Raw genomic sequence first — 248,939 nt, 5'->3', positions numbered from 1 at the left:
TTAGAAGTCAACATTCATCTAATTAATATTTAAAATAACAAATTGGTACTATGATGAATAATAATTACTAGCTATTTGACCGAGCTTTGCTATCTAGAAGTAGAATAAAGTATATACTTAATATAGAAATTAGTGAAACTTATTACATTGATACAATTACAAACATATATAATTTTTTGCATTGAATAATTCCTTTACCGAGTAGAAGTTTTTTATTTTTAACCATTTCACTATTTCCTTTTTAAAGTTATTGTACGATAGGTTTTTAATATTATTAGAAATAGCGTTTTAAGCTTTAACACACATAGCATTATTATTGTTTTTGGTAGATTGCATATTTTGGAATGACGTTGAGTACTAATCTCTCAGGATTTCTTTTGTTTCTGGGTATGTCACACGCTTTTTTTAAAATCTTATAATTTATTTTTGGGTAATTAACTACTTTGTATATGTGCATACTCGGTAAAGTCATTATACTTAGTTTTTGACATAGAGGTTTACAGGACTTGTAAGGTGGCTTGCCACACATCACAACATTTTTTTGTAGCCTTTCCTACGTTCGTCGAGTTGCACCAGAGTAGCAGACATGATGCTACAGCTTTTGATTGCATTCGGGGCAATTTATTATGAAGGTGTAAGACATCTGTGCCTTTTTAAATAATGTTTATAATATTGCATCAATTAAACAGTCCTAATTGAATTGCCCGAATTATAAAGAGCATAAAAATAATATAATTCATTGCCCAGAAAGTAATGAATTACATTATTTTTATGCTCTTTACATTGCAAGAAGTTGAACGAATTCTTCATTATGACTGCTTTATTTCTGAAATTTATTTCCAATGAACTTTTAGTTCGAGAAATTCGTTCACCTCCTACATTACATCTGTAAACAACCTAACAGCATGCTCAGCGGGGTAGTATAATTAACTGAATATTGTCACCATGATCACCAAGGCACTGTAACCACTTTTGGAGTCCTATCTCAGTCTTTGATGGAAAACAATGGAGTAACTCCACAATTCACCACACAGCACGTATCTACGGAACATTATGGAGTTTAAGAAATAAACGCCAATTACGGCAATGGAATTGAAGATGAGGATAAGTTACGGAAATAAATCAAAGCAGAACTTCACAGTTCAGTCTGTGACTCTATCAACAACACAACCACAAACTCTAAAGAATTTTAACGCATAACACATTACACAACACATAAAACTGCAAAGAAAAAGAATCCTCTGTTTACGTAAAACTGTAATGACATTTGACAAAATGCCAAATGGCGGCAGAATGACAGTTGACACACGCGTTCGACGGGGGTGAGCGGGAAGAGGGCAGGGTAGGTAAATGCCACTTTCTAATCTTGCACTGTCTTCTTTTGTCTATAACAGCCACTAAGTGCTAGTTTTTGATGTATGAAGATTACCTGCCATGGTCGGTGCCTGACCGCGGTAGAGTGAGGACGTCGTAATTCGTATTACAATTTACGAATTTATTTCAAAACTAGCTGTTGCCCGCGACTTCGTCCGCGTCAACATAGTATAATAACAAAGATGGATAGTCCGCTAACAAATATGAAAAAGGTAAAATATAACCTCCTCCTTTTTGGAAGTCGGTTAAAAGTAGCCTAAGTTACACCTTACTACATCACAAATGACTTTTGTATGGAAACAACACTGAAAATGTGAAAAATTATTATTTTTAACAAAAATTGAAACCGACTTCCAAGGTATGAAAAAAACATCCATATTATCTAACTAGCTGTTGCCCGCGACTTCGTCCGCGTCAGCATAGTAGATCATATCCCAAGTATTATTTAATGTACAAAAATATTCAATGTCCCGAATTGACTTTCCTACGATTTTATTATATAAAGATGTTCCGCGCGGCTTCGCTTGCGTAATTTAAGAATTTCATTTCACGCAACCGTACATTTTTCCGCAAAAATAGCCTGTGTCCTTTCACGTGGTCCATTCTTCATGTTTGCCAAATAACATAAAAATTGCTCCAGTACTTCTTAAGATAATAAGCAATCTATACTTATATAATATTATAATTATAATTATATTATTATAATTATAATTCTGCAGGGTTTGTTAGTTTGTTTGTTTGTTTGTTTGTTTGTTTGAACGCGCTAATCTCAGGAACTACTGGTCCGATTTGAAAAATTCTTTCAGTGTTAGATAGCCTATTAATGGAGGAAGGTTATCTATACTATAATATTATAAATGCGAAAGCATCTCTGTCTGTCTGTCTGTCTGTCTCGCTTTCACGCCAAAACTACCGAACCGATTGTAATGAAATTTTGTATACAGATAGTCTAAAGCCTGAGAAAGGACATAGGCTACTTTTTTACTGGAAAAAAGGGTTAAAAGAGGGTGAAAATACGAAAATTTGTTCAAATTAAGTTAGTTCCAAAAATTCATACTAGATGGCGCCGTGCGTCTCTTACATCGCGCTAACGCTTGCCCAACATCTTTCTATAAGAGGTGGTATCATCATACATTCGAGATTCGATTTTTTTCGATTGTTATTTCTTTTTTAAGTCAGTACTTTATACAGTGACGTAACCTTAAACCTATCAATGATAAATAGTTTATGGGTAAAGTTGTGTGATTGGGGGGCTAAATAAGCTTTAAAATTTGGCATAATATACACACACTGGCAAAATTAGCGGAACATAGGTAAAAAGGGCCAAAACTTGAACTCAAGTGGGTCGGGCTGTCTGAAAGCCTTTTTTATAGCTTCTAAGCTCTTTCAAGAAATAAAATATTGAACAAAACTGGCAAGTTGACAGGTTTTTATAGCAATTATGCCCTAATAAGTGTTTTTCGATTATTGACGTTGTAAGTGTTCCTGATAAGAATGGCGTTTTAGCGGGGTGCAAGGTATGCTCAGCTCATTTAATTGTTTGGTTTTTGGAAGAACACATTGCTTAGATACAAAATTAGTGATTTCCCAGCATCTGCGACAGCTAGAGCTGTAACCACGATAGAGAAAGGTCACATCTACCGTTCGGTCAGTCAGGCCTTAGGTGTGTCGGCTTCCGTGGTTCATTGTAACTTTCAACGCTTCAGAGAGACTGGATCTTACGTTCGGAGACGAGAATAAGGCAGATATCGGGTGACAATGGTTCAGGATGACCATTTTGTAAGGAAACAAAACTTAAGAAATCGACCTCAAACTGCTATGCAAATACGAAACCTGTCGGAACAGGTCCAAGATGAACGTGTAAGTGATTGTACAGTAAGAAGAATATTCAAAGAAGTTAAATTAAACTCAAAAGTGCCAGCAAGGGCACCAAAACTTGAGGCGCAGGACACCGAAGAGCCAGGCTAAGATTTGCGCGTGAACATCAGAATTAGACAAGTGAGTGAAATTTTGTGCTGTACAGAGATGGGAGCAAATTCTGTGTACATTGTATTGACAGGCGATAAAGAATGTGGATAAATCATAAGGAAAGCTACAGGCCATCAAACTTACCGGAAACAGTTGCCTCTGATGCAGGCTTCGTAATGGTTTGGAGTTGCATATGATTTGGAGCCCGCATGGAGCTGATGATTATAGATGATGGTACTTTGACAGTACAGGGCTATAGTTCCCACATCCTGGAACGGCATGGTGTGCCTTTTACACAGTTTTAGGTAGTAATTTCAATTTTATGTGCGTCCATAGAGTAAGAAACTCGGGCATTATTACCTAAACGATGCTGGCGTAGCCCAGGTGGAGAGGCCAGTGTGGTCTACGGATGTGGATCCGATTGAAGACGTGTGGCACATCAATGGGTGAATGGTACGAGTTAAAACTCCAGCTCCAAAATGTGTCCAGGAGCTCGAGTTGGCGCTAGTGGAGGAGTAGGAGAATATCCCACAGGAAATGATTGACAATTAAAATGCAAGCATGGAATGGCGTATCCAGGCCCTCTTGAGATCCATAAAAGGCATTACACGCTTTTAACATGGCATTTCTTTAATAAAAATGGAGAATTTATCTTAAAAACTTACTAGTGAAATTTCAAAGATTTTCTTAATTTTTTGATTTTTGCTGATTTTTTCTATTTTTCACGTTTTTATGCCCTAAATTTATATAAAATTTATTTTTTAATAATCAATTAGTAAATAAATAAATAAATATATAAAAATCAGTAAACAATTTAAAAAAAATTGAAAATTTTGTTATGTTCCTCTAATTTTGCCGGTGTGTTTATATAGTTTAATTTAAAAAAATAAAATATTACGTGCACACTGCACAGCTGTTTTGATTTAAGGGGTACCAGGGTTTTTATTATAAAAGCTTTTGACACCAATTTTGTTGACATCACGCGCTATTAACTGAAGTCCACAGGGACGAAGTCGTGGGCAACAGCTAGTAAGCTATATTTTATCACGCTAAAACTAATAGGAGCTAAGAAATGGAGGAAAATGTGGAAAAAACGGGGGAAATTATATGAAAGGGCCTATTTGAACGCGCTAATCTCAGGAAATACTTATCCGATGTGAAAAGTTCTTTTAGTGTTAGATAGCCCATTTATCGAGGAAGGCTGTAGGCTATATTTTATCACGCTAAGACTGATAAAAGCGAAGAAATAGATGAAAATGTGGAAAAAACGGGGGAAAATATGGAATTGCTTATTATCTACTTCTGGAGCAATGAAGAATGATGAAGAATAGAACACGTGAAGGGACATAGGCTATTTTTTGCTGCAAAATGTACGGTTGCGTGAAATTCCTAAATTACGCAAGCGAAGCCGCGCGGAACATCTTTATATAATAAAATCGTAGGAAAGTCAATTCTGTATATTGAATATTTTTGTACAATAAATAAAACTTGGGATGTGATCTACTATGCTAATGCGGACGAAGTCGCGGGCAACAGCTAGTTGATACATAAAATCTTATATATAAAATTCTCGTGTCACAATGTTAGTTACCGTACTCCTCCGAAACGGCTTACCTGATTTTTACCAAATTTTATATGCATATTCAGTAGGTGTGAGAATCGGCTAGTGGCTACTTTTTATATTGAGAAGTGCATTTTCTGAATAAATAATAGTAAATTATTACAACTCAAGACTGACAGCGACCATTGTTTGTGCGACGGGATAGTGATGGACGTTGCCATGGTGCCATAGTTATTTAGTCACTTAAATAAATTAATATGGGCAAAATATTTTATATGGCAAAACAACGTTTGCCGTGACAGCTAGTTTCATATAATTTCCCCCGTTTTTCCACATTTTCCTCTATTTCTTCGCTTCTTTTAGTCTTAGTGTAGTAAAGTATAGCCTATAGCCTTCCTCAATAAATGGTCTATCTAACACTGAAAGAATTTTTCAAATCGGACTAGTAGTTCCTGAGATTAGCGCGTTCAAATAAGCCCTTTCATATAATTTCCCACGTTTTTTCCACATTTTCCTCTATTTCTTCGCTCCTATTAGTCTTAGCATAATATAATATAACCTATAGCCTTCCTCAATAAATGGGCTATCTAACACTGAAAGAATTTTTAAATCGGATCAGTAGTTCCTGAGATTAGCGCGTTCAAATAAGCCCTTTCATATAATGTCCCCCGTTTTTTCATATTTTCCTCTATTTCTTCGCTTCTATTAGTTTTAGCGTGATAAAATATAGCCTATAACCTTCCTCAATAAATGGTCTATCTAACACTGAAAGAATTTTTCAAATCGGACTAGTAGTTCCTGAGATTAGCGCGTTCAAATAAGCCCTTTCATATAATTTCCCACGTTTTTTCCACATTTTCCTCTATTTCTTCGCTCCTATTAATCTTAGCGTGATGAAATATCTATTAATCTTAGCGTGATATATGATTTTGATGAATTTTTTTGTGCTTATCCGGTATCTATGAGAATCGGCCAACATTAACTTTGTTAACACTATTTTTCCTTTTGTACGTAAAATAATTATTATGAAGTCGAAACTCATTTTTATAATGTTCTTGCAAAGCCACAAACATAAAAATCTTTTCTTTTATAAATTTAATAAAGTTATTTATACTTTTCAGTTTTTAGGTTTCCTTGATTAAAGGATGAAAACGGGAGCCTATTCCTAATGAGTCTAGACTTCGCTGTCTGTCTGTCGTCCGTCCGTGTGTCACGAGCCTAGATCTCGAAAACCGCAATAGCTACATTTTCATTTTTTTACAAATTATGTACTTTTGTTGTCGCTATAAAAGCTAATAGTCCAACTAAAATAAAATAAATGATTAATGGGGGTCTCATACAACAAACACGTTTTTTTGTCCTTTTTTGCTCTATATCCATAATGGTAAATGTAAGGTTTTTGAAAATTTCAGAAAATACTTAATTGTATTTCAACTTTAATAATAAGTAATAAAAAGTACATAAACTTGTGATTTAAGGGAGGGCTCCCATACAAATTTACGGTACGGAACCCTATGTACTTTCATTGTGGATAACGACCTACCTTGTTGCCAAATTTCAAAGTTCCAAGTCTGCTAGAAGTACCTTGGAATTTTGATGATCTGTCAGTCAGTTAGTGACAGAATGTAGTAACTTTGATCATCCGTAACTATTAAACTATTTATCGAAATGTTATGTAATTTGGAGGTTAAGCTAGTTTTAATACTTGCTCCTAGTCACCGAAATTCTAAATCCTTAGCTTCGTTAACATCGAAGATAAAGGGGGTGTGAAAAAGCCGCGAACCGCTTCCAGAAAAGTATGGTAGCCAAGCTTTTTAGGAAAGGCACGAGCCTTTCCTAAAAAGCTTAGCTGGAGCACTGCCGTGCACCCAGATTCAACTTTGTTGACCCAACCAAGGTGACCTCTGTTGGTGGTTGGAACCGATCGTGTATACGGCCTATAATATGAGTTCGACAAGGCTGTTTATGAACGTGGCGAGAAAAGGAACTAACGCTTCTATCATACAAAAACGTCATTTTTGACAGTTCTCCTTTACCAGCAGCCATTGACTTTCCTATATTGCCAGCAGCGCACATTGACTGACATTGACACATTCAATTGAAGCCTTGTCGAACTGTAGTCTGTACCGTAGTCCGTACCTAGTTTTCGGCTGATGAAAATGGCGGATGTTTCTACAACTCTGCGTTCTGTGATAAAACATAGTGGATTTTTCACAATTTTTGAGTGAAAATGTGAATACCATGAATTAAAACTTGTCGTGAAGTGTGAGTTTTCGATATTACACAATGTGGCGGACAGCGATGAATCGTTTCGGTGCGGGGAACTGGATTTTCTTGGTCGCTTGTTTGAATTTGTTTACCTTCACCCGAGGTGAGCTCCTTTCCTATTATAAATATTAGCTTTTATTGTTATCGATCGCTGCACATAAACATAACAGACTAGATAGTATTCTGCAGAAGTTTTCGTATTTTCAGCACTTTTTATTATGATTTATGTTAATTTTATGATTAATTTAGAATTAAAACTCAATCGCTCAGTCTACAATACGGCACAGCGACGATTCCGTCGATAAGTTAGTGTGCTAACTTTCGCTTGCGTTTTCACGGAGATAACAAATAGGGTACCTATAACAAATTAAGGAATGTACGGGGTGTCGATTCGCGTAGGTATCTAAAGTTACAGTAATAAATGCTTGTATGTACGGTGACTGGCGAGGCGTCGGGAACTCCTGCTGGCCGGATCGCCGCGAACGTCGACGGACACGGAGATGCCATTAGCTGCATTGTATTTGCAATCGATGAGTATATATAATGTATGTTTAATATCTGAACACAAATAACACAGCTGTATCCTATAAGTATGTAACATAACATCAAAACAAACAATGTCATTTCTTTGTTCTTATCAGAATGTGTTGTCCTGTTTCTTATTATCACTGGGGTCCTGGTTCATTGTGGAAAGGCAAGAGGGGCACCATGAGTCATTCCTTCATCATTATGTATTGCTTTTTTTTTTCCTTCATGTCCCTTTGTTTCCTTTTATCTTTAATACGACGCAACGGATTTTGATATGGTTTTCTTTAATAGATAGAGTGATTCAAGAGGAAGGTTATAGGTATAATATCGTTCATGAAATAGTAGAGAAATACTGTTATTGTTAGGGTTTCTAATGTGATGTCGTAAATAATTTAAAAAAATTCCACTTACATTGCAAACACTGGCTGAACTCTACGAGATTTATCAAAATAATGTACCAAGTATTGTACACATTTAAAAGGTCTACAGAATACTCCACGATGGTACATGTCTATCTCTTATGGATATCCCACATTAACATTTTTTGTCATTCAATTTTTACGACAAATACTGGCTAATTTTCGAAGCAATTTTAATAAATACAGCATTAATCCTTATACAATTAAATAACTTATATACATTGTTGATTTAATGTAGATCTATATGGCCCTTTACAGCATACAATTGAAATGAATATTTTCGAAGATATAACAGATTTAAACTACGAATAATAAAATCTAAGGAATCGTAACTCCCATACTATTACCATTTTAAATTTGGTTCCTTTTGGTCTGTCATGTAACGTCAGCCTAGTACTGCTCAAGGAAACCTAAATATTGCAAATGTATTGAAATGTGTACCTAAGGTACACTTTTTTGACAAGTATTGTGGAGCATGTTTTTTGACGGAGTTACTTTTCCTTAGTTTTTATTATTCGTAGGATTTAAAAATTGCGGGAAGTAGCTTTTGCGGCGGTACTGACCAATACGGGCCACGGGTAGTAATTAATGAATACAAGTCAAAACTGCTGAATCAATTTCAATCATTTTATCAGAGGCTATATATTTTATACCCGATTTTTATAACCTAAGGCCTAGCGGCAACAGAAATATACAATCTGTGAAAATTTCAGTAGCCCAGCTATAGCGGTTATTGAGTTACAGCCTAGAGACAGACGGACAGACATTGAAGTCTCAGTAATAGGGTCCCGTTTTTACCCTTTGGGTACAGAACCCTAAAAAACTACTTGCTAGGTCTCGTTCAAACCAATTTTCGTTGGTAGTTTTTATAGTAATGTACTATCATATATATTTTTTTGAATTATCATACCCCCCCCCCCCTACTTTAAGCTTGTCACACACAGAGCAGGTAATGTAAAGATGTATATTATAGCACGATACATCTTGATACATCTCAATGCATCTTTCTATAGAAATCGTCAGGAGACCACACACAGCAGCTATAATGTATATTTTTACATCTTCGTATCTTAAGATACCGAGCTATATGAAAATATACATTTATATTTTGATACATCTAAATACATCTCAATATATTTCTGTATATTACGATTTACGATACATCTCTTCTCTTCATAGGGTGTTCAAAAATTTCTGTGATTATAATATATGTGTATGATAGACAGATACACACAGTGTTGCCACTTGCCACCTTAGCACAGCACTTCACAGCAGGTACTGCAGGCAGTCTGTTCCCCAGAGCCTATATTCAATCAAATATCTTCAATCCACATAATTCTGTTTTTGGCACAATATGTAACAATGCGCGCATCAAAATTACAATCCGAATCATCTTCTGATGAACTATCTAGTGAATCTAATAGCAAGTAACTCGAAAGGCTATAGTATTACAACATTAAAAATAAGAACAGCCTGTATAACACTTTAGCAGCTGAAATGTGCGTCAAGCGGGGCGTTTAGCATTTTTTTTTTTTTTTTTTTTTTTTTTTATTATAAAATTGGGGCCGTCTATAGACTGTTCGTCCATATCCTTTTTTTGTTATTTTATTATTTAGATTTTTCGCACCAAGGATAATTGAAATAATATTATGAATTTTAATTAATTGTGGTCCATCACGCCATGGACACTTTTTTTTTTTTTTTTTTTTTTTTAAATATGTGTATATGTATATTTAATAGAATAGAGTATAATATGTTATACATATAATAAATAAATATATACATTTATTGTTTTATAAATTGCATAATAATAATATTAATGTTTTGAACGGTGAGGTCCCAGTCGGTGTGGCGGCCAGTAGATCCGACATTTTCCGATTTCCTTAGATTTTATGCTGCTCCACCCTTTGCCTTTAGATGTTGTGACATTGGCTTGGTGGAGAGGGGTCACTCAAGCTGGGTGGAGTTTCTAGGTTGTTAAAAAGACATCGTTCTGTGTCGAATCTACCCGCCATGTGGCTTAGGACTTTATCATTCCTGTCTTTTATTTTTTATATTTGGGCGTTTAGCATTGAAATATAGGGAAGATACATTACATTACCTGTTGTGTGTGTGATACATTAATATAATGTATAGATATACATCCCGGGATGTAATCTTATATCTTTAAACGAGCAATTCTTGTATATATATATATATATAATTGGAATCTCGGTAACGGCTCCAACGATTTTCATGAAATTTAGTATATAGGGGGTTTTGGGGGCGATAAATCGATCTAGCTAGGAATCATTTTTAGAAAATGTCATTTTCTAAAAATTATCACTCGGTAAAATAGCTAGTGTACATTAATATACATTACCTGCTCTGTCTGTGACAGCCTTTAGAAGTTAGAGGGACACACACACACACACACACACACACACACACACACACACACACACACACACACACACACACACACACACACACACACACAAATTTTACCACTTTGGAAAATTCTCTCTCGCAAATTATTTTCACTATTTATGACGTATAAATAAAATAAAAAATCGGCCAAGTGCGAGTCGGACTCGCCCACAAAGAGTCCCGTACCGTTATAGAGAAAAAAATAGGCCAAAAATTGTATTTTTTGTATGGCTCCCATAATTATTTATTTTATTTAAATATTATTATTAATTATTAAAGTACACATACAGTCGTGGCCAACTAATTAGGGACGCTATATCACGAAAACGCATGTGTTTCTCAAAAGGCCGAGAAACCATTTCTCAAAGTAGCTTTGAAGTTTTTACCATTGACAACAAGTAAATTGACTAGCACGCTTAATATTTTGTGGTCAGAAAAGGAAATAGCTACTTGCCGTCGCTGTTTTTTAGGTAAATACGTTACTGCTATTTTCTCATTATTGACTTACGTGGACAACTAATTAGGGACATGTCAGATTTTGACTAAAAAATTAAATATGCTGGGAAATATTTAAATGTTTATTATATTAAAATGTTAATTAACAACATTTTAACAAAAAACAAAATAAAAAACTGACATTCTTAAGTACCCCGTACACGGTAATTCAGCATGACCATTCATTTACGTGAATTACATGCTGCATGATGAACGCTCATTTTTCATCATGCAGCATGATAATTCAGGAGGATAATTCAAGAGTATAATAATGTTACTTACTAAACTAAAAAATACGTGGGAGAGCCATGCTTCGGCACGAATGGGCCGGCTCGACCGGAGAAATACCACGTTCTCACAGAAAACCGGCATGAAACAGCGCTTGCGCTGTGTTTCGCCGAGTGAGTGAGTTTACCGGAGGCCCAATCCCTTACCCTATCCCCTTCCCTTCCCATCCCTACCCTCCCCTCAGGGGCGTCTTTCCCATAGGTGCAACGTGTGCGGTGCACACGGGCGCCGCGGTCCTAGGGGCACCGAGCGCCGCTCGCACTTGGCGCGCGCCCGCGCTGGCCGGCCGCCACGGCCCACGCTTCATTGACCAACGTAAAAAGAACTCCAGCTTGCAAACATTTTTGGGTAATTTTTTTTAAAGAAGGCAGGTCTCTGTAGCCCTGACGTCACTGCGACCCATGAGGATCTATTGTGACTCCTTCGCACTAGAGTATCATCCCCAACCCAATACTGCTCATAAATTGAACGATATGGTTGGGGTTGGTGTGGCACCAACCCCAACCATATCGTTCAATTTCCTCTGTGGACGAGTATTCGTGGCGACCAAGGTGCCTGTTCCTGCTCTGTAGTAGAGCAGGGCAGTCCAGGAGAAGGTGAATAGGTGTTTCATCCTCCTCTTCACAGAATCTGCAAGTCCTAAACAGAATGGGTATTTGTAGCATAATTTTTGTGTAATATCCGAAGCTCTTCTTATATTTGTAGAATTACAGCAAAGCAAGGCGCGCTATTAGCGGCTCGGCTTTTGCAATATAAATATTATAATCTTTATTTTTCAACGTGAAATGAACCTTAAATGTGAAAAGCACAGTGTTCTAATTTAGAAAACAAACTGTGCCATGCTGGCTCTTCGGATGTAGAGAAGTTACAGCTCTTCAATGAAATCGAATAATGAAATCGAATTAATACCGATGTTGTGATGATGTGATGTTTAATAAGTATATAACATGAAATTTAAAGTAAAATTGAAGTACTTAAGCGATATAAAATTTATGTTTTGGGGTTAAGCTTGTTAGGGTCAGTCAAGACATCATGGTCAAAACCGAAAAAAACTTCAATCTACAAACAAATAACAATAGAGTTTGTTATCTATTTATATCGGAGAAATTTGACATTACCTATACTAACTTGATGTGCTGTTATAGTTCGTCTGGTGGAACGAAGGAAGCCACCGCTTAGAGTCCTCACCCTCAAACGGCCGGACAAACTGTACTTTTACTTTGTACCCATTTCATTTTGACCGCGCGCGCGCTTCTTAGGGGGCGCTAGGGTAATGTTTGCACACGGGCGCCACATGGGCTAGAGACGGCCCTGCGGCTCCCCTATTACCCTATTCGCTCTTAAAAGGCCAGCAACGCACCTGCAGCTCTTCTGATGCTGCGAGTGTCCATGGGCGACGGAAGTTTCTTTCCATCAGGTGACCCGTTTGCTCGTTTGCCCCCTTATTTCATTAAAAAAATATACAAAATTTTAATTGTTCTCAATAGTTTATAATTTATATTACTAGCTGTTGCCCGCGACTTCGTCCGCGTGAACTTCAGTTTATAGCGCGCGATGTCAACAAAATTGGTGTCAAAAGCTTTTATAAAAAAACCCTGGTACCCCTTAAATCAATACAGCTGTGCAGTGTGCAAACAATAAGTACGTCATTTTTGTATGTTAAACTTTATATATTATGCCAAATTTTAAAGCTTATTTAGCCCCCCAATTACACAACTTTACCCATAAACTATTTATCATTGATAGGTTTAGCCCCAATTTCACCAACGTCTGTTAGTGTTAACAGCTTGTTAAAATATCCTGTCTTCTCTTTCATTCATATGAAAAACGAAACAGCTAACGTGATACTAATTCGAGCATTAACTTTAACAGTCGTTGGTGAAATTTGGTGTTAAGGTTACGTCACTGCCTGCACAGATAAAGTACTGAGTTATTTAATACCGTAGAATAGATATAACAATCGAAAAAAATCGAGACTTAAATGTAAGATGATACCACCTCTTATAGAAAGACTTTTGAGCAAGCGTCAGCGCGATGTAGAAGACGCACGGCGCCATCTATTATGAATTTTTTGAACAAATTTACGACCCTTACAACCCTTTTTTCCAGTAAAAAAGTAGCCTATGTCCTTTCTCAGGCTTTAGACTATCAGTATACAAAATTTCATTACAATCGGTTCGGTAGTTTTGGCGTTTGGCGTGAAAGCGAGACTGACAGACAGACAGACAGACAGAGATACTTTCGCATTCATAATATTAGTACAGATTATGTGCACACTGCACAGCTGTTTTTGGGTATTTTGATTAATTAAGGGCCGCGCTACACCGGAATGGCAGCGGCGAGGCGAGCACTTTCAGCGCTGCCATTCCGGTGTAGCGCGCTGCGCGGCCCTAAGAGGGGTACCACTTACCAGGGTTTTAAAAAGTTTTTAAATTTGACACAAATTTTGTTGACACCGCGCGCTATAAACTAAAGTCCACGCGGATGAAGTCGCGGGCAACAGCTAGTTATGAATAAAAACAATAATATATAATAAAGTAGGTATGATTAGTTCTGTTATAATAATGAAGTAAAAAATAAAGCGCCATCTGTTTTCATATATTAGAATTAAAATGTAAAAATATTTTCTGGATGGAATATAGGCCAACACAACACACTCGAACTCCTTAGAAATGCAGTAGGAGTTCTATAAGATAAGATAGATTGATTATTATTATAGCAAGTGATAATATTATTAAACATAATATTCTAACGTATTAAAAACTATAAACAAAAACATAATAACTAATAAGTATGATTAGTTCTATGTTACAACGAAGTAAAAAAAAAGCGCCATCTGTTGAATCGTATTAGAACTAAAATGTTCATTGCATCGCGTCGATGTATTTCTGGATTTTTTATAATATTATAAATAAAATATATTTAAGATTTTTGAAATATTATTTTAATACACATCCAAGACCCAGGAACATTGAAAACTTTTTGTTCCGCCTGCGGGACTCGAACCCAGGACCCCCGGGATGAGCGCTGGCCACGCGCAATGCGAAGTAATTTTCATCGATATTTTCATGGAAATAAGATATTTTCCCACATCAAAATGTAGCCTATGTCCTTTCTCAGACTCTAGAATAACTGTGTACAAAATTTCATTGCAATCGGTTCAGTAGTTTTGGCGTGAAAGCGAGACAGACAGACAGACAGACAGACAGACAGACAGACAGAGATACTTTCGCATTTATAATATTAGTATAGATAAACTATTAAAAATAATAATTAAAATTTAGTGCTGGTGTCTGTACACGGGTGGCGCGGAACAGAACAGAAGAAAAAAAAACACATACCTATTATATCCGATAAGTATACAGGGTGTAACAAAAATAAGTGATAATACTTTAGGGTGTGTACGTGTTCCTTGTAGAGAGTTAACTGTGAAAGTAGCAGCTCTGAAAGACGAAAAAAAAATTTCACTTTTGTATGGGCAAGGGCCCGAGCGTCACGAGTTTCCCCATACAAAAGTGAAAAAATTTTTTGGTCTTTCAGCGCTGCTACTTTCACAGTGAACTCTCTACAAGGAACACATACACACCCTAAAGTATTATCACTTGTTTTTGTTACACCTTGTATATTTTTTTAATTTATGTTTAGGCACAGAATATATATTAGTAGTACCAAGTTTAGGTTTAACATTTTAAGAAACATTTCAGTCTAAACTCTAAACTGCCAAAAATTAAAAAAAAAATTTAGCTCGAATAAATGTATAATTTCACTAAAATATTTCACACACCATAATAACGGAAAATAAACAAAAAAAAACTTGAGAGGTGTCAAAGGACACCCGGGCTTAGATAGGTATTATTTCTTATGTAAGTAATAAAAACCTGTATAGGGGAACTGAAGGCAAAATTGTATATTTAAGGCAAAACTCGTCTTACATCAACAAATATAGCTTTACCATTACATTTTTTATAGAATATCTTTATTATTAATCACTCTACAATTCCTATTAATCACACAGGCCATTTTGCCTGCGTGTGAAGGTAAAATGGACCACGGTAAAGGGCAAAATGGTCCCAATGCATATGTCATTTGGGGAATACCTTTTACAAATAAATGTTGTGTACAACTAAACTACAATGTGCCTAGAGGAGACAAATCATGCACTGCACCCGTCTTTTTTGTTTTTAGGTTCTCATGAATAAATGTCACATTTTGAAGTTAACCGTTTTACCCCTTTCATTCTTTCTATATTAAAGTTAAAAGCATGCAGAACACTGTGTCATATCATTAAATAGAAAATATTAATTACAACAAAAGTGCGGACTGGTCAAAAATAGTGTTTTTTACATCATAATGTGAAAAAAATATTTACCCGCAATAAAAATCCGCTGTTCCGTATGACAGTTTCGCCGGCAATGACCGAGAACGGGAAGGGCCCGAGTAATTAGTAGCGTTACCTAGCAAATAGATGGCCCTAGTAGGTTTCAAGTAATTTGACCGTTCCGTTTTGCCTGCATGGTCCGTTTTGCATGCAGTTCCCCTACACTCAAAATAGACGTCGCTTCACCGCACTGTTCAATACCAGAGAGGGGGAGAGAAACAAGCACTACCGCACGGCTTACAACTATTTAGCATTTTTGCTATAGTTGTTAAAGTAACTAGTATAATATGTAAACTGGACCTTCGTTCCATCTCATCGTCTCAAGTTTTTTATGATGATAATCTTATTCATTGCACCTTGAATAAATTATTGTACAAATATTTCCGGTTTCCCACACCGGTTTCGGTGACGGTGGCCGGTTTCATTGAGACCATCCCACAGGAGTAATTTTATAGTGCTCAAATGTGTGCACAGTACACAAGAGTAGGTATACTGTCTATTCCTTTTACTCTCCTAGCCCAGTGGGCCGAAAGAACGACACGACTGGCGAAAGATCAGGCGCAGGGCCGACTTTTTACATGCCCATCCGACGCATGGATCATTACTTGTCAGACGATTAGGTGATCAGCCTGCATTGTCCTAACCAATCTTGGAAATAAAATATTGTTTCCAACGCGAGAATCAAACCCACGACCACGCTAAACCACTGGACCACGGAGATCACGATACGTTCTTGTAAATACTTACCGACGTTTTTTGTATAAATTAAATTGAAAAAGTTATTTCATCATCATCATCATCATATCAGCCTATATTCGTCCAAAAGTTATTTATTAGCAATAAAATATTATATTATGGCAAAATATATTATTTGATTTATTAATTTTGCGCACATTAACAGTTTGTATGCCCTGTTCAAAGAAACGCATAATTTTTTTAAGTGTTCGGGAGCACCACCCTGGAACTGAGTTGTTCCATGGGCATGCCGATGACATGCCGATCGCGCGATCCGCTGCATTATTGCATGACGAAAAATTAAACCACTTGTAAATCAATGTACAGCACGTAGTTTGCATGTCATTCGCGTCATTCACTACAATAAACGATCATGCGTGAATTACAGCACGTAACTCATGTCGTGCTGAAAAATTAAAGAAGTTGTCATTCAATGTACAGCACGTTGTACAGCACGTAGTTTGCATGTAATTCGCATCATTCACTGCAATACACGATAATTCGTGCATTACAGCACGTAATGCATGTAATGCAGAATTACCGTTTAGCGAGCGCATTATAACCGGTATGGTTTCCTTTGTTGGTTAAAACCATTTGACATCGGCATTGCATCAAAGCAATCAAATTATTGCAAGTATCTAAAGGAATATTATTCCAAACAGCTTGGAATTGCTCGTAAAGCTGTTTTTTAGTAGCAGTACGCCGATTTGCAACTTTTTTTCTTGGCTTCGTACAATAAGTGTTCGATTAGGCTTAGCTCTGGCCTGTTTACGGGCCAATCTAGTACCGTCACTGACTGCTGCGCTAGGAACGATTTGACGGACTGCGTCTTATGTTTTGGGTCTTTATCGAGTTGGAGCGTCCACAATCCTGGCAACACTTCTTCAGCATACAGTATTCTAATATTTGTTTACTTTTTTGATCGTCGCACATATTGTCTGCCATCTGATGAAATCAAATTTATCTTGGTCTCGTCAGAAAGTAGCACATTTTTCCATTGAGCAACAGTCCATATTTCCTTGCGAACGCCAATTTTGCTTGTTTGTGTTCTTTCTTCAGTAACGGAACTTTCCGTGTAAATCTTCCTATAAGTTTTGCCTCCACTAGCCGCCTTCTGACGGCCAGAATCGAATGCTGAAGTATCAGCACTTCAGCATTCGATTCTGGCCCAAAAACTTAGCTCTTGATATGAACGGAACCCTTAAAAGGGTCTCTTTTCGCGAGAACAATCATTCTGTGATCATCTTGTGTGGTGTTTTTTTTTGGTCTCTTCTTTCTAGGCACACTTTCAGTGGTGTTATGCGTGTTGAAATATGCCACGGCATTGTAGACCATGTTTTTGGAACATTCCAAATGATCTAAGTACAGCTATTTTCTTGTACGGCCACCCACAGTGGTAAAAATTGAACTTTGTTGCGTCACAAAGTCGAAAGAATCGACCTAAATTTTTAATTATTTAATGAGTTTACAAGACACACAATAATGATCACGGTTTTTAAATTGTCGCCAGAATTAAGAAAACGCGAAAGAAAAGCTATGACTTTTTATTTTATTTTTAATTTAGAAGGCAAAACTAAGTGTCTCTAATTAGGTGGCCAGATCTTTTGTATCATATTAATTTGTTGATGTGTTTTGATGAGGTTATATACGAGTAGTATATATTTATTTATTTTATGCTAAGAACTAGAGTACTATCAGTTAATCCATACTAATATTATAAATGCGAAAGTATCTCTGTCTGTCTGTCTCGCTTTCACGCCAAAACTACTGAACCGATTGCAATGAAATTTTGTACACAATTATTCTAGAGTCTGAGAAAGGACATAGGCTACATTTTGATGTGGGAAAATATCTTATTTCCATGAAAATATCGATGAAAATTAATTCGCATTGCGCGTGGCCAGCGCTCATCCCGGGGGTCCTGGGTTCGAGTCCCGCAGGCGGAACAAAAAGTTTTCAATGTCCCTGGGTCTTGGATGTGCATTAAAATAATATTTCAAAAATCTTAAATATAACTATTATAAAAAATCCAGAAATATATCGATGCAATGAATATTTTAGTTCTAATACGATTCAACAGATGGCGTTTTATTTTTTAGTTCTTTGTAACATAGAACTAATCATACTTATTAGTTATTATGTTTTTGGTTATAGTTTTTAATACGTTAGAATATTATGTTTAATAATATTATCACTTGGTATAATAATAATCAATCTATCTTATCTTATAGAACTCCTACTGCATTAATTCTAATATATGAAAACAGATGGCGTTTTATTTTTTACTTCATTATTGTAACAGAACTAATCATACCTACTTTATTATATATTGTTTTTATTCATAACTAGCTGTTGCTCGCGACTTCGTCCTCGTGGACTTTAGTTTATAGCGCGCGGTGTCAACACAATTTGTGTCAAATTTAAAAACTTTTTAAAACCCTGGTAAGTGGTACCCCTCTTAGGGCCGCGTTACTCCGGAATGGCAGCGCTGAAAGTGCTCGCCTCGCCGCTGCCATTCCGGTGTAGCGCGGCCCTTAATTAATCAAAATACCCAAAAACAGCTGTGCAGTGTGCACATAATCTATACTAATATTATAAATGCGAAAGTATCTCTGTCTGTCTGTCTGTCTGTCTGTCTGTCTGTCTGTCTGTCTGTCTGTCAGTCTCGCTTTCACGCCAAACGCCAAAACTACCGAACCGATTGTAATGAAATTTTGTATACAGATAGTCTAAAGCCTGAGAAAGGACATAGGCTACTTTTTTACTGGAAAAAAGGTTTGTAAGGGGGTGAAAATGCGTAAATTTGTTCAAATTAAGTTAGTTCCAAAAATTCATAATAGATGGCGCCGTTCGTCTTCTACATCGCGCTGACGCTTGCTCAAAAGTCTTTCTATAAGACGTGGTATCATCTTACACTTAAGTGTCGATTTTTTTAGATTGTTATATCTATTCTACGGTATTAAATAACTCAGTACTTTATCTGTGCAGTGACGTAACCTTAAACCTATCAATGATAAATAGTTTATGGGTAAGGCTGCGTTTCCACTGAAGCGGAGCGGAGCTTAGCGGTGTCGAATTGACCAATCACCATGCTCGAAAATACTCGAAATCTTTGCTGTCATTCCACTGGAATAGCACGATTGGTCAATTCGGGCACCGCTAAGCTCCGCTCCGCTTCAGTGGAAACGCAGCCTAAAGTTGTGTAATTGGGGGGCTAAATAAGCTTTAAAATTTGGCATAAAATATAAATTTTAATATAAAAAAATGAAATACTTATTATGTGCACACTGCACAGCTGTATTGATTTAAGGGGTATCAGGGTTTTTTTTATAAAAGCTTTTGACACCGATTTTGTTGACATCGCGCGCTATAAACTGAAGTCCACGCGCACGAAGTCGCAACAGCTAGTATGTTTATAAAGTAACAGACAGTAATATCGAATATAGGTGATAACTAGATGTCCCGCGCGGCTTCGCCCGCGTAAATTAGGAATTTTACAGAAACCGTACATTTTCCCATAAAAAATATTGCCCCGTTTTTCCCACATTTTCCTGAGTTTCTTCGGTCGTATTAGTCTTAGCGTGATAATATAATATAGCCTATAGTCTTACTCGATAAATGATCTATCTATCACTGAGATAAGTTTTTAAATCGGACCTGTAGTTCTTGAGATTGACGCGTTCAAGCAAACATACTCTTCAGGTTTATAATATTAGGTAGGTATAGATTTTTTTAATTATCGCTTGACAAACTCGAGTCTCGATCTAAAAGACTATGAAATGGTATAATATGGTAGTGATGATGATGATGATGAATGTCATTTGCATAGTAGCATATGCTTTCTGTTCTTAAAACAACGCCGAAACTCCCAAACTTGTATCTATAAAGAATCAGGAATTCTCTCAGCACCTTCCGAACCACGGTATACCAGGTATATCTCGGTGCAAAATCTTACTTGTTGGTAGCATATGCTTAGAATACTTCTCACGAAACCGAAGTCACCACATGTTTCCCTATAAGTTTTGAGGAGTTCCCTCGATTACTTATGGATCCTTCATCAGATCACCACTTTTGTGAATATAATACCAAATTGGGATGATACCCTATATAGCAAAAGAAAAATTTTGAAAATCGGTTTACAAACGGCGTAGTAATCGTTGAATATAAGAAAACGAACATAACACCTCCCCCATTTTGAAAGTCGGTTAAAATTGTAGCCTATGTGTTATTCTGATGTTTAAGCTATATTATTGTAAAGTTTCATTAAAATCCGTTCAGTAGTTTTTGCGTTAAAGAGTAACAAACATCCATACATCCAAACAAACCTTTATAATATTAGTAGGATAAAAGGACTTGAATAGTTAATATTGCTTGGAACCGTAACTGTCCCTAATTAGTTGACCACGACTGTATATTTAAGTCCTTTGTGAAAATTTCAAGTGCCTACCTCTTATCATTATTGATTACGTGCGAATAAGGCCAAAAAATCACGTTTGTTGTGTGGGAGCCCCCCTTAAATATTAATATTATTTTGTTTTTAGTATTTGTTGTTATAGCGGCAACAGATATATACAATCTGTGAAAATAAAGTTTAGCTGTAATAGTTTTTGAGATACAGCCTGGCCAGCCTGGCGACAGACAGACAGGCAGACAGACAGACAGGCAGACAGACAGACAGACAGACAGACAGGCGGACAGACAGACAGACAGACAGACGGACAGAGGACGAAGTGTTACTAATAGGGTCCCGTTTTTACCCTTTGGGTACGGAACCCTAAATAAAAAATCGGCCAAGTGCGAGTTAGTCTCGCGTACGAAGGGTTCCGTACCATTATAGAGCAAAAATGGTAAAAATGTGTTTTTTGTATGGGAGCCCCCCTTAATTATTTATTTTATTTAAATTTTATTAATAATTATCTATACTAATTACTAATTATAAAGACGTAAACTTTGTTTGTTTGTTTAATTGTAATGAATAGTCTCAAAAACTACTGGACTGATTTTAAAAATTCTTTCACCATTCTAAAGCATTATTACGAGTAATATAGGCTACTTCTTATTTTGGAAAATATAGGGTTCCGTAAGATATTTCAGTTTTTCGGAAACAACCAGAAAATTTACTTATTTTGCGTACGCTGCCTAAACTATGAAGATAGAACCATACAATGTTCTAAATAAATGTAGATCTTATAAATGTCCGCGACACACTATACCTATCTATGTCAAGTGAGGCGCAATAACCATTTTTTTATTTAAAAATCTTGATTTTTTTTAAAATTACATTTAAACGCATTTATTTTACTCATGCTAATAATCCTTATCAAAATAAATTATTTCATCTCTAAGAACAGTTTATGTAGACAATATTTGGTCTGTGAATGATTAAAATTGGACGTTTGGTTTAGAAGTTATGGCGAAATTAAAATATTGCGATTTACGCCCGATTTGAAGTGGGCGCTACCAAGACGGGGCCGGGGGTGCGCTCGCGGAGTTTAGATCTATTATGAGTTAGAGAGCTGACGACCAAGTCATGTAGCCTCAGCTATGTTAAAACTCCGTTAGCTACTTCCCTGAACAACCCTTTCAGATAATCTGCGTGCTGGCACCCCACTACTCCCACAGGAGTAGTGGGGGGTGGGAAAGAAAAAAATGTAGGTTCAGCTGTATTGGGTGTGGATGTAGTAGGGTTGGGAAAAAATTAAAAAAAAATGTAGTTTCAGAGACTTAATAGTGTTTGCGATGATTTTTTCACATGGATAATAATGAATAATCGGCCAAGTGCGAGACGGACTCACGCACGAAGGGTTCCATACTGGTATAGACCGAAAGTAGACAGGAAATTTGTGTTTTTTGTATGGGAGCTCCACTTAAATATTAACTTATTTTAATACTAGCGGCCCGCCCCGGCTTGGCACGGGTGGACATTGATTTTTAAATATATTTTTTTCAATCTTTATTTCTTAGTCAATCTTTATGTTAAGCAGAACATAAAAATAGTTTACACTATTTAGCCTGTAACAACTATATTATAATTATTATACACATTTTTATTGTATTTTTTTTATATTTTAAGTGTTATGTTTGATTATTTTATCCTTACCTACAGAAGATACTATTATTTATACTATTTTGCAATTTCTAAATGTATTTTTTTTTCTTTAAAGTATTTTATGTTTTTTTTTTTGTAGTTTTATGCTTTTGTTGAGAATAAACACAATATATAATCCTAAAATCCTCTCTTAGTTTCTGTACATATTTGTATCTTATGTTAAGGGTTTTATGGTCAATTTGATCAAGATCTTCGGTTGTATTCGAAGACAATCCATCTAGGAACATCATAGGTGTTAGTGGTCTAATATCTCCCATTTCAACATATGTTAGTGGTCTACTGTTTATGACTGCCTCACAGTCACACAAAATCGTAGACAATTCAATCCAATCAACTGAAGCTCTACCTAATATTCTACGGAGCATATCCTTTACCACTCTTACTAATCTCTCCCACCACCCTCCCCACCACGGCGCGGCGGGTGCTTAAAATCTCCACTGTATTTTATAACAGTTCGATTCTTCTTCCACATCTTTCCAGTTAACCTCTTTAAGAAGATTTGCAGTGCCGACAAAATTAGTGCCGTTATCTGTATATATAATTTTAGGCCTTCCACGTCTACTTATAAATCTCCTCAATGTAGTTATAAATCCTGCTGTTGACAACGTATCCGTAAGTTCTAAATGTATAGCTCGATAAACTGCACATGTATATAAGACTATCCAACATTTTGAATTATTTTTCAATATCAGTGGGCCAGCTAGATCTATACCTGTTACTTCAAACGGCGCTGTCGCCACTAGGCGTTCTACGGGTAACGGTGGTGTTGGTGCTTCGTAATGCTTAGTCTTGAATCTTTTACACACTTTGCATTCCGCGACAACTTTCTTCAATAATCTCCGTATACCTGTGATCCAGTATCTGTTTCTAACTTCAACCATCATTGTTTGTGTTCCAGTATGCTGTAGGTCTATGTGTATTTGTTGTACCATTCGGTAAACAAGCTCGTTTTTTCCGGGCAACAAAATTGGGTATATGAAATCTCTATCTTCTCCACTGTAAGTTAGTCTCGTCTTCACTCTAATGATTCCATCTAGTTCTATAGTTAATAGCTTCTTATTTTTTATTTTTCCTGTATACGTCTCTTTCTGAATGAAGAGTACAAAAATGCTGAAGAGACTATAATAATCTTTATTATAGTCTCTTCAGCATTTTTGTACTCTTCATAGGTGATATTATATGTATTATATTTTTTTCTTATCCTTGGACTCATTCTCAGTAATCTTGCTACTAACCTTACTATTTTTCTGTATTTGCCAAAATATAATAGCTTACTACTGAATGTATCTGTGTTACTTTCTACATAAACAGTTATATCTTTACTTGACTCGCTTGCTATAATTTCTTCTTCCTCAGTTTTCTTTATAAATACTTTAGATCTGGGCCAATACTCCTCCTTAATGCCTAAATACACCATTCCGGTCCCGTCCACCAGGACTTCTCTATCAGTGCCTTCGGATTGCATCCTCGTGATGGTAAGTCTGATGGGTTATAAATTCCCGGTAAGTGATTCCACCATTCTTTCTTAGTATTTTTGCATATCTCTTTTACTCTGTTGGTGACGAAGGCTCCCCATGCCTCTTCTCTTTGGAGCCATGCGTACACCACCGATGAATCAGTCCAGCAATATATTTTATAGCTTGTGCACGTTGATAATGCACCTGAATTCGTAAACTCTTTGTACAGCCGAGAAGCAATAAGTGCACCCATCATCTCTAGTCGTGGTAGAGTCATTTTTCTTTTTATGGGGGTTACTCTACTTTTCGCTAAAACTAGCCGAACGTTTACTTCTTTATATTCAGTGCGCAAAAAAATACATCCAGCGTACGCATCTTTGCTCGCATCACTAAAGACATGAATTGTTACCTCGCACTCTCTTAATAATTTCTCTGAAAGGCGTCTTGGTATTCTGCACTGATTAATGCAGTCTATATCCTTGATCCATTCTGTGTATTCTGATTTCAACTCTGACTTCTTCATCCCATCCTGTCTTTAGCATCCATACCTTCTGTGTTATGATTTTAGGCACTAATGTGACAGGTGATAGAAATCCTATCGGATCAAATATCTGTTGGGTTATAGAGAGTAGAACTCTCTTCGTAATTTTTTCTGGTACAGCTTTTACATTAATATTACAACATAACTCATCAGTGTGTCTATTCCACTGCAATCCTAAGACCGAAACGGGATCAACATTGTGTGCTGAATTTGTCATCCAACCTCGTAGTTCGAATTTCCCTTTATTCATTAATTCGGTTGCTTCTTTAATAAATACTTCAACCTCTTGTGGGGTATCAAAACATCTTACACAATTATCTACATAAAATGAATCTCTCAGTACCTTAGCTGTGTTCTTGTCTTCTCTTTCCCTTTCCTTCTTTCTCTTCCTTTTTCTCTTTCCTTATATGGTGATATATAGTGACTGCTAACATGAACGGGCTACAAGTCACTCCAAATGGAACCCTTGCATGCTGGTAAGTAACTAACTCTCCCTTTTTTTTACGTATATCTTTCCACCAAAGTAATTTCAGATACTTTATGTCTTGTGGAGCGATTGATATCTGTAGGAAAGCTTTCTTTATATCGGAAATCACCCCAAAAACACCTGCTCTTTAAGCTTAGCAACAATTTAGGTATTTCTTCTATGAGACAAGGCCCCTTTTCAATACAACTATTTAACGACCTTTTATTTTTGTCTTTACAAGACGCATCAAAAACTGGCCTAATTTTTGTAGTGGCGCTCTCCATCTTTATAACTGCATGGTGTGGTAAGTAGTGACCTCTTATGGTATCTCTCTCCACTACCTCTATAATGCCTTCCTTTACCCAGTCCTTTATTACCTCATCGTATCCTTCCATTTTCTGAATATTCTCTAACTTTTTAGTTGTGGACATTAGTCTTCGGGCCCAGATCCAGATCGCCTTTCCACATTAGGCCCATTTCGTATCTTCCTTCACCGTTTACTGAAATACATTCATTAAAGCTGTTAAGTATCTCGGTTTTATCTTGTTTTTCGTAAGGATCATTAATACCTAACAATTCGATGGCCCACAGGTATTCCGGTGCCTCTTCTAGTAACTCCGAGACAAAATTTGAGCTTACTGTTGTGTTATAAACACCTTGGATGGGCCCTTGCAATGTCCAACCGAGTTTGGTAGGTATTGCTACAAGACTTTCATTTAAACGGATGAAGTTTTCTTTAATAATTAACCCTATTTGATCCGAACCAATTAGTATACTTATATCTTCGATATAAGTATACCTCCCCTCCCCCCGCGGCTCCGTACGGTTAACATCGCCTGACGTGCGCTCCGGGATCAAAAATATTTTTCAGTGGTTTTAAATCGATAAATGCGTGCTGAGTGTGTGTAAATAGCTAGGTAAAGGTGCAATCTACATTTACTGTAAGTTTTTGAAACACATTTGCCCGTATTTTATTGGATTTAACTTGGTAAGTAAATTTCATTGTTCATTTTTTGTTAGCGGCTGAAGGTAGACAAAATATTGTGAGTGCCGGTAACAGCTGATCATTATCACCTATTACAGATTATATTTCATTCAACTTTGATAAATAGTGTGAATCTTGCTTTCGACTTTACACAATGTCGAGCCATAACAATATTCCACCAGATAAGGACACTAACCCATTCGCTAGAAGTGACATAATGACTCGCTCATCGCCCACTTTGTCTAGTAAACGTTTATTGTCAGAAATATCACCTTCTTCGTTATCACCTGTCGAGAAGCGACACCAACCCACTAGGGACGAGCCACTGTCCCCCGTAATATCGCTGCTAGACACAAGCCGCGCATCCGATGATTCATGCAATTACTATAAATTAGTGAGGGAAGCTTCCTCGTACTTAGCTAAAATAAACGAGTTTGCCAATGACACCGTATCGCGTCGCAACAATTTCACCAATAAAACTGAAATTATGAACATGACACAAAAATTAACTACCATTATTTCACTTTTGGCACTTAAAAATTCGTCACTAGAAAATAAAGTCGCAAATATTGAGCGTGACTTGATAGCAGCTAAAAATGCATCTCACGCCGTGCAATCAGCCCCCGCAGCACAAAATGCCTCTTATGCCGACGCGTTAAAGCTCAAACTCGCAAAGTCGGTACCGCCAGTCGAGGCGCGTAAACCGCTCCCGTGCGTCATAGCATATCCGACCCAGGAAAAATCGGCCGAATTAAAGTCGTCAACTGAAACGAAACAGGCATTAATGAAAGCTATTAATCCCTCGGATGGCTTTCAATTTCACGGTGTAAAAAAAAGGCGTCACCTTACGTTTAACTAGTGAGTCACAAATAAAAAAATTAAAATCTGTCGACGCACTAAAATCAGCCGGCCTGCGCCTCGAAACTCCTAAAGGCCGTAGCCCGCGTATTTTAATTAAAGATGTACCGCAACATATTTCAGACGAAAATTTTATCCTAGCACTATATAATCAGAATATTAAGGGTGAGATCAATATGTCCGAAAATGAATTTAAGAGCACGACAAAAATAATAAGGCGTCGAGTTCTGAACAATAACTAAATTTAGAAAGCCAACGTCTCGCATTAATATTCCTATGTAAGGCATATAGAACGGTTAGTACTGAAGCACTTCCTGTCCTGTCGGGTGTTTTGCCTGTAGACTTAGAAATACAGCGCCGAGCTGCCTTATATTATAAAAATAAAAATATTACGACCCCAGATTTCTTAAGCATGAAAGACAGAAACAAAGTAAGTAGATTATTCGAACCACTAGATATAACACTACAAAATCTTATATCTGAGTGGCAGGATCGGTGGGATAAAGCAATCAAAGGTCGGCATCTGTACAATTTCTTTCCTTCGGTACGCAAACGACTCGCTATGCATTGGATAGAAATCGATCACTGCGTTGCACAATTCCTTACAGGACACGGCTATTTTAAAGCTAAACTTTATGGATTCAAGTTAGTTCCGTCTCCTCTTTGCGAGTGCTCGACTGAAGATACCCCGCAAGAACAAACTGCTCGTCACATACTCTGGGAATGTGATCTCTGGCATGAGGAAAGAACCGATATGCTAAACGGCCTCCAATGTGTTTCTAGAGTCGTATATTACGATGATCTCGTAGGCAGGGCAAAGAATTTTCGTGCTTTCAAACGTTTTTGTCATAAATACTATTGGAAACAATCCAACACAAGCTTGTCAGTTTAAGTAAAGGTCATTTTTTTTTATTAAGTAGGCTTAATACAATTTAATTATTTTCCCGTGGTGCTTCCCCCTTTGTCCGGACATTAATGTCACGAAAATTTGGCTGTCTCCCGCTTTGCTAGGGGAGGGAAACTGGATTTCTCCTACTCCTACCTTTCTTCTGATTAATTTCGTTGCGGGTCCCAAGACAGATTTAGCTTGTCCCTCGGGCATCCCTGAGATCATATCAAAGGATTTTCGTGGTTTGTTACCACTGTTGATCCTGGCGACACAGGATTTGGGTGGGAATGTGTGGTGGGCCATTTGCCCGTTAAAAAAATATATATATCTTCGATATTCTCCTCTGTATCAGACTGACTTTGTATTTCTTCAAGTCCTGTATCAGTTTGGAATTTTGCACTTTGGGTAGACTGCCACAAAGCACATCTTGTTCCAAAGCTGTCATAGTAGTATGATACTTATCGTCTAGACTACTTACATTAGACTTGAAGATCTTATGTCTCTGTGTTGGTTTTTTCACACCGCCAAAAAGTGCATGTCCGAGACACTCGCTGCCTGTTACCTCAAGTCCAAGTTCTTCTGCCAATGCCTTTTTAATATAAGTACGCTGTGAACCAGAATCAAGCAATGCTCTGACTTTCCTCTGCTGCTTGTCCTTTGAAATCTTGATGACTAGCGTCTGTAACAGAGTCGTGACGTTATTACTTGTAAAATTACTGCTTGTTTCCCTATTATCTTCTATTTTTTGTTCACCTGTCTTTGTAGGTGCATGGAGAGTTGGACAAAGGATAATGACATGCCTCTTACTACAACACATACATTTAATAAATGCTTTGCAATTCTTGGCATGTTGTCCTTTCTTTAGACATATGTAACATCCGCCTTTTTTCCTTATTGCATCCTTCTTTTCCTCTAAAGTGAGACCATTAGCCTTACGACACTCCAATGTATTGTGGCTTTTATCACAAAAATAACAAATAACCTTACCTTCTTTTACGACGTTCCGCTCCTCCTTGGAGGTGAGACATGCTGCTGTAGGAATAGCTTGTATATTATTATCAAAAGATTTCGCTAAACTACAACGTCCCTGGGCCTCGATTTCGTTTTCCATAAACGACAATAGTTGTTCCAGCTTGGACCCTTGTTTAAGTGGAGTTTTAGTCCACTGAACTAATAAGCTATCTGGCAAAGATGACTCTATAAGTGGTAAAAGGATACATTCATATTTGTCCCTACCAAATCCGAGTGATTCCAAAATCTGTAAATTAACTGAAATTTTGTCATAAATATTTTCGATTGAAATGTCATTTTTTTATAGGAAAATAATATTTCCCTGACATAAATTTCTACTAAAAGTTCATCCTTAGCAAAACGTGTCTTCAGCGTATCCACCATCTTCTTGTAGTTTTCTTTAGTAGGCGGGTAGCTTTCCACGAGCGCCTTGGCTTTTGAATCGTCCGTCATGCAGGTCAATAAGTAGCTACATTTATCCTCCTCCGGTATACTGTCATCTTCGTGGATTTTCTTATACTGGGTCCAAAACGGTATCCATGACCTTGGGTTGTCGTCAAATTTCCTTAGTTGGATCTGTGGTAATCTTGTAATCGTCTGCCGCTGCTCTTCTCTTGGTGTTGTTTTCGGCGCCTTTTTGTGATTCTTTATTCTGAGCCACTCGAGTTTTTCGTGTTTGGGCTCATTTTAATTGCGACAACCAGTAAGAAGTAGATAACCAGTAAATATTTACATGCTGCTGCTGCAGCATCACCTGGATTCTATAGGAACCGAGCTTCGTATGAACCCAAAGTGGAGGTTTCATGTTTGGGCTCATATTAACGGCCTCATCGAAAAGGACATTGATAGAATATGGTAATCACGAGAATCTGATTGTGTTGATAGGAATTATTCTGCACTATTTAAACCAACGCAAGTTTAAAAAGTATGAAATAAAATTAAATTAAGAAATTTAAAAAAACCCCCGCCAAACAACTTTAAAAAGTAATGAAATAATATTAACTGCCTTTAAGTTCTAATAATTCCTAACTTGTGTAAAGTAATATTTTAGTCCATAATTGTTGTTAAGGTGTGTCGGGGGACCGCTAATGTAGATGTTTGATTTCACATAACAAGTTCACAGCAAACTAAATCGAGATAATCAGCGACTTGGCGGTTGTAGGTTGTAGTTTACTTGGCGGTCCCCCGACACACCTTACGAGTATATATATACATCATAGATTTTTTTAGAATTATCATGCCCGTACTTTAGAAGTTAGAGGGGGGGATGGGGGACGGACGATGACACACATTTTACCACTTTGGAAGATTCTCTCTCGCAAACTATTCAGGTTGGAAAAAAAATATTAGAAACCTCAATATGATTTTTGAACACCCATCCATAGATACCCCACACGCATAGGTTAGATGAAAACATTTTTTGTTTCAGTTGTATGGGCACAGAATACAGGCCTGCTATGGGGACCCCTAAAATTTTTAATATTTTTTTCCACTTTTGTATCAAAATCCTAATGCGGTTCACAGACTACATCTACTTACCAAGTTTCAATAGTATAATAGCTCTTACAGTTTCGGAGAAAAGTGGCTGTGACATACAGACGGACAGACAGACAGACATGACGAATCTACAAGGGTTCCGTTTTTTGCTATTTGGCTACGGAACCCTAAAAAGTAGGTCAAGTAGCCTATTTGTCAAAATCCTTGCTTACGGGATGCCTACCTCATAGTAGATTTAGGGAGATCGCTTCCCTTATGCATGCAAAGTCTCAGCCCGATCGGTTTAAAATTGACAAATTTTCATAAAAACTTTCATCCCCTATTTAATCCCCCCCTTTTTTTTTATTGAAATCAGGGGGCATACGAGCAAACGGGTCACCTGATGGAAAGCAACTTCCGTCGCCCATGGACACTCGCAGCATTAGAAGAGCTGCAAGTGTGTTCCCGGGTTTTTAAGAGGGAATAGGGTAATAGGGGAGGGAAGGGTAGGGAAGGGAATAGGATAGGGGATTGAGCCTCCGGTAAACTCACTCACTATAGACCGGACTCTCAGTGGAGTTTCGTTTGCAAAAATAGCGGACCTAAATCTGACTTCTGATATATATTGTATAGATCCCAGACATCCTATAGACAGATGTTGCCAACCAGTTTTGTGGTCCCCCTCCCCCCACCCCGGTAATTAAATATGGCATACAAAGAAAAAAAATTTTTTTTCCAAAACATGCCGTGTGGGGTATCAAATGAAAGAGCTTATTGAGTAGATCACGAATATATAGCATACTATAACATTTCTTACACTTTCTCTAAGATTTTTTAGAAAATTTACGAAAATGCTCCATTTTTGGGTTAACTTTAAACCACTATAGATTGAAAACTCATGAATATATTTTTTAAATTATTATTTTAAATAATTAACAATAGTCCATTGTTTACGATTCAATAGTTCGTACAGTGAAAAAGTTGCATGGGGGATAAGCGGGGGGAGCATTCAAAGATGGCGAGTTTCGATATTTCAATATATTTCTTAAAATTTCGGACTCAGTGGAGACGTTTGCAAAAATTGCGGACCTCAATCTGACTTCTGATATATATTATATAGATCCCAGACATCCTATAAACAGATGTTGCCAACCAGTTTTGTGATCCCCCTCCCCCCTCCCCTCCATCACAAATATTATTGATAAATTACAAAGTTTTTGGTTTGAATTATGGAATTATTGGTAATTTTGTGTTATAAATAAAATACAAGGTAGTAAACTAATAGATTTTTTTTATTTTGATGCAATTTTACGAAATTTACGGAGAAAAATGCTTACACATGCAAGTAACAGTTTGATTTTGTTACAAGTTTTTACAATTATTGTTTACACATTTACACAAGGATATACATTTCAGTGCTGCTTTTCTGCAGGTACACGATATTGTGCGACAGTTGGATTGACATTTACACGGTTTTATCAAAGAGTCAGGTAGAGATTTTTTTGACATTTGCTTTGGGTAAAGGTTTCCTTCGCGTAACTCGTAACCAAACTGAAGGAAATCAATATGGTCAAATATCGGTTCAAAAGAGCTTTTCCATAGATAAACTTGAGCTGATGCTCTTAAACAGTGTAAATGCAATGCATCAGAGGTACATATAATTCTTGTCAAATTTAAGGCAAAACCTATGTTTTGGCACAACAATTTATGTCGAAGATCATCTGCTGTTGTTTGTTGTTTAGAAATTAAGTAACTGCAAACTTTTTCTAGATCTTTAAATTGCTTACTAGTCAAAAGCCCATCACCCATAGCAGAAACTGCATCCTGAACAAAATCCAGATTCGCGGCGTTCAACATTTGTGTTTTTGTACCTATGCGACTTGTGGTGTCGCAGCCAGTTAAAGAGTGCAACCCAGGTAAAATGTCACATATATTTTCGCCAAGACTTCGTGCAGCTAAATGGCACCCCAGAAAACGGGTTTTCTTTCGTGATCCCTCAAACCACAAAGCGCGACAACCTATATTTTCAAGTTTATGCCAGAAATAAAGGCCTAATACAAAAATATCGGTGTCAGGGCTTAGAATAATTATCTCTGCACTGTCGATGTGTTTGACAGAATGAAAAATATGGCAGAACATTCTTGAATCAGCCTCTGTGTGATTAGATTTCAAATCGGTAACTTCAGTGAAAGTTGCGCCTTGCAATTTAAAACATTTTGTGGGGTCATCAAATCCACCACATACATATAGCTCACTTTTTTCATTGACTTCTGTATAAGCCAAGGCATTCTTGCATAGAAATTTCACTAGTTGTAATTTGTTTTCAGGACTCACGAAAAAGTCTTTGCAATTTGGGACTTTTGTCGAAGGACTAGTTATGACAACTTGTGTTGGGTTTTGTCCTTTACTTCGTAACTTTGATTCTAGAAACTTGATAGATATATCATCATAGCGATCAAATACAACATCAAGTCGTACAACAGAATCCTGAGACAACAACATCATAATTTTTTTGAAAAACGCAGCTGCAAATTCTCCGAATGTACTAAAACTTTTCAGTTGTATTTGATGCACCAGCGCCATGCCATCTACAATATAAACTTTTGCATTAGTTTTTGAGCTTATTATGTCTTGTGAAGTGTAGTTCCCACACTCATGCTTTTTTTCAATTTCAAGAACCAAACTTGATTTCACGGACTTTTTGTAAAAACCATCTTCATCAAAAAGAAATTTTGGATATTCCAGTATTTCGTGAGAAGCCAGTATTTTTAGATCAAAATCGCGTTGTGTAGCTAACATAAAAGCTTGTTGAATATCCGTGACATCTTTTGTATCTTTTAATTGTTTGTTAGAACTTGTGGTTTTGCACTGTTTTTGACGATGACCGAAGTTTAGAAATTGATTTCTTTTTATAGTATCAAATACACTTTTCTGTTTCAATTCCAAACGTTCTTTTTCAAATTCTTTGAGCAAACTCTCGCCACATTCTTTGATATTCAGGAGACATTGTGAGGTTGTTTTTTCAGCCAGTGCACCAGTATAGATATTGTAGAGTACATTGGTCTCGTCGTTTGCCTTGAATGGATTATAATCATTCAAATTCGAGATAAGATTTTTGATATCTTTTTCATCCTTAGCAATCCTTGAGTCACTCCATTCAGTGTGAACTTTTGAATCAATATCACCTGTAGCATCTGCTTGCATTTCTAGATATGATAGTAGTGTGGAATGAATTGAGTTTTTAAACGGATACAAAAGGACCCATCGCTGCATGGCTTCTATGTTTTGAGTAATACCAATTAAACCTCCAGTAACAGCTGAAGACCGGTTCTGAGACTGCTCCAAAGCCAAATCACAGCCAACTGAATTAAACTTTCCAGTTCCTCGCTTTACTGAAAGCATTCCTCGTTTTAACTCATCCACAACATCTTTCGGTAATTGAATCATGTCTTGCAAATAGAGTGATACTCCACGGACATAATTTGTGTGGTTCATTGGAAAAAAATAAGACAGCATTTGCCTTGTAGTCTGCAAATGTAAATCATAATCACTTTCTCTGTCCGCTTTTATTGAATTCAGAAGTATTTCTACCATTTCACAATAGTCATTAAAAAACTTGAATGTTTCGCTTTCTTTGCACATACTTTTTAAAAAAGAAGAAAAATTGGAAAGCAAAATTTCAATAGTTTTTTCATGTCGCTGATATTTTTCCAACAAACTCTCGTGGTCTCTATCTACTATAGCCTCTCTTATATCTTGAAGACACAATTTTGTAGCATTCCCATCGGAAAACTCATTTTGATCCATGAATTCAGCAAATTGTAGGTTTCTAAGTGCTTCATATACAAGTTTGTGTGCTCTTATGCCTCTGTTGTATTGTACACCGTTTAAAATAGAAGCAAGAGTATTTTCGCCATATATTTCTGCTTCGATTAAAATCCTATCAAGCCCACTTCCATCAATAAATTGGCCCAAGCATCGCAAAAAGTTTTTTTGTAAATGAAAGGAACCGATTCGTAATATCATTTTAGAAAACTCGGGACAGGACATTTGAATCTGTTTGGCTAGCAAGTATATTGACATATCGCACGAAAGAACTGCAGTTTCTTTATTAAGTGACTGACATATGTTAATAAAGTTTTTCATTGCGGTATACACAACATCTCGTGAGGTGGGTGGGAAAGGGATAATAGGACAAAACCCAACAGTTGACCTGGGTAAATTTTCTGATGACAGAAGTTGTTGGAAAGGAGTCCATCCAGGAATAGCGTTGATAGAGGGTCTCACAAACATATTTTTATCTTCCTCGTACTGCAGTCTGCACAAGACCCACAAAAGATTAACACTTTGTGATTTTTTCGTTGTATCTAACAAACAGCTTGTTTCGACATAATTTGTTGTGGTAATCGGTTTTGTTTTTTTTGTTTCGTAATGATCAATTTCTTGACAGGTCAAGTGTTTTAAGTCACAATTTTCGTCGACAGCTGCACGCCTAATTTGAAGGAAACTGTCATTCTGTAAAGAAGTTTGTTCTTGATATACAACCATAGCTGTCACGTGTGTAGTGTTTTTACCACTTAACGTTTCTTCATTAAAATCATTGTTGTCTATAGCTCCATGTAAATACAATGATGGATCACGTACAATGTTCTTAGGTACAATCACTTTTTTGTTTTCATTTTCACTCAAAATAGCTCTTGTAATCTCTGTATCAAGATCTTTTACTGCTTGATAGCTAATACAATGCCCCAATTTATTTAATATTGTAATTAAATGTTTCGATCTGGAAAGATGATGAACAGACTCTGCCAGTGCTACGTGTTTAGGAGTTTTTTTTTCTGTGATACAGTATACAATGTCACAAAATATTGACTTGGCCCTCTGAAGAGATCTTTGTCCCAATTTTTGGTTCTTCGCACCGAGTAATGTTTGCATAAAAATAACCCATGTTGGAGGCAATTCAGTTTTATTAATTGCGCTTTCCAGTAGTGTCTCGTTACATAAATATTCGTCCGGTAAAAGTGTAGCAGCTGTTGCCTCAACTCTTAGTTGTTTTGCGCACAATTTTATTTTATCTGTATCCAATTGACGGACACGTTCTACTACTTCAGTTAGGGAGATATTTGACAAAAATGCCATTGACGATTTGGATTTGTCAGCAGGATGTGAAAACAATACTTTTTCACCGAACTTATCAATTAACAAGGCTTTAACTGTTCGATTTTCCACGACTGCATCTTCCAACCCCGTGATTTCAGCCATTCTTGTTGCCAGATGAGACAGTTCAAAGGAACAAGTACAAAATTGTTCTTTTATTTCGTCCATTAATTTCTCAAAGGAAGCCTGTAATATTTCTGAGGGTATATTTGAAGAAGGGCGCCCTCGTTTATTTTCAGTCACTCTCGGCATCCGTACATAATCCCGGTAGCAAGACTTGTGATACTTTACATCTCTGGCTAACAAATCCTGAGGTACCTGACAAGTACTTATTGCTGTGAAAACGTTATCTTGTTTTATGTGTGCGGTATTAAAAATATTTTGAGCCGCCGACAGTTCTGAACATGTATGAAGGCTTTTGATTTTATTTTTTGTTATCTGGCCACATATTAAACAAGTTAATCTTTGCACGGTATTTTCAGGATTTCTCTGAGATCTGCGGAGTTCAGAACTGCAATGTGCACTATGTTCTTCCTTGTTTAATGCTAATTCTCGTCGCCGCACTTTTTCCTCACTTACATAACTTGCCATACAATTTCTATGCCAGGAAAAGCATTGAGCACCACTGCATTCTGGATCGTACAGTTTATCGAACTTAACACTTACTTCGTCTTTACGTCTTTCTGCTGCCCGTTTTATAGTGAGAAATGACTCTGGCTTTGGATTAATCACTAACTGATCTGGCGAATCACAAAACAAACAAACGAGTTCAAAATGTCTTTTTCTTTTTAAGTTCACGACTTCGAGTGACATTTTTTACACAAAAACCCGTAAATTTACACTAAAATTGATTTTAAACTAGCGTAAACAATCTAAAACAACAGTTATACACAACGTTTGGCCACGACTGACATGGGTTTCACGAGCTGGCAACGTCGCAAGCGCACGAAGCGAGTCTAGAACAGCGGTAAAGGGGCGAGGGGGGGGGGACCGCGAGCGCGCGCGGCAACATGGCTTTTTACGATGTCTAGAGTATCAGGAAGAAGAATCACAAAACATTTCGCGGTCCGCTATTTTTGCAAACGAACATCTCCTTGGAGCCTGCTCTACTAGGCAAAACCTGTGTTTTGCCTAGTGAGTGAGTTTACCGGAGGCAAGCGCTGTTTCACGCCGGTTTTCTGTGAGAACGTGGTATTTCTCCGGTCGAGCCGGCCAATTCGTGCCGAAGCATGGCTCTCCCACGTATAAATAATTGGGGGTAGAATTGATCAATCCTTTCTAAGCGAATCTATATATTATGTTAGTGTACATAATTAGAAATGTAATGGGCAAATATTAGTCTAAACACTTGAGTTTATTACATACCTGCGCCGCGCCGTCGCGTCGCCGCGCCGCATCTCGCTCACGTCGCGCCAGGCATTTACTATTTAGTAATAACACCGCACATGCGAAATTGTTTTTCATGTCGATAACATTTATATTGTATCATAGTTTACCCTCGTACCCGCTGTGCGGTGTACGCTCGGTGTACCCATTGGGCCAACACATCGTCAATAGAGTAGTAATACACATATTTATAGTGTTGTTACCATGTTGTTAGAAAATAGATCTCTCAAGAATTGAGTCAAGTAAGATCTGGTCACTCTTGGCAGCCAATTATTATCTGACATGAAAATGTTATTGTTGGGATAAAAATTGCTCGAGCTGAGCTGTTAAAAGTTTTCTAGGTCATGCTCAAGTAAAGTTACTAACTTACTAACGACAGTCGACACACACAGTAACCGAACGATACGATCGCATGAATTCTCTAAATGAGTGTGACGCCGCTTTATCTAGAAATGTACTTCAACAACGAGTCATGAAAGTGGTACGGCCTAATTACAGCGGAGAGCTGAAATACAGGCCAGCTGGAAACACTACCCTCCCCCACCCCGCGCACCCCCGCACCGGCTTAATTAGCGACCCCCGATCCTCGGCGACAACACGACCACAACTACAACCGATGTATCTACCGAGAGACGTCTCTCGTTTACCCGATACCCGTGTAAAAAGGCGCGGAGACTTCCCGAGCGCTTCCAACTAAGTTTTCGAGGTCGGGAGTCGTTTTTCATCCCCGTCTGTCATCGCCGTCGAAGAAAAAACCGGCCGAGTGTGTTTTAGGTCATACATATTACAGGTGATAGACTGATAATATAGCGCATATAGTACGAGTTCGACCTCTATTTCTCGATTTATCTCCTAATTAGTAAGGAAACCGATAAAAAATATTAAATTACTTACGGGCAGGGGTGGTACCGCCGCGCTGGAAAATACTGAATTACAAAATCCTAAAAACGACGTATTGTACACGAAATGCTGCGTAACTTTCAACAGCCTACTTGATACTGCACTCAGACCAAATAAAAATACTTTTTATTTGGTCTGAGCTACTGCTACTCCATGTCTGCGCGAAAATAATAATAATTGAAATCCTGTTCCTCATTTAAAGGCAAAACGTCTCTATGGAATCGTCACGTACGACTTACGAGTACGTCGGGCGAGGATCGATCGAATATTGCTTTCTTCTAGCCGCGAGGGTCACGTCGGCCTCGGGCGCCTCTCGGGACACTCGGGAGTCGGGAGCTCCGGGCGCTGTCGCCGCTCCGCTCCTAATCGAATAATCCGGCACGCACCACGCACGTGGGTCGGCGCGGGCGGAGGCCCACCACCGCGCCGCCCACCTGACGACCCGACGAGTCCCGCGGGACCGCACTCCGGTTCACTCTCCATGATTAAAGACGGCTCGTCGTGGAAGTTGCGCTACATAAACAAAATATTCAAGTGACTTCGCACATTTTCTATTAATTGATTGAGTCGTTTGACCCGAATTACGAGCGCCGGGCGACGCGACGCGCGACGTCGAGCGCATGAAACATGTCCGTTTTGGGGTAGATTAGGAAAACGGGAGCTCATTAATTTAAATATTTTCCCTCGTCGCTTGTAATGAAATCCCTTTCGATTAAAGTAGTACTTCTACACTACTATTATAAAGAGGAAAGATTTGATTTTTTGTTTGTTTGTTTGTTTGTTTGTTTGAGTCGAATAGGCTCCGAAACTACTGGACCGATTTGAAAAATTCTTTTACCATTGGAATCCTGCATTATTTCTGCTGAACATAGGCTAATTTTTATTTTGGAAAAATATAAGGTTCCGTAAGATATTTGGGATTTTCGGACGCAAGGTTTAAAAAATCAACCAGAAAAGTTACTTATTTTGCGTACGCTGCCTAAACTATAAAAGATAGAGGCATAAAATGTTCTAAGTAATTATAGATCTTTTAAATATCTACAAAAAAGTCCGCGACACACTATACCTATCTATGTTGAGTGAGGCACAATAACCATTTTTTTATTAAAAAATCTAGAATTTTTTTTGGACTAAGTATATTTAAATGCGTTTATTTAAATCATGCTATTGACCCTTATCAAAATAAATTATTTCATCACTAAGTACAGTTAATGTAGATAATATTTGGTCTTTGAATGATTAAAATTGGACGTTTGGTTTTAATGTTATGGCGAAATTAAAATATTACGATTTCTGCTGCACGTTGCGAATTGGGCGTCAAGGCGCGATGCGCGGGTGTGCGTGCGGTAGGGGAGAGATTTAATTATCAGTGCCACAGACTCGCCCGGAGAGTCCACGTAAATATTACCTCGATCGTGGGAATCGCAGACACAATAGATTTTCAATAGTTATGCGACAGCCGGGTGCTGCTTTATTGATTTGATATAGACTATCGTGCTTCATTATTATAATCCTAATTTCAAAAAAGCTTTAAAAGTTATGACTACGAAAGTAATATTTTTAGAACTTTTTAAAATAAGTTTTGAATGACTATTATTTTTGATTGCTATTATAATTAATTAATTTCTTTAACTATAAATCTCTAATAGCGGCAGCCGGCTGCCAGCATAACAATTGAAGATCTATTGTGTCTGCGATACCCACGATGCCGATGCACGATGGAAGTATTAATGCATATTTTTTAATCCACACTATTTCTGCTGAATATAGGCTATATTTAATGAGAGAAAAAAGGGAACCGTATTAAGTGTTAATAATTGTGTGAAAAATCTACCAAAATATTCCTTCTTGCTTATGCTTTATAAATTATAGACTATACTTACTTATCGCAAAGTGATGTACTATAGTCTTATAGTTCTGCAGGTAAGGATAAAATAATCAAACATAACACTTAAAATATAAAAATATAAAAAAAAATACAATAAAAATGTGTTATATGTACATAATAATTATAATATAGTAGTTGCAGGCTAAATAATGTAAACTATTTTTATGTTCTGCTTAACTTAAAGATTGACTACCTTTATTTAAAAAAAATAATTTAAAAACCAATGTCCACCCGTGCGAAGCCGGGCCGGGCCGCTAGTACTTTATAATATTATTTACGAGTTACGACGATCGTATTCGGGGCCCGGCGAAGCGGCGAGCCGGGCGACGTGGCGGGTGCGGCCGCGTGCCCCCCAATTAGGCCGTGTTCAGACGACACGCGCCCGCCCCGCCCACGCCACGCGCTTCTGCACCCGCGCCAAACTAGCTTTGAAATTTTTTGATTTTATTTGAGTCTTTAGGCAATAGATCTCAAATTGCATTTATCGAATTCCACCCGCGTACGCCACGCACACGCCCCGCGCCCGCCCCGCGTTCGCCCCGCGCCCGCCTCGCGCCCGCCTCGCGCCCGCCTCGCGCCCTGCACCTGCCTTGCCGCTTGCGCCCGCGCCGCGCTGTGGCTATTCTACTGAACGAAATAGTCCAGTCACTAGTAGTTTATGCGTGCGCGGGACGTGCGCGTGGCAAGCGCGGGTGTAATGCGGGCACAACGCGTGTGCGGGTCCTGCGCGTGGTCGACGTGTATCATCTGAACGCGGCCGTGACGGTGAACGTCTTAAGGTGACGCCGCGTTTTAAAAGTAAAAAACCGTATTGGATGTGTTTGAGAATGCTTGTCTTCTGATTGATTCTGATTGATTTGCCTGGCCGGCCTTTCATAGAAAACAAACAATAGAACAGCAAAAAATTGAAAGTGGTTTTTGTCGCGTAATTTAAAATTAAAGTGTATGCTTGAACCGATCTATGTACAAATTTTGGATGCTTAAATCACTCTCTGTTAGCAAAATAGGAATCCCTTTTTTTCTCCTTCTCTTCTTCTCCCGGCCGACGCGCGTCGAATCCGTTTTATGTTATTCGCCAAATTTGTTTTCGCACAAAAATATCGTTAACAGTTTGTGCCGCTCGCTGGTTCCGTCGAGCTGCGGGACCGCTCCTCTCCTAATCGTTTTTATGTTCGTTTACTGGAGGGAGTGTGATTGTCGCGCTGGCGGCTCTACAATCTACGACTGTAGAGAGGCGATATCGTTCTACCCACCCTGACCCTTGCATATTTGAGATTGATATTATACCGGTATCGAGCTGAGGATTGAGCTCGAGATGATGAGCCACGCACAGGGCGTATTGCTCTCACAATAATTATTCAATTAACTATTTCATGTAAACTTAAAGTTACTGTGATGTTAATCAGCTGAAGAAAAATAATATTATATTTTGTGTAACGAGCATTATCTAGTAAACTCATAGACCGGGAGATGGTGACAAAAAATCAAGAATTTTTTGTCACCATCTCCCGATTTATGTCATTTGTACCAGACTGGCGGTTCTATAGGGGTCTAATTACGTAAATGCAATAAAATTAAATTAAGAAATTAAAAAAAAACCCCGCCAAACAACTTTAAAAAGTAATGAAATAATATATTTTACTGACTTTAAGTTTAAATAATTCCTAAGTGTAAAGTGATATTTTAGTCCATAATTGTTGTCACGGTTTGTCGGGGGACCGCCAACAGTGTCTTTTGCATTTTGTATCGCTATGTCACTGATTGTCTCGATTCGGTTCGCTGTGAACTGACCCTTAAATTACTATAATGTTAAGGCGGGGATTAATCTCAATCAAAAACGATAACCTTGCACACAACCAAAGACCAAGCGTATACGCATCGCAATAAGATTAATTTTAGCTTAGCATAAAACTATAGGTTCTCGGGCGGATCTTCTCTATTTTTAATGTTTTTTTTAAATATCTTTGGAAATAAATATTAAGAAACAAAATTGTTCGGTTAAAGAATTTTTAATATAGATTTACTAACAATTTATTCAAATAAAATGTACAATTATCCTAGTTAATACTTATATTTTGATGAAATAGAGTTTTTTCGGAGGTAAGTTTGTAAATTAATTACAGCCAAAGTATTACGTTTTATTAAAATGTTTATGGTTTAAGGTATTTTGAATATTGTGCTTTATATCTCATATTTTTTTTAAACTTCGTTATTATATTGGAACTAGGTAAACCGGGAGTCACGGAATAACAAATTGGGGTTTATCCTCGCCTTAAGTGAAATCAAACATCTACATTAGCGGTCCCCCGACAAACCTTGACAACAATTATGGACTAAAATATCACTTTACACTTAGGAATTATTTAAACTTAAAGTCAGTAAAATATATTATTTCATTACCTTTTAAAGTTGTTTGGCGGGTTTTTTTTTAAATTTCTTAATTTAATTTTATTTCATGGTTTTTAAACTTGTGTTAGTTATAGTGCAGAATAATTCCTATCAACAGGATCACATTATATCCCAATGAATACCATCTAGGAATGTCCTTTTGGATGAGTCGCTCGCACTGGCGGCCCTAACGCGTGGGCGTTAATCGAACGTGTCGGATAAATAACGAGTGTCGGACGATTTGTTCCACAAAAATGCTTGTATTTTTAACCCCCGATAAAAAAGAGGGGTGTTATAAGTTTGACGTGTCTTTTGATCTAGTTTTTTTTGTTTGAAAGCTGACATGATCGAGAGTGTTCTTAGCTATAATTCATCATCATCAGCCTGCTCAGTGCTGGACAATCAGGGTTTATCTGGTACATGAAAGGCCGTTAGCAACTTGTGGTCGTTTGATAGGTTTTTATATTTCATTCTAGTTCGTGACATTTGTGAATATACAATTTACGTATACACATAATAATGGAAAGTTGACCTGGTGCTGCAGTATCACCTGGTAATATAAAATATTTTAGTCCATAATTGTTGTCAAGGTGTGTCGGGGGACCGCTAATGTAGATGTTTGATTCACATAACAAGTTTAAGGATCAATTAACCAGCGACTTGGCGGTTGTAGGTTGTAGTTTACTTGGCGGTCCCCCGACACACTGTGACAACAATTATTATGGACTAAAATATTACTTTACACAAGTTAGGAATTATTTGAACTTAAAGGCAGTAAATATTATTTCATTACTTTTTAAAGTTGTTTTGGCGGGGGTTTTTTTAAATTCCTTAATTTAATTTTATTAAAAGCTTTTATTTAACTTGCTCTGTATGTATGTAAGTATGTATGTTACGGTGGAATTTTGGAACTCAATTTTAAAGTAGATGTATTTAACCGATTGAGCTGAAATTTTGCATACGCGTTTAGTTTGGATGACCATGCACGATATGGTATGTGACATCACTCTAAATCCAACATGACCGACCATCCAAGATGGCGAAATAATTATTGTTCTATGCAGTCCTACAATATGGATATTAAATGAAAGGGCTTTTTGAGAGTAACTCGAAAACGAATGTTTTTTTGAACATTCTACATCTAATATGGCGGCTCATCCAAGATAAGGGAATAGTTATTTTAATGCACTTCTGCAATATGGGTATCAAATGAAAGGGCTCATCGTGACGTGACGTTACGTGTCATGTCGTGACTTTACGTGACGTCACGTGACGTGACGTGAAATGACGTGACAGCCGGGTTTCATAAAATACTCGGTTGAATACGATCACTTTTGTTAAATGAAAATTTACTTTTTAGTCATGCAGAAATCAAGCCAGAGATAATTAAAAAACAAAAAATAAATTATAAACAAAAAACTTTTTGAAAAAAGCTTTTATTTAAATAGTCTAAAAAGAGGAAAATAAATCCTCCTTAAAAATCCTCCTCCTCAATATATTGTACAATTTGCATGAGAATAAAAGCTTGTCGCGAGACTTATTAATCTATCAGTACTTGATAAATTTATAAAAAAATATATAATATTAATGACTCAGTTAAATTGGTACTACATATTATGTAGTTTATTTACAAATCGCGCGACAAACTTTTTTTTATTATTTTTTTTTATAAAAATAAGGGGGCAAACGAGCAAACGGGTCACCTGATGGAAAGCAACTTCCGTCGCCCATGGACACTCGCAGCATCAGAAGAGCTGCAGGTGCGTTGCCGGCCTTTTGAGAGGGAATATGGTAATAGGGGAGGGTAGGGAAGGGAATAGGGGAGGGTAGGGAAGGGGATTGGGCCTCCGGTAAACTCACTCACTCGGCGAAACACAGCGCAAGCGCTGTTTCACGCCGGTTTTCTGTGAGAACGTGGTATTTCTCCGGTCAAGCCGGCCCATTCGTGCCGAAGCATGGCTCTCCCACGTATCAAATGCAAATTGTTCAATATATTGAGGAGGAGGATTTTTAAGGAGGATTTATTTTCCTCTTTTTAGACTATTTAAATAAAAGTTTTTTTTCAAAAAGTTTTTTGTTTATAATTTATCAGACATTCGAAAAAAAATAAGTACGCGGTAGCGTAATGCCATACTTTTTTGGGTGTGGCTTACAGCCCGCCATACCGACGCGGCCGGCATCGCACCTGCAGCTGTTCTGATGTTGCGTGTGTCCATGGGCGACGGTAGTTACTTATCATCAGGTGACCCGTTTGCTCGTTTGCCCCCTTATTTAATAAAAAAAAAAAAAACGCGAATACATTAATTTAAAGGAGTGAGCACATTGAGTCGGGCCGTGCCGGGGCTCATCGTAAAAATCCGCCTCCATACAATTTGTATGGAAGCGGATGCGCGTATCGCACACTATGTCGGGGCGCAGCGGATTTCCGTCAATGCGACAAGGCCCGACAAACCCGCTGCGCCCCGGCAACAGTGTGGCCACACTTCACATAGATTTCCACTTCTTAGTAGATTTGAGGTCAAATGAATGACGATTTAGTAGTCCAAAATTTTTTGTAAATTTTAATAGAAGATCGATATTATATATAACAAATAATATAAAAATTTAAAATGCATAATGAAGACAGTCCATATAAACATTTTAGTTTTATTTTAGTTTCAACCACGTAGAATACATTGATTAATAAAGGTAGATTTTCGGTAGAAGCCAAAACACGGTCTAGTAGATTTTAGTAAAATATAACAACGTTTTTGATATATCGAGTCACGAGTGATTTAAGAGTCACACTGGAGCTATCCAAAGTACTCAAAATCCGTCAATGCGATGCGACCCGGCCCGGCAATAGTGTGCTATAGCGCATTTTGCGGTGCGCTGAGCCCCGATTCGCCCCGGCACGCGCCGACAAACTGTGCGCGTACCTTAAATAAAAAATTGAACTATTTGTACCAGGCTAATTTTTGCATAGCTAATCATCGTCGAGTAGCCATTCACGAAAATTACCTTGCCATACTTTTCCGACAGGTCCCAACTCCCAATGGCCGCCCACGCTATACCACTGCAAAGGAGTGATGTTTTTTTTTCGCCAAACGATTTATACCAGTGTATGGTCGCCAAAAATTGTTCTTATAACATTCATGACATCGTAATTCGTAACACACGTTACGTATATGACCGAATGTTACGTTATACGTACATGACCATTATAAAGCTTAGTCAAAGTCAAAAAATCATAACAGATGGCGCTAAGAGTCACGCTACATCGCGCTAACCCGCCTAGCGCTTACTCAAACGTGTTTATATATAAGAGGTTGTACCATTTTTAGCAAGATTTTTTGATTCTTTCGATTGTTATGTTACACTGCGGCCAAGTGCAGCAGCAAATAGGTAGGCAACGTGTTTAGGAAATCAAAAATATTTTTTTTACATGTACCTACCGCACCGATTTTAATCGGCGAGGTACATATTATATTATTGTCGAAATTGGACAAGTAAGAAAGTAATGGGGGGGTCCGGACCCCCAGGACACCCCCCTTATACAGGGTGTAACAAAAAAATACTTTAGGGTGTGTACGTGTTCTTTGTAGAGAGTTCACTGTGAAAGTAGCAGCGCTGAAAGACCAAAATTTTTTTTCACTTTTGTATGGGGAAACTCGTGACGCTCGGGCCCTTGCCCGTTTAAATAAAACTTATTGCTGCTGCGGAACCCTTCATGGGCGAGTCCAACTCGCACTTGGCCGGTTTTACATACAGAAACAGAGATAGTTCTCCTCCATCTACACTCAATTCCTTAAGGCTTAAACCTATCAATGATAAATAGTTTATTGGTAATGGTAAAGTTATGTAATGGGGGGCTAAATAAGCTTTAAAATTTGGCATAAATAAAGTTTAATTTAAAATAATGAATAAATGTGTTTTTGGGTATTTTGATTTAAGGGGTACCAGGGTTTTAAAAAGCTTTTAAATTTGACACCAATTTTGTTGACAGCGCGCTATAAACTGAAGTCCACGCGGACGAAGTCGCGGGTAACAGCTAGTTCTTTATTAATTCGTTTGGGACACGTAGAAAAAATATCTTAAAGCATTACGCTACTTAAAAATACGATAACAATTTAAAAATACGAGAAACAAATTCAGTTTTGGAAACCTTATCAATTTTTCATATAAAAGCAGCAGTTGGACAACAAGTTTTTATATGATAGTAAAACTAGTGAGTACTTAAAGAAAAATTATATTTAAAATTAAATGGTTAGGCATACTGCATTTCTTGGAGATTTAATCTAAACATAAGAAGCTCCTTATTTAAAACAATGTACAAGAACTCAAATTTATCAAAAAAAACTTGAGAGGTGTCAAGGGACGAAGTTATTTCTTATGTTCAAAAAACCTGTATACTTAACACATATTATACAGTCAAAAAAATATTTAAAAAAATGCGTCTAATTACGCCCAGGAATACTAACAACGCGTCGCTGTTTATTTAAAAAAAAACGCCATCTAGTTGACGCACAGGAATACTTACATTCAACGCCCTCTAACATGCAGCCTGTACTAATAAAAAAGTGTACAGGTCAAATCAAGGTCAAAATATATCGTTCTGTCTAGCCTTCAGATTTACGCCAAACGCACGATAAGGAACTTCGTTCCAAAAATATCAAACTCTTAAGGACGCTATCACAAAAATTATTACAAAAATTTGCAGGTCAGTACGAATATCGACGTTTTCCGAGAATTCGATCTGAGCAAAACACGATATCTTAAAATTTTCTCGATAGAAAAAAATCACAAAGATGCATCTAATTTTCGCGAATTTTTCATTTATTGCCATAACCGTGAATTGAACTAAGTTAAAATTTTAACACATTGTATAAAATTCTATCATTGAGAGATCGACCTAGCGGATTTTTTAAATGTTGTATATTTATCGAGTTATTGAGAAAAAACTAATTTGGCGATGAATCCGCGTCGCTCTTTTTCACCTGGCATTTGAAAGACGGGCGTGAGTGTCGCACTCTTAAGGACATTAATTTGAAACTTTTAGGCTAGTATAGGTTTTGGTTGACTTTAAAAATATTAATAAAACATCGTAACATGATAGTAATAATAATTGATCGTAGAGTTTAAACTTTAAGGTGGATCGACCATTTGTTCGGTTGCTCATCGTCCCCTCGAGAGGCTGACACCACGTGGCTGGAGGTCATCTTCGCGTCTGGGTCGTGACTCGTGGGTGATAGCCGGCAGCTGATACTTTGATATAATATAATATGTAATTTGTATCGTGCAATGCAAACAGCTCCGCGCCGCTTTCTGTTCGTAAAAAGCACGAAAAGTTTTTAAACAAGTATTAAAAGCACACACGAGTATAAAGCTCGCGCGAGGCGCCGCGGGTTTTAGCACTAATTAGCGTCAGCCGCTACAACACTCGACATTTAAGAATAAGAATAAGAATGGATTTATTTTTAGCATCACACAATACATCATAATATAAGTATACAGTTCGACTATAATATTATAAAATTAACTATTACAATACTGTGTGACACCAAAAATTGGCCCCAGCTCAGCAAACGCAGCAAGCAAGCCCGCTGCACTGATTTTCTGCAGAGGCCAATGAGTGGCTTCACAACGCTTAAACTAAGTAAACTAAACACAAAATTATTTACAGAAAAAAACAAATAATAATAGCGACAAGAAGTCAAGAACTAGCAAATTAATTTACAGAGTAGGTGTTGTTGTCTTAACTTTGAAAAGAAAAAAAAAATAAAAAAAATAATACAAATTTGACAGATGGTAAAAATTAAAAAATTAAATAAAATGGTTTGACGTACTGCGTTACTAAAACGTGGTTTATGACGTGGCAATAATAAAAAATCTAAACAAATTACGTGTAAATTTATAATTCCAAGTGAAGTGGCAATATATAACAGGACACCTAGAAAAAGCAACCGGCCATTATGGGATATTGTTATGTGCCTCACGCCGTTCGACAACCTTCACTACAAGCCAGTGGTGCATACACCTAATTTGTTATGTACACACACTCACACACACACACGTCGCGTTACCCGGAATACGCGAATGTCTCATCGAAAGAGAAAAACCCTTTTCGATGTTTACCGTATTGTTTACGGTTTTGTTTCGGCTCCGTCGTTTACCCTTTGACCCTTATTATTGTTACGATGTCGATTCAAAGAAAATATTCATAGAACTTTTAACATAATAAGGGTGGGGACACAGGGTTTAGCGATCCGCTGCGTACATAGTTACTACATAATATTACTAGATGTCCCGCGCGGCTTCGCCCGCGTAAATTAGGAATTTCACAGAAACCGTACATTTTCCCAAAAAAAATATTTCCCCCGTTTTTCCCACATTTTCCTGAGTTTCTTCGGTCGTATTATTAGTCTAAGCGTGATAATATAATATAGCCTATAGTCTTACTCGATAAATGATCTATCTAACACTGAGATAAGTTTTTAAATCGGACCTGTAGTTCCTGAGATTGACGCGTTCAAGCAAACATACTCTTCAGGTTTATAATATTAGGTAGGTTTAGATTTTTTTTTAATTATCGCTTGACAAACTCGAATCTCGATCTAAAAGACTATGAAATGGTATAATATGGTAGTGATGATGATGATGATGAATGTAATTTGCATAGTAGCATATGCTTTCTGTTCTTAAAACCACGCCGAAACTCCCAAACTTGTATCTATAAAGAATCAGGAGTTCTCTCAGCACCTTCCGAACCACGGTATACCAGGTATATCTCGGTGCAAAATCCTTCTTGTAGTTAGCATATACTTAGAATACTTCTCACGAAACCGAAGTCACCACATGTTTCCCTATAAGTTTTGAGGAGTTCCCTCGATTACTTATGGATCCTTCATCAGATCACCACTTTTGTGAATATAATACCAAATTGGGATGATACCCTATATATCAAAAGAACATTTTTGAAAATCGTTTAACAAACGGCGGAGTAATCGTTGAATATAAGAAAACGAACATAACACCTCCCCCATTTTGAAAGTCGGTTAAAATTGTAATATGTGTTATTCTGATGTATAAGCTATACATCATAAACATCCATACATCCACACATCCATACATCCAAACAAACTTTCGCCTTTATAATATTAGTAAGATAATATGCATCGAGTCGGCGATATACGTAAATTGTGGGATGTTATCTCGGGATGAAAAGTGACAACTGCAACGTAGCGGGTAGCGCGCTCGGTACGTGGAGCCGGTTTAACGGATCGCTGATGATGATGACGAGTTCCGGTCGCCGGTGGGTACTATAGTCTGTTATATGGTCGCGCGCAGGACTAGAAACTTAGAAAGTACCCGCAGATGTGGAGATCGCCGATAGCCCGTATCCTGCCGTGCAGGCTCTCACCGCATACCTCGTACATAGTACATCGTATCGAGTAAGGTACTCGACGGACGGTATGGAACCGACGCGGCTAATTTTGGACAAACACGTCCAGCTGGGGCCTGTGATAACTTTGTTGTCACTCGATACACTCCACGTCAGACATCAGAGGTAACGTCGTCTGGAGACGTCCGGCGTTCGGTCGGCCGCATTCGATATCGGCCCCCGTATCACGTATCTTGCGAGAGCAATGCGATAGCAATTATTGCGCGATAATTGTATCAAAATCACAATTTCGTATCACGTCTCAGCCAAAACAATCGATCACTATGTACACAAATATGTACATGACACCATTGTTTGTGACATTCATGACACCCAGCAATCGCTCGCGCGATTATTGATAGTGGATTGTTGATCGCTATTTTTAGGGTTCCGTACCCAAAGGGTGAAAACGGGACCCTATTCATGAGACTTCGATGTCTGTCTGACCGTCTGTTTGTCTCCAGGCTGTAACTCAAGAACCGCTATAGCTAGACTACTGAAATTTTCACAGATTGTGTATATATCTGTTGCCGCTATAACAACAAATTCTAGAAATAAAATAAAGTTAATATTTAAGGGGGGCTCCCATACAAGAAACGTGATTTTTAGGGTTCCGTAGCCAAATGGCAAAAAACGGAACCCTTATAGATTCGTCATGTCTGTCTGTCTGTCTGTCTGTCCGTCCGTCCGTATGTCACAGCCACTTTTCTCAGAAACTATAAAAGCTATACTATTGATTATTTTTCCGACCCAAATATCGACCAATAGAATTGCACCATTCGACGTCACGTGGTACAACCTACATGGTATTATACTGATAATTTTTTGAAAATTTTCTCTGGTAGTTGCTATATATAAAAGACAAACACGTCAAACTGACAGGTTGAATTCAATTGTGTCTTATGGTGCAATTATATTGGCCGACATTTGGGACGGAAAAATAATCCCCCGAATACCACACGAGCTTCAAAATTATCTGGCATTTCCCTCAAGGTTCCCTGCAAACAAATAAAGTCGTCAAGTTTTTCAGGAAAAATCACTCGCGCTTCGCGCTCGTGATTTTTTAACCTGAAAAACTTGAATCCTTCATTTGTTTGCAACGAACCTATCGGGAAATATCCGATAATTTTGAAGCTCTTGTGGTATTATAAGTGATAATTGGCAAGTAGATGTAGTCTGTAAACCGCATTAAGATTTTGATACAAAAATGGAAAAATTATTAAAAATTTCAGGGGTCCCCATAGGTACAACTGAAACAAAAAAAAAAATTTCATCTAACCTATTCGTGTGGGGTATCTATGGATAGGTCTTTAAAAATTATATTGAGGTTTCTAATATAATTTTTTTCTAACCTGAATAGTTTGCGAGCCAGCCCCCCCCCCCCCCCCCCTCTAACTTCTAAAGTAGAGGCATGATAAGTCTAAAAATAATATATAATGTACATTACTATAAAAACTACCAACGAAATTTGGTTTGAATGATATTTAGCAAGTAGTTTTTTTTCTACGTCATAAATGGTAAACCTTAAACTAACAAAAAAAAATTCATCTAACCTATACGTGTGGGGTATCTATGGATAGGTATTTAAAAATCATATGGAAGTTTCTTATATAATGTTTTTCTAACCTGAATAGTTTGCGAGAGATACTCTTCCAAAGTGGTAAAATTAATTACATTGTCTATCCCGAGCCCGTGTAGCAGACCGTGGGAAAATTGCCGCTTTTATCTGTCCATTGTAAATATTTGTCCAGTGTTTATATTTCATGTATGTGTTTGTTGTTATGTTTACAAGATATACTTATAAGTTATAAGAGAGTGCTGTTTGTGGGATCACAGACTGACAGGGACCACGGAAGATCAGGCGCCACGGCTTGCCGCGGTCGATGCCTGAGTGGATTACCCCTTTAAACATGCGGTGTGTGCATTGCACAGCCATAACCGAGTTTAATTTTAAGTAGGTAGTTAAATGTTGTATGCGTCATGTCAATTTACTTGAATTTCTTGTTTTATTGTTATTTAACTCTGGCTGTGTTCTGTCCCTTTCACATGTTTAATTTAGTTATTTTTATTTATTTAAAATGTGTCGTCCCCCCCTCTAACTTCTGAACTAGGGACATGATAAGTCTAAAAATAATATATGATGTACATTACTATAAAAACTACCAACGAAAATTGGTTTGAACAAGATCTAGCAAGTAGTTTTTTTTATACGTCATAAATCGTAAACCTTAAATTAATTTTCATTAAATCAACTGAAATATAAAAATGAATCCAAAACCTTTTAATTTCATTACAATAAACCTTATTGCTGCTGCGGAACCCTTCATGGGCGAGTCCAACTCGCACTTGGCCGCTTTTTTTTGGCCTTTTTTGCTCGTAATCAATAATGGTAACAGTAAGGCACTTGAAATTTTCACAAAATCCTTAATTATATTTGTACTTTAATAATTAATAAAAAAGACGGGTTGCACACCGGGAGTGCCGGCAGAAGTGAAAACTTGATTATTAACGTTGTGCATTATTTTTTGTTACCCATTTTTTAAGAAAATCGATTTTTTTAATTAATCGAAACGCTTACAATTTTTTTTAACCCATTTTTTATGAAAATCGATTTTTAAAAAATCGATTTTTTTAATTAATCGAAACCCTTACAATCGATTAAATTTTTAACCCATTTTTTATGAAAATCGATTTTTGAAAAATCGTTTTTTTTTAATTAATCGAAACCCTTACAATCGATTAAAAAATATGGACAATCGAAAAAAAACAATCGATTGTTCGATTAATCGATTTCGATGTTACAACACTAATCTCCAACCGTCTTACGGTTTTTCGATCAGCACGAGAATCTGACGCGAGTTTCACAGTTTTTACCCATCCCACAAAAGTGCTCAACGCCGCTAAAGAAGTTTTCACTTCAATAAAATTAAAATAAAGTAAATATTTAAGGGGGGCTCCCATACAAAAAACACATTTTTTTGTCTAGTTTCACTCTATACCGGTACGGAACCCTTTGTGCGCGAGTCCGACTTGCACTTGGCCGATTTTATTACGTGATACCCCAGCCGGTTATCGGTCGATGAACAGATAAATGATTCATGTTTGTACGCGCGGGCCGCGGGACGATATACTCGCGAGAGCCGCGGAGGACGATTGTACGGTGTCCTATATTGAGCCTACTGTCTTTTGACACGCTAGCCCCGCCTACACGCACCGGTATCCTCCAATCGTGATACAATGATACCATGAATCGTGCTCCCGGGCAATGTGCTTTTTTGCACTGTAGTAGAGCAGTAGAGTCAAGAAGAAGGTGAATGTGTGTGTGGCGGTACCCACAATTCGCCTAACATTTCTGCATCGAAGTTTTCTGAGCGCGTCAGTATATATGCTGAGCTGAGATGTATCACGTGGGCTTCGGCCTGACCGAGCATAACACCTCGCTCGGTCGGAAGATCTTCCTTTGTGGTGGCCACGCATATTCCCACATGTGTCACAGAATCTGCAGGTCGTAATAAAAACGGGACCCTATTCATTAGACTTCGTTGTCTGTCTGACCGTCTGTCTGTCTCCTGGCTGTATCTCAAGAACCGCTATAGCTAGAGTTCTGAAATTTTCACAGATTGTGTATTTCCGGTGCCGCTATAACAACAAATACTAAAATCAAAATAAAATTAATATTCAAGGGGGGCTTCCATACAACAAACGTGATTTGTTTGTTTTTTTTTGCACGTAAATGACAACAGCTAAACGCTTTAAATTTTCACAAAACCCTTAATTATATTTGACCGAGCTTTGCTCGGTATTCGATAAAACACGAATAAAATGACATTTTCTAAAAACGATTCCTAGCTAGATCGATTTATCGCCTCCGAAATCCCCTATATACTAAATTAGCTGTTTTTGTTGACATTAGTTTATATAATACTAGCTGTTGCCCGCGACTTCGTCCGCGTGGACTTCAGTTTATAAAGCGCGATGTCAACAAAATTGGTGTCAAAAGCTTTTATAAAAAAACCCTGGTACCCCTTAAATCAATATTAATACAGCTGTGCAGTGGGCACACAATAAGTATTTCATTTTTTTATATTAAACTTTATATTTTATGCCAAATTTTAAAGCTTATTTAGCCCCCCAATTACACAACTTTACCCATAAACTATTTATCATTTATCCCAGGAACCCCGGGATGAGCGCTGGCCACGCGCAATGCGAATTCATTTTCATCGATATTTTCATGGAAATAAGATATTTTCCCACATCAAAATGTAGCCTATGTCCTTTCTCAGACTCTAGAATAACTGTGTACAAAATTTCATTGCAATCGGTTCAGTAGTTTTGGCGTGAAAGCGAGACAGACAGACAGACAGAGATACTTTCGCATTTATAATATTAGTATTGATGTTCCCGTACATCAATTGAATCGTTTACGCGCAAATCAGAAAAGTATATTGTCTGGGAACCGCACATTTTTCCAAGACAAAAACATTCCTTGTCCCAGATTCAAATTAGTATCTCCAATCTCCATGCCAAATGTCATCAAAATAGATTTAAATAGTTTAGGGCTTAGGCGACAAAACATAAAAGTTTAAGTATTCCTTGTCCTTTCCCGAGGCTCAAAGTATCTCCATACCAAATTCCATCAAAATAGATTGAATAGTTTACGCGCAAATCATAAAAGTGTATTGTGCAGTAACCGTACATTTTTCCGGGACAAAATATATTACCAAATTTCAGCAAAATGGGTCCAGCCGTTTACGCGTGATGTCGTGACCACGCGAAATATAACGTTCCGCGCGGCTTCGCTCGCGTATAAATTAGATATTTCACAGACAAATTAGTCCACAAAAAATAGCCGATGGTCATTCACGTGGTCTACTTCTTATCTGTGTCAAATAACATTGCTCTAGTAGTTCGTGAGATAAGCCCTTTCAAATAATTTCCCCAGTTTTTTCCACACTTTTCTCTATTTGTTCGTTCCCATTAGACTTAGCGTGATAACATATAGCCTATAGCCTTTCTCAATAAATGGGCTATCTAACATTGAAATAATTTTTCGAATCGGACCAGTAGTTCCTGAGATTAGCGCGTTCAAACAAACTAACAAACTCTTCCGCTTTATAATATTTGTATAGATTAGTATAGATTTCATGAAAATCGTTGGAGCCGATTCCGAGATTCTAATTATATATATATATATATATATATATATATATATATATATATATATATATATATATATATATATATATATATATATATATATATATATATATATATATATATACAGTGTGTAACAAAAATAAGTGATAATACTTTAGGGTGTGTACGTGTTCCTTGTAGAGAGTTCACTGTGCTGTCACGAGTTTCTCCATACAAAAGTGAAAAAAAAATTTGGTCTTTCAGCGCTGCTACTTTCACAGTGAACTCTCTACGTACCCACCCTAAAGTATTATCACTTATTTTTGTTACACCCTGTATACTAGCGGCCCGCCCCGGCTTCGCACGGGTGGACATTGATTTTTAAATATTTTTTTTTTCAATCTTTATTTCTTAGTCAATAGTCATTCAAAACGTAATGAATTAATGAAGCACTATAATATTATCCCATCAATGAAGCGGCACCCGGCTGTCGCATAACTATTATATTATAAATCTATTGTCTGCGATTCCCATGATCGAGGTAATAATAATTAATATTTACGTGGACTCTCCGGGCGAGCACACCCGCGCGGCGCGCCTTGACGACGCCCAATTCGCAACGTGCAGCAGAAATCGTAATATTTTAATTTCACCATAACATTAAAACCAAACGTCCAATTTTAATCATTCGAAGACCAAATATTATCTACATTAACTGTACTTAGTAATGAAATAATTTATTTTTATAAGAATTAATGCCATGAGTAAAATAAAGGCATTTAAATGTAGTCCAAAAACATTTCAAGATTTTTTAATAAAAAAATGGTTATTGTGCCTCACTCAACATAGATAGGTATAGTGTGTCGCGGACTTTTTTGTAGATATTTAAAAGATCTACAATTACTTAGAACACTTTATGGTTCTATCTTTTATAGTTTAGGCAGCGTACGCGAAAAAAGAAACATTTCTGGTTGATTTTTTACACCTTGCGTCCGAAAATCCCAAATATCTTACGGAACCCTATTTTTTTCCAAAATAAAATTTAGCCTTTGTTCAGCAGAATTAAAGTAGGATTATAATGGTAAAAGAATCTTTCAAATCGGTCCAGTAGTTTCGGAGCCTATTCAAGACAAACAAACAATCAAATCTTTGCTCTTTATAATAGTAGTGTAGATATAAACACACCGGCAAAATTAGAGGAACATAACAAAATTTTCAATTTTTTTAAATTGTTTACTGATTTTTATATATTTATTTATTTATTTACTAATTGATTATTAAAAAATAAATTTTATATAAATTTAGGGCATAAAAACGTGAAAAATAGAAAAAAATCAGCAAAAATCAAAAAATTAAGAAAATCTTTGAAATTTCAGTAGTAAGTTTTTAAGATAAATTCTCCATTATTATTAAAGAAATGCCATGTTAAAAGCGTGTAATGCCTTCTATGGATCTCAAGAGGGCCTGGATACGCCATTCCATGCTTGCATTTTAATTGTCAATCATTTCCTGTGGGATATTCTCCTACTCCTCCAGTAGCGCCAACTCGAGCTCCTGGACACATTTTGGAGCTGGAGTTTTAACTCGTACCGTTCACCCATTGATATGCCACACGTCTTCAATCGGATCCACATCCGTAGACCACGCTGGCCTCTCCACCTGGGCTACGCCAGCATCGTTTAGGTAATAATGCCCGATTTTCTTACTCTATGGACGCACATAAAATTGAAATTACTACCTAAAACTGTGTAAAAGGCACACCATGCAGTTCCAGGATGTCGGTGCTAAAGCCCTGTACTGTCAAAGTACCATCGTCTATAATCATCAGCTCCATGCGGGCTCCAAATCATATGCAACTCCAAACCATTACGAAGCCTGCATCATAGGCCACTTAGTTTCCGGTAAGTTTCATGGCCTGTAGCTTTCCTTATGATTTATCCACATTCTTTATCGCCTGTCAATACAATTTACACAGAATTTGCTCCCATCACTGTACAGCACAAGATTTCACTCACTTGTCTAATTTTGATGTTCACGCGCAAATCTTAGCCTGGCTCTTCGGTGTCCTGTCTCAAGTTTTGGTGCCCTTGCTGGCACTTTTGAGTTTAATTTAACTTCTTTGAGTCTTCTTCTTACTGTACAATCACTTACACGTTCATCTTGGACCTGTTCCGACAGGTTTCGTGTCTGCATAGCAGTTTGAGGTCGATTTCTTAAGTTTTGTTTCCTTACAAAATGTTCATCCTGAACCATTGTCACCCGATATCTGCCTTGTTCTCGTCTCCGAACGTAAGTTCCAGTCTCTCTGAAGCGTTGAAAGTTACGATGAACCACGGAAGCCGACACACCTAAGGCCTGACTGACCGAACGGTAGGTGTGACCTTTCTCTATCGTGGTTACAGCTCTAGCTGTCGCAGATGCTGGGAAATCACTAATTTTGTATCTAAGCAATGTGTTCTTCCAAAAACCAAACAATCAAATGAGCTGAGCATACCTTGCACCCCGCTAAAACGCCATTCTTATCAGGAACACTTACAACGTCAATAATCGAAAAACACTTATTAGGGCATAATTGCTATAAAAACCTGTCAACTTCCCAGTTTTGTTCAATATTTTATTTCTTGAATGAGCTTAGAAGCTATAAAAAAGGCTTTCAGACAGCCCGACCCACTTGAGTTCAAGTTTTGGCCCTTTTTACCTATGTTCCGCTAATTTTGCCAGTGTGTGTATATATATACAGGGTGCAATTGTTCATTTTATTAGAACACAATATGATATTGATTATTGTGACACCAACTTTGGTGTCGATAAGTTATGATTAACATAATTAACTGCAATGATTATAAGTACAGCCAAACCTGGATAAGCTAGAGTTCAAGGGAACACGATTTCATTCTCGCTCATAGAGGTTTCTCACTAACCCGAGTTTCTCGCTTATTCAGGTACAAGGTTAGCATTTCTCTCTTATAGAGGTACGCAGAAATGACAAGTCAAAAATTCATGCACTATGTAATTTTATTTTATTTAGAAACTCAGAAACTCTAGCCTTCTTCATATTTCCATGTCCATCAGAGCACTCAGATTTTTAGAGTCATTTGATTTTATAATTTTAACTGAGTAAGTCCGTTTGAAAAGAATGCGATAAAAAACATCGTTTTTTAGCTCAACGAAATAGAATGGGTACAATATTGACGAGAAAACAATACAAAAACAATGGTAAGAAGTTTAACGAAAGTTAAGAATGAGTCATAAAATAGCAGATGTTAAATTGCAGCAGATGTTCAATTTGTAATTTGTTTCCTCATTTGTTACTGTGTATGTAAATAAAAAATAAACCTCGACTGTCCGCTTATAGAGGTATAGAAAAGACGCAGTCTCGCTCACAAAGGTCTATGAGAGAAAAACGACTCTCTCTAACAGAGGTTTCTGTTTCTCGCTAATAGAGGTTTTGGGAGCTTAAAATGACGGGTCCTGGCTATTACTCTCACTTATACAGTTTTCTCACTTATCCAGTCACTTACCCAGGTTTAGCTGTACTAATAAAATGATAGAGCCAGTCTCCAGAGTGTATTTTTTTGAACCTAGAGCTGTTTTGATTGCAAGAATGTCATTTATATCATCAAATAGTGAATGTATTAAAACAAAAATACATATTATTTTTATTTTACCTATAGTAGATAATCATTGGAATACACGACAATGACTATAATTATAAAGTGTACAATATTTTTTAATCACCGAATAGTAAAGTAATAGGTGTTTACCAATATTCTTATCCCAAACAAATTCCCCGAATAATATTGCAATGAGATATTATATGTGCACTTTATTGCAGTCGAAACACAAAATTACCCGAATAATCATGCAATAGACAATAATGATCAGAGCTTGGCCTACTCCAGAAACCGAAAATCCGGATTTTCAAAGGCCCAAAAAATCCGGATTATCTGGATTTTTCGGATTTCGAAGTATGCGGATTGCAATCCCTACCTATAATAATATGTTGTTATAACTTATAGAATATAGAGCTTAAATTTTAACCCTACTACCGCCGCGTGTACATTGAAGTTGAGGACGTACGTACGGGCTACGGCAATGGAAGATATTTCGGTTCGGTGGCAGCGGGGGCGGGGAAGCGCGTCTCGGGCTAAATTAGCCGACCTACAACCAGGGGTGGCAACTTTTCCAGCCGCCATAACCGGACAACAAATTAAATAATAATCTATAGTTATAATAAAATCGTAGAGGTAAAATTTTTGTACATTGAAAATAAACTTGAAAAAATGAGTCAGGGGCATGTTAAAAGAGTAATAGAACACATTTTAACTGTTTTTGAAATTTTTGTTTCTCTGTCTGTTTGTCTGTTTGTACAGGCTAATCCGCTGGACCGATTTCAATGAAATTTGGCATGATGATACCTTACATCCCTGGTCAACATCTTAGATACTTTTTTTAACCGACTTTAAAAAAAGGAGGAGTTAATGTTTACTTTGCTGTTTGTGGTCAGATTTTCAAAATTCTTTTTTTGTTGTATAGATTGCCCGAATTTGATACCATGTTTACAATAAAATTGGCCAAGTGCGAGTCGGACTCGCGCACGAAGGGTTCCGTACCGCTATAGAGAAAAAATAGGCCAAAAGTTGTGTTTTTGTATGTGAGCCCCCTTAATTTAATTATATTCTAATTGTATTATTAATTATTAAAGAACACATATAATTAAGGATTCTGCGAAAATTTTAATTGCCTGTCTGATTGTCATTATTGATATCGAGCAAAAAAGGCCAAAAAAATCATGTTTGTTGTATGGGAGCCCTCCTTAAATATTGATATTATTTTGTTTTCCGTATTTGCTGTTATAGCGGCAACAGATATACACAATCTGTAAAAATTTCAGAACTCTAGCTATAAAAGTTCTTGAGATACAGCCTGGAGACAGATGGACAGACAACGAAGTCTTAGCAATAGGGTCCCATTTTTACCCTTTGGGTACTGTACCCTAATAACGGTGACTTGATAAGTAATGGAATTGAAGAAACTCCTCGGAATTTACAACGACAACCAAAGTGATTACCAATTCTAGCAAAGGTCGATCTTTAAAACTTTTCCTAATATTCGTAAACGCTTATCCAAACCCTGGATGGATATTGACCACTGTGTATCTCAATTCGTTACCGGCCATGGAAATTTTAAAGTCAAACTTTACGGATCTAAGTTCCTAGCATCGGTCGAGCACATAGGTAGAAATGGTAGAATATGTACGACCGAAGGCATTGTTTGAATGGCAATTTGTTTGAATAAACCTCTCATCATGTTCTCTGGGAGAGTTTTTCTGCCAAGACGAAAGAACTACAATGCTAGACTGTAGACAACCTACAATGTAAATTCGATGTCGCATACTACGGTGATATCGTGGACAGCGCTATAGGAACTTAATCCGTGCCTTCAAGCGTTTTTGTCACAATTAATATTGGCAACTGCAGTCTAACACAACAAATTCAAATTTGTTTCCCTGCGAAGAAAGGATTTTTCAAAACGATAAGTATCTGAGGTTCAAGTTTCCTGGGTCTTTGATGTAAATTAAAAATTTCGTGTGTAATATAGATCCAAAATAGTCGTAGATGGGTGTTAAATTTTCTAAATCTCGATTTTTATAACATAAATTCACGCGGACGAAGTTGCGGGCAACAGCTAGTAATTAATAATTAAAACAGTTTATTGCTCCAAAGGAAAAAATACAAACTTTTTGCACCCACCTAACTTTTGAAAAGTTTGTTCATCTAGTCAAAAAAATAGTCAAATCGAAAAAAAAAGTACTAATGAAATTTTTATTAAAGATGTATAAAATTAATAAATTGTACCTAAAATAAAGGAAAATTATTTGTGACCGGACGGTTGGGAACCCTGCCTACAACACATGCTAGCGGTGGCCGCCCGCAGCCCGCCGCCCGCCGAGTGCAGGAGGATGACGCGACGACGTGGCAAACGCCGCTAAATAGATTAAAAAAATTTAAGCTCCGCATTAAAAATATTAAAAAGTTTCCAGCTCGTGCGCTCTGCCGCGATCACACGGCGGCCTGGCGGGGCCGGATGCACTGCAGTGTGCAGTGTTTGTACAGAAAATTGATTCTTTTTCTGTGAGAAGCGGCGAAAAGATAATAGATATGATATTTCGTGATCAGAAGAGGTACTCCAAAACGGCGCTTTCGAAATTTCAGTTCCGACTGAAAGCCGACCGAAGCTTAGAAATGACCTTACTTTGAAGATAGATATAGCCTATAGGGAGCCTCCCTATCGTCTATCGTAGTCGCGTGACAAACTTCGGTCGTCCCGAGCCCTATAGTTTGGAATGAAAATATTTTGGAGTAGAAAACGGCCCGATCATTCGCATTTGAAATTAGCACTTCGGAGTAGGCCTTCCTTGTAAGTTGTATAGAACTATCGCTTCGGCCCAGGCGGTAGAAATTGATTTCGAAGTTTACGATTGTAGCAGAAAAATAATGTTTCATTCAATATACGGAGACGTGCACGAGAAATGCTCAGATTTATATATTATGCGTAACTGTCTTGAGCCGCTTAGCATGGCGATTTGAAGAAATATTATATTGTGTATAGGAAAACTTTCAAATCTAATTTTAGTTTTTATCATCCATAGATCATAATTCAGTTATCAGTCGTCAAGTTTTAAGTGATATAATGTATGCTATTTGTCTAATAGTTCTAGTACAGCTGTACTGCAGCTATAATGTAGTCTATTTAACATAGGTTAAGAGATAAGCATTAAAAGATATAAAAATCGGCCATGTGCGAGTCGGACTCGCGCAGAATGGGTTCCGTTATCCGACCCGTTATGGAGCAAAAGTAGGGAAAAAATTGTGTTTTTTGTATGGGAGCCCCCGTTAAATATTTATTTTATTTTCATTTTGTTATTAAGTATTAAACTGTGCACATAATATGATTGAGGACATGACACTGTGAGTTCGTTCTGCGTAGATCGGAACGCAAACAAAAATTGATGAATCTTCGGCTAGTTGAAGAACTTCAACAAATTGAACGCCTGTCACCTCAGTCCGCCGGGGCCCAGGACTCAGGAGTAAATGTGTTCTGACTTCTGTGCACCTCAGTCCATCCGTGACCACGGCCGCTGTAAAGTAGCCGAAACCTCGGGAATGTCGGGATTAATAAAAGTGCTCCGCGACAAAATCCGTAAGTGTTTAAACCTTGTAATATAATTATAACAAACCAAAGTGTTCACTCTAGTAACTAGAGTCAGTGACTCTACTGACTAAGTACTACTCTACTCGAAATAATTAAAAAATCAAAAAACCCGACTGCAAAACAATTTTAACTAAAAAGACCGAAACAAGACCTAATTCTGCCGGAGGCGTGTAATCCATGCTCTTGCTTACGAGTTTCATGCCAAGATGAATAGAAGGCTACATAGAAAAATGTAGAAGAAGAAAGTGGACTACAAAATGCAGTCGGAGGCATGTCTATAGATGCTGGCGGGAAAGATTCCGAATTATTCCCGTCGAATACTTCGGAAGTATTCCGAAATATTCCGAAACTTTGGGAATATTTCAACTGTCAAAAAAAGCGAGGAAAATTGCGCTTGGAAGTTGTAAACTATTTATCTTTAGTTGTGTATCTAAGAATATGTGATGCCGGTTACTAACTTTATAAGTCAAGCGGCGAGAAACGGCTTTTTTGGCTTATTATCATTACTAGCGATAAATAGCGGCTGGTAACGGCTTGTTACTTTTCTTTGATAATACCTAATCATATGAGTTCGTTTATTTTTTATGGTTTTTATTCTGATTTACTTACAATAGGATATATTAGTATGGATAATATGGATATAAGTAAGTAATAAGTAGGTAAGTATAGATTAATCAATCCCATTGGCCATTACTAATTTATAATAAAACTAGATGACGCCCGCAACTCCGTTGCGCCAAAATTCGTTTATCGCGCCGGAACCGTACATTTTTCCGGGATAAAAACTATCCTATGTCCTTTCTCGGAACTCAAAGTATTTCCATGTAAATTTTCAGCAAAATCGGTTCAGCGGTTCGAGCGTGAAGAGGTAACAGACAGACAGGCAAACAGACGCACTTTCGCATTTATAATATTAAACCTAGAAGTAGGTAAGTATAGATAAACAATTTATATTTTACTTAAGTACGTAATTACGTTAATAAATGAATACGTAACACAAACAAACACGTATATTTCCATTGAATTATTCCGGCGAAATATTCGACGGAAACATTCGATTGCGGGGTACGAATCTTTCCGCGGGGTGAGGGAAAACTTCTCCGGGGAGCATCTCCCTTCCGCGCCGCCGTCGCCCGCTCGCACGACTCGCTCGCCCGTATATCTTAATATATATATTTCTTGTGTGCGTGTGTATGTGACTGAACTCCTCCTAAACGACTGGACCAATTTTGATGAAATTTTTTGTGTGTGTTCGTGGAGATTCGAGAATGGTTTAGATTTACAGTTTGGTCTACTGGAAAATGTTTTTTCAATTAATTTCTTATTTATAAGGAGTTGTTGATTTTGGAATGTTTTACATTAGACCCGGCGGACGGCGCTATCATCGCATTCAATATTATTCTATTTCAATTTTAGTTTGTCCTGACAGATGGTGCTACGATTAATTTGAAAAAAATTTTGTTATTCAATTCATGTGCTGATTAAAATATTATATTATTTAGGCATCAGCTAAAAATGAAGTTTTCAAAATTCCACCCCTAAAGAAGGAATTAGGTAAAAATAGTATCAAAATTTGTATGTCCACGGGGAGGGCGGGAGAATCCTCATGGATTCCTTATTGGCCGGCCCATAAGGATATGTCCAACTTTACTGTGCTGTTACCCAGTAACCTATGGACTAAACTCCCTCCTGGTTACAACCTGCTGCTGTCAAATTATCCTACTAATATTATAAAGGCAAAAGTTTGTTTGGATGTATAGATGTATGGATGTATGGATGTGTGGATGTATGGATGTTTGTTACTCTTTCACGCAAAAACTAATGAACGGATCTTAATGAAACTTTACAATAATATAGCTTATACATCAGAATAACACATAGGCTACAATTTTAACCGACTTTCAAAATGGGGGAGGTGTTATGTTCGTTTTCTTATGTTCAACGATTACTCCGCCGTTTGTTAACCGATTTTCAAAATTTTTCGTTTGGTATGTAGATTATCATCCCAATTTGGTATTATATTCACAAAAGTGGTGATCTGATGAAGGATCCATAAGTAATCGAGGGAACTCCTTAAATTTTATGGGGAAACATGTGGTGACTTCGGTTTCGTGAGAAGTATTCTAAGCATATGCTACAAACAAGTAAGATTTTGCACCGAAGTACACCTGGTATACCGTGGTTCGGAAGGTGCTGAGAGATCTCCTGATTCTTCATAGATACAAGTTTGGGAGTTTCGGCGTTGTTTTAAGAACGGAAAGCATATGCTACTATGCAAATTACATTCATCATTATCATCACTACCATAATATTATACCATGCATCGTCCCATGATTATGAGCCTTTTCATAGACTTTAAGATCGAGGCTCGAGTTTGTCAAGCGATAATTTAAAAAAATCTATACTTAATATTATAAACCTGAAGAGTATGTTTGCTTGAATGCGCTAATCTCAGGAACTACAGGTCTGATTTAAAAACTTATTTCAGTGTTAGATATCGCATTTATCGAGTAAAGATATAGGCTATATTATATTATATTATCACGCTAAGACTAATACGACCGAAAAAACTCAGGAAAATGTAGTAAAAACGCGGAAAATATTAGAAAGGGTTTATCTCACGAACTACTGGAGCAATATTTGGCACTTATATAGAGTAGACCACGTGAAGGAGTACTTATAGCTATTTTTATTTGAAAATGTACGGTTTCGGTGAAATTCCTAATATACGCGGGCGAAGCCGCGCGGGACATCTAGTCTTAATATATATATTTCTTGTGTGCGTGTGTATGTGACTGAACTCCTCCTAAACGACTGGACCAATTTTGATGAATTTTTTTGTGTGTGTTCGTGGAGATTCGAGAATGGTTTAGATTTACAGTTTGGTCTACTGGAAAATGTTTTTTCAATTAATTTCTTATTTATAAGGAGTTGTTGACTTTGGAATGTTTTACATTAGATCCGGCGGACGGCGCTATCATCGCATTCAATATTATTCTATTTCAATTTTAGTTTGTCCTGACAGATGGTGCTACGATTAATTTGAAAAAAAAATTGTTATTCAATTCATGTGCTGATTAAAATATTAAATAAATAACACATAGGCTACAATTTTAACCGACTTTCAAAATGGGGGAGGTGTTATGTTCGTTTTCTTATATTCAACGATTACTCCGCCGTTTGTTAACCGATTTTCAAAATTTTTCTTTTGGTATATAGGGTATCATCCCAATTTGGTATTATATTCAGAAAAGTGGTGATCTGATGAAGGATCCATAAGTAATCGAGGGAACTCCTCAAAACTTATAGGGAAACATATGGTGACTTCGGTTTCGTGAGAAGTATTCTAAGCATATGCTACCAACAAGTAAGATTTTGCACCGAGATATACCTGGTATACCGTGGTTCGGAAGGTGCTAAGAGAATTCCTGATTCTTTATAGATACAAGTTTGGGAGTTTCGGCGTTGTTTTAAGAACAGAAAGCATATGCTACTATGCAAATTACATTCTTCATCATCATCATCATCACTACCATATTATACCATTTCATAGTCTTTTAGATCGAGACTCGAGTTTGTCAAGCGATAATTTAAAAAAATCTATATCTACCTAATATTATAAGCCTGAAGAGTATGTTTGCTTGAACGCGTCAATCTCAGAAACTACAGGTCCGATTTAAAAACTTATCTCAGTGTTAGATTGATCATTTATCGAGTAAGACTCATCATTTATCGAGAAGGTTATATTATATTATTACTCTAAGACTAATACGACAGAAGAAACTCAGGAAAATGTGGGAAAAACGGGGGAAATATTTTTTATGGGAAAATGTACCTACGGATTCTGTAAAATTTCTAATTTACGCGGGCGAAGCCGCGCGGGACATCTAGTATATATATATATATATATATATATATATATATATATATATATATATATATATATATATCTTAATATATATATTTCTTGTGTGCGTGTGTATGTGACTGAACTCCTCCTAAACGACTGGACCAATTTTGATGAAATTTTTTGTGTGTGTTCGTGGAGATTCGAGAATGGTTTAGATTTACAGTTTGGTCTACTGGAAAATGTTTTTTCAATTAATTTCTTATTTATAAGGAGTTGTTGATTTTGGAATGTTTTACATTAGATCCGGATGGACGTTGCCATGGTGACATAATTATTTAGTCACTGCAATAATAATATGGGCGAAATACTTTATATGGCAAAACAACGTTTGCCGGAACAGCTAGTATCTTAATATATATATTTCTTGTGTGCGTGTGTATGTGACTGAACTCCTCCTAAACGACTGGACCAATTTTGATGAAATTTTTTGTGTGTGTTCGTGGAGATTCGAGAATGGTTTAGATTTACAGTTTGGTCTACTGGAAAATGTTTTTTCAATTAATTTCTTATTTATAAGGAGTTGTTGATTTTGGAATGTTTTACATTAGATCCGGCGGACGGCGCTATCATCGCATTCAATATTATTCTATTTCAATTTTAGTTTGTCCTGACAGATGGTGCTACGATTAATTTGAAAAAAAATTTGTTATTCAATTCATGTGCTGATTAAAATATTAAATAAATAACACATAGGCTACAATTTTAACCGACTTTCAAAATGGGGGAGGTGTTATGTTCGTTTTCTTATATTCAACGATTACTCCGCCGTTTGTTAACCGATTTTCAAAATTTTTCTTTTGGTATATAGGGTATCATCCCAATTTGGTATTATATTCAGAAAAGTGGTGATCTGATGAAGGATCCATAAGTAATTGAGGGAACTCCTCAAAACTTATAGGGAAACATATGGTGACTTCGGTTTCGTGAGAAGTATTCTAAGCATATGCTACCAACAAGTAAGATTTTGCACCGAGATATACCTGGTATACCGTGGTTCGGAAGGTGCTGAGAGAATTCCTGATTCTTTATAGATACAAGTTTGGGAGTTTCGGCGTTGTTTTAAGAACAGAAAGCATATGCTACTATGCAAATTACATTCTTCATCATCATCATCATCATCATCACTACCATATTATACCATTTCATAGTCTTTTAGATCGAGACTCGAGTTTGTCAAGCGATAATTAAAAAAAATCTATATCTACCTAATATTATAAACCTGAAGAGTATGTTTGCTTGAACGCGTCAATCTCAGAAACTACAGGTCCGATTTAAAAACTTATCTCAGTGTTAGATAGATCATTTATCGAGTAAGACTCATCATTTATCGAGAAGGTTATATTATATTATTACTCTAAGACTAATACGACAGAAGAAACTCAGGAAAATGTGGGAAAAACGGGGGAAATATTTTTTATGGGAAAATGTACCTACGGATTCTGTAAAATTTCTAATTTACGCGGGCGAAGCCGCGCGGGACATCTAGTATATATATATATTTCTTGTGTGCGTGTGTATGTGACTGAACTCCTCCTAAACGACTGGACCAATTTTGATGAAATTTTTTGTGTGTGTTCGTGGAGATTCGAGAATGGTTTAGATTTACAGTTTGGTCTACTGGAAAATGTTTTTTCAATTAATTTCTTATTTATAAGGAGTTGTTGATTTTGGAATGTTTTACTATAGATCCGGCGGACGGCGCTATCATCGCATTCAATATTATTCTATTTCAATTTTAGTTTGTCCTGACAGATGGTGCTACGATTAATTTGAAAAAAATTTTGTTATTCAATTCATGTGCTGATTAAAATATTAAATAAATAACACATAGGCTACAATTTTAACCGACTTTCAAAATGGGGGAGGTGTTATGTTCGTTTTCTTATATTCAACGATTACTCCGCCGTTTGTTAACCGATTTTCAAAATTTTTCTTTTGGTATATAGGGTATCATCCCAATTTGGTATTATATTCAGAAAAGTGGTGATCTGATGAAGGATCAATAAGTAATCGAGGGAACTCCTCAAAACTTATAGGGAAACATATGGTGACTTCGGTTTCGTGAGAAGTATTCTAAGCATATGCTACCAACAAGTAAGATTTTGCACCGAGATATACCTGGTATACCGTGGTTCGGAAGGTGCTGAGAGAATTCCTGATTCTTTATAGATACAAGTTTGGGAGTTTCGGCGTTGTTTTAAGAACAGAAAGCATATGCTACTATGCAAATTACATTCTTCATCATCATCATCATCATCATCACTACCATATTATACCATTTCATAGTCTTTTAGATCGAGACTCGAGTTTGTCAAGCGATAATTAAAAAAAATCTATATCTACCTAATATTATAAACCTGAAGAGTATGTTTGCTTGAACGCGTCAATCTCAGAAACTACAGGTCTGATTTAAAAACTTATCTCAGTGTTAGATAGATCATTTATCGAGTAAGACTCATCATTTATCGAGAAGGTTATATTATATTATTACTCTAAGACTAATACGACAGAAGAAACTCAGGAAAATGTGGGAAAAACGGGGGAAATATTTTTTATGGGAAATTGTACCTACGGATTCTGTAAAATTTCTAATTTACGCGGGCGAAGCCGCGCGGGACATCTAGTATATATATATATATATATATATATATATATATATATATATATATATATATATATATATATATATATATATATATATATATATATATATATATATATATATATATATATATATATATATATATATATATATATATATATATATATAATACGGAGGCCCAATCCCCTACCCTATTCCCTTCCCTACCCTCCCCTATTTCCTTCCCTACCCTCCCCTATTCCTTTCCCATCCCTACCCTCCCCTATTACCCTATTTCCTCTTAAAAGGCCGGCAACGCACCTGCAGCTCTCCTGATGCTGCGAGTGTCCATGGGCGACGGAAGTTGCTTTCCATCAGGTGACCCGTTTGCTCGTTTGCCCCTTATTTAATAAAAAAAAAAAAAAAAAGATGAAGATGTTACAAGTGAAATATCAAAGGCTCGCAAGTCGCAGGTCGGACTCGGGTGCGCTCCGGCGCGGCGCGGCGGGCGCGGGGCGCGCGCGGGCGTCCCCGACCACCGAGCTGCCGCCTGCCGAGTCCCGACGCGACGTCTCGACCCTAGAGTGGCGCTCGCCGGCGGCCGCCCTACCCGATAAGACCCGATAGTAGAGCTCGATCTTACGCCGTCATTCTTGTAGACTGTTAGATAGGCTGGTTTCGTTTGCGGCGAACTCGCGCCCTCCATCTGCACCGTATGATTTATAGCCACCAATAAACGTCAATAGTCGCCGGTGCCCTCTCTATTGAGGAAAATTCACCCCCGCTCCGCTGCCGCGACACAATGAGACCGCCGGTCCCTCGCGATCGTAAGGCGCTGGGAACTCCGAATTTAATGGCATTGGATAATTATTTATTTTGTCGAGTCCGACGGAGAACGTGCTCTGCGCCGCCGGCGGAGGGTCGCGTTTGCAACGCGCGAGAAGACGCGACGCGGGGGCGAGGCGGAGGCGGCGGTCATTAATGCTTCACGAGTTACTCTGTTAAACTCTAATACGGGCTACGGCATCGCAGCGAAAACTAGTTTATACTGAGTGTACTCCGGTCCCCCGCTCGACATCTCGTTATTAATTCGCCAAAGCAACAAATTAGACTCCGAACATCAACGGTCGCGAACTCGTGACGTCTATCAACTATCGCGCCATATCGCGCTATCGTCGCGTCGCGCGTCGGTCGAACGAAGCGGGCCGACGAGTCACTCCGAAGTCCGAACTGACAGATGAGTGATCCGGTGGCATTGCTCGGGAGACGGAGTCATCATTCCCGACTTACTAGTTCTTATGAAGTTATCACTTATCCTTAACAATGCACGTATCGGGGTTATTTAACCTGACGTTGTATGTAGAATGCGGGCCGATGTCCCGCGCGCTGGCGTGGCCGAGTACGAGCGGCCACTCGGGTATATTTATAGCGGTAATCTATACTAATATTATAAATGCGAAAGTATCTCTGTCTGTCTGTCTGTCTCGCTTTCACGCCAAAACTACTGAACCGATTGTAATGAAATTTTGTACACAGATAGCCTAAAGCCTGAGAAAGGACATAGGCTACTTTTTAACTGGAAAAGGGGGTTGAAAGGGGGTGAAAATGCGTAAATTTGGTAAAATTAAGTTAGTTCCAAAAACTCAAAATAGATGGCGCCAAGAGTCCCCTAGATCGCGCTATTGCTTGCTCATGCGTATTTCTATAAGAAGTGATACCATGTCAAGCTAGCTTTTTCGATTCCTTCGATTGTTATACACGTTCTATACTAATATTATAAATGCGAAAGTATTTGTCTGTCTGTCTCGCTTTCACGCCAAAACTACTGAACCGATTGTAATGAAATTTTGTACAAATAAGCTACTTTTTAACTGGAAAAGGGGGTTGTAAGGGGGTGAAAATGCGTCAATTTGGTCAAATTAAGTTAGTTCCAAAAACTCTAAATATATGTCGCCAAGAGTCCCCTAGATCGCGCTATTGCTTGCTCATGCGTATTTCTATAAGAGGTGGTACCATGTAAAGCTTGGCTTTTTGATTCTTTCGATTGTTATACACGTTATTAACTAAGAACTCACCTACCAACTTAGATTAGATATCAAATTCAAAAACAACAGCGTCAAAACTACTGAACCGATTGTAATGAAATTTTGTACACAGTCTAAAGTCTGAGAAAGGACATAGGCTACTTCTTACTGGAAAAAGGGGTTGTAAGGGGGTGTTTATGCGTAAATTTGTTCAAATTAAGTTAGTTCCAAAAACTGGAACAGATGGCGCCAAGAGTCGCCTAGATCGCGCTATCGCTTGCTCATATGTATTTCTATAACAGGTGGTACCATTTTGAGTTAAGATTTCGATTCTTTCGATTGTTATACATGTTATTAAATAACTCACGTACCAACATAGAAATCAGAAACAGCAGTCTACCAATAATAAATACTAAATAGTTTAATGGCCTATGGGTATTGGCTATTGGGCAAAGCTAAAGTTGTGTTATGCATTATGCAGCTAAGTTGTGTAACGCTAAATAAGCTTTAAAAGGTATAAAAAGGTTTAATTTAAAAAAATCATATTATGTGCACACTACACGGCTGTTTTGGGTATTTTGATTTAAGGGGTACCAGGGTTTTAAAAAGCTTATGACACCAATTTTATTGACACCGCGCGCTATAAACTGAAGTCCACGCGGACGAAGTCGCGGGCAACAGCTAGTAACTAATAAGCCCCACTCATAAAATCCTACGAGGATATTAGCCACTACAAGTAATGATGCAATGAGAATACACTTAAAATGACCTATTCGGAATCCGGATCGATTTCCTCCAGTAGTGGCATAGGGGCTCGTCGAACCTGGATATAAATTATAACCGCACTCGCCCTCGGAGGCTTAGGGCGAAAGTGTATTTAAGTTCACCTTAGTTTCTTTAAAGCTCGCTGCACTGGTAACACGCAATCTTTTGCTATAGTGCTGTTGTAGATAACAGCTATCGAATATACATATTGATATATCAATATATCGAATATCGAATATACAGAATCCCACCAAAAACATTTTCATGTAAAAATGTTGCCAAGATGAGAACATAATATAGTTCTTGTGTGTGTATGTAGGGTGCAAAAATACGACGAAACATTTTGAGAAAAGGTAGGTAGTGCCCTTGCGCGTATCGCTTAGCTCATCTTGGCGGGGGCACTCCCGTGCCCCCAGATAATATAGTGGTGTAGACTGTAGACCCCGCGTTACTTTAAGATTGCTCGATGAAAGTCGAAGGGTGCGCCTTTCGGCCTACCCCTCTGTTGAACATTAGTCTCTGTGGTGGGAACAAGCGTCTAAAGTCAGAACAGTCGCGGATCGCGATCGGACGGGATCTTCGTGGGAGAATTGGATTCAGTTTTGCCGTTTTGAGCCACATAACTGCATATAACACATTTCGTGCCGTTACCCACTTCGCCGAGCTTTGTCGTCACTTCATGTCATAAGTCATAACACTCATAACTCATAAGTTATTGTGTGATCGTCAACTCGGCCCTAATGTGCTTAAGAGTTTAGAGTTTAGACGGCCGCGTGCCGACACACACTCGCGCCCGCGCCGCCTCGCTATTGACGACCTCAGACCTATCTAAATTATAGAGAACGAACGGTGAAGTGTTTACAAACATGCCTTCACTATTATTACGTCCGGTCCATCGAGTCACTAAATTAAACAATAAGAAACATACGAGCTAGACGCTCCCAGTGAGAAGGCCTTAATATCTACCTAGAGTACTAGGTAGTAGTCCTAGAGTACCTAGTCTTATCTTATATCTTTAAACGAGAACTTTTAACTTATCTTATATCTTATCTTATATCTTTATATATATATGTATATATATAATTGGAACTAGCTGTTGCCCGCGACTTCGTCCGCATGGACTTCAGTTTATAGCGTGCGATGTCAACAAAAACGGTGTCAAAAGCTTTTATAAAAAAAATCCTGGTACCCCTTAAATCAAAACAGCTGTGCAGTGTGCACATAATATTTCATTTTTTATTAAAATTAAACTTTATATTTTATGCCAAATTTTAAAGCTTATTTAGCCCCCCAATTACACAACTTTACCCATAAACTATTTATCATTGATAGGTTTAAGGTTACTTCACTGTATATAATATAAAGTACTGACTTATTAAATAACGTATAAAAAAACAAATAACAATCGAAAAAAAATCGAAACTCGAATTCATGATGATACCACCTCTTATAGAAAGATGTTGGGCAAGCGTTACGATGTAAGAGACGCACGGCGCCATCTAGTATGAATTTTTGGAACCAACTTAATTTGAACAAATTTTCGTATTTTCACCCCCTTACAACCCTTTTTTCCAGTAAAAAAGCCTATGTCCTTTCTCAGGCTTTAGACTATCTGTATATAAAATTTCATTACAATCGGTTCGGTAGTTTTGGCGTGAAAGCAAGACAGACAGACAGACAGAGATACTTTCGCATTTATAATATTAGTATAGATCTCGGAATCGGCTCCAACGATTTTCATGAAATTTATTATATAGGGGTTTTCGGGGGCGATAAATCGATCTAGCTAGGAATCATATTTAGAAAATATCATTTTATTCGTGTTTTATCAAATAGCTAGTTAAGTAAAACATTATTATTATATAACATATACTAGATGTCCCGCGCGGCTTCGCCCGCGTAAATTAGAAATTTTACAGAATCCGTAGGTACATTTTCCCATAAAAAATATTTCCCCCGTTTTTCCCACATTTTCCTGAGTTTCTTCTGTCGTATTAGTCTTAGAGTAATAATATAATATAACCTTCTCGATAAATGATGAGTCTTACTCGATAAATGATCTATCTAACACTGAGATAAGTTTTTAAATCGGACCTGTAGTTTCTGAGATTGACGCGTTCAAGCAAACATACTCTTCAGGTTTATAATATTAGGTAGATATAGATTTTTTTTAATTATCGCTTGACAAACTCGAGTCTCGATCTAAAAGACTATGAAATGGTATAATATGGTAGTGATGATGATGATGATGATGATGATGAATGTAATTTGCATAGTAGCATATGCTTTCTGTTCTTAAAACAACGCCGAAACTCCCAAACTTGTATCTATAAAGAATCAGGAATTCTCTCAGCACCTTCCGAACCACGGTATACCAGGTATATCTCGGTGCAAAATCTTACTTGTTGGTAGCATATGCTTAGAATACTTCTCACGAAACCGAAGTCACCATATGTTTCCCTATAAGTTTTGAGGAGTTCCCTCGATTACTTATGGATCCTTCATCAGATCACCACTTTTCTGAATATAATACCAAATTGGGATGATACCCTATATACCAAAAGAAAAATTTTGGCGGAGTAATCGTTGAATATAAGAAAACGAACATAACACCTCCCCCATTTTGAAAGTCGGTTAAAATTGTAGCCTATGTGTTATTTATTTAATATTTTAATCAGCACATGAATTGAATAACAAAATTTTTTTCAAATTAATCATAGCACCATCTGTCAAGACAAACTAAAATTGAAATAGAATAATATTGAATGTGATGATAGCGCCGTCCGCCGGATCTAATGTAAAACATTCCAAAATCAACAACTCCTTATAAATAAGAAATTAATTGAAAAAACATTTTCCAGTAGACCAAACTGTAAATCTAAACCATTCTCGAATCTCCACGAACACACACAAAAAATTTCATCAAAATTGGTCCAGTCGTTTAGGAGGAGTTCAGTCACATACACACGCACACAAGAAATATATATATTAAGATATAGTTATTATGTCTGATGAAGTGATAACCGATTACAAACTTAAAAGAAACGAGGCCGGGAGGGTGTATCGTAAAGATTGACAGCTCGGGATTTTTTCTCTATTCCGCTAGGTATATTAACTTTATGGTCGATACTCGATACTCAGCAGTACGAGTATCGACCATAAAGAGTATCGAAAAAATCGCTGCGGCGCCGCGCCGCACGTGGCCGCACGTCGCAACTCGCGTGCCGCGCTCCATCAGCGCCGATCTTATCGCTGCCTGCCACTTCATAACTGCTCTAAATAACATTTGTGGTGACTATTTAGGACTTTTGAACGTACCTCTGTTGACTGTTTTTGACGTCGCGCCTCGCACCACGCCCAGTTTATACCGACTTTGACCTCTCAAAAAAACTCGGCAACATAGATTACGCTCTCGCTAACAAAAGCTAAAAAGTAGGCCGAAAATCTCGAGTCTTTGTTTCTCCATTCTGAAGACACCGAGGCGGGGCCGCTATTACGATTTCGGTACGTCATATTTTTTAACCCCCGTCCAAAAAGAGGGGTGATATAAGTTTGACGTGTCTGTCTGTCTGTCGGTCTGTCGGTCTGTCTATCTGTCTATCTGTCTGTCTGTATGTCTGACTCTCTGTCTGTCTGTTTGTCTGTGTGTCTGTGTATCTGTCCGTGGCATCGTAGCATTCAAACGGGTGGACCGATTTTGATTTAGTTTTTTTTGTTTGAAAACTGACATCATCAAGAGTGTTCTTAGCTATAGTTCATCATCATCAGCCTGCTCATTGCTGTAATATCACGGTTTATCTGGTTCGTGATAGGCCGGTTAGCAACTTGCAGTCGTTTGATGGGCTTTATATTTTATATTCTGGTTCGTGACGCTTCCTACTATCCTACTATTCCTACTTCCTACTAATATTATAAAGGCGAAAGTTTGGATGTATGGATGTATGGATGTTTGTTACTCTTTCACGCAAAAACGACGGAACGGATTTTAATGAAACTTTACAATAATATAGCTTATACATCAGAATAACACTTAGGCTAAAATTTTAACCGACTTTCAAAATGAGAGAGGTGTTATGTTCGTTTTCTTATGTTCAACGATTACTCCGCCGTTTATTAACCGTTTTTCAAAATTTTTCTTTTGGTTTATAGGGTATGATTCCAATTTGGTATTATATTCACAAAAGCGGTGATCTGATGAATGATCCAATGGAAACATGTGGTGACTTCGGTTTCGTGAGAAGTAGGTATTCTAAGCATATACTAATACTACCAACAAGTAAGATTTTGCACCGAGGTATACCTGGTATACCGTGGTTCGGAAGGTGCTGAGAGAACTCCTAATCTATACTAATATTATAAAGCGGAAGAGTTTGTTAGTTTGTTTGTTTGTTTGTTTGAACGCCCTAATCACAGGAACAACTGGTCCGATTTAAAAAATTCTTTCAGTGTTAGATAGTCCATTTATCAAGGAAGGTTATAGGCTATATTTTATCACGCTTAGACTAATAGGAGCGAAGAAAAGAGGAAAATGTAGAAAAAAGGGGGGAAATTTATTTGGAAGGGCTTATTTGAACGTGCTAATCTCAGGAACTGCTAGTTCTTTATACATTTTGAAATTTATAAAGAATAAGGAGACAAGCCGAAACTCCCAAACACAAGTTTGTTTTAAGAACGGAGAGCATATGCTACTATGCAAATTATATTCATCACTAGCTGTTGCCCGTGACTTCATCCGCGTTAACATAGTATAATAACAAAGATGCATGGGCGTACCCAGGTTCTAAGCCAGGGGGGGGCAAATTACCCAGGTTCTGGTGCCACGGGGGGGGGGGGGGAAAACTACCCAGGTTCTGGGCCAGGGGGGGGCAAATCAGATTTTTCATAAGCTAGGTGTTTATAAAGAATAAAAAATTAATATTTTTAGTTGTAAAAATATTGTATTGCAAACAAATGGCAAAATTCGTTTTCTTAATTTTTAATTTTTATATATATAAAAGTACTAGATAATATACTTAGTAGGGACGTCTACATGATCCGGGGGGGGGGGGCCGCTGCCCCCCCCCCTCCCCCCCTCGGTACGCCCATGCAAAGATGGATAGTTTTCTCCTTTTTGTTTTTGTGGTTCCTTATATTTGTCCTGAGTTTCTTCGGTCGTATTAGTTTAGCGTGATGGTACTAATATTATAAAGGCGAAAGTTTGTTTGATTATTACTTACTAATTTAGGCGGGCGAAGCCGCGCGGGACCTCTAGAATGAATATAATACATGCAAAAAGCTCCGAAAAAGAACATTGATATTATCTGAAGTTGTATCGAAATAATATTACACATTATTCCAAGTTGCGCATTGTAATACTCGGTTCTCCTCCTTCATTGATGTATTCCTCGACACTGTAACGTTACAAATCGAAATTACGCGGCGGAAATTCATTGCGTAACTTTGTCCGAACTCCGAGTATTTGTGTCTCGAACGCCGCAGAATTGACGTCGAAAAAAAAACATTACCGCCGAATCGCTGCCGCACTTACGCTCGACCGAAGTTCGACTGTACGCTATAACACGACGTAATTTTGGTAGGGTGTGTGTGTCATCGGTAATTTAAAATACATTGCAGGCGTAATCTTGGCGAACTGCCGCGTATCTTCGGCATGGTGTGTTTAGACGCACACTGTAAAACTCTGGAACGAACTGTCACCAGCAGTATTTCCGGACCTATACGACTTGCAAACCTTCAAGAAAAGAGCGTATTCCCTCTTAAAAGGCCGGCAACGCACATGCAGCTCTTCTGATGTTGTGAGTGTCCATGGGCGACGGTAGTTGCTTACCATCAGGTGACCCGTTTGCTCGTTTGCCCCCTTATTTAATAAAAAAAAAGACACAAAGGGTTAAAGTTTCTTACTCTAAGGGCCCACGCGTTGATCCATGAGTCAATCAGATTTTCCTTAAATACAATTTATAGTGAAATGTAAAACGACTCGTGTAGTATATAATAGTACTGAATGTTGTTGACTGCGTTTAGACAGTTTAGGAGACCGAGATAATGAGAGGGAAACACGACTCGCAGAAAATGTGTCAATAGCTCGCTCCGGCTCGGTGAGTGGTGCGGCGCGCGGCTACCCGGCCGCCGGCGCCAGTGTTGTATGCTAATTGTCGGGCGCAGCGCTCGACGTGTCTCTTTGTGGACTGTGATGATACTTGCTACTTTTGATAAATAAAACGTGGGGCACTCGGCTGCATCTATAGAGATTAGAGCCTGTACCGTAAGTGTCCGTAAGGTACTAATTATGTTATCTGTGCCTGTACGGTGCGGTACAGTCTACAGAGCCCGTTTGTTTTATTGCCGACTTCCAAAAAGAAGGACGTTATACGTTCGGCTGTATGTAACTTTTTTTTTTTGTATGTTCAATGATAACTCAGCCATTTGTGATCCGATTTTCAAAATTCTTTTTGTGTTGTATAGGGTTTAACTCGAATTTGGTACCATGTTCACAAAAGTGGTGATCTGATGATGGGATCCTGGAGGAATCGAGGGGACTCCTTGAAATTTGTATGGAAACATATGGTGATTTCAATTTTTTTGAAGCATTCGAAGTAAATGCTACCAAAAAGTAAGATTTCGCACCTGGTCATACCCTGGATCCGAAGGTACCCAACAGAAGTTTTGAATCCTTATAAATACAGGTTCGGGGATTTCGGCGTTGTTTAAACAACTGCATAAGCCAACACATCAATTTATTTGATCATCATCATCAAAATCATAATTATGCCATGGGTCATCACATTATGACCCAATTATTGATGCTTTTCGTGATATTTTGCATCGAAGCAGATGTTTTTCATGATTATTTCGCTGTTTGTGGACCGATTTTCAAAATTCTTGTGTTTTTGTATAGGATATAATCTTGATTTTGTATAATAATTAAGAAAGTGGTGAGCTGATGATGGGATCTATGAGCAATCGAGGGAAATCCTTGAAATTTATCAAAATACTCATAGTGGTTAAAATGTTGTTTCTAGTAACTTAAACATATGTTACGAATAAGAGAAAGTTCACTCGATAATAGTGCCTTTTTCAGAATTCGTCTAAATCTCAACTATTTCTGTACATACTACAGTCTTCATTACTTTGAAGTCGGTACCAGTCCCAAAAGCTTCAGATATTTTGACATTGACTGAACTCACGATAGAATTAGCTGGTACCGATTTCAAATAATGAAGACTGTAGTATGTACAGAAATAGTTAAGATTTAGACGAATTCTGAAAAAGGCACTATTATCGAGTAAGAGTTATTTAATACTTTTTAGTTCATATTATTATTGATTTTACCTTGGAAGTCGGTTTTAATTTTTTGCTAAAAATAATAATTCTTATTCTATCTGCATTCTGCTCCGAGCACGTGAGCGCCGTTGCCGTCCCACTGGCGAGTCCTCCCACAAAAACTATTTACTACTAGCTGTTGCCCGCGACTTCGTCCGCGTTAGCATAGTAGACCACGTCCCAAAAATATTCAATATACAGAATTGACCTTCCTTAATAAGCTATCTATCACTGAAATAATTTTTCAAATCGGACCAGTAGTTCTTGAGATTAGCGCGTTCAAATAAGCCCTTTCAAATAATTTCCCTCGTTTTTTCCACTCTTTTCTCTATTTCTTAGCTCCTATTAATACTGGCATGATAAAATATAGCCTATAGCCTTCCTCAATAAATGGGTTATCTAGCACTGAAAGAATTTTTCAAATCGGACCAGTAGTTCCTGAGATTAGCGCGTTCAAATAAGCCCTTTCAAATAATTTCCCCCCGTTTTTTCCACATTTTCCTCTATTTCTTAGCTCCTATTAGTTATAACGTGATAAAATATAGCCTATAGCCTTCCTCGATAAATGGGCTATGTAACACTGAAATAATTTTTCAAATCGGACCAGTAGTTCCTGAGATTAGCGCGTTCAAACAAACAAACTCTTCCGCTTTATAATATTAGTATAGATTTTTCCACATTTTCCTCTATTTCTTCGCTCCTATTAGTCTTAGCGTGATAAAATATAGCCTTCCTCGATAAATGGGCTATCTAACACTGAAAGAATTTTTCAAATCGGACCAGTAGTTCCTGAGATTAGCGCGTTCAAACAAACAAACAAACAAACTCTTCCGCTTTATAATATTAAGTATAGATAATACCTCACTTCTCACTGAGCTGCAACTCGTAAACACAAGTGTCCTGCGTATTTATGAGTGTTATTATAGTAGTCACTGCTGGAAAAGAGATCCTGATTCCTAGTGCGAGCGCGGCTTCGGTGCATGTTAGAATTTAGGAACGGCGGCCGACGCTCCGCGCGGCGCAGGGCGGGCGAGTGGGCGGCTAGGCTCTCCCCTTCGTCTGCGGTTAAGTAATCATCGCCAAACGGTGCGTCGTTTACGTCGGATCGCGGATGATCGACGCGCGTGCTACGCCAGGCTCCACTCTACTACTAGGTTACTCAGTTGATTAATCGCCGGCCTGCACTGTAAAGGAGTGAGCACACTGAGACGGGCCGTACCGGGGCTCGTCGCAAAAATCCGCCTCCATACAATTTGTATGGAAGCGGAAATCCGCTGCGCCCCGACACAGTGTGCGATACGTGCATCCGATTCCATACAAATTGTATGGAAGCGGATTTTTGCGATGAGCCCCGGCACGCTAAGCCCCGTCTCAGTGTGCTCACTCCTTTAGAGTTCAGTCTTTAGAGAATAAATTGTCGGCAGTAGCGACGCCGCGCGCCGCGCGCCGGGCGCAGAGTGCGGCCGCCGCGGCCGTGTGGGTGTAATCCTACTTCCTACTAATCCTACTAATATTATAAAGGCGAAAGTTTGTTTGGATGTATGGATGTGTGGATGTATGGATGTTTGTTATTCTTTCACGCAAAAACTAATATAGCTTATACATCAGAATAACACATAGGCTACAATTTTAACCGACTTTCAAAATGGGGGAGGTGTTATGTTCGTTTTCTTATATTCAACGATTACTCCGCCGTTTGTTAACCGATTTTCAAAATTTTTCTTTTGGTATTATATTCACAAAAGTGGTGATCTGATGAAGGATCCATAAGTAATCGAGGGAACTCCTCAAAACTTATAGGGAAACATGTGGTGACTTCGGTTTCGTGAGAAGTATTCTAAGCATATGCTATCAACAAGTAAGATTTTGCACCGAGATATACCTAGTATACCGTGGTTCGGAAGGTGCTGAGAGAACTCCTGATTCTTTATAGATACAAGTTTGGGAGTTTCGGCGTTGTTTTAAGAACAGAAAGCATATGCTACTATGCAAATTACATTCATCATCATCATCATCATCACTACCATATTATACCATTTCATAGTCTTTTAGATCGAGACTCGAGTTTGTCAAGCGGTAATTAAAAAAAATCTATACCTACCTAATAATATTATAAACCTGAAGAGTATGTTTGCTTGAACGCGTCAATCTCAGGAACTACAGGTCCGATTTAAAAACTTATCTCAGTGTTAGATAGATTATTTATCGAGTAAGACTATAGGCTATATTATATTACTAGCTGTTGCCCGCGACTTCATCCGCGTTAACATAGTATAATAACAAAGATGGATAGTTTTCTCCTTTTTGTTTTTGTGGTTCCTTATACAAAGGGTAAAAACGGACCCTATTTAAGCAAACGTCAATAAACTTTCATGTTTCTAACTCAAGAAATGGCGGACTTTCATTGAAACTTTCTACCCCAATTTCACCCCCTTGGGGGTAGAATTACCAGAAACACTTAAAAACGTATCCATTCATTTTTAATCAGTAGCACAAAAATAAAGTTTCATGTTTCTAACTCAAGAAATGACGGACTTTCATTCAAACTTTCAACTCCAATTTCACCCCCTTGGGGGTAGAATTTCTAAAAACGCTTCAATACTTATCCATTCATTTTTAATCAGCAGTCCAAAAATAAACTTTCATGTTTCTAACTTTCAACCCCTATTTCACCCCCTTGGGGGTAGAAACACGTATCCAATCATTTTTAATCAGTAACCCAAACATAAAATTTCATGTTTCTAACTCAAGAAATAACGGAGTTTCATTCAAACTTTCAACCCCAATGTCACCTCCTTGGGGGTAGAATTTCCAAAAAGGCTTAAATACTTATCCATTCATTTTTAATCAGTAACCCAAAAATAAAGTTTCATGTTTCTAACTCAAGAAATGACGGACTTTCATTAAAACTTTCAACCCTTATTTCACCCCCTTCGGGGTAAAATTTTCAAGATTCCTTCCTTAGTGGGTGTCTACTTAATAAAACAACCCTACTCACCAAATTTCGTGGCTGTAACTTTTACAGTTTTTGCTCAGCGATGATGAATCAGTCAGTCAGTCTGTCAGGACATGTAATTTTATAAGTATAGATCACGCTAAGACTAATACGACCGAAGAAACTCAGGAAAATGTGGGAAAAACGGGGGAAATATTTTTTATGGGAAAATGTACGGTTTCTGTAAAATTCCTAATTTACGCGGGCGAAGCCGCGCGGGACATCTAGTTATTATGCCCGTTGCAGACGATGCGCAGTGGCTTGCGCAAGTACTAATACTAAGCATATATTTTCATCGTGTGAACGCATTTTGCTTAGTGAAAGTGCGAGTGCAAGTTGCTTAGTAGCACTCGCTTTGGTCCTCGCGCAAGTGCGACTCATTTGCCCCCGCTCCGTCTACTTCACCCCCGCGCTACTTCACTGGTCATCGCTTGAACATGCGTTGACCAGTACTAGCGCCAGTACTAGCGCCAGTTCAGTCTGTTTGTTGTTTTGGTAAAGATGTAGAAACCTACCACTAGATTGTTGGGGAGTTGGTTGTTTTATTGAGTCTTAATGTTTTAAGTTTGTGAATTAAAAATGAATAAATGGAATTCAGACAAAACTATGCAGTTTCCTTTTTCTAAATTCTGTATTTCCTGCATCAGTTCCTCTGCTATCACTCCATTTAGCTCTTGAATTAGGCACTTAAAAAGTTTATTCAAAACCATACGCTTGTCCATGGTTGCCTACTATGCACTGGCACTATACAAAGCTACTTCGCGTGATCTTTTTACGTTTGAACGCTGGCGCAAGTACCTGCGCAAGTACTCGCGCAAGCTACTGTGCATCGTCTGCAACGGGCATTAGATAAGCGAGCTTCGAGCTCCCCGTCACTGCGACACGGCCGACGAGCTGCACCTACAAACGAGGGCCCAAACCGATCGCCGGCTGCCGATTGTCGAGTCATTGCCGGCTGCCGAAACAAGTGCCAAGAGTCAAGACTGATTAAAAAAATCGCACTTTATCGGCTGACGGTAAAGCCTCAATGCATAGGTCTGGCAGCCATGCGGCGCAGCAGCGGAGGCCATCTCGCCGGACTACCGGCCACAGCCCGTTTGACAACCGTTTTGCAGTACTGTAGCAATGACGGACTTGAGGTCCCCGCCTCCCCGCCTCGTCTTGATTCTGGTGCGCGTGCGGTGCAGCGCCGGAGCGCATCGGACGGCGCCGTGTGCCATTAGCCATACCATCCAGTTTTATAATATGTAGGAAACCGGAGTGGCACTGGTCAGGCGCCGTACCGCCACCGCACCGCATCGTGTGGCATGGTAGTTGGTAGTTGGTACTGAAGCGATGCACGTGTTCGGGACGGTCCGGGGGCCGGGCGAGCGGACAGATGCCATTGTTTACACATACACACGCGCGGCGCCCCCAGCAGGCCACACACCTGGCGAGGATCTATACTCTATAGGAGGCCATCGACTGTCGAAGCTCGCGCGCTTATTGTATAGCGCCTAGTGCCTACTGAATACAACTGCCGCCGTCGTGAAGCCGCAAATGACAGTATACCGCTAGTCTAGGTTTGTATTGCACGTAAATCATGAATCATGATTCCCGATGCACGATGTCATCGCGAGGAGGCGCGCCGCATGTCGCCCGTGATTGATGGGCCTTCGCCGAGACTCATCGGAGCCACGTGCGCGGCGGCGGCTGCAGCTGCGCCGGGTATTTATAACGCCCGTTCGTCCCGGCCCAGGAGCGATCGAATGCGCTTGTCGATCGCCGCTCCGCATTAAAATTTCGAGCGGCACTCTAACAATACAAAACGCCGAATTGCGATCGCGGAACCGAATTACGTAGTCGAAGTGTGTGCCAAAATCGATGGGGCGGGCGGCGGGGCCGGGGCGCGCGGGCCCCGTAGTCATCGGCGGACGTGCCCGGTTCGATCCGTACCGGGGACGATTTCTACTCCACGCCGCCGGGGAGAGACTTTGGACGAGACCACGAAAGCCGTCGCCTTTCCCGGGCCGAACTCCCAGCTCCGTATCCGTTGTTTTACAACGTTTCGCTATTATCAGCTGATAGTGTCGTCGATCATCAGTCAGTTGCACGCGGGGCGCGATCGATGCGAATAACATTAATCGCGGCGGGGCCGATGTACTGTGTTGTGCCGGTGGGCGGGGGGCGAGGGGCTGTACACGCGGGATTATCGCGGGCCAACTGCTGCACCGCTACCTGCTACCGCCAGGTGACAGAACCTCGACCCGCCGTCGCCGCCGCCTTCGCTCTTTGTAGGTCAATTGAAATTACACCCTTTGAGCTACTTATACTGTCGCAGACGGATTTTTTGGTTGAATCCTCGCGAAGTTTAAAGTTATTAGCTCAGAAAATAACCTTAAAACCTGAATTAAATAAAAGTAAAGCTCTGTATACCATGGAGGACAGCACAGCCCCTCTCTACTGCCAAAAATATGTTTCTACATGCCTTCAATTAGGGAATGCAAATCTCGCAAGATTGGGGCTCAAGCGAGATCCCGCGAGTTTGTGAATAATGATACTGCGAGATCTCACCAATTTCGAGATCTCGCGAGATTAGTGCAGTTTGGTGGGTTTTTTAGGGTTCCGTACCCAAAGGGTGAAAACGGGACCCTATTCATGAGACTTCGATGTCTGTCTGTCCGTATGTCTGTCTCCAGGCTGTATCTCAAGAACCGCTATAGTTAGAGTTCTAAAATTTTCACAGATTGTGCATATCTGTTGCCGAGCTATAACAACAAATACTAAAAACAAAATAAAATTAATATTTAAATATGTCCCATACAACAAACGTGATTTTTTGGCCTTTTTGCTCGATATCAATAATGGCAACAGGTAGGCACTTGATATTTTTACAAAGGCCTTAATTATATGTCTACTTCAATATTTAAGAATAATAATAAAATAAAAAATTAAGGGGGCCTCCCATACAAAAACACAATTTTTCGCCTATTTTTCCTCTATAATGGTACGCAACCCTTCGTGCGCGAGTCCGACTCGCACTTGGCCGATTATTTTCAAATAAGCACAATATTTGAATAAATCTATTACGGCGTTTTTAAAAGCTTTTATTTAACTTGCTCTGTATGTTTGTAAGTATGTATGTTCGGGTAAAATTTTGGAACTCAATTTTGAAGTAGATATATTTAACTGATTGAGCTGAAATTTTGCATGTACTTTTAGTTTGGATGACAATGCACGATATTGTATTTGACATCACTCTAAATCCAATATGACCGACCATCCAGGATGGCGAAATAGTTATTTTCTATGCAGTCCTACAATATGGATATTAAATGAATGGGCTTTTTGAGAGTAACTCGAAAACGAATATGGCGGCTCATCCAAGATAGAAGAATAGTTATTTTTAATGCACTTCTGCAATATGGGTATCAAATGAAAGGGTTCATTGAGAGTAACTCGAAAACGAATGTAATGTCATTCTACATCCAATATGGCGGCTCATTCAAGATACGGGATTAGTTATTTTTAATGCATTTCTGCAATATGGTTATCAAATGAAAGGGCTCATTGAGAGCTCGGAAACGAATGTAATGTCATTCTACATCCAATATGGCGGCTCATCCAAGATAGGGGAATAGTTATTTTTATAGCACTTTTGCAATATGGGTATCAATTAAAAGGGCTCATTAAGAGTAAATTGAAAAGTCATAGTGTCGTATCGTGTCATGTCGTGCCGTGCCGTTTCGTGCCATGGCGTGCCCTGCCGTGCCGTACCGTGTCGTGCCGTATCGTGCCGTGTCGTGTCGTGTCTTGTCGTCGTGTCGTGTCGTCGTGTCGTCGTGTCGTCGTGTCGTGTCGTGTCGTGACGTGTAGTGTCGTCGTGTCGTGTCGTGACGAGACGTGACGTGACGTGACGTGTCCTGTCGTGTCGGGTCATGTCGTGTCGGGTCATGTCGTGTCGGGTCGGGTCAGGTCGGGTCGTTTCGGGTCGGGTCGTGTCGTATCGTGTCGTGTCGTGTTCAAAAGTGAAATTTAATTTTTAGTCGTGTAGAAATAAACGGAATATTTCAACTCACTAAATATAGACAATATGGTTTTTTTACTGATCAAAATCGAGTACGATTTCTTAAGGACTTAAGTTTATCATATTTTAACAAGTTCTTGAAACAAAACAAATTGCAATCAAGTAGACTAAGAAATCTAGCCAGAGATACCTAACTAAAAAACAAAAAATAAATTATAAGCAAAAAACTTTTTGAATCTTATTGCGATGCGTATACGCTTGGTCTTTGGTTGTGTGCAAGGTCATCGTTTTGGATTGAGATTAATCCCCGCCTTAAGTCTCGCGACAAGCTTTTATTATCATGCAAATTGTATAATATACTAGCTGTTTCCCGCGACTTCTTCCGCGTGGACTTCAGTTTATAGCGCGCGATGTCAACAAAATTGGTGTCAAAAGCTTTTATTAAAAAACCCTGGTACCCCTTAAATCAAAACAGCTGTGCAGTGTGCACATAATATTTCATTTTTTTAAATAAAACTTTATATTTTATGCAAAATTTTTTAAAGCTTATTTAGCCCCCCAATTACACAACTTTACCCATAAACTATTTATCATTGATAGGTTTAAGGTTACGTCACTATATATAATATAAGGTACTGACTTATTAAATAACGTAAAAAAGAAATAACAATCGAAAAAAATCGAAACTCGAATGTACGATGATACCACCTCTTATAGAAAGATGTTGGGCAAGCGTTAGCGCGATGTAAGAGACACACGGCGCCATGTAGTATGAATTTTTGGAACTAATTTAATTTGAACAAATTTTCGTATTTTCACCCCCTTACAACCCTTTTTTCCAGTAAAAAAAGTAGCCTATGTCCTTTCTCAGGCTTTAGACTATCTTTGTACAAAATTTCATTATAATCGGTTCGGTAGTTTTGGCGTGAAAGCGAGGCAGACAGACAGACAGACAGAGATACTTTCGCATTTATAATATTAGTATAGACTAGTATAGATTGAGGTTATAACTTAATAGTTAGAATTTTTAAAGAGAAGTTTATTTTCATATTTTTAAAGCTTTTAAATAAAAGCTATTTTTCAAAAAGTTTTTTGTTTATAATTTATATTATCTTACAACTAAAAACAATTTAAACGAAAACTAATGCTCTAAAACTAAACTAACATATTAATTAATTATTAATCAATTAATAGTACCTGGATGATATATAATAGATAATGTATATATTAATACGCAAGCGAAAAACTTTTTTATCTGGGGGCACGGCCGTGCCCCAGCCAAGCTTTTTAGCAAAGGCACGGCCGTACCATGCTTTTCTCGAAGCGGTTCGAGGCTAATTCACACCCCCTTTATCTTCGATGTTAACAAAGCTAGTGGTTTAGAATTTCGGTCACTAGGAGCAAGTATTAATCTATTTCGATAAATAGATTAATAGTTACAGATGATCAAAGTTACTACATTTTGTCACTCATTGACTGACAGATCATCAAAATTCTAAGATACTTCTAGCAGACTTAGAACCTTGAAATTTGGCAACAAGGTAGGTCGTTATCCACAATGAAAGGAAATATTATGAAACTGGCCAAGTGCGAGTCGGACTGGCGTACATAGGGTTTCGTACCGTAAGTTTGTATGGGAGCCCCCCTTAAATCACAAGTTTATGTACTTTTTATTACTTATTATTAAGTAGCACATAATTATTTGCGATTTTAAAAAAATGAATCATATTATGATTCATATCATGATTCTTCAAAGCGACCATTTTAGCCCCGCGGAACCCTAAAAATTATCCGTCCTTCAATCAAACGATTACTGTGCCTTTCCCAAAGTGGGCGATAACGCCCCCTTGTAGGAGCTGAAGGTCTATAGGGGGGCGGTGTGGAATCCAGAAAAAAATGGGGGCGTTGTGTAGAGGCTTGGGGGATGGTTTGTTTCATCTGGATGCATTTTAAATTGAAACAATGGGGGCGCTAAACATGTTTTTACTCAAAGTGGGCAGTAGACAAAATAAGTTTGGGAACCCCTGGTCATTACACGATCATTACCCCTGTCCGATCCGATCAGTCTGGAATCCAGACTCTGGGGCCGTACCACGAAACCGTTTTGAGACTCAAACAATCGTACGAAATTGCTGCGTCCTACTCTAACAAACGTGAAATGACGTTGTTAGAGCAGGACGCGGGATTCTCGTTCAATTGTTTGAGTCTCAAAATTGTTTCGTAGTAGGGCTACAGGATCGGACTGATGGACTGAACTGATGCAAGGCCGTGTAACCTATGTATTAGAACGTAATGAAATCATTAGTTATGACCTTCAGCGCCAGAGCTAACTTTACAGCGAAAGCGGCCGGCCATCGCGGAATTGCTCGTAAAATATTCAATAAAAACCTCGTAAATCTGAGTTTAGGTCGCTCCCCCGTCTCCCCCGCCCCGCCGGCCGGACCGGAGCCCGACTTTACGGGCCCATAAAGTGCAGCGCCCCAGTACTGTACGGTGTACCTACCTATCAATACTTGAACGAGTGCAAGCGCCCGAGCCCCGACCCCGAGCCGGACAATTTGTCACCATTGTTTTTGATACGATTGTATTCCGCCAGCAGCGGAAAGACAATTTTCATCGGACATCAACAAACAACATCACGTGACACATCGGACGTCGTATTGCCCGTGCACAATAATTTTAACTAGAGATCGCCCAATAGTCGAAATTCGACCTTACTTGCAACGACATCGACATTAGGACTACTAAGTACCTATTTGTAATTAAAAAAATATTGACTTCAATTATTCGTAGACTTCATCATAGTTTTTTTCAATTCTTGTCTCTGGGACTCAGCTGATCTCAGACTGGCCGTTTAAGCATTGTAGCAAATAAAAAAACAATAATCCATTTTCAATTTGTCAACTTGTCAACAGCTTCAACCATAAATAAAAGAGTATAATTCGTATGTATAGGCTTGTCACTCAAAAATCTGTCATCTTTTTAGTAGTAGTGTCGTAGTGAGTATAACGTTTTATTTGTTAAAAATATAGGTATATGATAAAAGAATAATTTTCAAATAATATTGGCTCGATGCACTCCTTCACCATATAAACTATAACTGTGCAAAATTTCATGCACCTACGTTTCCCCATTTTTCGTCAAAAGGGATACAAAGTTTTTCTCTTCCGTATTAATAATTTTAATATCGTTTGGAAAAACTAGAGCGGGCAATCGACAATGTTTACATCCTACTTCCTATCTTACTAATATTATATAGGCGAAAGTTTGGATGGATGTACGAATGTGTGGATGTGTGGATGTATGGATGTTTGTTACTGTTTCACGCAAAAACTACTAAACGGATTTTAATGAAACTTTACAATAATATAGCTTATACATCAGAATAACGCATAGGCTACAATTTTAACCGACTTTCAAAATGGGGGAGGTGTTATGTTCGTTTTCTTATGTTCAACGATTACTCCGCCGTTTGTAAACCGATTTTCAAAATGTTTCTTTTGGTATATAGGGTATCATGCAATTTAGTATTATATTCACAAAAGTGGTGATCTGATGAAGGATCCATAAGTAATCGAGGGAACTCCTCAAATTTTATAGGGAAACGTGTGGTGACTTCGGTTCCGTGAGAAGTATTCTAAGTATATGCTACCAACAAGTAAGATTTTGCACCGAGGTATACCTGGTATACCTTGGTTCGGAAGGTGCTGAGAGAACTCCTGATTCTTTATAGATACAAGTTTGGGAGTTTCGGCGTTGTTTTAAGAACAAGAAGCATTTGCTACTATGCAAATTACATTAATCATCAACATCATCATCATCATCACAACCATATTGTTTATTGTTTATTGGTTTATTTACTCAAACAAAACAAATTTACATTACAAAATAACATGGATTACAAATATTATGGTTTAATATTATTACAATTATTACAATAAGACATCGGTAGCTACAAAAGTAAGACTTCAAAATTATGAAGATTGAGTACAGAAATAGTTGAGGTTTAGCCGAATTCGGAAAAAGGCACTATTGGATAGGAAAAATTATTTAATACTTTTTAGTTCATATTATAAGGATGTTATTATTGTTTTTACCTTGGAAGTCGGTTTTAATGTTTTGTTAAAAATAATAATTTCACTCTTTTTAGTAACCTACTAACCATCCGTATCCGTGGCTAAAGCTAAGTAGTTAAGTAAGACACACTCAGCCTTGAGATGCCTTAAAAATACTTCATAAACATCAGAAAACAGATGATCTTATCTGAAGATTACGAAAATCTCAAATGCGAATTTCTTCTAAACGGAGAGTTTACTGGCGGTGGAAACGGTAAGTAGGAATTTTTCTCACCCAAAACAATCCTCCTTAACCCATGCCACCAACATTTAATTGACGTAGGTTCCTAAACCTTAGCCAAATTTTTCTAAGTATTTTCGCCATACTAACAAGGGTCACATTTCGGCCTGTCATTCGACAGGGGTTGATTTTTGAGAAAAGTTTATCAGACCTTTTTTGCTTCCCTTGGCGCCCCCTGTCGATTGGTATAATAAGCAGGGGTGGTTATAGGGGGTTGTATTTTTGTCGTCAAAATTTTTCTAAGTATTTTCGCCATACTAACGAGGTTCGTATATCGGCCTGTATCTGGCCGGGGGTTGATTTTTGAGAAAAGTTTATTTGAGCTTTCTTACTCCCCTTGGCGCCCCCTATCGATTGGTGTATTCAAAAGGGGTGGTTATAAGAGGTTGAATTTTTTCGTCCTTTTAAGTATTTTCTCCGTTAGTACGAGGGTCACATTTCAGCGTGTCTTTCGACAGGGGTTTTTTTTTTTATGAAATAAGGGGGCAAACGAGCAAACGGGTGTCCTGATGGAAAGCAACTTCCGTCGCCCATGGACACTCGCAGCATCAGAAGAGCTGCAAGTGCGTTGCCGGCCTTTTAAGGGGGAATAGGTTAATATAGTAAGGAAGGGAAGGGAATAGGGGAGGGTAGAGAGGGGAATAGGGTAGGGGATTGGGCCTCCGGTAAACTCACTCACTCGACGAAACACAGCGCAAGTGCTGTTTCACGCCGGTTTTCTGTTGATTTTTGAGAAAAGTTTATCTGAGCTTTTTTGATCCCCTTGGCGCCCCCTATCGATTGGTATATTCAAAAAGGGTGGTTATAAGAGGTTAACATTTTGACGAAAAAATTTTCTTAAGTCTTTTTTCCATAGTGCCCCGTTTCCTTCAGTCCAACCCAAATGTATGCCTTACGCTCTGGAGTAAAGTTTGAATTTGTTACTTATGTTCAATTTTGTGGTACTTGAAATATTATGTATTTGGAAATAACAATAAGTATATTTTTTTGTATTAAAATCGCTTTGAAATGCCAAATAAATAAGGACATAACGTGATGAATGATTATATTTTATGGTGTTGTTTGTATATTGTATCCATATACAACCATGTGAGTTGTGACATTGGTGACCCTGACATGGTAGTGATGATGATGATGATGAATGTAATTTGCATAGTAGCATATGCTTTCAGTTCTTAAAACAACGCCTAAACCCCCAAACTTGTATCTATAAAGAATCCGGAGTTCTCTTAGTATCTTCGGAACCATAGTATACCTTGGTGCAAAATCTTGCGTTTTTGTAGCATATGCTTAGGATGCTTCTCATAAAACCAAAATCACCAAAGGTTTCCATATAAATTTTGAGGAGTTCCCTCGATTACACATGGATCCCATCGTCAGATCACCACTTTTGTGAAAATGGGACCAAATTGGAGTGAAACCTAATATAACAAAACAAAAATTTTGAAAATCGGTTCACAAACGTGAACCGATTTTCAAAATTTGAAATCGGTAGTGGTCGAACATAAAAAAAAAATATCCACAGCCGAATATATAACCTCCTCGTTTTTTGGTAGTCGGTGAAAAATATTGTACGGTTTCCGTAAAATTCCTTATTTACGCGGGCAAAACCGCGCAGGACATCTATACTAATATTATAAATACGAAAGTATCTCTGTCTGTCTGTCTGTCTGTCTCGCTTTCACGCCAAAACTACCGAACCGATTGTAATGAAATTTTGTATATAGATAGTCTAAAGCCTGAAAAAGGACATAGGCTACTTTTTACTGGAAAAAAGCGTTGTAAGGGGGTGAAAATGCGTAAATTTGTTCAAATAAAGTTAGTTCTAAAAATTCATAATAGATGGCGCCATGCGTCTCCTACATCGCGCTAACGCTTACCCAAAAATATTTCTATAAGAGGTGGTATTATCTTACATTTAATTTTCGATTGTTATTTCTTTTTTACGTTATTTAATAAATCAGTACTTTATTTATGCAGTAACGTAACCTTAAACCTATCAATGATAGTTTATGGGTAAAGTTGTGTAATTGGAGGGCTAAATAAGCTAAAAAGTTTGGCATAAAATATAAAGTTTAATTTAAAAATTGAAATATTATGTGCACACTGCACAGCTGTTTTGATTTAAAGCCTAAGTACCAGGGTTTTTTTCATAAAAGTTATTGACACCAATTTTGTTGACATCGCGCGCTATAAACTGAAGTCCACGCGGACGAAGTCGCGGGCAACAGCTAGTCTAGTATATTATAAAAGTGGTTCACGACCGATGACATGATAGCGAAGATCATAGCATTCTCCGCTTCGCGCGCTTAGGTGTAGCCTCGTACTAAGCCATTGTCACAATAACAAAATACGAGTACCTAATAACAATACGTTTTGTTTTAATACTTCAGTCATCACACGCCGCTACCGCATTGTTCTCGCTGGGTAAAACGTCGCGTCGGGAGCTCTCAGGCCGACTGTAAACAAACTGCCCTTTGTTCTGCCTCGTCTGACTCTCTCGTAGATTATGCGGTCACCTTCAACCCCTTCGACCCCCCAACGGTGCCGTTACATTAAACGTTACCGGAACCGAGCTCGGCCAAATGCCCAAAGAAACCAACCAGCGCTGGTCGAGTATTCATAGGAGCGCTGAGGTTATACATAACTGATGATCCGCGCGGCTTCGTCCGCGTATTTTAGAAATCTATACAGGTTGGTCCAATTAGGTCCAATTATTAAAAAAATGAAGTACTTATTGTGTGCACACTGCACAGCTGTATTGATTTAAGGGGTACCAGGGTTTTTTTATAAAAGCTTTTGACGCCAATTTTGTTGACATCGCGCGCTATAAACTGAAGTCCACGCGGACGAAGTCGCGGGCAACAGCTAGTAGTTTATATGGTGAAGGAGTTCATCGAGCTAATATTATTTTGAGATTATGCTTTTATCATACATTTTTTTAACAGGTAAAAAATAACACACACTACAACACACACACTAGGAAAAATGACAGATTTTTGAGTGACAAGCCTATACATACGAATTATACTCTTTATTTATGGTTGAAGTCTGTTGACAACAAGTTGACAAATTGAAAATGGATTATAGTTTTTTTTATTAAATCTTAGATACTATTAGACAATGCTTACACGACCAGTCTGAGATCAGCTGAGTCCCAGAGACAAGAGTTGAAAAAAAAAAAGATAAAGTGAATATTTTGTCTTAATGTCGTTGAAACTAAGGTCGAATTTCGACCATTGGGCGATGTCTAGTATCAAAAAAACCGTACATTTCAATAGTACCTATAGCTCTTATAGTTTCGGAGAAAATGTGGCTGTGACATACGGACGGACAGACAGACAGACAGACATGACAAATCTATAAGGGTTCCGATTTTTTGCGATTTGGCTACCGAACCCTAAAAACTGACTAAAACGCGGAAAATATTATTATACTTTTTAAATCGTTTTCGTTTCGTAAGCACTCCGCTCGGTAGTCCGTCGGTCTCAGATGACGGGCGCGGGGCGGCAGTCAAGCGCCACGGTGTGAGGTGTCGCGCTGCTGCAGTTCAGTGGCCGCGCGACGTCGGTCGCCGTCCGCCGACGACTCCGTAGCTCGAGGGACGAGAACTTCTCGTGTTATACTATTGTATTTTGTTCTCATTATAAGTTTTTGTCGATCATAACCGGTACCCGCTAGTTGCAGATAGTGGCTACCGGCGTTACCGCTTCGTTATGTTTTTTGTGCCGTTTTGTTTGTCGAGCGGGTGCATGCTCGCACGGCGGGGCTTATATCTCGCCGGGATCTCGAGTCTCGACGTATGCTCGACCTTTATGCGGGCTCCTCACTCGCGGCGCGAATTGCGGCCGCGATTCACGGATGCTACGCGTCGTAAACACGACGCGAACAAATACCGCCCTCTAAACTCGCGCTCTTCGTATTTACTGTCGCGCATTTGAGTAAAATGGATGTTGAAGTCACTGTTGCTGCTGCTCTGACGTTGTGTGTAACAGCTAATAAAAGCGAGTGTGGATGATGTTCGCGTTCGCGCTTCGCGAGCCCTTTGTCACGGGCCAAAAAACCGACACCGGACGAGGAAAGCCGCGAAGCGAGAACGCGAATCCGCGAAACCCTTCACACTCGCGGTTCGGGGCCTTCGCGGGCTTTCGCGCCGCGAATGTGGAGCCCGCTTTAGAAGAAGACTGGTAGCTAACCGCGCGAGTCGATATTAGGTACTCGCAGTCGCTGCGAACTTCGACCCGACGGAGGCCATCGCCCATCGTACGACACCTCCTATGAATGAGGTTTGAATAAATCACTCGAGATAATTGAGTCGTCGCAGCCCGCGAGGCCGCGTTCTCGCGAGCCTCGCCCCGCTCACGTATGCATGAGTGATGAGACCCGCCGGCCTCCACCCGGCCGGGGAGCGGGGCGCCACCCGAATCTTTCCTCTAATGCATTTTGCACGCTTTGCATAGTTTCAATAATATTATATTGACCGGTCGCAGGCGGCGGGGAGGTGCGGGCGCTGGCGCTGGCGGCGGAGCCGGCGGACGCGGTGGCGGCGGCGGGCGAGCGCGTCCTGCTGGCGTGCGCCGCGGCGGCGCCCGCGCGCCTGGCGTGGCGGTTCAGCGCTGCGGCCGCTCCCACGCGCGACCACGCTCTGCCCGCCACGGATGCGGCGCGCCTGCAGCTGGCCAACGGATCGCTGGTCATAGACAGCATGTCGGCGGCGCTGGCCGGTCACTATCAGTGCGTCGCGACAGTCGACGGCGTCGGCACCCTTCTCTCTCGCGTCGCTACGCTCTTCCTAGCAGGTGCGACATACGTCATTAGTGAATTTCAAAACTTGAAATTGAAATATTATTATATGAGTAGTGAGTACGTTTTCGTCCAAAAGCGTGGTTACAGATTACCCAGCCCCCCGGGGTCGGCCCATCTGAATAGATGCAGCCGCTCCCGAGGGGCCGGGCTTCGGTCGCACTGACCGCGCGGTATCGTGTCGGCAGAGGTGCCGGAGGTGGCGGACGCGGCGGAGGGCGCGCGCGTGGTGGTGGGCGTGGAGGGCGCGGCGGCGCTGCTGCCGTGCCGCCTGCGCACGCCGCCGCGCCTGGCCGTGCGCGTGCTGCCGGCGCCGCACCGGGACACTCGCGTGTACGGCGCCGTGCGCCCGCCCTCGCCGCCGCCGCTGCTCCGCGTGAACGTGACGTGGCTGAAGAACGGGTCGCCGGTGGCGGTGGACGGTGGGCGCGTGGCGCTGCTGCCGTCGGGTGCGCTGGAGCTGGAGCCGGTACGCGCGCACGATGCCGCCGCCTACCGCTGCCGCGTGACGCTGCCGGCGGACCCAGCGCGCGCGTCGCTCGGGCCCGAGCTCCACCTGCGCGTGGACGCGGCGCCGGCGCAGGAGACGCCGCCGCGCTTCGTGGCCACGCCGCAGCCGGTCACCGTGGTGGAGGGGGCCTCTGCCACCTTCGACTGTGCCGCCGTCGGCAACCCCAAGCCGGAGATGGTGTGGCTCAACAACGGAGTCGCTATCGACCTCAAGTAACTTTTTGTATCTTCGCTTGGCCCCGCCGGATTATCGGCCCTCCTCTAGTAATTATTATATTATACTGATATTTATGACTGATATTTAGCAATGAATGCTCAAAAGAGGAGTGCGGGTAGAACGGCCGAAAGTATTATTTAAAATAATTTCGCGAGCGAATCGAGTTCGCACAATATACCAACGAAATAAGAAGTAACGATCTGTACTCGTCTGTCCAGCGACCTGGACTCACGGTTCTACCTGGTGGGGTCGGGGTCTCTGCGCGTGCAGTCGGCGCGCGCGCTGGACGCCGGCGCCTACACCTGCCGCGCCACCAACCGCCTCGACTCCGCCGACCACTCCACGCACCTCGCCGTCATGGTACGTGTTGGCCCCCGCCGCCCCGCCCGCCCCACCCGCGCCCCACCCGCGCCCCACTAACGTACGCCCACCGCCCCCCGCAGACGGCGCCGCGCGTGTACGTGCGCGACAGCGAGGTGCGCGCGCGCGCCCGTGGCGACGTGACGCTGCGGTGCGACGCGCGCGGGCGGCCGCAGCCGCACGTCGCGTGGCTGAAGGACGGCGAGCCGCTGACGCCGAACAGCCACGACATCACGCTGGTGGACGGCGCATCGCTGCGCATTCAGGGCTTGCTGGACGTGGACGCGGGCGTGTTCCAGTGCACCGCCACCTCGCCCGCCGGCAACGCCGCCGCCGCGCTGCGCCTGCTCGTCGCGCCGCCCGCGCCCGCCGGTAACGCGACCTCCTTGCGCGCCCACCTTTTATGTTTCACGCTTATTTATCATTCCATTTTTGTGTGAATCGTCGCACGGTCTTCGCCGGTCGGTCCGCCACACCTCATAAATCAATACTTTTCCCCCAAAGGGTAAAAACGGGACCCTATTACTAAGAGCGCGAAAAAAAAACTTACTAGGAACGAGACTTCGAGTCCGACTAGCACTTGGCTGATATTTTACGATAATTATTTACTTTAATAACTTTATTTTGGTTGCTACTTTATTTTTGTATCGTTCCGTAGAGACAGTCGCTAGCGATAGCGTAGAGCCAGGCGAGCCGGCCGAGGAAGGGTCGTGGCTGGGCGAGACGTCGTCGGCGTACACGGCCGCGCCGCGCGACGACTACGACGACACACTAACCGATAACGACGACTATTTCTTTCACGCTGCCGAAGACTGGGAGGGGCTACCGGAGAACGCGAGCGTGGTCGCGCCGCCGCGGAACTTTAGGGCGGTCATCGTCAAACACAGGCGAGTAGCTCGGCGTGCTCGCCGGCAGGGGGCTGGGGGTAGAAGGGGAGCACTCGCGCAGTGACGGACGATGACCGGGGGCTTGTGTCGGCAGGTTCGTGACGCTGAGCTGGGAGGAGCCGGCGCGCGGCGCGGAGGAGGTGACGGGCTACGTCGTGCTGTACCGGGTCAAGGGGAGCGAGCGGTGAGATACACAACACGATTGGTTGCACGATGCATTGGGATTGTTTTCCTCTATGTTATATCTATAGTAGTGTGTGGCGTCTACTATGTTTGAGCTAACTTTTTTTATAGGTTCACAAAACCAGCCAAACAAAAAAAATATATATATAGTTTGTGCGTTATAAGATGATATGGGTGACAGTTTTCATATTCCTTGCTACGGGTTTTTTTTACAAGAAAACAAAAAATATCAAAATGTAATAAATTATACATGGGGCACACTGAAAGTTTTGCACTTCTAGCTAATCGGAACTATTTGAGTTTTGAATGTTATATTTTTTTAAACCTTGCAACCTTCCTAGCAACATAAAAAAAAAATTGGCGGGAAATCATTTGTCAATTGTTTTTTATCACGCATCAAAGTTCCACGTACGCAACGAAATTGGAATCAGGTCGAAAAGATTTTAGAGCGATGATTTTTTATGATTTTAAAAGTTCTCTCTCTCCGCAAGACTGTGCTGCTCGTCTTCAAAATGCTTTTGGGAAGAAAGTTTTTTTTTTATGAAATAAGGGGGCAAACGAGCAAACGGGTCACCTGATGGAAAGCAACTTCCGTCGCCCATGGACACTCGCAGCATCAAAAGAGCTGCAAGTGCGTTGCCGGCCTTTTAAGAGGGAATAGGGTAATAGGGGATGGTAGGGAAGGGAAGGCAAGGGAATAGTTGAGGGTAGGGAAGGGAATAGGGTAGGGGTTAGGGGATTGTGCCTCCGGTAAACTCGCTCACTCGGCGAAACACAGCGCAAGCGCTGTTTCACGCCGGTTTTCTGTGAGAACGTGGTATTTATCCGGTCGAGCCGGCCCATTCGTGCCGAAGCATGGCTTTCCCACGTTTCAAAAGTACCTTGTTTGAGCACCGTGAGGAGATGGTATACTGAATTTGAGAGAGGTCGAGTTTCTTTACATGACGAATTTCGTGAAGGGCGGCCTTCGACTGCCGTCAACGAAATTAATGTGGCTACTGTTGAGCGGTTAATTGAAGAAAACCCGCAGATTACCTATAAGACAATTTGAGGACTATTGGGGATTGGTATGAGCCAAATTAAAAAAAAATAACACGAAGAATTGTGAGTTCGGAGACTTTGTTGTCGTTGGATCCCTCATGAACTGACAGCGGAGCAGAAGCGGGCTCACGTGGAATGGTGCTCACAGATGCTACTGAAGCACGCCCACGGACATTCTAATGCTGTTTATGACATTGTGACAGGAGACGAAACGTGGATTTGTTGTTTTGAACCCGAAAAAGAACAGAAATCTTGTGAGTGGGTGTTTGAAAATGAGAACAAGCCAACAAAAGTGAGGCAGGCGAGAAACGTTGGTAAGAAAATGATCGCGTTTTTTTTCTGACCTACGGATCCCATCTGTACAATTCCACTTGGAGATCAAAAGAGTGTTAATGCTGAATGGTATACTACCAATTGTTTACCCAGGATATTAGAAAAGATTCGCGAAAGACGACCAAAAAGCCGCATTCTCCTACATCACGACAACGTCTCTTCACACACGGCCAACAAAACAAAGTCATTTTTAGGTTCTGAAAAATCACAACTCGTCACCCATCCTGCACATAGCCCCGACCTAGCACCCTGTGATTTCTGTATTTTTCCCAAAATTAAAGATTTAATGAGAGGTTTCACTTTTACCAACTCCGAAGAGGCAGTGATAGCGTTCAATCAGCACGTAGAAAACATGCCTTCAGATCTGTGGTCCTCCTATTTTAAAAAATGGTTTGATCGCATAAAAAATGTTTAGAATGTAAAGGAGAGTATTTTGAAAATCAATAAACATAATATTTTGGTTATAACACGTCGTTTTTTTAAGTTACGCAAAACTTTCAGTGTGACCTACGTATTCCATCTACAAAAACAAATGTATGAATAAAAATGAAATGTTGCTAAATGCTAACTTATTAATATAAAATTATAAATATTAACTGTGAAATAGGAGTATAAAATTATTGTTATTTGAAAAATGTCAAATGCATGAAACGGAACTTATGTCAATAGAGATTGACTCTGAAATCTCAGTACGAAATCGATAATTTCGATTGCAATTCCTTTACGAAGTGATTCGATATTTTTAAATTATCGTTTAATTTTTGTTAGGTAACTTCCCTACTATTGTCAATTATAATGTGTCACGCATATCATCATAAAACGCACAAACTATAGCCACCAATTACAGATCTGTATTGGGATAGTGATATCTATTTATTTTTATTTATTACTTTATAATAATACTAAAACAACAGAAAAATCAGAATCTGTGTAGCGAATCGTCGATATTATATTGGTGTGTGTTCGCGACAGGGAGCGGGTCGCGCGCGGCGGGCTGCGCCACGAACTGAACGTGGGCTCGCTGCAGCCCAACACCACTTACGAGCTCAGCGCGCGGACACTCTCGCGCTCCGCCGCCTCGCCGCCCACCGACGTAAGTATCTGCCGCCCGCGCGCACGTGCGTGCACGCGAGCGCGCTCTCACCGCGTGTGTCTGCGCAGACGGTGGAGGTGCACACGCCGGAGGAGGAGGCGGCGTGGGGCCCGCCGGCCGACGTACGCGTCGAGCCCGCCGGCCCTCACGAGCTGCGCGTCACGTGGTCGCCGCCCGCCTCCGCCCCCGCCCCTGCCGCCGCCGCCGCCCTACCTGCCGCACCGACGAAGTACGCCGTGTACTACACTGAGGTTGATTTTTAATACGGAACCTTACTCGTGTCGCGAACGTAGCGCGTCCTGTCATGGGAAAGATTTTTGCCCTCGTTCTCGATTGCAGGTGGAGAGTAACAGGGAGCAAAGTATATTCGTGGAGCAATCGCCCGCGACGATCACCGGTCTCCGCGCCGCCGCGCAGTACGTCGTCCGAGTGGCGGCCGTCGGTGGCGTGCCGTCCGCCGAGCGCAACGCGCGTACGCAGGCCGACGCGCCCGCCGCGCCTCCCGGCAACGTCACCGCCACGCCCACCGGCGACACGGTGGGTACCGCCCCGAGCTTTTTTTGCGTTTTTAGTTTTGCTGTTTTTAACCTGTAGTTTGACGTGGGAGAGCCATGCTTCGGCACGAAAGGGCCGGCTCGACCGATGAAATACCACGGGCTCACAGAAAACCGGCGTGAAACAGCGCTTGCGCTGTGTTTCGCCGAGTGAGTGAGTTTACCGGAGGCCCAATCCCCTTCCCTACCCTCCCCTATTACCCTATTCCCTCTTAAAAGGCCGGCAACGCACCTGCAGCTCTTCTGATGCTGCGAGTGTTCATGGGCGATGGAAGTTGCTTTCCATCAGGTGACCCGTTTGCTCGTTTGCCCCCTTATTTCATAAAAAAAGACATGAACATTATATAATAATAGATATTACTAGCTGTCCCAAGCAAACTTTGCTTTGCCATAATATAAATCAAGTATTTCGCCCATATTATTTTATTGAAGTGACTAAATAAGTATGTTTCCATGGCAACCCCATCATAGTGATGGATGATGTCGCCCGTCACACAAACAATGGTCGCCGTCAGTCTCGAGTTGTAATAATTTTTTTTTATTTTTTTTATTTTACTTTATTTAGGAAACAAACAGTTTTTTTTTAAATTAGCTTAATATAATACAATTTTTACTTAAAAACTAATAGTTCCATAAAATTTTTACTAATTTAATTTTACAGAAATATATGCTTTTATAATTTATACACAATTACTTATTTTTTAACAGGTTTTGTAATTTTGACTTATAAATAGGCTGGCTAATATTGAATATATCAAGGTCTTTAAATTCTTCATTGTAAGTCTTAACGCTACGTTTTAGAAAACAGTTACTAGTATAAACTGATTTATATAAAGGAACGGAAAATATATTTTGTGAACGAGAACCAGGTCTTGGTACTTTAAAATCGATGCATTCCAAAATGTGTGAGGCGTCAATGTGGTTATTTATTATTTTAAAAAGGTAAATTTGGTCAAACATTTTCCTGCGGTTTACGAGACTCGTTAGTGAATGTCGACTGAGTGAGGTCTCATAAGAAATATATTCATGATTTCCAACGAATTCTAAGGACTTAATAAATTTCTTCTGAACCCTCTCAATGCGGGCGATATGACAAGCGTAATACGGACTCCAAACTATGCAAGCAAAGTCTAATATCGATCGAACAAAGCTGAAGTATAAGATTTTTAACGTGTGGAGCTGTTTAAAAGGTTTCGAAATTCTTAATATAAATCCAAGTTGACGAAATGCTCTATTGACAATATGGTCGATGTGAAAATTAAATGACAATTTGGAATCCATGATTATACCAAGGTCACGAATAAATTTAGTATTATTTATTCAACAAATGCACTGATCAATATAAAAACCGGCCAAGTGCGAGTCGGACTCGCGCACCGAGGGTTCCGTACAAACCTGCAAGGTTTACAAAGTTCGTTCATTACGACAATCGAGTCATAACTATGGTATTTTTATTGCAAAATGAAATTCATAACATTACAATGGGGAAAGATGGAGGAGCATAAATTTAAGACAAAGATCTCTTTATCGTTTAAGTAATAGCTCTACGCGTTCATGAGGAAAAAAGTAATAAGTTTATATTTATTAAAAAATATATATTTTGTAATGTAACTAAAAATTTAAGGTTTTCGGAATTTTTCCTTTATGTGTGCTATAAAACGTTGCTTCATGCCAAATTTCAAGATTCTAGGTCGACTGGAAGTACCCTTTTGATTCCCTTGCGAGTACTTGCGAGTTTCAAAATATGCAGCTTAAATTGCTGTTTCTTTTGATTGCGTTGACATAGAAGTTTGATTTTGTTACAGCTTAAAGGTATTATAGACCTGAGTATTTGGTATGAATTTCAATTTAATACCTCTACGCGTTTATGAGGAAATGGGTAGTAAGTTTAAAATTATTAAAAAAAAATATATTATGTGATGTAACTAAAAATTTATGGTTTTCGTAATTTTTCCTTTATCTATGCTATAAGACGTTGCTTCGTACCAAATTTCAAGATTCTGAGTTCACGGGAAGCACCCTGTAGGTTTTGATTCCCTTGCAAGTGTCGAAAATTTGCGGCATAAACGGCTGTATCTTTTGATTGCGTTGGCTTAGAAGTTTGATTTTTTCACAGCTTCAAGGGACAGTAGACCTGAGTAATTGATATAAATTTCAGCTTCATACCTCCACGCGTTCCTGAGAAAAAGGGTCTTGACAGACGGACGGACGGACAGACGGACAACAAAGTGATCCTATAAGGGTTCCGTTTTTTCCTTTTGAGGTACGGAACCCTAAAAAGTACCCAGTAGCCGATTCTCAGACCCACTGAACATGCATATGAAATTTGGTAAAAATCAGCAAAGCCGTTTCGGAGGAGTACGGTAACTAACATTGTGACACGAGAATTTTATATATAAGATGATCACGGTTAAATAATTGAATTAATCATTTTTATAACACAATTTTTGATTTTTGTATTTCTGATAGTAAAATCTAAATTTAGATAGATAAAACTTCCGTATTGTGAGGTCGGGTTGCGTGTGCGCAGTCGCTGCTGGTCCGGTGGGAGGCGCCACCGGCGAAGTCGCTGCGCGGGGCGCTGACCGGGTACAAGGTGCGGTACCGCGCCGCGCCGCCGTCCCGCCGCCGCGCCGGCTCGCTCACCACGCCGGCCGACGTGCGCCGCGCCGAGATCCGCGACCTGGAGCCCGCCGCCACCTACCAGGTGAGCGCTACCCTCCCCACCGCCCCTCCCCGCTACGCCCGCGCCCCGCTAACGTCCGCGTTTCGTGCAGATCCGCGTGTGCGCCATCAACGCCAACGGCTCCGGCCCGTTCAGCGAGTGGGTGACAGCCGCGACGCAGGCCCGTCGTCGCGCCGAGGCCGCCGTGCCCGACGCGCCGCCGCCGCTCACTAGTGAGTCACCTGCCACAGTCATTTACTTCCGATTTATAAAGATAGGTTATAACATCGAATTGGATATAATAAATCAATTTATTTATTTTTATTTATTTATTTATTTTGGTAACAAACAGTCTTTAACAAATATTTATAAACGTTTTAACTACAACTAGACCTATATAAATATATAAATGTATCCTAGAACCTACACATCATGAACCAAATATTACCTCATTTAATTCTCTTATTAATTGTCTTAAATTATTTGAAAAAAATATCAACAGAATTTAGATTACTATTGTAGTAGGAACATGATCGCCTGAAGAATCAATATTTAATTAGAAATGTTTCTGCTGTTGTTTTTTTGTCTACTTGTTTATAAATTACAATTAGATATATTTAAAATACATGTGCACTAAAAGTATCTACTACAGCGCGCGCAGGGCGCGACTGGATCTCGGTGTGGTGGGGCGAGGGCGGGGGCGGGGCGCTGGTGCGGGGCTACGCGCTGGGCTGGGGGCTGGGCGTGCCGGACGAGCACGCGCGCGACCTGCCCGCGCACGCGCACTCCTACGTCATCCGCGGCCTCGCCTCCAACGCCGAGTACGTTATATCGCTCCGGGCCAGCAACGCGCTGGGATTGGGCCCGGCTGTGTACGCCACGGTGCGCACGCGCGCGCCGCCCGACCTGGCCGACCCCGACGACGACGGGCCCGACGAGCCCGACGACCCCGAGGACCCCGACGACGACCCCGACGACGACGACACGCCGCCGCTCATCCCGCCCGTCGGCCTCAAGGTGGGGTGTCCGCGCCCGTTTTACTACTTTTAGATTGACTTCATCGATCGACGAATTTTAGGTTTAAGTTTTGTTACAAACAAAAGGATCAAGTCTCATTAAAAATTAAATTAAGAAATTAAAAAAAAAAACCGCCAAAACAACTTTAAAAAATAATGAATTCATATTTACTGCCTTTAAGTTCAAATAATTCCTAACTTGTGTAAAGTAATATTTTAGTCCATAATTGTTGTCACGGTGTGTCGGGGGACCGCCAAGTAAACTACAACCTACAACCGCCTAGTCGCTGGTTACCTATCTCGATTCAGATCGCTGTGAATATCCTTAAACTTGTTATGTGAAATCAAACATCTAAATTAGCGGTCCCCTGACACACCTTGACAACAATTATGGACTAAAATATTACTTTACACAAGTTAGGAATTATTTGAACTTAAAGGCAGTAAATATTATTTCATTATTTTTTAAAGTTGTTTTGGCGGGGGTGTTTTTAAATTTCTTAATTTAATTTTATTTCATACTTTTTAAACATGTGTTGGTTATAGTGCAAAATAATTCCCATCAACAGAATCATATTCTCATGATTACCATCTATCAATGTCCTTTTCGATGATGCCGTTAATATGAGCCCAAACATGAAACCTCCACTTTGGGTTCATACGAAGCTCGGTTCCTATAGAATCCAGGTGATGCTGCAGCAGCAGCATGTAAATATTTACTGTTTATACTTTATCTACTTCTTACTGGTTGTCGCAATTAAAATGAGCCCAAACACGAAACCTCTGCTCTAAGTTGGCGAGGAATTGGATATCCTATTGATTACCAGGTGATGCTGCAGCACCAGGTCAACTTTCCATTATTATGTGTATACGTATATTGTATATTCACAAATGTCACGAACTAGAATGAAATATAAAACCCATCAAACGACTACAAGTTGCTAACGGCCTTTCATGAACCAGATAAACCCTGATTGTCCAGCACTGAGCAGGCTGATGATGATGAATTATAGCTAAGAACACTCTCGATCATGTCAGCTTTCAAACAAAAAAAAACTAGATCAAAATCGGTCCACCCGTTTGGATGCTACGATGCCACGGACAGATTCACACACAGACAAACAGACAGACACGTCAAACTTATAACACCCCTCTTTTTTGTCGGGGGTTAATTAAAATCACAAAATGTAAAATTAAATTAAGAAATTTAAAAAAACCCCCGCCAAACAACAAAAAAGTAATGAAATAATATTTACTGCCTTTAAGTTCAAATAATTCCTAACTTGTGTAAAGTAATATTTTAGTCCATAATTGTTGCCACGGTGTGTCGGGGGACCGCCAAGTAAACTACAACCTACAACCGCCAAGTCGCTAATTATCTCCATTTGGTTCGCTGTGAACTGATCCTTAAACTATGTTATATTGTGAAATCTCAAATCAAACATCTAAATTAGCGGTCCCCCGACACACCTTGACAACAATTATGGACTAAAATACCATACACAAGTTAGGAATTATTTGAACTTAAAGGCAGTAAATATTATTTCATTACTTTTTAAAGTTGTTTGGCGGGGGTTTTTTTAAATTTCTTAATTTAATTTTAATTCATACTTTTTAAACTTGTGTTAGTTATAGTGCAGAATAATTCCTATGAACATAATCATATTCTCATGATTATCATCTATCAATGTCCTTTTTGTTGAGGCCGTTAATATGAGCCCAAACATGAAACCTCCACTTTGGGTTCATATGAAGCTTGGTTCCTATAGAAATCAGGTGACGCTGCAGCAGCAGCATGTAAATATTTACTGTATATCTACTTCTTACTGGTTGTCGCAATTAAAATGAGCCCAAACACGAAACCTCTGCTCTAAGTTGGCGAGGAGTTGGATATCCTATTGATTACCAGGTGATGCTGCAGCACCAGGTCAACTTTCCATTAATATGTGTATACGTATATTGTATATTAACAAATGCCACGAACTAGAATGAAATATAAAACCCATCAAACGAATACAAGTTGCTAACGGCCTTTCATGAACCAGATAAACCCTGATTGTCCAGCACTGAGCAGGCTGATGATGATGAATTATAGCTAAGAACACTCTCGATCATGTCACCTTTCAAACAAAAAAAACTAGATCAAAATCGGTCCATCCGTTTGGATGCTACGATGCCACGGACAGATACACACACAGACAAACAGACAGACAGACACGTCAAACTTATAACACCCCTCTTTTTTGTCGGGGGTTCAAAATATAGTAAGTATAAATTATAAGCAAAAAACTTTTTGAAAAAAAAAAAGCTTTTATTTAAAAAGAAGAAAATAAATTTCCCCTTAAAAATTCTAACTATTAAGTTACTAGCTGTTGCCCGCGACTTCGTCCGCGTGGACTTCAGTTTATAGCGCGTGATGTCAACAAAATTGGTGTCAAAAGCTTTTATAAAAAAACCCTGGTACCCCTTAAATCAATACAGCTGTGCAGTGTGCAAACAATAAGTACTTCATTTTTGTATGTTAAACTTTATATATTATGCCAAATTTTAAAGCTTATTTAGCCCCCCAATTACACAACTTTACCCATAAACTATTTATCATTGATAGGTTTAGCCCCAATTTCACCAACGTCTGTTAGTGTTAACAGCTTGTTAAAATATCCTGTCTTCTCTTTCATTCATATGAAAAACAAAACAGCTAACGTGATACTAATTCGAGCATTAACTTTAACAGTCGTTGGTGAAATTTGGTCTTAAGGTTACGTCACTGACTGCACAGATAAAGTACTGAGTTATTTAATACCGTAGAATAGATATAACAATCGAAAAAAATCGAGACTTAAATGTAAGATGATACCACCTCTTATAGAAAGACTTTTGAGCAAGCGTCAGCGCGATGTAGAAGACGCACGGCGCCATCTATTATGAATTTTTTGAACAAATTTACGACCCTTACAACCCTTTTTTCCAGTAAAAAAGTAGCCTATGTCCTTTCACAGGCTTTAGACTATCAGTATACAAAATTTCATTACAATCGGTTCGGTAGTTTTGGCGTTTGGCGTGAAAGCGAGACTGACAGACAGACAGACAGAGATACTTTCGCATTCATAATATTAGTACAGATTATGTGCACACTGCACAGCTGTTTTTGGGTATTTTGATTAATTAAGGGCCGCGCTACACCGGAATGGCAGCGGCGAGGCGAGCACTTTCAGCGCTGCCATTCCGGTGTAGCGCGGCCCTAAGAGGGGTACCACTTACCAGGGTTTTAAAAAGTTTTTAAATTTGACACAAATTTTGTTGACACCGCGCGCTATAAACTAAAGTCCACGCGGACGAAGTCGCGGGCAACAGCTAGTTATGAATAAAAACAATAATATATAATAAAGTAGGTATGATTAGTTCTGTTATAATAATGAAGTAAAAAATAAAGCGCCATCTGTTTTCATATATTAGAATTAAAATGTTGATTGCATTGATATATTTTCTGGATGGAATATAGGCCAACACAACACACTCGAACTCCTTAGAAATGCAGTAGGAGTTCTATAAGATAAGATAGATTGATTATTATTATAGCAAGTGATAATATTATTAAACATAATATTCTAACGTATTAAAAACTATAAACAAAAACATAATAACTAATAAGTATGATTAGTTCTATGTTCCAACGAAGTAAAAAAAAAGCGCCATCTGTTGAATCGTATTAGAACTAAAATGTTCATTGCATCGCGTCGATATATTTCTGGATTTTTTATAATATTATACATAAAATATATTTAAGATTTTTGAAATTTTTGAAATATTATTTTAATACACATCCAAGACCCAGGAACATTGAAAACTTTTTGTTCCGCCTGCGGGACTCGAACCCAGGACCCCCGGGATGAGCGCTGGCCACGCGCAATGCGAAGTAATTTTCATCGATATTTTCATGGAAATAAGATATTTTCCCACATCAAAATGTAGCCTATGTCCTTTCTCAGACTCTAGAATAACTGTGTACAAAATTTCATTGCAATCGGTTCAGTAGTTTTGGCGTGAAAGCGAGACAGACAGACAGACAGACAGACAGACAGACAGACAGAGATACTTTCGCATTTATAATATTAGTATAGATAACCTCAATATATTATACAATTTGCATGATAATAAAAGCTTGTCTCGTGATTTGTTAATAATGAACTAGTAAGTGCCAATTTAACTGAGTAAACTGTTATTATATTGTTTATTTTATTAAAGTAATTAAATATTGACAGATTGTTAAGTCTCGCGACAAGCTTTTATTATAATGCAAATTGTATAAGTAATATATTGAGGTTATAACTTAATAGTTAGAATTTTTAAGGGGAAATTTATTTTCTTCTTTTTAAATAAAAGCTTTTTTTTTTTCAAAAAGTTTTTTTGTTTTTTAGTTAAATCTCTGACTAGATTTCTTAAGTCTGCTTGATTGTAGTTTGTTTTGTATCAAGAATTTGTTAAAATCTGATTAGGTAACTTAATTTGAGTCTTTAAGAAATCTTACTTAATTTTACGACTAAAAAATTAAATATCACTTAACAAAAATGACCGGATTCAACCAGGTATTTTCTAATGCCCGACTGGTTTTGACTTGACATAACACGACACGACACGACACGACACGACACGACACGACACGACACGACACGACACGACACGACACGACACGACACGAAACGACACGACACGACACGACACGACACGACACGACACGACACGTCACGTCATGTTACGATACGACACGATACGATACGACGCGATACGATACGACACGGCACGACAGGACACGACATGACTTTTCAATTTACTCTCAATAAGCCTTTTTGTTTGATACCCATATTACAGAAGTGCATTAAAAATAACTATATCCCCCTACCTTGAATGAGACGCCATATTGGATTTATAGTATGACATTACATTCGTTTTCGAGTTACTCTCGAAAAGCCCTTTCATTAAATATCCATATTCTAGAACTGCATAGAAAATAATTATTTCGCCATCTTGGGTGGTCGGCCATATTGGATTTAGAGTGATGTCACATACAATATCATGTATTGTCATCCAAACTAAACGTGCCTGCAAAATTTCAGCTCGATCGGTTAAATATATCTACTCCAAAATTGAGTTCCAAGATTTCACCCGAACATACATACTTACATACATACAGAGCAAGTTAAATAAAAGCTTTTAATATATTGAGGTTATAAGTTATAACTCAATAGTTAAACATTTTAAGGAGAAATTTATTTTCTTCATTTTAGAGTGTTTATAAAAGGTTATCGAGTAAGCGATAGCGCGATGTAGAGGCCGAACAGCGCCATCTGTTATCCAATCGTGGAACTAAATTTACTTAGAAAATATGAGTTTACAAATCTCAACAGCAATGTAAATGACGAGGAATGTTGTAAAGGTATGCAAAGTTTAAAAATTTGATTACTAAGGAAGATAATATAAAAATTTCAAAGATTGTTTTAAAGCTGATATTATATTTAAGGAACATGAGTGACGTCGTAGTACTAAATAACAATATTTTTGTGTGAGTGTAAAAATGTGTCAACCCATACATAGATCAAGATAAACACCGCATGTGTATGTACTATGTATACTTCGCGTACCATATCGCGTTGCCAAACGGCGAGCAATGCTCGTCTTTCGAAAGTCTGTTCTTTAGTCTGCGCTCCACCGTTCAGAATCGGACGTCAATTATTGGAATTTTAAAAATGCGTAATTGTGCCGTATTGAGCAGTAGAAATTCGAATAGAAACATTGGCCTAGAATCTAGACAATTAACACGTTTCTTTTCATCGGTACGTCACAGTACACGCTTGTTTTCATACAAATGTATGGAGGGACATGCGGTATCTATCTATCAACGGACGAATCTGTCTGTACTCACTACTCAGCGACAGGAGACTATCTAATATTGGGTGTCACTGTTACAGGTGATAATGCTGAGCGGGACCACGGCCGTGGTGTACTGGACGGACCCAACGCTGCCCAAGGGCCAGGTGAGTGCGTGTGCGCGGTTAGATTGACGGAAATAAAAATAAATTTAACATTTTTTTATCAAAAAAGTATATTTTTTTTTTTTATCTCTTGATGTAATGTAACTTTTTTAACAAAAATGATGAATGTTTACATCCTACTAATATTATAAAGGCGAAAGTTTGTTTGGATGTATGGATGTGTGGATGTATGGATGTTTGTATGTTTGTTACTCTTTCACGCAAAAACTACTGAACGGATTTTAATGAAACTCTACATCAGAATAACATATATAGCTTATACATCAGAATAACACATAGGCTACAATTTTAACCGACTTTCAAAATGGGGGAGGTGTTATGTTCGTTTTCTTATATTCAACGATTACTCCACCGTTCGTTAACCGATTTTCAAAAATTTTCTTTTGGTATATAGGGTATCATCCCAATTTGGTATTATATTCACAAAAGTGGTGATCTGATGAAGGATCCATAAGTAATCGAGGGAACTCCTCAAAACTTATATTGAAACATGTGGTGACTTCGGTTTCGTGAGAAGTATTCTAAGCATATGCTACCAACAAGTAAGATTTTGCACCGAGATATACCTGGTTACATACCGTGGTTCGGAAGGTTCTGAGAGAACTCCTGATTCTTTATAGATACAAGTTTGGGAGTTTCGGCGTTGTTTTAAGAACATAAAGCATATGCTACTATGCAAAAAACCATTTCATAGTCTTTTAGATCGAGACTCGAGTTTATCAAGCGATAATTTAAAAAAATCTATACCTACCTAATATTATAAACCTGAAGAGTATGTTTGCTTGAACGCGTCAATCTCAGGAACTATAGGTCCGATTTAAAAGTCTCAGTGTTAGATAGATCATTAATCGAGTAAGACTATAGGCTATAATATAGTACAGTCTTAGCGTGATAATATAGCCGCTATATTATCAGTTATCACGCTAAGACTAATACGACCGAATAAACTCAGGAAAATGTGGGTAAAACGGGGGAAATATTTTTATAGGAAAATGTACGGTTTCTGTAAAATTCCTAATTTACGCGGGCGAAGCCGCGCGGGACATCTAGTAGATACATAATTATTGTAAGTCACACATTATAAAATATGTAGCCCTGCAAGCGGCCACCATAATCCCAGGACGTGCCATCGTCAATAAAATTATAATAACCTCATAGTAGGTTTTGGCACAGACTGGATGGATTTGAAGATTTTGAACGTTTTCTAGGATTTTAATGTGAAGGCGTATGCATAGATCTTTAAAAGATTTACTTACTTTACTGAGTTCAGACTCTTGTGCTCATTTCTAGTGTTCCTACAATGATCGTCACCTACAATAGTTTTTATAGTTTGTGCGTTTTATGATGATATGCGTGACACATTATAATTGACAATAGTAGGGAAGTTACCTAACAAAAATTAATCGATAATTTAAAAATATCGAATCACTTCGTAAATGAATTGCAATCGAAATTATCGATTTCGTACTGACATTTCAGTGGTGCCGGCGATTTAAGATGGCCGCCCTTTTTTATCGATTTGATTTCGATTCAACAGAGTCAATCTCTATTGACATAAGTTCCGTTTTATGCATATGACATTTTTCAAATGTTTTCGTAACAATAATTTCTTACTCCTATTTCACAGTTAATATTTATAATTTTTATTCATAAGTTAGCATTTAGCATCTTTTCATTTTTATTCATTTACAATTATATCAAACATTTGTTTTTGTATATGGAATATAATTTATTACATTTTGATATTTTTTGTTTTCTTGTAAAAAAAACCCGTAGCAAGGAACATGAAAACTGTCACCCATATCATCTTAGAACGCACAAACTATAGATTACTAAGATTCTTTCTCACTTACAATACATGACCTAGTTTTCGTTCACCTTAAGCTCAAACCACCTAAAATTGACAGATTGGCATGTCGCCTCGCGCAATTGAAATCTGTCATATCCATACAAATTTATGCCGAGTCGTGCCTCGCCTCGCCTCGTCACGTTGCGGTGTGAATTGACCCTAAAAAACCTAAGTTCCTCATCCTGCGTAGTTTTAAGGGTATGGATTTGAAGGCTCTTAGGCATGACATATTAATGCTGACTGGTCTTGTGTCCACTCGGCCTGGGATATCGATGTAAAAGTACCGATATTTAGTGACATATAGACCCAGATCTTTGACACTCATGCTCCATTAGAAAGAGTTAAAGTTAAATATGCACCGGCACCTTGGCTAACTCAGGAAATATGAAATATGCATTTATAAATTTGTATGGATTTGACAGATTTGCAAGACGTCTCACGCTCACCAAATCGGTCAATTCAGTACAAGTTTAGTAGAATTAATGCATCTACGCGTTGCGTTGCCCTTAGGGTCAGTTCAGACCGCAAAGCGTCGAAGCGAGGCGAGGCGCGACGCGGCATACAATTGCATGGATTTGACAGATTTCAATTGCTTGAGAGGTCTTGCGAATCTGTCAAATCCATATAAATTTAGAAATGCATCTACGCGTCACGTTGCGGTCTGAATCAACCCTTAGAGTACCGGTTCATTTAAAGTAGTCTGTCAGCGATTGAGAGCGCGTGTCGTGTGGTGTGCGCAGGCGGCGACGGACGGGCGACGCTACGTGGTGCGGTGGGCGGCCGCAGGAGGGCGGCCCCGTGTCTACAACGCCACCGACCTCAACTGCATGCTCGACGACCTGCGCCCGCACACCACATACGAGTTCGCCGTCAAACTCATCAAAGGTATGGGACCAACCGGTCGGGTAAATTGTAACAAAGGAAAGTTTTAGTCTAGGATGTTGACTGGTTGAAATGGTCTAGGTAAAATAGAAAAATTGATTATTTTCGACAAAACTGAAACTGAAACAGTATAACCCACTTTCCCCTAATAAGTATCCTCCTATATTTATATCGTATATAAACTACTTCAAAGACTTTGATGACTCTTTATTGACTTTAAATATAATAATTGGGAATATTTTCGCTGAATTTCGAATCTACTTGCATATCTGAGCTGCGCTTCGAGTGACCCCTCTCTCGCGGTGTAGGCGGGCGCGAGTCGGCGTGGTCGATGCTGGCGTCCAACACGACGCTGGAGGCGGCACCGGCGTCGGCGCCGCGCGACCTGCGCGCCGCTCCCGCGCAGCCCGCCGCCCGCGCCGTTGACCTCACCTGGATGCCGCCCGCCCGCCCCAACGGCGTCATCACCGGCTACGTCCTCATGTACGCCGTGCAGCGCGGCGGCGGCGCGGGCGGCGGGGGCGGGGCGGAGGAGTGGGTGGCGGTGGGCGTGGCCGGCGAGCGTGGCCGCGCGCGCCTCGACCGCCTGCGCCCGCGAACGACTTACGCCTTTAAAATCCAGGCCCGAAACTCCAAGGGTCTCGGGCCGTTCAGCGCCCCGCTGCTCTATACCACGGGACCGGGTAAGTACTGAGAATACGTCTTATTTTCCACCGCCTTTATGTACTTCCGAACAGAATATTTTCCAAGTGTAAAATTACATCGGTCCAGTAGTTTCGGAGCCTATTCATTTCAAACAAAAAAATCAAATGTTTCCTCTTTATAAGATTAGTGTAGATTATAATTCTATTCTAATCTTTTTTGACAATGTATGGAGTCCAATTAGTTTTATTATAAGATGAAAAATACAAAAGTTAATAGTTGTAAGCCTTTCATATAGCCAGTTAGAAAGAGAGTTTTTAAGATTTTGATATAATATAATTAAGAGGTATAATATTATTATGTAACAGTATTTCTTGAAAGATATTTTTCATCCTTACTTGTAAATCAAATGCGCATCTCCGCTAATTATATCTCTTAAACATAATTTACCTGACTATGTCATTGTATTATATTTTTCATGTCAGTGTATTATATTTTTTATTAGTGAGGATAATCCTTACTAATAAAAAATATAATACACTGCTTATAACTATGCAAGGTTTATTCTCGTTTGTCGGGCAACTAGAGTTAAGTGAATCATCGCTATAATCAATCGATGTTGTGTGTGTTCGGCAGGCGGCGAGGGCGGCGGGCTGGCGGGCGCGACGTCGGCGTGGCTGTGGGCGAGCGCGGGCGGCGCGTGCGCGGTGCTGGCGCTGGCCGCCGCGCTCGCGCTGTCGCTGTGCTGCCGCCGCCCGCGCGCCACGCTCGACCCCGACACCAGGTTTTTTTTATTTTATTATGAAATAAGGGGGCAAACGAGCAAACGGGTCACCTGATGGAAAGCAACTTCCATTGCCCATGGAAACTCGCAGCATCAGAGGAGCTGCAGGTGCGTTGCCGGCCTTTTAAGAAGGAATAGGGTAATTGGGGAGGGTAGGGAAGGGAAGGGAATAGGGGAGGATAGGGAAGGGAAGGGAATAGGATAGGGGATTGGGCCTCCGGTAAACTCACTCACTCGGCGAAACACAGCGCAAGCGCTGTTTCACGCCGGTTTTCTATGAGAACGTGGTATTTCTCCGGTCGAGCTGGCCCATTTGTGCCGAAGCATGGCTGTCCCACGTATAAACAGGATAGGATATAAGATATGAGGTGTCACAGGTACCACGTGACACCACATATCTTATATCTTTAAACGAGCAATTCTTATATATATATATATATATATATATATATATATATATATATATATATATATATATATATATATTAATTCCCTGTACCGTTATTCGAAGCTTATTTAATTGAGATAGGCACTACGTTTCCCGCCATTATATCCATACTGTTGACTTCCGGTTACTCCCACTTTCGTCCCACCATGGTGAAGAGGTAGGGAGAGTTTATAAAAGCGAGCTAACTCGTCTGCCAGTTCATTGGCGTCTTGTTTCCCGCCCGATACGGTAGTGTTTTCGTACACAGGTATAAGTGCAATTTATTTCAAGGAATTACACAGGTATAATTGAATTTATTTCAAGGAATAATAATAAATAAATATCTACAGGTATGTTATATTCTTTTAATATTAATTAAATTAAATATATTTTAATACAAGAAATAAAAAATATGATAAAGTACTAATTTAATAATTTATTTTGTTAATATAATGACAACTGTTTTTAATTATATTTTAATTAATTATTACTATCGATGAAAAAAGTATAAAATATTTGCATCTTATTTTTCTTTAACGGATTTTCCGTTCAGATAAAAATTATCATTTACAAATTTTATTTATCACTTACAAGTTTATAAACAATTTTAGTTTAACATAATGAAATTATTAATTTAATGACTAGCAAGACGAATGGAAATGCTAGTAAAATATGTGAAAATGGTTGATACCAGTTGCAGATCCATCAGCACCGCGACGTACTTACTTTCTAATTTCTAGCTCCGATAGTGACAGCTCATCCACTAGCTCTTCAGACTCCGCTAAGCACCGTAGTAAAAAAAGGAGGGGGCAAACGCACGTGTCACTCAGACCGTAAATACTAACGGATGTACAAAGAAATTACTGACATTATAGTTGCAGCCGCATCAGAATAATACTCAGTATTTAAATAAGGAACCATCGGTTCCTAAATCCTCAGAAAATCATTAAAGCTTTTATGTAATCTCCAACATCTAGACGACGCCTCTGAGAGTGATATAAGGTATGCAGTGGCACTTATCTATCATCTCCAAGATTCACGAGCTTGGAGACTAATGAAGTAATTCTAAATCTCCAATCCTCCGGCCATGTAAGGCTTTTGGAGTGCTTACTATGTGCGCCATAAAACAACACGATTACAAAAACCACTCACTGACGTCACAAAATGGTTTAAGGAGAATCCGGATTACACGCAATAAAAATTATCAGCGGGGCTAAAATGGTCGTTTTGGAGAATCATATTATGAATCATAATATGATTCATTTTATTTGTTTATTTATTAATCACAAAATGGTCACTCTGCAGTCTGCTTGCAATTCATGGCTAGTAGGTAATTTGTACTAATTTGACATTCGTCAGTTTGACTGTTTTGACGATTCAGTTTCTGAATTGATTTTAGAGGAATTGCGACCATTTTAGCTCCGCTGAACTTTTTTCTGTAGGTGAATATCAGAGAATCTTCTCAGATACGTTGCATATTATATGTCGTCACCGACGTGAGATTATAACAAAACAAGTTCGCGATCCGACGATTAATACGTCTATAGTAGACGAAGCGTGGTAAGGTAAGCTGGTAGTCGGAAGTGTTTTGGCTTCTGAGGAAATCGCGTGCGGTCACCTTGCAGGCAGAGGGTAAAAAGCCCAGCGTCTCCTTTCAGGAGCACGCATCTCATAAAAAACCCTTACAGGGTTGTTGTGGTTGTTACTCAAACGATCTGCCAACGCAAGCTAGCAGTCACCACTGCTCTCACTCAGTCCTACCGAGTAATCGTGGGTCATTTCGTGGACGTGGCATATCACGTAACCACTTTAAACAGGCGACGTCGTGTTTGACACGAAATATCAGGCCGGTCGTCTCGCTCAATATGTGGATTAATGGAGGCAGTTGGGAGCACCAGAAACAATACTGAAAATAATTTCCAGGTATCGTATACCATTTCGCAAGAAATTTCGCCCCCTTATTTATGTGGGGATGCAAAAAAGAACAGTACAAATTATTCCTCGTTCTCGCGACATGACTGCCACTATCCATAAAATAAGCGAAGGCATCCTGGAGCTATGCAATCCATCTCCAAGCTTACCTTCGTCAACGTTTTTAGTACGCAAAACGGACGGTACTGCACAGCCTGTCTTCAACTAAGGGCTCTGAATTACTACATCAAAACAACGAAGTTCAAACTTCTGAACATGTTTTGGGTTCCAGATTTTCTTCAGCCGGGAGACTGGCTCTACAAAGTGGATCTGACGCAGGTATGCTTTCACGTTCGAGTCTCGTAGATTCTAACACTTGATATATCAAAAGCAACTTTGGGAAATGACGTGTCTACTATTGACTGAGTACTGCTCCAAGAGCTTTCGCGACAATAACCAACTGGGTGGCTCAAGTTCTTCGCAAAAGGTATTCGTATCATAATTTATCAGGCCGAGCAAAGCGAGCCCTAGAATATCCCACAACATTTTGTGGTACACTTTACGGAAAAACTATCACGCCTATTGATTTGTGCTTTAATATAGTAATATTGTCAGTCAAGGTCAAATGAGTTAAGGAGACATATGTTCATGTTGCCGTATAAACCTTAGAATTTTTAGGATGGATTATCAACAAGGAAAAAGCGATCCTTGTTCCATTTAAGTCAATAGTTTATTTAGGAGTCGAGTGGAATCCTACTACTAATATAAAGCGAGTTCCTATAGAGAAATTACAAATTCTAAAAACCAAAAATTTGTGAAATTCATAAAAAGCAACGTGTACCTATCCCTTAAAGAGATACAGAGCTTAGTTGGTCTATAAAACTTTCGTTAGTTTTACTGTACCCACAGGTCAGCTCAATTTCCGCGCGCTTTTGATGCTGCTCAACAGAATGTTAAAATCGGGCACCAGATGACGTACGATTCCGGCAGACGCCAGGAACATTTTGGATTGGTGGCTCGAGAATTGTCGTAAGCCTTCGGCTATTCATATGTCTTCACCATTGCATTATCTTACAGCTGAAACTGATGCTTCTGACATCGCATGGGGCGCTCGTCTTAATAATTTAAGTCTGACCTGTTTTTTGTCGCAAGACAAAATCATGCTCCATTGTAATCAGAAAGAAATATTAGCTATGTCAAAAGTTTTTCAAAGTCATCATAAAATAATGACTAATAATACAGTTATTAGTACAAAGCGACAATAAAACCGTAATCGCATACCTTCGTCACGAAGGTGGCACCAAATCTCAAAAACTTAGGATCTAAGAACGATATCAAATACACCTCAGTTTTTCACATTCCAGGGATTTACAACAGCCACGCCGACAATTTGTCAAAGCTTTGTCGGAAACCAGAGTGGCATTTGACGTCCGAATGGACAAATAAAATTTTCAGCAGATAGGGCATTCCAGTGATCGACTTCTTTGCTTTCAGTCGGGTGCATGTGGTAACGAACAACATTTCTCTTGATTTAATCAACCCTGGGGCGCTCTTTCTAGACTCCTTTTTACTGCAGTGGGTTTTCCAGTTAGCTTGGATATTTCCGCCACAATGTCTAATACCCAAAGTTTTGAATCATCTCGATCACGCACAGGGAATATACTTGCTGGTAGTCCCCCGCTGGAGCAAAGTCTACTGGCGATCAGATCTGAAAGCCCGAGCGACTGTCGCCCCATACACATTTCCACGCCTGAACAAGTTCCTCATCGACGCGTCGACGGGTCTGCCATCACCCGAGGTCCACAAGATGACACTGGTAGTTCAGAAATCCGAAATATGGAGGTGGAGTCAGCGCTTAAGAACCTGGAGCAAACTGTAAGTAGATCTTCTATGTATGTCATGGCACTCATCTCGTAATTCTACACAAAAAAGCTTATGTTGCTTGGAAACGATGGCTACACTGGTCAAACCAAAATCAAGTCGATTCATGTAATCCACGGGGTGAAGGTGTAGCCAGGTTTTTATCAGACCTAAGTCGGTTGTTTCAACTCTTTGTAACTTGAATTCGGCTGGAGAAATTAGTTCTTATATTATAGTTGAGTAAATGTTAAAATCCATAGCTTTACAAAAACCTACAAGCTTAAAACTACCAATATGGAATATAGATAGTTTGGCATCATATCTAAGCAATTACGCTTTAGAACATGACAACCCTTTTCAAGTAAAAAGACATATAGCCGTTTTACTGCTCTTATGTTCTGGTAGAACAATAATTTATGTTTAACCCTGCTAAAGATTGATAATGGCCATTGTATACAAAATACAAATGAAATAATATTTTTTGCCCATCTTTTGGTTCAAAAACTGACTTTTCTGATTACAGGCAATCTTGACCTAATAAAGAACTATTGAGGTACTCGATTCTAGGCGGAATACAATTACATTACATTTTACATAATTTATTATTATTTGCAGAGGTCGGATTAAACCTGCCTCAAGGACCATTATTTCAGGATGGATCGAATCCCTTTTCAAAGATGTGGGTATAACTGCTACGCCGGGAAGTATTTGATCAGCTGTTGCATTGAAAAATTGGGTGGACAATTTTCCAATATAAGATATTTATATATTTATACAAATTGGTGTTCCCATAGTAGTTGGTACTACTGGTTGTTAAAAATAAACTATTTGATTTATATTATATTTTTGTATCTTTCACATTGGCGTCTAATTTACATTCCGTAAACTTTCGTTCCCACCAGGCGATAACAAACAATTCTCAATTAAATAAGCTTCGAATAACGGTACAGGGAATTAATAGTGGCGTTTTACCTACCAATAAAACGCATATTAATTTACTTACCTTATTCGAAGCTTATAGTTTAAATTCTGCCTGGTGAGTATAGACGCAATAAACTGGCAGACGAGTTAGCTCGCTTTTATAAACTCTCCCTACCTCTTCACCATGGTGGGACGAAAGTGGGAGTAACCGGAAGTCAACAGTATGGATATAATGGCGGGAAACGTAGTGCCTATCTCAATTAAATAAGCTTCGAATAAGGTAAGTAAATTAATATGCGTTTTATTGGTAGGTAAAACGCCACTATTTTTTTTTTTTTTTTTTTTCACTTTTGTATGGGCAAGGGCCCGAGCGTCACGAGTTTCCCCATACAAAAGTGAAAAAAAAATTTGGGCTTTCAGCGCTGCTACTTTCACAGTGAACTCTCTATAAGGAACACGTACAAACCCTAAAGTATTATCACTTATTTTTGTGACACCCTGAAATTTAGTATGAAATTTAGTATATAATCAAAACCCCCTTTCGGGAACGATAAATCGATCTAGCTAGGAATCATTTTTAGAAAATGTCTTTTTATTTGTGTTTTATCGATAATCGATAAACTGAAAAATATGACTCTTCCTGACATCTATTAGCGAATAATAATACTTTTTTGTGACCAACTAATTGCTTTAACGACACAACAACAGTTAAAGCTATTCCAGCAGATGGCGTTGTACAAAGTACAATAATGTATTAGGTTAACTGCTGAGTGAGAGCTTCGTGTCAGCATCAGTTACATTCATTAACATTGTTACATTTTACTTAATAAATCAGTGTAAGAACAGCACTCATCGGTTTTGGTTGTTTCATTCCATCCCTATCTATCTGTAGAAACACTACAGGCGTTATTAAGTAAAAAGAAGTCAATGAGTGTTTGATGTACCGAGCAAAGCTCGGTCATCCAGGTACTCCATATTAATAAGGATATCGAATCCTTTTTGTATCGAAAGTTATTGTAACTACTCTGGCATTTTAAGCGTAAATTGTTTTGATAATAATTAGTAGTACATTATTGCATTTCGGTACTCGTCCCATCAGTAGGTATAAAGTTTTAAATCGTATCGTTGCACGTTTTGGCAGCGGCGTGCGTTGCGGTCGTTTTTTCCCCGCCCGGGCGCTCAAGTTAAATATGTTCGGTTGCAGCACGTACCAGAAGGCGTCGGCGTCGGCGGGCATCAAGCCGCCCGACCTGTGGATACACCATGACCAGATGGAGCTCAAGCACATGGACAAGAGCCTGCACAGCTCCGCCAGTAAGAGTACGCCCGCCCCACACTTTCGCTTTCGATATACTAGCCCCGCACGAAAGAAATCTCTTTTATAAATGACTAGCTGTTGCCCGCGACTTCGTCCGCGTGGACTTCAGTTTATAGCGCGCGGTGTCAATAAAATTGGTGTCAAAAGCTTTTTAAAACCATGGTACCCCTTCAATCAAAATACCCAAAACAGCCGTGTAGTGTGCACACAACATGATTTTTTTTAAATAAACTTTTTTATACCTTTTAAAGCTTATTTAGCTTTACACAACTTAGCTGCATAATGCATTACACAACTTTAGCTTTGCCCAATAGCCAATACCCATAGGCCATTAAACTATTTAGGGCGGATTCGACCAAACTGGAGTAAAATTTTACTCGAGTATAACTGTCTCCTAATCTAAGAGTAAGTTGGTTTTGCGTTTTTCCAACTTCTAATCCAAGAATGAGGTAACGGGAGTAAATAATTAAACGGGCTATTTTGGTGGAATAAATATTAAACTGAGAATAGTTGCTGAGAACTGAGAATAACAGGGTTCACCTGTCACGGTCGGTGTCATTGTGACTATAATTGACATTTTATTTCATACTCTTTGAGTAACTTGGTAAAATGCAAACGATTATACCCTAGAGTATATTAAAGGAGTAAAATTATTCTCAAGATAGTTATACTCGTGTAACTTCAAGTTTGGTCGAATCGGGCCTTAGTATTTATTATTGGTAGACAGTTGTTTCTGATTTCTATGTTGGTACGTGAGTTATTTAATAACATGTATAACAATCGAAAGAATCGAAATCTTAACTCAAAATGGTACCACCTCTTATAGGAATACATATGAACAAGCGATAGCGCGATCTAGGCGACTCTTGGCGCCATCTATTCCAGTTTTCGGAACTAACTTAATTTGAACTAATTTACGCATAAACACCCCCTTACAACCCCTTTTTCCAGTAAGAAGTAGCCTATGTCCTTTCTCAGGCTTTAGACTATCTGTGTACAACATTTCATTACAATCGGTTCAGTAGTTTTGGTGCTGTTGTTTTTGAATTTGATATCTAATCTAAGTTGGTAGGTGAGTTCTTAGTTAATGACGTGTAAAACAATCGAAAGAATCGAAAAGTCTAGTTTGACATGGTACCACCTCTTATAGAAATACGCATGAGCAAGCAATAGCGCGATCTAGGGGACTCTTGGTGCCATCTATTTTAAGTTTTTGGAACTAACTTAATTTGGCCAAATTTACGCATTTTCACCCCCTTACAACCCCCTTTTCCAGTTAAAAGTAGCCTATGTCCTTTCTCAGGCTTTAGACTATATGTGTACAACATTTCATTACAATCGGTTTAGTAGTTTTGGCGTGAAAGCGAGACAGACAGACAGACAGACAGAGATACTTTCGCATTTATAATATTAGTATAGATAATATTCTAACGTATTAAAAACTATAAACAAAAACATACTAACTAATAAGTATGATTAGTTCTATGTTACAATAAAGTAAAAAATAAAGCGCCATCTGTTGAATCGTATTAGAACTAAAATGTTCGTATTAGAAATTGCATCGATATATTTCTGGATTTTTTATAATATTATACATAAAATATGTTTAAGATTTTTGAAATTTTATTTTAATACAAAAATTGAAAACTTTTTTTTCCGCCTGCGGGACTCGAACCCAGGACCCCCGGGATGAGCGCTGGCCACGCGCAATGCGAATTCATTTTCATCGATATTTTCATGGAAATAAGATATTTTCCCACATCAAAATGTAGCCTATGTCCTTTCTCAGACTCTAGAATAACTGTGTACAAAATTTCATTGCAATCGGTTCAGTAGTTTTGGCGTGAAAGCAAGACAGACAGACAGACAGACAGACAGAGATACTTTCGCATTTATAATATTAGTATGGATAATATTATATGTGATAATATACGGGTACTGCTCGAGGTAGTAATATACCGTTATCACTAGATACATAATATAAAACAAAGTCGCTTTTTAGGGTTCCGTACCCAAAGGGTAAAAACGGGACCCTATTACTGAGACTTCGATGTCTGTCCGTCTGTCTGTCTGTCTCCAAGCTGTAACTCAAGAAGGGAGATCGCAGACGACAGACTTTTTGTGCGATCGAGTCTGCGGTGCCCATACAGTCGGCAGGAGAAAAAAACCTTTTTTTTTTAGTATTACACAAATCTAATATATCAAATCGTTTAGGTTAGGTTACGACAAATGTACTACATTTTTTGTTTTTACTAGAAAGTGTGTAATTTAGCCATAAAATGATTTAATTATGAAAAACAGCGTTATAACAGTCATCTTTGAGATTTTTTTCTATCGAGCAGAATTTTTCAAATTGTGTACTGTTATACCTTTGCGTATAGGAAATTTTCTCAATTTTAAAACGGTACTTTTTTATACTTAAATAATGTCATTTTCTTTACAAAAAACATTAAACCACAGCGCCTTAACAATAAAAATTAAACTCGAACTCAAAATTTTTTATTCAGAATATTTTTTTTCAAATATTCTCTGAACGTCGGGGCTACACAGATGCCTACCACCGGTTCGGGAACTAACCCGGCGAGAAGAATCGGCGTAAGAAACTCGCACGGGGCCATCTTTTTCTAAAAAGATGGAAAATTACAAAAAATATATTATAAAATAACAGTGTCATTATGACTAAATAAAATACGAGTGTACAATTATTATACATAATATTATATAGAAACAGCTCTGCAGGGGGCGACCTTATTCCCATGGTGTACTATCATTCATGAAATCAGTAACTTTATAGTACGCTTTGGTACACAAACGTTCTTTAACAACTTTTTTAAATCTATTAATTGAGAGATTTTGAACGATTTCTGGGATCTTATTATAAAAGCGTATACATTGACCTTTAAAAGAATTTTTGACTTTAGTAAGTCTAGTCACCGGAATTTCAAGCTTATGTTTATTACGAGTTTTTCTTCAATGGGTATCACATTTTTTCGTAAATTGAATTAACTATGTCACTTACAAAGATTTATGTTGATAAAAGTAAAAATAAGAATTGTTTACTTCATATTATTAACAAAATAGGTTGTACATGGTTGTACGAAGCTTTTTGTTACTTTTATTCAGAGATTTCAGCGTTATTCAAAATTTTTGAATTATTCGAATAATATTCGAATTATTCGAAAACTTTTGTAAAATATTCGAATTATTCGAATAGTAAATTTGTCGAATAATAACATTCCCTACTCATGTCCCTTTGTTCCCTTTTATCTTTAAAACTGCGTAACAGATTTTGATGCGGTTTTCTTTAATAGATAGAGTGATTCAAGAGGAAGGTTTATAGGTATAATAACATTCAGTAAATAGAGGAGAAATATTGTTATTGTTAGAGTTTCTAATGTGATGTCGTAAATAATAATAAAAAATCCGCTTACATTGCAAACGCAGGCTGAACCCTACGAGATTTATCAAAATAATGTACCAAATATTGTACACAATGAAAAGGTCTACAGAAAACTCCGCGATGGTATATGTCTATCTCTTATGGATATCCCACAATAACAGTTTTTTTTCTTTTACTTTTATTGACAAATAATGGCTAATTTTCGAAGCGATTTTAACCAATACGGCATTAATCCTTATTCAATTAAATACTTAAAATACATTGTTGATTTAATATAGACCTATCCATTTACAGCAGATTTAAATGAATATTTTCGAAGATATTACATAATATTTAAAAATTTCGGGACGTAGCTTTTGCGGGGGCACCGACTAATGCGGGCCACGAGTAGTAACAATGAATATAAATCAAAACTGCTGAATCGATTTTAATCATTTTTTCGGTGGCTATATATTTTATACCCGTGCGAAGCCGAGGCGGGTCGCTAGTACCGTTATAAATGAATTACCTCTTTGTGAAACATACCTGAAACGCAATCTCGGTAGGAACATATAATAGTATAGCGGCCCGGCCCGGCTTCGCACGGGTGGACATTGGTTTTTAAATTATTTTTTTTAAATAAAGGTAGTCAATCTTTAAGTTAAGCAGAACATAAAAATAGTTTACATTATTTAGCCTGCGACTACTATACTAAAATTATTATGTACATATAACACATTTTTATTGTATTTTTTTTTTATATTTTTATATTTTAAGTGTTATGTTTGATTATTTTATCCTTACCTGCAGAAGATACTATTATTTATAATATTTTGCAATTTCTTCATGTTTTTTTTTTGTTTAAAATATTTTATGTTTTTTTTTGTAGTTTTATGCTTTATTATTTTATGCTTACCTACCTAAATTTTCTATTTGTTTTTGTATAAAGTATTTTTGTTGTACTTTTGCGCTTTATGTTTTTTTACACCATACTTCTTTTTGCGTAAAAGATTCCATTAAAATTGGGTTAAAGCTTCCCTGTAAACGATATTTGATGTTGTTTTATTTTGTGGCAGCAAAATAAATTGATTATCAGCAGCTCCAACTCGGGATAGGCCAACGTATAGTTGACCATGAGTAAAACATTCTTTTCGTAGGTCGATGCCTACTAATTTGAAAGTTTGACCTTGGGACTTGTTAATAGTCAATGCGAAAGATATTTTTACCGGAAATTGAAGCCGTTTAAATGGGATTGGCAGATCAGTTGGAATCATCGGTATCCTCGGTATATGAGCTAGTTGACCAGCTGCTGGGCCGGTGATAATGGTAGCTACAATTAAATTGTCCTTTAATTCTTTAATAAGCAGCCTTGTCCCATTGCACATATTTGGTGGGCATAAATTTCTCAAAAGCATGATTGGAATTCCGATTTTTATCGTCAGTTCGTGTGGTGGAAGTCCAGAAGGATTCAAAGATAATAATAATTGTAGTAGTCAGACATACGATATCGCGGACTTTTACGTTGATATTAATGTCCTCTATAAGACTATAGTACATCACTTTGCGATAAGTAAGTATAGTCTATAATTTATAAAGCATAAGCAAGAAGGAATATTTTGGTAGATTTTTCACACAATTATTAACACTTAATACGGTTCCCTTTTTTCTCTCATTAAATATAGCCTATATTCAGCAGAAATAGTGTGGATTAAAAAATATGCATTAATACTTCCATCGTGCATCGGCATCGTGGGTATCGCAGACACAATAGATCTTCAATTGTTATGCTGGCAGCCGGCTGCCGCTATTGGAGATTTATAGTTAAAGAAATTAATTAATTATAATAGCAATCAAAAATAATAGTCATTCAAAACTTATTTTAAAAAGTTCTAAAAATATTACTTTCGTAGTCATAACTTTTAAAGCTTTTTTGAAATTAGGATTATAATAATGAAGCACGATAGTCTTTATCAAATCAATAAAGCAGCACCCGGCTGTCGCATAACTATTGAAAATCTATTGTGTCTGCGATTCCCACGATCGAGGTAATATTTACGTGGACTCTCCGGGCGAGTCTGTGGCACTGATAATTAAATCTCTCCCCTACCGCACGGGTGTGCGCGCATCGCGCCTTGACGCCCAATTCGCAACGTGCAGCAGAAATCGTAATATTTTAATTTCGCCATAACATTAAAACCAAACGTCCGATTTTAATCATTCAAAGACCAAATATTATCTACATTAACTGTACTTAGTGATGAAATAATTTATTTTGATAAGGGTCAATAGCATGATTTAAATAAACGCATTTAAATATAGTCCAAAAAAAATTCTAGATTTTTTAATAAAAAAATGGTTATTGTGCCTCACTCAACATAGATAGGTATAGTGTGTCGCGGACTTTTTTGTAGATATTTAAAAGATCTATAATTACTTAGAACATTTTATGCCTCTATCTTTTATAGTTTAGGCAGCGTACGCAAAATAAGTAACTTTTCTGGTTGATTTTTTAAACCTTGCGTCCGAAAATCCCAAATATTTACGGAACCTTATATTTTTCCAAAATAAAAATTAGCCTATGTTCAGCAGAAATAATGCAGGATTCCAATGGTAAAAGAATTTTTCAAATCGGTCCAGTAGTTTCGGAGCCTATTCGACTCAAACAAACAAACAAACAAACAAAAAATCAAATCTTTCCTCTTTATAATAGTAGTGTAGATGTATAATGAGACTCGACGAGCAGTTTTTTCAGTATCCATCGATGAAGTCGAGAAACAGTTTTTGTACGATTCGAAGGTTACGGATATCGAATGATAGTTTACGAACATCGCCTCGTTCCAGTGTCGGCGGGCAGCGTGGAGGGCGGCGGGCTGGTGTCGTCGACGCTGACGCTGGCGCGCGCGCCGCCCGCCGAGTACGAGCCCGCGCGCCACGCCCCCCTCGCGCCGCACCTTGCTTCGCTCGACCGCCGCTACGTCCCCACCTACGTCGGTCAGTCGAATGATCTCTTTATATTAACTTGCCATTTTCATTTCTGAATCGATCGTTCCGTAAGAGGGCGACTAACCCAAAAAATGAAACATCGTCCTTCTCGCTTCACACTCGCGCCTGTCTTTCATTTGCCAGGTGAAAAAGGACGACGCGGATTCATCGCCAAATTAGTTTTTTCTCAATAACTTGAAAAATATACAACATTATAAAAATCTGCTAGATCGATTTCTCAATGAGTTTTTTTCTATCGAGAAAATAATCTAAAATATCGTGTTTTTGCTCAGATTGAATTCTTGGAAATAAAATGTAGTTTCTAATTTTAGAAAATTAAACGATTTGGGTCTTATTTTCAAGTGTAAAAATGAATTATAAAATAAAAAATTTGGGTTAATCGCCCCCTTAATTAGGTATGCATCACTCGCCTGAGGTACTCGCTAGTCGCTCATCGAATGCAATTTATCATCCAGTTAATGCCCGCATCTCCGTCACGCATTAATAGATGATGTAATTTGTCAATCGCGCAGGAAACGTAATTTATTCCGGGATAAAAAGTATCCTATATGCTTTATATTATAAGTCGTGCATAGTTCCTCGGACGAGTATGCGATACCACGAAAGTCCTGCCAAATTTATGGGCTTACGGACCTCACGAGTCTCCTACCGGGGAGCTGGGTAGCGGGTACTGTACAGTGGTATGCGCGCGCAGGGCGGCGCTCGAGCGTCGGCAGCGACGAGACGGCGCCGCTCGCCCCCGCCGCCGCGCCGGCCCACGCCCCACGCCGACACCGTTGCGCTGAATTCTCGTGTGATTCCTTGCTAGGTTATTTTTATTTTTTTTATTAATTTAATACTTTTAGTTGTACTTATTTTTTTAATTTTTTTTAAAATTAAGTATTAAGTTTTAGTTATTAAGTTTTTTTTTTAATTATTTATTTACAATAGTTGTGTTCACTTTTCGTCGATTCCGAGTTTACTCCTCGTACAAGCTTTTTATTAATTTTTGAGTCGAATTAAAATATGTGTTGTAAACTGTGTTTCAGCGATGACCGGCATGGGGGTGGGCGTCGGCGTGGGCTGTACCGCGACGTGCGACCGCCGGCGGCACCTGCCCGATCAGGTAACTCGCCAGTCGCCACTAACACCGGGTGGCGTTACGCCACCGGTCGCCACTCGCCACTAACTGCACGAGATACTAAGGGCCTGTTTCACCACTTTCTGATAAAGTGTCTAATAGGCTATTCACAACTTTTTTGACAGATTCTCCATACTTGATCTGTCAAGTTAATTGGTGGATGGCCTTATCAAGAAGTGGTGAAACAGGCCCTAAGAATTGTATACTCTACTTGTATCGGTACTCGGTCGATTCATTTCTATGCGCACGAAACTGCGCTACCGATCCGACGTTCGGAGCCTAGTAAGTGGTATGTTCTTGACTTATATATAAATTTTAGAAATGATACGCTAACACGCCGACCACAAACGGCGTAATCACAGCACCTGCAGCTCTTCTGATGCTGCGAGTGTCCATGGGCGACGGAAGTTGCTTTCCATCAAGTGACCCGTTTGCTCGTTTGCCCTCTTATTTTATGAAAAAAAAGACGGGTTGCACTCCGGGAGTGCCGGCAGAAGTGAAAAATATGAGTTCTACCGTGGCACTAGTGCTGCAGAAAGAGATCGAAGAATTAACAAAACACGGCACGGTTTTGGTTCCAACGTTTTCGTTCTGGAAATTTCGACCTTCAGAACAAGCCCCATGGTCCGTGGACGACCCGAGACCAAAATGAATAATGAAGAATTAAAGGCTATTGTGGAAGCGGATCCATCGCAAACCACCTCAGAGTTAGGTTAGGTTAGGCACTTGACTAATTAGATACTTTTAGTTTCTGTGTGAGTGTAATGTTTTGAGTGCATTGTTTTAGGATTGCTTTACAAATGACATTTAAGCTTGTCACACACAGAGCAGATAATGTAAAAATGTATATTATAGCACGATGCATCTCGATACATCTCAAATACATCTTTCTATAGAAATACATCTTTCTTCATATAGGTCAGGAGACCACACACAGCAGCTATAATGTATATTTTTACATCTTCGTATCTTAACATACCGAGCTATATGAAAATATACATTTATATTTTGATACATCTAAATACATCTCAATATATTTCTGTATATTACGATACATCTCTTCTCTTCATAGGGTGTTCAAAAATTTCTGTGATTATATTATATGTGTATGATACACACAGTGTTGCCCCTTGCCACCTTAGCACAGCACTTCACAGCAGGTACTGCAGGCAGTCTGTTCCCCAGAGCCTATATTTTCAATCAAATATCTTCAATCCACATCGTTCTGTTTTTGGCACAATATGTAACAATGCGCGCATCAAAATTACAATCCGAATCATCTTCTGATGAACTATCTAGTTATTCTAATAGCAAGTAACTCGAAAGGCCATAGTATTACAACATTAAAAATAAGAACAACCTGTATAACACTTTAGCAGCTGAAATGTGCGTCAAACGGGGCGTTTAGCATTGAAATGTAGGGAAAGATACACTTTATTACCTGTTGTGTGTGTGATACATTAATATAATTTAAAGATATACATCCCGGGATGTAATGTACATTAATATACTCTGTGACGAGCTTTAGAAGAGTACACCGCTTCTCATCATCATATCAGCCTATAGTCGTCCACTGCTGGACATAGGCCTCTCTCAATGAACGCCAAGATGACCGATCTCCTGCAACTCGCATCCAACATGGGCCTGCAACTAAGCGGAGATCGTCGTCCCACCTAGTTGGAGGTCGACCTACACCCCGATTTCCCAGCCTTGGTCTCCATTCCAGAGTAAGTTTACTCCAGCGATCGTCTGTTCTTCGAGCTACGTGACCAGCCCAGTTCCACTTCAGCGTACTGATTCTCTGCACTATGTCGGTGACTTTAGTTCTTTGACGAATTGTTTCATTTCGAAGCTTATCCGCCAAAGAAACTCCGAGCATAGCGCGTTCCATAGCACGCTGAGCGACGGAAAACTTACGAGCTAGCCCTGCTGTAAAAGGCCAGGTTTCCGCCCCGTAGGTCATAACGCATTAACGTAGGAAGCACGCATTGATCGAAGACTTTCATCTTCAAGATCTGCAGAATATGCGACGTGAGAATGTGGCTTAGCTTCCTGAATGCTGCCCAACCCAACTGTATCCTCCTATCGGTTTCTCTCTCGAAGTTATGTCTACCTACCTACAGTATGTGACCCAAATAGACATATTCCGTTACGACTTCGAGAAAGACACCGTTAACTGCAACCGGTCTCGGGAGAACATGTTCGTTGAACATGACTTTCGTCTTGTCCAAGTTCTTCCCGAGACCGATCCGCCGGGAAGATTCATTTAGGTCGTTCAACATTTCCTGCAAGTCCTCTAACGATTCTGCCAATATGACGATATCGTCAGCGAAACGAAGGTGTGAGAGGTACTTGCCATTAACGTTTATGCCACGTCCTTTCCAGTTTAGGGTCTTGAAGGCGTCCTCTAACGCATTTGTGAACAGTTTCGGGGAAATAATATCCCCCTGTCTCACTCCTCGATGCAAATAGATTGGCCTTGTTGTGGCCCCCTGTACTCGGACGGACATAGACGCGGCATTATATAGACCTTTCAAAACTTCGACGTAACGCCAATCGACTTGACATCGTTGCAGGGCTTCCAGAACAGCCCAGGTCTCAACCGAGTCAAAAGCCTTCTCATAGTCCACAAAGGCAAGGCACAATGGCTGCCTGTACTCATGTGACTTTTGTACAACTTGCCTTAAGGTGTGAATATGGTCTATGGTGCTAAAGCCTCTGTGAAACCCAGCCTGCTCCGGTGGCTGGCATTCGTCAAGTTTATTGGATAGGCGATTCGTAATGATCCTAGAAAACAACTTATATATGTGACTCAAAAGCGAGATGGGTCTATAATTTTTAAGAAGGGTGTTATCGCCCTTCTTAAAAAAGAGAACCACCTCGCTTTTAAGCCACTCTTCGGGGGAAACTCCCCGTTGAAGGACAAAATTAAAGACTTTACGAAGCCCTCTCAAGACGGGTTCGCCTCCCGCTCTGAGAAGTTCGATCATAATTCCGTCCCTCCCCGGGGCCCTTCCTCCTTTAAGTTGTTTCAGAGCCAATCCGATTTCGCCTATACTGATGTCAGGAATCTCGCCAGAAAGATGCCGGGTGAGTTTGGCACGCGGGTCGTCATCACGAGGATCAGGTTGCGAAGCATGTGAAGCATACAAGCGGCTATAGAAATCCTCGATCTCGGACAGAACCCCCCTTCGTGAGGAAACGATTTGGCCACAGCTATTCTTCACCTTCGTCAGATGACTCCTCCCGAGGCGCCTTACGAAAACTTTAGACCCTCTATTCCGCTCAATCGCTTCCGTGATTTCCAGCGTATTCGAGCGGCGAAGATCTCTACGTATAAGTTTCCGTATTCGCCTCGAGAGAAGTTTTACATTTGACGAACCCGAGTCCGTGTTTTCCCTCCGTTCCTTCATAAGTTTGAGTGTCTCATCCGAAAGTTTGGATTTCCTGCCCGCATGCTTGGGCCTGCAAAACCTTTCACCTTCGACCCGTATGCTCTCCACAATTGCATTTAAAGCCTCGTCAACTTCCATTGTAGTTTCCGAGATGTTAAGAGCGTCGAACCTATTTCTCAGTTGTAACTGAAATATCTGGGTGTCAGCGACGGATTGTTGGGAGTTGGGTCGGAGAGTAGACCTCAGCATATGGGCTCTTTCGAGTTTGAAGCATACACTCAAGGATCCTCGCAGTAGTCGGTGATCGCTACCGGTATTGAACCTATTGATCACAGAGACATCCCTAAATATATACTTCCGATCCGTAATGATGAAATCTATCTCGTTCCTTACCACAGAGTCAGGGCTTCGCCATGTCCACTTTCTTTGGGGCTTCTTTTTGAAGAAGGAATTCATCAAGAAGAGCCCCTCTTTTTCGAGAAAGTTGACCAGCATTTGCCCCCTGCGGTTTCGAATCCCAACACCGTGCTGTCCCAAGCAAGATTCGCCGCTAGCTCGTACTCCTACTTTGGAGTTAAAATCTCCCATGACAACATTGAAGTGGGTCTTAGGGGTGGTATTTGACCTTGGAGATGTCTTCGTACATGGTCTCCACTACGTCATCGGAATGTGTCGAGGTTGGTGCGTACACTTGTACTATCTTAAAAGAATACCTATCGGTGAGTCTCAAAACAAGGTAAGCTACCCTCTCCGACACACTCGAGATCTCGACAACGCTGTCAACGAGAGATTTGTTGACGAGGAATCCCACGCCGCCCCGGGATGTATGATCTCGGAAGTCGAAAAGGTGACCCGATGGCAGAGTCATGGTATCCTCCCCTTGTCTTCGGACCTCGCACAACCCTAATACGTGCCAACGGATTTTTTCCAATTCTACCTCCAGTTCGACTAGGTGGTCTTCGAGTCTAAGCGTTCGTCCGTTGTACGTCGCCAGGTCCAGTTGGTGGTAGCGATCCGTAGCCCGGAGTTTCTTAGCAACCCTCGCAGTGCCGTTACCATGGCCGCTACCGTGGCCAGGAATAGTACCGCTACCGGGAACTAGGGGCCATCTTTTTCTGGTGCGTTTCATAAGAGGCATTTGCTCATAATTGCCACGCGGAGCACGCGGATTGGCAATCTGACAGGGGGCCAATGAATCAAACCATCAATGCTGCAGCCCATTGATGACCGTGGATTTCTTCACTGACCCTATCGTTGATGGTTTTACCGCCATCCTTCGGTTGACTACATGCGCTTGATGTTAGATCTATCCCACACTAATTATTGTGAGACAGAACTACCATCAGGCGGGCGGTGGGGTCGACACATCCCTACCGCTTCTACCTCAGTTTAAATAGAATTCTTTGGCTCCAACAGATTACCATTTTTTTCGGAATTTGGATAACTTCCTACAATGAAAAAAATTCAACTCTGATGTGATAGTCCAAACCGCATTCAAAGAATTAATTGACTCTCGACCCTCCGTTTTTTTTTAGTAAAGGGATCAACGAACTACCCTTAAGATGGCAAAAATGCATCGGTAACAATGGTCAGGTACATACTTTGATTAATTAAATATACTTATTATTAAAAAAAACGACTTTATATTCCTCCCATACAAAATGCCAATTTCATATGTAAGGACTAAGGACCTAATATTTTTATTGCTTAATATTCAACTCACGTTTTGTTCGATCGTTTTTCCACAGAGCACGCCGCTGCTGGGGGGCATGGCGGGGGGTGGGGCGGGCTCGCCGCAGTCGTCGCTGGCGTCGCTGCACGCGCCGCCGCCCGCGCCCTGCGAGTACGGCCCTGCGTCGCGCGGCACGCTTGCGCGCCCGCACTCACCGCGCTCGTGTGTCGCAGGCGGCGCGGGGGCGTGTCCGCTGGGCGCGGCGTGCGCGGCGGCGGGCGGCGGCTCCGAGCTGTACGCCACGGCGTCGACGGCGCGCGAGCGCGGACATTACGTCGCCTACGAGCCGCTCGGACATTACACGCAGTGAGTACTATGTAGTCGCTGTCACATTTTTATGCCCATATTCAACACGCTATACTTTCTTTTTATTAACACGCATTTTTAGCTTCATTTAAAAGTAACTATGTATGTAAGAGAATCTGGTATCTTAATTCGACTCACTTCCCGGTCTTAGATTAGGATGAAATTTTGCACATGCTCTGATGATACACGACTAGCTAAGACACGTCATTACAAATCCAATATGGCGGCCTCCCCAAGATGGCGGACAAGCTATTTGAAATGCACCCCCATCCCATGATATGGGTATGAAATAAAAGAGTTTGCCGTTAGGAATACGTAAAAAATAGTCACGTGACTTAAATCCAACATGGCGGACTGTCAGCCTGTCTACTTTCGCTCTATACCGGTACCCTTCGTGCGAGAGTACGACTCGCACTTGATCGATTATTCATTTATGTGTATATATTCATAAGTGTCATGAACCAGAACAAAAAATAAAACCCATCAAACGACTGCAAGTTGCTAATCGCGGCCTATAAACCGTGATATTACAGCAATAAGCAGGCAGATGATGATGAACTATAGCTAAGAACACTCTCGATCATGTCAGCTTTCAAACAAAAAAAAACTAGATCATAATCGGTCCACCCGTTTGGATGCTACGATGCCACAGACAGACAGACTGTTGCTGCGTAGGGTAACCTCAATGAAACCACCACACTGCTGTTGGAACTCGGTTTATTCAAAACTAACTCGGCCTTATATAGGCTCACATAAGGTTTTCGATAGCGCGACGTAGCGGACTACAAAAATTTTAACTCTCTTCTCTGGGACTCAGCTGATCTCAGAGGCTGTGTAGGTAAGCATTGTCTTAGTATCTAAGATTCAATAAAAAAAAACTATAATCTATTTTCAATTTGTCAACTTGTTGTCAAAAGACTTCAACCATAAATAATAGAGTATAATTCGTATGTATAGGCTTGTCACTCAAAAATCTGTTATCTTCTTGAGTGTGCGTAATGTAGTGTGTGTAATGTTTTATTTGTTAAAAATGTATGATAAAAGCATAATTTCAAAATAATAATATTAGCTCGATGCACTCCTTCACCAAATAAACTATAACCCTCTTATAAATAAACGCTGTATAAGCTTTGAATATTCTTCAATCCAATTTTTTTTTTTTATGAAATAAAGGGGGCAAACGAGCAAACGGGTCACTTGATGGAAAGCAACTTCCGTCGCCCATGGACACTCGCAGCATCAGAAGAGCTGGAGGTGCGTTGCCGGCCTTTTAAGAGGGAATAGGATAATAGGGGAGGGTAGGGAAGGGAAGGGAATAGGGGAGGGTAGGGAAGGGAATAGGGTAGGAGATCGGGCTTCCGGTAAACTCACTCACTCGAGAAACACAGCGCAAGCGCTGTTTCACGCCGGTTTTCTGTGAGAACGTGGTATTTCTCCGGTCGAGCCGGCCCATTCGTGCCGAAGCATGGCTCTCCCACGTATATATATCTCCCAATTAAAAATGTCACTTGTGTGACAGGAACAAAACACTGTATATCTATTCAAAGCTTATACAACGTTTATTAGTAAGGGGGTAACGGTGCAAAATTTCATTCTACTACGCATCCGCATTTTTCGTCAAAAAGGGTACAAAGTTTTTCACTTGCTTATTAATATATAGATTTTCTATACAGCCATACCTTTAATTCGTATTAAACACAGACAGACAGACACGTCAAACTTATAACACCCCTCTTTTTTGTCGGGGGTTAAAAAGATAATGAACACTTCGGTATTCCAATTTTCAGTCGCGACTCGCTGAGCAGTGAGGCGGGGGGCGGTGGCGCGGGTGGGGCTGGTGCGGGGGGCGGGTCGCTGCAACGGCGCGGCGCGTGCGGCCCGCCCATGCACAGCTTCGCGCTGCCCGACGACGACCACTCCACCCCCTCGCACTCGAAACGTGAGTGTTACGTGCTCGGACTTACTCGCTGAAGTCGGGGGGAGGACGTAAAGTGACTCGCTTCGTGTCGTTTCAGCGAGCAGCGTGCGAGACACTTCGCCGTACAAGAAGAGCGCGTCGTCGTCGCCGGGGCGGCTGCTGGGCGGCGGCGGCGCGGCGGGCGGCGCGGCAGGCGAGCTGGAGCCGCTCACGCCGTCGCGCTCCACCGAGCGCCTGCACCGCGAGATGCAGAATCTCGAGGGCCTCATGAAGGACCTGTCCGCCATCACGCAGCAGCAGTTCCACTGCTAGCGCGCGCACGAGCGCCTAATTATACACAAACTAACGAATTATTTATTTTGATATTTTAATCGCTCGGCGAGATCTCGAGCGCGGTGTAAGATATTTTGTGCCATTAGTTTATACGACGCGGAGGTTGCGACCGCCGACGCGCGCGGTCGCGGCCGGTGTATACATATTATGTAAGTACCGAGCTAACGTCGGGTGAGTCTCCGCGACGCGGCGGAGAGACCGTTGTAAATATTATTCTAGGGACGTTCGCTCCTCCTATTTAACGTAGCTACTATAATTATTAACTTTAATATGGAACACGTTTTGATATCGTCCTTTACGTATTTTGTACGAGGGCCGCGAGGCTACCCTTCTCGAATTCAGTTTTCAAGTAAATAATTTTGTATCGCGAGGAGAAGTGAACCAGGGGTGGGGTGCGCTCTCCGACCACGGCGGTGTGCCGGTCGGGGAGAGTCGGGGGGAGTCGGCGTCCCGGCGGCTGTAGCGCGGTAAGCAGGCCTCGTAACGTGCCGTTCCTAAGTTCGTAACAAAGAATTATGCAGGAAACCAATCGGAAATAAGGTTGGCGACCGGCCGATGCTGCGTTCGCTCTGTTATATTCGAAACGTTACTACAAACCGTACCCGGCGAACCGCCGCTCGGGTAGGGGTGCGCGCCCCCAGACCGGTGACACCGACTTCGAACTACACTTATCGCCATACTGAACTATGAATATCAATTTTTAATTACCTAAGTATTAGGTATCGATACGTACGCATATATTTACGAGAAGGGTGAGTTTTTTTTGTAAATCACAGCCCCTTCCTGTACATACGCCCCGTTTACTATTTTTCTATAACGTTTGTAATGTAATATTCATCTAGTAGCGATACGAGAATTGCGAGTGGTGGACGAGTGGGAGGGCCGCCCGCCGCGCGCCGCCGCCGCGCCCCGCCTGCCGCCCGCCGGCTGTCAGCGGCAGCGGCCCTCTCCAACTTCACTACATTTTCGACGTTTTTGGGTCGATACTTTTATAAGTTAATTAATACAATATAACAGTAGTCAATGTATAGTCATCGTGTTAAATAAAAATGAAATAATTTATTTACTACTATAGTAGATTTCTAGGAACGGTTCCGTGACAACCAACAAGAATCATCATACATAGGTATATGATGACTATTACAAGAGTGTAATCGTGTCACGGAACTATTCTTGGGCCTCGAAAACTATAGCGGGCTTCAGAGATACGACGAGTCGGGCCCGTCGCGTCGTTTCTCAGAACTTTAAAGGCCTTATCACACTGGCTATTACATATCACACAGTCGCGTCGCTTTCAAATCGCTCGCTAATCGCCAGTGTGATACTGATAAGGCACTAAGTTGTCACAATCCCAACTGACAGGAGTTTATCTAATTGCGATAATGTAGTGCTTTTTATGGTTGGGTTGAGTAAAGGTTTTTTTTTGATTCGACTGGTATGAAAAACTATTTTGCGACCGGGACCCTTTGGCGACCCTTATCTTTTTAGGGTTCCGTACCCAAAGGGTAAAAACAGGACCCTATTACTAAGACTTCGATGTCTGTCCGTCTGTCTGTCTGTGTGTCTCCAGGCTGTAACTCAAGAACCGCTATAGCTAGCCTTCTGAAATTTTCACAGATTGTGTATATCTATTGCCGCTATAACAACAAATACTAAAAGCAAAATAAATTAAATATTTAAGGGGGGCTCCTATACAACAAACGTGATTTTTTTGCTATTTTTTGCTCGATAGCAATAACATAGGCACTTGAAATATACACGAAATTAATTAATAATAAAATTTAAATAAATAATCAAGGGGGGCATGCAAAAATTACAATTTTCAGCCTATTTTTGCTCTATTGTGGTAAAACATGATGTGGTGTGAACCCTTCGTACGCGAATCTGACTCGCACTTGGCCGATTTTTTATTATGTACCTCTATATATTATACATAATATATGTATAGATATATTTCTTAAAGTTTTCCTACATAATATAACAATATTTTTAATCTTTATTGTCTTTATAATGAAATAGGTTTCTCAACTTCTGGCGACGGTGCAGAAGCTTAGCGAGTCAGGATTAAAGACACTGCGAAAACGAATAGATAAACTCCTGTCAAAAAAAAACTTAGAAACTGGACACTAGTGATTCAAAATATTGGAAGATAATAATTTCTTGTACACGTTGTGATATTTAAAATGGACTTCAGTCGAGGCGATCGTACGCTCGCGTATCACTCGGAGGACGTGCACCGCAGACCGCGGGGCGCGGGCCGCGGACTGCGGGCATGCACGAGCGAAGCTTTAACGATTTGTTTATGTTGCTCGTCCCTCGCGACTCGCGAGTTCGATCCGATCCGACACAGGCACGTCGGTGATCTACTTCAGAGGTATTATGTGCCGCTCCTGCCTACTATGGACCCCGAATTTGCCTAGTAATCGAATATTTATAAACTTTTTTGTAGTATTTAAACTGTCGGTCAGTATTTATAAATTATTATTATCGATTTGTATTATATTTTTAATTTTAAGATTACAATAGACTGATTCGGATATGCTTTATAATTTATATTGTGTTACTATTAATAATAATTATTAGTATTGCTAGCGCGACAGCGTCGCGCCGCGTTCGCCGCGAGCGTCACGCGACGGGGCGGGGCGGGGTGCGGCGGGCGCGGCGCGACGTCGTTTCCCCACCAAAACGAGACTGGATAACTGTGACGAAACCATTTTATGTTGTGAAAGTAGTTCTCGGCGTAATTGAGGCTGTGCTCCTTCATCTCTAGCGGAAAACGGAAAGCGGCCCAGTACCACTCGTCTCGAGGTTACCCCCGATCTATGTTTTGTAATGTACTTGTTGTAATTTATTACTATCTCCCCTTCATTCGACGTTCAGTCGTTAGATGGTTTAAAAAGTAAAAAACTCCATCCACCCGACGAAGTCTGCAAGAATTGGGAGCCCTCCGGTTGCGCCGGCCGATCCGAATGTAGAGCACCTATAGTGATGTACTGTCAAAAACAGAATCGAGGACACCACTGACTGGTGATTTTGGAAAGCGATAACGATATGCCGGCAGCCGAGACGTACATCGCCGCTAGCGATAGAGGAGCGAGCTGGACGCGGAGGTCTGACTCGTGCGTGACGTGTGATGTACTGACTACTGACGATCGTTGCGTCGACCACTCGCGGTGCCATACTGTCTTTGTTCAATAAACTTGTATTATTTATTGTATTTTGTTGTTTTTGTTTCTTTCCTACTCTTGGTGATCTTCTTAAGTCTTAACAGAGGTTCATCCGAGCCGAGCGAGATTGCCAGACGAGATATCTCGGTTCTAGTGGGTCTCAATAGCTCTTAGGCCAGTAACGGTTTTCAGGAAATATGAAATAAAAATATATAAAGAACATTTATTTTACTTATCCGTAGCTCATAAACGATTAATTCAAATTATTATTCTTTTCGGGTGGAATCTTTGAACATAATATATCTTTACTATCTTTACCGATTGCTCTGAAATCTATAGACTATATTATATTAATACGTGAGCCAAAAACTTTGTATCCCCTTTGACGAAAATGGGGAAACGTAGCCCGTAGCCTCGTAGGTGAATGAAATTTTGCACAGTTATGGTTTATATAGTGAAGGAGTGCATCGAGATAATATTATTTTGAAATTATGCTTTTATCATACATTTTTTTAACAAACAAAACATTACACACCATTTACACACACTAAAACACACACACTAGGAAAAATGACAGATTTTTAGTGACAAGCCTATAGATACGAATTAAACTCTTTTATTTATGGCAGAAGTCTGTTGACAACAAGGAATTTAGAGGCTTGACTCTAAATTCCTTGGTTAAAAAAATGTATAATTTCAAAATAATATTAGCTCGATGCACTTCTTCACCATATAAACTATAACTGTGCAAAATTTCATTCATCTACGTTTCCCCATTTTTCGTCAAAAGGGATAGGTACAAAGTTTTTGGCTCACGTATTAATAATTAGATTGAACCGGCCGCTAGATTTTCAAGCGATACTATGTACCTATGACATAGATAAAGTATTATGTATAGATGTAGTCTTAGCCCGTCATCGCGTGGCCATTTTGTGCTTATTTTCATACAAGTAGTGTGCGTATATTTTCTTGAATATTTCTATTTGTCGATTATTTCGAAGCACATTATGATACTTACAGGAAAGAAAGTCAATTAGTTCATGATATCGATTAACTATAATAGTTCCAGTGACGAGAATCCGTAAACACACGTAAAAAGCTATGCAATTTTTATAGCCAAATTATTAATTGATGTGACATTTTTAGCACTAATGCCTTATGTAGCACGAATAAGGGATTTATAAACTTATAAATTATCTTTTTAGCTTACAAAAATACCGATTGGAAAGCCCAAAAAACATTGTTCAAAACTTACGTATTTAATGTTAAATCCACGTGTTTGAGGCATTCTTTGACCATTCTTATGGTTTATTATTTAGCGGAACCACAAAACTCAACAATATCTAGCATTAAATGTTCACTAAAAACCTTTATTAACACTTTTATTACATGAAATATGCAGACCGACTCCTTTGTTATGTCCTAGTAAGTAGGACATAACATTACACGCTTTTGACGCTTATACCACAGAGTATAACAATATGACCTAATATTGCTATACTGTGCTTATACCATTAAAAATCGGGATCCGTAACATCCCTTATGTTGCGGATCCCGATTTTTTCACATCCGCGGATGCGAATGCGGATGCGGATTTTTAGAGGTTCACATCCGCGGATGCGGATGTTTCGGATCCTACATAAATATAGTTTATAAAATGAAAAAGTGTTATTTTAATTTTTATTAATATGTTACAAAATAGTGGTACAGGTTCCCTAGAACAATTTTTTTGATTAATATCAAGCTAATTTTTCGTGAGTAGCTACATTTTGAAACGCATTTTGAATAGAACAATCCATTATATTTTAGGACCATCAAATTGAATTAAACCATATTTATCTCTGTTAGCTACCACTTTCGCAGAGGAAATTGTTGTTTGTTTTATCAAAATGAAGCTGCTTACGAAAAATTACCTTGATAGTAATAAAAAATTGTTCTAGGGAACCTGTACTATAATAATACTTTTGTATTAAAGAGATAATAATTTTAATTTGTAAATGAAAATTACATCCCACCAAAAACATTTTCATGTAAAAATATTGCCAAGATGAGAACATAATATTATAAGTAGTTCGTCGTGTCAAAAAGTAGTGAGATCTCATGTAGAGCCAAGTTTCTAACCTTACATACTCAACCCTAAATCTAAAAACCTTAATTTTTACCCTAAAGCACGGCAAAATATTTGATAATAATATTATAATGTGTCAGCCGTACGAGAAGAATCTATAAACTCTACACATTAGTCAAAATCGGTGGCCTGGCCATTTATCATTACTGTGTATTTTAGTTTAGTTTAGTATTAAGTTCAAAGCCCTGGCGAATAACAAAATGGCCAAGCCACCGATTTTGACTAATGTGTAGAGTTTTTAGATTCTTCTCGTGCGGCTGACACATTATAATATTATTATCAAATATTTTGCCGTGCTTTAGGGTAAAATTAAGGTTTTTAGATTTAGGGTTGAGTATGTAAGGTTAGAAACTTGGCTCTACATGAGATCTCACTACTTTTTGACACGACGAACTATAATATTATGTTCTCATCTTGGCAACATTTTTACATGAAAATGTTTTTGGTGGGATTTCATTTCTTTTTGTAAGCTGGTTTACGTTGTTTTTCTTTTGGTTCATTTTTTAGGGTTCCATACCCATAGGGTAGAAACGGGACCCTATTACTGAGACTTCAATGTCTGTCCGTCTGTCTGTCTCCAGGCTGTAACTTAAGAACGGTAATAGCTAGAGAGTTGAAATTTTCACAGATTATGTACTTATATCTGTTGCCGCTGTAACAACAAATAAGTACTAAAAACAAAATGAAATTTATATTTAAGGGGGGCTCCCATACAACAAACGTGATTTTTTGGCCTTTTTTGCTCTATATAAATAATGGCAACAGGTAGGTACTTGATTTTTTCTCAAAGTCCTTAGTTATATGTCTACTTTAATATTTAATAATAATATTAAAATAAAATAAAAAATTAAGGGGGGCTCCCATACAAAAAACACAAATTTTTGCCTAATTTTGCTCTATAATGGTACGGATATAGGTTAAGTTGGGTTTGATAATTTTTATGTTGTTTCAGTACTAATATTATGTTACATACCAAATTTCAGCTTTCTAAGACTTCAGGAAGTACCCTAACAGTTTTGATGATCGGTGAGTCAGTGACCAAATTGTGGATTTTTGGACACCTATAAAATCTAAAGTATAATTGCTACGATATTCAAAATTTGCGCATTTAATAACTATACCCATGTCATTATATCTTAAAATTTTCAACTATCTGGCATTATTCAAACCAAAGTTACGAGGGTTCAAAAATACGACGAAACGTTTCGAGAAAAGGTAGGTAGTGCCCTTGCGCGCTTCGCTTGGCTCACATAGTGTATGTACTCACCATCATCTGACACACAAGGGTCCAATTCAGTAGGCACATATGATTGGGGGAGTGCACGTAAGCGGTCTCTCGCGTACTTGTATGTACGACTACAATTCAAACTTTTGAGAAGATACCTGTCACCGTCTAATATTTCTATGACCTCATAGGGTCCCTTAAATTTAGGATCTAATTTTGTTTGATTCCGTTCGTGATTCTCTATTAAAACGTAATCGCCCACAGAAAATGATGTGACTTTCGCCTTATTTTTATCAAACCGTGCTTTATGAAGAAACTCGTTATCCCTCATTAGTCTATTAGCTTGTTCCCTGACCTCTTCCAAATTAACTTCAAACTCATGGTCATCAACTGTTAACAAATTTAAAGGTCTACCTACTTTACCTATCAACAACTCCAGTGGGCTTGCCTTAGTTATTCTAATAATCATGCTATTTAAAGACAGCTGAACATCATCTAACGCGTCTTGCCAGGACCTACTTGGGCTTACTTCTACGACGGTTAACATGTTTTTAAGCGTGCTCATAATCCGTTCCACCTGGCCATTTGCACGACAAGAGCCAGTCGCTATTAGGTGTAGCTGGATATTGTGATTAGAGCAAAATTTTTAAAATTTTTGTTTGCGAAACACCTGCCTTGGTCAGCGATAACGCGCGTGGGAGTTCCAAAAAGAGATATAGACGCCCTAAGAGCGCTTTTAGCACTATCAGTGTTAATACCTACTTGTGGAATGCCGGAGTAACACGTACTTTGTAAAAGCGTCTATGAGCACAAAAACATATTCCTTTTGATCGTTTTTGCCGCTAAGCTTACCAGTAGCATCGATGTGGATGGTATGCCATGGTATCCTAACCTTAGGTATGGGTGTAACTCTATTTGTTCCATTTTGGCCATTCTTTTACCATCCTCTATCATTAACTTTGTCAAAACCTGAGCTAATCCGCGCAGGTCAGTAAACAGTTGTAAAGTGAGTCGTTCTGTTTCGGTATCATGTCCACTTTTACTTCTGAATGGTTTTAACCTGTAATATTTGTCTCTGAACTGGATTAAGAAATGTCAAACACGAACGTCAAATTTGACTAACGGAATTGTTTTTTTTTTAGGAATTGAAATGGCTTAGCCATAACGACTAACGGAAAAATTGTAAATCAAGATGAAAATATAGTTTAAAAAAAGATTGATATTTTTTATTATAAAATATACTATTTTCTAATATATAACGTGGTCAATGTAGGAATAGTTACTTTTGCACCAATTTATTGTATTTAAAGGTAATTATTATAAATGTGTAAATGGTTTTATTTATATTTTTTTGGTATTTTATAAGCCCTTTATGAAAACACTGAGAAAATAACACTCCTTCATGTTTATATTATCACAAGCATGGCGATCTAGAGGAGAAAGAATTCTCTGACATTGGCAACTGAGACGGCAATTAAAAAAAAGAAGAAGAAGGAGACAAAAAAAAAAAGATAATTAGATATTGTTATTTAAGTTTATAGAGATTAGGTATGTTTTAAGCAAGAAATTGATAAGTTTATTATGTCCTATACCTATTTGATACCTACGCTAAATAATCTACCATAAAAAAGTCTTAGAAATGCATCAAACTTGTGGATTACAATTACATGCATTACAACAGAGTTGATGTCACGAGTTGAACATAGTTTGTTGAACTTGAACTCATTCTTGAACACCTACGTTTTTTTGAGCTTTCATATAGGTATTATTGTAACATAAACAGGCAATTTATAAGTTTAATAATCCCCTTTTCGTGCCTTGTAAGGCATTTTACATTATTAGTACTGTGTACGCTGAACCAAATATTTTTCAGGATAAAGGATGATTGCTAACACTGAGATGCTATAAGTACTACATTTTATAATAAAGAATTGCAAGTGTAATGATGACGAAGTCCTAGGAAGATAATATATATTCACTCAAAAGCTTTAATTAAAGAAATTTAATAAATACTCGTTTTTAAATGTTTTTTCATTTATTTTCTCACTTAAATATACCTACCTTAGATACATATTCATACACAGCTTTCATCAATAGGTACTATATTTGTCTTACACCTTATTATCAACCTAGTGTCAGATAGGCAAGTGTTAAATCTCTTTTATAATATACTTATAATAAAAATATTTATACAGCGGAAATCTTAAACAAGGTCTTGTCACTTAAAATCAAAGGTAGATGAATCAAATAGCCCTTGTGTAAATATTAATTTATTATTATTAAAGGAGTTCAAATACAAACTTTTGATGAAAGATAAAAACAATATTATAATTTCAGACTTTTATTTGGCAAACCAATAACAATTAGAAACTGCATTGCAAGTTGCAACTATGGGATATTGCCTGGGATATCTCAGACAGAGAGCGGTCAAGGGTTTTGTGTTCTTTGTGTTGTATTATGTTGTAGAATGCCTCCCGTGTAAGTATCTCTATATACTCACACAGGAGGAGTTCTTCAACGCAACGCAACGCAAATGCTTCAACGCATGACCACTCTGTCTGATAGGTCCCTAAAACGACCACATCTTTTTAAAATGTATAATACATGAGGACTTACTAAAGTCCTCATGTATTTTAAATTTTAATGTAATAATATAAAACTAATATTATTATTATTGAGGTACAAAAGTATTTTTGGTAATAATAATATAAGTTCCAATGAAAATATTATGTTTTATGAACAATAAGTATGTTTGTTATGCAATTTTTGTTATGTCTTTTTGGAAAAAGTACTATAAGTAATGTAGGATTATATTTTTGAGTTTTAGTGACTATTCCCATTGTATATTATATCATATTGTAGTCAAGAGAAGTTATAAATGAAAAAGTGCATATGAGAATTTAGCTAATTTGGATTTTATATTATCAATGATTTAACTTTTCTAGTAGTTTAGGTGTATGTGTGTGTGTCAATATTTATTCGTGAATATACATGAATCTAAAGTTTCAAAGGTTGTGTTCTCAAAATTTTTGTTATTGAGAAAGTAATACCTTTGAATTTACCTCTTTGGTGCAGCGTTTATCATGCATGGTTTAAAAGGAAATAGTTTGTGAAATAACACAAAGACCTACTGCAATCAAAAGATTGTACGAAATGCTCCTAAGATAGGTTCCTAAGAAGTAGGTACATAGTAAGTCCTCATGTATTTTAAATTTTAATTTAATATAAAACTAATACTTGTTATTATTATTGAGGTAAGTACAAAAGTATTTTTGGTAATACATAATAATACTAGATGTCCCGCGCGGCTTCGCCCGCGTAAATTAGAAATTTTACAGAATCCGTAGGTACATTTTCCCATAAAAAATATTTCCCCCGTTTTTCCCACATTTTCCTGAGTTTCTTCTGTCGTATTAGTCTTAGAGTAATAATATAATATAACCTTCTCGATAAATGATGAGTCTTACTCGATAAATGATCTATCTAACACTGAGATAAGTTTTTAAATCGGACCTGTAGTTTCTGAGATTGACGCGTTCAAGCAAACATACTCTTCAGGTTTATAATATTAGGTAGATATAGATTTTTTTTAATTATCGCTTGACAAACTCGAGTCTCGATCTAAAAGACTATGAAATGGTATAATATGGTAGTGATGATGATGATGATGATGATGAAGAATGTAATTTGCATAGTAGCATATGCTTTCTGTTCTTAAAACAACGCCGAAACTCCCAAACTTGTATCTATAAAGAATCAGGAATTCTCTCAGCACCTTCCGAACCACGGTATACCAGGTATATCTCGGTGCAAAATCTTACTTGTTGGTAGCATATGCTTAGAATACTTCTCACGAAACCGAAGTCACCATATGTTTCCCTATAAGTTTTGAGGAGTTCCCTCGATTACTTATGGATCCTTCATCAGATCACCACTTTTCTGAATATAATACCAAATTGGGATGATACCCTATATACCAAAAGAAAAATTTTGAAAATCGGTTAACAAACGGCGGAGTAATCGTTGAATATAAGAAAACGAACATAACACCTCCCCCATTTTGAAAGTCGGTTAAAATTGTAGCCTATGTGTTATTTATTTAATATTTTAATCAGCACATGAATTGAATTTAACAAAATTTTTTTCAAATTAATCGTAGCACCATCTGTCAGGACAAACTAAAATTGAAATAGAATAATATTGAATGCGATGATAGCGCCGTCCGCCGGATCTAATGTAAAACATTCCAAAATCAACAACTCCTTATAAATAAGAAATTAATTGAAAAAACATTTTCCAGTAGACCAAACTGTAAATCTAAACCATTCTCGAATCTCCACGAACACACACAAAAAATTTCATCAAAATTGGTCCAGTCGTTTAGGAGGAGTTCAGTCACATACACACGCACACAAGAAATATATATATTAAGATATGTTCCTATGATAATATTATGTTTTATGAACAATAAGTTCCATATGTTTGTTATGCAATTCTTATTAAGTAAGTATTTTTTGGAAAAGTAAGTACTAGGTATAATGTAGGTTTTTGTTTTTGAGTAAAATTTAGTGATTTACACTATTCCCATCATATAATACCATATTGTAGTCAAGAGAAGAAGTTATAAATGAAAAAGTGCTCATATGAGAATTTAGCTAATTGGGATTCTATGATAATATTATCAATTATTTAACTTTACTAGTAGTTTAGGTGTGTCAATGTTTATCCGGAGCATGTTATACATACATCTAAAGTTTTAAAGGTTGTGTTCTGAAAATTCTTGTTAAAAGTAAGTAATATTGAATTTACCTCTTTGGTGCAGTGTTTATCATGCATATACCAAAATACTTCAGGTTTACAAGGAAATAGTTTGTGAAATAACACAAAAACCTACAATGCAACTATAAGATTGTACCTGTAGGTTTTTGGTGAAAATTCATAGGTACTTGTTTTACAGTAATTATACACAACACTTGTGTTCCTTATACCTTGTATGTGTTTCTTGTGTACTAAATCAATGCAGTTTTAGCTCATCGCACAAATGCAAACCTTATTGTTGACTAGACATATAGGTATATTGTATTATTATACTACACCTCACTTATGTTATTATTCTGAAACCTCACTAACACTAAATGGATTACTAAGGTCTCTACGTCTTTACTTATGTATCACTTCGTGATTAACTTGAGAATACTTAATCGTTTTCCAAAAATTTGGACACTTCGAATGTTTAGTTTTTTGGTTTTAATAACGAATTATTTTCACTAAAATATATGCTATAGACTAAAATATAACTTATTAAGTAACTAACCAACTAAATAGCAATATAATTTAAGACTAAAAAGTATGTAATATTAATAAATAAAATTACTAAAATGTAAACTATTCAGCCCCTCTATCATGAGCTCTTAAAGCCAGCCAGAATACTGACTGGCTCGCATTTTGGTACCATGACCTCTATTTTCCAGCCAGTCAGTGGTCACGTGACACAAAACTCACTTCTCCATTGTTAACTGAGTAATAATTTCGTATCATTTGGTATCATGACAACACTTCTGACATAAGCTCGCTTGCTTTTACGTCAAATACAGCAATTCAATAAACACCAACCAACGAGTAGCTTTTACTAAATAGTTTACATTTTAGTAATTTTATTTATTAATATTACATACTTTTTAGTCTTAAATTATATTGCTATTTAGTTGGTTAGTTACTTAATAAGTTATATTTTATTCTATAGCATATATTTTAGTGAAAATAATTCGTTATTAAAACCAAAAAACTAAACATTCGAAGTGTCCAAATTTTTGGAAAACGATTAAGTATTCTCAAGTTAATCACGAAGTGATACATAAATAAAGACGTAAAGACCTTAGTAATCCATTTAGTGTTAGTGAGGTTTCAGAATAATAACATAAGTGAGGTGTGGTATAATAATACAATATACTTACCTATATGTCTAGTCAACAATAAGGTTTGCATTTGTGCGATGAGCTAAGACTGCATTGATTTAGTACACAAGAAACACATACAAGGTATAAGGAACACAAGTGTTGTGTATAATTACTGTACTTAAAACAAGTATGAATTTTCACCAAAAACCTACAGGTACAATCTTATAGTTGCATTGTAGGTTTTTGTGTTATTTCACAAACTATTTCCTTGTAAACCTGAAGTTTTTTTGGTATATGCATGATAAACACTGCACCAAAGAGGTAAATTCAAAGGCATATTACTTTTAACAAGAAATTTGAGAACACAACCTTTTAAACTTTAGATGTATGTATAACATGCTCCGGATAAACATTGACACACCTAAACTACTAGAAAAGTTAAAAAATTGATAATATCATAGAATCCCAATTAGCTAAATTCTCATATGAGCACTTTTTCATTTATAACTTCTTCTCTTGACTACAATATGGTATTATATGATGGGAATAGTGTAAATCACTAAATTTTACTCAAAAACAAAAACCTACATTATAGTACTTTTCCAAAAAATACTTACTTAATAAGAATTGCATAACAAACATATGGAACTTATTGTTCATAAAACATAATATTATCATAGGAACATATATTATTATGTATTACCAAAAATACTTTTGTACTTACCTCAATAATAATAATAAGTATTAGTTTTATATTAAATTAAAACTTAAAATACATGAGGACTTACTATGTACTTCTTAGGAACCTATCTTAGGAACATTTCGTACAATCTTTTGATTGCAGTAGGTCTTTGTGTTATTTCACAAACTATTTCCTTGTAAACCATGCATGATAAACGCTGCACCAAAGAGGTAAATTCAAAGGTATTACTTTCTCAATAAAAAGAATTTTGAGAACACAACCTTTGAAACTTTAGATTCATGTATATTCACGAATAAATATTGACACACACACATACACCTAAACTACTAGAAAAGTTAAATCATTGATAATATAAAATCCAAATTAGCTAAATTCTCATATGCACTTTTTCATTTATAACTTCTCTTGACTACAATATGATATAATATACAATGGGAATAGTCACTAAAACTCAAAAATATAATCCTACATTACTTATAGTACTTTTTCCAAAAATATATAACAAAATTGCATAACAAACATACTTATTGTTCATAAAACATAATATTTTCATTGGAACTTATATTATTATTACCAAAAATACTTTTGTACCTCAATAATAATAATATTAGTTTTATATTATTACATTAAAATTTAAAATACATGAGGACTTTAGTAAGTCCTCATGTATTATACATTTTAAAAAGATGTGGTCGTTTTAGGGACCTATCAGACAGAGTGGTCATGCGTTGAAGCATTTGCGTTGGAGCAGTCAGTGTGTGACTGAGGAGCAATTCTGACACATTCAGAACTCCTCCTGTGTGAGTATATAGATATACTCACACGGGAGGCATTCTACAACATAATACAACACAAAGAACACAAAACCCTTGACCGCTCTCTGTCTGAGATATCCCAGGCAATTTCCCATAGTTGCAACTTGCAGTGCAGTTTCTAATTGTTATTGGTTTGCCAAATAAAAGTCTGAAATTATAATATTGTTTTTATCTTTCATCAAAAGTTTGTATTTAAACTCCTTTAATAATAATAAATTAATATTTACACAAGGGATATTTGATTCATCTTCTTTGATTTTAAGTGACAAGACCTTGTTTAAGATTTCCGCTGTATAAATATTTTTATAAGTATAATATAAAATAGATTTACCACTTGCCTATCTGATACTAGGTTGATAATAAGATGTAAGACAAATATAGTACCTACTGATGAAAGCTGTGTATGAATATGTATCTAAGGTAGGTATATTTAATTGAGAAAATAAATGAAAAAACATTTAAAAACGAGTATTTATTAAATTTCTTTTAATTAAAGCTTTTGAGTGAATATATATTATCTTCCTAGGACTTTGTCATCATTACACTTGCAATTCTTTATTATAAAATGTAGTACTTATAGTATCTCAGTGTTAGCAATCATCCTTTATCCTGAAAAATATTTGGTTCAGCGTACACAGTACTAATAATGTAAAATGCCTTACAAGGCACGAAAAGGGGATTATTAAACTTATAAATTGCCTGTTTATGTTACAATAATACCTATTTGAAAGCTCAAAAAAACGTAGGTGTTCAAGAATGAGTTCAAGTTCAACAAACTATGTTCAACTCATGACATCAACTCTGTTGTAATGCATGTAATTGTAATCCACAAGTTTGATGCATTTCTAAGACTTTTTCATGGTAGATTATATTTTAGCGTAGGTATCAAATAGGTATAGGATATAATAAACTTATCAATTTCTTGCTTAAAACATAATCTCTATAAACTTAATAACAAACAAATAACAATATCTAATTATCTTTTTTTTTTGTCTCCTTCTTCTTCTTTTTTTTAATTGCCGACTCAGTTAGTTGCCAATGTCAGAGAATTCTTTCTCCTCTAGATCGCCATGCTTGTGATAATATAAACATGAAGGAGTGTTATTTTCTCAGTGTTTTCATAAAGGGCTTATAAAATACCAAAAAATATAAATAAAACCATTTACACATTTATAATAATTACCTTTAAATACAATAAATCGGTGCAAAAGTAACTATTCCTACATTGACCACGTTATATATTAGAAAATAGTATATTTTATAATAAAAAATATCAATCTTTTTTTAAACTATATTTTCATCTTGATTTACAATTTTTCCGTTAGTCGTTATGGCTAAGCCATTTCAATTCCTAAAAAAAAAAAACAATTCCGTTAGTCAAATTTGACGTTCGTGTTTGACATTTCTTAATCCAGTTCAGAGACAAATATTACAGGTTAAAACCATTCAGAAGTAAAAGTGCACATGATACGGAAACAGAACCACTCACTTTACAACTGTTTACATACCTGCACGGATTAGCTCAGGTTTTGACAAAGTTAATGATAGGGGTCCAGTAAAAGCTACTCGTTGGTTGGTGTGTATTGAATTGCTGTATTTAATTTTGACGTAAAAGCAAGCGAGCTTATGTCAGAAGTGTTGTCATGATACGAAATTATTACTCAGATAACAATGGAGAAGTGAGTTTTGTGTCACGTGACCACTGACTGGCTGGGAAATAGAGGTCATGGTACCAAAATGCGAGCCAGTCAGTATTCTGGCTGGCTTTAAGAGCTTATGATAGAGGCCTTATTAGGTACCAAATTGGAGTGAAACCTAATACAACAAAACAAAAATTTCGAAAATCGGTTCACAAACGGCGGAGTAATCGTTGAACATACACAAATAAAAAATATATATATATCCACAGCCGAACATATAACCTCCTCCTTTTTTGAAGTCGGTTAAAAAAGAAATGAAATCCCACCAAAAACATGAATTAATGTGAAAGGAGCCAAGCAAAATATTGCAAAGCCATTCAATACTTCTGTCGTAAAAAGTTTTCAGATCACATGTAATTTAAATCAACATTCAGTAAACGTATCAATAGATTACTTTATTTTATAATTATTATAGTGGCTTGGCAATGAGCACAAGAGAAAGTAGAAACAAATATAAAACTGCATTTTCTGCCGCGCACTGTAAAACTCTGGAATGAACTGTTACCAGCAGTATTTCCAGACCGATACGACCTGCAAACCTTCAAGAAAAGAGCGTATTCCCTCTTAAAAGGCCGGCAACACACCTGCAGCTCTTCTGATGTTGCGAGTGTCCCGTTTGCTCCTTTGCCTCCTTATTTAATTTAAAAAAAAAATGGTGTGCCGACTTTAGCTGCATTACACAACTTTAGCTTTACCCATAAACTATTAGTATTTATTATTGGTAGGCTGTTGTTTCTGATATCTATGTTGGTAGGTGAGTTATTAATTAACTAGCTGATGCCCGCGACTTCGTCCGCGTTAGCATAATAGACCACGTCCCAAATATTATTGTACAAAAATATTCAATGTACAGAATTGACCTTCCTACGATTTTATTATAGTACCCAGGATGACCGAGCTTTGCTCCGTAGGTATAGCAAACACTCATTGACTTCGTGTTACTTAACAACGCCATCTGCTGGAATAGCTTTAGCTGTTGTTGTGTCGTTAAAGCAATTAGTTGCTTACAAAATAGTATTATTATTCACCAACAGAGGCGGATCTACTATATGGCTTTTTGGGCTGCATCCCAGGGCCCCGCGAATACAGAGGGCCCCCAACCGAACTGAAACCAATAGACGATACTGTCAATAATAAAAATCATATAGAATTTAAAAAATAAGATTATAAGGTTGGCGCATTATCCAAATGCCGTAGACGAACATTTAGTGAATGAGTGCATTCGGTTAAAATCTTACTTACTGCAGTCTAAGACAGAGTCTTACACCTCTTGCAGTGAAATTCTTTGGCTAATTTATGAAAAGAAACTTGTTGATGTTTCCCCAAACTGTTATACTATCTTAAAGATTTTTAACGATGCCTATCACTAGCTGTGAAGCAGAGCCATAGAGAAATATAATACACGGGGAGCAGAGCGTTCTTTCTCCAGGATGTCAGGATGTGTATATAGAAAACAAATACAGGACAACAATTTCATCATTAATTATCAGTTCTTACGATAAATTTCGATTTAACAAAGAACCTACAGTGCGATGACCAAATAAAAGAATTTGCAGTGTGTTTGTTAGTTTGAACGCGCTAATCTTAGGAACTACTGGTCCGATTTGAAAAATTTTTTCAGTGTTAGATAGCCCATTTATTGAGGAAGGCTATAGGCTATATTTTATCGCGCTAAAACTAATAGGAGCGAAGAAATAGAGGAAAGTGTGGAGCTAGCTGTCCCGGTGAACTTCGTGTCACTTTAAAACCTTCCCTGGACTTCTACGAATATATTAAGACTAAAATTAGCCCAATCCGTTCAGTCGTTTTCGAGTTTTAGTGTTACTAACATAATTGAAAATTATCACAAATCTTTTGTATGGGAGTATAGAAAAGTGTTGTTTTTAGACTTATTCAGGAAATTCAATTTTTTTTAGAATTTTTCTCTCCGTAAAAACCATCCTCGTACTTCAAGGAATATTTAAAAAAAAGAATTAGCGAAATCGGTCCAACCGTTCTCGAGTTTTGCGCTTAGCAACACATTCAGCGACTCATTTTTATATTATAGATATATAGGGGGTTTCTTAGAAAATGTCATTTAATTCATATTATTTTTTACACAGCTATTTGACCGAGCAAAGCTCGGTCAAATAGCTAGTTCTATATAATATGAGCAAGCGATAGCGTGATCTAGGCGACTCTTGGCGCCATCTGCTATGAGTTTTTGGAACTAACTTAATTTTAACAAATTTACGCATTTTCACCCCCTTACAACCCCTTTTTCTCGTTAAAAAGTAGCCTTTGTCCTTTCTCAGGCTATGGACTATCTGTGTACAAAATTTCATTACAATCGGTTCAGTAGTTTTGGCGTGAAAGCGAGACAGACAGACAGACAGATATACTTTCGGATTTATAATCTATACTAATATTATAAATGCGAAAGTATCTCTGTCTGTCTGTCTGTCTCGCTTTCACGCCAAAACTACCAAACCGATTGTAATGAAATTTTGTATACAGATAGTCTAAAGCCTGAGAAAGGACATAGGCTACTTTTTTACTGGAAAAAAACGTTGTAAGGGGGTGAAAATGCGTAAATTTGTTCAAATTAAGTTAGTTCCAAAAATTCATACTAGATGGCGCCGTGCGTCTCTTACATCGCGCTTACGCTTGCCCAACATCTTTCTTTAAGAGGTGGTATCATCATATATTGGAGTTTCGTCTTTTTTCGATTGTTATTTCTTATAAACGTTATATTTTAATAAGTCAGTACTTTATATTATATAGTGACGTAACCTTAAATCTATCAATGATAAATAGTTTATGGGTAAAGTTGTGTAATTGGGGGGCTAAATAAGCTTTAAAATTTGACATAATATATAAAGTTTAATTTAAAAAAATGAAATATTATGTGCACACTGCACAGCTGTTTTGATTTAAGGGGTACCAGGGTTTTTTTTATAAAAGCTTTTGACACCAATTTTGTTGACATCGCGCGCTATAAACTGAAGTCCACGCGGATGAAGTCGCAGGCAACAGCTAGTATTAGTATAGATGACACTGGCCATGGATTTATAGCCGAAGTGCCATAATAAGAAAAAAAAAGAGTCAAATGAGAAATTTTTGTCAAATTTGATGTTAGAGTTTTTGAAAGAATGTGAAAGTGTGATGTTGTGTTTTTATATTATTTTCCTAAAATTGTGTTATCTGGCTTTTTAATGTGTAATATTGGTAGGATATTAACCATTAAATATTCGTTATCGTGCACAAGTGTAGGAGAGTGATGTAATAACCAAAAACGTGCTTTTTTGTGTTCCCTCCAAAACTCCATCAAAAGTTTCAGTAAAGCGTCCAACCACTTTACTGAATCGACCGACTTGACTTCTTGGCTGTATTGACTTTATACTTAGACTTTGACTAGACTTTAGACCTGACTGACCTGACGATATTAAAGAAAAAATTGTATAAAGAATATTGTTTTCCCGCCATAATATTATACTCGACACTGGCCATGGTTATAGCCGAAGTGCCATTATATGAAAAAAAAAAATTGATGGTGTCAGTTGTCAAATGTCAACAGTCAATGACCAGGGTGACCATATGTGGCAGGTTCCTGCCATTTTGGCAGGATTGGCGTCTTATTTTGGCCTGTGGCATGATCGGTTGACGTTGTATAAACTTGGCAGGTTTTGGCAGGATTGGGGTATGAAAAATAAATGTTATTTTTGCATCAAAGAAGTCAGTGATTTATTAGAATCTGGTGGTAGTAATTCAAATAAATAAATTTATTTTCTTTCTTTCTTTCAAATACTGTTTTAAGTGTAGATAATTTTTGGGGTGCAATAGGCAAAATGCGAAATTCTAATAGACACTAGACAGTATAATTTTAAATGTTTCAAAGGGATTGTTATGCTTACCAACGCTTCATGTGAAAGAATGTTCTCCCAAAATAAATACAAAAACCGTTTTTAGGGTTCCGTACCCAAAGGGTAAAAACGGGACCCTGTTCATGAGACTTCGATGTCTGTCTGTCCGCCTGTCTGTCCGTCTGTCTGTCTCCAGGTTGTATCTCAAGAACCGCTATAGCTAGAGTTCTGAAATTTTCACACATTGTGTATTTCCGGTGCCGCTAAACCAAGCAACCGGAGCAACAAATACTAAAATCAAAATAAAATTAATATTCAAGGGGTCTCCCATACAACAAACGTCATTTTTTGGTCGTAATCAATAATGGCAACAGCTACCCCACATACCCCCTTACTAATAAATATAAGCTATGAATAGTTATACAGTGTTTTGTTCCTGTCACACAAGTGACATTTTTAATTGGATTGAACATTCAACACATTGACCCTGTATAACTATTCAAAGCTTATTAAACGAGCAATTCTTGTAAATATATAATTGGAATCTCAGAATCGGCTCCAACGATTTTCATGAAATTTAGTATATAGGGGGTTTCGGGGGCGATAAATCGATCTAGCTAGGAATCATTTTTAGAAAATGTTATTTTATTCGTGTTTTATCGAATACCGAGCAAAGCTCGGTCAAATAGCTAGTAACTATTCAAAGCTTATACACCGTTTATTAGTAAGGTGGTTTAAATTTTCACAAAATCCTTAATTATATTTGTAATTTAATTATTAATAATAATAAAATTTTAATAAAATAAATATTTGATCCCATAAAAAACACAATTTTTTGCCTAAGTACTTTACGATTTCTCTCTGTTACGGTACGGAAGGCGTGAGCAAGCCCGACTCGCACTTGGCCGATTTTATAAACAAACATGTTGCATCTATGTTGCATGAATGGTGAGCATAGTGATTGCAAATTTTCCTTCAAACCTACAAAATAAATTTTGAATCGCATGAACAAATCTATGTATAAAGATGAAAAAATGGAAGAAGACGATGCGAATGTTTAATCTTATAAAAAATGCATTATAATATTATATGTGTATTTTTACTTATTTTAAAACAACAGTAAATAAAAATGGCAGTATTTGGCCTTTTTTTACTACAGGCTTTGGCAGGATTTGGCAGTTTTTTGACCAAAGTTTGGCAGGATCTGTAATTTAAATATGGTCACCCTGAGTCAATCCCAGTCAATCCGCAAACATTATTTTTCAAATCAAAACATGGAAAAAGGTTTTTTGGTGGTTTTTTGTAATAGTTTTAAATTTTAATAATGTTATAATTTTATCTTACGCTGCTTAACCAGTTTGTTTTTATAATTTTTTTGTTGTCGCTCCATAAATAGATTTCCGAGTCGATAGAGGTTATGTTTATAGTGAAACATCACACTTTCGGTTACTTTCGGTTCGGAGAGTACGGCACGGGTTAGCAGCGAAAAGAAAGCGTATAGGAAAGCATGCACATCGGAACGTGCCTGCTGTGCCTGGCGGTGGACCGGCGCACCCTCGACATCGCGCGCTCCCAGCTGCTCCACGTCTACGAGAAGATCACCGACTTCAAGGTGCGTATCTGTGTCGACCCACGTCATGGCCTCACTGACACACACTGTCGACCGCCGACCCTGTTCCCGGGGGCAATACACAGTACTAACAAATTCGTATTTGAACGCCTCCGTGAGCGCGGCTCTTGACTCGGAGGTTGTGGGTTCGATTCCCGCGTTGGAAACATGTTATTTCCAAGTTTGGTTAGGACAATGCAGGCTGATCACCTGATTGTCTGACAAGATGATCCATGCGTCGGATGGGCATGTAAAAAGTTGGACCTGTGCCTGATCTATCGCCAGTCGTGTCGGTCGTCCGTCCCACTGGATTATGAGAGTAAAGCAATAGAGAGTGCTCTTGTGTACTGCGCTCACTCTTGGGCACTATAAAATTACTCCTGTGTAGCTGGCCTGGTTTCCGGCCCAGTTGGAAACCGGTTTGGGAGCTATTATTACTAACAAATTCAAAGAAGGGATTGCTAAAGTGGGTTCGGCAGCATTTTCATTGACTTAATATTGTTACAAAATTAACATAAATTGCATATCTATACTAATATATTATAAAGCTGAAGAGTTTGTTAGTTAGTTTGTTTGTTTGTTTGAATGCGCTGATCTCAGGAACTACTGTTCTGATTTGATAGATAGCCAATTAATCGAGGAAGGATATAGGCTATATTTTAACACGCTACAATTAATAGGAACGAAGTAATAGAGGAAAAGAAACGGGGGAAATTATTTGAAAGGGCTTATCTCACAAACTACTAGAGCAATTTTTCTGTTATTTTGAGTCAGATAAGAAGTAGACCATGTGAAGGATCATAGGCTATTTTTTGTGGACTAATTTGTCTGTGAAATATCTTATTTACGCGGGCGAAGCCGCGCGTAATGTCTTGTCTACACTACTATTATAAAGAGGAAAGATTTGATTGTTTGTTTGTCTTGAATAGGCTCCGAAACCACTGGACCGATTTGAAATATTCTTTTACCATTGGAATCCTACATTAATTCTGCTGAACATAGGCTAAATTTTATTTTGGAAAAAAGTTGGGTTCCGTAAGATATTTGGGATTTTCGGACGCAAGGTGTAAAAAATCAACCAGAAATGTTACTTTTTTCGCGTACGCTGCCTAAACTATAAAAGATAGAACCATAAAATGTTCTAAGTAATTGTAGATCTTTTAAATATCTACAAAAAAGTCCGCGACACACTAAACCTATCTATGTTGAGTGAGGCACAATAACCATTTTTTATTAAAATATCTTGAAATGTTTTTGGACTACATTTAAATGCCTTTATTTTACTCATAGCATTAATTCTTATCAAAATAAATTATTTCATTACTAAGTACAGTTAATGTAGATAATATTTGGTCTTTGAATGATTAAAATTGGACGTTTGGTTTTAATGTTATGGCGAAATTAAAATATTACGATTTCTGCTGCACGTTGCGAATTGGGTGTTGTCAAGGCGCGCCGCGCGGGTGTGCTCGCCCGGAGAGTCCACGTAAATATTAATTACTAGCTGTTGCCCACGACTTCGTCCGCGTGGACCTCAGTTTATAGCGCGCGATGTTCAAACAACAAAATTGGTGTCAAAAGCTTTTATAAAAAATCCCTGGTACCCTTAAATCAAAACACCCAAAAACAGCTGTGCAGTGTGCACATAACTTATTTAATTTTTTGAAATTAAACTTTATTTATGCCAAATTTTAAAGTATATTTAGCCCCCCAATTACACAACTTCACCCATAAACTATTTATCATTGATAGGTTTAAGGTTACGTCACTCATCACTGCATAGATAAAGTACAAAGTTATAATTTAATAAAGTAAATAAAGAAATGATAATCGAAAAAACCGAAAATCGAATGTAAGATGATACCACCTCTTATAGAAAGACTTTTGCGCAAGCGTCAGCGCGATGTAGGAGACGGCACGGCGCCATCTATTATGTATTTTTGGAAGTAACTTAATTTGAACAAATTTACGGATTTTTACCCCCTTACAACTCTTTTTTCCAGTTAAAAAGTAGCCTATGTCCTTTCTCAGGTTTTAGACTATCTATGTACAAAATTTCATTACAATCGGTTCGGTAGTTTTGGCGTGAAAGCGAGACAGACAGACAGACAGAGATACTTTCGCATTTATAATATTAGTATAGATAGTATAGATTATTACCTCGATCATGGGAATCGCAGACACAATAGATTTATAATATACTAGACGTTCCGCGCGGCTTCGCCCGTGTATATTAGAAATAGATATAAATTCACAGACAATTAATTAGTCCACCCGTTTTTCCACATTTTCCTCTACTTCTTCGCTCCCATTAGTCTTAGCGTGTCAATTTTTTTTATTATAATCTATACATCTATACATATAAATAAAATTGGAGTGTCTATTTGTAATAGGGTTGTTGAGGAAGTGATTATGAGGAAGAGGAGGAGGAAGAGGAATTCTCACGCGCAAATTTAGAGGATGCGGATGAGGAAGAGGATATTTTTTTGAGGAAGAGGATGCGGATGAGGAAGCGGAAGAGGAAGTACGTCCATATAGTACAGCGTTTCCCAATGTGGGTGATTACGCCCCCTTGTGGGCGCTGAAGATCTAAAGGGGGGCAGTGTGGGACTCAGAAAAAATGGCGGCGTTTTGTAGAGGCTGTGGTGGCTAATATTACCGACAAATTAAGGGGCAAAAGCCCCTTAATTTAAATTAGGAAAAGAAAGTAGGTGAAACAATGGGGGCACTAAAACATATTTTGTTCTCAAAGTGGGCAGTGGACAAAAAAGTCTGGGAACCCCTGATATAGCACGACACTTCGGTATCATTTCGGTTTTCGATAGAAATCAAATTATTAGATTATTCGCACTGCGTACGTAGCTGCGTAGTGCGTACACGCGTAAACAAAACAACGCTTGCTATATTATGTCAATAAAATTAAAACAAACAAGCAAGGACCAGCGCGGGTGGCGAGAGAGACAAGGAACAAGGAACAGCAGCGCCCGTTCGGTCCGGCATCGCGCTCTGGCGTGTGCGTTGCCATGATTGGATACGCGTAACGCGACGCGAATGCGCAGTGAAATTCCTCATAAATTCCTCCTAAATTTTGAGGAAGCGATAGCGGAAGAGGATTTTTGTATTTTTATTTATGAGGATGCGGTAACGGTTGAGGAACCCAAATTATTGCGGAACTTCCTCATTATGAGGAAGAGGAAGAGGAATCCTCAGCAACCCTAATTTGTAATATTGAAAGAACCGTTTTTTACTACATGCATATGAATGTATATACGCTACATACACCAAAACAACATTTTTTGCAATTTTTGTCTGTCTGTTTGTCTGTCTGTTTGTTCCGGCTAATCTCCGAAATGGCTGGAGCGATTTTAACGGGACTTTTTTTGGCAGATAGCTGATGTAGTAAGGAATAACTTAGGCTACTTTTTAACCGACTTCCGAAAAGGAGGATGATATATTTTACTATTTTTTTGTATTTGTTCTCGGACAACTATGCCATTTGTGGACCGATTTTCAAAATTTTTTTGTTGTTGTATAAGGTGAAGCCCGATTTCGGTAACATGATCACAAAAGTGGTGATCTGATGATGCGATCCATGAGAAATCGACGGGACTCCTTGAAATTCATATAGAAACATAACTAAAGTTTACGCGGACGAAGTCGCGGGCAACAGCTAGTTTTATATAATTTAGTTACTGTTATAGGTATCCCCTTTCCCATTCTTTTTTAAAATAAAGAGTATATTAGGAGTTTCATATGCAACCTTACGAGTTACGACACTAGCCAACTAGTGTTGTAAGGTTGCAGATTAGAGAGTCTAGAACTAGTTTCTTTAATTACATCAAACTGTTATATTGTAACATTCATACAACATCCATACAGTTTGTGGAGATGATAAGATCGGTTTCCAGATTAAGAGTGACAGTCACCGGCTATGCTTCATCTGCCACACGAGGCTCCGACACGCTCACCAGTTGCGGCAACTGGCCAAAAGGACACAACACCTGCTGGCCAATTTCAACACTAACAAGGTTCATGTCTATCATTGCTGGTTGAACTTTTGTGTTTCTATTGTTTTTTTTAAATAAAAGTTTTATGCACCCTGATGATCACGAGAATAATAGATATTCTCGTGATCATCAGGGAGCATAAAACTTTTATTTTAAAAAAACAAAACAAATAGATACATATTATATGTCACGCAAACATCAAACAACTCAAGTTGGGGCCAACCCACACATACCACAACCACACGACAACCACAACCACACCACGTGCTTGGGCGTATATTTCGTATTGTAAATGAACTGGACCATTCACACATACCACATTTTGTCGACCACTTGTCACTTATCAGATACCGACCACATCGCAACCACAACGTTGCGTCGATGCAATGACAGTCCCCCCTCCGTTTCATTGACTTTCGTGCGTAACCACATCGCAACCACTGGCGACAACGCAACCACGTCGGCATTTTGTCGGTACCACAACGCAATTACAAAAAGCTGCAGCGACACCCAGGGCCTCCGTAAGGGCTACTGGCGTCTGTGTGCAAAAAAGGATTTTGGCGCCCCCTTTAGGCAAATTTTTTGGGTCCTTGGTATTGGCGCCCCTAAAGATGGTGATTTGGCGCCCCTAGAGGATGGCGCCCGTGGGCATTGCACACATTGCACATATGGTAGCGGGGGCCCTGGCGACACCATTCACACGTAACCACTGCTCGACGACATTTTGTCGTTGCGATGTCGTGTGGTTGTGGTACGTGTGGGTTGGCCCTTAGAGTTTATCTCCAATACGTTATACGAGTGTGTGTGATGTTGGTGTCACTGAGACTGTATTTAAGTATTTTATTCACGGTATTTATGTCAAACGATTCAGCAGAATCCCAACCTCTTCAACCCTTGTTAGACCTCAAAATTAAACAGCAAGTCACCATAATATTATTATTCGGATTTACAGTTTGAGAAATGTATTGAAACTCACAAATCTCTGGTGGAGCTCAGCTGGTGTCGCGTAGCGGACGTGGATGTGGCGCCGGTGCGTGCGTGTGCGGGGGGCGCGGGGGGCGGGGAGGACGGGCCCGTCAAGGAGGAGCCGGCTGAAGGTGATAGCCTCCAGCATAGAAAACTTTATTCCTAATAAACATAGTAATATTATGTTTCAACTCTCAGCACACATAAAAAATTTTGAATCGGCCAAGTGCGAGTCAGACTTGCGCACAAAGAGCACTACCTCGAATCTCCATCCATTTAAATACATTGTTGCTTATGATATAATGTGTCCCGATCTTATTTTCTCTCTGTCACGGCTTACAGATGCGGATGCACGTGGAGACAACGGGGCCTCATCGCGACGGTCGGCGTCCGACGCCGGTGCCCCCGTCGCCGGGCCCGCCCCGCGCCCGGCCACCCCGCGCCCGCCGACGCACGCGGACAGACCGACCACTAGAGCAGCGCGAAAGCGACAGCGGACAGACGTCGCTTCCGAATCAGTGGCACACATTATTACCGAATCTACTACGTGCGTCAATGTACTGCCGGAGGTGAGCGCCGCTCCGGTCGACGTCGGGAGAGTCGCTACAGACGACAGAGACGCGTCGCACGCGGTAGACAGAGGAAGCGCGGGCGACGAGCCGAGTGCGGTCGACGAGGCGACTGCGGTCTACGGGCCGAGTGCGGTCGACGAGGCGACTGCGGTCTACGGGCCGAGTGCGGCCGGGAATGGAGCGAGCGAGTGTGACACAGCGACAGCAGCCGAGGACGCAGCGAGCGGCGAACGTAATATCGCGGAGACGAGCTCCACGCCCGGCCCGGCCGCAGGGGGCGGGGACGAATCCTTCCCATGCCGCTTCTGCCCCTTCCGCAGCGCGCGGCGCGACACCCTGCGGCGGCACGAGCGCGGGCACGCGGGGCCGCGCCGCTACTGGTGCGCGCATTGCGACCGCCCCTTCCCGCACAAGGGCAACTACATGCGGCACCTGCGCACGCATACAGGCGACCGCCCCTACTCGTGCGAGCTCTGCCCCGCGACGTTCGCGCAGCTCAGCACGCTCAACGCGCACCGGCTCGTGCACACCGGCGAGCGGCCCTTCGAGTGCGGGCGGTGCGGCGCGCGCTTCGGCCGGCGCGGCGTGCTGCAGCGGCACGAGGCCACGCACACGGGCGTCAAGCCGCACCGCTGTGCCGAGTGTGGGATGCGCTTCACGCGCAAAGCGTGCCTGGTGGACCACGAGCGCACGCACGGGGGCGAGCCGCCGCACGCGTGCGACGGCTGCCCGCGCCGCTTCTACCGCCGGACCGACCTCAACCAGCACCGGCGCACTCACACGGGCGCCAAGCCCTACGCCTGCGACCACTGCGAGCGCCGCTTCGCGCACAAGACCAGCCTCGTCAACCACCGGCGCACGCACACCGGCGACACGCCCTACTGCTGCTCCGTCTGTCGCCGCACCTTCAAGCAGCGCAGCAACCTGCTGCGGCACGAGCGCCTGCACTCGCCCTGACCGCCCCGCGCCGGCACGCGCCGCCCCCATGTGTTCAAATTCACTACGCGTCTTTTACTACACTCAATTTTACTCTCAACCCAATTTTCTTTTTATAAAATGTCGTAACATACAAATTGTTTTAGTAATATTTTTTTTATGAAGTACGTTACGTATGTAAAAGCAAGAGTAAAAAACTTACTCTTGCTTTTCCCTCTCACAATACCGCTCATAATGACTATTCCTTCACTATTTCTGCTATACGCCCATGGAACGCTCTACCTGAAACTATCCAAAAGTCACAAACAATAAATATTTTTAAGAAACGAATTAAGGAATATTATCTAAATCTGTCATAATAGTCTATAATATAAATACTTTCTTTCAAAATATATTATTATATTTGTGTAAATTTTATGTAGTTTATATAAATATTTTTTATTTATTATTACATGTTATTTGTATGTAGTACCTATGTTATATGTAGTATATACTTATTTATTATTCAGTCATAATATTATTAACAAGTATACTTACTCTTATTTTGTATTTTAAAATTAAAGGTTGTCTGGCAGAAACTGCTGCAGTAAGACCGCCTATTTGTACATATTTTTCCTTTATTGTGTTTTTTAAGTTTAAGTTTAGTTTTAAGTTGTACAAATAAAGTATTTTCTATTCTATTGTATGTTATAGATTTAAATTATTATGTTACATGTTGACCATTATACGAAAAAAAAAATCTAGATACTAGATGTCCTGGCAAACATTGTTTTGCCATAAAATGATTTTTCCTGTTTTCTTGCTTTTTATTTGCTCTGAATTTCTTTTTCTATAGACCTCACGGAGCCCGAGACCTTTCCAACGAATGCAAAACCGTGGAAATTGGTTCGTGCATTCTGGAGTTATAGCGTCAGGAAGGAAAACCCGATTTATTTTTATATAATAGACTAGCTGTTGCCCGCGACTTCGTCCGCGTGGACTTCAGTTTATAGCGCGCGATGTCAAAAGCTTTTATAAAAAAACCTTGGTACCCCTTAAATCCAAACAGATGTGCAGTGTGCACATAATATTTCATTTTTAACCGACTTCCAAAAAACGAGGAGGTTATATGTTCGGCTGTGGATTTTTTTTTGTATGTTCAACGATTACTCCGCCGTTTGTGAACCGATTTTCGAAATTTTTGTTTTGTTGTATTAGGTTTCACTCCAATTTGGTCCCATTTTCACAAAAGTGGTGACCTGATGATGGGAACAAACAAACAAACAAATATACTTTATTGTGCACAAACATAACAGTGAAATTTACATTATTTAACAAATGAGACATGTATACAAGGGCGGCCTTATTACTTAAAAGCAATTTTTTCCAGGCAACCCCTTAACAAATTTTATAGAGATGATGTGTTTACAGGAAAAAGGTGATGTGCAAAAGTATAATATATAAAATATAATATGTATATTAATAGTATAAATACTTATGCTTAATATACTATAATACTATACATATGTACTATACTACTATAATCTATACTAACTATAAATGCGAAAGTATCTCTGTCTGTCTGTCTGTCTGTCTGTCTGTCTGTCTGTCTGTCTGTCTGTCTGTCTGTCTATCTGTCTCGCTTTCACGCCAAAACTACCGAACCGATTGTAATGAAATTTTGTATACAGATAGTCTAAAGCCTGAGAAAGGACATAGGCTACTTTTTTTACTGGAAAAAAGCGTTGTAAGGGGGTGAAAATGCGTAAATTTGTTCAAATTAAGTTAGTTCCAAAAATTCATCCTAGATGGCGCCGTACGTCTCCTACATCGCGCTAACGCTTGCCCAAAAGTCTTTCTATAAGAGGTGGTATTATCTTAAATTTGATTTTCGATTTTTTCGATTGTTATTTCTTTTTTACGTTATTTAATAAATAAATACTTTATCTATGCAGTGACCTTAAACCTATCAATGATAAATAGTTTATGGTTAAAGTTGTGTAATTGGGAGGCTAAATAAGCTTAAAAATTTGGCATAAAATATAAAGTTTCATTAAAAAAATTGAAATATTATGTGCACAGTGCACAGCTGTTTTGATTTAAGGGGTACCAGGGTTTTTTTTATAAAAGCTTTTGACACCGCGCGCTATAAACTGAAGTCCACGCGGAAGAAGTCGCGGCTAGTACCTATCTATACTAATATTATAAATGCGAAAGTATCTCTGTCTGTCTGTCTGTCTCGCTTTCACGCCAAAACTACTGAACCGATTGTAATGAAATTTTAGCCTAAAGCCTGAGAAAGGACATAGGCTACTTTTTAACTGGAAAAGGGGGTTGTAAGGGGTTGAAAATGCGTAAATTTGGTCAAATTAAGTTAGTTCCAAAAACTCAAAATAGATGGCGCCAAGAGTCCCCTAGATCGCGCTATTGCTTGCTCATGCGTATTTCTATAAGAGGTGGTACCATGTACAGCTAGGTTTTTTTGATTATTTCGATTGTTATACACGTTATTAACTAAGAACTCACCTACCAACTTAGATTAGATATCAAATTCAAAAACAACAGCGCCAAAACTACTGAACCGATTGTAATGAAATTTTGTACACAGTTAGTCTAAAGTCTGAGAAAGGACATAGGCTACTTCTTACTGGAAAAAGGGGTTGTAAGGGGGTGTTTATGCGTAAATTTGTTCAAATTAAGTTAGTTCCAAAAACTGGAACAGATGGCGCCAAGAGTCGCCTAGATCGCGCTATCGCTTGCTCATATGTATTTATATAAGAAGTGGTACCATGATGAGTTAAGATTTCGATTCTTTCGATTGTTATACATGTTATTAAATAACTCACGTACCAACATAGAAATCAAAAACAAGTCTACCAATAATAAATACTAAATAGTTTAATGGCCTATGGGTATTGGCTATTGGGCAAAGCTATAGTTGTGTAATGCATTATGCAGCTAAGTTGTGTAAAGCTAAATAAGCTTTAAAAGGTATAAAAAAGTTTAATTTTAAAAAAATCATATTATGTGCACACTACACGGCTGTTTTGGGTATTTTGATTTAAGGGGTACCTGGGTTTTAAAAAGCTTTGACACCAATTTTATTGACACCGCGCGCTATAAACTGAAGTCCACGCGGATGAAGTCGCTGGCAACAGCTAGTACTATATAAATGATAACTAGCTATTTGACCGAGCTTTGCTCGGTATTCGATGAAAATGACATTTTCTAAAAATGATTCCTACCTAGATCGATTTGTCGCCCCCCAAACCCCCTATATACTAAATTTTATGAAAATCGTTGGAGCCGATTCCGAGATTTCAATTACATATACTTATATTTAATGGTTACAGTAATACACATTATATATATATATATATATATATATATATATATATATATATATATATATATATATATATATATATATATATATATATATATATATATATATATATATATATAATGTGTATTGCTGTAACCATTGTTGATTGACAGATATATCAAAATAATAATTAAATAGCAACGACATATGTACTTACTTACCTACAAACTTACGGCCGTTTTCAATAACGCATCTACAGTTAAATAATAAAGTTTAAAAATTATAAAGTTATAACCGTAAAAAATAGTTCAAAAGTACTTAAACATAGGTATATTTTTTGTTTCTTGTAACGAGTAGATAAGTACTCGAGTTTTTTTTATTAAATTCGGTAGTGTAATTTTTGCTAACGCGATTCGCAAGTGGTAAGACACAAAAAAGTGCATTGTTTGGCCTAAACAAAGCAACTAAACTAACAAAATGAAAGAGCAGGCAGTCTTGTCTTTACAAAGTACAAACAGATGTTGATTTGGTTCTCCGTTAGAAATATTATTGTGTTCTGTGATGTGGACTGTGGTTGTATGAAAACTACTTAATATGTACTAGAGGTAAGTACTTAAATGATTTGCAAGTTTTGCAAATTGCAGCATTTTTATTCAGTGTGCATCTCATGAAAATTGAATATCGAATTTAAATAGCCAATTTTATTAATTTATAACTAAAACAATGCTTATTTTATTATTTACCCCTAAATAAAATATTCGTAGTATTCGCTTATTCGTAAATATTCGTATTCGTAAATAAAACTAGTAATAATCCTAATTTAAAAATAGCAAATTTTAAAAGACCCATCTAACGGCAAATTATGGTACTGCTTATCTTTTTGATAGTGAACGGTTCATTGCGTATTCAAACGCAGTGACAGATAACCAACGTTTATCCTATACATAACTTTATTGTATCAATAGCTAATGAAAGTTTAACTGGTAACTTCAGAAACAGGGCATTAGACTATTTATCAGAACTTTTGTTCTATTATGTAGTTTATATACGTTTAAGGCACAGCCCTCCCAAAGGGGGGTTCGGGGGAACACGATCCAGAAAGTCCAAGAGTAGGTTAGGTTAGAACTTAGACCACAACATAGAGGGAGCCGAGCGAGCGAAGCGAGCGTGCTGCGGCAGCAGCCGGCGACCGTCTTACTTTCGCTTTATAATGGTACGGAACCCTCCATGGGCGAGTTCGACTCCTACTTGGCCGATTTTATTATATTTTACCGCCTCATTGTTAAAAGAACTGCTTAGAATGAGATTTCTTACTGACAAATTCCGATATGTTACTGCCACCACGTAACCGCTCATTCATTAATTTTTACCGCTCATTTAATTATTTTACTGTTCAATAATGTTTTCAATGATCCATTTCATTATTTTTTACAACTCATTTTTGTTTACTTTACTGCTTAGTTTTAACTGCTAAACTAGTTATTAAACGTGCCATTTATAATTTTTAACTTACCAAAACTGCAATTTACAACTGCCCCTTTAAAGAAGTGCCTTATAATATTAATATTTAATATAAGTACATCTTCTTATCTTCATAAATTAGTACCTGGAATGACCGAGCTTTGCTCGGTATAGCAAACACTGATTGACTTCGTGTTACTTAATAACGCCATCTGCCGGTCGTTAGTTAAAGTTAAAGTTAGTTGGTGCAACCCAGTCTTAATGTACAGAATTGGTCGATTACTTACCTATAAATTAATGCTATCAGAAAATTTTGCTAACGCTACTTTTTTAGCAAACAAAACTATCATTGCGATCCCATTCTGATCGCGCGTGGATTATCATCTTTCATGTCAGTAAAATATATTATTTTATTACCTACTTTTTAAAGTTGTTTGGCGGGGGTTTTTTTAAATTACTTAATAAATTTTATATCTTTAAACGAGCAATTCTTGTATATTATATATATATATATATATATATATATATATATATATATATATATATATATATATATATATATATATATATATATATATATATATATATATATACAGGGTGTAACAAAAATAAGTGATAATACTTTAGGGTGTGTACGTCTTCCTCTTAGAGAGTTCACTGTGAAAGTAGCAGCGCTGAAAGACCAAATTTTTTTTTTCACTTTTGTATGGGGAAACTCGTGACGCTCGGGCCCTTCCCCATGCAAAAGTGAAAAAATTTTTTCGTCTTTCAGCGCTGCTACTTTCACAGTGAACACTTTACAAGGAACACGTACACACCCTAAAGTATTATCACTTATTTTTGTTACACACTGTATATATATATATATATATATATATATATATATATATATATATATATATATATATATATATACTAGATGTCCCGCGCGGCTTCGCCCGCGTAAATTAGAAATTTTACAGAATCCGTAGGTACATTTTCCCATAAAAAATATTTCCCCCGTTTTTCCCACATTTTCCTGAGTTTCTTCTGTCGTATTAGTCTTAGAGTAATAATATAATATAACCTTCTCGATAAATGATGAGTCTTACTCGATAAATGATCTATCTAACACTGAGATAAGTTTTTAAATCGGACCTGTAGTTTCTGAGATTGACGCGTTCAAGCAAACATACTCTTCAGGTTTATAATATTAGGTAGATATAGATTTTTTTTAATTATCGCTTGACAAACTCGAGTCTCGATCTAAAAGACTATGAAATGGTTTAATATGGTAGTGATGATGATGATGATGAAGAATGTAATTTGCATAGTAGCATATGCTTTCTGTTCTTAAAACAACGCCGAAACTCCCAAACTTGTATCTATAAAGAATCAGGAATTCTCTCAGCACCTTCCGAACCACGGTATACCAGGTATATCTCGGTGCAAAATCTTACTTGTTGGTAGCATATGCTTAGAATACTTCTCACGAAACCGAAGTCACCATATGTTTCGCTATAAGTTTTGAGGAGTTCCCTCGATTACTTATGGATCCTTCATCAGATCACCACTTTTCTGAATATAATACCAAATTGGGATGATACCCTATATACCAAAAGAAAAATTTTGAAAATCGGTTAACAAACGGCGGAGTAATCGTTGAATATAAGAAAACGAACATAACACCTCCCCCATTTTGAAAGTCGGTTAAAATTGTAGCCTATGTGTTATTTATTTAATATTTTAATCAGCACATGAATTGAATAACAAATTTTTTTTCAAATTAATCATAGCACCATCTGTCAGGACAAACTAAAATTGAAATAGAATAATATTGAATGCGATGATAGCGCCGTCCGCCGGATCTAATGTAAAACATTCCAAAATCAACAACTCCTTATAAATAAGAAATTAATTGAAAAAACATTTTCCAGTAGACCAAACTGTAAATCTAAACCATTCTCGAATCTCCACGAACACACACAAAAAATTTCATCAAAATTGGTCCAGTCGTTTAGGAGGAGTTCAGTCACATACACACGCACACAAGAAATATATATATTAAGATATATAATCTCTAACTGCTCAAAAAATTAGTTCCCATATTATAATAAACGTAATGGGGTTGGCAACTGTCAAAGTGGCGCTATAGTAGCTTTCACCTTGTAGTTGTCAAAGTGTATGGAATTAAAAGGGAATTTTCGATTATTTTAAATAAATAACATGCCTCACATGTGTGATGTCCCGTTTTGTAAAGAAATAGGTGCCCACTATAATTCCCAAAAGATCCTAATATGGCTAAGATGTGGCTGAAAGCTATAATAAGGAAAAACTTTAGGCCCGAAGTTAGGCCCCATAAAAATGTAAACATTTCCATGATTCCGACTTCCAAAACATAAGTATTTATCAGGTATGTTATTATTTAACTATATTTTGTAAGTAAATCATAATATATAAGTAGACATAGTTTGTTTCCATACATGTTTTTATAATATAAAATTATTATTTTAGGTCTCAAGAATCAACACAGATACACAGATACAGATACTACAGATACCGCGCCCAAAGAGCTACTCATTCATACTAGCTCATACAAAAATAAAAATACTATTAAATTTTTAGTAGGTCCAACCCCAGGTGGATAATTGTTCTCAATGGTACAGCGGAGCAACAAGTGACCGTCAAAATATGATACAGTGAAGTCCTTTAATAGATAATTAGTGTCAAGAAGGAGACTGTATTATAATGACAGACAGGGGTTTTAATGTTCAATCAAATCAAAGAGGTCTTGAATCTTTGCAATAAAAAACATAATATTTACATAAAAGATACAGCCGTTTATGCCGCAAATTTTCGACACTTGCAAGGGAATCAAAACCTACAGGGTGCTTCCCGTGAACTCAGAATCTTGAAATTTGGTACGAAGCAACGTCTTATAGCATAGATAAAGGAAAAATTACGAAAACCATAAATTTTTAGTTACATCACATAATATTTTTTTTTTAATAATTTTAAACTTACTACCCATTTCCTCATAAACGCGTAGAGGTATTAAATTGAAATTCATACCAAATACTCAAGTCTATAATACCTTTAAGCTGTAACAAAATCAAACTTCTATGTCAACGCAATCAAAAGAAACAGCAATTTAAGCTGCATATTTTGAAACTCGCAAGTACTCGCAAGGGAATCAAAACCTAAAGGGTACTTCCAGTCGACCTAGAATCTTGAAATTTGGCATGAAGCAACGTTTTATAGCACACATAAAGGAAAAATTCCGAAAACCTTAAATTTTTAGTTACATTACAAAATATATATTTTTTAATAAATATAAACTTATTACTTTTTTCCTCATGAACGCGTAGAGCTATTACTTAAACGATAAAGAGATCTTTGTCTTAAATTTATGCTCCTCCATCTTTCCCCATTGTAATGTTATGAATTTCATTTTGCAATAAAAATACCATAGTTATGACTCGATTGTCGTAATGAACGAACTTTGTAAACCTTGCAGGTTTGTACGGAACCCTCGGTGCGCGAGTCCGACTCGCACTTGGCCGGTTTTTTTTAGAATTTTCAATCACTGTGGTGTGGGAGAAAATCGACTTTGAATTTTAAGGGTAAGTTTTAGGGGTGAGTCCGCAAGTTGAAAATATTACCATCGTATGTAGGATCTATAAGTATACTAGCATGATTTTTTTCAGAATTTTCAATCACTGTGGTGTGGGAGAAAATCGACTTTGAATTTTAAGGGTAAGTTTTAGGGGTGAGTCCGCAAGTTGAAAATATTACCATCGTATGTAGGATCTATAAGTATACTAGCATAATTTTTTTCAGAATTTTCAATCACTGTGGTGTGGGAGAAAATCGACTTTGAATTTTAAGGGTAAGTTTTAGGGGTGAGTCCGCAAGTTGAAAATATTACCATCGTATGTAGGATCTATACGAGGGCTGCTATTTATGTATCCGGAATTAAAAAAAGAAACAAACATATATCATTTAATATGGTTTTATTGCTTTTCAAAATATTTGCCGCGATGATCGACACACTTTTGCATACGCTGGAACCAATTTTCATAGCACTTTTTCCATTCTGATTGAGGTATCTCCAAAACGTGCATTTTGAACGCATCAACAGCCTCTTCGCGGCTCGAAAAACGTTGACCACGTAATTTGTTCTTCGCGTATGGAAATAAAAAGAAATCGTTAGGTGCCAAATCAGGGCTGTACGGCGGATGACCAGTCAATTCGATCTTTTGACCCTCCAAAAACTGAGTTGTTTCAGCTGAGGTGTGACAGCTAGCATTGTCGTGATGTAATATGATTCTGCGTTGTCGGTTGTCCTTTCTTATTTCTTCAAAGACTTCTGGTAAACAAATGGTCGTATACCATTCAGAATTAACCGTTTTACGATTCTCTAATGGCACTGTAGCCACATGTCCATTAATTCCAAAAAAACAGGCGACCATTTGCTTCAAAGTACTTTTTGCACGAGTAACTTTTGTTGGTTTCGGCTCATCTTGGAACACCCACACCGTTGACTGTTGTTTAGTTTCGGGGTCATATGCATAGATCCAAGATTCATCACCTGTGTAGATATTATAAACGGCTTTTGACGTACCACGGTTGTATTTTTTTATCATTTTTTTGCACCAATCGACACGAGCCCGTTTTTGATCGATTGTCAAGTTGTGCGGAATCCAACGCGAACATATTTTTTTTACAGCCAAATGTTCGTGTAATATCTTATGTATGCTCGTCATACTTATGCCTAAGGACGCCTCTATCTCGCGATATGTAACATGACGATCACGCATTATTAGTTCCCGCACAGCATCTATATTTTGTGGGACAACAGCTGTTTTTGGGCGACCTTCTTTATTTTCATCCGTGAGCATAGACCGCCCACGATTAAACTCACTGTGCCAGTGATAAACAGTGGTTTTTGATGGTGCTTCACCTCCAAAAGTTGCGGTGAGTTGAATAAAGCACTGTTGTTGATTTAGCCCACGCCGAAAATCGTAGTAAATCATTGCACGTAAATGTTCACGCGTTAAATCCATGGCAAATGAAGACACGCAATTTTCAAAATGACGCCACAATGGAAAAATAATTGACAGTCACATGAAACAAAATGTATTCTTCAACCAAAGAGTTCTATTTTCAAATGTTGTAATTACTTTTTAAATATTGTTCTTGTAAGTGGCCAGTTCCGGATACATAAATAGCAGCCCTCGTAAGTATACTAGCATGAATTTTTTTAGAATTTTCAATCACTGTGGTGTGGGAGAAAATCGACTTTGAATTTTAAGGGTAAGTTTTAGGGGTGAGTCCGCAAGTTGAAAGTATTACCATCGTATGTAGGATCTATAAGTATACTAGCATGAATTTTTTTAGAATTTTCAATCACTGTGGTATGGGAGAAAATCGACTTTAAATTTTAAGGGTAAGTTTTAGGGGTGAGTCCGCAAGTTGAAAATATTACCATCGTATGTAGGATCTATAAGTATACTAGCATGATTTTTTTCAGAATTTTCAATCACTGTGGTGTGGGAGAAAATCGACTTTGAATTTTAAGGGTAAGTTTTAGGGGTGAGTCCGCAAGTTGAAAATATTACCATCGTATGTAGGATCTATAAGTATACTAGCATAATTTTTTTCAGAATTTTCAATCACTGTGGTGTGGGAGAAAATCGACTTTGAATTTTAAGGGTAAGTTTTAGGGGTGAGTCCGCAAGTTGAAAATATTACCATCGTATGTAGGATCTATAAGTATACTAGCATGAATTTTTTTAGAATTTTCAATCACTGTGGTGTGGGAGAAAATTGACTTTGAATTTTAAGGGTAAGTTTTAGGGGTGAGTCCGCAAGTTGAAAATATTACCATCGTATGTAGGATCTATAAGTATACTAGCATGATTTTTTTCAGAATTTTCAATCACTGTGGTGTGGGAGAAAATCGACTTTGAATTTTAAGGGTAAGTTTTAGGGGTGAGTCCGCAAGTTGAAAATATTACCATCGTATGTAGGATCTATAAGTGTACTAGCATGAATTTTTTTACAATTTTCAATCACTGTGGGGTGGAAGAAAATCGACTTGGAATTATAAGGGTGGGTTTTAGGGGTGACTATTTTTTGAATTATAAATAACATTTGCACCCTCTAAAAGTGTCCCCTTATCTCACTATGATACATATTATATTTTGATACTCAAGATAATTTGTTTTTGTTTTGTAGCTAATTCGTTCATTTGAACGTTCGGAACTTCAGGCACATTAAACTATTTAATCTATTTTGATTAAATTTGGAATGGAGATTGGAGATACCTCAGAACAGGAAAATAAGGATACTAATTTGAATCTGTGACAAGGAATGTTTTTTGTCCCGGAAAAATGTGCGGTTCCCACACAATATACTTTTCTCATTTGCACGTAAGCGACTCAATCGATGTACGGGAACTAGTAATAGTCCTAATTTAAAAATAGCAAATTTAAAAAGACCCATCTAACGGCAAATTATGGTACTGCTTGTCTGTTTGATTGTGAACGGTTCATTGCGTATTCAAACGCAGTGACAGATAACCAACGTTTATCCTATACATAACTTTATTGTATCAATAGCTAATGAAAGTTTAACTGGTAACTTCAGAAACAGGGCATTAGACTATTTATCAGAACTTTTGTTCTATTATGTAGTTTATATACGTTTAAGGCACAGCCCTCCCAAAGGGGGGTTCGGGGGAACACGATCCAGAAAGTCCAAGAGTAGGTTAGGTTAGAACTTAGACCACAACATAGAGGGAGCCGAGCGAGCGAAGCGAGCGTGCTGCGGCAGCAGCCGGCGACCGTCTTACTTTCGCTTTATAATGGTACGGAACCCTCCATGGGCGAGTTCGACTCCTACTTGGCCGATTTTATTATATTTTACCGCCTCATTGTTAAAAGAACTGCTTAGAATGAGATTTCTTACTGACAAATTCCGATATGTTACTGCCACCACGTAACCGCTCATTCATTAATTTTTACCGCTCATTTAATTATTTTACTGTTCAATAATGTTTTCAATGATCCATTTCATTATTTTTTACAACTCATTTTTGTTTACTTTACTGCTTAGTTTTAACTGCTAAACTAGTTATTAAACGTGCCATTTATAATTTTTAACTTACCAAAACTGCAATTTACAACTGCCCCTTTAAAGAAGTGCCTTATAATATTAATATTTAATATAAGTACATCTTCTTATCTTCATAAATTAGTACCTGGAATGACCGAGCTTTGCTCGGTATAGCAAACACTGATTGACTTCGTGTTACTTAATAACGCCATCTGCCGGTCGTTAGTTAAAGTTAAAGTTAGTTGGTGCAACCCAGTCTTAATGTACAGAATTGGTCGATTACTTACCTATAAATTAATGCTATCAGAAAATTTTGCTAACGCTACTTTTTTAGCAAACAAAACTATCATTGCGATCCCATTCTGATCGCGCGTGGATTATCATCTTTCATGTCAGTAAAATATATTATTTTATTACCTACTTTTTAAAGTTGTTTGGCGGGGGTTTTTTTAAATTACTTAATAAATTTTATATCTTTAAACGAGCAATTCTTGTATATTATATATATATATATATATATATATATATATATATATATATATATATATATATATATATATATATATATATATATATATATATATATATATATATATATATATATATATATATATATATATATATATATATATATATATATATATATATATATACAGGGTGTAACAAAAATAAGTGATAATACTTTAGGGTGTGTACGTCTTCCTCTTAGAGAGTTCACTGTGAAAGTAGCAGCGCTGAAAGACCAAATTTTTTTTTTCACTTTTGTATGGGGAAACTCGTGACGCTCGGGCCCTTCCCCATGCAAAAGTGAAAAAATTTTTTCGTCTTTCAGCGCTGCTACTTTCACAGTGAACACTTTACAAGGAACACGTACACACCCTAAAGTATTATCACTTATTTTTGTTACACACTGTATATATATATATATATATATATATATATATATATATATATATATATATATATATATATATATATATATATATATATATATATATAATCTCTAACTGCTCAAAAAATTAGTTCCCATATTATAATAAACGTAATGGGGTTGGCAACTGTCAAAGTGGCGCTATAGTAGCTTTCACCTTGTAGTTGTCAAAGTGTATGGAATTAAAAGGGAATTTTCGATTATTTTAAATAAATAACATGCCTCACATGTGTGATGTCCCGTTTTGTAAAGAAATAGGTGCCCACTATAATTCCCAAAAGATCCTAATATGGCTAAGATGTGGCTGAAAGCTATAATAAGGAAGAACTTTAGGCCCGAAGTTAGGCCCCATAAAAATGTAAACATTTCCATGATTCCGACTTCCAAAACATAAGTATTTATCAGGTATGTTATTATTTAACTATATTTTGTAAGTAAATCATAATATATAAGTAGACATAGTTTGTTTCCATACATGTTTTTATAATATAAAATTATTATTTTAGGTCTCAAGAATCAACACAGAAATTAAAGAAATATACAAAATTCATTCTATACATGAGGAACCAAACACACAAATCGCTCAGATTCTAGACACATTAAAACAAAAGCTTTCAATATTGACATGTCGTTTAAAGAGATATAATGCGTGCACACAAAGAAAACAACAAAATAACCAGTTTAATCACAACGAAAAAGAATTCTACAGACACATTAGGACGGCTGCTACTAACCTACCACATACAGAAAATACACATACTGAGATACCTGATGCTGGTGATTTCCAAAGATTTTGGGCTGGAATTTGGGAGCAGCCTATAAATCATAATTTAGAAGCAGAGTGGATAAAAGCCGAGAGAAAAAAGTACGATAAAGATCTACTAGAAATGACATTTGAAAAAATTCCTTTAAACATATTTCAGCAGGTAATACGTAAGTTACACAATTGGAAGTCACCAGGATCAGATTATATTCACAATTACTGGTATAAAAAACTTACAAACACTCATAGCATTCTATACAAATACCTAAATAAATTTATTGAAGACCCTAATTCAATCCCCCCGTACATTACATCTGGAACAACATTCATGATACCCAAAGACTGCAACGAACTTACAAACCCCGCTAAATATAGACCAATAACGTGTTTACAAACGATATATAAAATATTATCTTCTTGTATGGCTGAATTAATATATAAACATGTAAATGATAACAATATACTAGCTGAACAGCAAAAAGGATGTAGAAAATTTAGCCAAGGTTGTAAAGAGCAATTAATTATAGACTCAGTTATTTTAAAACACGCTACTAAAACAAAATCTGACCTATATTCTATTTATATTGATTACAAAAAAGCATATGACTCTGTGCCTCACTCTTGGTTATTGCATGTTCTGGAAATTTATAAAATACACCCAAAAATAATACATTTGCTGAAAACTACGATGACTCTGTGGAATACTAAACTTAAAACCCCAACTACTTCAATAGAAACCCAACCAATTAAAATTCAAAGAGGCATTTTTCAGGGAGATGCACTTAGCCCGATATGGTTTTGTCTTGCGTTGAACCCACTCTCCAATATATTAAATTCTTTAGAAGCAGGATACCGCATTAATTATAATGACACAAACAGACATACTGAGACTATAATCAACCACTTACTGTATATGGATGACTTAAAAATATATGCTGATAATGAATTTGACCTGTACAAGCTGACTGAACTGACTGAACAATTTTCAAATGATATTAAAATGGAATTTGGGGTGGATAAAACTAAAATAAATTCTGTTAGGGCGGGAAAAATATATCTACACTCATACACACTACAATCTGGGGAACGAATAGAACCTCTTGACGAAGGAGAAACATATAAATATTTAGGTTACCATCAGTCTCAACCAATTCTATCTAAAGATACTAAATGTAAATTAAAACAAAACTTTCAACATCGGCTTAACACAATACTGAAATCTAAGTTATACTCTAGAAATATGATAAAAGCCATAAACACATTTGCTATCCCAATATTGACCTATTCTTTTGGCATAATTAACTGGAACAAAACAGAACTCATAGGAATACAAAGAAAAATTAATACAACGATGACCAAGTACCGTAAACACCATCCAAGATCATGCATACAGAGACTGACGTTGCCAAGAAAAGATGGTGGAAGAGGCATCATTGATATTGTAAACCTACATAACAGACAGATCTTAAATTTAAAGCAGTATTTCTTAACTAGATCAGAACTTTCTACAATACATAAAGCAATAGTTACAAATGATAATAATTTTACACCTCTCAATTTACAGGATTTACATAGCAACAAACATAAAATAACTGATGATAAAACCAAACTTTCCGAATGGGCTAAAAAAGCTCTCCATGGTAGACATCTGCACGACCTTTGCCAAACCAATGTGGACAAGGAAGCATCGACCACTTGGCTGAGTCGTGGAGATCTCTTCCCGGAGACTGAAGGATTTATAATTGCAATACAAGACCAAACAATAGAAACAAGGAACTACCAACGATACATTACTAAGACCCTTACGACAGACAGTTGCAGAAAATGCCATAGTTGCCCGGAAACCATCCAACACATTACAGGAGCTTGCAGAACAATCGTACAGACTGACTATAAACACCGACATGACCAAGTTGCAAGTATAATGCATCAGAGCCTCGCCCAACAACGAAATTTTATTGCTGACCTAGAACCATATTACAAATATAAGCCTCAAACTATACTAGATAATACCGCCACCAAAGTCTATTTTGACCGAACTATACTTACTGACAGAACTATACATTACAACAGACCAGATATTACAGTAGTAGATAAAATAAACAAAACTGCATATCTTATCGACATAGCCATACCTAACACTCATTACTTACAAAGTACAATAGCTAAAAAATTCACAAAATATATTGAACTTAAAGACGAAATAGCCCGCCTCTGGAACCTGCAAAAGGTAACAATAGTACCAATAGTATTATCTACTACAGGTATTATCCCTATTCAGCTATTTAAGTCTCTTGATACCCTTCAACTACCCCATAATTTAGTCTATTTAATGCAAAAAGCTGTAATATTAAACACTTGTCGTATAGTAAGAAAGTTTTTACAAACAGATGATGAGCTAACAACATTACATACTCCACAAACACAACCAAATTCACACATTCATACATCACACATAATATCACAACCTGATCATACAGCACATCACCCTTCGCCTGACACACCTTCGTCCATTCATACTAACAATTTAAATATTTAATTTTTAAGTACTTACCTGGTATGTACTTGGCTTCGGCCCGTACATACTAGTTTGCCGGTGAGAACCGAGAGATTTAGAATTAAAACATAATAATAATAATAATAATAATAATAATAATAAACAATGAAAGAATTTTTCAAATCGGACCAGTAGTTCCTGAAATAAGCGCGTTCAAATAAGCCCTTTCAAATAATTTCCCCAATTTTTTCCACATTTTCCTCTATTTCTTTGCTCTCATTAGTTTTAGCGTGATAAAATATAGCCTATAGCCTTTCTCGATGAATGGGCTATCTAACACTGAAAAAATTTTTCAAATCGGACCAGTACTTCCTGAGATTAGCGCGTTCAAATAAGCCATTTCAAAGAATTTCTCCCGTTTTTTCCATACTTTCCTCTATTTCGTCTCTCCTATTAGTCTTAGCGCAATAAAATATAGCTTATAGCCTTCCTCAATAAATAGGCTATCTAACACTGAAAGAATTTTTCAAATCGGATCAGTAGTTCTTGAGATTAGCGCGTTCAAATAAGCCCTTTCAAATAATTTCCTCCCGTTTTTTCCACACTTTCCTCTATTTCTTCGCTCCAATTAGTATTAGTGTGATAAAATATAACCTATAGCCTTCCTCGATAAATGGGCTATCTAACTCTGAAAGAATTTTTCAAATCGGACCAGTAGTTCCTGAGATTAGTGCGTTCAAACAAACAAACTAACAAACTCTTGCGCTTTATAATATTAAGTATAGATTTGTCAAAAACTTTTACTACAGTTAGCTTAACTATCGATTGAAAAACAACATTTTGTAAGTTTTAACCAATAGGTAGTTTAACTAACAGTTTTTAACTATTAGTAACCTTAGCTAGCGATCAAACAACGGGCCCTAAGACTAATAGGAGCTAAGAAGTAGAGGAAAATATAGAAAAAACGGGGGAAATTATTTGAAAGAGCTTTTTTGAACGCGCTAATCTCAGGAACTACTGGTCTGATTTGAAAAATTCTTTCAGTATTAGATAGCCCATTTATTGAGGAAGCCTATTCCGCTAAGACTAATAGGAGCGAAGAAATAGAGGAAAGTGTGGAAAAAAAGGGAGAAATTATTTGAACGCCGTTATCTCAGGAGTCAGGAAGGATCAGTAGATCCGATTTGAAAAATTCTTTCAGTGTTGGATAATCTACTTATTGAGATAGGCTATAGGCTATATTTTATCACGCTAAGACTAATAGGAGGTAAGAAATAGAGGAAAGTGTGGAATAAACGGGTGAAATTATTTGAAAGGGCTTATTTGAACGTAGGTACTTTAGCAATTTTTATGTTAATTGACACACATGAAGAATAGACCACGTGAAATGGCATAGGTTTCTTTTTTGCGGCAAAACGTGCGGTTTCCGTGACAATCCTAAATTACGCGGACGAAGCCGCACGGAACATCTAGTCTCTCATTAAAATGTAAATAAGGCACTGATCATAATATGTATTATATCATGAGCTGCTGCACTATCCCACACGTTGACACCTCGCACGTTTCAACGTGTGGGATGTACTGCGGACCCTCGTCAGTTTGAGACGCGAGCTAAATTAACTTTTAAATTTTAATTATTAGAACACGAGCCGCGATGCGATAAGTTGCGGCCGTCGAGATTAGCGTATAAAAGTTGCCGGCGCCTGTCGTCGGGCGCGGGCAGGAGGAGGCGACCGGCCCCCACGGCGCGCGATGATCTGCGTCTGCCTCTCGCACTTTTCAGGTGGAACCGAAAACTAGTGCTCTGATGTTCTAGCCGCCGCGTCGGGGGTGTCGGGGCCCAGAACGGGATAATATGACGTCGGTCGGTCCGGAGCCGGCGACCCTTCCGCCCCATAACCCGCCGACGGCTGCCTGCGGCTGAGGGCCGCCGCCCGCCCCCACCCTCAACAGTAACTCGCACTGCACCCGCACCTGGCCGACGGCACCGAGTGCTCGGCTCGGACGCCCGCCGATTTCAATTAGCCGTCCAGCCAATTAAGTGGTGCGGGCCGGGGCGGGCGGCGGTGGGCGGGGCCGGGGCGGTCGGCGGGGGCGGCTCGCGCGGGCCGCGGCACTCGCCAGTCGCCACATACGTAGTATTCCTTAGTAGTCTGTGGTCGCCACCGGACACCGGTCGCCACTACCACTCCGAGCCACTTGCAGCCTGCAGGTGAGTCGCTTCTCTCCGTCGCTCGGACGATTTTAAGTAATTAATACCTAATTTTATAAATAACTAGCTGTCCCGGTGAACTTCGTGTCACTTTTAAACCTTCCCTGGACTTCTACGAATATTTTAAGACTAAAATTAGCCCAATCCATTCAGCCGTTTTCAAGTTTTAGCGTTACTAACACAATTTAAAATCCATTTTTAGGGTTCCGTAGCCAAATGGCAAAAAACGGAACCCTTATAGATTCGTCATGTCTGTCTGTCTGTCTGTCTGTCTGTCCGTCCGTATGTCGCTGCCTCTTTTCTCCGAAACTATAAGAGCTATATATACTAATGAAGCTTGGTAAGTGGATGTAGTCTGTGAACCGCGTTAAGATTTTGATACAAAAATGGAAAAATTAAAAAAAAATTAGGGTCCCCATAGGTACAACTGAAACAAAAAAAAAATTTCATCTAACCTATGCGTGTGGGGTATCTATGGATAGGTCTTCAAAAATCATATTGAGGTTTCTTATATAATTTTTTTCTAACCTAGAATAGTTTGCGAGAGAGACTCTTCCAAAGTGGTAAAATGTGTGTCCCCCCCCTCTAACTTCTAAAGTAGGGCCTTGATAATTGTAAAAAAAATATATGATATACATTACTATATAAACTACCAACGAAAATTGGTTTGAACGAGATCTAGCTAGTAGTTTTTTTTATACGTCATAAATAGTAAACCTTAATTTAACTTTCAGTATCTGGATGACCGAGCTTTGCTCGGTATAGCAAACACTCATTGACTTCGTGTTACTTAATAACGCCATCTGCTGGTCGTTAAAACAATTAGTTGCTTACAAAATAGTATTATTATTCGCCAATAGATGTCAGGAAGAGTCATATTTTTCAGTTTATCGATTATCGATAAAACACGAATAAAAAGACATTTTCATACTAAATTTCATGAAAAAAAAAAAAAAAAAATATATATATATATATATATATATATATATATATATATATATATATATATATATATATATATATATATATATATATATATATATATACTAGCTGTTGCCCGCGACTTCGTCCGCGTGGACTTCAGTTTATAGCGCGCGGTGTCAATAAAATTGGTGTCAAAAGCTTTTTCGAAACCCTTAAATCAAAATACCCAAAAAAGCTGTGTAGTATATATTTTACGTGGGAGAGCCATGCTTCGGCACGAAGGGGCCGGCTCGACCGGATAAATACCACGTTCTCACAGAAAACCGGCGTGAAACAGCGCTTGCGCTGTGTTTCGCCGAGTGAGTGAGTTTACCGGAGGCCCTATCCCCTAACCCCTACCCTATTCCCTTCCCTACCCTCAACTATTCCCTTCCCTACCCTCCCTTATTAACCTATTCCCTCTTAAAAGGCCGGCAACGCACTTGCAGCTCTTCTGATGCTGCGATTGTCCATGGGCGACGGAAGTTGCTTTCCATCAGGTGACCCGTTTGCTCGTTTGCCCCTTATTTCATAAAAAAAAAGTATAATATGATTTTTTTAAATTAAACTCTTTTATACCAAGCTTATTTAGCGTTACACAACTTAGCTGCATAATGCATTACAAACTTTAGCTTTGCCCAATAGCCATAATCTATTTAGTATTTATTATTGGTAGACTGTTGTTTCTGATATAATATGTGATGGTACGTGACTTACTTAATAACATGTATAACAATCAAAAGAATCGAAATATTAACTGAACATGGTACCACCTCTTATAGAAATACATATGAGCAAGCGATAGCGCGATCTAGGCGACTCTTGGCGCCATCTGTTCCAGTTTTTGGAACTAACTTAATTTGAACAAATTTACGCATAAACACCCCCTTACAACCCCTTTTTCCAGTAAGAAGTAGCCTATGTCCTTTCTCAGGCTTTAGACTATCTGTGTACAAAATTTCATTACAATGGGTTCAGTAGTTTTGGCGCTGTTGTTTTTTAATTTGATATCTAAGTTGGTAGAAGAGTTATTAGTTAGTAACGTGTATAACAACTGAAAGAATCAAAAAATTATACTTAACATGGTACCACCTCTTATAGAAATACGCATGAGCAAGCAATAGCGCGATCTAGGGGTCTCTTGGCGCCATCTATTTTGAGTTTTTGGAACTAACTTAATTTGACCAAATTTACGCATTTTCATCCCCTTACAACCCCTTTTTCCAGTTAAAAAGTAGCCTATGTCCTTTCTCAGGCTTTAGACTATCTGTGTACAAAATTTCATTACAATGGGTTCAGTAGTTTTGGCGCTGTTGTTTTTTAATTTGATATCTAAGTTGGTAGAAGAGTTATTAGTTAGTAACGTGTATAACAACTGAAAGAATCAAAAAATTATACTTAACATGGTACCACCTCTTATAGAAATACGCATGAGCAAGCAATAGCGCGATCTAGGGGTCTCTTGGCGCCATCTATTTTGAGTTCTTGGAACTAACTTAATTTGACCAAATTTACGCATTTTCATCCCCTTACAACCCCTTTTTCCAGTTAAAAAGTAGCCTATGTCCTTTCTCAGGCTTTCGACTATCTGTGTACAAAATTTCATTACAATCGGTTTAGTAGTTTTGGCGTGAAAGCGAGACAGACAGACAGACAGAGATACTTTCGCATTTATAATATTATATATAATATATATATATATATATATATATATATATATATATATATATATATATATATATATATATATATATATATATATATATATATAAATGCGTAACTGCTGGAACTTGGCCGCGCACTCCGTGCGCATATATACAGGGTGTAACAAAAATAAGTGATAATACTTTAGGGTGTGTACGTGTTCCCTGTAGAGATTTCACTGTGAAAGTAGCAGCGATGAAAGACCAAATTTTTTTTTTCACTTTTGTATGGGCAAGGGCCTGAGCGTCACGAGTTTCCCCATACAAAAGTGAAAAAATTTTTTGGTCATTCAGCGTTGCTATTTTCACAGAGAACTCTCTACAGGGAACACGTACACACCCTAAATTATTATCACTTGTTTTTGTTACACCCTGTATATATATATATATATATATACGGAGTGCGCGGCCAAGTTCCAGCAGGCCGCGCGCATGCCGTGCACTATTTACATGAACCGTTTCGACGCACTTTTGGCCCCCCTGTAGCTCAGTGTCTATTGCGAGTGCAAAGATATAATTAAACCTACGTAATTATATACTAGTACTAAGGCAGTATACCAAATTTTATAGAAATAGCTTCAGTAGATCCTGAAATATCTCCATGTGAAAATAGCTAATTTTGGCACTCACTCACTGACCGGTAATCAAAACCACTTCCAATTGTCCTAGCGTTATGAAATTTGGCACACAGGTCGTGTGTTATATGTATATTATCAAAAAATTGATAAATTTAAGAAATCGGTCAAGCGTGAGTCGGTTCACCAACAAACCTAAGGGCCACTTTCGATTGTCCTAGCGTTATGAAATTTGGCACGCAGGTCATGTGTTATAAGTAGATTAAAAAAATTGAGAAATTTGAGAAATCGGTCAAGCGTGAGTCGGTTCATCTACGAACTTTAGATACCACTTCCAATTTTCCTAACATAATGAAATTTGACACTTAAGTCGTGTTATAATATGTAGATTAATAAAAAAATTAAGAAGAAACCAGTCAAGCGCGTATCGGCTCCTCTACGAACTATAGGTAAAAATTCTTATATGCCAGTGATACAATGAGAATACGATGAGGGTGTGAGGATTGGTTTAAAATATTGTCATTATGTATAATGCATACTGTATAGGCTGTAGCTTATTAATCCTTCGATCGCGGATTCTTGGAAATCTATTGTTTACGCGGTCGAATTCGACTGCTTGGGAGTTGATATAGGTTACCTAAATAAATACTGTTTACTTGAAAATTTCGCTTCTATAGGTAGTTTAACAAATACAACTAGCACCATATTATATGGAAGGTATAGGTTGTTTAAGTCGAGTGTGGCACAAAAAGATAAAAATAGGTATAATTTCTTGAGAAAAAGTATTGAAATCCCACGAAAAACATACCTGTTAAAATGGGGCCAAGTTCCTATGGGCAAATAGATTTTTGCTACGCACAAAAGGAACTGATGACCCGTTGCAGAAGGCAGAAAAATCTATGAAATCCATAGTCAATTGCGGGCAATAGCTCGTTATAATCTATAACATAGATTAACAAAAATTAAAACCGACTTCCAAGGTAAAAACAAAAGTAATATTCTTAAAAATAATCTAAAAAGAATCAAATAAGTAATTCTTATTCCTTATTAAAGTGCCGTCTTCAGACTTCGCCTAAACCTCGCCCAAACCCATAACTATAATAAGGAATAAGAATTATTTGATTATTTTTAGATTATTTTTAAGAATATTACTTACTTTTGTTTTTAACTTGGAAGTCGGTTTTAATTTTTGTTAAAAAATAATAATTTTACCCTTTTTAGTTACCTATGAGACTACAAGGCTATATTACTTATAGCTTGATGTCTTAGAGTTGTACATATTATTACTAGCGGTCGCCCGCGGCTCCGCCCGCGTGGATGTCGGTTACGGCTGCAAAAAGCCTAACCAGGAAAGACTCGGTCAGCAAAATGATTCCCAGGTCGATTCACAGACTCCAACACTGACATCGACGACGCGGACGCAGTCATTATCCGAAGAGATGCATAAAGTGCACAGTGCACACTGCACAGATTGTCTTCCTCCAACACGCGCACCCCCGCTTGGTGACGCTCACTATCGTTATATTTTTAATTTCGCTATAATTTCAAAACTAAACGTCCAATTTTAATCATTCAAGGACCAAATGTTATCTACATAAACTGTACTTAGTGATGAAATAATTTATTTTCATAAAGATTAATAGCACAAGTAAAATAAACGCGTTTAAATGTAGTCCAAAAAAATTCAAGATTTTTAAATAAAAAAATGGTTATTGTGCCTCACTCGACATAGATAAGTATAGTGTGTCGCGGACTTTTTTTGTAGATATTTATAATATCTACAATTACTTAGAACATTTTATGGTTCTATCTTTTACTTATAGTTTTCGCAGCGTACGCAAGATAAGTAACTTTTCTGGTTGATTTTACACCTGGCGACCGAAAAACCCAAATATCTTAGGATACCCAATTTTTTCCAAAATAAAATTTAGCCTATGTTCAGCAGAAATAATGTAGAATTCATTGGCTTTTGCTTGGAGTAGTTTAAATAAAGCCAAAATCCTCGAACTTGTATCTATGAGGATTCAAATGTTCTGTTGGGTACCTTCGGAACCAGGGTACATCCTGGTGCAAAATCTTACTTTTTGTAAGTTTAGTATATGCCTGAAACACTTCAGAAAAAATCAAAATCACCATATGTTTCCATATAAATTTTGAGGAGTTCCGTCGATAACTCATGGATCCCATCAGCAGGTCACCACTTTTATGAACATGGTATCAAATTCGAGTCAAACCCTATACAACACAAAAAGAATTTTGTAAATCGGACCACAAACGGCTGAGTAATCGTTGAACCTACATAAAAAAAAATACATACAGCCGAACGTATTACCTCCTCCTTTTTGGAAGTCGTTCAAAAAACAAATCCATACTAGGCAAGAAGATATAGAAAGTTGATGGTGCTGCATCACCTGGTAATCAATAGGATACCCAATTACTCCTCACCAATTACTTAGAAAGACTTAGAGCAATGGTTTCGTGTTTGGGCTCATTTTAATTGCGATAACCAGTAAGAAGTAGATAAAGTATAAACAGTAAATATTTACATGCTGCTGCTGCAGCATCACGATTCTATAGGAACCGAGCTTCGTATGAACCCAAAGTGGAGGTTTCATGTTTTGGCTCATATTAACGGCCTCATCGAAAAGGACATTGATAGATGGTACCTAATCATGAAAATATGATTCTGTTGATAGGAATTATTCTGCACTATAACCAACACAAGCTTAAAAAGTATGAAATAAAATTAAATTAAGAAATTTAAAAAAACCCCTGCCAAAACAACTGTAAAAAGTAATGAAATAATATTTACTGCCCTTAAGTTCAAATAATTCCTAACTTGTGTAAAGTAATATTTTAGTCCATAATTGTTGTCAAGGTGTGTCGGGGGACCGCTACATATCTGTTTGATTTCGCATAACAAGTTTAAGGACTTTCACTTTACACTTAGGAATTATTTAAACTTTTTTTTAAGAGCCTATGCTGTCCAACTGCTGGTCAAAGGCCTCCCCCAAAGTCTTCCAGTTCTGTCGATCCAACGCAGCCGTAGGCCAACCTGTAGCCCTACTACGAAACCGTTTTGAGACTCAAACAATCGGACGAGAAAGCCGCGTCCTGCTCTAACAACGTCATTTCACGTTTGTTAGAGTAGGACGCAACATTCTCAAAAGCATTTCGTGGTACGGGCCCTGGCTCGTAGTTGTCAAGCTCATCGCGCCACCTTTTTCGAGGCCGGCCACATTTAAACTTAAAGTCAGTAAAATATAATTTATTTTTTTATTACTTTTTAAAGTTGTTTGGCGGGTTTTTTTTAATTTCTTAATTTATAAATTGCTAATTTTAAAGAACGTAATTTTTAAACCCTAAAAAATTTTAGTGCCGCCCGCGACACCAAGATCAAAACGTGTAATAATATGACCCGTTTAAAAGAAAGATTGAGGACCACTGCTCTTGGCTTTTACTGGAGAGGGTAGAGCAGAGGTGTAGAGGGTCCCGCAGCCCGCTCGATACAATTGGGCCGTAAACCGGTCAGTTGTCCGATGTCGCTAGCTCTGGCCGCCGAGATCCATCGAGAGCGCCATCGAAGCTCCCATAAAACGTTTAGTACGTAGTTAAGCGTAGCGGGGATGGTTCCCGGGGGCGGCCGAGCGCTTAAAGACGTACCTGCACAAAATTACAACGTACTTAAACGCAGATCTCTGTTCTGTAGTACAATGTACGGAATGACATCCCTAGAATCTGCCGTGGACAGGTCACAGGACCCCTAGTTTGTACGTGTGAACGACTCTTAACTGAGTTTAGCAGGCGTAGCATGGTCACCGTAGAAACGGTTTCTTTCAGTTTCAAAAGCTATACTGCACTTGTAGAGAAGGCGCTGGATGGAGTTGAATATGCAAAATAAGACAACCGTATTCTGTGATGGGGTTTAAGTTTCAACTCAGAGAAGCATGCAGATAATGAATGATTCTGAATTAATTTTAATATTTAAATAAAAATCAAAAAACCCGACTGCAATTAAGAAATTTAAAAAAACCCTCGCCAAAACAACTTTAAAAAGTAATGAAATAATATTTACTGCCTTTAAGGTTCAAATAATTCCTAACTTGTGTAAAGTAATATTTTAGTCCATAATTGCTGTCACGGTATGTCGGGGGACCGCCAACTGCCAAGTAAACTACAACCTACAACCGCCAAGTCGCTGGTTACCTATCTCGATTCAGATCGCTGTGAAAATATGATCCTAAAACTTGTTATGTGAAATCAAACATCTACATTAGCGGTCCCCCGACACACCTTGACAACAATTATGGACTAAAATATTACTTTACACAAGTTAGGAATTATTTGAACTTAAAGGCAGTAAATATTATTTCATTACTTTTTAAGAGGAGTCCACACCGCCCTTTTTTCCATACAAACGTTGTCCCCTGTTTCCTCCCTGGATAATGCTAGTAGAGTTATAATTTTTTTCCTGAATATCTACGGCCACTAATACGATGTCCCTATGTTTTCTTTTTTTCATAATTTAATTATTAAATAAGATATGAACGTTCTAAAACCCAAAAAAATGGCCAGATTTTCCGCTGTGTTCAAACGTCCAGAAAACAGATTTGGCTAGATTATACAAAAAAAGCAAAACATAGGAACACAGCTCAAGCCTTTTTTTAATCTTTAATGAAAAAAGTGCTTAAATCGGTTAAGTTTTGGAGAAGGAATCAGGGGACAACGAATCGTTGATTTTCTGGATTTTCTGCAGTTGTCTCTATCGCGTTCTGCGGTATAGGCTTGAGGTAAGGGAGACAGCTATAGATATTACACGTGCTTTTTTTTCATTTCTCTAACCCCTGGTGTATCCTCTTAAAGTTGTTTTGGCGGGGGTTTTTTTTAAATTTAATTTTTTTTTAAATTAAATTTAATTTTATTTCATACTTTTTAAACTTGTGTTGGTTATTGTGCAGAATAATTCCTATCAACAGAATCATATTCTCATGATTACCATCTAACAATGTCCTTTTCGATGAGGCAGTTAATATGAGCCCAAACATGAAACCTCCACTTTGGTTTCATACGAAGCTCGGTTCCTATAGAATCCAGGTGATGCTGCAGCAGCAGCAGCATGTAAATATTTACTATTTATACTTTATCTACTTCTTACTGGTTGTCGCAATTAAAATGAGCCCAAACACGAAACCTCTGCTCTAAGTTGGCGAGGAACTGGATATCCTATTGATTACCAGGTGATGCTGCAGCCACCAGGTCAACTTTCCATTATTATGTGTACACGTATATTGTATATTCACAAATGTCACGAGCTAGAATGATATATAAAACCCCTAAAACGACTACAACTTGCTAACGGCCTTTCATGAACCAGATAAACTCTGATTGTCCAGCACTGAGCAGGCTGATGATGATGAATTATAGCTAAGAACAGTCTCGATCATGTCAGCTTTCAAACAAAAAAAACTAGATCAAAATCGGTCCACCCGTTTGGATGCTACGATGCCACGGACAGATACACACACAGACAAACAGACAGACAGACAGACAGACACGTCAAACTTATAACACCCCTCTTTTTTGTCGGGGGTTAAAAAAAATGTTAACTAAAAAGAACGAAACAAGACATAATTCTGCCGGAGGCATCGAATCCATGTTTTAATTGATACGACTCTTGCTTACGAGTTTCATGCCAGGATAAAATATAGAAGGTTACATAGAAAAATGTAGAAGAAGAAAGTGGATTATAAAATGCAGTCGGAGGCTTGTCGCACCAAGTTCAACATATTTTATTTATAAATCATGAAATATTATGCCTCCGACTGCATTTTATAATCCACTTTCTTCTTCTACATTTTTCTATGTAACCTTCTATATTTTATCCTGGCATGAAACTCGTAAGCAAGAGTCGTATCAATTAAAACATGGATTCGATGCCTCCGGCAGAATTATGTCTTGTTTCGTTCTTTTTAGTTAACATTTTTTGCAGTCGGGTTTTTTCATTTTTAATTAATTAATTTTATTTTCGACTTTTTAGTTGTAGCCATCTAACCATTTCGACAATAAATCTAATACAAAATTGAAAAACTACCGTGCTGATATTTCTAAGTGTAGGTAGGTACAATACGTTATAATAGGTACATAGGTTTGGTACTGTTTCAATGTATGTTTCTAGTTTTAAGTACCAAATCATTGTTTTTTTAATACTTTGTCATTGAATTTTCATCTTGTTTCAGTAATGTCAGTTAATTTTTAATTACGTATTTATCCATACAGGCGGATTTTGGTTTTTTCTTATTTTATTACTAGCGGTTGACCGCGGCTCCGCCCGCGTGGATGTCGGTGAGCGCTGCAAAAAGCGTACCCAGGAAAGACTCGGTCAGCAAAATGATTCCCAGGTCAATTCACAGAGTAAAATAAACGCGTTTAAATGTAGACCAAAAAATTCAAGATTTTTAAATAAAAAAAATGGTTATTGTGCCTCACTCGACGTAGGTAGATACGTATAGTGTGTCGCGGACTTTTTTGTAGATATTTATAAGTTCTACAAATACTTCGAACATTTTATGGTTCTATCTTTTATAGTTTATGCAGCGTACGTAAAATAAGTAACTTTTCTGGTTGATTTTTTACACCTTGCGTCCGAAGAACCCAAATATCTTACGGAACCCTATTTTTTTCGAAAATAAAATTCAGCCTATGTTCAGCGAATTATAATATAGAATTCCAATGGTAAAAGAATTTTTCAAATCGGTCCAGTAATTTCGAAACCAAACAAACAAAAAATCAAATCTTTCCACTTTATAATATTAGTGTAGATTTATTGTTCCATTTAATATTAAAACTGCAAGTTATATACATATTTAGAATCAGTGTTTAAAATCTTTATTTTGATACACCATTCGATATGCTTGGTAGAATTTTAATTTTTTTTCCTCACAATATGGCGTCAAACATCTGCCATTTTGTTTGTTTTTAATGTCACCTATCTAAGAACACTTGGGTCATTAAGACAAATCTAACGATACCTCAATTGTGAAAATCCGTTTAGCGGTTCTGGAGATACATGGTAATAAAGAATATTACAAACATACAAGATACGCGCCAAACACATAACCCTCCTGGCAGTCGGATAATAAGAAAACCCCCGCCTTTTAAAAATGGACCGATGTCGGATATGGTTCTAGTAAGATTCAAAATCATAATCTGCATGCTTCTCTGGCCCCATCCCCACTTTTCCGCGAAACGTGAGTGTGGATCCGGTTCGCATATTTTTCGCACTTCGCGGCTGGTTCCCCGACCGCATCCCCACTCGCGCGCGAACCGTGCGCGACCGGCGACGCCGCCGCGGCGCCGCGAAATTCCTGCGAAGCATGAGTGAGAGATCCGATTCGCATATGTTTCGCACTTCGCGGCCCGTTCCCCGATTGTTGTCGGTTTTCTGTCCCGCGACAAAGAGATTTTTTTAAATCTTTATTTTAATAAGGGCTTTTGCCATACAAGACATGCCAGCATAATGAGGAGCTAAAAGCTCGAAGCAGATGGAGCCACCAGCGACTGGCCTTTGTTTACTACAAGTGTCAAATGAGTGGTTGCGATTTTCTATGTTCTCTTTGTGTTAACGATCTTAAAATATATTCTTTGTTTACTGTGACTGAGCTGAAAAGTGAGCTTCGTAAGAGAAATGCGTCAGTGGTAAGCAAAAACCCGATCTGAGCCAAAGGTAAACATAGTAATATTTTTAGGTTATATTTCTTATTTCACAATTTGTTTAAATATATTATCCTCATAAGGAGTTTTTATTTCAAGATTGGAGGCGTATGATCGGAACCAAAACTTTGACGATGGTTTGCAAAAGGACAATTCTCATAACTACCCACACCCTAATACATTCAGAGACATGAACGCCGATTAACCTGTTCCAAGCATCAGCAAGCAGGAAAAAATAGAATATCTGTAAAGGTATGTGTATATACATTATTAACATTTGTTTACTATCACAGATAAACGTGAAATATTTAGATATCATTCCATCTTTTTACAGATTGAACACGGAACCAACGGCTAACTTTTATACAAATCTAGACATCTTCTGACCGCCCCTTACTCATGGGACACTATTTATTTCGTAAGAAGAATATGCAAAGCTTGCAAAAGTGATGTATTTAGTAGACATTAAAGTATCTCAAGAAGGAGGTGTAGACGTGTAAAGGAATGCTATTGTGAATGCGCTGCAGGAAATGGTGCACTTGCTAAGTGCAAAAAATATGTCTGTGTCATGGTCATTCATGGCTTACATCCACTATCTTGAACCAGCAGTTTTTGAAAAATAATTGTATAAAAATTATTTAAATGTAATAAAACCAAACAATCATTGATATCAGCTTTTATTTATTTTTCATAATACATTCTCTAAAGTTACAACACATGAAACAAAAAAAAGTTTGACTTGCTATTGGTTAATCCTATAATCCTCTCAGTATGAACACATTTTAGTACTTGCTGCAACTGTGGTACTACAAGCTGCGGAATCCTTACAGTAACTTTTTATTAGCAAACATGTCTTGAATTTGCTTCAACACTTGGTCATAAGATAGCCTATTCCCATTATTTGTCAATCACATATAGATCTTGCATAATTATGCTAATAAACAGTAAGATAACAGAGGCTCTTTATGTATTTCTTAAAAATGTTTCTTATGGCTCAGCATCTGAAAATATATGTTATAACTTGTTATTGGTTTGTTTGTAAGAGGTATGTCTAGGAAATAATAAGTTTAGCTTAGGCTAGACATCATAATTTTACAACTTACCTGTGTATAATACTTCCTTCAAAATATTCTGTGAAATGAAGTGAACTTAAGCGTGCCATATTATTTCCTTGAAATTCTTTATTCACAAGGCATTTCCCCACTTTTTCTTCACTTTGGGTCTTTGGGAAATATATGAACTCCAGTTTTTAAAACTGAAAGCACAACATTGTGGCATTTTTACGAAAATTGGTAATTATTACTCTTGTTTACAAAAAATGTATTGGATTTGACAGCTCTAATGTCAAATTACGGTCAGTCGACGATGCGACGCCTATCGGGATAAAAAGGCAGTTTTGCTCCTCATTGTTTAGTGAACAGAATATATTTATTTTCTTTATAATATTACTAGCTGTTGCCCGCGACTTCTTCCGCGTTAACATAGTATAATAACAAATATGGATAGTTTTCTCCTTTTTGTTTTTGTGGTTCCTTATACAAAGGGTAAAAACGGAACCTATTTAAGCAAACGTCAATAAACTTTCATGTTTGTAACTCAAGAAATGACGGACTTTCATTGAAACTTTCTACCCCAATTTCACCCCCTTGGGGGTAGAATTACCAAAACACTTAAATACGTATTCATTCATTTTTAATCAGTAGCACAAAAATAAAGTTTCATGTTTCTAACTTAAGAAATGACGGACTTTCATTCAAACTTTCAACTTCAATTTCACCCCCTTGGGGGTAGAATTTCTGAAAACGCTTAAATACCTATCCATTCATTTTTAATCACTAGTCCAAAAATAAACTTTCATGTTTCTTACTTAAGAAATGACGGACTTTCATTTAAACTTTCAACCCCTATTTCACCCCCTTGAGAGTAAAATTTTCAGAAACGCTTAAACACGTATCCAATCATTTTTAATCAGTAACCCAAACATAAAATTTCATGTTTCTAACTCAAGAAATAACGGAGTTTCATTCAAACTTTCAACCCCAATTTCACCCCCTTGGGGGTAGAATTTCCAAAAACGTTTAAATACGTATCAATTCATTTTTAATCAGTAACCCAAAAATAAAGTTTCATGTTTCTAACTCAAGAAATGACGGACTTTCATTAAAACTTTCAACACTTATTTCACCCCCTTCGGGGTAAAATTTTCAAAATTCCTTCCTTAGTGAGTGTCTACTTAATAAAACAACCCTACTCACCAAATTTCGTGGCTGTAACTTTTACAGTTTTTGCTCAGCGATGATGAATCAGTCAGTCAGTCAGTCAGGACATGTAATTTTATAAGTATATGGAAACATATTGTGGTGACTTAGGTTTCGTGGGAAGTAGTCTAAGCATATGCAATCAACAAGTAAGATTTTGCACCAAGGTATATCATGATTAGATTGGGAAGGTGCTGAGAGAACTCCTTTGCATTGCTTTAAGAACAGAAAGCATATGCTACTATGCAAATTACATTCATCATCACTACCATATTATCCATACTAATATTATAAATGCGAAAGTATCTCTGTCTGTCTGTCTGTCTGTCTGTCTGTCTTGCTTTCACGCCAAAACTACTGAACCGATTGCAATGAAATTTTGTACACAGTTATTCTAGAGTCTGAGAAAGGACATAGGCTACATTTTGATGTGGGAAAATATCTTATTTCCATGAAAATATCGATGAAAATGAATTCGCATTGCGCGTGGCCAGCGCTCATCCCGGGGTCCTGGGTTCGAGTCCCGCAGGCGGAACAAAAAGTTTTCAATGTTCCTGGGTCTTGGATGTATATTAAAATAAAATTTCAAAAATCTTAAACATATTTTATGTATAATATTATAAAAAATCCAGAAATATATCGATGCAATTTCTAATACGAACATTTTAGTTCTAATACGATTCAACAGATGGCGTTTTAATTTTTACTTTATTGTAACAGAACTAATCATACTTATTAGTTAGTATGTTTTTGTTTATAGTTTTTAATACGTTAGAATATTATCTATACTAATATTATAAATGCGAAAGTATCTCTGTCTGTCTGTCTCGCTTTCACGCCAAAACTACTGAACCGATTGTAATGAAATGTTGTACACAGATAGTCTAAAGCCTGAGAAAGGATATAGGCTACTTTTAACTGGAAAAGGGGGTTGTAAGGGGGTGAAAATGCGTAAATTTGGTCAAATTAAGTTAGTTCCAAAAACTTAAAATAGATGGCACCAAGAGTTCCCTAGATCGCGCTATTGCTTGCTCATGCGTATTTCTATAAGAGGTGGTACCATGTCAAACTAGGCTTTTCGATTCTTTCGATTGTTATACATGTTATTAAATAACTCACGTACCAACATAGAAATCAGAAACAACTGTCTACCAATAATAAATACTAAGGCCCGATTCGACCAAACTTGAAGTTACACGAGTATAACTATCATGAGAATAATTTTAATCCTTTAATTTACTCTAGGGTATAATCGTTTGCATTTTACCAAGTTACTCAAAGAGTATGAAATAAAATGTCAATTATAGTTCACAATGACACCGACCGTGACAGGTGAACCCTGTTATTCTCAGTTCTCAGCAACTATTCTCAGTTTAATATTTATTCCACCAAAATAGCCCGTTTAATTATTTACTCCCGTTACCTCATTCTTGGATTAGAAGTTGGAAAAACGCAAACTTAGATTAGGAGACAGTTATACTCGAGTAAAATTTTACTCCTGTTTGGTCGAATCCGCCCTAAATAGTTTAATGGCCTATGGGTATTGGCTATTGGGCAAAGCTAAAGTTGTGTAATGCATTATGCAGCTAAGTTGTATAAAGCTAAATAAGCTTTAAAAGGTATAAAAAAGTTTAATTAAAAAAAATCATATTATGTGCACACTACACGGCTGTTTTGGGTATTTTGATTGAAGGGGTACCAGGGTTTTAAAAAGCTTTTGACACCAATTTTATTGACACCGCGCGCTATAAACTGAAGTCCACGCGGACGAAGTCGCGGGCAACAGCTAGTACCTTATAAAGTTATAATATGCATCCCATGATTATGAACCTATTATGACCCATTGGTACTTTTCATAGTCATTTAGATCAAGATTCGATTTTGTCAAGCGATTTAAAAAATATTTATTTGTTTGATTGAACACGTTAATCATAGGAACGTCAATAAACTTTCATGTTTGTAACTCAAGAAATGACGGACTTTCATTGAAACTTTCTACCCCAATTTCACCCCCTTGGGGGTAGAATTACCAAAACACTTAAATACGTATTCATTCATTTTTAATCAGTAGCACAATAATAAAGTTTCATCTTTCTAACTCAAGAAATTACGGACTTTCATTCAAACTTTCAACTTAATTTCACCCCCTTGGGGGTAGAATTTCTAAAAACGCTTAAATACCTATCCATTCATTTTTAATCACTAGTCCAAAAATAAACTTTCATGTTTCTTACTTAAGAAATGACGGACTTTCATTTAAACTTTCAACCCCTATTTCACCCCCTTGAGGGTAAAATTTTCAGAAACGCTTAAACACGTATCCAATCATTTTTAATCAGTAACCCAAACATAAAATTTCATGTTTCTAACTCAAGAAATGACGGACTTTCATTAAAACTTTCAACCCTTATTTCACCCCCTTCGGGGTAAAATTTTCAAAATTCCTTCCTTAGTGAGTGTTACTTAATAAAACAACCCTACTCACCAAATTTCGTGGCTGTAACTTTTACAGTTTTTGCTCAGCGATGATGAATCAGTCAGTCAGTCAGTCAGGACATGTAATTTTATAAGTATATGGAAACATATTGTGGTGACTTAGGTTTTGTGGGAAGTAGTCTAAGCATATGCAATCAACAAGTAAGATTTTGCACCAAGGTATATCATGATTAGATTGGGAAGGTGCTGAGAGAACTCCTTTGCATTGCTTTAAGAACAGAAAGCATATGCTACTATGCAAATTACATTCATCATCACTACCATATTATACCTTATAAAGTTATAATATGCATCCCATGATTATGAACCTATTATGACCCATTGGTACTTTTCATAGTCATTTAGATCAAGATTCGATTTTGTCAAGCGATTTAAAAAATATTTATTTGTTTGATTGAACACGTTAATCATAGGAACTATTGGTCCGATAAAAAAATATTTTAGTGTTAGATAGCTCATTTATCAAAGACTGATAGGACCTGATAGGACCTGATAGAACCGATGAAACAGAGAAAATTTGGTTAAAACCGAAAATTATTAGCAAGGGTGGACAAAATTAGTCTGAAATAAAGTTTTATTTATTTATTTATTTATCTCACGAACTACTAAAACAATTTTGTATGTTATTTGGCACATATATAGAGTAGACTACGTGAAGAGAGATAAGCTATTTTGTTGCGAAAAAATGTACGATTTCCGTAAAATTCCTAATAATTTACGCGAGCGAAGCTGCGTGGGACATCTAGTTTATAATATAAAGTAAGATAAATTTGGCTCAAGGGCGCAAACTATAGTGCGTCAAGAAAGTGAAAAAATAAAAAGTGGCAACATTGCGAACATGTCGCGAACTTTGCGAGTGTGGATCAGTAAATTTGGCAGAATGCGCGATCCGCGAAAGGGCTCATTGAGAGTAACTTGGAAACGAATGTTATGTCATTCTACATCCAATGTGGCGTCTCATTCGAGGTACTCGTAGGAGGATATAGTTAATTTATGGTTAATTTTAATGCACTTCTGCATTATGGGTATCAAATAAATGGGCTCATTGAGAGTAACTTGGAAACGAATGTTATGTCATTCTACATCCAATATGGCGTGTCATTCGAGGTACTCGTAGGAGAATATAGTTTGTAGGAGGATAGAGTTAGACAAGCTTTTATTATCATGCAAATTGTATAATATATTGAGGTTATAACTTAATAGTTAGAATGTTTAAGGGGAAATTTATTTTCTTCTTTTTAAAGTAAGTAAAAGCAAATAAAAGCTTTTTTTCAAAAAGTTTTTTGCTTATAAGTAAGTACTTAATAAAAAATTGAACCCGACTTCCAAGGAAACAACAATCTATATAATAATACGTGAGCCAAAAACTTAGTAAGTATCGCTTTTGACGAAAAATGGGGAATCGTAGGTGAATGAAATTTTGCACAGTTATCTATACTTACTTCTATACTTACTAATATTATAAAGAGGTAAACTTTGTTTGTTTGTTTGTTTAATTGTAATGAATAGGCTCAAAAACTACTGGATCGATTTTAAAAATTCTTTCACCATTAAAAAGCTACATTATTTACGAGTAACATAGGCTACTTTTTATTTTGGAGAATATAGGGTTCCGTAAGATATTTCAGTTTTTCAGAAAAAACCAGAAAAATTAATTATTTTGCGTACGCTGCCTAAACTATAAAAGATAGAAGACAACAAACTAAGTTTTGTATCGAAAAATTTTCGAAATTACCCCATCGGGGATGCAGATGTCCTCAACATTTGGAGCAAAGAAATAAATAGAATAAGAACAATAAAAAAGACAACGAAAGTGGTAGCTAACAGAGATAGAACTATTAACCTATCAATATACAGAAAATCAGCTGGTTAGAGGTGCGTTTTAGGGTTCCGTAGTCAACTAAGTTTTGTTGATTAGTGAACTAAAACGACTAAAACGATATAATTCAAGAGTAACCTTGTCCTACAAATAGAACAATCCATATTTTAGGACCATCAAATCGGAATATTATATTATGTTGCGCACCCCTGCAAAAGACTATGAAAAAATTTTTGGGGAAATTTCGTTAACAAATTTACCCCACTGGGGTTATTTCGAATGTTTATTAAAAATCATAGCTAGAGCAACATAACCTATTCTTAGGAAAGCAAAAAACGTCAAAGCTTCTTTAAAACAAACAAAATATTACGTAACTTACCTAATTTCTGTGTAAAACAATACGGGATAATTTAGATAATTTCGATAATCCCAAAAAAAATCATAAAATTGCACTTGGTGCGAAAAAATGAACTTAGCGCACATACACTGCCGGCTGACGGCTCGAGGGAAAGGAAGTGGGGGAGGTGATTAAATTGGCGTCTCGGTTAATGTAGCCAGAGCTCAAAATTACTTTCTGTTTGTTAATTATTTGCCATTTTCGGAATATCCCCATTTTTTTTTTCTTCCGAAGTTACCCCAATGCACCTTATATAATACTAGCTGTTGCCCGCGACTTCGTCCGCGTTAGTATAGTAGATCACGTCCCAAGTATTATTTATTGTACAAAAACATTCAATGTACAGTATTGACTTTCCTACGATTTTATTATATACAATGTGTCCCGACACCGGTGTCCGATCCTTTAATGTCATGATCTATGGCATATTTTATCGACAAATTGGCTCTCAAATTTTGTCTCTCTCTCACGGTTGTAAAATGGCAGCCATTTTAGTTTTTCCAAGGCTTTCACACTAATCTGACCAGTACTTCTCATGTAAATATCCTATGAAGATAAAAAAGGTCTCATTTGATAGATAAACTTGTGGACTACGCTTACACAGGCAATATGTTATAAATTTCGTGGAATCAAACATAGAAAAACCAAAGTTTAAGAAAAAAAATTGTGCTTTTTTTAAGTAATGGCTTTTTGTGAAAAATCTAGCACAATAAACTGGTTCTTTTTTATTTTAAGAAATTAGAAGAGGTTAAGTCAGATAGTTTAAAAGTTATAACAACTTTCCTATGAAGTATAGGTCAGATTAGTATGAAGACAGAGATTTTTTTTTTCAAAAGTTGGAGAAAAAAAAATTGAACTCATGATTTATGCCATATTTAAGTGACAAATTGGCTTTCAAATGTTTTTTTCTCCAACTTAAAAAAAAAAAATCTCTGGCTTCATACTAATCTAACCTACACTTCATAGGAAAATCGTTATAACTTCTGAACTATCTGACTTAGAGCATTGAAGTAAATAATTTATTTAAGATGAAAACCTCCTCTATTTTTTTTTAAATAAAAAAGAACCAGTTTAATGTGCTAGATTTTATACAAAAAGCCATTACTTAAAAAATGCACATTTTTTTTTCTTAAACTTTGGTTTTATTATGTTTGATTGAACAAAATTTGTAACATATTGCCTGCTTACGCGTAGTCCACAAGTTTAGCTATCAAATGAGACCTTTTTTATCTTCATAGGATATTTACATGAGAAGTACTGGTCAGATTAGTGTGAACGCCCGAGAAAAACTAAAATGGCTGCCATTTTACAACCGTGAGAGAGAGAAAAAATTTGAGAGCCAATTTGTCGATAAGATATGCCATAGATCATGACATTAAAGGATCGGACACCGGTGTCGGGACACATTGTATATAGATGTACCGCGTGGCTTCGCTTGCGTAATTTAGGAATTTCATGCGACCGTACATTTTCCCGCAAAAAATAGCCTATGTCCCTTAACGTGGTCTATTCTTCATGTTTGCCAAATAACATAAAAATTGCTCCAGTAGTTTATACTAATATTATAAAGAGGAAAACTTTGTTTGTTTGTTTGTTTGTTTAATTGTAATGAATAGGCTCAAAAACAGTAGTTTTTGAGCCTATTCATTCAGAATTTTTAAAATCGGTCCAGTAGGACCGATTTTAAAAATTCTTTCACCATTCGAAAGCTACATTATTTACGAGTAACATAGGCTACTTTTTATTTTGGAAAATATAGGGTTCCGTAAGATATTTCAGTTTTTCGGAAACAACCAGAAAATTTATAATAATAAACTATAAAAGATAGAACTATACAATGTTCTAAGTAAATGTAGATCTTATAGATATCTACAAAAATATCCGCAACACACCATACCTATCTATGACAAGTGAGGCACAACAACCATTTTTTTATTTAAAAATCTTGATTTTTATTGGACTACATATAAACGGATTTATCACTAAGTACAGTTTGTGGAGAATATATTTGGTCTTTGAATTATAAAAATTGGACGTTTGGTTTAGAAGTTATGGCGAAATTAAAATATTGCGATGTACGCCCGTTTCGAAGTGGGCGCTGCGCTACCAAAGCGGCGATGCGCTGCGGGAAGGGTATCACTAATCACTATACATCGCCCGCGTAATTTAGGAATGTCACGGAAAAACCGTACATTTTTCCGCAAAAAATAAACCTATGTCCTTTCACCTTTCAGGTCTATTCTTCATGTAAATAATGTACCAAGTATTGTACACATTGAAAAGGTCTACAGAAAACGCGATAGTATATACGTATAAGGATATCCCACAATAACATTTTTTGTCATTTACTTTTAACTTTAAATAATGGCTAATTTTCGAAGCGATTTTAACCAATACGGCAATAATCCTTATTCAGTTAAATACTTTTAATACAATTTTGATTATGGCCCTTTACAGTATTTTTTTTATGAAATAAGGGGGCAAACGAGCAAACGGGTCACCTGATTGAAAGCAACTTCCGTCGCCCATGGACACTCGCAGCATCAGAAGAGCTGCAGGTGCGTTGCCGGCCTTCTAAGAGGGAATAGGCTAATAGGGGAGGGAAGGGAAGGGAGTAGGGGTGGGTAGGGAAGGGAATAGGGTAGGGGATTGGGCCTCCGGTAAATTCACTCACTCGGCGAAACACAGCGCAAGCGCTGCTTCACGCCCTTTTTCTGTGAGAACGTGGTATTTCTCCGGTCGCGCCGGCCCATTCGTGCCAAAGTATGGCTCTCCCTATTAAAAAATTGAATTTTTCGGAACGAAAAAAGATCGGAACGGCACCTTAGGTTTATTTCCACAGTTTGTCCATACTTTCGCATTTCCGCTGGTCGCCGTGCTAGCACAGGGGCGGATCTTGAATTTGTGGGGCCCTGTAGGTACTGGGCTAATACTGCTTAGGGGTCCTACCTAATTACTCAACTACTCACGCGCGAAACCAATCCTTCATCTAAGAATATTGTACTAGTTTTTTAGGGTTCCGTACCCAAAGGGTAAACACGGGACCCTATTACTAAGACTTCGTTATCTGTCCGTCCGTCTGTCTGTCTGTCTATCTGTCTGTCTGTCTGTCTATCTGTCTGTCTGTCTGTCTGTCTGTCTGTCTCCAGGCTGTAACTCAAGAACGGTGATAGCTAGAGAGTTGAAATTTTCACAGGTTATGTATATCTGTTGCCGCCTTTTTTGCTCTATATCAAAAATGGCAACACCGTACCTACCGTAAGTACTTGAATTTTTCTCAAAGTCCTTAGTTATATGTGTACTTTAATATTTAATTTTAATACTAAAATAAAATAAAAAATTAAGGGGGCCTCCCATACAAAAAACAATTTTTTGACTAAATTTGCTCTACATATAATGGTACAGAACCCTTCGTGCGCGAGTCCAACTCGCACTTGGCCGATTATCCTACTAATATTAGAAAGGCGAAAGTTTGTTTGGATGTATGGATGTATGGATGTGTGGATGTGTAGATGTGTGGATGTATGGATGTGTGGATGTATGGATGTTTGTTACTCTTTCACGCAAATACTACTGAACGGATTTTAATGAAACTTTACAATAATATAGCTTATACATCAGAATAATACATAGGCTACAATTTTAACCGACTTTTAAAATGGGGGAGGTGTTATGTTCGTTTTCTTATATTCAACGATTACTCCGCCGTTTGTAAACCGATTTTCAAAATTTTTCTCGAGTTTGTCAAGCGATAATTTAAAAAAATCTATACCTACCTAATATTATAAACCTGAAGAGTATGTTTGCTTGAACGTGTCAATCTCAGGAACTACAGGTCTGATTTAAAAACTTATCTCAGTGTTAGATAGATCATTTATCGAGTAAGACTATAGGCTATAATATTGTTACGGTACATGGTATACGGACACGTGGTGCGCAAGTACATACTCGAACCTTCTAGAAAGGTCTTATATTTGTTTACGTGTTTACCTTTTATTTGATAGCGTGTTTGAATTTAGACCTTATGACTGAGTCCATAAGGTCTAAATTAAATTCAACTTACTGCACTTATCGCAAGGACGGCAGTTTTATTGTGGTACATGCCCGAGCCTCCTAGAAATTTCCCACGGTTGTTTACTTGTTTACGTGAATCGCGAAATTTCTGGAATTCGTCTCGCCATATAAAAAGAGCCGCAGGCAGGCCCGGCAGTTCAGTTCGGTTCGAGCGATCATCAAGGCGATTTCGGAGTGAACACAAGTGATCAATAGTGAGTGAACCAGTGAAACCTACGACTTGGCTACGACCTAGGACAGTGATAGTGCTTAGTGATTGGACCTAGTGCTAAGTGTTGTGACCTAGTGTTTAGTGCAGTGTTAATAAAGTCTTCAAGAGAGTCACCAGGTCTTTCTCTCCAAATCCTCGAACCCTAGCACGTAACAATATTATATTATCACGCTAAGACTAATACGAGCGAAGAAACTCAGGAAAATTTGGGAAAAACGGGGGAAATATTTTTTATGAGAAAATGTACGGTTTCTGTAAACTTCCTAATTTACGCGGGCGAAGCCGCGCGGGCCATCTAGTAATACATACTTTGTAAAGTAAAACTAAGAAAAATAGTTGTTGAATTGTATAATAGTTTTGGGGTATTTAAAAAAGCCTAGCGAATAGCGATGTTAGAGGGATTCATTCCATTGCCAAGCTATCGATGAGACTCAACTTGTAACTAAACTGGTATATCTGTGTCTATGTACAACTTGTGTAACAAATAACAATAAATTTAACTATCTACTGTATTACTGAAGTCGTATTTCTTATCACTAGGTACCACGATGTCGTGGCGAGCGTGTGCTACGCTGCTGCTGTGCTGGTGCTGCTGCGCTGCGGGGGCAGCGCGGGAATCGCGCGCGGCGGGCGGCGAGCTGGCGGGCCTGGCGCCCGGCGTGCAGGCGGTGGCGGCGGGCGAAGCGCGGGAGGCGCGCTTCGTGCTGGGCTCGCGCTACGGCCGCTCAGCCCCGGCGCCGCGCTTCATGTCGCCGCGGAACGACCGGTCGGTATATAACTTTTTACTGCTTTTGCTCTCCCGTTTAATTACAGTAAATAAAATAACACGTGGACTGTGCTTACGTTTCCGTAGATTCTTCATGAGCAGTAGATACGGGAAGCGGTCCGGTGTCGGCGGCGGCACGCGGGGGGCCCGGGGGCAGCGGGCGTGTCGATGCGGCCCGTACGACGCGATGCTGGCGCTGCCCCTAGCGCGCTACACCAGGTCAATGCCGATTAAGAGCGGGCTGTCAAATTTTGCTTTGTTTTTTAATATAAGTACTTACCTATTATAGTTCAAGCATATATGTCCCGAAACGATCTGCTGTCCTCGAATATGTCGATACATAAAAAATATCTAAGAACGAAATAATCTATACTAACATTATAAAGCGGAAGAGTTTGTTAGTTTGTTTGAACGCGCTAATCTCAGGAACTACTGGTCCGATTTGAAAAATTATTTCAGTGTTAGATAGTCCATTTATCGAGGAAGGCATGTATGATAAAAGTGAAGAATAGTATATTTTCTTTATAAAAAGGAATATTTTATTTTTAAACTCTTTTATTTACTGTTGCTATGCTATTTTTATGTATTTCATGCGACCATTCAGCGAAATATAAGCATTCGTACTCGTTTAACGGTGTTACTTTAACTACCATAGACTTTTTATATATTTTCCAGTAATCTATAGGTATAGAACTATTCTCTGTGTTTTTTTCAAAGGCCTAGTATTTTAGAAATAAGGGGGGTTTGGGGATATATTACGCGTGATGTCGTGACCACGCGAAATATAACGTTCTATTCGGCCTCGCCCGCGTAAATTAGATATTTCACAGACAAATTAGTCCACAAAAAATAGCCTATGATTTTTCACGTGGTCTACTTCTTATCTGTGCCAAATAACAGAAACATTGCTCCAGTAGTTCGTGAGATAAGCCCTTTCAAATAATTTCCCCCGTTTTTCCACACTTTCCTCTATTTCTTCGCTCTTATTAGTCTTTGCGTGATAAGATATAGCCTATAGCCTTTTTCGATAAATGGACTCTCTAACATTGAAAGAATTTTGGAAATCGGACCAGTTCTGACTTCCTGAGATTAGCGCGTTCAAAAAAGCCATTTAAAATAATTTCCCCCGTTTTTTCCACACTTTTCTCTATTTCTTCGCTCCTATTAAGTTTAACGTGATGAAATATAACCTATAACCTTTCTCGATACATTTATCGAATAGCCCATAGCCCATTGGCTATCTAACATTGAAATAATTTTTTAAATCGGACCAGTAGTTCTTGAGATTAGCGCGTTCAAATAAGCCCTTTCAAATAATTTGCCCCCGTTTCTTCCACACTTACCCCAATTTTTTCGCTCCTATTAGTCTTAGCGTGATTAAGTGTAGCCTATAGCCTTCCTTGCTAAATGGGCTATCTAACACTGAAAGAATTTTTCAAATCGGACCGGTAGTTCCTGAGATTAGCGCGTTCAAACAAACAAACAAACAAACTAACAAACTCTTCCGCTTTATAATATTATAGTATAGATATATCCCAATTATAATCCTACTAGTCCTACTAATATCCTACTAGTCCTACTAATATTATAAAGGCAAAAGTTTGTTTGGATGTATGGATGTGTGGATGTATGGATGTTTTTTACTCTTTCACGCAAATACTACTGAACGGATTTTAATGAAACTTTACAATAATATGGCTTATACATCAGAATAACACATAGGCTACAATTTTAACCGACTTCCAAAATGGGGGAGGTGTTATGTTCGTTTTCTTATATTCAACGATTACTCCGCCGTTTGTTAACCGATTTTCAAAATTTTTCTTTTGGTATATAGGGTATCATCCCAATTTGGTATTATATTCACAAAAGTGGTGATCTGATGAAGGATCCATAAGTAATCGAGGGAACTCCTCAAAACTTATAGGGAAACATTAGCGAAAATTAAATGTCATGAAAATGGTATAAATTCAAATATTTCTTAACTTTTTTCTATGTATTATTGTTATTTGATTCAATATAAATCAGATTTAATAAAAATAATAATAATATTTTAAATATTTATATCAAAAACTCACAATTCAAAAATAGAAGTCAAAAAATTTCAAGTGGATACCCTAAGATAGGAAAATTAAAAAAAAATCAACATAATTTTAACATTGTGTTAAAACTTGTTGATAACTGAAATAATAGTTAAATTTCCTATAACTTAGATAAAAGTTTAAAAAGCTAAGTCCAAATAACATATAAACTATAGAATGTTTTAAGATTGACAAATTTTCAGCACCAAAACTTACCATGTTTTATACATTTTCCTGTTTAAATACTTTAAACGTATGGTAAATATACCGACAATTAGTTTCTAATCATCACCAATTAAGAAATTTAAAAAAAAACCCGCCAAAACAACTTTAAAAAGTAATGAAATATAATTTACTATCTTTAAGTTCAAATAATCCCTAACTTGTGTAAAGTAATATTTTAGTCCATAATTGTTGTCACGGTGTGTCGGGGGACTGCCAAGTAAACTACAACCTACAACCGCCAAGTCGCTGATTACCTATCTCGATTCAGATCGCTGTGAATTGATCCTTAAACTTTTTATCGAAATCAAACATCTACATTAGCGGTCCCCCGACACACCTTGACAACAATTATGGACTAAACTATTACTTTACACAAGTTAGGAATTATTTGAACTTAAAGATAGTAAATGTTATTTCATTACTTTTTAAAGTTGTTTTGGCGGGGGTTTATTAAATTTCTTAATTTTATTTTATTTCATACTTTTTAAACTTGTGTTGGTTATAGTGCAGAATAATTCCTATCAACAGAATCATATTCTCATGATTACCATCTATCAATGTCCTTTTCGATGAGGCCGTTAATATGAGCCCAAACATGAAACCTCCACTTTGGGTTCATAAGAATCTCGGTTCCTATAGAATCCAGGTGATGCTGCAGCGGCAGCATGTAAATATTTACTGTTTGTACTTTATCTACTTCTTACTGGTTGTCGCAATTAAAATGAGCCCAAACACGAAACCTCTGCTCTAATTTGGCGAGGAATTGGATATCCTATTGATTACCAGGTGATGCTGCAGCACCAGGTCAACTTTGCATTATTATGTGTATACGTATATAGTATTTTCACAAATGTCACGAACTAGAATGAAATATAAAACCCATCAAACGACTACAAGTTGCTAACGGCCTTTCATAAACCAGATAAATCCTGATTGTCCAGCACTGAGCAGGCTGATGATGGTGAATTATAGCTAAGAACACTCTCGATCATGTCAGCTTTCAAACAAAAAAAACTAGATGGATCTAGTTTTTTTTGTTTGAAAGCTGACATGACGGGTGGACCGATTTGGAAATCGGTCCACCCGTTTGGATGCTACGATGCCACGGACAGATACACACACAGACAAACAGACAGACCGACAGACAGACAGATAGACAGACAGATACGTCAAACTTATAACACCCTTCTTTTTTGTCGGGGGTTAAAAAATAATCATCATCATTTTGGTCTAGGTACTTAGCAAAATACGCATTTTTAGAAAAGTGCGTCTATAATTCCTTACAAGCGATATAAAACAATAAGAACCAACACTCGAGCATTTTTATTGGTTTATTATTAAAATACAATAAAAATCACAACATAAATCCATTTCGGTGTGAAAAATGTATGAAAATATCAAATCATATTTAGTTACGCGGTTGGTCACCTGGGGTCTTTAAAGACCCCAGCGTGAATAAACACATCTATAACACACAATACACGCACGCGAACTCAGATGAGTGGCAATTATATCGAAATATAATTCTTTTTAGGAAGCTACCTAAAGAGCCGAGTTGCTACGATTAATTTAAATATAGGTTTTTCTCGTTTTGCAAACTCCGGGCTTTTAAAGACCCCACGCGACCAACCGAGGGTTAAGAACAGAAAGCAACTTACTTATAATGCAAATTACATTCATCATCATCATCTTCATCATCACTACCATATTATACCATTTCATAGTCTTTTAGATCGAGACTCGAGTTTGTCAAGCAATAATTAAAAAAAAATCTATACCTACCTAATATTATAAACCTGAAGAGTATGTTTGCTTGAACGCGTCAATCTCAGGAACTACAGGTCCGACTTAAAAACATATCTCAGTGTTAGATAGATCATTTATCGAGTAAGACTATAGGCTATATTATATCCTATCAAAAACATTTTCAAGGAAAAAATGTTGCCAAGATGAGAACATATAGTTCGCGGTGTCAAAAAGTAGTGAGATCTCATGTAGAGCCAAGTTTTTAACCTTACAAACTCAGCCCTAAATCTAAAAACCTTAATTTTACACTAAAGTCGCGGCAAAATACTTCATAATATAATATGTCAGCTGCACGAGGAGCATTTAAAATCTCTACACATAAATTAAAATGGGTGGCCTGGCTATTTTGTTACAGAAAATATAAAAGTTATTAAGTACAACAGAAAAGTAATGTTTAATTTAAAGCCCATAGCATGACGAATAACAAAATGGCCAAGTCACCCATTTTAACTTATGTGTAGAGATTTTAAATGCTACTCGTGCCTCTTAGAACAATAAACCTCAAAAGTAAAGGCATAAATAGCTGCAGCAGCCATGAGTTCGGAGGTTGCACCGTAAGTATTTGTGTTCAACATATCCCGTGAATAAGTATCGGAATCGAGATAGATCTCCCCGTCCTCAGCACAAGTACAAAGTTGCAGTTGAGTCCAGACTCCAGTGATCTACAACATATTGCACAATATTACTCCTCACTTGCAGCGCTACGTCAGAGTCAATTTTTTCGTACATCAAATACGTCAAGGAATGCAAGAGGCATGAACCATCTTCCGGCATGTGTACCACCCAATGACGTCGAAGTCCGCCATCTACTTCCAGTAAAACAATTTCAGAAACCATGTTAAAATTAAAATAAACTTTCAAAATAACGAGAAAACTATTAATATGCAACTAATCTTTGAAATTAAAAATGCTATTTGAAATTACACAACAATTACATATAACTGAACCTTCAAATTAACGAGATAACTAATTTTATGCATGTTGAATTTTTGATATTATAATATATCCATACTAATATTATAAATGCGAAAGTATCTCTGTCTGTTTGTCTCGCTTTCACGCCAAAACTACTGAACCGATTGCAATGAAATTTTGTTATTCTAGAGTCTGAGAAAGGATGTTTGATGTGGGAAAATATCATATTTCCATGAAAATATCGATGAAAATGAATTCGCATTGCGTGGCCAGCGCTCATCCCGGGGGTCCTGGGTTCGAGTCCCGCAGGCGGAACAAAAAGTTTTCAATGTTCCTGGGTCTTGGATGTGTATTAAAATAATATTTCAAAAATCTTAAATATATTAATTTATGTATAATATTATAAAAAATCCAGAAATATATCGATGCAATGAACATTTTAGTTCTAATACGATTTAACAGATGGCGTTTTATTTTTTACTTCATTGTAACATGGAACTAATCATACTTATTAGTTAGTATGTTTTTGTTTATAGTTTTTAATACGTTAGAATATTATGTTTAATAATATAATCACTTGGTATAATAATAATCAATCTATCTTATCTTATAGAACTCCTACTGCATTTCTAATATATGTGACAAGTTGACAACAGAAGGCGCTCTAAAATAAAGGAGTTCGAGTGTACCGTGTTGGCCTATATTCCATCCAGAAAATATATCAATGCAATCAACATTTTAATTCTAATATATGAAAACAGATGGCGTTTTATATTTTACTTCATTATTGTAACAGAACTCAGAACTAATCATACCTACTTTATTATATATTGTTTTTATTCATAACTAGCTGTTGCACGCGACTTCGTCCGCGTGGACTTTTATAGCGCGCGGTGTCAACAAAATATGTGTCAAATTTTAAAACTTTTTAAAACCCTGGTAAGTGGTACCCCTCTTAGGGCCGCGCTACACCGGAATGGCAGCGCTTAAAGTGCTCGCCTCGCCGCTGCCATTCTGGTGTATCCAAAATACCCAAAACCATCTGTGCAGTGTGCACATAATCTATACTAATATTATAAATGCGAAAGTATCTCTGTCTGTCTGTCTGTCTGTCAGTCTCGCTTTCACGTCAAACGCCAAAACTACCGAACCGATTGTAATGAAATTTTGTATACAGCTAGTCTAAAGCCTGAGATAGGACATAGGCTACTTTTTTACTAGAAAAAAGGGTTGTATGGGGGTGAAAATGCGTAAATTTGTTCAAATTAAGTTAGTTCCAACAATTCATAATAGATGGCGCCGTGCGTCTTCTACATCGCGCTGACGCTTGCTCAAAAGTCTTTCTATAAGACGTGAATCTTACATTTAAGATTTTTATATCTATTCTACGGTATTAAATAACTCAGTACTTTATCTGTGCAGTGACGTAACCTTAAACCTATCAATGATAAATAGTTTATGGGTAAAGTTGTGTAATTGGAGGGCTAAATAAGCTTTAAAATTTGGAATAAAATATAAAGTTTAATATAAAAAAAATTTATTCTCATTGTGTGCACACTGCACAGCTGTATTGATTTAAGGGGTACCAGGGTTTTTTTATAAAAGCTTTTGACACCAATTTTGTTGACATCGCGCGCTATAAACTGAAGTCCACGCGGACGAAGTCGCGGGCAACAGCTAGTGATTTCATAAACGATGGCACATCACGAGTAGGAGCAAGGCTATTTGTGCATTATTTTATGACTTACAATTATGTATGTATGTTGACATTGTATAATTTTAAGTTACAACATTTTAAACCTTATTTTAAAAGATTAATTTTTTCTCACTTTTTTTGGTAAAAAAGTGGGCCCCGTGCGAGTTTCTTACGCCTGTTCTTTTCGCCGGGTTAGTTCCCGAACCGGTGCTAGGCATCATGTAGAATTGTAGACGTTCAGAGAACATTTGCAAAAATTTATTCTGAATAAAAAAGTTTGAGTTTGAGTTTATGCAATGAAAGCTTGGCACCTTTTACATTTCATGTTTTTGTTGGGATTTTATTTTCCAGCATGACAACGATCTCAAGTAAGTATTTCTTGAAGCTGTACATACAGCATTTAGAAGAATTGGAAAGGAAGAGTGTACTGAACGTAATGATTTGGCCAACACGGTCGCACAACCTCAATCCGATTATATTGTTGTGGGATAAATGGGACAGGGATGTCAGAAAGAAGAAAATACTACGAATAATAAAAACTAGGAATCGTAACTCCCATACTACTCGTATTACCGTTTTTAATTTGGTTCCTTTTGATCTGTCATGTAACGTCAGCCTAGTACCGCTCAAGGTCACCTAAATATTGCAAATGTATTGAAATGTGTACCTAAGGTACACTTTTTTGACAAGTATTGTGGAGCATGTTTTTTGACGGAGTTACTTTTCCTTAGTTTTTATTATTCGTAGAGAAAATAGGACACTCCTATTATGACAACACACCTTTGAAATATCCTGAAAAATTTAATGGGACCAAATAGAAATCAATTATTTGTCGAAATGTTACTAAGAATGCCAAGATTGTGCAAAGAAATAATAAAAGCAAAAGAAGGTAATATGAATAAATTAAAAATTTTAATAAGGAACCGTTGCAGACTATACTACTATATTTTAATCCAAATAATATTATGTTCTTTAAAATATAATTATCAAACTCGATCATATTGCTTTTACTTTTTATGTATCCCGCAAAATATAGGGTGGGCAAAAACTTTTGAACGGTACAATTAAATAAGTAGTACGGTCGCGTAACGCGTTACATCAAACCCAGCCGACAGATCACAATTTTTTTTTTTATTAAATAAGGGGGCAAACGAGCAAACGGGTCACCTGATGGTAAGCAACTACCGTCGCCCATGGGCACTCGCAACATCAGAAGAGCTGCAGGTGCGTTGCCGGCCTTTAAATTGTATGTATTTTATTGACTAAATGACTTTGGTCTGTCGACTGCCTAGGAATCAATTTCCTCGATGGTAGCTACCATCGAGGACATTGATTCACCATAATTTAGTGAATCGTCTCGAACGCGACGGGGGAGGTGAACATAGTTTTTGTTGAATTAAAAGTGTACCAAGTAGCTGATTGTTGGCAGGCGGCCGGCAGCCGGCGGCGCTCCCCGGGCCGGGTGAGCGACGCCGCGCCCGCACCGCGCCCGCACCGCGACCGCCGCCTGCTCTCGCTCCCGCTACTGCCGCACGCTCTGGACTCCGATAGTCTTGCTGGACCCGCCTCACCACATTACATAAAATACGATACGGCGGGCCATTGACGTCTTATTGAGTATCATATTATTATATAATTGTACAAATAATTTTATTAATTATTAGGTACTATAATAAATATTATATTATACTCGTTATAATATTAATCCCTAATATCTTAATGTATTATGGAGGCACTTCACATGGCTAAATTTGTAATTGCGTATTTAATGTATTCGCCAAACAATCACCATGTGTAGACGGTATGTTTGACCAAATACACCTTTGTCGGTTTTTGAGTCAAATAGGCAAGTAAACAAAATCAAGTAAAAGTTTAGTATTTGACGTCCATATGTGGACAGTGGAAGGCCGTATTTGCCTTTATTTGCTTGTTTGTGTATATGTTACGCTCAAAGACCGAAATCTCACGGACATCGAAATGCCACGGACAGATACACACACAGACAGACAGACAGACAGACACGTCAAACTTATAACACCCCTCTTTTTTGTCGGGGGTTAAAAAATCCCCCGCCAAACAACTTTAAAAAGTAATGAAATAATATATTTTACTGACTTTAAGTTTAAATAATTCCTAAGTGTAAAGTGATATTTTAGTCCATAATTGTTGTCAAGGTGTGTCGGGGGACCGCTAATGTAGATGTTTGATTTCACATAACATTATACCTAGTTTAAGGGTCAGTTCACAGCGAGCCGAATCGAGACAATCAGTGACATGGCGATACAAAATGCAAAATAATGAAAATGCAAAACTGTTGGCGGTCCCCCAACACACCGTGACAACAATTATGGACTAAAATATCACTTTACACTTAGCAATTATTTAAACTTAAAGTCAGTAAAATATATTATTTCATTACTTTTTAAAGTTGTTTGGCGGGGGGTTTTTTTTAATTTCTTCTTAGTCATTTATAAGGTTTCCTGTGCAGACTAATGTGTTATGTTTAGTGACTTTGGATCCAGGATACACTTTCATGATGTGAGAACTCATTGTCTGAGATCACTACCACTTCAGAATTGCTTAAGCAACTCCAAGCATATACCACTGTATAATAATATGCGTGGCTTTAATCAAGCAATGATAAAATTAATGTTCATACACCTGGCTTTTAAGGCTCTAAAGTTCTGTTGAGTGACTTTCTTTCCATCATTACACTAATGAAAACTCATCAGCTCAACATAATAATATAATATTATGCTGAAAAATATAGCTACAATCGTCCGTATAAATTTTAAGGAGATTAGCATACCTCAAAGATCTCATGATCAAATTGCTAACTTGGTAACCTAAACACCAAGGTCGAATCATTTACATTGAATTAACATTATAATTTTTTAAATCGTTCGACAAATTCGGGTTTCGATCTTAAAGATGATTAAAAGTACCAATAATAGGGTTATAATTAGATAATACATGGTAACTTGCATAGTAGCATGTGCTTTCAGTTCTTAAACCAACTCCGAAAGCCGCAAACTTGTATTCATAAGGAATCCGGAGTTCTCTTAGCACCTTCGGAACCATGGTATCTATACTAATATTATAAATGCGAAAGTATCTCTGTCTGTCTGTCTGTCTGTCTGTCTCGCTTTCACGCCAAAACTACTGAACCGATTGTAATGAAATTTTGTATACAAATAGTCTAAAGCCTGAAAAAGGACATAGGCTACTTTTTTACTGGAAAAAAGGGTTGTAAGGGGGTGAAAATACGAAAATTTGTTCAAATTAAGTTAGTTCCAAAAATTCATACTAGATGGCGCTGTGTGTCTCTTACATCGCGCTAACGCTTGCCCAATATCTTTCTATAAGATGTGGTATCATCATTCATTTGGGTTTCGATTTTTTTTCGATTGTTATCGATTGTTATTTCTTTTTTACGTTATTTAAAAGTCAGTACTTTATATTATACTAGCTGTTGCCCGCGACTTCGTCCGCGTGGACTTCAGTTTATAGCGCGCGATGTCAACAAAATTGGTGTCAAAAGCTTTTATAAAAAAACCCTGGTACCCCTTAAATCAATACAGCTGTGCAGTGTGCAAACAATAAGTACTTCATTTTTGTATGTTAAACTTTATATAATATTATGCCAAATTTTAAAGCTTATTTAGCCCCCCAATTACACAACTTTACCCATAAACTATTTATCATTGATAGGTTTAGCCCCAATTTCACCAACGTCTGTTAGTGTTAACAGCTTGTTAAAATATCCTGTCTTCTCTTTCATTCATATGAAAAACGAAACAGCTAACGTGATACTAATTCGAGCATTAACTTTAACAGTCGTTGGTGAAATTTGGTCTTAAGGTTACGTCACTGCCTGCACAGATAAAGTACTGAGTTATTTAATACCGTAGAATAGATATAACAATCGAAAAAAATCGAGACTTAAATGTAAGATGATACCACCTCTTATAGAAAGACTTTTGAGCAAGCGTCAGCGCCATGTAGAAGACGCACGGCGCCATATGAACGCCATTATGAATTTTTTGAACAAATTTACGACCCTTACAACCCTTTTTTCCAGTAAAAAAGTAGCCTGTGTCCTTTCTCAGGCTTTAGACTATCAGTATACAAAATTTCATTACAATCGGTTCGGTAGTTTTGGCGTTTGGCGTGAAAGCGAGACTGACAGACAGACAGAGATACTTTCGCATTCATAATATTAGTACAGATTATGTGCACACTGCACAGCTGTTTTTGGGTATTTTGATTAATTAAGGGCCGCGCTACACCGGAATGGCAGCGGCGAGGCGAGCACTTTCAGCGCTGCCATTCCGGTGTAGCGCGCTGCGCGGCCCTAAGAGGGGTACCACTTACCAGGGTTTTAAAAAGTTTTTAAATTTGACACAAATTTTGTTGACACCGCGCACTATAAACTAAAGTCCACGCGGACGAAGTCGCGGGCAACAGCTAGTTATGAATAAAAACAATAATATATAATAAAGTAGGTATGATTAGTTCTGTTATAATAATGAAGTAAAAAATAAAGCGCCATCTGTTTTCATATATTAGAATTAAAATGTAAAAATATTTTCTGGATGGAATATAGGCCAACACAACACACTCGAACTCCTTAGAAATGCAGTAGGAGTTCTATAAGATCAGATAGATTGATTATTATTATAGCAAGTGATAATATTATTAAACATAATATTCTAACGTATTAAAAACTATAAACAAAAACATAATAACTAATAAGTATGATTAGTTCTATGTTACAACGAAGTAAAAAAAAAGCGCCATCTGTTGAATCGTATTAGAACTAAAATGTTCATTGCATCGCGTCGATATATTTCTGGATTTTTTATAATAATATACATAAAATATATTTAAGATTTTTGAAATATTATTTTAATACACATCCAAGACCCAGGAACATTGAAAACTTTTTGTTCCGCCTGCGGGACTCGAACCCAGGACCCCCGGGATGAGCGCTGGCCACGCGCAATGCGAAGTAATTTTCATCGATATTTTCATGGAAATAAGATATTTTCCCACATCAAAATGTAGCCTATGTCCTTTCTCAGACTCTAGAATAACTGTGTACAAAATTTCATTGCAATCGGTTCAGTAGTTTTGGCGTGAAAGCGAGACAGACAGACAGACAGACAGACAGACAGACAGACAGACAGAGATACTTTCGCATTTATAATATTAGTATAGATACAGTGACGTAACCTTAAACCTATCAATGATAAATAGTTTATGGGTAAAGTTGTGTAATTGGGGAGCTAAATAAGCTTTAAAATTTGGCATAAAATATAAAGTTTAATTTAAAAAAATGAAATATTATGTGCACACTGCACAGCTGATTTGATTTAAGGGGTACCAGGGTTTTTTTTTTTATAAAAGCTTTTGACACCAATTTTGTTGACATCGCGCGCTATAAACTGAAGTCCACGCGGACGAAGGCGCGGGCAACAGCTAGTATTATCTAGAACTCCGGATTCCTTACAAATACAAGTTTGGGGGTTTCGGAGTTGGTTTAAGAACTGAAAGCATATGCTACTATGCAAGTTACATTTATCATCATCATTATCACTACCACCAGTATCTAATAATTATAACCCTTATTATTGGTACTTTTAATCGTCTTTAAGAATGAAACCCGAATTTGTCGAACGATTTACAAAATTATTATGTTATTTCAATGTAAATGATTCTATCTTGGTGTTTAGGTTACCAAGTTAGCAATTTGATCATAAGATCTATGAGGTATGTTATTCTCCTTAAAATTTATAAGGACGATTATAGTTATATTTGAGCATAATATTATATTATGTTGAGGTGATGAGTTTCCATGAGTGTAATGATAGAAATAAATTCACTGAACAGTACTTTAGAGCCTTTAAAGACAGGCGTATGGACATTAATTTTTAACCGACTTCCAAAAAACGAGGAGGTTATACTTATATTTTTTTTGTATGTTATCATTGCTTGATTAAGAGCGAGCTGTCGGATCCAAATTCACTAAGCATAACACATTGCTCTGTACAAAAAACCAGCTTATTAAATATGACTAAAAAAAGTGAAATTATTATTTTTAACAAAAAAATTTAAACCGACTTCCAGTGTACAAACAATAATAATTTATAATGAACAAAAAGTGTTAAATAATTCTTATCTTATCATAGTCTTTTTTTAGATCAAGACTCGAGTTTGTCAAGCGATAATTTAAAAAATCTATACTTAAACCTGAAGGGTATGTTTGCTTGAACGCGCTAATCTCAGGATTCAGGAACTACAGGTCCGATTTAAAAACTTATTTCAGTGTTACATAGCTCATTTATCGAGTAAGACTATAGGCTAAGACTGGGGAAATATTAGAAACTAGCTGTTGCCCGCGACTTCAGTTTATAATTGTTCCCGTACATCGATTGAGTCGTTTATCCGCAAATCATAAAAGTATATTGTGTGGGAACTGCACATTACTCCGGGTCAAAAAACATTATTTGTCCCAGATTCAAATTAGTATCTCCAATCTCCATGCCGAATTTCATCAAAATAGATTAAATAGTTTAGGCGAGAATTATCAGGTTATTGTGCGGGAACCGTATATTTTCCCGGATAAAAAGTATCCCTTGTCCTTTCCCGAGACGAGAGAAGTATTGACATACCAAATTTCATCAAAATGGATTGAATAGTTTACGCGCAAATCATAAAAGTATACTGTGCAGTAACCGTAAAATTTTCCGGGACAAAATGTATCCTATGTTCATTTTCGGAACTAAAAGTATCTTTATAGCAAACAGCAAAAATTGAATTAAGAAATTTAAAAAAACCCCCGCCAAACAACTTTAAAAAGTAATGAAATAATATATATATATATATATATATATATTCAAATAATTCCTAACTTGTGTAAAGTAATATTTTAGTCCATAATGGTTGTCACGGTGTGTCGGGGGACCGCTAAGTAAACTACAACCTACAACCGCCGAAATTCCTAAATTACGCAAGCGAAGCCGCGCGGAACATCTATATATAATAAAATCGTAGGAAAGTCAATTCTGTACATTGAATATTTTTGTACAATAAATAATACTTGGGACGTGATCTACTATGCTAACGCGGACGAGGAAGAAGAAGGACGATGCGTGGAGTGGGGGGAGTGGGTGGCATGCCGCATATCGACCGGCAGTCGGGACCGACTCATGAACGAATGTAATGACTTCATGAGGCATAACTGATACTGGCAAGTGGCAATCTCGGCGGCCACTCGAGAGGCGGCGGCGCGTGGCCGTCACACCGGATTCCTTCACTTATTAATTTTTAACCGACTTCCAAAAAGGAGGAGGTGTTCGGCTGTGGAGATTTTTTTTTGTATGTTCAACGATTACTCCGCCGTTTGTGAACCGATTTTCGAAATTTTTGTTTTGTTGTATTAGGTTTCACTCCGATTTGGTGCCATATTCACAAAGGTGACCTGATGATGGGATCCATGAGTAATCAAGGGAACTCCTCGAAATTTATATAAAGCATATGCTACTATGCAAATTACATTCATCATCATCATCATCATTACCACGTCAGGGTCACCAATGTCACCAAAATTGAACATAACAAATTCAGCCTTAACTCCAGAGCGTAAGGCACACATTTGACATTACTTCTGAGAAGTAAGCTGCTTCGATAATACAAGTAACATGCCTGTCAGGCCGGGCGCGCACTAGCGGCCGAGCCGCAGCGGCCATCGAGATAGTCATTAGTATGCAACCGCCATAGACCACGCACACCGGGGCACAATTCTCAGGATGTGAGAAAAGTTCATCTTCGAATAAAATACCGAATTATGAGATTTTTACGAGCGTAACACGGTTTACTGTATTCTCAAAACTTCACATTCAAAATATTTCGTGCAAAGATCGCTCGAGTCGAACGAATGGGACCGGTTATAGATGTCCGAATTCGTACACCACATGTGGCCGCTTGGGAGTTGAAGCGTTCGAGACCGGTTTTCTGCACGATATCGCCCATATATTAACAATGTCGGATGTGAAAAACGACAACTTTACAGGAGAGCGATTCAAAGTCTAAATTGTGCATAACTTTTTACTTATTTCAAGTAGGATCATGAAATTTCAGGGTAATACTATAAAAGTTATTTAAATTTGATATGTTATTATGAGTATCTCGTATTTTATGCCTAAATATGAGAAAAGTTACTTCTTACCTTTTTAATGGGGTACGAGTAATGCTGATTTGTCGGAAGTGCCAGAACCGACATTGTTGCTTGTAGAAAATCGACGATTGCTTGTCGGAAGTTGCATTTACGTCATTGTTAAGTGATAACTGTTAATTTAAAAATATGTCAGATGTAGAAATTACCAACAAAAACGACAACAATTTAAAGAAAAAAAATGTTTTGTGGACTTCTGTCAAATAAAACGTAAAAACAATGTACGTATGAAAATACAAAACATTTCTTATGATTTAAGTAATTCGGATAAGTAATCAAATTTTCATCCGAAATGAAAACTTACTTAAAACATTGAAATTAAAAATTATTATCAACACTATTTTGTTAACTTTTTGATAGCATAACATAAATTAACTAAACAAAAAAAAAATAATTATAAAGAGAAAAAGTTTGTTTTATTCGTATGTTTGTTTGTATTGAATGGGCTCAATAACTACTGAACTAATTTTAAAAATTCTTTTACTTTTGGAAAGCTACATCATTTGCAAAGAACACTGGTTATGTATTATTCTGAAAAATATTAGGAATCCTACCGAAAATAGCAAAAATATAACCCAAAGTGGTAAAAATTTGCCAAAAACTTCATTATTTCGCTTCCGCTACGAAAAATACTGATAATACATCAAAATAATGTTATATATGTTTATAGTACTCATCATTATCTATAAAAAACCCAGGGCAGCTTATGTCTATCTTTTATGGTTAAGGAATAATAACCATTACTTTCATCAAAAAATTTACTTCAAATCATCTCCTTCTAGCGTGACTTTTTTTGCATATTCGTTATTAATCCTTACCTACATAAATATCAAAATATTAATTGAAATTATGTGAAAAATAGAATTGTCCTTTAAATTATTACCATGAGCCAAATAATTTAGAAGTATTAAAGCTCAAAATAAGGCACCCGCGCCGACGCGGCAACGGCGGCGGCTACCACGAATGTGTAATGGAAAATATTATATTTGCAAGTCGAACGACCGGCTATCGATCTCATCTAGATCTTCCAAATATGCTGGAGAGATGATAGTGCCTAAATGTGTGGGGAATACAGAAAGTACTGAAAAGCTTTATGTGCTGTCGACTTTACCTACAATTTATACATACTTTTCTCATTCAAAGAGAATGAGAAAAGTATGAATTGTAGTAGGTAAAGTCAACTTGCCCCCCCCTGCGCCATCGGCTGGCGACGCCCTTGTGTGAAATCAAACATCTATATTAGCGGTCCCCCGACACACCTTGACAACAATTACTGACTAAAATATTACTTTACACAAGGTTTCATCATCAGATCACCACTTTTGTGAACATAGTACCAAATTGAGTTAAACCCTATACAATACAAAAAGACTTGTACTTAATACGAGCCTTACATCTATTACCAGATTTTAATATTATTATTGGCAATATATATTATAATTAGTGGTCGTTGTTTGCATTATATTTGGTAACTTTTTTAGAATCTCTAGGGGGGGGCAGCTGCCCCTCCCTGCCCCCCCTTGGCGACGCCTTTGATTTCACATAACCAGTTTAAGGATCAATTCACAGCGACTTGGCGGTTGTAGGTTGTAGTTTACTTAGCGCCCCCGACACACCGTGACAACAATTATGGACTAAAATATTACTTTACACAAGTTAGGAATTATTTGAACTTGAAGGCAGTAAATATTATTTCATTACTTTTTAAAGTAAATTACTCCGAATAAATCATTGTTACTTAAACCAAAAGTATTAAACGATCACCAACATTTTACGTTAGTATTTTAATGTACTTAAAATTATAACCAAATATATTTTTATTTAGCAAATATCCTAGTAAAGAGAAGAAGATATATAGACGGACAGACATATATCGGAGTCTTAGTAAAAGAGTCCCGTTTGTACCCTTTGGGTACGGAACTCTTAAAGCGGGACTCTATTATTGAGACTTCTATGTCTGTCCGTCTGTCCGTCCGTCTGTCTATCTCTAGGGCCTAGGCTGTATCTCAAGAACCACTCCAGCTAGACTTCTAAAAATTTCACAGATTGTTCTGTTGCAATTACTAAAACAAAATAAAATTATTATTTAAGGGGGGCTCCCATACAAAAACACAATTTTAGGTCTAATTTTGTTTTATAACAGTATGGAACCCTCCATGTCCGACTCACACTTGGCTGACTATTTTGTTAAGGGTATAATTTAAACGATCACCAAAATTATTTTTAAGATTCTAAGCCTAAGCACCAAATAAAATAAATAACACCAAAAAAATTAAATTGACTTTATATAAATTAAGAAATTTAAAAAAAACCCCCGCCAAAACAACTTTAAAAAGTAATGAAATAATATTTACTGCCTTTAAGTTCAAATTATTCCTAACTTGTGTAAAGTAATAATTATTTTAGTCCATAATTGTTGTTACGGTGTGTCGGGGGACCGCCAAGTAAACTACAACCTACAACCGCCAAGTCGCTGATTACCTATCTCGATTCAGATCGCTGTGAATTGATCCTTAAACTTGTTAAGTGAAATTAAACATCTACATTAGCGGTCCCCCGACACACCTTGACAACAATTATGGACTAAAATAATTATTACTTTACACAAGTTAGCAATCATTTGAACTTAAAGGCCGTAAATATTATTTCATTACTTTTTAAAGTTGTTTTGGCAAGGGTTTTTTTAAATTTCTTAATTTAATTTTATTTCATACTTTTTAAACTTGTGTTGGTTATAGTGCAGAATAATTCCTATCAACAGAATCATATTCTCATGATTACCATCTATCAATGTCCTTTTCGATGAGGCCGTTAATATGAGCCCAAACATGAAACCTCCACTTTGGGTTCATACGAAGCTCGGTTCCTATAGAATCCAGGTGATGCTGCAGCAGCAGCATGTAAATATTTACTGTTTATACTTTATCTACTTTTTACTGGTTGTCACAATTAAAATGAGCCCAAACACGAAACCTCTGCTCTTAGTCGGCGAGGAGTTGGATATCCTATTGATTACCAGGTGATGCTGCAGCACCAGGTCAACTTTCCATTATTATGTGTATACGTATATTGTATATTCACAAATATCACGAACTAGAATGAAATATAAAACCTATCAAACGACTACAAGTTGCTAACGGTCTTTCATGAACCAGATAAACCCTGATTGTCCAGGACTGAGCAGGCTGATGATGATGAGTTATAGCTAAGAACACTCTCGATCATGTCAGCTTTCAAACAAAAAAAAACTAGATCAAAATCGGTCCACCCGTTTGGATGCTACGTTGCCACGGACAGATACACACACAGACAAACAGACAGACAGACAGACAGACAGACACGTCAAACTTATAACACCCCTCTTTTTTGTCGGTGGTTAAAAAAAAGTCCTAAAGTAAATCACGTTATGATCCAAAATAAATAAACAAATGTACAAATATTGTTTTTGATTCCCAAAATGGATAAATTGATCACCAAATAATGTCATATACAAAAATTATTTTTGATTCCCAAAATCCCAGTATATTATTTGGAATTAAAAAAAAATCTAGCGATCGTTAGCTTTTTTTAGCCTATCAAAAACTACCAAATTAAAACTCGTGAACTAAAATATTTAAACGTATTTAGTGACAATATATAATACTAGCTGTTGCCCGCGACTTCGTCCCCGTGGACTTTAGTTTATAGCCCGCGGTGTCAACAAAATTTGTGTCAAATTTAAAAACTTTTTAAAACCCTGGTAAGTGGTATCCCTCTTAGGGCCGCGCTACACCGGATTGGCAGCGCTGAAAGTGCTCGCCGTGCTGCTGCCATTCCGGTGTAGCGCGGCCCTTAATTAATCAAAATACCCAAAAAGAGCTGTGCAGTGTGCACATAATCTATACTAATATTATAAATGCGAAAGTATCTCTGTCTGTCTGTCAGTCTCGCTTTCACGCCAAACGACAAAACTACCGAACCGATTGTAATGAAATTTTGTATACAGATAGTCTAAAGCCTGAGAAAGGACATAGGCTCCTTTTTTACTGGAAAAAAGGGTTGTCAGGGGGTGGAAATGCGTAAATTTGTTCAAATTAAGTTAGTTCCAAAAATTCATAATAGATGACGCCGTGCGTCTTCTACATCGCGCTGACGCTTGCTCAAAAGTCTTTCTATAAGAGGTGGTGGGTATCTTCATTTAAGTTTCGATTTTTTTCGATTGTTATAATATCTATTCTACGGTATTAAATAACTCAGTACTTTATCTGTGCAGTGACGTAACCTTAAACCTATCAATGATAAATAGTTTATGGGTAAAGTTGTGTAATTGGGGGGGCTAAATAAGCTTTAAAATTTGGCATAAAATATAAAGTTGAATATAAAAAAATTAAATACTTATTGTGTGCACACTGCACAGCTGTATTGATTTAAGGGGTACGAGCAGGGTTTTTTATAAAAGCTTTTGACACCAATTTTGTTGACATCGCGCTTTATAAACTGAAGTCCACGCGGACGAAGTCGCGGGCAACAGCTAGTAACTAATAAGTATGATTAGTTCTATGTTACAATGAAGTAAAAAATAAAACGCCATCTGTTGAATCGTATTAGAACTAAAATGTTCATTGCATCGATATATTTCTGGATTTTTTAAATATTATACATAAAATATGTTTAAGATTTTTGAAATATTATTTTAATACACATCCAAGACCCAGGAACATTGAAAACTTTTTGTTCCGCCTGCGGGACTCGAACCCAGGACCCCCGGGATGAGCGCTGGCCACGCGCAATGCGAATTAATTTTCATCGATATTTTCATGGAACTAAGATATTTTCCCACATCAAAATCTAGCCTATGTCCTTTCTCAGACTCTAGAAAAACTGTGTACAAAATTTCATTGCAATCGGTTCAGTAGTTTTGGCGTGAAAGCGAGACAGACAGACAGACAGAGATACTTTCGCATTTATAATATTAGTATGGATTTAGTCGCAATTTAATTTTTAAGGGCGTCCATATATTTTTATGGCAGTAAATAATAAGAAAAATAGCATACATTTGATAATATTTTAGGAAACGTAATTTGGTGATCAAAATATCCATTTCGGTGATCGTTTCGAATTTTATTGGTAGTAAATAGGTACATTTTTGGGCATCGTTTAATCTGATTTATTTGGACAAAAATATTGCATTGATTTGCTCACAAGGATTTGGTGATCATTTCATCATATTTAAAGCCAAAGGTGACATTCATTGTAGAAACACCAGAAATAAGTACAAGCTAGATTTGCCAGTGATCAGACTTAGTAAAGTCAGTAAATCTTTTAAAGGTCAATTTATACGCCTTTTCAATAAAATCCCAGAAAACGTTCAAAATCTTTCCATTAATAAATTTAAGAAAGTAGTCAAAGAGCGTTTGTTTGCCAAAGCCTATTATAAGGTCAATGATTTCATAAACGATGGCACATCTTGGGAGTAGGATGGCTGCTTACAAGGCTACTTCTACATTATTGTACATGACTTACTATGTATGTATGTTGACATTGTATAATTTTAAGTTACAGCATTGTAAATTTTATTGCAAAAGATTATTTTTTTTACCTCACTTTTTTTTGGTAAAAAAAGTGGGCCCCGTGCGAGTTTCTTACGCCGGTTCTTCTCGCCGGGATAGTTCCCGAACCGGTGGTAGGCACCGTAGCTAATATTAACATTATGAAAGTATTTTCTTAACTCAGAAATAAAACATAAAAAAAAATTTACTATATTTGGTGATCATTTACTATATTTAGTGATCATTTACTATATTTGGTGATCATTTACTATATTTGGTGGTCGTTTACTATATTTGGTGATGATTTACTTTATTTGGTGATCATTTACTATATTTGGTGTTCGATTACAATTTGAAGTGTTGTCATGACTAAAATAGCTGGTAGTGTTGCAATTTTAGACTTTATTTTTTTGGTGTTAATTATCTTTTTTTGGTAAACAAGTTTAGGGTATCAGTGCATTTTTTGGTGGTCATTATATTTGTTCCCTATTTAAACTACTCCAAAAAAAAGCCAACGAATCCTTCATTATTTCTGCTGAACATAGGCTAAATTTTACTTTGGAAAAAATAGGGTTTTGTAAGATATTTGGATTTTTCGGACGCCAGGTGTAAAATCAACCAGGAAAGTTACTTATTTTGCGTACGCTGCCGAAACTATAAAAGGTAGAACCATAAAATGTTCTAAGTAATTGTAGATCTTACAAATATCTAAAAAAAAGTACTTATCTATGTCGAGTGAGGCACAATAACCATTTTTTTTTAATTCTTGAATTTTTTGGACTACATTTAAACGCGTTTATTTTACTTATGCTATTAACCCTTATGAAAATAAATTATTTCATCACTAAGTACAGTTTACGTAGATATATAAAATTTGGTCTTTGAATGATTAAAAGTGGACGTTTAGTTTTGAAATAATGGCGAAATTAAAATATAACGATAGTCATGGGCGTCACCAAGCGGGGGTGCGCGTGCGGGAGGAGGACAATCTGTGCCCTATTAAATGCATCCCTTCGGATAATGAATGCGACCGCATCGTCGATGTCAGTGTTGGAGTCTGTGAATTGACCTGGAAATCATTTTGCTGACCGAGTCTTTCCTGGGTAGGCTTTTTGCAGCCGTAACCGAAATCTACGCGGGTGGAGCCGCGGGCGAAGCTATAATATAGCCTTGTGGTCTCATAGGTAACTAAAAAGGGTAAAATTATTATTATATTAAAAATAATCTAAAAAGAATCAAATAATAATTCTTATTCCTTATTATAGTGCCGTTTTCAGACTTCGCCTAAACCTCAACTATTTCTGTACTCAATCTTCATGCTTCTGAAGTCGGTACCAGCTTACCTTAGCGTAACTTAGAACTTTTCCGGGCTGGTAGCGACTTCAAAAGTACGAAGATTGAGTACAGAATTAGTTGAGGTTTAGGCGAAGTCTGAAGACGGCACTATAATAAGATAAGAATTTTTAGATTCTTTTTAGATTATTTTTAGATAGATAGATAAACACTTTATTGCTCACATATAAATGGGTATACAAACAGACTTAAAATACTTAAAAACTATTTTAAGAATATTACTTTTGTTTTTACCTTGGAAGTCAGTTTAAATTTTTCGTTATCAAGTATAATTTTTATTAATAATCGGCCAAGTGCGAGTCGGACACGCGCAGGAAGGGTTCCGTACCGGTATTAGATATGAGCGCCGATGGGTAAACGTTTGGTCGGCGGCAGCGGCGCGGGCGCGTCGGCGGCGCGTCTCAATTATGCGACTTTCATCCGTTTTTAGGTTTCCGTACCCAAAGGGTAAGGCGGGACTCTATTTTATTAAGACTTCAATGTCTGTCCGTCTGTCAGCTGTCTGTCTCCAGTCTGTAACTTAAAAACCGTCATAGCAAGATTTCTGACATTTTCACAGATTTTGGTATAATATCTGTTGCCGCTATAATAAAAATACTAAAAACAAAATAAATTAAATATCTAAGGGGCTCCCATAGAGCAAACGTGATTTTTTTGGAAATTTTTGCTCGATATCAATATCGCCCAACTAGCACTATAGTCTATTAGTCTAAGCGATAAGTTGAGAATGGCGAAATATAGAGATAAGGGTCATAAAAATTAGAAGACGTCTAGAAAAATGTATCGGAAGCGTGTATTGACACACAAAAATTGCAAAAGTTATAAGCAAATTAGGTTGCCAAAAAAAGTTATTATGTTTTTTGTTAAAAACTCCGAAACTATTAACATTTAAGATTCTTAAAGAGGAGGAAATTTCCATAAGAAAACTCCCAACTCCCGGAATTCTATCTCTATTATTTATAATTCTAATTTAACGCTGAAAGTAAGCCTCCGCGCGGCATTTTTAGGTAGCGCGCGCGGCTTTAAAACCGAGCACGTCACACTGATTATTTTTTTAAAGGTATTAAATATTAATTTAAAAATTTCAAAAACTTATGGTGTATTTCGAACACTTAAAAGAATTTGCTCCCGTTGGAAAAATTTAACTTCAAGTTAATTTTTTAACAAATTAGACAAACTAGAGATCGCCCAATGGTCGAAATTCGACCTTAGTTTCAACGACATTAGGACTACTACCTATATTTTGTAAAAAATATTGACTTTATCAATTTTTTTTCAACTCTTGTATCTGGGACTTAGCTGATCTCAGACTGGCCGTGTAAGCATTGTCTAATAGTATCTTAGATTCAATAAAAAAAAACTATAATCCATTTTCAATTTGTCAACTTGTTGTCAAAAGACTTCAACCATAAATAAAAGAGTATAATTCGTATGTATAGGCTTGTCACTCAAAAATCTGTGATTTCTCATGTTGTGTGTGTAATATTTTATTTGTTAAAAAAATGTATGATAAAAGCATAATTTCAAAATAATATTAGTTCGATGCACTCCTTCACCGTATAAATTATAACTGTGCAAAATTTTATGCACCTACGTTTCCCCATTTTTCGTAAAAAGGGTTACAAAGTTTTTCGTTCGCGTATTAATATTATGATGTTAACTAACGAAATTTTTTCGAACGTCCTTTTTTCGATCTCCTAAAAAATACAAAAACAACGATGTACAACAAAGTGCACAAAAATTATTTTTTTCGATTTTTTTATTGCACCTTTTCAAAAAAAAAATTCTGCAGTTTGTTGTACATCGTTGTTTTTGTATTTTTAGGAGTTTCAGAAAAATAATAAAAAAAAGTCCAGATTTTTTTTATAACAAACTGTTAAGTTAATTAACAGTGAAATTGTTGATAATTTTTTTTTTGTTCTTGTAACCATATTGAGAACGATCAATCATGATTTTGAAGAGGAAAATTTTTTCTAAACTAATAATTTAAACAATTGAAATATTTAAAAAACGATTATAAACAATAAAATATTGTTATTAAGAAAAAAAATTGTTTCTAAAAATCATAATATTTTCAAGAGAATAAAGGTAAGAAAAAAAATTTTTTAAAAGCATCGTAATAGTCTATTGGTTTATAATTTTTTTATTAGCAAATGGCGGAGAAATATTTTTTTTTTAGTTAATACATGTCCTTCATTGATATGAAAACAATTACGTGATAATAAATGAAACAACTTTTTTTTTGACAATATTACTTGGATTTCTAGTTTTTTGTTCATGTTAAAAATTATTATAAACAAAGTATTATTTTTTTTTAACTTTTATGGCGTGATCTTGTTAAGTATGTTTATATCAAGGGCTCCACGAAGTGAAAAATTTTTACAAAAATTATTTAAGATTTTATTTAAAGTACAATGAGGACGGAAGTTCGAAAAAATTGAAGTTAAATTTCCAACGGGAGCAAATTCTTTGAAGTGTTCGGAATACACCATAAGTTTTTGAAACTTACTTTCAGCGTTAAATTAGAATTATAAATAATATAGATAGAATTCTGGGAGTTGAGAGTTTTCTTATGGAAATTTCCTCCTCTTTAAGAATCTTTTTTTTAAACTTCTTAAATGGTAATATTTTCGGAGTTTTTAACAAAAAACATAATACCTTTTTTTTGGCAACCTAATTTGCTTATAACTTTTGCAATTTTGCGCCCCCGAACCCCCCCCATTACAGGGAGGCTAAGCCCCCCCTCCCTCCGCTACGGTATCCGTGGTTAAGTAGGCCTTCTGTTAACTCGTTATCGAAGAGCTCATTCCATCATTTTTATCTCTCATTCAGTTATTGGACTGCTCAATTATTTTTTTATTACTGTCCATGTTTTACAGTCGCAATAATTAATCCACCGCCATAAAATTAAATAACTGCTCAATATTTTTTTAAACTGATCATAATAACATCCCAAATATTTAAATAACCGCTCAAACAAATTTGTTTCCATAAACGTCATTACTCATTATCCTAAAACGTATATAAACTACACTAGCTGTTGCCCGCGACTTCGTCCGCGTGGACTTCAGTTTATAGTACTTTATAGCGCGCAATGTCAACAAAATTGGTGTCAAAAGCTTTTATAAAAAAACCCTGGTACCCCTTAAATCAATACAGCTGTGCAGTGTGCACACAATAAGTATTTCATTTTTTTATATTAAACTTTATATTTTATGCCAAATTTTAAAGCTTATTTAGCCCTCCGATTACACAACTTTACCCATAAACTATTTATCATTGATAGATTTAAGGTTACGTCACTGCACAGATAAAGTACTGAGTTATTTAATACCATAGAATAGATATAACAATCGAAAAAAATCGAAACTTAAATGTAAGATGATACCACGTCTTATAGGAAGACTTTTGAGCAAGCGTCAGCGCGATGTAGAAGACGCACTGCGCCATCTATTATGAATTGTTGGAACTAACTTAATTTGAACAAATTTACGCATTTTCACCCCCTTACAACCCTTTTTTCCAGTAAAAAAAGTAGCCTATGTCCTTTTCAGGCTTTAGACTATCTGTATACAAAATTTCATTACCATCGGTTCGGTAGTTTTGGCGTTTGGCGTGAAAGCGAGACTGACAGACAGACAGACAGACAGAGATACTTTTGGCGTTTGGCGTGAAAGCGAGACTGACAGACAGACAGACAAAGATACTTTCGAATTTATAATATTAGTATAGATCATGTGCACACTGCACAGCTGTTTTTGGGTATTTTGATTAATTAAGGGCCGCGCTACACCGGAATGGCAGCGGCGAGGCGAGCACTTTCAGCGCTGCCATTCCGGTGTAACGCGGCCCTAAGAGGGGTACCACTTACCAGGGTTTTAAAAAGTTTTTAAATTTGACACAAATTTTGTTGACACCGCGCGCTATAAACTAAAGTCCACGCGGACGAAGTCGCGGGCAACAGCTAGTTAGTTAATATTAACGTGTATAACAATCGAAAGAATCGTAAAACTTACCTCAACATGGTACCACCTCTTATAGAAATACGCATGAGCAAGCAATAGCGCGATCTAGGGGACTCTTGGCGCCATCTGTTTTGAGTTTTTTTGAACTAAGTTAATTTAACCAAATTTACGCATTTTCACCCCCTTACAACCCCTTTTTCCAGTTAAAAAGTAGCCTATGTCCTTTCTCAAGCTTTAGACTATCTGTGTACAAAATTTCATTACAATCGGTTCAGTAGTTTTGGCGCTGTTGTTTTTGAATTTGATGTCTAAGTTGGTAGGTGAGTTATTAGTTAATAACGTGTATAACAATCGAAAGAATCGAAAAATCTAGCTCAATATGGTACCACCTCTTATAGAAATACGTATGAGCAAGCAATAGCGCGATCTAGGGGACTCTTAGCGCCATCTGTTTTAAGTTTTTGGAACTAAGTTAATTTGACCAAATTTACGCATTTTCACCCCCTTACAACCCCTTTTTCCAGTTAAAAAGTAGCCTATGTCCTTTCTCAGGCTTTAGACTGAGATCTGTGTACAAAATTTCATTACTATCGGTACAGTAGTTTTGGCGTGAAAGCGAGACAGACAGACAGACAGACAGAGATACTTTCGCATTTATAATATTAGTATAGATAATATTCTAACGTATTAAAAACTATAAACAAAAACATACTAACTAATAAGTATGATTAGTTCTATGTTACAATAAAGTAAAAAATAAAACGCCATCTGTTGAATCGTATTAGAACTAAAATGTTCATTCATCGATATATTTCTGGATTTTTTATAATATTATACATAAAATATGTTTAAGATTTTTGAAATTTTATTTTAATACACATCCAAGACCCAGGAAAATTGAAAACTTTTTGTTCCGCCTGCGGGACTCGAACCCAGGACCCCCGGGATGAGCGCTGGCCACGCGCAATGCAAATTCATTTTCATCCAAATTTTCATGGAAATAAGATATTTTCCCACATCAAAATGTAGCCTATGTCCTTTCTCAGACTCTAGAATAACTGTATACAAAATTTCATTGCAATCGGTTCAGTAGTTTTGGCGTGAAAGCAAGACAGACAGACAGACAGACAGAGATACTTTCGCATTTATAATATTAGTATGGATTAAACATCATATTCTAACGTATTAAAAACTATAAACAAAAATATACTAACTAATAAGTATGATTAGTTCTATGTTACAATAAAGTAAAAAATAAAACGCCATCTGTTGAATCGTATTAGAACTAAAATGTTCATTCCATCGATATATTTCTGGATTTTTTATAATATTATACATAAAATATGTTTAAGATTTTTGAAATTTTATTTTAATACACATCCAAGACCCAGGAAAATTGAAAACTTTTTGTTCCGCCTGCGGGACTCGAACCCAGGACCCCCGAGATGAGCGCTGGCCACGCGCAATGCGAATTCATTTTCATCGAAATTTTCATGGAAATAAGATATTTTCCCACATCAAAATGTAGCCTATGTCCTTTCTCAGACTCTAGAATAACTGTATACAAAATTTCATTGCAATCGGTTCAGTAGTTTTGGCGTGAAAGCAAGACAGACAGACAGACAGACAGAGATACTTTCGCATTTATAATATTAGTATAGATAATATTCTAACGTATTAAAAACTATAAACAAAAACATACTAACTAATAAGTATGATTAGTTCTATGTTACAATAAAGTAAAAAATAAAACGCCATCTGTTGAATCGTATTAGAACTAAAATGTTCATTCATCGATATATTTCTGGATTTTTTATAATATTATACATAAAATATGTTTAAGATTTTTGAAATTTTATTTTAATACACATCCAAGACCCAGGAAAATTGAAAACTTTTTGTTCCGCCTGCGGGACTCGAACCCAGGACCCCCGGGATGAGCGCTGGCCACGCGCAATGCGAATTCATTTTCATCCAAATTTTCATGGAAATAAGATATTTTCCCACATCAAAATGTAGCCTATGTCCTTTCTCAGACTCTAGAATAACTGTATACAAAATTTCATTGCAATCGGTTCAGTAGTTTTGGCGTGAAAGCAAGACAGACAGACAGACAGACAGACAGACAGACAGAGATACTTTCGCATTTATAATATTAGTATAGATAATAGAACAAAAGTTCTGATAAAATTCTAATAGTCTAATTCAGCAACTCCACAGAATACACATTTGTACAAGCTACTCTAACTTAACGAAATCTATACTAATATTATAAATGCGAAAGTATCTCTGTCTGTCTGTCTGTCTGTCTGTCTGTCTGTCTGTCTGTCTGTCTGTCTGTCTGTCTCGCTTTCACGCCAAAACTACTGAACCGATTGTAATGAAATTTTGTACACAGATAGTCTAAAGCCTGAGAAAGGACATAGGCTACTTTTTAACTGGAAAAAGGGGTTGTAAGGAGGTGAACATGCGTAAATTTGGTCAAATTAAGTTAGTTCCAATAACTCAAAATAGATGGCGCCAAGAGTCCCCTAGATCGCGCTATCGCTTGCTCATGAGTATTTCTATAAGAGGTGGTACCCTTTTGAGGTACGTTTTTCGATTATTTCTATTGTTATAAGTACACGTTATTAACTAATATGTAATAAATCACAGCGCCAAAACTACTGAACCGATTGAAATGAAATTTTGTACACAGATAGTTTAAAGCCTGAGAAAGGACATAGGCTACTTCTTACTGGAAAAAGGGGTTGTAAGGGGGTGTTTATGCGTAAATTTGTTCAAATTAAGTTAGTTCCAAAAATTGGAACAGATGGCGCCAAGAGTCGCCTAGATCGCGCTATCGCTTGCTCATATGTATTTCTATAAGAGGTGGTACCATGTTGAGTTAATATTTGCGATTCTTTCGATTGTTACACATGTTATTAAATAACTCACCTACCAACATAGATATCAGAAACTGTCTGTCTACCAATAATAAATAGTTTTAAAAAGCTTTTGACACCAATTTTGTTGACACCGCGCGCTATAAACTGAAGTCCACGCGGACGAAGTCGCGGGCAACAGCTAGTTATAAATAATTTCTTTTAAATACATTAACTTATAAGTAGGGAATTATATCGTAAAAGAAACACAAGCACGAATATTTGTTCGTAATTTATTTATTTGACAACTACTTTGCTGCATATCCACCAATAGGAGGGTGAATTTGTGTACGATGTCCGAACATCTACCGGTCCCTAGTACTTGTAAGTTGTATGACTCGAGCGATCTTTACACGAAATATTTCGAGTCTTTTGAGAATACACAAACTATTAGCAACAAATTATATTGTGCAAGAAACCGGTCTCGAACGCTTCAACTTCCAAGCGGCCACATGTGGTGTACGAATTCGGACATCTATACATGACATGATGGCTTCAGCATCGAGCATCTTCAGCATGCTGGACCTCATATTTTCAGAGTTCGTGCGTTATTTAACTCACTGTGCGTGAGTCACTCCTACCTTCCTGTGGACATGTTGAGGACAATTGTGGTTCCTATTATGAAAAACAAGACAGGAAATCTTGCCGATACATCCAACTATAGACCTATCTCGTTGGCCACAGTTGCTGCTAAGGTATTTGACGGTGTGCTTAATTTACAGCTTGAGAGTCACATAAATCTGCACCACAATCAATTCGGTTTTAGACCCAAACTGTCGACTGAGAGTGCAATACTATGTCTTAAGCACACCGTCAGATATTACACGAGTCGAAAGACTCCAGTGTTTGCGTGTTTCCTCGACCTGTCTAAGGCGTTTGACCTGGTCGTGTATGATATCCTTTGGAAGAAGCTTGAGGACCTTAATTTACCACCAGAGTGCATTGAAATATTTAGGCATTGGTATACACACCAGGTCAACAACGTTCGATGGGCGGGCGCAATGTCGAAGCCGTATCGGCTACAAGGTGGGGTGAGACAGGGGGGGTTAACCTCTCCAACCCTGTTCAATATATATTTGGACGCGCTGATTTGTGAGCTCAGCAGCAAGCATGTTGGCTGTCATATTGATGACATCTGTGTCAACAATATCAGCTACGCCGACGATATGGTGCTTTTGAGTGCATCAGTTTGCGGCCTCAGGGAGCTGATACGGGTATGTGAGAGGTACGCTGAAAGCCATAGCCTGAGGTACAACACGACTAAAAGTCAGTTTATGGTCTTCGAGGCCGGCGGTGCTAGATGTCCTCCGAGCATACCACCAGTATGGCTAAATAATACTCCTCTGGACAGAGTCTACGAATTTAAATACCTCGGACATATAGTCACCGCCGTCCTAAGGGATGACCCTGATATAGAGAGGGAGCGGAGGGCGTTGTCTGTCCGGGCGAATATTATGCTGGCCCGCAAATTCGCGCGTTGTTCAATCGGAGTGAAAATCACACTTTTCCGTGCGTACTGCACCTCGCTGTACACCTGCGCTCTGTGGGCTTACTATACGCATCGGGCATACAACGCCATCCGTGTTCAGTTCAACAATGCTTTTAGAGCGATACTGGGGCTACCACGCTTTTGCAGTTCCTCTGGTATATTTGCTGAGGCGCGAACCGACTGCTTTTATGCTACTATACGCAAACGTTGCGCGTCCCTCGTGCGCAGAGTGCGGGCTAGCTCCACGTCTGTCTTAGCCATGATAGCTGACAGACTCGATTGCCCCTACACCAAGCACTGTTGTGATAAACATGTCTGGTATGGAGGCAGTCGTGGCATCACTCTTTGACGTAAAATATGTTTCTTTTTAGATACAAGAAATCCAGGATATTTTTTTAATGTTATTTTAGTAAGTATTTTAATTTTATACACCTAACAACTGATTTTAATTTTATAAACCATGAATTATTATTTATTAATTTAATTTAATCTATTTATTAATTTGGTTTAATTTATTCAGTTGAATTTTATTTATGACCTTTAATCAATTTAATTTCATTTAAGTTTATTTTATCATAATTATAATGCATAAACTAGATTATTGGTAATTTTAATTGTGGATTTTTGAATTTTTATGTGATGCTAAATTAATGAAATTTTTACATGTTATGGGTCTTTGATACCTGAAATAAAGACATTTTATTTTATTTATTATATAACCGGTCCCACTCGTTCGACTCGAGCGATCTTTGCACGAAATATTTTGAATGTGAAGTTTTGAGAATATACAAACTGTGTTACGCTCGTAAAAATCTCATAATTCGGTATTTTATTCGAAGATGAACTTTTCTCACATCCTGAGAATTGGGCCCCAGGTGCGCGTGGTCTATGGTGGTTGCATACTAAGGTATCTATGACTATCTCGATGGCCGGCCGCTGCGGCTCGGCCGCTAGTGCACGCCCGCCGCCCGGCCTCGCGCCGCCGTGCCGATCGCTTGACAGACAGAAGCGATACCACAGGCGAGACGGCAGACAGTTATTGTACTAATGAACGCTAAACGCAATGCAAAAGGTTGAAATTAGGTTGTTTTCCAGAATCTATACTAATATTATAAATGCGAAAGTATCTCTGTCTGTCTATCTGTCTGTCTGTCTACTACTGAACCGATTGTAATAAAATTTTGTACACGGATAGTCTAAAGCCTGAGAAAGGACATAGGCTACTTTTTAACCGGAAAATGGGTTATAAGGGGGTGAAAATGCGTAAATTTGGTCAAATTAAGTTAGTTCCAAAAACTCAAAATAGATGGCGCCAAGAGTCTCCTAGATCGCGCTATCGCTTGCTCATGCGTATTTCTATAAGAGGTGGTACCATGTTGAGTTAATATTTGGGATTCTTTCGATTGTTATACATGTTATTAAATAACTCACCTACCAACATAGGTATCAGAAATAGTCTACCAATAATAAATAGTTTATGGGCATTTGGCAAAGCTAAGGTTGTGTAATGCATTATGCAGCTAAGTTGTGTAACGCTAAATAAGCTTTAAAATTTGGTATAAAAAAGTTTAATTAAGTAAAAAAAAATCATATTATGTGCACACTACACGGCTGTTTTGGGTATTTTGATTTAAGGGGTACCAGGGTTTTAAAAAGCTTTTTACACCAATTTTGTTGACACCGCGCACTATAAACTGAAGTCCACGCGGACGAATTCGCGAGCAACAGCTAGTAAAAAATATATTCACAGCCGAATATATAACCTCCTCCTTTTTGGAAGTCTGTTAAAAAAGTAAGATTTTGCACCAGGATACACCATGGTTCGAAGGTGGTGAACAGAACTCCTTACTCCTTATAGATACACTAGCTGTTGCCCGCGACTTCGTCCGCGTGGACTTTAGTTTATAGTTGTTCCCGTGTTTTCCGGGACAAAAAACATTCCTTGTCCCAGATTCAAATTAGCATCACCAATCTCCATGCCGAATTTCATCAAAATAGATTAAATAGTTTAGGCGAGAATCATAAAAGTTTATTGTGCGGGAACCGTATATTTTCCGGGACAAAAAGTATCCCTTGTCCTTTCCCGAGACTAAAAGTATTGCCATACCAAATTTCATCAAACTAAATTGAATAGTTTAGGCAATAATCATAAAAGTTTATTGTGCGGGAACCGTATATTTTCCGGGATAAAAAGTATCCCTTGTCCTTTCCCGAGACTGAAAGTATTGCCATACCAAATTGAATCAAAATAGATTGAATAGTTTATGTGCAAATCATATAAGTATATTGTGCAGTAACCGTACATTTTCCCGGGACAAAATGTATCCTATGTTCTTTTTCAGGACTCAAAGTATCATTGTAGCAAATTTCAGCAGAATGGGTCCAGCCGTTTACGCGTGATGTCGTGACCACGCGAAATATAACGTTCCGCGCAACTTCGCCCGCGTAAATTAGATATTTTACAGACAAATTAGTCCACAAAAATAGCCTATGATCTTTCACGTGGTTTACTTCTTATCTGTGCCAAATAACAGTAAAATTGCTCCAGTAGTTCGTGAGATAAGCCTTTTCAAGTAATTTCCCCCGTTTTTATCAAAATTTTTCTCTATTTATTCGTTCCTATTAATCTTAGCGTGATTAAATATAGCCTATAACCTTCCCTGATAAATGGTCTATCTAACACTGAAATAATTTTTCAAATCGGACCAGTAGTTCCTGAGATTAGCGCGTTCAAATAAGCCATTTCAAATAATTTATCCCGTTTTTTCCACACTGTCTCTACTTTTTAGCTTCTATTAGTCTTAGCGCTATAAAATATAGCCTATAACCTAACCCGTTTTTCCACACTTTCCTCTATTTCTTCGCTCCTATTAGTGTGAGCGTGACAAAATATAGCCTTTAGCCTTTCTCGATATTTATCGAGGAAGGCTAAAGGCTATAGCCCATTTGGGCTATCTAACACTGAAAGAATTTTTAAAATCGGACAAGTAGTTCCTGAGATTAGCGCGTTCAAACAAACAAACAAACTAAGAAACTCTTCCGCTTTATAATATTAGTATAGATATTTGGGGGTTTCGGCGTTGTCTTAAGAACTGCAAGCATATACCTACTACTATGCAAATTTAATTAATCATCATCATCATCACCACTCTTCCACCATACATCCATGAGTAATCGAGGTAACTCCTCAAAATTTATATGGAAACATATAGTGATTTCGATTATATGAGAAGTATCCTAAGCATATGCTACCAAAAAGCAAGATTTTGCAATTAGATAATATACCATGGTTCCGAAGGTGCTAAGAGAACTCCGGATTCTTTATAAATACAAGTTTGCGACTTTCGGAGTTGGTTTAAGAACTGAAAGCATATGCTACTATGCAAGTTACATTCATCATCATCATCATGATTGGAGTGTAGGGAAAGATGAGGATGGGTTTAAGAAACGGCGAACTAATAAACATGTATCTGTCGCAGGAGGATTGTATATTTAGCCGTATTACATTACGGCTAGCCGTTTTAAAAAACGGCGCGGTTTTGTAATGCGGCGTGTCGACGTTTAGCCGGATTGAATGCGGCTGAATAAAAAACCGCCGGAATGCATTCGGCGCTATACGTTATTCAATACGGCTAGCCGTAATGTAATAAGGCTACAGACAATGACATAAGAAGTGTTTCTTATGTCATTGGTTAGAGACTAGTCGCATTTTTGACAGTTTTAGTTTCGTAATTCGTTTCTTAACACTCGTGACGCTGCCCGTGTCACAGATGAATATATGAGAAGTAATTAAATTTTGTGTATGCCATTTAAAAATTGGTTTGCAAGAAATAACAGCTAATAAATCATTTTGTCAGCATACAAAGATTTTGTTAGCAATAATTAAAATCAGGCTGCAATTCGTGTTCTGTAAATAATCATGACAATAGTCAGCAATTTAAACACATAACTGGCAGCGAGTTTTATGATGTATCTGCAAAAAAAACAGTCACCCGGCAGAATCATTACTAGGTCAGCAAGATTATACATTCGGTCAGCAGAGAAAACATTTCAGTATTTTATTTAATTTCATTAGTAATTTATTTATTTTATTAATTAATAAAGACTTAACAGAAGGCCTACTTACCGAAGCGGGGGGACGGGGGGGGACGGGGGGGGGGGGGGGGGGGGGTGCAGGCAAAAACAAACACAATCCAGAAAGTCCAAAAGTAGGTTAGGGTAGGTTAGAACTTAGACCACAACAAGAGGGAGCCGAGCGACCGTCATAAAACAAAAGATACATCTAGAATTTTTTGCTTATTCTCTGAGTGCTTACCAAAATTTCGTGAAGGCCACTCATTGCAGCATTGTTTTATTTTGCAATCATGGTCACCCTATAACTTACATAGGACTACGATGCGGCTAAACGTGGGCTGCCTTATTGAAGAACGTATCGCAATTACAATCCGGCTAAACGTCGACACGCCGCATTACAAAACGTTTTTTAAAACGGCTAGCCGTAATGTAATTTATATATAAATACGTGAGCGAAAAACTTTGTAACCCTTTTTACGAAAAATGGTAACGTAGGTGCATGAAATTTTGCACAGTTATAGTTTATATGGTGAAGGAGTGCATCGAGCTTATATTATTTTGAAATTATGCTTTTATCATACATTTTTTTAACAAATAAAACATCACACACACAACAATGCGCTACAATGAGCACACTAAAAAAATGACAGCTTTTTGAGTGACAAGCCTATACATACGATTTTATTTATAGTTGAAATCTGTTGACAACAAGTTGACAAATTGAAAATGGATTATAGTTATTTTTATTGAATCTTAGATACTATTAGACAATGTTTACACAGCCAGTTTGAGGTCAGCTAAGTCCCAGAGACAAGATTTAAAAAAATATATGATAAAGTCAATATTTTTTTACAAAATATAGTAGTCCTAATGTCGTTGAAACTAAGGTCGAATTTCGACCATTGGGCGATCTCTAGACTATATGTATATTAATACGTGAGAGAAAAACTTTGTAACCCTTTTTACGAAAAATGGGGAAACGTAGGTGCATGAAATTTCGCACAGTTATAGTTTATATTGTGAAAGAGTGCATCGAGCTAATATTATTTTAAAATTATGCTTTTATCATATATATTTTTAACAAATAAAACGTTACACACACTACGACACTACTACTAGGAAAAATGACAGATTTTTGAGTGACAAGCCTATACATACCAATTATACTCTTTTATTTATGGTTGAAGTCTGTTGATAACAAGTTTGCAAATTGAAAATGGATTATTGTTTTTTTTTAAAGCTTTTATTTAACTTGCTCTGTATGTATGTATGTATGTTACGGTGGAATTTTGGAACTCAATTTTAAGGTAGATATATTTAACCGATTGAGTTGAAATTTTGCATACGCGTTAAGTTTGGATGACCATGCACGATATGATATGTGACACACTCTAAATCCAGTAAGGCCGACCATCCAAGATGGCGAAATAATTATTCTCTATGCAGTCCTACAATATGGTTATTAAACGAAAGGGCTTTTTGAGAGTAACTCAAAAACGAATGTAATTTCATTCTACATCCAACATGGCAGCTCATCCCAGATAAATAGTTATTTTTAATGCACTTCTGCAATATGGGTATCAAATGAAAGGGCTCTTTGAAAGATAATATTAAAGTCGTGTCGTGTCGTGCGTGTCATGTCGTGTTTTGTCGTGACGTGACGTGACGTGAGGTGTCGTGATGTGACGTGACGTGACGTTACGTGTCGTATCATGACGTGACGTGACGTGAGTCGTGACGTTACGTGTCGTGTCGTGACTTTACGTGACGTTAGGTGACGTGACGTGAAATGACGTGACTGACAGCTGGGTTTCATAAAATGCCCGGTTGAATCCGGTCACTTTTTAAACTTTTTAGTCATGCAGAAATATAGCCAGAGATAACTTAAAAACAAAAACTAAATTATAAACAAAAACTTTTTGAAAAAAAGCTTTAATTTAAATAGTCTAAAAAGAAGAAAATAAGATTCTCCTTAAATTTTTTAACTATTAAGTTATAATCCTCAAAATATTATACAATTTGCATGATAATAAAAGCTTGTCGCGAGACTTAACTATCTATCAGTACTTGATAAATTTAATAAAATAAAAATATAATATTAATTTACTCAGTTATATAGTTACTAGCTGTTGCCCGCGTCTTCGTCCGCGTGGACTTAAGTTTTTACTTTTTTTAGAATCATAAAAAGTTTATTGTGCGGGAACCATATATTTTCCGGGATAAAAAGTATCCCTTGTTCTTTCCCGAGACTGAAAGTATTGCCATACCAAATTTCATCAAAATAGATTGAATAGTTTAGGCGATAATCATAAAAGTTTATTGTCGAGAAGCGTACATTTTTCGGGATAAAATTAGTATTCCTTGTCCTTTTTTGGGACTCAAAGTATCTTTATACCAAATTTCAGCAAAATGGGTCCAGCAGTTTACGCGTGATGTCGTGACCACGCGAAATATAACGTTCCGCGCAGCTTCGCCAGCGTAAATTAGATATTTCACAGACAAATTAGTCCACAAAAAATAGCCTATGATCTTTCGCGTGGTCTACTGCTTATCTGCACCAAATAACATAAAAATTGCTCCAGTAGTTCGTGAGATAAGTCCTATCAAATAATTTCCCCCGTTTTTTTCACATTTTCCTCTATTTCTTCGCTTTTATTAGTCTTAACGTGATAAAATATAGCCTATAGTATTTTTCGATAAATGGACTATCTAACACTGAAATAATTTTTCAAATCGGATCAGTAGTTCCTGAGATGAGCGCGTTCAAATAAGCCCTTTCAAATAATTTCCTCCATTTTTTCTACATTTTTCTCTATTTCTTCGCTCCCATTAGTATTAGCATGATAAAATATAGCTTATAGACTTTCTCAATAAATGGGCTATCTAACACTGAAATAATTTTTCAAATCGGACCAGTAGTTCCTGAGATCAGTGCGTTCAAATAAGCCATTTCACATAATATTCTCCCGTTTTTTCCAAACTTTCCTCTATTTCTTAGCTCCTATTGGTCTTAGCACCATAAAATATAGCCTATAGCCTTCCTCGATAAATAGGCTATCTAACACTGAAACAATTTTTCAAATCTAACCAGTAGTTCCTGAGATTAGCGCGTTCAAATAAGCCCTTTCAAATAATTTCTCCCCGTTTTTTCCACACTTTCCTCTATTTCTTCGCTCCTATTAGTATTAGCGTGATAAAATATAGCCTATAACCTTCCCCGATAAATGGGCTATCTAACACTGAAAAAATATTTCAAATCGGACCAGTAGTTCCTGAGATTAGCGCGTTCAAACAAACAAACAAACAAACTCTTCCCAATAATAATTATAATATTATTATAGATATATAAATTGGTACTTACTAGTTTATTTACAAATCGCGCGACAAGCTTTTATTATCATGCAAATCTATACTTAATATTATAATTGGGAAGAGTTTGTTTGTTTGTTTGAACGCGCTAATCTCAGGAACTACTGGTCCGATTTGAAAAATTCTTTCAGTGTTAGATAGCCCATTTATCGAGAAAGGTTATAGGCTATATTTTATCACGCTAATACTCATAGGAGCTAAGAAATAGAAGAAAGTGTGGAAAAAACGGGGGAAATTATTTGAAAGGGCTTATTTGAACGCAATAATCACAGGAACTACTGGTCTGATTTGAAAAATTCTTTCAGTGTTAGATGGTCTATTTATCGAAAAAGGCTATAGGCTATATTTTATTGCGCTACAACTAATAAAAGCGACGAATTAGAGGAAAGTGTGGAAAAAACGGGAGAAATTATTTGAAATGGCTTATTTGAATGCGCTAATCTCAGGAACTACTGGTCCGATTTGAAAAATTCTTGCAGTGTTAGATAGCCCATTTATCAAGAAAGGCTATAAGTTATATTTTATCACACTAAGAGTAATGGGAACGAAGAAATAGAGGAAAATGTGGAAAAAATGGGGGAAATTATTTGAAAAGGCTTATTTGAACGCGCTAATCTCAGGAACTACTGGTCGGAATTGAAAAATTCTTTCAGTGTTAGATAGCCCATTTATCGAGAAAGGATATAGGCTATATTTTATTACGCTTAGACTAATAGAAGCGAAGAAATAGAGGAAAATGTGGATAAAACGGTGGTAATTATTTGAAAGGGCTCATCTCACGAACTACTGGAGCAATTTTTCTGTGATTTGGCACAGATTAGAAGTAGACAACGTGAAGGATCATAGGCTATTTTTTTGTGGACTAATATGTCTGTGAAATATCTAATTTACGCGGGTGAAGCTGCGCGGATCGTTATATTTCGCGTGGTCACGACATCACGCGTAAACGGCTGGACCTATTTTCCTTAAATTTAGTATAAAGATACTTTGAGTCCCGTAAAAGAACATAGGATACATTTTGCCCCGGAAAAATGTACGGCTACTGCACAATATACTTTTATGATTTGCGCGTAAACTATTCAATCTATTTTGACGAAATTTGGTATCGAGATACTTTGAGTCTCGAGAAAGGACAAGGAATACTAATTTTGTTCCGGAAAATGTACGGTTCCCGCACAATAAACTTTTATGATTATCGCCTAAACTATTCACACTATTTTGATGAAATTTGGTATGGCAATACTTACAGTCTCGGGAAACGACAAGGGATACTTTTTATCCCGGAAAATATACGGTTCCCGTACACAATAAACTTTTATGATTCTCGCCTAAACTATTTAATCTATTTTAATGAAATTTGGCATGGAGATTGGAGATACTAATTTCAATCTGGGACAAGGTATGTTTTTTCTCCCGGAAAAATGTGCGGTTCCCACACAATATACTTTTCTGATTTGCGCGTTTTAAACGACTCAATCGATGTACGGGAACAACTATAAATTACTAAAGTCCACGCGGATGAAGTCGCGGGCAACAGCTAGTTGTATAATATATTGAGGATTATAACTTAATAGTTAAAAAATTTAAGGAGAATCTTATTGAATAAAACCTTTTTTTCAAAAAGTTTTTTGTTTATAATTTATTTTAATTTAATTTTAGATACTATTAGACAATGCTTAAACGGCCAGTCTGAGATCAGCTGAGTCCCAGAGACAAGAATTGGAAAAAACTATGATGAAGTCAATATTAAAAAAGAATATAGGTAGTAGTCCTAATGTCGTTGCAAGTAAGGTTGAATTTCGACCATTAGGCGATCTCTAGTACGGCTAAATATACAATGTGCCTGCGACATATCTATGATAATGGATTTTTGTAATTGGATATAAGTGTTTTTATGCAGGTCTAGAGCTATCAGTGCAGCAGCGAGGGTTTTCGGTATTACACCGGTTGATGAGATGATGATCGGAATAATTTTGACAAAGTCTTGATGCCACATCTGTTTGATTTCATCTGCAAGTGGGATATATATTTGTATTTTCTCATTGTGTTTCTGTTTTAGATTGTTGGTGTTGGGGACGGCGATATCTATGAGGTAAGTTGTTTTTTCTGGTTTTATTGTAAGGGTTATGTCTGGTCTATTGCTTAGGATGGTACGGTCAGTGACTATGTCACGATCCCAGTAGAGTTTAACAGTGCTATTTTCAAGGACATTGCGAGGTTTGTATTTATAGTATGGTGTGTGTGAATCTATGAGTTTGTATTTAATTGTTAGTAGTTGATGAATGTGTTTGGCTGCGTTGTCATGGCGGTGTGTGTATTCTTTAGTAGCTAGTGTGCTGCATCCTCCGGTAATGTGGTCTATTGTTTCGACGCTTAGGTGGCATAGTCTACATTTATCAGTATCTAGTGACTCTTTAAGAATAAACTTTGAATAATTGCGTGTTTTTATAATGTGGTCTTGGATCGCTATTAGAAAACCTTCTGTCTCTGAATATAAGTTGCCTTTGCAAAGCCAGCTACATGAGGCTGATTGGTCGACATGTTCTTGTTCCAGGTGGTGAGGATATTTACCGTGTAGTGCTTTGCTTTTCCATTTTTGTATCTTATCGGTGTCTTTCAGTATCTTTAGTGTTGGGTTGAATTGGCTGTTGCTTAGCTGTAGTGTGTGGAAGTCTTACTATTGCATCATGTAATTGGCTGGTTTGAGCTTTGTTAAGGAAATAAGATCGCATGTTGTTTATTTGGTTATAATGTAAATTTTTTATATCTATAACACCTCGGCCTCCTTATTTTCTTTTAATATTATTATTATTATTATGTTTTTTAAATATTTCTTTTCTCCCTTGCGGGGTGTACTAAAGTTGCGGGCTTGTGGCCAAGCAACTTCAGGTGATGGAACAGTTTAATCATTAATTGATAGGAATTTACGAACGATGCGGCATGTATTGAGAATGACCGCTTTTTGTAAGATGATGTACGTGAGTGGATGAATGTCGAGTGTTTTGAGGGACGTATGTAATGTTTTCGGTATGATGCCAGTGGTTGAAATAATTATGGGTACGGTTTTGACTGAGTTTACTTTCCACTGTGATTTTATTTCTATTGTGAGACCGGTGTATTTAGTTACTTTATTTGTATGGGTGCTTGTGAGGTTGTGTGTGTTGGGTGTAGCGATGTCTATCAGGTAGACTGTTCGGTTTTGTTTGTCATAAAGTGTTATATCTGGACTGTTGTGATGCACGATCTTGTCTGTCAGTATTGTTCTGTCCCAGTAAAGTTTGTAGTCAGGTGAGTCGAGTATGATTTGTGGAGTGTATTTGTAGTAAGGCGTTTTTTCTGTAATGAGGTTGTGTTTGAGTGCGAGTTTTTCGTGTATGATAGCTGCTACCTGGTCGTGTCTGTGTTTGTAGTCTGTTTGGGTGATGGATGGGCAAGCGCCGGTGATGTGTTGGATGGTTTCAGGTTGTCGGTGACAGTGTCTGCAGTGATCACTGCCTGCCCCGCGATCCCGGATGATATATTTTCTATAATTTTTGGTGTCTATGACCTGGTCCTGGATTGCCACCATAAATCCTTCGGTCTCTGGGAACAGCTCGCCTCTCTTTAACCACATGTTTGACGCTTCTTTAACAACATTACTGCTGGTTAAATCCATACGATGGCAGCCGTGTAGAGACTTCTGGGCCCATGCGTCGATTTTCTGTTGCTTCGAGATAAGTGTGATATGTTTAGTATGATCTGCAAGCATGAGTGGTGTGAATGAGTGTGACTGGCATATGGCGTTGTGAATTGGTGAGTGTTGTGAGCGGTTGTAAAAGTATGTTCTAAGCAGAGTTATTTGTTTGTTGTGTAGGTTTGTGATATCGATTAGTCCTCTACCTCCTTCTATTTTGGGCAGCGTCAACCTTTGGACGCAGGCTCTTGGGTGATGTTTTCTGTGTTTTGTTAGTGCTGTGTTTATTGTGGTTTGCAATGATTTAAGGTCGGTTTTGCTCCATTTAATGATTCCGAAAGAATACGTAAGTATTGGTATGACAAATGTGTTAATGGGCTTTGATTGTATTATGTGCGTTGAGGTGTGTATGTAATATTTTATGTATTCTACATTTAAATTTTTCACGAAGGATCTTTTTTGTGTTTTTGTGATGTATAGTCTGTGTTTGATGATAACCTAGATATTTATAGTCTTCTGCTTGATCTACCCATAGACATAATATATACTAGCATTATAGGTTTATGGATCTACCGGTCCTATAATTTGCTGATTTTCTAGATCATATGAGGTCTGTTCTATTTTTTCTTTATTTATTGATTGTATCTTACATTTGTCTACTCCAAATTCCATACCGATATAATTTGAGAATGTTTGAGTTATATCGGCTAGGCGGTGCAATTCATCAATTGAGTTAGCAAATAACTTAATGTCGTCCATGTACATAAGGTGAGTGATACAGGCCTGTAGTGAGTTCTGCTTAATTGTAAATCCTATTTCGGTGGTATTGAGCAAAGATGAAAGCGGGTTGAGCGCTAGGCAGAACCATAGAGGGCTTAAGGCATCGCCTTGAAAGATTCCTCTCCTTATGGGAATTAAATCTGTTTCGGCAGTCTTACCAGTTACCATCGGCACTAATTTTTAATTTGGTATTCCATCGTGACATTATGTTTTTTGATGATGAGTGGTTGTATCTTGTAGTATTCCAAAATGTATGTAAGTTTAAAACTTCTTATTTAGAGTAGGCTGGTATGTTTGCGACAGAAAAGTAAAATATTTGAATTTTGAAGGACGACAATGTCAAGTTTGTAAGAACTGAAAAAAATGTTTTAAGAGAAAATATATTTTGTGTTCAATTTGGAGGATTTAAATTATAAACGTATTATAAAACCTATATTAGAAATTTTTGATCAAAATTTACCTATAAACATTTATACAGACGCATCTATAGAAGGAGTTGGTGCAGTGCTAAAGCAGAAATAGCCAGATGGCAAAGAAAAAACTGTAGCATATTTTTCAAAAAAATTGACGGAAGCGCAAAAGAAAAAGAAAGCCATTTATTTGGAATTGTTGGCGATAAAAGAAGCGGTGGTTTTTTGGCAATATTGGCTAATAGGAAAACCATTTACGGTTTTTTCGGACCATAAAGCTTTAGAAAATATGAATTTAAAATCGAGAACGGACGAAGAATTAGGGGATCTTACCTATTACCTTTCACAGTATGAATTTAATATAGTTTATTCTCCTGGAAGAAATAATTTAGAGGCGGACTGCTTAAGCAGGAATCCGGTATTAAATTCCGATGCAAATACTGATGAACAACTTAAAGTTGTAAATTTTATAATGATTGAAGACATCCTTAAAGATCAGAAAATAAATAAAGAAATACAAGAGCAAAAACATAAATTAATAAATAAACATAATGTATACTTCAAAAGGGTTGGAAAAAGAGATAAAATAATTTTACCAGAAGAATTATGTTTAAAATTTTTGAAAGAAGTTCATGAAAATATGTGTCATATTGGAATCAACCAAATGCAAAAGATGATTGGTAAATTTTATTTTATTAGAAATTTATCAGATCATATAAAGACGATTTGTAAAAATTGTGAAATTTGCATAAAAAATAAAACAAGAGGACATGAAAAAATTGGATTTATGTCTCATCTAGGACCAGCAACGAAACCTTTTCAGATAATGTCCATAGATACAATAGGTGGATTTGGAGGTTCGAGATCATCCAAAAAATATTTGCATTTACTGGTTGACCATTTTAGTAGATTTGCATTTATACATACGTCCAAAACTCAAACGGCTAATGATTTCATTAAACTTTTATCGAATATAGTAGAAACCGAAGAAATTGGTATGATTTTGACGGATCAATATCCGGGAATTAATTCGATTGCATTAAAAAATTTTCTTCGTGGAAAAAATATACCCTTGGTATTTACAGCAGTAAACTGTCCCTTTTCTAATGGCTTAAATGAACGCCTAAACCAAACATTGGTAAATAAGATAAGATGCAAAGTTAACGAAAAAGGAAAGAAAAGAGCATGGGCTAATATAGCTAAGGAGTGTGTTAAAAAGTATAATGAGACTGTTCACACTGTTACAGGTTTCTCACCATCTTATCTTTTATATGGCACAGAAAATGTAACGATTTTACCGAAGGAATTAAGAAGTAGCATATCAAGTGAGAATTGGATAAATGACAAGAAGATTGCTTTGGAGAATACAAAAAAGTCTCATGATTACAACAAAAAATTAGTTGACAAAAATCGAAAGCATTGGGATTTTAATGTGGGAGATCTAGTTTATGTTGAAAATGGAAATAGACTGAACAGATATAAACTAGAGGAAGTTTACATTGGACCATTTCGGATAGTAGAGAAGGTGTCGAATTCTATATATAAGATAGACACAGGTCATAAGAAAGCAGAATCAAATCTATTTCATTTGACAAAAATGATTCCTGTACCTATGTTAGATCTAAGTTAGATTTAGGTAGATGTAATAATGTAAAAAAAAAAATTTTTTTTTTTTTTCCTTTTAAGGGGGGAGATGTAAGTTTAAAACTTCTTATTTAGAGTAGGCTGGTATGTTTGCGACAGAAAAGTAAAATATTTGAATTTTGAAGGACGACAATGTCAAGTTTGTAAGAACTGAAAAAAATGTTTTAAGAGAAAATATATTTTGTGTTCAATTTGGAGGATTTAAATTATAAACGTATTATAAAACCTATATTAGAAATTTTTGATCAAAATTTACCTATAAACATTTATACAGACGCATCTATAGAAGGAGTTGGTGCAGTGCTAAAGCAGAAATAGCCAGATGGCAAAGAAAAAACTGTAGCATATTTTTCAAAAAAATTGACGGAAGCGCAAAAGAAAAAGAAAGCCATTTATTTGGAATTGTTGGCGATAAAAGAAGCGGTGGTTTTTTGGCAATATTGGCTAATAGGAAAACCATTTACGGTTTTTTCGGACCATAAAGCTTTAGAAAATATGAATTTAAAATCGAGAACGGACGAAGAATTAGGGGATCTTACCTATTACCTTTCACAGTATGAATTTAATATAGTTTATTCTCCTGGAAGAAATAATTTAGAGGCGGACTGCTTAAGCAGGAATCCGGTATTAAATTCCGATGCAAATACTGATGAACAACTTAAAGTTGTAAATTTTATAATGATTGAAGACATCCTTAAAGATCAGAAAATAAATAAAGAAATACAAGAGCAAAAACATAAATTAATAAATAAACATAATGTATACTTCAAAAGGGTTGGAAAAAGAGATAAAATAATTTTATCAGAAGAATT

The 248,939-nt window shown here is 37.6% G+C and overlaps 3 protein-coding genes, 2 long non-coding RNA genes and 1 pseudogene across 5 annotated transcripts; 4 read left to right on the top strand and 2 right to left on the bottom strand.

The window, feature by feature from the left end:
• Positions 1-7,028: 7,028 nt before the first annotated feature.
• Positions 7,029-135,619, top strand: LOC121736790 (neogenin). The gene is made up of 23 exons (XM_042128181.1): positions 7,029-7,274; positions 94,153-94,461; positions 94,654-95,188; positions 95,411-95,552; positions 95,636-95,924; positions 96,211-96,439; positions 96,534-96,623; positions 98,969-99,089; positions 99,158-99,340; positions 99,429-99,626; positions 102,174-102,350; positions 102,421-102,541; positions 102,961-103,325; positions 109,291-109,356; positions 111,964-112,108; positions 112,414-112,788; positions 113,384-113,531; positions 119,855-119,964; positions 126,189-126,338; positions 127,379-127,455; positions 132,614-132,903; positions 134,691-134,842; positions 134,919-135,619. Exons 1-23 carry the CDS (start codon positions 7,190-7,192, stop codon positions 135,131-135,133), a joined length of 4,572 nt encoding a protein of 1,523 aa, XP_041984115.1. The 5' UTR covers positions 7,029-7,189; the 3' UTR covers positions 135,134-135,619.
• On the bottom strand, positions 22,737-29,378 carry LOC121736799 (annotated as a pseudogene).
• A 20,351-nt stretch (positions 135,620-155,970) lies between the features above and the next one.
• LOC121739880 (zinc finger protein 696-like) lies at positions 155,971-163,089 on the top strand. The gene is made up of 4 exons (XM_042132473.1): positions 155,971-156,243; positions 160,149-160,268; positions 161,200-161,344; positions 161,556-163,089. The coding sequence occupies exons 1-4, from the start codon at positions 156,139-156,141 to the stop codon at positions 162,740-162,742; spliced, it is 1,557 nt and encodes a 518-aa protein (XP_041988407.1). The 5' UTR covers positions 155,971-156,138; the 3' UTR covers positions 162,743-163,089.
• Positions 163,090-191,808: 28,719 nt separating this feature from the next.
• Positions 191,809-192,615, top strand: LOC121739922. The gene is made up of 3 exons (XR_006037506.1): positions 191,809-191,951; positions 192,038-192,190; positions 192,273-192,615. It is a non-coding gene; the product is annotated as an uncharacterized LOC121739922 (long non-coding RNA).
• A 61-nt stretch (positions 192,616-192,676) lies between these two features.
• LOC121739923 lies at positions 192,677-193,344 on the bottom strand. The gene is made up of 2 exons (XR_006037507.1): positions 193,042-193,344; positions 192,677-192,939 (listed from the first exon to the last, which is right to left on the bottom strand). It is a non-coding gene; the product is annotated as an uncharacterized LOC121739923 (long non-coding RNA).
• Positions 193,345-203,816: 10,472 nt separating this feature from the next.
• On the top strand, positions 203,817-212,335 carry LOC121737570 (the record flags this gene model as incomplete). Its single annotated transcript, XM_042129229.1, has 3 exons — positions 203,817-203,959; positions 204,047-204,178; positions 212,112-212,335. Coding segments are annotated over 3 exons (312 nt in total), but the record flags the coding sequence as incomplete, so codon positions are not given.
• Between the last annotated feature and the right edge of the window lie 36,604 nt (positions 212,336-248,939).

The sequence above is a fragment of the Aricia agestis genome, chromosome 2 (genome assembly GCF_905147365.1).
Source record: "Aricia agestis chromosome 2, ilAriAges1.1, whole genome shotgun sequence".
Taxonomy (NCBI): Eukaryota; Metazoa; Arthropoda; class Insecta; order Lepidoptera; family Lycaenidae; genus Aricia; species Aricia agestis.
This window is presented reverse-complemented; position numbering and strand designations above follow the sequence as displayed.

What these genes read in the sequence shown, in the direction of transcription:
- LOC121739880 (XM_042132473.1), top strand. Translation starts at nt 156,139, where the DNA reads ATGCACATCGGAACGTGCCTGCTGTGCCTGGCGGTGGACCGGCGCACC. An exon ending in AGAAGATCACCGACTTCAAG is followed by an intron (nt 156,244 to 160,148) that starts GTGCGTATCTGT and finishes ATCGGTTTCCAG; the next exon opens with ATTAAGAGTGACAGTCACCG. An exon ending in CAAGGAGGAGCCGGCTGAAG is followed by an intron (nt 161,345 to 161,555) that starts GTGATAGCCTCC and finishes CACGGCTTACAG; the next exon opens with ATGCGGATGCACGTGGAGAC.
- LOC121736790 (XM_042128181.1), top strand. Translation starts at nt 7,190, where the DNA reads ATGTGGCGGACAGCGATGAATCGTTTCGGTGCGGGGAACTGGATTTTC. An exon ending in TTTGTTTACCTTCACCCGAG is followed by an intron (nt 7,275 to 94,152) that starts GTGAGCTCCTTT and finishes GACCGGTCGCAG; the next exon opens with GCGGCGGGGAGGTGCGGGCG. An exon ending in GCGGTCATCGTCAAACACAG is followed by an intron (nt 96,440 to 96,533) that starts GCGAGTAGCTCG and finishes TTGTGTCGGCAG; the next exon opens with GTTCGTGACGCTGAGCTGGG.